Raw genomic sequence first — 277,376 nt, 5'->3', positions numbered from 1 at the left:
CTTAAAGCACCCAGTTTTGAGTCACTCAGATAAAAGCAAGTTCACTTCCTTTTTTCCTCATTATTTAAAAAAAAACTGCCAAAGAGGAAAAAAAAAAAAAAAAAAAAAAACAACAACCAAAAACAATAAACCAGCAGGCCCCTTTAGTCAGCTCTTCCTAATTAAATCTGTATCCCAGCACCAAATAAAACCAACAATCTTTGCTTCATGATTGCAAAAAAACAATTGAAGGACAAAAAGAGCCAAGATTGTCACTTGGGGAAGAACTGACAGCAAAATTCTTGCTGCTTTGCTCTCCCCACCTGGTGTGAAAGGAGCAAAATCACCCCTAGTGGTGTCCAGTCCCTGCAGCAGTGAGCAAAGAGCACAACCAATTTATCTTTGCTGCCCATGAACACCTAAAGGGATGAATCTTTTGCTTCTTCACCTTATTGCTCCTAATCCTGTCTTTGTTACCTGACCCATTCAGTGACCTGAGGGAATGAAAGGAAAATGCCTCCAGGCGTGTCTTCTTCTCTTTCCTGTCTCCCTCTGGCCACAACATTTGCACTTAGAGGTTACTCTTAAAGCACCCAGTTTTGAGTCACTCAGATAAAAGCAAGTTCACTTGCTCTGGAAGAACTCTGGAAGCTCCACCTCCTGAGACTCCCAGCAGTTGCTCCACACACGTCAGTTAGATTGATAAACTGGGTTTTCTGTGTTCCTACATTTAAAAGGTCAAGCTGCACCTGACCACCTTCTTCTCAGGGTGAGGTACTAGTGAGGTGTTATAGCACAGTTGTTTGAAGTGGATTGAGATTTTTCTTGCCATTTTCAGCATGGCTTGACTGACTTCTCAAAATCCCAAGGCAGAGTGAGGTGAGAAACCTGCAGTGAGCTGTCAGTGTACACAGCCTCTGTGCCTGTTGCTATAAACTCAGCAGGGACCTGCAGGGACTTATTACTCCCACACCTAGTTCAAGGTATTACTGGGGATCTCTATATATGCAGCAATAACTGCATGTCTGATAGAAGCACAGAGATTTGCCTTCTTAGGAAAGTAATAAAGGGCTGAAGAGTTGTTATCGATGGTAGCTGTCTCAGTAAGGTGGCTTAATCTTGCATACCTTCACAGAGGGGAAAGGCAGCTAGAGCAGAGCCAACAGCCTTGTACACACTGTGGTCAGTGCCATGACCTTGAGGTACTTGCCTGCTCAAAGGCATCTGCCCATTCTGATACCGGGTTGTGAAATGGTGGAGCACACTGGCTTTGTTACACCCAGCACTCTGCTACCTTTCATATAAGATAAAACTTCTCTTTTTGGTTTTCTTCCTCTCTTCAGGTCAGCAATTTTGCTCCCTGGGTATCACCATCACACCCTAGGTCTTCACTGTTCTGTGGTTATTTTCAAGCTGATCAGAAATCCACAGATCTCCTGTAATGCAGTTCCTGACATCAGGCTGGAAACAACTCCCTCATCCAGGAAATAGCTGGAACACACAGCTACCGACAGTTGCTGCGGAGAAGAACAGGACTGCCCAGTTATTCAAAGTTTTCCAGGCTAAGTCACATGCAGGAAAAGGAAAGACAAAGTTTCCTTTGCCAGTTATTGAGCTGTGTCTAAGAGTCTTATCCTTCCTGCTGCCAGACAAGCGGAGCACTGTGGATGATTCCTGAGGCTCTGCCTGGAGTTGTGGTGGCTCTTCCTGTAGGACCTCTTGAAACAGAGGCTACATATTATGAAGATCATCATTCCCTATATTTCTTCTATAAAATCATGCTCTGATTTTGAGCTTTAGGTGGATGAAGTATCAAAGCCAGAGGCCTTCAGTCCCAAATAGTTGTTAGCTTGGATACACCCTTGATGATATTGTGTTGAAACAATCAGAACAACATGAACTCCATTCCCAATGAACACACATGGCAATACTATCCTAGAACTGGAATTTCACAATCCACAGCTAAAATTAAGTCACAGTGCCAAACCAAAGTGGTATAACCAAAGGGAAACAATAAAGGTGTGCGCAACTGCGTCAAAACGAAAGAGCAAAATGTGAGAGGAAAATGGGACAAATCCAGAGTGAAACAATCAACACATGTTTTGAGTCAAGTAAAAAATGTTTTGCTGAAAGGTTTGCCAAGATCAATACAGGTCTGTGAAACAGTTCATAAATCAGTGTTACTCAGCAAAATGGGGATTTACACTTCAAAAATTCAACTACTTCTGTGTACAAAGCTCATCAAATTCAGTTTTGTTGCAGGTATGTAAGGAAAAAAAACCTTGCATACATTTTGATTAGTGCATTTCTGCAGTGCAATTTGTCCTGCAGATGTTGTAGAATAAAGCGGCCCATCCAAAGTCATCTGAAGTCTAATTTCTACTCAGACCACTGAATTAGGTCTGGAAAGATTAGAAGGCTGAGGGATTGGATTAAATAAACACCCTATAGCTTTATGCAAGAAGTATTAAATAGGTACATATTAAAGAGGATTTTTTTTACGATAAAATGCTTTAACCTCTTAAAAATTAACATAGGTGCTCAGCACAATTGTTCTACTTTTTTCTAAAAAAAAAAAAAATTACATTAATATATTACAAGTCCTGTATGTTAACACTTGAAAAACCTTCTCTCTGATGATGCCTCCAAGGAGCTGCAAGTACTTAATCATAGGTCTAACATGAATCTTTTTCAGGCCACATCAGATACAAGATTAGGTATCTCTCAGGAAAAAAAAAAAAATAAAAGGTCTGGCAAAAGCCTTGGAGGGATGAAATTAAACACAGATAATGTTTCAGAAGCTCAGAGCCATGTGGCTTCTGCAGAGTGAAAAACACTTGTGATCAAAGAGATGAAGTTTTCAGGTTTTCTAACAAGACTTTCTGATTTTAAATTATGTATTATTAGTCTGGGCCGCTCTTATCTTCATAAAGTCAAGACACTTCATACCATGTAATTTTGTAACCAAAACACTGCTGAAGTTAAAATCCTGAACTTAACTGTGCTTTTAAAAGTTGCCCATGTTGGCTGCTTTACTGAAACTAGTGTATATAATTTTTAAATTGAATTTACTTCCTGGATCTTTTGTATATTTTAATAAATATGATTCCTTTTAAAAAAGTAAACAAAATGTTCAAAATATGAATTGAAGTTTCTTTCAACTGCAAATTAAAATTAATATTTTGAGATTTTCAATCACAGAATAGGGGGGAAGAGTCTAAGTCAGGATGAAGGAGGAGATATTCCCCTTCTTAAATACATGGTTTGTCTTTGTGATGACTAAAACAGGTGCCTGGTTTGCCACAAATCTGTTGTGATATGACTGGGCTTTCAGGTGAGGAGGGAAAGAGCAGTGTAACGTGAGACACGTAATTAAGGGCTATGAGCACTGAATTGGGGTTATAGGGAAAGCCAAGGGCTTTGGGAGCATAGTTTTGTTGTGGAAATTTCTCTGTAAAAGCTTCACATTGACCTAAAAGCAGCCAGAGCTGGGGAATGGTGGGGTTTGTGATGGACTAATGCACCAAAACTTTGAAACAGAGATAATGGGAAGCTTTGGAAGACACTTCCAGACAAAAGATGGTTTGAAACAAAGACTTTAAATTCAAGCCTTCTGCTCTCACACAGGACCATTTTTTTCACCCTCTCCCTTTTTCTGCCCCAAGAGAGGGACTGGTTCCAAGGCTCCAGTAGGAGAGAGTGACTCACTCCAAAGCCATCAGGCAGCTGCTGGAGATGTGGAGGACCAAGATGCTGGGAACTGAGTCTCATTACTCACCACATGCATAAATCTTTTAGCAAAAGCAGTGAGCAGTCACAGCTGGTTTCTGTGGGGTCCCAAGCACCTTCTGAGAGGGGGAGAGAACTTTCAGTAACTTCTGAAATATGCAGTAGACGGGCTCCCTGAAGGAGGGTACAGCATCACACTCCTGCATTTCCCTATGTAAAGCCAGATGTATGGCAAAACCTGAGTCATGTAGCTAGTGGTGTTTAATTAATTCTGATGTAATGTTGCTTGTGATTAAAGTTGCTAGAGAGCAGCTCACTCTTTATCAAATTATGTTGGTCCTGTTTAGTCTTATTGTGTCTCATAAAAGGGTTGATAGTCCTACACTGTCTACTTCCTGGGCTGCAAAGTGAGGAAATATTTATTCTTCACGTATCAAGGGCAAGAGTTTGCAGAAAAGGCAACAACCCCATACTTAATCAAGGGGTTTTTTAGAACAAATTGTCTGTTACTAAAATTTGCTAACTAAAACTGCTGGGAACAACATTGTAAAGGCACACACTGCTTGAAAGGGGTGAAATTCCCAAAAACAAACAGCAAGTTGGAATTTGTCCTAACTAAAGACTAGGTTACAGGCAAAATTTCCAGTTCCTATTCCAGTCTTTTAGAGGGACTGATGAAATTCACCCCCATTAAAGACTGTTTTATCTGCAAGGGTTTAAACAGACCATAAACAATTTCGAGGAGGAACAGAAGCAGTGGTATGACAAAACTCTGTTCTGCAGAATCAAGCACAGACCTCTGAACTTAACTAAGTCCTTTTTCCTGTGTGCAGTTCCCTTAAAGTCTATTAGTATTACTTTCACATGCAAAGTTTTAGAACATCATACCTACAAATTTCCTAAAGGAAAATTAAAAAAACAAAACAGTGTCTGAGAACAGCCAGACTGCAACAGATGTTGAGATTTGTTATCAAACAGTAAGATTTGTTCATAAATAGGTCTTCAGTTCCTGAGCTAGAAAGATCAGCAGCTGCAGTTGGTTCACCATCCACAAAAATGGGGACAGTACCAACTGCACATTTCAGGCAGTTCTGAGTTGGAGGCACAGGACTGAGTCCAAAAAACCAAGATATTCATAGTTACAACCAAGCTCTGCACTTTTAACTCAGCACAATGTTAATGTCAGTTGTGCTATTTGCAACCACAGGAACTTCCTTGAGCAGAGAGGTCTGTAGGAAAATTGCTGGGCTCTCCAACCTCCCTGTGCTGTTGAGGGAAGCAGGAGATTCAGCTGGGAAGCTGGGACAACAGGAGCCTGTGCAGGGATAGGATGCACCATAATATCAGAGCCAGGCAGCAGTCACTGGAGAGAGATGAGGTTGCAGGGGAATATTGAATCCCAAAGGAAAGCTGAGAGGTGTGGAGGACATCTGGTTTAGATTGATGCAGTCTACCATGTGACTGTGGCAAGTGCTTGATGTGCCTCTGAAAACACCAGGAGGGAAACAAGCAGCACTAAGAAAGGCAATTTAGACAATTCATGGGGACTGAGCAAGTAAGAGAAATATTATGACGGGATAAAATGTCTGGGATCCAGAGATAGCCCCAAAATTAGAGGCATCTCAGAGACCTGAAAGTGACCAGGCTTGTACACAGCCTGTTAACAGCCTCTCCTACTGCCATCCCTGGAGACAGAATACCAAGTTAGATGACAGTCATTCACCTGCTCAAGTAGGACATTTCTGTTTTTATCACAGAATCAGAGAATAGCTGGGGTTGGAAGGGACCTCTGGAGATTATCCAGTCCAACCTCCCTGCCAAGGCAGGGTCACCTGCAGAAGGTGACATAGGAACATGTCCAGGTGGGGTTTTGAATGTCTGATATGGCTTGTGTCCACTGACATGACACAAGTATACCAGGTTGCACTCAGGCAAAAAATGGAGCATCCACAGGCTCAGGGTGACTATGGGCATGTGAAAATACTGCTCAGGCTGAAATCTTACCTTAAAACCTTACCTGTCTTCATCTACCATCGTTACTTTATGACGTTTGCTTTAGTTTGGCTTTTCTCTTTTTGGTAAAGCAGTAGTGATAAAACCAATTCTTTTAAAAAAACACATGTGCACAGCAAGAACCAAAATAAGACAAATATTTAAAGAAAACAGGGTAAGCACAACAAAAATAATGACTGAAAAAAACCTGCTTACGTTCATAGCAGTAGGCATCAAACTTGCTATGTGGGTAAGGGAAGCCTGTCTGGTTCTCATAGCGATACAGGGTTCTCACCCCAAGCAGCCCTCCTCCGCACTGGGGTCGTGCCACAGAGGCCGGGTAGCGCACACTGCCATCCGCCAGCCACCCGTAGTCACACTGGTCAAAACCGTTCCTCCAGGCCACGTACAGGTTCCCCACAGAGGCCAGGACACCCCCTCTTTCCTTGCAAAGCTCCTTGGCTTCCTCAAAGGTGAACTTCTCAGGGGCTGAGACATGAACCACTTCATCTAGGGGAAGAAAAGAGAAATAACAAACATTGTCAACTCAGCTTAGTTCTCCTCTTCCAGTCAATATCTGCAAGGTTGGATATTTTTTCCCAAATATGTTTTTCCTTGAAAGAAAAAAAGAATCAGCTAGTTGGAAACCAAATGTTCCACATTTGAATTTGAAAATTAACCTACCTCAAAGCACGAGCGTTTGTAAGCAAACTTCATGTCACAAAGTGCACGGTGGTTGGACGCTGAGTCTCTCCCTCAGTCCCTGAAGCTCTGTTAGATTTTGTTAGACTCCTCTGTTAAACTTTGCAACTCAACTGAGCTAATTAAACCCAGCTCAACACAGTTTACTTTCTCTATAGAACAAATCTTTTACATTTGCAAGCATCTTACATGATCATTTAATCATCACTAGAATCTCACTTGAGACACCCCCTCAAAAACAAAATAGGCAAATGTTCTGCTGTTGCAGAGCAGCTTCTAGGGTCAGATTTCTGCCAGTCTTGACCTTGTTCCACAGGGAAACACAGGTGGGGAAATACAACAGATATGTTTCATATACAAAGCCCTTTTTGTGTGAAGAAAAGTTGAATTAGTCTAGAATGTTTTTAGTATTGTTTAGCTTCCATGGACTAACAGTTTATGACTAATAGCCATTCAGTTTGAAACTGAAACAAAGCGAATAGCATGTGTGATATTTTACTTCCAAGCTAAATCACCCTTATGCAGTTGTCTAGGTTGCCTCATTCACCCAAGCACTATTAAAAAAAAAATTAAAAAACCAAGCCTCTAATGTTCATGTCCTGGGAATGAAGCAATAAACTGACTCTTTCCCAGTTTTTGCTCAGACTTCAGATGGAACTGATGAGACCTAAAATCAGTATTTTCAAATCAACAGTGTAAAATTAAAAATATTTTTTACAAGACAGCAGTTCCCTTCCTCAGATGGAGTAGGCCAGAACACAGCAGCCAGTGTTGTAAGAGACCACTACTTTTTCATACTGGTCATGTAATCTCTCTTAGCCCTGTACTAGTCTGAAGGGAACCCAGAAAAATGCAGACAGAAACTACATCACCCCGAGCAGTTCCATTCACATCAATATTACACTTGTTTGGGGACTGAAAGGAATGTAAGTGTGAAAGGAGGCAAAGTGCCAACTTTCTTTTTCCTCCCAGGTAGAAACTCTTGATTTGTTATTACAGCTGTAATTCCAATTCCATAGTGTAAGTTTCTTTATACATGTTGTGTGGAGCTTCCAACTCAGAGGTAAAGGGCCAGAACATATCTATGGGAGAGGGACAGATAAGGAAAGCAAGGAACCATTAATCCTCAGAAGGACCAGAATACTTCATTCAGCTCTTCAGACCACACAGACAATGAACTCTTCTTTTTATTAAACCATTTTGCAGAAGACGGCTTTTTCTGCATCTGCAGACCAGCTCTGGTGTCATGGCCAGCACAGAATGATGGATACAGTTATCCCACAATCCTGTCCCAGTACCAGTATCATGGAACAATGGGGCAAGGGAAAGCCTCTCCATAGCAGGCCCATTCTGCTCTGAGGAAGATCACTGATCCTCTCTCACAGTAGCTATGACATTATGAAAATTAGCAGTTACAATGCAATTAAATTGAAATTATACAGCAGTTATCAGTCCAATTAGGTAAGAAAATGAGACAAGTAAAGAAGAACAATTAATTGCCATAATTTCTAGATGAAAAAATGGATCAAAACCTAAATAATGTCAGACAATCTGACAACATTCTTTCTGGGGGAAACTCACTGAATAGACAGGAAAATGGGTAAACATGAAAGATTACTAGAAAAGAAATTTTTCCATCAGCTGATCTGGATCACTGGCTCCGAGTGGCACTTGTGCATGATGTCATTAATGTTGGTGTTATTTGTTCCTCTGAGCTGTCATCTGTACTCAGTTAAGGCAAATAAACTTGCTGTAAGATTTCAAAATACAAGGTTCTTTAAGAGAGGTCACTCTGCAGAGGAATTACTTATCTAAATTGCACAACAGCATTTCTGTATGGAAGTCTGCCTCAAATTTGCCCTGGGGTTTGCCTGTATATGAAATATTGATAATCCTGCACATTTAAAAGATGGGTAGCATATTTTTCTTTGTATTGAATCTATTCTATCGACCCCACACATATTTATTTTGTTCATTTCTTAAAAGTCATCAGCTGGCATACAGATACTATATTTGTCAACGGCTGTTTTACAAAAAAAAACAAAACAAAATGATAAAAACCCCATGTGTCTAAGGCAAAATGCATCCTAACCAGAACAATCCAGTTAGTGAAATCCAAAGTATTTGCTACCTGACTGGTATATTAAAGAATTTGTGCCAACAAACTCACAAAGAAGGCAAAAAGGCAGCAGAGGAATCAGTAAAATTCCATCATATACCAAGTAAATATTCATTTATTTCATGAATTCTAGAGATAAGACAAAGTATAAAGATGGTGCCTTAAACATGGTATCTTGCAATTGCTCTAGTTAAAGAGCATTTTTCATTGATTTCCACAATTATTATTTTTTTATAAATCAAGTGAAGTGTAAAAGTCAGATTCCAAATAGCAATCATTTACTCTAGGAGTTATGGCTCCACAATTTGTCTGTCCAATCTGAAAATAAATTGAAGTTCTGTGTGATTGAGTGTGCACTTAATGTGTATAATCATTGTTGGAATAAGATGTGAAAAATAAAGCAAGAATTTAATAAGGGCCGTGCTTGCTATATAAATCCAGAAACACTTAGAAGTGATCATGCAATCTTCTAAAAACACCTTACCATAAAAAAAGTCTTTTTTTTTTCTTGAGTGCATTCACTTCCAGCACATGACTGAAACATCCTGACTCCTTCAAAGTACTAAAAAGACTTGAAACTTGTACAGAAACTTCTTTTAAAAAGCAAGAAAAGTAATGCTGAGGCTAATAAAACTTATTTAATCCATGAAATCTCTAAAATTTGCTCCTAGTTTTGAAAGCACAGCAGGTTCTACATTTCGCAGAGGGACTGATCCTGTCACACTGTCACAAGTGTTTTTGTTATAGTGACTGAAAGCACCTCAATTTCGCAGCCAAAACACTGAAAACAAGGAAATTAAGAGAGAAAATTTTTCTAGTTGATAAACAAATTACATAGCCACAGCACCAAGCAGGGTAGATCCAGTTCTGTGCCTGTTAAAGGCAATGTTTTTATAGCTGGAGTTCACTACGAGTAACTGAACAATATTAGGCAGATAAACCCCAGGGCTTAGACCAGCAGACGAGGAAAAACCAGCCCTGCAGTACCAGGAGGTGAGATGGAGAACATGACAAGGTTTAGACTGCAGACAATAACTCAGGGTATTTTTGCTGGATCCTATATAAAACCAAGCTCCAGGCTGATGGACGAGTCTCAGCCATCACAGCACTTGAAGAAGCCCCAAGATTTTCCTGTCGCATGTGCTTGTTTTGCTTGGTTAAAAGAGACACCTGATGAAAGCCATGCTTTTTCCATCTCTTTCCAGTACACTAGGGCAGACAAAGAAGCCAGGTTTTCCTTTGGAAGACAGAAGCTGATTCGCTACAATCCCTAAGGAAAAAGTTTAATATCTACAGGCTTATCAGCCAATTTTACAGCAAGTTTCATCCCTTTGATTCACTTACTCTCTCCCATCAGGAGGAGTCTCACTGAGCTGGGTGTGTTTTTCAGATATGAATTTCATGAATCACACATCTTAAAAGCAAGATGGGAAGCGAAGTAGGCTCAAACCATGGCCAGAGTCAACACGTACTGACTGGGGTAGACATCATGAACCTAGGTGCAAACCCTTCAGCACAGACCTTGCTAGTAATGTTCTTTTTTCCACAGATGAAGCCAAAATCAAGAGATTAGTGGGTTGCTACCTCCTAGAGGACATCTGTGAGCCTGACTATGTGGCACTCTCCTCCCAGAGCAAAGCATCATCTCCACAGCTTTGCTTAGCACAGTGCCAGGCACAGCAAAATGAACCACAAGTCCCTTGTGGAAATGAAGGAATTACATGCAAGTCTGCAACAAAAGCTTTACAGAATGATCCTCCGAAACTGCAGAGAAGCTCAGGAGGTAACCTGTGAATCTCTGGTCAGATGCTTTTAACACTTTTTTGACCAGTTGCTGTGGATGGTAACTGATGAAGCACCTGTGCAGAGTCCTTGCTATTACTCACTCCATGTGAAGGGAATGAACAAATAAGGTTTGCAATATTTTTAGTCTCTTTCCCTGTTTTGTTCTCTAAGAAGCCTTTATTAGGGCATTAACGGTGAATGTAGTGGTGGTGCTGTGTTGGTGGTCAGACTTGATGATCTTAAAGATCTTTTCCAGCCTTAGTGATTCTATGATTCTGTGATTATTACTGTCCCATCTGGAATTTGGTGTTGACGAGCTTCATCTTGTACTTGGATGCTCAGATTCCACAACCTTCACTACCTTCAGTGTCAACTAAAGAAAGACATTAGAATATCCAGAGGGATATTAAAGACATGAAAATCTAATCATTCCTGTAAATGGAAATGCTTAAGTCTCGCAGTTTAAATAAAAACAGCACAAAGTTCCTGTGCTTTTTCATCTTAGCTCCTTGGTGAAGTTCTTATTTGAGGAGAAGAAACATTATCTTCCCACTAAGAATTTGGCAGCTCTCATTTTTTTTAATGTGTCTATGTTGAACTCCAGACTTGTTCGTTAGCTTCTTCTGAGAGATGGTGGAAACCAGCAAGTTTCATAAAGCAAAGATGCCCTTTTGGGGGTGTTAAGAGCTCCAGGGTCTGCAGTAGCAGACCAGGATGCCCTGGGTCAGTTATGAAAGATGTCTCAAAGTGACAAAATATCATCTTTTCTGGTGTTATATAGAGCATTCCAAGGACATTTTCCCACTTGGAGCTGTAACCTGCTGTTTCTGCTCCTCATAAATGTCTGGTCACAGCCACATGGTTGGCAGTTCAAAGCTCAAGCAGTGATGAGGTAGTGCCACCATGACTTTCTTTTACTCAGAAACGTGGAATCTGCTCCAGACTTCATTCCTAGGACACTGTCAAGTGTGCAAAGAAGCAGAAATACCATGGGCACTTTGGGGACTAAAGAATTCACCCTTGCGCCTTCAGGACCACGTGTCCCAAGAAATTCCATTTCCTCCTCCTCTCTTTCTCTGCTGTCTGTGTTCTCTGACACACCAGAGTAATAAAGAGGTGTCCTTAAAAAAGTCACCAATTAATAGGAAACACCTTCTAGGAATGGAAAATCACAAATCTCTAAGAAGTTTGGTTCAGCCTTAAAGTAGAAGGTTAGAAAAGGTGAAGAAGCCTTTTTTTTACCTCCAAGTGAGTTGATTCCTTTTGGTACATATCAGCAATGATTTAATTAAACTCTCCTGAATGCCTTGAGTCTATTCTGTGCAAACCTGTAGGCTGAATAGGAATCTTCTTGAGAACCCTTGGATCCATGAACCCTGCATGATGTCACACAATCCTAGGCTGGATAAGTCTCCTGGATAAGCCAATGCAAAGGCTGTGACTCTACCACAGGCCCTGAACTAGAAAGAAAAAAAAAAGATTCTCTTCTCTGTGTCCCACTTTTAAAATCTAATCCAATTGCTGCAGCAGAATCAGAATGCATTCCAGAGAAGATCTTTAGCTGCCCCAAACACAGAAACAACATCTCACCTGAAGCCGTATTTTAGACTATGACTTCTTTAATTATTATTATCAGTCTCACAGAAATTTCCATGACCGTGGCAAAACTGCATGAGGGTAGGTGGAAAGTATTCAAAGGACATCTGGTTTTGTTTCTTGTTTTTATTCTGTGTGCTCACTGTAGAGGGTAAATGGTGCAATGGAAGGGAAGCTGTATAATCTTCCCCACAGTCACCCCAAAATAGCTTTCTTAGCATGAGTCACCATCTGCATACATTATAGGTTTGTTAGGCAGATATGGGTTCTCGTGGCTTTGGCCAGGAGACAATCCTGACAGGCTAGTTTGTGCCTTGGCTCAGCACCAGACACCCCAAGGCCCTCACTTGGCATTTTGTCTCTGTCCCTGACACCACAGCACTGTCAAATGAACCACACACCCCCTTTATCTCAGGGCGGGATGGAAACTCTTCCTTCCCCAACATCCACCTCTGTCCAAGGGATTATTCCATGGATATTGGTGCTGACACTGCTTCAGCTGGAGGTGTTCAGAGAACCTCAAGAGTTAAACCGAAACCTCTGCAGCTCAATCACTTTACATTAAACTCTTTAATAGCAAGTCATCTCCTGCAGTTAAAAGTATCCTAAATGTTTCTGTTAATGCTTGGTACACTGAAATACATGATAAAATATGAGGGATCTAGATCAGTTTGCAGTAAGAGACCATACCCAGTACCCTTTTAATGTTTTGACTCCAGATTCCCATTTTTATCACTAGGAGCACAGAAATTTTAAATCCTTCCCATAATTATTCTTTTGAGAGTTTTAGCAAAGCTCAATATTTAAATTAGGATTTTACAGCCTTTAATCTCTCTGGCTTTCCTCAGTACAAGGAAATGGTAAGAGTTAGCCTAGATAACTGGTTTTAATTTAAGCTAATCATTTGTACTTCAAGGAGAAATCCATGTCTCTGGCTAACTTCATGATTTTATATGGCCAGAAAGGAATAAAACTGAAATGGAGTTGCTCCTACAAATCCTCACTGCAAATACCAAAATTAGTACTGCAAATTCAAGGCACATTTACTTTGAAATGTATTGCAAGAATTCCTACCACCATTTATGGCCTTCTGGGTAACCCACAAATAGCAGCCAACAGACCAATAATTGTTCAATGGCTTCCATCCTTGCTATGGACCAGATTTTTGATATCATTAATCAAGCACCATCTTATTCCACAAATAGTCATTCCAATGATACAGACTCTCCAAATAAGGACCTATTTAGTGCAAGCAAGTCTAATAGTTTTGGTATTGAACAAGAGCAGGCTATGCAAATATAAGCTTTCAAATTCACATGGAAAAAGTCATGTTTAAGCCTTGTTCTACAGTATCCTCAGTGCCATGGATGTCCTTTGTTATGAGTTAAGTGTAGGGAGTGCTCATTACAAGAGAAAGGTCATACCTTGCAGAATCAGCCTTTGATGGACAGGGCAACCAGGAATTTGACATATGCTTAAATTTTGAACTGCAAGTTTTCCACCACCACTGCAAGCTACTTTAGTGCAACCTTCACCTTGCAGTAACTTTACTGACATTTTGTCTAAATGTCTATCTTCCATGGGTGAGTGGCTCTGAATTATAAACTCATTAATGTTACGTGACTTCTATCAAGCTCTTCATTCGAAATTGACCTTTTTTCTCACAGAAACTGCTTCTGTTGTACAGAAAAAGCCACCATGGCTCCTTAGTCCCAACTTAAAAGAGAGTCTGGCTCAGAGGCTCATGTTTCTGTGAAGACACTGAGGAATAATTTATCCTTCACTATTTCATGATGTGTCTTCCTGACAAGCACCTGTTTATCTTCGTCCACACAGAGTAATTTAACCTCTCTGCATGCCACTATAACATGTCTACACCATTCCTGTACCCTATATTCGTAAACTATCGCTCCTTCTGGAAATCATAGAAGTTCTTTTCACACTCGAAAACTTCTGAGAAAACAGGAAAAAAAATGTAACCACACACATGAAAAAAGGAAAACAAACAAACCAGTGGAGAAAAAAGGAGGGAGTATTTTTGGCTAAATATTATAATAATCTAGCATTAAAATTGATCAATAAATGAATGTCCTTATTGCTACCTGAGTTCATAGACCAAATATTCCCTATATTCTGTCTTGGATTATATTTCTTAAATGCTGAAAGTTTCATATCCAAGCAGATCACTATACCACAGCACATCTGATAGGCCACAACAACAGGCATATGCTTAAGCAAACCATCACCCACAACAATGGGACAGAAATTTAAGTGTATCCAGAGAGGAAATCCAGCTCAGAAGTCTTGGTAAATGAAATTTTATAATGAGGAAGAACCAATTAATACCCATGAGAAACTGAAAATCTATGCATGTGCATCTTCACCCACAAAGACTGCACAGTCATTGCAATTACTTTGAGCCTCGCAGCCTGGTTCCAGATTGTTCCATGCAGAGACCATAAGCTTCAGTGAAAAATGCTTCAGTTTTTTGGCTTATTTTAATTTTTATTTTTGAAAGCTTAGTGGGAATATTTGACCCTGAGAAATTGCTGGCTCACAAGCATCCAGGATGGGCTTCTCTGTATTAAGTTACACTCTTCTGTTCTTAAAGAAGGAAAGGATCAAAGAACTGCCCTTCATCCAGGAATGAAACAGATTGGTCAAAAGTTCTTTATGTAAAGTAGGAAAGACCCAAACTGAATTTAACACTCTTGGATCAGAGGTGATTCAGAATTCAATCCCATCAAGGACTGATGGAGGATCAAATGTTATGAACTGTAGATGTCCAGGAATGCTGCTCACTAACGTATATAAATGGGACATAACTAAAATTAAAGCAATGAAGAGAACTAACAAAATTCTGCCACTTAATTTTCATATTTCTCAAGTTTATATATTTTTTGAGACTTTGCAAGACTTGTATTACTTGTACTTTATAACTCTCCAAGCATTATAAAGATCTCTTGGGCCAGATCTTCAGCTGCTAAAAGTAAAACATTTTTTGATTTCAAGGCATCTACAAATCATCAGCAGGAGAAAACTTTGCATGATCTAAGCTATTCCTTCTCTAAGACATTACAAACACTGAGCACCTTCGTTTTGCAATTGTTTGTTGCAAATATATGTACAGAAGCCACGAGTGATTTATTGTTCTGCTGCCTGCAAGAGAACCAAATGAAATGTATAACTGTCAAAGGTCTTTCCAAAAGATATTTAATTAGGAACTATCAGGGTTTCTTTAGAAAGGAACAGTGAAACTGGTATGGAATATAAACTTGCAAAGGCAGAAGAAGTGTGACACTCTCAGATCATTGTGGTAAATTGAAAATGTACTTTGGTCCTTGTTGCACAGTATTTCTGTACCAGAATGGGGGTTCCCATGTGTATAGCCAGCACAAAGCCAAAAAAACCACAGGCTACAGGACAGGAAAGATTATTTCTGCATTTACATTTTAATTCTATGTATTTAACTAGTCATAGTAATGCCTAAGCATAAGGATATTTGATGCCTGGAGTGTATCTACGGGTCCACTGAAAGGATATAGTTAAATTCACTTCCAGAAGGGAGATTATAAGAAATTATTACAACATCACATCTGTAGTATGGAGATTTGTTCACATGGGCTAAACCGCTTTATTACAGAAAAATTTACCATATTATCAAACCTTTTCTTGAATAAGGACTGATCATAGATCCCAGCAATGGATCACAAGATACCATGGGGTCCACAACATGATCCATAGCTCACAGTCACCATGTGGTAGAATCATGATCACCCTCAAGAGCCCCTTAAATAGTAGATTCTCGAAAGACTATAGTTCTTCTGTGAAGTGGCAAAGAATTTTACTAAAGGAGGTCCAAATTTCTCACTAGAAAGTTTTTTTTTCTTCTTTCTTTTTGATGCTAATGTGTCCCCCCTTCAAAAAAGATATTATTAAAATTAGATGGCAACTAGATACCTGCTTAATTTTATGTCATAAACACATAAAAAACTTGTTTACATACTCTATGTACTATAATACAGTCAGCACATGTACTATGTCTACCTTTATATATACATATATTTATATATAGTTTCTCAAACATTAAATGTGTTTCTATGAAAATACTTCTATAACATTCAAAAAACCACAAGATGCTTCAAAAGCAATTTTTGTGAGATCTGTTGCACTAACTATAGCAGCTTTAACCCTGACTGTCTCTTTGCAGGGTCCACATTTGCCTTTAATTAAGACCTACCAGACCACAAACTGTAGGTTTGCTCCATTCAGCGATTCCCTGCAGATCCGAGGCAGCCAAAACTTATTTTAAATGGGATTTCCTATTTCTTTGCCCTTCCACATGAGGATCTGCAGCCCAGATCCCATGAGTTTTGCAGACCCATCCTACCTTCCATGTGCTCCACATAGCAATACACGTCATAAGTCTCGTTGGGGAAGCGGCGCCCATATGTTCTGACTCCTTTCTTTCCCATCTTATCTCCAAAGCAGCCAACTCTTGGATGTCTAATTGGATACCTGGAATGCAGCACAGTTAGATTTATTATTAGGGTAAGTCAGCAATTTAAGCCTGCACAGTCAAAGCATATAAATGTTGGGAAAGTGTGTCAGCGGAATGTTTAAATGCCTCACCTCACAGTCTGGTCAGACACCCAGCCAGCATCACACTGCTCAAACCCGTCCTCATAGGCGGCTTTCAGTTGCTCTGGGCTTGCCATCACGGCACCGTTGTCCCGACAGGTCTGGTGAGCCTGTGTGAAATTCAAGGTGTACCTGCTGGTCGCTGCACGGTAGTGAAATACAACACCTGAAAAAAAACCAAAATTTTTTGTTAGTGACATGTTTTCTGTTGTTCCTCCAGCCATCATTGTGCTGTAACTCTACCTAGATGTTGTTAGAATGCTGAAACAGATGGGTAGAATAAAAATAGTAAAAGGTTAAAAGATATATTTGATATAAATGATGTTCCCCCTCTAGTGGTTGATACCAGTAATGATAAAATACCCAAAAAATTGTGCTTTTGAAGCACATTGGTTAGCCTGATCTAGTTCTATAATCTGTTCCTAATGCGTCAAAGCTTAGTACAAATACCAAATTTATAAATATATGGCTTTTAGTCAATTTTTCATAACCACCTTTTCCTGCACATGATATGAATGATACAGACAAAACAAGGTGTGTTTTTATTTGGGATTTTTCTAATTCTAGAAAGAGACTTGACAACTTCAGCTGGATGTTTCAAGATGAGGCCTAGAGTTAAGATGGTTTTAGTTAAGACAGGATCTGTCTAGAAGCCACATTCTGCTTTCTACATACACTTAATTCCCACTGAATTTGACAACAGCTGAAACAAATCAAAAAGGGCACCAAAGTGGCAGGAAACAGTAATTCTACCTTTCAAAACCACTTCCCCCTATTACCACTGTCTTTTACGGTTTGCTATCAAAGGAATGTCCCCTGACTGACTCTCAAAAATAACATCCAACCTCACTTATTACACTCTAAATATTTCAGAAAGCATTGCAACACCATAAAACATCCACAGAATGACAACAAAACAAGCAAAGAAAAAAGAAAAAGCCTAAATCATAAAATGTTCCCTTTCTCTGATGATTTCACTGGAGTACTTCATGATGAGGCAATAATATACTGTAATACAGTTTGCAAAAATGGTGACATTTTAGCAATAATGATTTTTAAAATATTTTTATTAGAGCATTGTTGAAAGATGGAAAATGTCTGCTAATCTGCAAGTAAAAAGAAATATGGGTCACTTAGTGAAACGATGCAAGAGGTTGCAACATATTTAGAAATACTTTTCTCTTGCAGACAAATTCAGTAAAATTTTACTACTTATCAAAGATCTACATATGTCCATTAAATGGAAAATATACATTTTTAATCTTGTTGTGATGGAATAAGGAATTAAAATAGAAAATTTTATCTGAGAACTACTCACAGATAGGTTAAACCTTGGCCATCAGACATAAATTTCATCAAAACTACTTGCAGAGAAACAGAAAATGAAAGAGGAAATGGTGGGAATCCCCATATTACATCATTTGATGTGGAGTCACACACCAACTGCAGCCACTAACTGGAAATTTACAGACCACGAGCATCCCTCTAAAATGCCTTTTCAGAGCCACTGACAAAACCTACCACAAAGAGCTTCTTCCGAGTAGTGATGTAATTTCACCTTTGAATGGACCCACAAGTTGTTTGGTAGCAGTGACAAGCAAAGAATACACTCTGAAAAATTATGGCTGTGTTTGCATCACTAAATTAAATATCCCAGGTGAGAGATTTGGTCATTAAGGGTGTTAAATCGCTAGATTAGTTCACTGTATTATTTGGCCCAGGCCCCATGACACTGTTCCAAGGAGTTTCTTAGCCAATTTCAGCGACTAGCAGAGAACAGGGACAGCTTCCAAAGAGCATCTTCATCTGCTGCTGGGAGCCAAAGGAGCATGACAGGGTGGATGGGGGTCACACTGCTCCAGACAGCCTTGTTGCAGAACGAGTCAGGCAAGAGCAAATAACCACATTTGGCACCTAAAATCTTAAAATAACAAAAAAATATTCTTTGGAGGTTATTTTTTTTTAAAGATACTGTGTGCGCTAAAATATTTATTTTAATATATTCAGAATTTTGTAACATGGGCTGACACTTTGAGGAAAATACCTGCTGGTATAAGTGAGCATTGCTGTATCAGTAGTACAGTAATAAATAAAAACAAAAGTTCAGACGACCTGCTTGGTGTTCTGAGTCTAAAAGTAAAAAATGGGCAGCTATTGCAGAGCTCACAATGGAAGCAGATAAAACATTTACCCTGAATCACAACTACAACCCATAATAATATTCACAAGCTGAGCATCTGCCTTTACTCCATATTATTGTTGAATATGCACAGACTTTTTAAAACTTTCCTTTTTTTGGGAAACACTGGTGTTTCTGTAATAGATAATGTTTGGTACCAACTCTGTAACTCAGAGTTAAACCAGAAACGTCCAAGTATGTGAAGCAATTTTTCTATTCGGTTTTAATGTTAATTAAAATGTATTTTGTATTAATTTAGATTAATTGCCTCTTTTTCTTTCTCTTCCCAAGATTGCTTAACTGATACTACATGACTTCAACTGGGCACAAGAGCCCTGATTCTCAGTACAACCACAAAAACTTTCATTACCTTAGCAGGGGATAGCAACATATTTCTCTTAAGTTGCACTTTTTTAAAAAAGCTTCCTGCTGTTTAAATGTATTGAGTACATTCTCCATAACCAGCCATCTAACCTCTCATTTCTTATATATTGGAAATAACCACTGCCATTCCTAGCTGACATGTACTTGGGGTATCCCTGTGACACCTGAATAAGTCAGGACTAAAGAGTTAATATCCCCACCAATTTACAGTGGATTTTGCAGTGAGCGAATTGGTCAATTGTAAATCCTGGAAAGAAACCCGGGGAATGCTTTGTTCTCCTCAGCCTGATCCTAAAGGTAAACTTCACCTATTCTTAAGAGCTGGAGGTTCTTCCATTTCCATGGAGGAGGAGCTGATGGACATGAAAGAGCCTCCAAGATGAATGGGAAGGATGCATAAGCCTGTGCAACAGCTGCAATAATTAGAAGAACCCCTGGGGCTAAGAAGATTAAAGTGCAGGACTTTCATTGTTTCAGTTAGACAGAGAAAGGGGCAAAACCCGTTGTACCGGCCTTTGCACTTTAAAACATTTGCAAAGGCTTTGTTTTTCTTTTTTAATTCCTCTTTTGTCTATTTCCTCCCTGAAATAAAAAAGGCAATGAAGGAGTTGTCCTAGGAACAAATAAAGCAACTGGAAAACAGACTAGAGCAGTACAATGTTGTCACTGAACATCTGGCAAACAAAGTCAGCGTAATTACAGGAAGGAGTAGCAGCAAGGAAGAGCACTCACAGGGACTTAATTTGTAGCATCCAAAATTCACTTCTGTCAGAGCAAGAGTGAATGGCTTTTAATCATTTAGCTCATGTCTTAGATCAGAAAATGAAAACGTAAAGTATTTAACTTTTAACAAACCAGAGTTTCCATGGGTTAAAGCCTGGTTTTGTGTTTCCTCACCTCTAGGCTGCAACTTTCCTGTAGTACTTGACAGGGTATGGTGCACCAAAACCTTGTGAAACAGCAGGGGAAGTTGGTTTATTAGCTCCTGGTATGGCTAATAAATTACATTTCACTCTCAGTAGTGAGCACAGGCTGCTGCCTCATGCAGTGTTGGATGTGACCACATAAAGCCTGAATTTCAGAAGTTGTCTCATACAGCAAAGAGAGAAAAACAGAAAAGATTATGATGGCAGTGTTTGTTATTCTGTTAATTTTTGCCTTTAAATGTTGGGCACTGTGGTGCAGACTCCCGAAATAAGCCCCAGCCCATTGACAAAACTGCCACGCAGTTTGATGACTTTCCTTGCCTTTAATGCAGAACAAAACTTACATCACAAATACACCTCAAAATAGAGGTTACAGGACTGAGCACTGTATGAAAGGAAGGAACAGGGCAGGGTTTTCAGCTTCCCGCATGAATAATTCATGTATGTCCCTCATTTAAGGTTTTCCACTCATCTTCTGACCCCTGTCTTAGCGTTTGGCAGCCTTGAGAAGCAGGCTTGCCCTGCATCAGCAGGATCTCCCTCGCCAAAGCCTTGGGGAACTCACCGTGAGGAGAGAAAGTGCTTTCCAAGCCCTCTGCCCTGCACCTCCTGCCCTGTAAGGATACAGATTCCTGGCACTAACTGTGTCTTTATTACCTAGAAGTAAGTTTCTCTCTCCCATCCTTCATTGGTGGCTACCAGTTGTGCCCTTCCCTTCCCAGGGAGATAGCTTAAAAATGCAGAAGGCCCACAATAATTTAGTCAGAAAGGAAGCACAGAAGTTCAGCATCCAGGGGAGGTGAGGTTTCAAGACAGGTAAGCCTAACAGATTAAATAAAAACATCTCTTCAAACACTTAAGAGATAAAGCAGGGGAGTTCTTGTGGAGGGAACAGATTAATTAGGTTGTCAACATATCTCTCAGGGCTAACAGCACCTTTGAGTGGCAGCATTCCCACATGGAAACAACTTTAATTTATTATTATCATAATGCTTGTAAGAAAGATGAGTTTGCATAAACATGAAAATGTGAATTGCCATCTACCCTGCTTCCCTAATTCCTGCTTCTTTCCATTAACAGGATAAGTATTTTAAACCTAGGATTTTCTTTACTGGCTTTAAAAAGAAAACAGAAAAATATTGGGGGGAAAAGTCCCCCAGATTTGCAGCAGAATCAAACAGAAACAACCAAAATGAGGCCCATGAAAACAGTGGACTCCCAAAAAATCAGTAAGAAAAGAAAAAAGTGCTCTCAGTTTTGGGAAAAAAGTATTTACTGAGAAGTTATAACAAAAAAGTGAGAAAACTGGAAGAATCCCATTTGCCAGTTTGATCCCTTTAAATCAAATTATCTCCAAGGAAGGTAACAAAAATTCAGCTCAATGAGTTCTTCATTCACATTTAGTTTTTTTAATTACACTGGGTCATACATGTTATTTTTTGTTGTCCAACATCATAGCGTCACATAAAACAAGAATTTAATTAAATATTCAATTATGTTCCAAGATAAAGAGTAGTGTCTCATTTCACTTCTACGTCAGCTTTTTACAAGGTAGGTCAAAAATATTTTATACAAGTGGACTTCACTATAACTAGAGAGAAGGAATAAATGTGGACATAGAAAGGTACAGTAATACTTTTTAGAGAATCTTTTCTGGGATTCAACTCACCAAAGCTGGCTTTGCTAAAGGTTAGAAGCCAAGTCTAAAATTGCCACCTGTAAATCTCTCAAATCAGTCACCAGGGATATGGAATGGCAGAGAGCTCATCTCACCCAAGAACATTCAAAAACTGTGAGGCCAAGGACTCTCAATGGGAGATAGTTTGATCTGTCGATTTAGTAACATTAAGAAACGTTGGAAGAAAATCTCAAAGCATTGTAGAGAAATGAAATTACAAAACCTGACAAAGGAAGATTTACTCCTGAGACAAGGGGAAGATTTCAGAGGAACATGCACAGAAGGCAGAGAAGAAAATATATGGAAGAAAAAATCAGTGTGAATGACTTATTCTGGAGTATCGGACTTTGATGATCCTACTGGGTCCCTTCCAACTCAAAATGACCTGTGATTCTATGTTTCTCTTCTTGCAAGAAGCTGAAGCATCTTAACATCGTGATGCTGTTAGATCCATTCTGAATACCAAATATCCTTGTCTGAGAGGTTGATGTAATTACAGCAACAACCAGGGTGTGAGGAAAGCACTTCCCACAATTAGAAATAGGAAAGGGTGTATCCAGTGGGACAAAACTGCCCCTCCGTGGGCACCATCCCCTGGATCATGGACAGCTCTGCAGATGCAATTAACAGGCAGGGCAGATATCTGGCTGCCCTGGGACTTCCTGCATGGGCTAAAATTGTTTCCCCTGCTCTCTCTCTTACACTCTCACCAACTGCAAAATGAAAAATAGCAACACTGATTTCAGAGGTGGAATATAGGAAGCACCTAATCCATGTGAATGGGTGTTCTCACTTGATTTTGGGATTATTAAAGGCAGGCAGCACAGCACATAGTGTGGGGACTCGCAGTGCTGAACGAATGAGTTCAAGGGGTCCAAAATGTCCTTCTACTCCTACTTTGCTACGACTTTCCTGTCACTCTTTGGAAGCTTTTACCTGCCAAAAAAAAAATGTAGCAGAAATATGCAATGCAGAAAAAAAGGCAAAGGGGGCGATGAGAAATGTACCTTCCTTGTGAATAATAACTAAGATAACCAGCTGTGGTTAAGGGGTGGCTTAACCTGTAGTCCAGCTCTAGACATCAAAAATCCACAGACATTCCAAAAACAAATGGAAAAAACCATATCTGCTCAGGACTGAATACTGTAAAGCCTCTGTGTGAGTAATTCCATGGGTGACAAGTCTCTGACAGCAATAGAGTAAATATTTAGGTTTGCCCTTTGATATCATCTATTGCTGCTTTCATTGGAACAGGACACTTGGACAGCCAGATCTTTAGTTTGAAATGGTACAGACACAAGTTTGTTGTTAATCACATATGATTATGACTTTTCAGAATTTCAGAAGTTCATTTGGCATCTAAAAGAGCAAATTAACTGGATACTGGCATGCAAATTATCAAATTTGTCAGCTGTGATAGCTAAGCAGAAAGAAAAAATAGGTGCACAAATACACAGAACTTCTATAGATGGTCTTGGGCTTGAGGCTCAGGCAAAAAAATAATTAGGCATTAAAAGCTTTACTTTCAATGCCTAATACCAACTATTCATCTTGTACAGTTTGACCGAAGAAAATCTATATGCTACAGAGAAAGTTACTCTTCGTCAGAAATCCCATTTTTAGTTCACAAGACATTCCATCACTGGTAAAATGTGTTTGCTTGATGGACAATGTGTTCCACAGCAGTTTTATATACCCAGCACACCTAAAGGATAGAAATAGCAATTACAGTAGTTTTATTCAAATTAGCTCTCACAGATACCTATTATGTTACTAGCAAAGGTTAATTTGAAAAACAAGCAGGCCAGCTGTCTAAGCTTATCTCTCTGGTTTCATTGATGCTCGATTGTGCTTTTTGTTTGAAGGTTTAAAATTAGGGAATGTCCATAAAACAAATGGAGATCCTGAGCCTAATAAATCTATCATCATAGCAAAAGAAGAATTACATCTACTTCAGAGCAATGCGGATATTTTTGGCTTACTTCATGTGAGCATAAAATGTGCAAAATAACAAAAGTGATGATAAATTTGTCAGGACTTCATGAGTCACCCTGCAAGCAACAGCCCCAGCTCCATCCAGGAGAGCTGACCAAAGCACGGTGCTGAAACTGCCCTCAGCTCTGGAATTACCTCAGTTGACATGGAAATACCCCACGAAGGACAGGCAGTACAGAGTTCACAAAGGGAGTGTACAGGAGAACACATGTCTTCAACTGATATCACTTTGGGGTGCAGATTCAAAAAGGCAACACAATGGAGATAATTCACTTTTTGGACTAATGGTTTTTGTTTTCACACTTACAAGCTGAAATCATAAGAAACCATAAAGCCTCACTGAAAAGGGGGCAGAAGATTTGAGCATCAACATTCACAAGAAATTCTTACAAGTCTGATAAATGACATTTATTTACAAACATTGTAGAAAATTGAGAATGGATGTTATTTTTCATTTGGGTCAAGACCTAGCTTCTTCCTCTCCTGAAATTCTAACATTAAAGCAATCATGGAAAAGAATAGTCAGAGAACGAAAATAGAGCATGTGAAATTTTCTTTGAATTGAAAACATAAATGTAATCAGTTCATCATTTTGCAGTGTTTTTCCAGGAGCACTAACTACAAAAGTTGAATGACATCAGATATTTTATTGTAGTAAACATCTACTGCTCCTGGATACAGATATATAGTCAAGGGAGCACTTGAAGAGGAGTAAGGAATGCCAGATACATTTGCTATTGAAAAGTAATGTTCAAACCAGGATCCCTTTTCTTTTTTCATTAGGACCAACAATTTATGAGGTTATACAGGCATTAGTGACAACATTGATTTATTTCATTTCCAAATTAAGACCACACCTTCAAATCCTTTCATTGAACCCATGGCAACAGACTGTTCACGTTAGGTAAGGCATATTGGAAGAACAATGCAGTTTTAAGCTCACCAAAAAAATCTAAGCCAAAGCCATAATTTCCAGCAGCAGATATTAATGTTTGTTTTGGGATCCAATATTGAGTAAATATTGGACTTCCAAAAAACACAGAACTGCAAAGGAGTGCAAGGCAGGGTCCAAAACAAGGCTCCTGCAAGCAGATATGTCCACACAGCACAGTGTTGTTCTAAGCACACACAGTAAACCTGGGTCCAGAATTTGCCTATGCATGGCACAGAGCCTGGGCTAATACATCCTGCCTTTCAGCGCAGGCTGTTAGCTCAGACTTGGTGCCAAACTGACAAGGCTGTACAGCACTAGGCTCTGGGGCAGCCTCTGTGCTGTACTCGCTGTGCTGGTTAAGTGGTTCCTGGGAGAAAAACACTTATAGATCAGATACTGCTTTTGCCACCATTTTTTGCATAATCCCCTGCAGCTCCAGACTGGGGCAGACGAGCTGAAAAGCTGGAAAAGGCCCTGAGAGTGCTGTCCGTGTGCTGGGCATGGCTGGGGCCACACCTCGAGTGATGGGGGCAGTTCTGGGCCCCTCAGTTAAGAAAGACATTGAGGGGCTGGAGCACTGAGGGAACAGAGTTGGGGAAGGGTCTGGAGCACCAGGAGTGGCTGAGGGAGCTGGGGAGGCTCAGCCTGGGGAAAAGGGGGCTCAGGGAGGAAGTTCTCAGTCTCTGCCACAACCTGATGGCAGGATGGAGCCAGGTGAGGATTGCTCTTTTCTCCCAGGGAACAAGGGACTGGATGAGAACAAGAGGCCTCAGGTTGTGTCAGGGAAGGTTTAGGTTAGATATGAGGAAATACACCTTCCCTGAAAGGGTTGTCAGGCATTGGCACAGGCTTCTCAGGAAAATGGGGGAGCCACTACCTCTGGAAGTGTTCACAAAATGCGTGGATGTGGCATTTGGAGACGTGGTGTGGTAGGTGAACATGGCAGTGCTGGGTTAATGGTTGGACTTCATAATCTTAGAGGTCTTCTCCAACCTCAATAATTCTATGATTTTGAAAGTCCTGTCTCTTCTGTCTCTCTACAAGCAGACTTCTCCCCCTCAAAATTTTGGAGGCTATTTCCTAACAGTGATGGCAAGCAAACTGTTATCACTGGACACTCCACATCTAGCAAACCCCAACACTAATTGTTTTCCTGCAGCTTCTGTCAGATGAGTTTCCCTCTGCCTATACAACCTTTACCACTGCATGAAAAGTAACTTTCTTTTTGCTTGACATTCCTGCCACAGAAAGAGTGGTTCTGATGGCAACACGGTTTGGTACATCAAGATGGGCCAACCACAGCTTCAGCTGCAAGACTGTTGCTTCTTCTCATCCTACGCAAACAAGGGCAAATTGCTAAAGATGCTCCTTTAAATACTCCCTAGTTCTGTGTTAATTACTAAGTTTTACTAATTTAACCAGAATCAGTATTGGTTACAAATGAAACAGACAAGTCCTTACCCTCAACAGCCAGTGAGACAATCCCTTGTGTGTCCTCCACCCCATACATGATGTCGCAGCGATAGACCCCAGCATCACTTGCACGCAGCTTCGAGAAGGTCAGCGAGGCGTCACCAGTCTCTTCTGAGTGAGTTGGGACAGACACTCTGTCCTTGTAGCTCTGACCTATCTTGATGTTGCCGTTCTGGGCCACCAGGACGGTGGTTTCTTTCGCGTCTTTCCTGCTTTTATCCAGTTCCACCTTTGACCACTTGATCCGGAGGTACTCAGCTGCATAGCTAGAGGCTATGGTGGGGGTGGTTGAGAAGAAGCATGGTAGCACTGAAGTCCCAGAGAGAGAACCCTTCACCATGGTTTTTTTTTCTGCTTTAACTAGGAAAAGGGGAGAGAGGGAGGAGAGAAAGGAGAAATCACATTAATGAAATGGGAAACAAGTATATTTTGTTGTTATTTAATGATTTGCTTGCACAAGACCTGAAACACCTGAACCTTAGCTAATTTGACTGGTTAGGATAAGATAAAAAAGAGTTTTTACCAATCTTAGGCTGCTGCTGGAGCCCTTTTCTCTTTGGGAAAATTTAATTCTGGTTTATTTTCTCTATTTGTTACAGTCACCAAGTTATTGACCTTTGGAAACTGGTCTGAAATTTCAGGTGACAGATGAACTGCAAGGGCTGTTTCTTCAATTGACAGGAAGAAGAGCACTCTGAGTGAAAGATGATGAGTTATCTCTCACCTCTTGCTGACCAAAATAATACATATATGGGAGCTTAGTGGTGTTTACACCTTGCCTTTCCTCACAGCAGATTGTTCATGTGCTCCTGTCCTCAGAGGAAAGCACAGCCCATGACTTTGCCCACATGATATCCCTGACTCCTCTATTCTTCCAGGGGTTAACTCTTTATTGCAGACGTGCTGAAACAAAAGACTTTTCAATGAGATTCCCCCAAATAGTCAAGGTTGTTTCCTTGTAGCCTCAGGGCCTTTAACAGATTGCAGAAATTAATTATCTCAGGATGTTAAGTAAAGAAGGAAGTAAAGCACAGAGAAGGTCCCTACTTGGCTTAGACTTGACGTGATAGGACCTTTATCATTTTTATGACATCTCCAGCTGCAAACATTTTGCAAACACTTCCATATGCCAACATCCTGAGGGAGAAGTTGACTACTGTTCATCCAACCCGCACATAGCAATTTGAAAGAGGATTTCTGATGGATTTACTTTTTTATGCGCTGTTATTTCATCATACATGGCTTAATGAACATTAAAAGCTGATGCCCAACAAAATCTATTTCACCTCTTTCACTGTCTTGCACTCTAACATTTTTTGAAAGGTGGAACTTGGTCATCATTGTGGTGAACTAGGAGTCATAAAGTTTAGAAGTATAATAAATTAATATACTAGACATCAACAAAGTGATACATGAAGTAGGAGACACCACTACATGAAAATTATCTAGCTATTTATCTATAATAAAAATATAATCTCTCCATCTCTCTGTAAAGAGTAGAGGATTGGGGGAGTGAGGGAAATTAAAGAAGAGGAAAAGAGAAAGAGGAAAAAGAGATTTTTTACCTTTCTTTAACAAGAATGAAAAAAAAAGAAGAAAAATGTAAAATTGCTCAAGTTGATTATTTTAACAGAGACAGACTACCTTATACAGGATAAAGTATTAGATAACAGTATTATCTAAAAAGGTTCAGTAAAAGAACCACAGTTTGATGCCCAAGCATTTCAATAATAAAGCACTAACAAGAAAAAGAGAAAAATTATCTGATACAGGGGATCCCCAGAATGGAAGTACTCAGGTCCTTTCCATCCAGCCTGCATAATTAGAATTCCTTGGGAACAAAATTCAGACAGAGTCAAGATGATGGCGTCAAAACTGATTAGATCAGAGACTTTTTATATCACCTTTAATTTCTGAAACTTCCCTGAGTTACAGTAGGTTAGAGATAAAGAAGCAGAATGAATTCTCAGTTCTATCAGTTGTGATGGAATTACTGCCAAATTTCACAGGTGGAAGATTAAAATCAGTCTCAAAATATTTAGTATTTATTACGATCTCTTATTATCTATAGACATTACAGGAAATTTTTTCTTAAATGAAGAATGACCTAGTTATAATTATTCTGACTGATAGAATTTCAACAAACATTTGAGAACATTGTTTCTGATTATAAGTGATCTGCAATATCAGCACTGAACCCTGAGGAAATTTCCTCTCTTTAAAACCTTCATATCAGCTAACTGTAACCCTTGGCAAATAACACATATCCTAATGACATGCAAACTAGATCCAGTTTAAATTGTGTTACATCCCAGAACAGGAGACTGTAGCTACAGACACATTTCTCTAACTCCAGAAAGCACCACAGAAAAAAACCTATTTGTTTTGATGAGAGGAGGGAAGAAAGAGAAGAAGAAAGAGAAGAATGAGAAAGAAAAAGAGGAGAAGGAGAAAGGAGGAGAAGGACAAAGAAGGAGAAGCAGAAGCTTTTCCCGACTGAAAAAAAAAAAAACAACCAAAACTATTTGTCTGATATGGTATTTGAAATATAAGATTGATTGATGTCCTGCACAATTGTGAAAAGCCTGATTTCTAGCAGCAGTCCAAATTAGTTAATCTAGCAGAATTTACTGACCAATGCAGAATGCATTAATGTCTTATAATAATCCATATAGCCCTTTTTTTCCCTTTAGCATTTTCCCTATGTTATACTCCATGTCATCCACTATCAATGGTATGTGATAGACTATTTCTTAGAAGGGATATGGAGGGCAAAAGTATGACCAAAACATTAAGCAAGTCTTTGTAAATTGGAAAACAAGCTCAGAAAATCAAGTATTTGCCAATGTTAATACCAAGTTTCCACTCCATGTAGGACCTGGAATACTTATGACATCTGTACTCTTAAGAAGAGAATGGTTTTGAAAATACTTTGCTTGCTGGTAATGAATATAAGCATTTTCCTCAGTTGCTGACTAACCTATATCACTCAGGCATAATTAGTTTATTAGAGAAAATGCACAGACAATAAAGGAATAAAACACACAGCTAAACCCAAATTACCTGGCCACAACACTTATTTTGGCAGAACTCCCAGCAAAGTCAATGAGGGAGTTGTACAAGATGGTGGAACTAGAGTTGGTGCAGTTGTATTTTGGGCAGATCCTGGAGGTAATGTGCCTCACACATTGGGGATTTTTGTTGTCATGCTTCCATAGTTCCTCCCAGTCCACTATTCCAGCTGCAAAGTCAATTTATCCTACCAATGACACATAGCTTGATAATTTCCTTTGGAGGGGGAATCAAAGACTTCTTGCTTGTGGACAAAGCCTCTTTCTCTAGAATTTGTACATTTCTTCTGTGGTAAATGTTACAAAATTCTTAAAGTGTGAATCCAAGGAGATAAAAAAAAATTACAGAATTCTGCCCTTCTGTTTCACATCAGCCATAATGACCAGACTGGTAGGTCTGCAATGGACAAGGAGTCTGAAGGAAAAAATGTCCTACATGAAATGACACTGCTTAGACGAGTGATTTTGCTACATAATTAAACTTAATTGAACTGATGTTGCTACTGACTATGCAGACAAATCTCACATGCTTAAAGAATAAAAGATTCCATTTATTTTTAGCTAAATTCATGAGGAAAAAAAATTGCATCTCATTTTTCAGTTCATCAACAACCTGCCTAGACATATGGTATATTGCCCTGCCTAGCAGCGGAGATAGAAAGGATCAACAAAATTATGTGTTTTCTTAATCCAACCACTAGCACTGAGCCTAGGAGAAGTCTTTTTATTAACCACAAATCTCTTAATGAAGATAATGATGAATTAAATTGAGTGCACCGCTTACACAAACTTGTATGAAACTGACAGCAGAAGCAAAGGACTGAGGCCCAACAAAAACCCTCAGGGAGTCTTTTACTAGTTGGTTTGTGGTCTAAGCAAGAAGAATAAGAGAAGGAAGCATAGAGTGATGGAGAACTACTTTTATAGTCTGCAGGAAAGTCACAGGATGCCAGGTAAATGTAAATCTCAGCTGCAGAATTCAACATAACATAAGCAGACATTATAGACATGAATGCATGTAGTTTATAGCACCCATGACACAAACATGATCACACAAACTGATGTTTACACTGGTATGTTGTTTATATATTTTTGAAAGAATGTACCACACACTACAATCTAGGGGATTTCTGCTGCCTTCTGGATTACAGAGTTTTCACAAAAGGGTGCTCACCCATGGCATGACAAATAGACGCTTAAAAAAACAGGTAAGGAAAACTCCAGCGTAATCACAGGGTCCAGCTCGTAAACTACAATACCCTAACACCAGTTCAAAGTGAGTAAATGTCATATCAGCAGCAGGCATAAACCTTGATGGTGAACTTCTGTCATTAATCCTTCACCTGAGCAAAAAAAGGTCTCACAGAGGGACAGTCACGGAACCCAGAACCTTAAACTCCATTTCCTGCTGCCGCGACACACATCTGAGAATTCAAAGTCTTGAAGAACCCATGCAAGGCCATTCTCAACCTCAAAGGAAAAACACTTTTGTTACTACATAAAATCAAAGGAGAATGCTGTGCAAACACTGCAGGTATTTATGAATGTGACCATTCAAAAAGATGAGGGTGAAAAGCAAAGACAGGAATAGTGGTGAGTGGTGGGAATTTATGTCTCACAAAAGATTTCAAGGCTTCAATTTTTTGTTTGAATTAAGGATTTGAAAAGAAGAGGTTGAAACTCAAGATGTCCAACACTTCAAAATGCTGAGATGTATTTTATTTTTAGAGTATTTTCAAACAAAAGAAACAGCTGCACATATAAAGATTGTGTAAGTCTTCTAACATTCATCCTTAAAAATATTACTGCACAAACTGACTGACGTTTCTGCAAAAGAGAAGGATGAGAGTTGATCCCCGAGACTCTTTGGGATCATGAATTGAACCAATTTATGAAAAAGGAAATTTTTTACTCCTTGTCTTCCTCACCATGGCCATACTTTGAATTTGTTTAAGCCTCTCTATGGTAAAAGAATGGTCTTCAAAAATAAACCCCACAAAGTTCACTGTGTGTTTTAGGAAAATCAGGGTCAAAAATTCTCTCAAAAATTTTGGGCAAATAAGGATGGGTCACAACCTGGTTTATATTCCAAAGAAGTCCTTACTGGGACATTCATCTAGAACTTTCTTAAGGACCAAAAATTCTACTCTGGAGATAACAGGAGCCTTTAAGAAGTAATAAAAAGTGGAGTAAGTTAGGGGATATCTAGAGATGCCCTGCTATTCCAGGGATGAAGAATCCACAACTTCTCTGGGTGACTTGTGCCACTGTCTCACCACCCTTACTGTAAAATATTTCTTCCTTATATCCAATCTAAACCTATTCTCTTTCAGTCTAAAACTGTTATCCCTTGTCCTGCTCTAGTAAGAAACCTGCTTGAGGCAAAAATCAACTTTTTTTTTAGTTAGCTCCACTAAGCATAACAGTCTTCTCCTTTATCTTTCAGGACTGCCTAAAGATTTTGCTAGCAACAGTGTTCAAGCCGGGCAGGAAGAAAAAAAAAGGAGTAAATTTGATTTTCCCGAAGGCTAAATTCAGATTGAGGAGTTCCTGGAAAGACAGGGAAAAGAAAATAGAGAAAGATTTCGTTTTGAAACTTGGGAAAGCTGTTATCCCAATTTTGTGAGCCTGCAGCAACTGCAGGGACGTTGTCCTTACTGACTCAAAATTTCAAATAACCATGGCAACCACACATGAATACACACTTTAGTTCTAGCATGTAATTGCCAGGAGAAGTAATAAGGGCTCTTTCCTTCCCACTCAAACTGCAGACCTGTAGCTGCCCTGACACATCCTTGCTCCAGACCCCAGCAGCTAAGTCCTGGGAAACACACCACCAGTTGGACTAAATTGATTTTAATGAATGGTCTTGGGTACAACAGACTTACCTTTAGGTAGCATATATGTTATAACTAATGCAGAGCACATCCATAAGATACTTTTTATACTTAACAACATCTTGACCTAGAAATAAAGAACAAAAGGATAAGTTGTTAGTGTTGCATTGTGCTCTTAACAAGTGTTGTAACTCAGTATATCAGTGTTTGTCATTGATATCAGAAGCGGTCCTTTCTGCTTCCGGGGTGTCTCCATTCGATAATTTATGAAGGAAATTTGTTATAATGATGATGTGCCCCCGTGGAATGTAGATCTATAATGAGTTTCAGGTGACTGAGTCCAGAGGGATATTCAGACACATCAGTTCCATTTGAGTTTGCTTCTCATTCCCTTTACAAGCTCCACCTTTAACAACTGAAGGGCTCTCCACATGTATCATATGTACAGAACAATAATTGCATCTTCATAATAGTATTTCTCCATTTCTATTTCAGTTCATAGTTACACACACCAGACCTGTAAACCTCTCAAAAATTTCAAAAGCATACTGACAATAGCATTACAAACCCCACAGACACCAATAACTATTAGGGGTTTGTAAGTCCCTCATCCATTCAGTTACACATAGGTACCATCCAGACATCATAAGACATAACTTTCAGCAGCAGTTTTCCAAACGCTGCCATTGAAAAAGTTTTATCACAAAACCCTGATAATTGCTGTCAAAATATGCTACTTGGGTTCCTCACTTGGCCAAGTAGCCTGACTGATAGTTTTCTCCTGTCCAAGAGAGATTACTCAAAGTTGAGCTGCTCTAAGGATCAGTGTAGCAGAGATTTATAACACAGAGATATGTCTGTGTTATAACTATGGAACCTGCATTGCACAAATGTATAACAAAAAACATTAATACATTTTAAAATCTTCACAAGTGATAGTGAAAATTACAGCAAGACACACAGAAAGACATCTCCAGAAAACTGCTGTTGACATCCTCAGCCTCAGGACAGTTCTCTCCACAGCTCACAGCTGCACCCCATAGGCCCATACTTCACATAGGTCTTTCTGAGCTGCTGTATGTTCTGTAACATCTGAGCAGCTCGGAAAAGATACAAAACATCCCAAACCGAGCCTTTCCAATGAGCCAGGCTAAAAATTCCCACCCGCCGGGGCTGAAAACCCCAAAGACCTTCATTCCCTATACATGGATGGCCAGAGCCAGATGGTTGCACTAGGAAACATCTGCTGCAGCGTATTCCCAGGGCGTGGAGGAAGAAATGCAGCTGCTTTCCACAGATCTGGCTGTGCGCTGCCAAGGACACCCCATCTCTGCCTCAGCCATTCAGGAGGGCTGAGTGTACAGTGTGATATCACTTATTTTGCAACATGAACTCCATGGAATTTGCACTTCTCATGTCCCAAACAAGAACCAGGGACATCTTTGACTTCATTCAGTTTAAGCCCTATCTGCCATAAAACTTTTTCTGAAGACTCTAACAGACAACCCCAACACCCAGACAGTTTCATGTCTCCGTACACTTACACAAGCCAACCTGCATGTGAAGAAAATAAAGCGGCTATTTAATAGCTAATCTTAAAATTCTATACTGTGCTCTGATATAAATTCCCTGTAGAAGGTTGCTGTGAGTGAGGAAGTTGCACAAATTCAGAGCTGCAGACATTAAAGTCCTTTAAATGCAACAGACCAGCTCTGAAATACAGATAGTCACGTTTGCTGAGATAAACACTTAAATGATCCTCATTATTACACAATAATTAAAGAATAGAGAGGTCAGTCTGAGCCTACACAGACTAGAAGGATCTTCAAGCAATGCTTGTATCCTGAAGCTGCTGGAAGCCCCAGGCACTAAACCAGTCCCTACCGTAACACAAGCTCTCCGAAGAGAGGACAGAAAGAAGACTGACAGAATTCTCCACCTCCCAAGGTGGTGGGTGATGGACCTGCCTGCAAGACAACGTGAAAGACTGGGCTTCTGTGAAAGCTGAGTGGCTCCAAACTTTCTTTAGAGATTTTCTGTCCTCATGTGCTCTCGTGTGACACATTGGTTACACCAGCAGCAAAACAAAAAATCCTGAACAGAATGTTTACAAGTTTAGCTTTACATATTTACCCCCATGCTTGATTTTCCTCCTCCTTCCCCCAAAGGCAACCTCAGCTTTTGGGACCAGAAACCAGGAGAATCAAAGACAATGGCCAAGAAAAAGAATAAAGCATTTTCTTTTTCCAGGACATGGGTTGCATGTTGCATCCATCTCCTGCTCCATTGTCCTGGCTCTGATCTGGAGTTCCTGGACACCTGACACACGCCAGTAGAAGCCCGTTGCCCTTGGAAGCTTGTTGCAATACTGTCATGACACAACTGATTCCAGGTTTGGCAAAGACAAACCCTTCTGCTCTGCTCCCAGTCACCAAACACAACATGCACACCCACAGTGACGTGTGAAAACAGAGGCAGCTGTGGAAGGACAATTTTTGAGGTATCCATGGGAACAGAAGAGAGCACTTGTGGCTGTGATGGCTCTAAGCTTTTTATTGAGCAGAGCAGGAATTACACCTGCTGCACCAAGAGCTCGGATGGCTCCAAAAAACTGCACTGTTTGAGCACTGAGATTAATATGAGACATCTGCCAAAAATCCCCACCTCTCTATTGGAACACCACTTCTTGATTTTTTATAAATCTTCATTATCCTGAAATGCTTACTGGAGCAATGAAAAACCCTGGGGGAATGGTCTGATTTCCAACCCGCAGGCTCAGGAGAGTAATTCCCAAACAACCCTCCACACCTGAGGGTTGGTTGTCACGTTATGGTCCTTGGTGGGCTCCCATAAATACTCCTGGGTTACCGAGTGCTGTTCCCCTACAGCTGCCAGAATGAGATGTGCAATTACTCCTGCCACCCTCTCCAAACATGCAGATCATAACAGCAGCACCCCGCTCAGTCCCCCAAGGCAGCCCAGCTTAGGGGAAAGCGGAGCTTTGCAGACCTGGTGCCAAAAATCCTCCCCAGGAGCCACAGGCAAGGCAGAGGCTGTGGCTTACACCTTGCATCCCAATTCCCCTTCAGTGCTGCCCACATTTCCAGGACACTGGCCTGTGGCTGCTCCTGCCTCCTCCCCTTTTGCTGGCAGAGGATCCAGCTGACCGTGTTTCCTTGCAGCCTCCTAAGCAAAATCTCTACTCTAAAACTGGTTTGTGTTTCCCATTCCTGCACTCTACAGCTTACATAAGTCTGCTGCCTGACTACCATATTGTCCACAGCAATTAGCCAAAATCCTTCTAAACTTACCTTTTTCCACAGGCATTTTTTCTCCCTTTGTGTCACTACACCCAGAGTAAAAGAAATCCATAAAACTATGAGAAAAGCTTGCCAGCTAAAGCTGCAAGACTTGAGTAAGTGCTTAATTTCCATCTTCTATTAAAAAAAAGTATCTCACTTAACATGACCAAACTTGGGTTGCCTGCTGACTGTTTTCCAGCTCAACTGATCCACTTTATTAGGAGCTACCACAGGCAGATGGATCTACAGTGGGAATTTGCACTGCATTTTTAAATGGGATGCAACCCTGAGAGCAGAATCTTTTAACCAAAAGTTGCCAAAGTCCTTGTCAAACTTCACATCTTTAAAAACTTGCAGTGGGGGTTCTCTCTCTGGGGACAGAGCATGTCTCCTATTTTTGCAGGCACTGCTACCTTCCCTTACTACAGCAAAAACTCATAGGAGTAGAAGTTCTGACCAAATTCCAGCTTGTGTTTAGTTTACAATGTAAGCTTGATCTCATACCAGTGCTGCTTTAACCAGATGGGAGAACATCATGTCTCTCTGTTTAAAACTCTAGGTTCAGAAAGACAGTGAATTGTCCTGGTGTGGAACAGACTAAAGTTCACCATCCAAAAACTACTCCCATTTTCTCTGAAGCTGGGACAGTGAGGAATTAGCTGCTTTGATGGAGGTAACACTGTCTCTGAAGCCTGCAACTCCTCAGGTCACACTGAAGTTGATTCAGCACATGCTCCATAACTGCACTGTGAATGCTGAACGTGTTTCTTAAACACATAAAAAGCAGCCTCTGATCATTGACCCTCATAGTGAAAGTCAGAAGGATATAAAAAACTAAAAGAAAAAATAAAAATAGGAGGGAGGAACCCAACAGAATCTAGTTCTGGAGAAGTGAAGGAAGGTTGCTGCTCATACTAATGGGTAAAACAGCAAATTACAACTTCCCAGTGGAATCCCAATAAGCTAGAAACAACAGAACAACTCTTGATATCTCCCAAGCTCTGAAACTTCACAGCTTCCATCCTTTCTCAAAAATGCAGACATTCTGCACTTTCTTTTGCTTCTGCAGCCCTTTGATCGTTTTACACTGCCTGACTGTTTATTGCTGACATGTATCCACCTCACCATTAATGCTGCTTAATTAACTTTGCCAGTTTCACCATGTCTATGCTACATGATTAATTAGCCCACTGTGCTGCCATATGGTGCATCAGCCTGCATCTGATTCATTAGCAACCTCTGCTTGGCCTGTTATCACTTGGAAAGGTCCTCCTAAGGCCTTGCAGAAGGTCTTGGGGGCTACTGCATCATCCCTTCCTCATCACCTTCTGCAGCTGCGGGGGGGAAATCTTCCACACTGAAACCTCACTAACCGGAGTGCTGGCTCTAGCCTGGGGCACAGACAGGAAAAGTGAGCAGAGCACAGTGTATTCTGGTGCTCCTTGCTGTGGCAGTGCTGCCTCAGGACATCCCTCCCAGTCCCGTGCTCATTTATGCCAGAAGTGGCTCCAGGTTCTGGTACAGCCATGCAGAGACATGCTGGAAAACTTCCAGAGGCAGTGTGTGGAGAGATGACCTAGGGTCCGGGGGCCTGTGGAGGAGCAATGAGCACACCTTGCTCCTCCCAGCACCACCCTAGTGCCAGCTTCAACTTCCGACTCCCGCTTTCCAAAGCCATTGAATATCTCAAGCTGCACCCACAAGGATCATTGATCATAACTTCTGGCCCTGCACAGGACACCCCAAGAATCCCACCGTGTCCCTGAGACCATTGTCCAAATGCTTCTTGACCTCTGGTAGCCTTGAGGCTGGGACCACTGCCTGGGGGGCCTGGTCCAGGAGAGCTGCAGACATCCCCTGCCCACCTGTCCTGAGCACCCACACTGGGGAAGGGAGTAAGAAGCGCAGTCATGGATAAATGACACAAAGGTGCTGCTCGTGCTGCCATCACAGGGCCTCAGCTCCAGGACCAGCCTGTGGGCTGGGTGAGGAGCTCCTCGGTGAATCTTGGGGTCCATCCAGCACCAGTGCTGAACTCAAGGGAGGTTGAGGGTGCCCTGCTGCACCTTCTCCACAGCCCCAATCCCATCTGATGGCACTGAGGGGCCACCTGGAGCTGGGAAAGGCCCCAGTTCCACATCACTGTCAAACACAGCCCTTCAGGCACTGCTGGCTCCCCTGTCATAGAATCACTGAACAGTTTGGATTGGAAGAGACCTCAAAGATCATCCCATTCCACCCCCTGCCCTGGGCAGAGACACCTTCCACTATGCCAGGTTGATCCAAGACCCGTCAAACCGAGCCTTGGACACTTCCAGGGATGGGGTACCCACAGCTACTCTGGGCAACCGGTACCAGGGCCTCACCAGCCTCACAGGGAAGAATTCCTTCCCAGTATCCCATCTAACCCTGCCCTCTGTCAGTTGAAGCCATTCCCCCTTGTCCTTTCACTTCAGGCCCTTGTAAATAGTCTCTCTCCATGTTCCTTGTAGCCCCTTCAGGCACTGTAAGGCCACAACTATGTCATCCATATCCTTCTCTTCTCCAGGCTGAACAATTCCAACTCTGCCAGGCTTTCCTCACAGTAGAGCTGCTCCATCCGTCTGATCATCTTGGTGCCTTCTCTGGACTCGCCTCAACAAGTCCGTGTCTTTTTCTGCACCCAGAACCCCAGAGCTGGATGAGGAGTGTGAGGAACACACCGAAACAGAGAAGCCACAGAGTTGTTTGGGTTTGTTTTTTTGTTGTTGTTGTTCGAGAGTATTTCTTTTTAATTATTTTATTACGATGATGATTTGGGGTTTGCGGCTTTTTTTTCGGGGAATGGGGTGGGAATTTTCCCCTCACAGTGAGGAGTCCGGAGCCCTCGGGCGGGAAAGCGGCGGCCGCTGCAATGCCGCCATTGCCGCCGGGGGGCGCCGAGGTGCCGCCGCCGCGCCCGCCCCGTTCCTCGACAGCAGCCGCGCCCCTACACCGGGGTCCCCAAAGCTGGGATCCCTAAAACCGGGACCCCCCAAACCGGCCCCGAGGTCACTCATCCCTGTCACAGCCGCCCCTTGCTCCGGCTGCGCGCCAAGCGGGCTGCGGCATCGGGCCCGCCCCGTCCCGCGCCCCGCCAGCCTCTCCAGCTCCTCATGAGGGAGGAGGAAACTTCCTCTTTCGCTCCGGCTTGTTTAAGGAAAAAAAAAAGAAAAAGAGAAAAAAACCCGGCACAGAAATAAAGCCAATCCCTAAACCCACCCGACATTCATACTCTCCCATCCTGAGATGGGTCTCAAAGCTCATGCCTAAACTGAAAAAGGAAAAGGGGGAAAAAGGGGAAGGAGGAAGAGGAAGAAGGAGGGTGAAAGGAGAGGCAAAGGGGAAAGAAGAATGGGAAAGAAAGAAGGTGGAAAGGGAAAACAGGGAGGAAAAGGGGGGAAGGGGAAAAAGGAAGGGAAAGGGAAAAAAGAGAGAGAAAGGGAAAAAGGGAGGGAAGGGAAAAAAGGGGTGGAGGGAAGAAAGGGAGGGGAGGAAAAAAGGGGGGGAGGAGAAAAGAGGAGAAAGGGAAAAAAGGGGGGAAGGTCAAAAAAAGAGACGAAAAGGGGGAAAAAGGGGGGTAAGGGGAAAAAGGGGGAGAAGGGGAAAAAAAGGAGGGAAGGATGGGGAAATGGGTGGGTAAAGGGGGAAAACAGGAGAGGGAAGGAGAAAAAAAGAAAAAGCGAAAAAGAGGGGGAGGGGGGAAGGGGGGAAAAGGGGAAAAGGGGGGGTAAAAGGAAAAAGAAGAGGGGGAGGGGGGGGGGGGGGAGAGAAAAGGAAAAAAAAGAAAGAAAGAAAAGCCATCGGGGCTTACTCCCGAGAGCCGGTGCCGGGAGGGAGAGACGGAGAGAGGGTGGCCGAGAAGACGTGACCAGGGGGACAATGAAGGCCGGGACCGCCCTTTGTGTGGGGACGGGGTCGGGGGACGGAGGGAGCTGCAGAGGGTCCCATCTCTCCGCTCACACTGCCCCCGCTTCTTCCCGCCGTCCGAACTCCCTCAATTCCCTCCACGATGCTCTCACTTTTCCTTTGTAACACAAAGGCGAGATCCCCGGGAGCGGAGGGGGAAGACAGTGCCCGTGCCACAGAGAAGCTGGAAGCGGGTCTAAGAGGGGGCGTTTTGCTCCACTGACCTCCCGATCCTCCTCCTCCTCACCCACTGCCTCCCTTTCCGCAGTGAAAATGTGGCTCAGGGTGATACGCTGCTCTCCGGCTCCTCGGGAGAGAGATGCGCAGCACCTCAGCCCCGCTCTGCTCTGCGAGCAGCTTTCCAGGAACATCAGGAGAAGAGATTAAAAAGGGAAAAAAAAAGGGGGAGGGGGGAGATGGATGGGGGGAGCACACAGGAGCGGAGGAGACCGAGTACACGCTTTTCCTAGCGCTAGAAAAGCCGGTGGCTGAAGGGAAAGGTCCGTTCTAGTAGCTCCTGCCACACGGGCGCTTTGTGTACTTAACATTCAAACGGAGCAACTTCCTCTCGTCTCCCTCCCGAACCAAGGTGCGGCTCTGCCTTCCCAGCCATCCAAACCACCAGTACCAAACACTTCTGCCAGGGCTTCCACCCAAAAGTCTTCTATTCCCTAGTTTTCTTTGTTCTCCTTCTTGCACTGGATTTCCTTTTTTTTTTTTTTTTTTTGTTGGTTCCCGAGCATCCCTCCTTCTCCTCTCCCCTGTGCGTGTCGTTGAACTTACCCCAGGTTGTTTAAATTCACCAATCATCGCTTATTCCCTCCCGCTTAGGATTTGCAGTTCAAACTCTTTGTTGGCACAGCAGTAAAACAATTGTTTTAAATCCCACACTAAGTGTGTGCTGCCAATCACAGGTAAAGAAAAAGGGGGGGGGAAGGAAAAAAAGTACAAAAAACCAACCCGCAATAAAAGAGTTATAGTTACCTTAAAAGGTAGCGTATTGCAGAGATCACAAAAAATCACAACGTGGTGGCTGGGCTAGTCCAGAGATCCCAGTGGCCGCATGAAAGAGTAAATCCCCTCGTTAGCGCTGGAAGGAGCCGGTGGATCCGGGGTCTCCCCTTCTCCCAGAGCTCGGTCTTCCCTCCTTCCCTGCCCTCCCGCCAGCGAGCACCTGACTCCCGGCTGCGGAGCCAGGACCGAGCTGTGGGCAAAGGGAGCTCGCCTGCAAGTTCAAATGCGAGCCTCAGCCACCCATCATTATTATATCGTTGTACCGTCAGCGCTGCAGAGGAGGGGCGCTGGCTCGGGGAGAGGAGGGTTCACAGGCTCTGCGAGAGCCTCCCTGCAATTTCCAAAGCTCCCGCAGCTGCTAGGCGCAGGAGAGCCCCCAGCGCCCGCCTGCGCCGAGCAGGGCCCCCCTCTTGGCCCCCTCGGGGCGCCCCCTGCACCCCAGATCCGCAGCGGGACCCGCAGCCCGGTGCGGCGAGACGGGCACTAGCCATCCAGAGAGGGTGCACAGGGCGCATTGTTCCCCAATTAAACAATTAACCGAGAAAAGAATGCAGAGACCTCCTGTACCCTGGCTCCGGAAGCCGGTTGAAATGGGGGAAAGTGACTGGGACTGAAATCCTTTTTTTTCCCCTTTGCCTCCCCAGTCTCAGCGGAGATTGCAATGAAAGAATATATTGGTGCTGGCTCCAAACTTCCCCTGCCGATGCTAATTCACAGGCAGTCTTGCATAGGCAGCCTCCTGAGCCAAGCTTCTCCACCCTAGCTTTATGCATCTCCAGCCATTTTTCTTTCTTTTTTTTTTTCTTTTCTTTTTTTTTTAGATTAGACTCTGCTTTTGCTGTCCAAACCTCTCAGAGATGAAGTCATAAGCAGAATTCTAAACCACCCTCTTACAAGGGACTTTCACCAGTTAATAAAGGGTCTTCTGTCCTCTCCAGGCAGCTCCTGTCCAAAAATGTTCCTGTCTCAGTCTGTGGGAGACGCTTAAGGCACCCTCTCAAAACACTGGCAGGAGAGGTGCCTCTGGCATGTGCCTTCTCAGACCACTGGATGCCACAAGCCTCCCTCCTCCAGGAAGGTGTAAAGCCCAAGCCAGAAAAGAAAACCCTGGAGGAATAGGTGTGTCTGATCTCACTTGCTCTGGGCACATCTTTGGCAGCCCCAGGTACGACTGGAAGAGGCAGAGGAGGAGTTTTCCTTCAGCGCCGTTTGCTGTTACTGTTCCAGCTGGTCTGTCCCCAGAGTTATGCTGACAGTGGATTTCAGACAATCCCAAAGCCCTCATTTCCAAAGACAGACCTCCATTGCCAAGTTAGAGGAGCTGCAGGTGGAAAGATGACAGACAAACAGGGGGAAATGGAGACCTGGAGGCTTAAACCAGACAAGGTTTGTGTGAGCTATGGCCTGGAGATGGAGTGCTGGGTGAAATGCTTATCTCACCTTGCAAAGCTTGTTGATCTTTCCACCTTGAATAGGGTGAACCCACATCTGGTTACTTGGGGTGCCGGAGAGAGGCCACTCCCCTTCTCCCAAGACAGTGCAGGAGCCCTCTTCACCATTGCCAGCCCCCACCAGCACCAGTCCCTCCAATTCCCTGTGCATGGATGAGACCCTCTTCACCATTGCCAGCCCCCACCAGCACCAGTCCCTCCAATTCCCTGTGCATGGATGAGACCCTACATGGCACGTGCTCCTCCTGTGCACTGGTCTTGCCCCATGTTGGGATGCAGGCTTCTCAATCCTTGAACCTTGTGTGGTGGAAGAGCTGATAGAAATACAATTCTTTGATTTCAAACAGGCACTATAAAGAATTGCAGGCACATTTTTGAGAGGGTTTGATACAAATTCACACAAAGGCTTTGCAGTTCCTGTTTTTGCCAGCCTGGCCTTCCCTGCCTTGCCATGTGCAGTGTCACTGCTGAGACAGTACACACTTCCTCTGCACAATATTGTGATGAAAGGAGAACACTTTACATGGAATCTCTCCCACATTGATTCAAACAAGCCTCTTCTGCTCTCCCAGACATAAGGGGTCTGTGTGAGACACACTTTTAAGGCACTGTTCCCTCTCCCTACACAGTCTTAGCCTCCTCAGGCTGCAGACAAACCCTTTGAGGATATGTGCATAAGGCAGGAAACTCTCTGGACTTCTCCTGTCCTTTGCACCAATTCTCTTTTCTGGATGAAGAAGTGGGAGACCATCCTGCCACCATCCCAATCCTCTGGAAAGGACAACAGGACATACCCCATAGCATTGGGTATCTACCTATCTCCAGGCCACCCTCAAAGACAAATGATGAACTTGTAAATGACCAGGCATCACAGTCAAACTGAAGTTGCCCCTCTATCCTTCACCATCCACCCCAACTTTCCAGCTTGTTCTCACTCACTCCCTGCCTTGGCTTCAGGTAGGATGGGTGTCCTCTGATGGAGCAGAAGCCACCTCTGCAGCCCTGGTCTTGCTTCTCCATCATCTCTTCATTCATGTCCACCGGAGACAGAACAACTGCTCCTGGCAAAGGATGGGAAGAGATGATTCTGCTGCCCCCACCCTGTGGAGATCCATGCTCTGCGTCTCCTTATAGCCGTGACTGCCCCAGGTGCCAGCAGCACAACCCCAAGAGGAGAAGTTGGACCTGTCTCTTCTCACCGGGACACGCACTGTTCTGGGGGTCCAGCTGAATTGCTGACCAACCTTCCTGGGAATGAGGAGACAGCATGACCAGAAATTTGGGGAGGGGGTAGGACGGGGTGGTGGGGGCTGTTCTCTACCTACAGACCCCTATAGGCACCATCAAGAAGCAACAAGGAGTTAAACCCCGGGGCTAACCCAGCCTTGCTGCTGGCACATCTTTCTTTTCTTTTTCTTTTTGTTATTGTTGTTGGGTTTGTTGGGTTTTTTCCCCACAATAGAAAAGAAAATAGATTATTTTTCTAAAAAGAAAAGATCCTTCAGCCCTTCCCTTTCCTCTCCCACCGCACGCCTGCAGGAGCCCTGATGAAAACCGACTGGCCAAGCTGCTCGATTTCGGAGCTGGGAAGAAAGCAGAGGATATAGAAACCACCCCCTTCCCCCCTTCCCATCCCACCCCACCGCCTTCTTCCTTCTCCTCTTCCTCCTCTCCCCCCGGAGGAGCTCCTGGAGCCCCCTTTCCAGAGGGGAAAAGCGAGGGGGGCACAAGGAGACGAGCCAGACGTGGAGCTCTGTGTTTCCCCCGTGCACCCCACCTCTTCACTGCGGGGTGAAGTGGGATGGGGGTTTCTGGGCAGGGGGTGGGGGGCGATGCGGAGGGAGCGAAGGTGGTAGCGGGGCTTCCCTTTCCCTGTGCTCACCCACTCTGATGGGTTACGCCGGAGACCCTCGGGGCTCTCAAGAAGGACTGGGGAAAGTGAAGAGCTGATCAAGCTGCAAAAACAGACGTCTGCAACCTCCCGGTGTTTTCGTCCCACTTTATTTAACTCTCCCCGTCTTCCTCCAGAGCCAAGGTTTCTGCACTGAACCAAGAAACTGTCTAGAAAGGGGATCTCCTTTCCTCCTCTCAGAGAGACCACTCAGGCTGCCTCCATGGATTTTGTCAGAGGTCCGAAACATTGTCTGACTTACTGCGAATGTCAGATATTTTGTTTTGTAAATATTTTAGGAAAAGTAGAAACAGTAAACCTTTCCTCCGGCTGCCAAATATCTCCCATGACAAATCATTGTTTTCAGATGTTCAGATTTGTGTGAGAAAACCCAAGAAAAGGGAAAATGTTTAGGCTTTGTCTGCATCCTAAAGCAATATCACTGGAGAGAAAAAAATAATCCTGCTAGCTACATCGTAGTCCAGAGATGAAGAAAAAATTCTATTTTCATTACACACTTTTTAAGCATGGGTTTTATGTTACAGGCTCAACAATGACTATAATTTTAAATGTGAAACATAGACCCTAAATGGTTCTTTATGAGAAACCATTGTTTTGAAATATCTGAAATTAATTAGACCATGGCTACAGCCAATGTGCAAATATCAAACCGAACATCTGTGGGAAAAAAAAAAAGCTTCCCATCACTTGAAAGAATCCTGTGAGCCTAAAACACAGTCTCTCAAGGAAAAACTAATTTGTCTGGCATAGGTTCTCTTAAGCCATCTTTTGTGGCTTCACAATCACCTTTTCTTTGTCTTTTCTGTACTTTTTTCCTCCTTTTTTTTCCTCCTAAGCCACTGTATGTGAAAAACCTTAGGTAAAAGTAAAGGGAATAATTAATGTAATTTAGGTGCCAGCAGCACTAAGGTCAGTTTAGGCAAATCAAAGATCCTTGCAAAGTTATTCCACTTTTAAGGGGCCACTAGATCTGAAGGTCCAGCTTCCCATTCCCATCTCCTTGTAAAGGGCTGTGCCATGCCAGATGTGCTGAAAAACAGTCCACTGACCCAATTTTCCCCTTTCAGAGGTACAGAACCACTGGCTGCTTCCTGATTCTGCAGTGAGTCAGTTATCTAAACTCCAGTGTGCTTTCAGAAACCACAAAATCTTTTGAAACAATAGACTTCTGCAAGTTCTTGGATTCCGTGTTTAAGAAAAGCTTTTCCCAGTCCTTCTCTTTCCTACTCTTTGAGTAAAATGTGTTTTCAGAGGCAAATTAAAACTCTTCAGAGGACTCAATCTTAGCAGCAGCAGTAACCATAGTGTGTATACAACCACTTTCTCAAATGAAACACTTGATGGCTTATGTCAATGTTTCTTTTGTGGTAAAATGCTTCGCCATCTATTTTTACTCCATGTTTCTTCAACAGAGGGGAGAGCACTCAACTATGAATAGAGTGTTTCATTTGGTAACAGAATAAGCCACAATTGATGGTTAGGTATTATTTCTGCATTAAATGTAATGATGCAGACACGGCATTATCTACCCTGAGATAGTGTGTTTCCAGGACAGGGTTTATCAGGAGTGGGTCTAGGCTTTCAGCAGCACTGAGTGGTGGCAAAGACAATGGTATGTTTTCCTCCTGTGTTTTGGTGCTGCCTTCTTTTCTGCTGCAATGTTTCTGCCCTGACTCCAAGGACAAGAGGCCAGACTGGGATGCTTTTTGTTCCCATGGCTAATCCCCTCAAAACCTTTGTCAGAAGCCTCTGGTGGTGTTTGGTTCTGCCTGGTATAAGCCAAAATATCAGGCTCCGTCTTCGAGTCAGGCTGAAAAAGCAGTCTGCATCACACAGCCAGATCTGACTCCTTGAAGAATGGTTGCTTTGTAATTTTGGGCAGGAGTTGTCAGTGTGGGTAGGTCACCACCAAGGTCTTTCTCAGTGTTGATTCCTATGAGGACCAAACACAGGACAAGGCAAGAAAGGGGGAAAGAAACTAAGAAATTTATCAGCACAGGATGGCCTGAGCCATAGTCAAGTGTTGTTCTAATCCATAGTGTCCTGGGCTTCCTCTGATAAACTCCATCCTGGGCATGCATTATTTTTGTTTTGATAACTCTGTGGCTGGATCATAAGCTTTAGTGAAGAAGTAACACTGAATAATCAAATGTGGATTTGTTCTCTTGCTGTTACCAAAACAAATGAGTCTTTTGTACTCTTTTTAATTTATTTTTTTCCTTTATGATATGAAGGTACCACCATTGTGCAAAGAATAAACTCTCTGGGTCTGGTTCCAAACTGACAGGGCAAACTCTTGAAATGGATTAAGAGAGATTTTCTTAACTAATCTCTTCTTCCTGGGCCTTCTCATCCTTGGCTAAAGGAATAACAAACATTCACAATGCGATTAATCCAAAGCCCACTGAAGTCACTGGAAAGATCCTCCTGATTCCACAAGTGTCAGTCAACAGTTTCTTCTCCCTTGACGTGTGTGAAGGGGAATCAAAGAAATTATATAGATCAGAAAGACCCTAAAGAGTCAGGGAAAGGGAGCATTCAGGCTTTTTCATCATCCTCCATCGCGTAGGAAAATCTCTATTTTTCTTCCCTGGAGACATATTTTTGCAGATCAAAACAGAAAGGTGGAAACTTGGTAGCTGTTAGCAGGCAAGGAAAGATTAAAAGATCCATGTCTACAGGAAGAGTCATAACCCATCATGAGACAAAGAGTGTAAATAGGCTGAAAGAGCTGATCCAGGCCTATTCCTGGAATCTTATGTCTTTTGGCTGGCTCTCAGACATGGCCAGGATAGCATCTGTGATAACATCATTTAAAATAAGTAATAAACATATAAACAAACAAACACACAAAGTGGGGTCTGCAAATACTTCTTGCACAATTTGCAAGATTCTTGGAGTAGTAGTAAATATTTGTCTCCCAAAAAACTTATCACTAGGAAGTGATAGTTTTTTTCCGGTGGGGTATAAAAGCAGAGAGAAGTATTTGGTTACCCCCTGTTGAAAACTTTGCTCTGTTGAACGTTGCTCTGATTTTTAATGCTTTTCTATTATTATTTTTCTGAATGTCCTCTGTTTTTTAATGTACTTTTAAAATTTTTATTTTGAAGGCCTCAAAGCAGGAAATGTAGTACCTACAAAGCTTATTTCCTCTTAACACAGAACATGAATCACGGTTGTAGCAGAGAAAAGTTTGGAAAGGAGAAGCAAATTCACCCGAAGACCCAAACAGCAAATAAAAATAATCGGTGACAGAAAAAAACCCACAAAGACAGCTCCCCAGGTGAACCCTGAAGGCCAGGCATCAGGCAGTGCTGCTAAAATGCCTCTGCAGACTAAACCAGGGCACTCTGCCCAAGGAGCGTCAAGCTCCATGTTCCCCCCACACCATCCCGAGCTCTCCTCTGTGACCAGGTATCCTCAGGGCTGTCACCAAGGATTCCTCATCAATTTTTGTGAAGACATATGACATTTTTATCCTCCATCGGCTGAAGGAAGGAAATGTTTCTGGTGTCCAGATATTCAGTGAAAGGTTTTCTCTGTTGCGGTGAGCAGAGTCTCTCAGGATGAGGGAGAATGGGAACAATAACATTGGCTGTAGGAGTTAAAAGATGTCCTTTTTACTCTAAAATCAGACAGAAATAGCAGAAACTTTGTGACATTTTTCTGTACGAATGCAAGTGGACTTACTACTGCTGTTAGCCTGGTGCCAAAGTGCAAGGGAGGGTCCTCTCTTCACCTGGCTGAGCACAGGCTTTCAGCAGATGGCCCCAGAGGGTGACATTTCTATGCCCAGAGTGCTTAGATAGTAGCTCCTGCTATCTCTTTGGAGTGGTGAGTTTGCAAACAGGGTCAGTGGTGTGCTCTGGAGCAGATAAGGAGCTCTCACACTGGGGGCATGAGCTCCCCTGAGATTCTAAAACCTGCTGCCATATGGATGTTTTGTAATGGCTGCTGGTCCTTCCTGCTGGCTCTGTGAGCCAAGAAACATGGAGCTTTGTGGCACCATAAATATAGATAAACCACTTGCCTGGTATTTTATTTTGAGGGATGGGAGGCGGTCAGGTCTGTGCAGAATGGGAGATATGTTTTTTTTCTTGCCTCTGGCCTCAGCTACATCATTGCACATATCATTACAAGAAAAGCCATTTAAGAAGGAGCTGTTTAATCACCTTCTTATTTTTGGTTTTTTCCTCTGGTTCAAATGCATAAAGCATACAGGAAGGCATGTTTTTTGAAAGTTTTCACTGCAGCCAGTAGCATCCCCAGTTTCACAGCTTCTGTGTCTTGCCCATTACCAGCATTGCACTTATTTAGGATACTGCACTTATTTGTGTTCAATGGGTCAAACAGCTCACTTTTGAAGATGGTTATGGCCAGGCTGCTACAACAAAGCTCTCTGAAGCACAGCAACCTCCCTCTCTTCCAGTTTTAGCACTGCAGACCCAGGACAGTCCAAGGACAGAAACGGTCTCCCCGACATGTTCCAGGGAGGCAGGTGTAAGCAGCTTGGGGTGGTAGGGTCTTCCTGCTTCTATGCTTCTATAAAAGCAAACCAGGAAATTTGAAGAGCCTTTGGGACAACAGAGACTGAGAATTGACTTGGCAGCAGCAAGGTAAAGCTCGCAGAGGGATGATGTGGCCTGATGGCAGGAGCTGCCTTGCACAGCTGCCCAGGCAGAGGAAAAGGGGGCCGAGAAGCAGCAAGATGCCATGAAAACAGCAGAAACCAGGGGACAATCCAGCTGAAGGAGGATGAGTGTCAAAACAAACTCCACAGAGCAACAAAAGGCAGGGGGAAAATAAGTGTTTGTTTTTCTCCCTGTTTGCTTTTTAATGAAAGTGGGCAGGCGAGTGTTTGAGGGTTGTTAGCATTTCTTGCTGACCTGCAGCTGGCACATTTTTCACCCACTTCTGTCAGAATTTATTTGAGTTTGGTACTGAACGCTGATCAGACTTTGCCCCTTGCTTTACTTAGGCTTGGAATTGCTTATACAGCAAACACTCTCTACTAAGTTTCTCATTAATCCACTTCTTTGTTGAGGTTTCCAAGAGCAATTCCTATTTGGTAAACCAAACAGAATTAAGAGGAATGCATCTGCACTAGGAATATCCATCTTGAGTGTCTAGGACCTATTGTCCCAGTTAAATTAGACTAGGAGTCCTCCCCTGTTTGTCTGGAATCACGATTCCCATTGGCACTTGATAAACCATTAATAGGTATTTAGCAGTTTTGGGACTACAGCAGTGCGGGATATGGGATGCAGGATGCGCTTCCGCGGTGCGGTCCACTAGGTGGCACTTCCCTTCTTACAAATTACAGTAATTAATGCGAACATCTGACACAGCTGATGAACATTGCCCACATTATTTAATCGGCTACAGAGGATGGAAGCTGATGCACAATATTTTGTTTTAAGCACACAACTGGTGAATATTTTCCGCCTTGGCTTCTTATCTCCGCTTTTTTTTTTTCAGATGCTCGAGGCTCACAATGATTTCTTTGCCTCTGTTGAAACTTCTCAGCCTCCTACATGTGTGTAAAGTTGGATCTCTTCCTCTAGAGATAGTCCTTGTTATTGAAAACAGAGAATTTTCAGTCCCCAATTCATTCCATCTTTGTTGCCTTGGTATCAGACTCCACCAATGTGACACGAAGAAGGGATAAGACAGGAAAGTCAATGTGGGCCTTCCAAGCTACTCCTTTCACAGCAGCCACAGAGAAAATTTAAAATGAGAGAAAACTTCACAGTTCAGCCTAAGAAAATGTACACTTTCTTTATATATATATATTAAAAAAAAAAAAAAAGGTAGTACCAGGGTTTACTATGGATTATATGACACTTCGCTTCGTGCTTTAGGTTTCCATAAAGCCCTCTTTGGGTCAAACCAATTTTTTGGCAGAAAACCAGGCACAACTAAGAGCTTCATATAGCTTCCATCTGAAAACATAAATCAAGCAGCAGGCTCAAGGACAGCTCTGCCAAGGTTTTCTGAATCTCCTGGCCCCAGACAGTGGGGCTTTCAGTGGATGTAGCCTGATACACAACACCGACTATGATATGAAGATATGTAGTTTGCTTGTTTTGCAGAATATCTGGGTGAGAGGAGAGAAGGTAAGATAAGTGAAATGTGGCTTTTTCCAGGGCCCAGGAGCTGCCCCCAGCTGCCCAGTTCCTGGTGAACAGTGGACTCTTTTACATAGCTTAGCGGAAGCATGTGGCATGCAAATGGAAAAAGGGGATGAAGGGATTTATACTTCCATATGTTTTTAAAGTGTGCACTGATATATTTATACTGTATCATCTGTGATGCAACCAGACATCCATTCATACCTGCACACTCCCATTGCCCCTTTTACTTCTTACCCATTCATCTTCGTTAGCTCCTTTTTTTTTTTTTTTTGTGAACTTGTAGCTTTGGACTTTGCAAGATTCGATTTTGCCAAGACTTGCATGTTTTTTTTTACCCAGCCCCTTCCCTCTGTGTTTAGCTCTGTTAGTTATTCTCATACTGTCGCATAAGAATTGAGAACTTTGTTTGCAGAGCAGGGTCTGTATATTTTTTCTATGAAGTGTCTTGAGATGGTCAGTTTCACACAGGTATTTATGTTTTTTAAAAATGGAATGAGAAGACAAAATTCCTTATTTGTGGAATCATGTGACAAGCTCTCACATGCTTAAAGCAACACAAAAGGAGGTTTGAAAATTTGCTCACTATGATGTAATTTTGATTTTGTGCTCTGAAAGTCTAGTGGCTTCTAGCAAAACTCTCCACATCAGGTAACCTCTGGTCCCTGCAATCATTTCACTCCAATTCACAGAGGGCTGGATTGTTCCTGCCCCTGAGTATCCCCCAGGATTAATGCCTTTAAAAACTTCCCAACGTATTCCAGCCAATTCTGCTCCTTTCAGCATCTCACTGAAGACTTTCACTGCACCACTTTGTACCACAGATTCAGTGCCTTATTAACAAACTCCAACTATGTCATGGCAGCCACACATTGCGATAGTGGCCTCATATGCAGTCCAGGTGTGCAAGATGGGGGAAGGGGGGGGAATAAGGATAAATGCCCAGTGCAAAATGCTGGATGGATAAAAGGTGAGAGAATTTTTATACTTACAATATTTCAAAGCTGGTAAGAAAAAGCATGTTCCAGTTTGTGAATACAGGGATGAAGCCAAGGGGTCCAGCATTGTTGAAATCCCTGGGAAGTGATCTGGGAACTGCATCAGCAGACTCTCCAGAGAAGTGCCTTGGAGCCAGTGGAGGTCCTAGAGCCCTGTTAGCCCCTGGTAAACCTGGTGTACTTATCAGCAGCAACTGGAGAGATCTTTCTACAGAGCTTTGTTTCTCCTTGAAGAGTTTGTCCAGACTCTTCTGTTCATACATGTCTTCCTTGAATGTGTAACTGCTTCCTTCCAGGGCCTCTCCTTTCCTTGAGCAAACACTCCCTCCCTTTTTGACTCAAAATCCAAGAAAATTCTGACTTTTGGGTGGTGTTTGAGGTCCCACACACCAACCTTCACTCTGTCTCGTGCACTTGTGGAGAACAGGATCTGTGGTCATGTCAACATCTATTTTCACAGGATGGGACTTCAAATCCCTGCTACCCCCTGAATGGCTGATTGTGTCCCAGGAGCACTCATCAGCAATAGTTCTGTTCCTGAAATCATAATCACTTCCAACAGCACAAGGGAGATTGAATCATGGGTGCTAATACTGCTGCTGCACATATCTGCTCTACAATTCTTTTTCCTCCTAATTAAATTATGCAACTGTGAAACTAAAGAGAGGAGGAGCTGAACAGAGCAAACACAGGAAGAAAAGATTTGTACATTCATTGCTTTGTGTTAAAACTTTGTGCAGAAGCTTTTGTTTTGGTGTAGGAATGGAGTTAATTTCATCTCAACAAAGAAAGCTAAGCAAGTAAAGCACTTTTCTTAAGCAGGGAAGTTGAGGAAATATTTAAACTCTTACATATTCTTTTACAGATAAATTAAGGAGCTAGATCAAAAATGTCCCCAAGATATAAAGTAATAATAAGCTATTCACTATGCTTAGGGTCATAATACCTGTGGGATATATAGGTGTCATCCATAAGAGTTCCCCAGCACTGTCCTGCTCTAGGAATGAATTAACTATCCAACTATAGATGACCCTCAGGCCCTGAAAAGCTACAAAAATACTCATTAACTGAAAATAGACTGATAGTAACCTTCATTATATGGATAGAAATACCTTGCTTGGAAGCCTCGACATAATTTTTGCATAAAAATTAGTGGTTCATGCAGAAAAATAAGAGAAAAGTTTCAAATCAAGAAAAAAATGGTTGTTTCTTTTGTTTTTCAGTATTCATTGGTTCATAGGAAGGTGCTCCTGTAACTACTCCCAAGGAGCCCTCACAGTCTTAACCACTGAATTTTTTTGATTTCCCAAAGTTTTAAGGGGATTCTTAAGACTTAATTTGTAATTTTTGCTTGTGGGGTGCATATATGTAAACACATAGTTAGAACCTATCCATATACTTTTACCACATTTTCATTGTTTTTATTGCTGTTGTATTGGTTATTGTTAGATTTTATTTTTTAGACTAGACCAACCCTTTGAATGAAGAAAATATTGGAGGTATTTTTATCTCTTGTTTCTTTTTAGAATATATACCTAGTCTGGAATCTTTTGACTTTCCTCAGGAATCTTCTGCCGAGCTTTGAAGAGCTTTATGCTCTGGCATGTTCAGTAAAAAGGTCAAACAAAAGGAATATGTTGACTGTGTTTATGCTTCTATAAAAGGAAACCTGAAAGTATTTCAGTAGAAAAATGCTATCTTTCCTAAATGCATGTTCTCATGGCCAGACATTTAAGCCTCCCCAGAAGCCTGCAATAAGCTGGTCACTTAATATCAAAATTAATTTAACAGACTCAGGTAGGACACCCAATTTGTGTGAGTTCATGCACCCACGCATACACCACAAACTCCACCTGTCAAGAGAATTCCCTAGGTTTTGTTATTCTGTGACTATCGCCCTTAGGAAAAAAAAAAAAGTATATTAGCATTGAGTTCAGGGGCTTAGTTCAGAGCTCTGAGTTTGTCAGATGAAAGCTGAGCCCTAGTTTGACTTGGGTTGGCTTTGAAGAAGGAAGAGATAAGGCAGTATTAATCTAAGTGAGCAGTTCTTTTTGCCTGAAGGGAGAGATCTGGAGCTCCTTCAGGAGGCCAGAGACCACCTGGGCATTCATTCTATTGGCCCACAAATCAGTGTGTTAATAGTTTGTGTACAATAGCCTGTCAGAAAGAGCAGGAGGCACCTTTAGTGCTTCTACAAAACAGTCAGGAACTGATTTATTTTGTCCCCAGGACAGGAAAAGTAGATATTATTTTTAACTCAGAGCCATATAGCACTATGCAATAATTTCTTGATAATTTGTGTGATTAGATGTGGATAATCATACAAATACAATTCTGTGTATACAGCTGAAGTGCTTTTTTGGATGGAAGATTATGAAAGGAAATTGATGTAAGCGCAGTTACAGCAGCTTTGTGGACACAACCAGTGTTGATGATTGATTCAGGAAAATTATCACAATTTTAGACTGAAATTTTCACTTTGGGATGTGGGGCTGTGCATTGCTATCTGCTCAGAGGAGAGATAGGAGCAGATTCCAGAGACTCAAGCCACAGTGTTCATGCAAGGACTGGCCCAAAACAGGTAAGGTCAGAGTGGAGAAGTTGTGACTCAAATGCACCAGCACCACAATTCCTTGGTGTGTAGCATAAAGGACTTCAGTTCCACCACAGATCATGTGTCCTTCACAAGGATTTGATATTAGAGACCTTCTGCTTATGTATTACCCATATATTAACATTTCTGCCCCCATGCACCCAGTCAGACAAGAATGTTTTTCATATTCCTAACTTGAAAAAGTGCTCCCACATACAGAGCAATTCCATTATTGGGTCCCAGATAGCAAATGAAAGATCTTACAGAAAAGGACTTACACAATGACCTAGTCAGCTTAAAATTTGTACAGGCAGCCCCTTTTTTTAGAGCAACAGATACTCCATCAGAAATCAGACAAACTAAAAAAGAGTAGATATTTTAATATTGCAGCCATTTCTACTTTGGTATGAGGAATCGTTCAATAAATCTTAACATTCATCCACAAAAACCTTTCAAATTACTCATCTCTCACTTATACCCATACTAGCATGAAATAGGTGACCTATCTCCATGGACAAAATCTAAGTGATAAATATTCAGTATCTTTGTAAATTGTAAAAATACAGAAATTGATACGGTATAAAACACACCTCACCAGTCTAACACAAAGAAATCAAGACCATATTTGTGCATACTTTGGTCATATTTATGCATACATAACGAGCATTCTCTTCTCTTTGCACAATGTGTGATTTCACCTTTATTCTTTGTCACACCAAGTCTGTCCTGCAGACCCCTGGCATGACTTCATGGAAGTACCACTCCCATGGCATGTCATGGCAAAGAAGTAAAAAGGCTGCCAAAAAAGGATGAGGGAAACAGCCCAGGTCCTGATGAGCAAAACCAGCCTTTAGTGATTCCTTCTCTGCAGACTTTGAGTGCTGAACATCAGCACACAGGGGCTGAAGTTTCTGGTTTTTCCCTTTTTATGCCATGTTTTTATAATTAGCCTCACACACAATTTATGGAAAAGTCTTAGGTAAACTTATGTAGAATGTCCATAAAACGAATAACACAAAGAGTTTAGTGTGTATTGTTCAAAGAAGTGTTATTGCTATCTTTCTAACATCTATCATTTTCCACTGATTTACCATGAAAATGCAAAGCAAATGGTTTTGTTACACAAAGTGCTAGCACTTTCAGCTGCTGAAGACTCATTTTAAAGCTGGAAATGTTACAAGCAGGGGACATCACAAATGAACATTTCAGTGTTCTCTTTTCTAACCTGAAGAGGAAAATAAGTTCAGCAATCATAAATTTCCTCTTTCTATCATTGTTAGAAATTTCTCTGCCTACAGCCCAGTCAACAGCAATTCAGTTGTGATTCATGGTTATAAAGTCTAAATTATGACAAAAGGAGTCATAAATTGCAGGAATTATTTTCCTTTAAAGATGATGGAGTATCTACTCTGACCAGAAGGCTTTTAATCTATTATATTTCTTAAATAAATATGCCTGAGCAACTAATCACTTGCTATTAGCACTCTCCTATGACCACTTTAACTAACACAACACTGTATCACTTAAATAAACTGGCAATATGCACAGGGTAGATTTATGGGTCTTAATTTCTCAGCTCACACTTGTCTCTCTTGTATGTAAAACAAATACCAGAATGTAGCTGTTGGCTGGTGTTTGTAGAATCCATTTGTTTTATATTTTGAGAGCAACTATAATATTTGTCAGCCAGTTTTGCCTTGAATTTTTTACATGGTAAAAAAAAGCAAACCCCTTCCCCCAAACCAACTAAACCCAACTAACTAAAAAGGTAATAGAAATGCCTTTGGATAATATGGTAGCACTGGAAATATTTCTAAAATTTTCACAGTGTCATGTTATCTATATTGTTTTTTCAGTGGAAAAGGTTATGGATAGTGCCAGAAAAAGTTCTGCAGCTCCACTGAGTATAAGAGATCCCAGCTGCAATAAAAAAGGGTGTCCCAAGGGGAGTCCTGATAAGCCAAATTGGCAGACGTCCACTAGACAGAAGTCAAGTACGCAAATTCCAGTGGTTTGCCACCAAGAAGGTGCCCAAGCAGGTCACATTTAAACTGGTGTAATAAACATGGGATATCCATCAACTGGTGTCAGTCAATGCAAGTTATACATCAGGATATTTAAAAAAACCCAACAACCTGTTTCAATATAAAACAACAGATGAAAAGTTTAGCATAAAAAACCTTATTATTTGCTGATGGCAAAAGATTTAACTTTTAGGGCAATTCTTCATCAAAGATGACCTCACGTCTGCAGCAGTTTCTTTGCTTTGCCTTTTCTAAATATGTACAGAAGGCCTTAAGGGTAGAAGAGGCTGCCTGGGGAGGATGCGGAAAGGTCAGCCTCTCATTGCTCTATTTGCGTAAATCCCAGCGGCTCCACTGGCACTTCCCTCCTGTTACCAGAGCTGAGGAGGGAACACATCCTTGTTTTTCAACTGCTCGTTGGAAACAAACAAAATAAAGGACAAATAGAAAAAAACTTTATTTCAGGCTCATCCAAAGTTTAGCACTTTCAATCAACTCAAAAATTACTTTGGCATCAAGCAGTGCGTTCTCAATCCTAAAAGAAAACTAATTTTGCTTTGGATTTAGATATTTAACTTGAAGACAACGTGTAACAAAAATCTAGCCTGAATGGAAATCTCCAAAATAATCTGAAGTAGTGCTTGGACTCCCATTTTCTTACTGTTTCCAGTTTTTCCTGGACATTCTCAGATTTTTTTTTTAATAGGAAAAATGACTTGGCAAAAATCAAATCTGAATTCCTAGAACGTTTTGATGTCACCACATCTGTATGTTTCATAGAACATTTTCTACCCAGCTCTAATAAAATAATTGATGTACTATGTAGTAAATACAGCTCAGAAAAGGGTTATTTCCTATTAGCAACTAGTCCATCAGTTGGAAGGAAAAATAAACCCAATTTCCCTGTTTGATTGTAGGGTAGCATCTTCTCCAAGCAGCGTTTCACTCTTCTGTAATCACTGTTTTCCAGTTAAGTGGATTTATAGGGATGTGTCATGGCATCAAAAACCTGGTGTGAACCTTCAACCTACAGGTAGACAGAGGTGGTACCTGAGAGAAATACTAAATAGAAGCTAAGAATATAAAAATAATTTCTAAATAGACACTAAATAGCCTTTTACTCTGACTTAGGCTTTGTAGAATGTGGCTGTATCTCAATAAAACTTGGATTTGGGATAGAAGTTACAAACCAGGAATACTGTCCTGGAAGGATCTGGTGGATGTTCAGGTTTGGATTAAATTTAGTGCTTGGACAATCTGAACTTTAATGCAGGTGACCTCCAGAGAATGCACATGGAGCTTGGTACTGAAATTCTTGAGAGATTTCAACAGTATTTATACAAATTTATGCTAAAAAAAATCTCATATTTTGCAATGTTGACCCAATACCCAAGACATCTGATGCTTATCAGTCTGTTTTCCCAAATAAGAAGTGCAACTGAGTTTAAATTCAGGTACCTGTTGAGAAGGAGATTGAGGAGGATTAAAAGCAAAAAGAACCCAACACCCAGTATTTTTATTACCTGGAAGGGTACAGATAAGCTCTGTTTTATCAGTGACTTAACTTGCCATATATTAACTGCAGCCATCACTGGTCTCTGCAAGTGAAAAAGAGTTGACTAAGATGGCAACCACATACACCTTCTTCCCTCACAAACATTTGTTTTAGGTATACACCAAATCTGATCAAAACCAAGCAAAACCACCCCTATCCCCCCAAAAAACCAACAAAAGAACCAACAAAATCAGGACTATTTCCAGCCTTGTTTTTTTAATATATATTTTCCAATATTTCTAGACTATTGCTGTGCCTCTAACACTTTAAATTATTGAAGGCATTGAAATAAGATCTTCCTACTCTGTGTAGATCTGGGTTTGTTTTGTGAATCCAGAGTTAGGATTTATCTTTAAGAGGTCCATGTACAGTCAGCACCGGTCTGGGCATCTGCTGTGGTCTAATTTAAGAGAGTAAAGATGTCCATGTAGTTACACTGAAATATGTGGTAGTTCAGCCTAGAAAAGCCATACCTTTTCCCATTCCACATATCCCCTTTGCACCACCTCCTAAAAATAATTGCCTTGGTTCTGTAGGAAGTATTTCTGAAGAATCTAACTATTCACTTTTACTTAGTTTGTGCTTATTTTATGGAAAGCTACATGTTTTCAGGTCAGTGGTCAATGGAATTCTTTTTACAGCTGCCTCCTCCTGTTTATCTTTATCTGTCAGTAAAGTAAACTCTCTTCTAGTTGTTTAGAAATGAATGTATTCTGCAGTGCCGTGTCTGTGCTGCCCATGGCAGAAGATAGGCTGTCATGGAGTTACAGGAAGGTGTTCATGGCAAGGGGTTGGACCAGGTGGTCTCTAAAGTCCCTTTCAACCCAGATCATTCTGCAAGTCAGTGATAAGTAAAATAAATTCTGTTTATTAACTCGAATCTACCACGTTACAAAAGGTATCTGAGTTAATTTCATCCCATTATCCAGACTCTTTGTGCCTGGTTTTCCTGCTACTCTCTGGAACTCTGATCCACCAGCACATGGAGAAGAGTCCTCCAGGAACAATCTCCATCACCTCCTACCCCCCCAGGGCAGGCAAATTCACTGGATCTCATCGAAGTCTAAGTTGTTCCTTACGCCTTTTGTGATCAGTGAATTTGTGTTGCAGTGTTTGGACTTCTGTCAGGTCTCTCCCCTAAAGACTCTCCACTATGGTTGAAATATTCACGAAAAACCCCACCACCATTGAAGCGATATCCTTATACTTTGTGAGGAAAACAAGCAACTCACAGCATGTACGCTCCAGTCAGCTTTGCCTTTCCCATTCTATGGGAAGAGCATCTCCGAAGGGCTAGATTCCTTCGTTTATTTGGCCATATGCTCTCACTGTTAACTATGTTCTTTTCATAACAACCCTACACTAACCATACATTATTAACCCCCAGACAGAAACTTCATTTTAACATATTCCTGTAAGCACTGTGCAAACTCAGGTTGTAATACTAATATCTTTTCCCCCTCCCTCCTCTGCTTACACTTGAAGCATAAGGAGATGGTAAATCAGCTTTGAAAAAAAGAAAAAAAAAACTCACCCAGTGAAGAACATCTAAAACCTGAATTATTTTCTGGTAGAAAAGAGTGTGCAGGTGGTAAAACATCTGTTCTCTCTCTGGGCTTTAGATATCCAGCATTTGGCTTGGGCTCAGCAACTCCTCTCCCATATGTATCTCTTACAGAAGGTAAGAGACTTACTTGTTGGACTCTCTATAGCATTTTTAAATTCAAAACAGAAAAGGAGATGCTTAAGCAGTAAAGGATAGCATTATTTTCCAGAGTCTCTGCAATGAAAATTCCCCTCTAGATGAGCACTTTGGATTGTGTGAGGTTCTGTGACTTGTCTGACAAAGAAACCAATGCCCTCGTCAGGTGTAACTCACACCTTGACTGATGGACCCAACACAGTGATATCTTTAAGAACAAAAAAAAACCCCAAAAGTTCTTTTGGCTCTTGTTCCTGCACTTTAGGGAAAAAAGTTTACATCAAGAGATCTCAGAAAACCCCATGATGTCTCCTAAGTCTCAAGCTGATGCCTGTCAGGGTGTAATTAACAGATGTAGACAGCCCCTATCTCAGCATGACTAAGCTGGTTTTACACCGGATAAGCACGAATTATGTTTATTTTCATTTCACAACATGTTCATAATTCTTATGAAATCATGTGAGATATGAACAGGAAACAAGTCACCATGACCAATCCTCCTCCCTCAGCTGTGGGGTCTGGTACGTCAATGGAGACAACAAAAAACCAACTGCACAGCAACCACCTTCCCCACAGATCCAGCAATGGGCTGGCACAGGGAACAGGGCAGTGTCCAGAACAGTGAGTCCAGCAGGGCCAGGGCAGGGATTGTCCCTGTGCTGGGCACTGCTGAGGCAGCTCCAGCGCTGTGTCCAGGTCTGGGCCCCTCAGGCACAAGACACATTGAGGGGCTGGAGCATGTCTAGGAAAGGGAATGGAATGTAGCTGGGAAAGGGTCTGGAGCACCAGGAGGGGCTGAGGGAGCTGGGGTGGCTCTGCCCGGAGAAAAGGAGGCTCAGGGGAGACCTTCTCAGTCTCTACAACTCCCTGACAGGAGAGTGGAACCAGGGCAGGGTTGGGCTCTGCTCCCAGGGAACAAAGGGCAGGACAAGGGGAAATGGCCTCAAGCTGTGCCAGGGGAGGGTCAGGTTGGACATCAGGAGGAACTTCTTCCTGGAAAAGGCTGTCAGGCATTGGAAGGGGCTGCCCAGGGATGTGGTGGAGTCCCCATCCCTGGATGTGTCCAAGGAACGACTGGACATGGCACTCATTGCTCTGGGCAGGGTGACAAGGTGGAGATTGGCCACAGGGTGGACTCAATGGGCTGGGAGGGATTTTCCAACCCCAGTGATCCTGTGATTCTGAGAGGAAGCAGCAGCCACTGCGGCTGATTCCCTGGGACTAGGTTTGTTGTTATCCATCTGTGATTAAATCAAACAGCCATAATAACAATGTCTCAAGAACACTGCACTTCAGTCTAAAAACACTTGGCCACAGAAAACAAATACTACAATACAAAACCAAATACAGCCAGTGAAATGTGTCTCTCAGCCTGAAACGCAGGAAATGTTTTTTACACAGGGCAACACGATCCAAATGTGTAGAAAGGTAAGTGGAGACCAGGATGTTTTAAAAGGAGACACAGAGGTAGACAAGAGGCAGTAATTCACGTTAGACCTTGTCCAGTTGTGAGGTTACAGATCCTGCTCTTGGAACAAAACCCACATTCTCCTTTTGCTGATAACAAGCAGCCTAAGGGTGCTCTGCACCGGCACCTGTGCCCAACATCACCCTGTGTGGGGTGATAACTGTCCATGCAATAGCTGGTCAGATGTGGATCTGCACAGCAAAGGCTTTTCTGTGGCTGCAAACATACATGTTATATATAAAGGGATTGTGTGATTACCTGAGAGCGCCACATTTAAATATCTGGAATTTTCTGACACCGGCTGAAACACAACTCACTTAGTTGTGTCAAACACCAGGGCATAGCATTGCTTTAACCTCTGGATGCTGAAGAGCAGGGCCAGATTCAGCTCCGACCTTGGATGGAAGGACAATGATCACACTCTACTGCTCTGTGATTTTGAAAGACCACAAAATGATTGACCAAAGGTCTTATAAGAGAGGTAGTTTTTGGTGGAGCAGGGTGCAGGTCTTCACCCAACCCTATATTGAGCTCAATTAAATTCACAGGTGAGTTTTAATTCAGAAGTCATCCAAAGCTCCCAAGTTCTGCTTTTGGCACACCTGGATAATATAGAGCATCCCTCAGCAGTGAGAGCAGGATGGCATAGAGGATCCCTTGAACTGCACCCACCTCAAAAACTGGGACCGCTGGTAGTACCACAGGCTCCAGCCTGGGCTCTTCTGTCCTATAAATTAATATGTCAATCCCCTGTTTTTCAAGGATTACCCCATTCCTCCAGAGCACAGCCAAGGGAGATACCTTTTCATACATCAACCTAAACATCAGAGCCCTCCTGTCCCTGAAATGCCTCTGTTCTGCTCCTACTCTTCCACCTTAGCCATTTTTATGTACTTTAAAAGTACTGTTTTTCTTTAGAAAGCACGTAAGTCACACCCTTGCTCTCCTGAAGTCTGCACAAGGTTTACAGTTGACTACAGTGAGGTGAAGGCTTGACTTACACAGCCCCAGCAAAACTCTTGTCAAGTAATTTTGTGCCACAATGGAAAGCAATTCATTACAAAAGGGGCTAAAGCAAAAATCTAGCCAGGCAAATAAAGAAACATACCACTGTCAGTAGAATTTATTGAGACATTTTTGCGGCTCTCAAAGGGATTTTATTTTGAGACAATTTTCTATTGAAATTGTAATCACAGGGCTGGGTGTGGAGTAACTTCTTATTTGGCAACTCAGCCCTGGTGAGAGGGAGGGCAAGTGTGTTACAATCACAAGCCATAAGGGAACAAAGGGGCTCAGGCCAGTCCTGCCGAGATGCCCCCCCAGCCCCCCAGCTGTGAAATACAAATCACTATAAGGCAGTAAAAGCCGCCCAGAATGTGCCTGCCTCCACTTCAAACTGATTTTTAAAATTTCCTTCAAATCAGTTATGTGCTAAGGAGAAGGGAGAGGATATGAAGAAGCTATTGAGAAACCTATGTATATTTTTTGTGAATCAAATACTGCATTTTCCTTTTTTTTCCCCTCTTTTTTTTTTTTGGCTTGTGTATCTTCTTGTGCTGGTTAAGTTTAATTTCTTGAGTTTAAGTGGATTGGAGTGATGAAACCAAACAAGGTCACTCTCCCACATCTCATTGTCTTGGGAAGTGCCAGTGGTTTTCACGCATCAAACTCTTGTCTGGGCTGCCTAATTTTGGGAGTTTAACTTCAGAGATGTCCCTCCCTGCAGGAGTCTCAAGCAAGTCTGCAAGTTTCATGGTGAAAGGTGCAGGTTTTCCTGCTCTTCAGGAGGAACATATGCCCACATACACCTCTGGTTATGCTTAATTAAGCAAATACACCTGTTGGAAGATGCAAAAACCTGATCTGAAGGCAGCTGAACCTGCCATTGAAACTGGTGACAGCAACAGGGAAGGTCCTCCCAGCGCTTGGAGAAAATTGCTTGTTCCTCCTTACAAAACTGAAAGCAAAATCAAGATTAAAAAGAAAAACAAAACAAAACAAAAAGATTGCAAAACAACAGCTTATTTTGGTCTTAGAGAAGATCAATATTGAGCAGTTGAATAAATCATCATCTAGTTTGGCTGCTGAGCCTGGCTGAAGTCAAAGGGGAAGACACAACATTCCTGGGATTTGTCATGAGGAGGTTTGTCACATCTTCCAGAGGCACGCATGAGGGGGAATGAGACAGGGCCAAGTGCTGGGCAGAAATTATTTCACCTCCTCCACATCTTTGCAGCATAAAACATCCCTCATCATAAATCAGCTCTGATTAATTTATTATGGATGTTTATGTTAAATGTCTCAATTGCTCTTCCGTTCTTGGGAATACACTCTTATTTTCATAGATATTTATTAGTGCAGCTTCTCTAGGTGGCTGACTTCACTTCCCATCTCTTCTGGTTTTGGCTCTGTGGAGAGAAGGATGGAGTCATAAAACTAAAACACACACAGACACAGGGAGCAGGACACTGGTCCTTCCCTCCATCAATTGCAGAGAGACAATTTCAGGAAAAGTATAGCTGTGGCAGACATTATTTGCTTCAGTTCTGAACCTTGGTTATTCAATATCAGGGTTCTACTGCCCTTGTGAGGGCATGGAAATGCTACCAGAGAGCATTGCTGATACTTGCTTTCCTAATACAGCAAGAAGTCAAAAGCTTGAGCACAGTATTTCACATTTGATACATTTTGAATGACTATTTAATACAAGTATTTCTTTACTTCTCTGGCTCCTCATTTCTTTCTGACATAAAAGCTCTCCCAAGTGTCTTTGTAAATTTGAGGTGAACTACTTCACTGCTCTCAAGGGTACAGAAGTCCTGTAAATGTATTTTACTACCTTTTCATATTTTATATGCAGTTGAGTCTGGAGGACAGACCGATCTCCAGCCTTTTCTGTTCAGAACTCTGGCTTCTGGTTAAAATCAAAATCAATTTTTAAAAATCATCCTTCAACCACCTTGAAAGCCAAAGAGTATCTTGTAACATCTCAGAAAAAAAAGCAGAAGCTACATGAGAAAATTGTGGTAGGTGATTAAACTGATTAAATCCCGGGCTTTAAGTCTGGTCTCTCAGTCAATGAGAATCAGAACGATGCACTAGAAATGAGATGCACACATTCCAAATGATAATTAATTAAGCAGGGAAAGAAGGACAATATGACTTTATATATTTACTCAGAGCAACATAGGTACTACATGCTGTATTGATGACTATTACCTACAACAACAGTAGTTGCATAAAGCCAGATAATTAAATATGTACCTTTATGCCCTTCAGAAAGTACTGGAGTGGATGTCTGGACATAAATTTTCCCATCAAATATTCCTCTGAGACTGCCTCAAATAAACAACAGTTCTGTGTGGGGGAGGAAGATAATAAGGACAGCTTAAATATTAAAATGGTTCAATCTGTTTGTTTCCTAAGCAGGAAGACTGTTGTAGGAGGACTCATTGGTTTAAATCTCAGGAGAGGCAAAAAGCTAAAGACCGTTTTTCAGTAATGTTGGTTTTAAAAATTCAGAGCATTTCATCTTCCTAGCACTAGCAGATTAGTACTGACGAATTTTATGAATGAAATTGATTTTGGACTGTAATTATAATAGCAGGGAAATCATTTAATGGTCAGAGAAGGATGAAAATTCAGGTGTTGACCAACATTATACTGGAGATAAAAAAATTATACAGAGGATGACAGATCACCAAAAGGAAATTATTAGGAAAAAGATTTAATGAGAGCAGAAAAATATTTGGAAGAAGAGTGATGAGAAGACTGATGGTTGATGAAAACCCTCTCCCAGCTGCTTCTCTTCCAGCAGAATAACCAGCTCTTGGACCTTTTTCTCTACTAGAACTGCTCAGAAGATGTTCAAATATATCATCTTCAGCCTATAAGCAGCCTGGACATGTTTCTGTTACCTTGTTTTCCTTCCTTTCCTTACTTCACTATTCCCACATTTTATTTTACCCACAAAACCGGAAGTAAAGAAGTTTTGCCTTAAACATATAGCAGCATGTGAATTCCCATGTGTGAAGGCTTTTTCTATCCTCAAGCACCTCCAGGCTTCTAAATCAAAGTGCAGAAGCTGTCAAAGCCAGCTAGACTATACTAAATATTTCCAGAGAAAGACATTTATACACACAATAACAATATGTTACAGGTACAAAGTGAGAAAGAACAATATATCCAATACACACATAGACAGGAGTGTTTGCTTTTGGGAATAATAGTGAGAAGGTAGTTAAAATAGTGATATAGATTGTCAAAACATGATCTCAAAATCAAAATAACACTATCATCCCAAAGGCAACACTTTATACAGCATTTCCTTAAGAAAAGAGGGAGGTTTTTTGGTTCAGAACTTTCCTTTTGCTGTCTTGAAAATAAATATTTTTGAACTTTGCTTTTCAAGATTTGTTGGATAAACCCAGACTTCTAATGACAAATTAGAATGTACATTCTGTCTAAGAAGTTACATTAAGGTATAAAAATCTGGATGAATCCAAACCTTTATTGAAAGATATGTTTTTCTTCCTGTAAAACAACTACATGTTTCATCTTCCCCAGAAGTACAGTTTAAAGTGATGAAAAAAAGAATTACCTGGGAAATCATTTGCAGAGTAATATCAAAGAGAAGTATTAATAGAGGATCTCTGAAATTTGATCTATGTTTCCTAACTTTGGTTAATTTCCTGCCTTGAAAAACCCATTTGTGGGCATGTTTCTCTATTTTGTCTTTTGTCATCACTGAAATATTTTGAGTAGGGGACAAGCAACTGAGTTCCCTTCCCAGACATCACAGGTTAGTTTGAAATGGATTTTACCTGGCTTGGTCAATGGGGCCACTGGGTCTATTTCCATGCACTGGGATGAATGAGGTTGAGGATAAAGGAGACAAATGCACATCATGATGAATTTTCACTGATTTTCTGCAGCTTTGGCAACATTGCTCTCACATGATAAAAGACGTACACAGAGTCTAAACTGGTTTTAAGACTGGTGGGTCATTCTTCTTCAAAGCCAATTGGAAAATGGAAACTTTACCTTCAGAAAACCAACAGCTTCTCACATATATCTTCAGAAAGGAGGATTTCACTGACACTTCCCATAAGGCCGTGGACACTGTGTGCTGGTTTAAAGGTAAACCGGGAGGGGAAATGAACTCAACTCAAAAGAGAGATTATAAGTCAGAATAACAATTTAATAAAATAATACAATAAGTACAATTATACAGACAAAAAATTGCTTTTAACCCACAAAACCCAAATGTATAACCCAGCACCCTGGGGCATGAACAGAGTGGTGTTCGTTGGGCCCCCTGAGTCCAAAGAAAAAGGAGAGGGGAAAACCTTTTGGTGAGAGTGCTGTTGCAGTCTGGTCAAGGGTGGTGACTGCAGTCCGGTTGGGAGTGGTGATCTGCAGTCTTCCTCTGGATCCCATGAGTGGTTAAAAAAAGTTCCAAGACTATATATTCTCCAGTTCAGGCAGGAATGCCCAGTACTTCTCTCAGGGCAGGGAGTTACACAATGGGTGTGAGGACAGAAGTACCCTCCTATCTCACAGGCCTCTTAACACCTAGTTTATAGCCTGAGGAGTCAGGCTGCTCTGGGTAGAGGGTGTAAATAGTCTATTGATAACAGTTTCTGGGAAATGGCATGGAAGGCTATAGAATACACAGTTTTGGGTTACACCCATACAGTGATGAACTGGTCCCAGCTGTTCTAACTAGGACACACTGACATATTGTATGTAATTTCCAGGGGAGGGAAGGTGTCCCTGTGAATAAAACCAGTCTCAGCTGATTGGAAACTGGCTCTGTACCACGACTGCCCTCACCAGACAACACACCTGTGCTCACACAGCCCAAGGTGTGCAACACCCACCACGTAATTTTCTGTTCAAATGACTCTATAAACCTCAAAAAAGAAAAAAGAAAGAGAAAATAATAAACACTCTGACAGACTTTATTACATCTGCCCATGGCATGTAACATTTCCTATTTGTACAACAACGTTTTGCCACTAGAAACCAACAGCGTCCTGAAAGCAGAGTTTTCTCAGCTTTGTTTACCTTCATTTTCTGCTGCAGGCACAATTAAACCAAGCTCTTCCATTTCAGGTTAAGTCATGGAACATATTCACTCCAAAACTGGAACCATACATGAGCTTTTGCTGAAAGCACTGTCAGATTAGCACTGGAAGACTTTGAATGGGTGTATGAATAGGGCTTTTGTGGCCTTGCTACTTCTCAGGCACAAAGCTTTTTTAGCAAGCAAAATATTTTAGCCATTCTTATTTTTACTCTGTGATTTATAACACTGTCCCAAAGCCCTTTGTGAATTTAAAATGCTATGACCATTTTTCCAGGGAGGAATGCTTAAATGGAATATTCCCAGACCCTTGTGTTCCTATAAGAGTCCATGACGCTGCAAATACTGACATGAGTGCTTTTAATAAATTATAAGATGGAATTTTGGCAGAATCAGAGCCTAAATAAGTGGCCATTTCAGAAACACCAAGTAGGTGTTTTACCACGGACCTGTGCAAGCCACAGAGCACAGAAGACTTTAAAGACTGCCTTCATTTTGCTAACTCTGTCTTTACTCATAGTGTCTAAGCAAATAAGAACAAAATTGATGTCCTTTCAGAATGCATTTTATTTATTTCTTTTTAGAAACCACCCTAAGGAAAATGTTGAAGTATCAAAAATGACAATCTTTTTAAATGCTATGGGTTTCTACGGAAGCTTAAAATAGAGTCAATATCTACTTTAGAAGCACTTTACTTCCAAGAGCAAGAAAACCTTATAAGGCATTAATGCTGCAGAGAACCTTTGAATAAAAAGGTATTTCTTTGGATGCTTTGAATCAGAAGAGACTATTCTAAATCTGCATCTCGAACAAAGCTGAAGATGATTTATCTGGATCATGTTTAGGCTGAGCTAAGAAAGGCGTGGCATGTAAGGTTAAGTACAGCAGTAGTTTAAACTCTTATGTTGGACATTCTCTGGGGACATCTGGAAAACCCGAATACAGTCAGCTGTATCCTTCACTAACTGTGAGGATGTAAAAAACACCTCAGTGGTGCTCTCGCTTCCCATATACACTCGATAAAAGGTCTACACAAGGGATAACTCATTTTTAAGACCATCACAAATCAGGTCTATCAGGGTCTACAAACTCATAGTGAGGAATGGGGACAAGTGCAGTGCAAGAGGGTTTAGAGGGGTGTGCCACTGGAAACCACCTCAGAGCACAGATCTTGGCTCTACTCTACAAAAAAAGCCTTTAGTTTTACAGCTTATCTCTGCTAGAAGCATCAGTCTCTGTCTCACAGCCCACATGTGGCTACATGTCGTCGAAGAGGTCCTCTGGCTCACAAGTGTTCTTCAGTGTTTCCAGGTTCCAATCCACAGAATGCTGGCCGGATGTCTTCTGTGAGGCCAGGTCAGGTCTGGAAATGTAAAGCAAAGGGATATGAAACAGTTTTTGGATAAAGATATAAATAATTCCAACATATACTTTGCCACAGTAACACTTCACAGTGAATTCTGAGCTTTTTGTTAAGTTTGCATTTAAGAGAAAAGTGGTTTTTGAAAGACCCAATCACTTGCAGAGACGGCAGTGGTAAAACAGATGAAATTCAGCTTATAAATGTCACAGCTTCAGCTATTTCATCACAATTATTTTTTTTTAAGACCCTGAGAATTTCACCCTGAGTTTCCACAGCAAGAGCGAGGGAGGACAGGAAAGATGCTGAAAACATGCCAAGAACCCATGTGCCCTATTTCATCTGTCTCTCCAGGACACCACTCCAGTAAGGCTCTGCCCTTATGCCTGGGAAGGTGAGGTATCCTGTGTTTCCAAAAATGATGGCATTTGCAACAGCTTCTGATCCCTGTATTAATTTTATTATATTAATCTTATATGTATAGACTGAATACACAAAAAAGTATGAATCCTGCACAGAAAACTTTACTTCTGTGAGCTTAGAGAATTATGAATCACAGGCACATGTGTTTTCAGTGACAAGACATTCCAGGTCAGCATCACCCCTTGCATTCAAAGTAAGACGTGATCTCCCAATCTTGCCTCAGTCCTTGGCTGCAGGGAATTGGGGTAGGAAGCAGGAATCAGACCTGACATGCTTGTACTGCAGGTTTTGGAGTATTGCTGGCTGGAGTTTCATAAGGGTCGATGGCTTCATGACCAGGAATATTCCACTGGTGCAATCCTGACAACAAGTGAAAAACTCATACATTCCCAAGACCAACATATCAGCCACCACGATGGCAAGGACTGGACAGAGGTGGTGGAGAGTGTTGCTCTTACTCTCAAGTAAGGGCTTCCCTGTGAGGGCTCACAAATACAATCTTAATCGTCAGACTGATTAAAGCATTTATTTTGCCTTCAACCACTCCACACTGCAGAGCCAACACAGCAAGTGAAATTCAGCAATTTTTTAAATTTGGTTTCAAACTGATTCAGAGCCAAATTTTCCAAACCTCATTCCTAGAAATCTCCAGGGAGCAGAAGTCTCTATGAAACACTGTGATTTCAAGACGCAGTGAGCTCCTTAAGTCACCAGGCACTGCCTCACATGACTCACAGCCTCTCATACTTCCAGTTCCTTGACCCCTTGGAGGGTCAGAGCTCTCATTATGGACCTTCCTGCTGTGGATCTGGGGAATGAATTTCATTTTGTTCCCCTTTTTTCCCCCCTGAGGAACCAGCACAACCCCAGTAAATGCTGAGTCCTGGATGCTGTCACTTCCCAAGTGGTGTTGAGTATTCAAAGGGGTTTCCTCACCACTCAATCCACCACCCCTGCAAACCCTCTAAATTCAATGTGTTGCTATATTCGGATTATGATAATTACTTTACCTGAAAGTCTAACTGGCTTTCTATCAGGACTCTTCCAAAATGTTCATCTTCAGGCCTGAGTAATTTGTGTCCAAGCATTGTTTATTCTCCTTTTGGTATGCAGTGAGATCTAGACAAATGTTTGTCTCACCAAAAGTCACTGGGATTAACTGTGAAACAGACCTGCCAGAATTGGACCCTCAGAGCACTCCACACTGTTCTGATTGCCAGAAATCAACTTATTTCTGCCCTAATTTAAAAAAAATATACAGGCAGCACACCCCAAGAGTTACATTCACATTCACTCAATGAAGCATTGAAGGCATGTTGTTCTTTTACTTTTCTGGATCTATCCAAAGCATCAAGTCTCCAGTGAGAACAACATATGTAAATCACACAGTGTGGAGCCACACACTAATCATTTTAATTAATTCTGAAAGGTCTCATTAGCAAATAAATTAGGCTGTGAAGACCTCTGTACCACCAGGGGATATTTCGGGTATGGAATCTTTTTTTGGTTTTTGGAGCATATGCTCATATATCATTAAAGCATTTAGGAATAAAAGACTTCTGAGACCCCACATTTGTTGGCTGTGACATTACACCTATTCCAGTATTTTTAGATTTGGACAGGTAAACCTCTTGGTGCTTATGCAGTGTCAATGAGCATTTCATTCTCATTGGCTAAAATAACTGTTTTCAACACTATATTTGAGATCACACCCATAAGCCAAGTCACTGCTGAGTTTCAACATCACACAGTGAGAACTATTAAGCTTCTGTGTCCTTCTAACAACATGTTCCTCATTTAATCTCCAAAAGCTGTAACACCAGGCCTGTGAATAAACGCAACTGCACTACCAGAGTGGAAGCATTAGGCTCTTCACACAAAGATCACAAGAAACTTAATTTTTGGTTTTAAGACTTGGTGATTCCTATTTGCATGGCAATTACTTACTGAGTGGCAACAGCTTGCTTTGTGCTGTGAAGTTATTTTGAATCTTAGGTTCTCGGTGCGGCTGTTACCATACCCTGATGCATAACTGAGTTAATTTCTTCAAATTGCCATGAGTTGTATAGCCCTCTCTTGCCGAAAAGGCTGTAAGTAAGCTATTCTTCTTGAAAGTTTATTTTGCTGGATCTCTTTTTGAAGTCTTAACTTTCTGGTAAACTTAAAATCCATTAACACATCTGGAGAACTGCTGACTATAAGAGATCATTTCATATTTCCTGACATTTAGTTCATAAAATGAGACAGAGGACTAGATGCACAGCTGGTGTGAATCACTGGAGCACTAATAATGTCCGTGGAGCTCTGCTGACTTACACCAGATGAGATCTTGGCCCAAGACTTGGAAGAAAGTGGTTACATGACTTGATATTTCTTTCCACAGCTGAGTAAGAGCTGCAAGGAACAGAAGACATGAAACACTTTGGTGCTTTACAACACAGGAACTAAAAGCCATGCAAGGTGATGGCTTTGCAGAGAAGCTACACAAATAACTACTTTTTTCTGGAAAGATGAAGGATTCCTGCACTTTTCTATTCTTGTAGAGCCAGCCCCGCATATTGTGGTAATGATTCTACTCGAATTTTTGTCCTTGAGCAACTCCCATGGGATCTGGAAAGAGAAATACTCTTGTAAATTAGCATAGATATAAAGACTTTCCAAGAAACTTGAGTAATCTGGGAGGTATCCCTGTGCCCTTCAACCATTGCATTATTTTCTTCATTTTTTTAATTAAGTAAAATAATCAGTTCCAAGCATAAGATGGCATTTTTCTAAGAGGGGATATCTCAGTTGTCACCAGTGGTTTAGGAAAAGGCTGAATTTCTCAGCATGTACATCTTCCCTTATCTTGGTTTAATGGTTCACTTTTGTCATTTTGACATTTATCTTAATGAAGGCTTAATAATAACAGAGGATATAATCTGATATAGTGTTATAAGAATAGGTGACAGCAGCAGCTTGTAGACAGAGAATTCATGGTCATTACAGCATTAACCTTAAGATTTTGAGGCATCTCAAACAGAAACTAAAGCTCATGGTCATAGGTAAAATATTGGCCTTGAATAACCAGGATTCTGTGGTGCTCCCAGTGCTAGTGGGAGACATCCTGACTGGGCAAAAAGAGGAAAGTTAACCATAAAAAGAAAAAGAAATGGATAATGGAAGAGGGGAATAGTCTTTTAGATGCATTGAGAACACCATATGAAGACAGAGCTCTTTAAAGTGGAATATTAAAAGTGTAAGTAGACTAAATGGAAGCTACACGTGATTAAAAATATGATGGTATTCCCCTACAAAAATATGCTACAATGACTATAATATAAGATAAATTATGGAGGTATTTTTCTTTTTAATTCAATTTATAATGGAAAAAGAAATTAAAATGTGTTACTTTTTGGCAGTATTAAGAGTATTCTGCTTGCCAATGTAGTCTAGGCTGGCATTTATTCCTAGAAATTATATGAAAACAAGCCCACATACTTCTAAAGGATTCTGCAAAATGTAAACCCCAGCAAGTCTGGAAGAACTTACTGGATACAATCAGCTTCATGCCCCAAAATTACAGCTGAGGGACTTTTGCCTCAGTTAGTGAAGAAACTGAACTTCTTTTCTGCCAATTTCAATTGTCTGAAGAGAATGGTGGTGTCAGAGATCATCGAAGCCATACCTACACCTGGCCCCAAAACAAATTCACAGAAACTAGACAAAAACACTCAAGAAACAGCTGAAGAGAATGATTCCTGAGGTGTCCACATGTGGCATTTTCCTGTGCTCAGTGTACTGAGCAAACAGTCTAGTCTCAGTTAAGGGCACCAGACAGACAAAACCACCACCACCACCACTAATAATAATAATAAAAATAATAACAATAACAATAATAACAACAATAACAATAATAATCTTGTTCAATTAGACAGTTAATGATGAGTATTTTCAATGCAGTAACCACAAATTTAGTACTCAACCAGGGAATCAATGTTCCTTCATAAGCTTCCTCATCTGGCTGGAGGCCAATCTGCAACTGCACCTGTATCTATCACCACCCCTGCACAACAGGACAAGTCTGGAATCCACTCAATCAACACAACTTAAGTCAAAACTCCAAAAACCAGGAACATGCTAAACACTGTCTTCAGCTCCTGCAAGCTGAATGTTCTAGAATCAGACACCATCATTTGGGGATGATTTTGTTTTATACTTGTACAAGTTGTCTTTTTCTTTACGTATCCTTGGAGACCTTCCAAGGGAGGAAAGTGTGCTTGGAGTCCCTCAGACATCACATAAATGGACACACTGATTGCAGTAAGAGCAAACTCACAAACAAACCTACACTGAGAAGATTCTCATGTATCTCTAAATGATATATCTTCTAATATTTGATATAACTTCCAATAACCACTCTAGATCAGCTCACAACACTACTAGTCATTAACTCTATTTATTTAGTCCTACAAAACAGGAGCTTTTTTAGGGACTTGTATCCTTTCACTTGTAAATTCCCAATTAGCTTCAGCTGGCATTGGTGCAGGTCCTTATTTAAGAAGAACATTCTGGTTTAGTAATATAAATATAGTCCTAGATCTTTCCATCTGATTGAACGTGTTTGCAGATGCTTACTAACAAAGATCTACTTAAAAATGTAATAATAGATGTCACCTATGAGGAAAAGTCAAAACCATGTTTGTTTTAGACCAGTGACACACACTTCTGTGCCTCATTTCCACTTAAACTCCTTCCTGCTTAAATAAACTAGACCACATGCATTTCTAGTAACAGACTAGCACCATTGCCTTCATTGTGGAAAAAATCACAAATCTCCTAATCATAGCTATAAAAGTACAGAGTAAAGCAAAAACTAGGTTTGTTTAAGAATTTTGTCGAGGTCTTTCATAAATCCAGTGCATTGCACATTTATTGGTAAATGTTAGGAGACATTTCTCACGGCCATTATCACATACACATTTATGCAACACCAGCACCAGCTAAACTGTGTTACAATCCTGTTCCACACTGCCAAATCCTGGAGCTGCTTGGTCTCCCTGGCCCTTTCCTGTTCCCTCAGGGGATCACAAACAGTGCCCAGAGACCTGAGGGGGCCAATAAAAACTCCTGGACTTGTTTATCACACAGGAAATGTGTGTCCTCATGCTGCCTCCAAGGGCAGAAAGGGCTAAGATGGCTGTTGCAGCACTGGATTGTGAGGGAGGGGTTTTCCACCTAAAATCTGATGACTGCACATGGCAGCTACAACTGAAAATCAGGTTGAAACAAATCACAAAAGCAAGAGCATTTAACTGGAGAAAAACCGAGTTAAAGTATTTAGTTAAAAGTTTAAATTTGTGCTTGCAAAGCTACCTGTACTACAGGCTCAGCCTTCAGCTCTCTGGGATCCATCCTTTGCATTTGCTGCTACACAGTGAAACTCCCCACTTCCCACATTATTAACATTTAAATTATTCTGAAAGAAAAATGGATTAGTTCAGCGTTCATATGATGAAAGGTTCCCTCGGTACTAGACTAGGGTGCTCTGACATCTTTTTTAAATTACAAGCTATTGCTAAAAACATCCTTTTCTCAGATGGATGTAGGAGAATCCATGGACATAACCCAAAAAATGGTCTTTTAAAAACTGCAAGTGAATTAAGCACATTCTTTTTCCCTGCTGAGCAGTTTGTACATGTACACCTAGGCACCACCAGGAGCCTATTTCTGCCCAGATTACCTATTACCCACAGATCTGTTCAGTGGGATCATTCACTTTAATCAGCTTATTCCAGAAAACCACTTTGGGTCAGTAGAGCATGTGGATATCACTTAGGTATATGTTTTCTAATGGCAAAATGCACTCGGAGAGATACAGCAGCAGTGAGTTCCTAATAAACGAGGGAGCAATGACTTGAATAAACCGGGAGCAGGATTCAATTTACAAGCTAAGGCAGAGCAGACAAAGTATAACAAGTTTCCCTTTCCCTCCCCCAGTAGGTCTCTATTGAATTTAAAATTGTTTTAGTACTGAGAATGCTGCTTTCCTTTCTGCTCCTAACTCCCATTCAACTCCTCCTTATGTTCCTCCTGACCCCTCCACAGCTGCAGATCTGATTTCATTTGTATTTTTCTGAAATAAGAACAAACCTTTGACATTTAAGATTAAACCCCCGCCTACAGTGACGCCTGAGAGCTGAAACCTATTCAAGCAGCAATACCAAAACCAGGTGAAAACAAAACAAAACAAAACAACAAAACCAAAACCAAACCAACAAACCAACAAAACCAAACAAAAACCAAAACAAAAACAACAACAAAAAAACCCCAAAACCAAACAAAACCAAAAAACCAAAACAACAACAACAAAAAAAACCCCACAGAACACCAAAAAAACCAGAAGAGGACACAGTATATCCAGTCCATTGAAAACACAAGGAAAAATGGAAAAATAGGTACAGGTAGACTTTGGGGTGCATAAAGTAAATGAGTATGAGCTGAGAAGCCTTCCTAACTCATTAGTAATACCTTTTTTCACTCTGGATATGTGGTTTAAGATGCTTTAACAATCCTTCCTTTGAGAGCCCACCTATCAAAACATCTGTAAAGAAGTCACTCTCAAAATATATCTTCTACTATTATAAGAAACAGGAATATCTGCAGCTTCTGATGCAATTGCTGTAAGACAGCCTGCAGAGGAAGCTTCAAAAGCCAGTTTTTCTCCTCCAAAACTCCAACAGGTCTCCATCCATTCGAGCTCTCAGGGTCTGCAGTAAGTACTTTACCGGGAGCATTTAATAGCAGACCAAATACCCAAGTCATTTCTTATTGGGTAAATGCTGCAAAAAAGTCTACAATACAAGATTTTTAAGAAAAGTTGTATTATCCTTAAACAAACAACAAAATCCCCACTAACCAAAAGGATGGGACTGTCCCTGCATGGTTTTCTTGTGAAAATTTTTATATAAAGTGGGTTTTTCTTCCTAATGAGCCCCTTTACTTTTTATTTCCACAAATAGTCAAATTCACAGAAAGAGTCTTCAGCCTTTAAATTTCAGAGATTTCAGAGCAGTTTGCATACAAGTAGTACCAGGAGCAAGGGACAGGCTCACCTCACTCATGCACACACATATCTCTCCAGCATTATGGTGATGAAGGTCATGGGCTTAACTGGTGCCAAACCAGCACCAGTCACATCCCAGCTGGGATGATTTCCCCAAGGCTGGAAAGGAGGTGCACCCAGAATGGCCACCAGCCAGCTGTCTCAATTCCACAGCCCAAGCCAGACTTTACCTTCAGCTGTGATCTATTAGTACAAACCTGAAGTACCTTCTCTCAAGTTTTCTCATACTGGTCTGGCTAAAAGAAGCATTCAAGCCACAAACATCATAAAATTTTAATATGCAGAGTGGCCTAGAAATTGTCCTGGTGCTGCACCACTAACAAACTGAGACAGTCTGCCTTCTTGTGAGTTTAAGAGCAGTGCTGTAAGGGAATTTTTAATCTTACAGATGCATTAAGAGAAAAGGGAACACCACACAGGTAGGCAACTGGGACTTTATTAGGAGAAGGTAGATGTCAATCAGAGTAGAATTTTCATGGTGTACATGTAAAAGAGATGTTGCCTGAGCAAAACAACCTAGATGTACCACTGAAAACGGAATTATACCTGCATCTTGAGTTATTGACAACAAGTCCATTTCATGGAAAACCACCAGGTTTTATCCACCCTATAGCACTGGGAAACAGTAAAAGAGTAATGCACATTTTTCAAGTACACTTCTTCCCCTGATGTCTCAATTTTTTTCTTTCCAGAAGAGGAATCCATTCTATGTTTTCATCTTTGGTATTGCTAATTGCAATACAATATTCAGGCAACAGTAATAGAAACTCCTTCTAAACCTGGTGGGAACCAATGAAAGCAATTACAGTGAGGGTTTGGGACTGTCAAACTGTCAAGTTTTGAGTTTAACATAATTCTTTGCAGTCTACCCTTTCTTTGTTGCAGAAGAAAAAGATTACAGGCTGTTTTCTGCTGAGAATGCAGTGAGACCAAGCAAACAGACCATTTAACTGCAGAACACCAAAACACCACATAAACCACCAATAAAGTTATAAATTTAAATAATAAATTGGATATTACTAGCAAAAAAAATATAACACACACGTAAGCCACTTATTTTCTTGGATTCTACAGGGCCCTGAGACCTTTGATGGGGTGGGAGTGAGGAAAAATTTCAAAGATCTAGAAGAGCGTTCATCTAAAATTTATCAGTTGTTCCTCATTTTCTAGGCTGCGGACACGTTGCATTGAGGAGGAAATAATAAAATTCTATAAAATGAGTCAACAGATTTAGCCTGAATACTGAACATATTTTGTCTGAAGTTTTCCCTACAGCTGCTTGCAAAGGAAGCACTGATGCTGATGCTACACACAGACAGTGTCACAAAAGCTTTGCATCCCCAGATAAGGACATTTAACTGACTCTTCATAACAGCAAGAGCTCAAAAGGCAGAAGAAAGAGTTGAAAGACAAGATATAAGGAAAAAAAAGCCTCTTATTTGATTGCTAAAGCTGCTACAAAATCAGAGCAGTAAGAAACATTCATGCTCCCAGAGAGAATTTATTTAGTAAGATGTTGTTTTTCTTCCTGTAAACACCCTAGATCTGTTCCTAGAACTACAAAAATAAGCATATTCAGAAGGTTTGGAAGTAGACTGGAGGTTTATCAGAACCACCCAGTCCTCCTCTAGTCTTCAAACAGCAGAAAATCATGAAAGGAAATACCTCTTGCAAGATTTCTCTGTTACTGCTTTGAAAAACCAGAGGGGATAAAAACAGCCATCCCCCTTCTGCAGAGTGAGATTAAAAATGAGATAATACAAAAATCCAAATTCTTTTGAAGTTTGGATCAAAAAAAGGAATGAAGCCTCAGAGGCAGGGCCAGAGGAAGGGAAGTTACTGATTTATCATATTGAGTCATTCATCTTCAGCACTTCTGTGTGCCTATTATGTGTCAACAATCACAAATTAGACAACAGGAGTGTAATAAAACCAGACATTCCTAGAAAACTCTTCTTGCAGATGATGCTTAATTCAAAGGTGTTTTTTTTTTTTTTTCTTTCAATCATTGCCTGAAAAGACAAAAACTCCAGTTAAACTGTCTCTGGTGAGCAGTTCAGATCAATACAAGATGAACAGCCAAAATTAAATTGATAAAAGGAATGCTGAACCCAAAGACACTTCTCTTTAAAGCAAAAAAACCCAGACAATTCAAATTCCCTCACAGGCACTGTCCTGCCTCACCAGAGCTGACTGGCCTTCACACAGCTTGAAGCCGGTGAACCATTGTGCTGTTAAAAAAGTCTTCATGATGATTAAATGCCTGTAGAATGATCAAAAACTGAAGTGTTACAAAGCCGGGTGAGGGAGAGAAACACTTGGGTGACAGCTTTTGGTGGGCAGGAGCAGTTTTTAAAAAGGTTATGTATACCACAACTCCCGCAGAACCTCAAGTGGATGATGTATTTCCAAACATAAACCCCTGTAATGGAGAAGGGAGTTCCAGAGACACTAAAGGGTTTGCTGGGTTAATGTGTTCACAGTGCTTCTTTGTGCTATGGGAAGTTTAACATAACCTTCGGTCCAGGGGGGCTAGAGTTAGGGTTAGGGTTGGGGGTGGAGAGGATAAAATTAAATTAAAAGTCCAGGGTGGAATAAGCATGTTGTGGTGGCTGATCCCAGCACTGTCCCCCTTCCCCCCGCCCCCATTCCACAGTCTGTTATCCCAGAGTTGTTACCACTGAAAAAAAACAAAAAACACACAGATAAGAATCCTGGTAAAGTTGTTGTTGCAAAAAAAGCACTATAAGTAAAGCACTTTGCATTAACAACTATTTTGCAAGGCCAAATTCCAACCCTGTCATTTAAGGGAGAAATAAAACAACCTTAAAATAGAGATTTGGAAACAGATTTTTCCAACACATCTTGAAGGCAGTTTGCTAAGTGGCTGCCCAGTCATTGTTGTAGCCTCTGGCTCCAAGCACTCGTTTGCATCCTGCAATATCCAACCTCCATAAGAAATCCAAGGAAATACCTGTGGTCCATAGGCCTCCTGAACTTGTCCCTTATGTGACAGATACTCAGGGAGCTCTGCAACATCAAAGGTGTATCTCAGAGCCTGGCAATCTCACTGTATCTGAAATTGGAGGCTATTGAGCAAATTTCAGGAGGATATGTCCTTGCCTATCCTTTTGGAATCATCTATGTCTATGAAGCTATGTATATAAATATATATATAACTATATGTAGGCAGTTAGGAATTGCTCGGCTATGTTTTTCAGCCAAATCAAAGATACACATTAAATATACGTCCATGTTAATTCTAAGAAACATTGGGAAACTAGGGCTTTGGGTACACAAACCAATGACCTAATTACACTCATCCACATACAGCGTTTTTCCTATTCACAACAGATAAAATGCTTAGCAACCTTCACTGCTCTTCCTGAAATTTGTTGCGCAATGTTCCTGTCACCAGTGGTGCTCTGGTCTTAGGCGTGACTGTTTCTGAGACTAAACCACGTACATTCTCAGAAAGTCATGAGGTCTCTCTCAAATTTTAATTTCAGAGTTTAGAGAGGAGACATGAAAAAAGGCTTATGACTTAGAATAGTATGTGGCACTGTCCAGCATAAGTCTGACACCTAATATTAATGAATACTGCAACACACTGCACCTGAAATGCAGATTATACTCTCCTGTATATCCAAGCTTTTAAAAGTGTCCTCTCCAACACAGAAAAAAGCCACTAAAATTTCCTTTTTAAAATACACCATATATATATGACTGGTTTTTGGGGACTGTCTAATCCATGAAGGAAAGACAGATGTTGAATTTATATGTTTGCCAGACAAAATATATAGATAGTAAGCACCAACGTAAATTTGTTTTTGAAGAGCTTTGTGGAAGGGGAACAGATGAGTTGTTCTGTTTGCTGCTGGGACAGGACAGTGTTTATTCCCAGATTCTTTAGTTCCTGTCACAAAGCTGAACTGGTATTTCTGAGTGAATACACTAAAAACAGTCTAGAGGTAAATATTAAACCAATAACCACAAGGTGAATAAAGAGCATTTTTTTGAGACAATCTTTTACTTAAGTCTGATTGTTTCAGTACAATGATCACTCAGGCTTGTATTTCTGTGCTACTAGAAACTTAGTAGAAGAATCTAAAAAAAACCCAAATCAAACATGTCTTTATATACTTGGATGTCAAAGAAATATTTAATGAATTGGAGCAAGTCCTGAGATCTGGACAGCCATGGTTTCAAGTTAAATGGAAATTTCCAGCAGAACTACAGTTACCTCAACAAAAGACACATAAAAATAACTTTGCATTTGTTTTATCACAGCAATTCATCCTTACATGCTATTTTTCAGCTTAAACACATAATTTAGGACAGAGAGGAGTGTATCTTGCTTTCTGTCAAGACAAATACCCTTGATATACAGCGCTCAGAAAATAATCCAAAATGACAGAATTGATTTTGGAAAATGACACTCACTAACACGGCTAATGTTGAGTAACTCCAAGTTGGTACTTACCAGGTTTGGTTTGAACCATAAACTATTTCTTTGCTTATGGAATAATACTTTAACACTGTGGCAGATTTCATGCACAACCCCCCACCCCCTCATTTTAAAGATATAACTATTTCCACAGCGCAGCAAACAATGCCGCATTGTACTGATGACATGGCAAGCAACACGTATTTTTAATTGAAGAGATCACTGAAATAAAGACAGGCTGCACTTTGAGCTCGGTTGGGTTAATCAGCGTTAATTTTCCATAAAGGTATCATGATGGTTATATTTGATTATTGATTATTTGATTTATTTGATATATTGATAGATTTGATTGTTTTAATTGATGCATTTCAGAGAGTAATTCAGGCTCTCCTGTCCACTGACAGCCCTCCACCCCTGACTTTTCCTACTTTTACCTCCCCTTGGATGCTATTTTCCACATTACAGCGCACAAACAGCTGAGCCAGGATTACAAACTCCTCCAACTCCAGGGCCTGCCAAGAGTGTGAGAGCCCATCATGAAGAAGCAGTTCAGTGATCCAAGTTCCTGTTGCCTAATCGGTCCTTTCTCCCTAGCCAGAAGACAGTCATGCCTCTGCTGTGGTTTTCTAAAAAAAAAAACCAAAAAAACCCCACCAAACTACAAAACCCCCCATGAATTACATGACAACACAATGAACTATCAATTACTGACCCAATTTGCGATGCTGGAAACCAAATCCCAAAGAATCCGGTTGATAAACGGAAGTCGTAGGTTGCAAATTTTATTGCTGTGTTTTTACTGGAACATGGTTTGCTCCTCCCAAAATCATCCACATTAACACAGTGCAGGGTCTGGAGCTGTTTAAACAAAGTCTCATCCCACAACTCAACATTTCAGGGAAATTAGCCAAGTAATAAGACAAAGTGTTTTCTTTAGGGTGTTGGAAAAGAGCAAAAAAAGCTTTGAAAAATTAACTTCTGTCCATAAAGCCTTAAAACTTTGGAAATCAATCACATAGCATTTATTTTCTACATAATGAAAGGTATTTGTAATGAATTTTACAATTAAATGAATGAAAATTGCTATATAATCTGTTAGGGACTGTCAAACCACTGTAAAAGAATTCACTGCTATGTCAAGCCCACCATCAAATTTCTTGTGCATTTAGCCATAGGCATTAGAGGAGAAATAACATCTTAAGCTGAAAGAAAACCTCCTCATTCAACTTAATTTAACCTCGAGAGTGAAACATGGAGGCAATAAATTAGCCAGGGGGATCCAGGCAGCACAATGCACACACAGCAATGCAAACAGTACTTGGTTTTCATTGTTATTTTCCACACTGCATCACGTTGGTGCATTGTTAAAACCACTGGAAGAAGAAAAAGCACACGCTTGCATTCGTGTTGGCACGGGCAACGCCACAAGGATGAATTTATGGAATTTTCCTGCTGCTGCTTGCCACAGCTTTCATAGAAGGAGCTTCAGAAAGGAAAGAATCTTTGGGTGCTTTCCAGCAAAGTTAAAGCTCCAGGAGAAACTTAGGCAACATCAAATCACGGCTGTAAAACAGCATCCTCTGGGAAGTCTGACATGGCTTTGCCTTCAAGCATCTCACCAAGCAAGGTTCCTACTCCCATAACTGGGGGAAGGTACGGAAAAAGACCTGTTCTGAGGACAATCACAACAGACTATGCCTCAGCAGCAATGTATTTGGGTTGCTTCCTTTCTAGTGATTTTTTTTTAGGTTTTTTTTCATTGTTTTGGGGTTTTTTCTGTTGTTGTTGGATTTTTGGTTGGGTTTTTTGTTTGTTTGTTTGTTTTTTCTTTAGTGGACAGACAAAAAAATTCTCTCTTTTCCTTCTTTTCTAATACTTTAATGTTCTTGTTCATTGTCAGGGGGTCTCTTGCACCAGTAGGTCTCAAACTTTCAAGCCCTCTGTGATGGCACTTGTTTCAAGTCAAGCTTTTTTCCAGTAATTCTGCACGCTGGGATTTTGTGCAATGAATAAAAAAAAAAAAAAAAAAGGGTCTTTGGATGGAATCTCATTCATAATCCTACTGAAAGCAGGGCTCCTGGTAGCAGGAACCTGTAGGAAGATTCAAAGAGGCAAAGGCACTCAGTTTAATATTGTAAAGAACTATAAATCACAGAATCCCAGGATATTTAGGGTTGGAAGGGACCTCTAGAGATCATCCAACCCAACCCCCTGCCCAGGCAGGGTTCCCTGGAGCAGGTGACACAGGGATGTGTCCAGGTGGGTCTGGGACGTCTCCAGACAGAGACACTCCACACTTCCCTGGGCAGCTGTTCCAGGCTCTGCTACCTCCATGGAAAGAAGTTATGCCTCATGCTGAGGGGGAACTTACGGTGTTTTGGTTTATGGCCATTGCTCCTTGTCCTGTCACTGGGCACCACTGAACAGAGTCTGGGACTATCCTCTGACACCCCTTGGGGATATTTGTGTGGATTGACGGGATCCCCTCTCAGCCTTCTCCTCTCCAGAGTTACCAGGCCCAGCTCCTGCAGTCTCTGCTCATCAGGGAGATGCTCCAGATCCCTCATCATCTTACATAAGATGCTGGAAATCTGACTCCACAGAGGATATGAATATAAGTCTAAAGATTTAATTAAAGAAAATGCTCAAAAATAAAGAAACAAGCAGCCTTCTTTAAAAAATACACTCAGCTGTGCTGTCCTACAAAAGATGCACACGTGCTATGAAATGCTATGGTTGAAACTGGAAAAGTCACACAGCACATATCCTCTCTGCACATTAATTATGTACTGGAAACACTGCAGGATTCCTTTTCCACAGCCCAAAGATGAGTTTTTCAATCAGAGCAGCTCATTTCAGCAGAAACTACTCCCTAATGTGGATGGAGACATCATTCATCCAAATAAGTGTCATTTGAATTTAATGAAACCCCAACTTAGACTCTGTTCAGCTCAGCTGATCCCAAAACATTAGTGTGATTGCAAGAGACATAGAGAAAATGACACATGGAGAATGCCAATGGAGAACAAGCACTTTATCTATAGAAATAATTTCTAAGAAAACAAGGTGCATGACAAGGAGGCAGGATGCCCTGACAATTGAAAGAGAAATCTGTGACAATTCAGTGCTCGCACATCTATTGAAAACAGATCTAAAGCTGCACTGGCCTTCTTGTATGCACAAACTAATTAATTTCTATATTTACACTGGTTTTCCAGAATATAGTATTAGATGAGAGGTCTTTATTTACCTTACAAAGGACTGTGAAGAGAAACGAGCTCTGTAAAGTTTGTCAGACTAATCTACTTCCTCCAGAAGAACTCTTCCTCACTACTAATATTTTTGCAGCACACTGTTAAATTCAGCAAGAGATGCTGCTTCATTTTGCTCTGGAAATACCATTCTGCAAGCCAATAAATATAACTGACAATTTCTTACTATATTATCCAAAAGTTCATATTCATTTCAAGCCATCTTTTCTAATCCCGTTCCTCATATTACATCCTCTGCTCCGTGTTGATAGCCTTCAAGCCTTATCAAATGCTTCCTTTGTCCTTTAGCCCACCAGTATGTATTTAACCTAAAATCATCCCTTATAAATCTGGGCTCCAAATACCTTTCCCATGTATGCTGCTCTTCTCTCCATCTCTCCACCTGTCAATATCCCTCTGCTAATGAGATTTCAGCATCCTCAGTGACAGGAGACCTCTGCTTATTAGACTAAAATTGAATTAGTCTTCATTGCTGTCAAATCACTATTCCAAATTCATGCCTAATTTGCTGTCATTTACTACATTTAAGTCTCTTCTGGTATTACTGCTTTCCCAAGGCCTCTCTCACTCACAGGAATCTGTGCCTCAAATTATTTTTCCCTTGACAGGCTTGTGCTAATTAGTATTTCTAAAATGCTTTTAAAATGGAAAGCACTATATAAATATTAAGTATTCTTATCTGCAATGGGAAACATGATGATTGCCATTGTCACATAAACTTCACATCCACACACTTTGTGCACTGTCCTTGGTCATGGGCACTTGATTTCCTACCTGAATGCATTAATGGGAAATATTTATGTGTGGGCTGTGTACACACAAGAGCTGCATCATGCACTGTATGTGTGACACACACAAAATACAGCCCAAACCACTCCACTGTTTATGTATTTAATGTAAACAGAAGCTCAGTCTGGTTTGCAGCTTTGCAAATTGTATTTTACAACAACTTTCACTGTATAAACACTGTCTTGCTGAATTATTGACTACCTAGCAATGCCTGGTGCAGAGGATTTTCAGTACTGAATGAAATGATGTTTGGTATTAATCATTCAAAATACAAAACAAACAAACCCCTCTATATTTCCACTATCTGGAGTTTCCTGTATTTGACTTTAATGTGTATAATTTCAAATGCTCTGCTCCATAAAGATGTGGGATATATTTCTGTACAGTTTAACACCTTCAGAACATGGCAGATGATGGTGTGCATCATCCCCTCCCACCAGAGGAGGTGATGTCCCATGGTGCCCTTGGGGCTCACAGTTCATGGCTGCTGGGTTGATGGCACAAAGCACAAGCCCGAGGGGATGATGAGTACTGGGTACACAAAGGGAGGAAACTGACCCAGAAAATCTGTTAAAGCAGGCATTAAATAGGCTGGCAAGGGTTACTCTTCCAAAAATGCTGCATTCTTGGTCTCGGTCCAATAAATCACTTACCATAGAAGCCAGTGGAATTACCTAGGGATTCGAAGGTTAAATCTGTGTTTACATGTTTTGTTTGGTCAGGATCACAGCCACCACCCTCCAGGGCTCATCCACTGCTTAGCCCAGGAGGTTTTTTTAAGTCTATAAATTTTTGTGTCAGGAAGCTCTGCGACAACTATTCCACAAGCCTTGCTCCAAAGGGATGGGGATGGCATATCTTCACTTTCACCTGTATTTTTTCCAATAAAACTATTTACTATGGGTCATGTTATGAGGCCTTTCACCACATTCTCTCTTTTTCTGGTGTCCCTCTACAAAGTTCAGACCAAAGAAAAAAAGCTAGCACTTAATCTTCTTAAAGACTGTAAAGAAGCCATCCTATACAACCATCTAATGTTTTTGTGTGACAGCCTGTATTTGTTGAACTCTACTGGGTGGTGCCGAGCTCCCAAATGACAGATCTGTTCCCACTATTCCCTTCCAGGTGGAGGTGGGTACACCTGTGTTTTACTTCCTAAACCATAGCTTCAGATAAAAAGAGTGCTTATTTTGGGGATTGTTTAGGCAGAGCAGCATACAACCAGAGCACCCATAATGTGGTGACCACAAGACCCAAAAAAAAGGTGTGTTTGCCTCCCTTACAAAAGCAAGAATGAAGCCCCAACCTCATATAAAATGTCTAGACTTTGGATAAAAAGTCACCAACGCTGGTGCTGCTGCTGGTTACTGAATTACCATGAAGACAAAGCTGTACACTAATGCCAGTCACATTCAGGGATGAGAAGCAGGCTGGAGACAATCCCTTCAGCGTTTTGCCCACAGCCTCCAGGATGCAGCCACAGGACCAGCTTCCCGGGTCCCACCCAACCTGCAGGTGATCCTCAACCCACATCCTTTCCCCACTCAAGCACATCTCACCTCCTGAGAGGCAGCTGGAGCACAGGAGGATCTGCAATATCTCTGCCACGATTATTACTTTATTTATAATTGTTAACACCAGTCTGCTCAGCATCTCACTGAGCCACAAAGGCACCCCCTTGAAATAATTGACAAAACATCAGGATAAATTCAGTACAATCTTCGCAGAAACAAGGGAAACCTGAGGTGAATTAACAAAATGCAAAGGAAGAGGCCACACTTTACTAGCTACAGATGGTTTATTTCAAGGGTACAGCAGACTTTGTTGTAGTTTCTCTCTGTTAATTTGACTGTACAAATTCAACTTGCTTTAGTTTCTGCCATTGAGACAACACTTTTAATTGACTGTTACCCTCCATGCACTACAGTGTGGTAAAATTGCCTCAGATTTTGTTTTCTGGCACCAAGTAGATAAACTAACACAATGCTGTTTTGGAAAAAAAAGTTTCCTGTATTCACTCAATTACCCCCCCCCAAAAAAGCACATGCAATTTTTATTTGTACTACTATTCCTAGTAAAATGCAACTACAAAAACAGGAAGGTTAGTTTGCAAGGGATTTTTGTCAAATAGATGCTCGGGGTGATTCCAGCAAAGATGATGGAAAACTCACAGCCATTTTATGAAGGGGAAAACATCACAGAAAACAAGTGTTTATCAGCAGTGATTACCTTCCCAAGTATTTCAGTACTGGGGGAAATATTTACCAAAAAAAGCCAATCCTAACATGAAAGAACAGCACCTGTTGCTGTTTCCACAAGTAGCAGGTTTAAAAGACATAAAAACTGGGACAGCCTTAAAGGAATTTTCCAAGATTCCATCCAGGAATGCCTCTTCTCTGGCTGAAAACCAGCTGGGCACCTTGCTGAGCAATCTTTAATCAAATTGTCTGTGATAGAGAGAAATATTTAGGAGTACTAGGAAAAGAAAGTCAGATCTATTTACACTAGTGACCTAAGCAGAAGCTTGATTTGAGATTTAAAGGCAGAAAAAGTGAACAAATGCACAATTTCATTCTCATAGTCCAAGTTACGGAGGCATAAACAGATAAATATGTCAGTAAAATCAATTTGCTTTTACTGCACACTAAGCTCTTATGAATGACCAACTTCTCAGCACCACATTTCTTTTAAAGATTAATTTATTCCTAGTCAAAAATCCTGTATGCCAAGTTTCAGCACAGAATAAAATCTTTACAGTAGAGTTATACATTTTTTGAAAAGTGTGTTCTATGTAGTCACATACACTTAACAATTACAAGGGCGGCAGGTGTCACTATGACAAATGATGTAAAGTTCAATTTAAACAGCAGAGAATCCACTGAAACACTTTGGAAACTGCCACAGATCACTTAACATTTTATATGAAAAAAAAATTAAAAAAACTAATTCCCCTCCCTAACATTTAATTTCCCTTCCCAAAAGGCAAAACAAAGAAAATACAGACATAGATTCTTTGTAATTAACAGGACTGCGGTTTTACAGCCAAACATGGGCCAAGAAGTGAAAAGTTAAAAAATTAGGCATTAGACAACATACATTGGTCTGTATGAGAACCATGGCAATCTGCAAAATAGCTCAGGATACAAGAGCATGAGGTCAGCTGTTTTCAGTAGATAATTGTACATATAAGCATCCTTACCTCAGAGACAAGGCATGCAACAACACACAGGGATTTCTGGCAGTTTCAAAACAATTATATTTGCCTACCATATTACCTAAACAAATACAGGAAGCATGGTCACTAATCACAGTTATGATTTAAATATTAAGGGAGGGAAAAAATTATATTTTCTTTACTTCCCTCCTTCCACTTTCTTCTGCAAATCACGGTTTCCATAGCACTGTTTACAACACAATGGCCTCTTCCTCTCCTTGCTCAAACTCTCTGATGTCACAGAGCACTTTAACACCTACTTAACTTTAAAGCCATGGGATTCCTATAGGGGTGCCAAGGTGAAGGTGTTTTGCTCAGTTCAGGGGCAAAAAGGAAAGAGACCACGAAAGAAAAGTAAAAAATGCAACATCTACTAGCTTAAGGACAATCTTCCTGTTCCTTTTAGACTGTCCTATTTTAAGTGCTTTGATTTCCAGCATTATCTGCAGGTTTCACATGGGAATCCTGTTCCTCCTAAACCAGGCTTTGCTCAGGGCTGTACCTGGTAGCACTTGAGTCCTACTAATACTGTTGATCAATGGTTATTAATATTACTGATCCATATGTTACTCTACATATTCTTGCACCAAAAGTTCAGTCAAGGCCAGGTCAGACAGGGCTTGGAGCAACCTGGGATACTGAAAGGTGTCTCCGCCCATGGCAGGATGTGGAATGACATGAAATTTAAGGTCCTTTCCAACCCAAACCATTCTGGAATTCTATGAATAATTCACCACACTGCTATTGGTGTCACTACCTGTCTGCAAACCAGCAAAACAACCATAAAAGCAGCAATTTTAACTCACAGGATTTGTAATAGTAAAAAAAACCCCAATGAAACAGTACTAACTGCAAACATCAGAGATGTTCAGCAGCACTGGCCAAACTTAACATGCAAACAAAAATATTCTGGGAGAAGGTTCAAGTGGAAGTTTTACTTTTTAGTTTTCTTTTAAGAAAAATACAGTCTGTGGAGAAATTGGGCGTGGGACTGGAAGTGGCCTGTTGTTTTTTTTTTTTGCTCCTTCCTCAGTTTGCCCTCAGGAAGCAAAGCCCCTTTTGTCTCAGGCAGCCTCACCACCCTCCCCAGCAGTAGCTGCTGCTCCCGGCAGTTTGACCTCCCCATTCAATGGGATCTGCAGGGAATGCTGGAACAATCAATCTCATCCACTCTGTCCCAGGAAGAGCCAGCAACCCATAGCTGTCAACAGTTGTGTCCTCAGCAGCTGCCTCTTTCACCTGTGCCTGCAGATAATAGATATTTAAGCTCTTCCTCTCCTTGAAATGAACATTTTAATCCCAAAAATATGCATATTATCTGTTAGACTTTTTTGGGTTTTTTTTTCTTTTTTTTGCTTCATCTTAACAACTCTGGCCTCGGTTCAACAATGCACTTAAGCATGTGCTTAGTTTTAAGTAGATGAATAGACCTGTTGAAAAAATGCTCCAGTTAAGCATAAAATTGATAATGTGCTTCAGTGTTTTGGATTAGGCTTTAATTGCAGGAAAAGTTTAAAGCCATATTGTATAACACTTAAACATCCACCCATAAGCAATTTATGCTTTCCCTTAAAAAAATAGATATAGTAATGCTCCCTGCAAGAACCAAAGTACAGTGTTAAGGATCACTAAGATGAAACCCATGTTATCTTGCAATGTGATAATCATACTGTAAAAAATGATCTGTGATTTTTATGCTAATCTTTGATGTCACACACAAAAGAGATTTTTTTTTCATCAGCCTCTGAAACTCAGATTATATACTTTAGAAATACCAGTGCAGTCTAGGCTCTTTTTGGCTAACTCGTTCTGTTTTCAAATCCCAAATACAGTAATTAATGTAATCACAATTCCAGACCACACTTGTCACCATGTCTTACATGCTTTACAGTAGATCTGTCTTTTTTTAAAGAGGAAACCATAATTTCTTGCAGCACTGTCTTCCTCATCTACTTAGAACAAAAAAACCCCTGTGTTAGTTTTACTGTGAAATACCCCAAATAAATATTTTAAATGGCAAAAGAGCAAGCATAAGCATGCCTTTCCCCCTGCCTTAGATACTTAAGAATATCTATCAGGATAAATTTAGCAAGAAATGAGATTTATCCTGTCCTCAGGACCCATGCAATCTTAACACCCACCACAGGGAATTTCACCTGTCCTTGTGCAATAAGGTGTCTCACAGAAATCTTCACCCAAATCTGAAAATTTGAAGTGCCTTATTCAGCATGTGAGTGATACATGGTGCATAAGAAGATGAGCCCAGGGATGTGCAGGATAGTTATGCTTTTGCAAAGGAAGGGAATAGACAGGAAGGGGTATCTGTAATGAGGATCAGGGATAAATACAAACTGCTGACAACAAAGAATGAACTTCGGCACCAGATTGAATAAATATGAATTGGTCATGAAACACTAAGCATATGACTGAAATCTAAGCACAAGGGGGACTTTGAAGCTCTGAAGTTGTGCAAGATGATTGGTACTCAGACCCAGACTCCAGCTGCCTTAAAATCACCCAGTTCTGTGTCTCATTCCTGATGAGGTCCTGAGCAAGGCTCATCCTCTGTGCCAGTTACAGCAAAATATTTATGGGATAGCTGATAGAAAAAGCACACAGTAAGAGGAAGGGATAAAAAGGCCAGAAGACATTTCTCTCTGCAGCTGTCAGTAGGAAGCTGCACACAGAAAAAACACTCCAAGAAGTTTTTGCACTGCTTTTTTTCCTCAAGAGGCATGGATACAATGATACCTATTCAGTACCCAAAGCCTCAGAAAAATAGAGAATTATACTTTCCTGCCTCTATGTGCAGTTCTCTGTTCACATATATTGTCCAGCAGCAAATGAGACAGAGACAGAATATAGTTTCTGTAACAAAACAGAATTGTGTCTGTTGGGACCTCTGACGTGTTAGAAATACCAAACTTTTATTCATATCATCAACATACTGGGACTTCTCAAAAGATAAAGAAAAATATTTTATCAGACTGAATCAATACTTGGACTTTCTCACCAAACATCGCAGTGCTTTATTCCTACAGGGCTGCCTGAGAGCTGTCGTCTGAAACCACTGCTATCACATAAATCAATTTTTTTATTATTAATTACAAGAATTTTCCCTGCAGTTCCAGTGGGAAGTGTTCATATATTGATCTCTTCCAAGGTACTTCCAGATGTGATCTAACTATCCTATTTTGCCACCTTTGCAAAGTCCCCACAAGTTGTTAAAAACCCCATTTCTACTCATCGGCTGTGCCACTAAACTATCTGATTTCTCTCACCTGTTTTACAAAGGACTGTCCAGTATGGGAGACACCCAGTGGTACCAGTTTTCCTTTATTTGTACCAGTCCAAACCAAGCAGGGCACTACAAAAATTGCCAAGGGTATGAGAGGAGCAACCTATGAAGATTAGACAGCCAGAGCTAAGGAATTTTTTAAGTGTACATCAAATAAAATATATTGATGCTAAGACTGCAAAGCAACCTCACCCACTGACTGTTTTAAAATTCAGGCAGGTATGTTTTTCCTTCTAAAATCAGATTGCATGGGAGCAAAGATAACACCATGTGGGCATCATTTGGATGAAAAAAAAAATCCCAACAGGATGTTTCGATACATTTTCTGTTAATGATTTTTGTCTCTATTGAACTGCAGATATACCAGATGTGACTGTATCAGTATCTTCCCCAGACAATAAAAAAGACAAGCTATTGCAGTCAGAAAGCAGTGAAGAAGAGATCCCTTTATTTTCTGTGCTCAGAAAGAAGCCAAATATAGTTTTGATAAACGCACAAGGTTGGTTGACTTAGATTTGAACCATGATCATGCAAATGAATATTGCCTGTGACCCTTAACGAGGTGCCACAGCAAAGCACAGTCACTGCAGAACAAGACCCCTCTTGACAGAGGATAAAATCAGACAGTTTAGACAAAGGGAAGCACAATAAATTCAAGTGACTCCATTAGTCACAGCCTCATATTTCATTAATGTTGTGGCTTGTATGACTGAGTAATTTTCATGCAAATAGGAAGGACTAACATCTTAATTTCACCCTGAATCAAGTCACAGATTTATCTTGCACTAGTGTCCTTCCACCATTCTCTGCAATGAACTGTACTCTTAGTGGTGGGGAAAAGCAACTTGAATCTGGTGGAATCATTTGACATAGAACATTATCTTACCTGATTTAGGCCTGTCAAAGTACACTGAGCAACATTTATGAATGCTAACCCTGCAAGTAACAGGAGAGCAGCAGGAATAATCAACATAACTGCAAAAAGCCAAGACATTTATAAGTAGTTTCCTGCACTGCAACAAAAAGACTTACACTACTCTATGACTTCAACAATATTATTCAAGAGATGATTAAAATTTCTCCTCTACCTCTCCAGCCAAATGGATTCAGTAGATACCAGAGCATAATCATGTCTGGCAATTGGTAAGAGTTCTGAAAATGACTATTTTTTATGCTGTGGTTTGATGAGCAAGCAGATTTTCATCTCTGTGTATAAACCTGATTGTCTTAATGCAGTAAATCCTGTGCAAAATTGTTTGCTTGGAGGGCACTGCACCGTGAAAACAAAAAGAGTCTGATATTTATATTGGTTTTGTAGAGTCTTCTCAAGCACCAGGGTTGGATTTTATGAACTAAGAGAGGCAAATACAATCTTAGTTCAAAATGCATCAGGCCTGCTCCAGAAATCTCAGCTCTACATGTTTGAGAGTAAAATATAAATGCCTAACAATGTTGTTTTCCCTATTGACACACTCTTTTAATACAGTCTGCTACTTATTCAACTGCTATTACAGCAGTTTTTAAAATCAACACTGCATTTTTGAAGCCACCATGTCTACCCATAAATAAAGGGAGATATTCTCACAGCGACTTAATGAACAACCAGTTCTGCAATCTCTTGCAACACAGATCTCAGATGGTTGGGTGAGAAAACACACGGGTTTTATTTCCAAATGCTTATCATCTCTCATGAACCCAGACTAACCAGAACAGCACAAGGGCAGTAGAACACCTGAAACCAGGTTTCAGCTCCTTGTCACAATACTCTGCAGTGAGAATTGCTTCTGTTGACATTTCAGTGGGTGACAACCTTTATAAAACATGGGTTTGTTTTCAAGCAGCTGGCCACAATTCCTCACCACACAGATCGTCTTAGCAGCACATCTTCCATCACACTTATTGTTCACTGTGCTATTTAAGGAACTGAGGACAGAGTGGAAACATATTTTAAGTGAAAACAAAGAATCATCTTGATGTTTTGGTAGAAGAGATGGAGAAGGGACATGTGGTATCACAGGCCCAGACAAGAGCTCCGCATACAAACATCATCTTTCTTGCAGCTGAAAAACCAACACTGTGCCACTGCTCGGGGTGTGAGGGCTCCCCATGCAGCACCACGCACGTGTTACACCCACACCACTCATGACTCACTGAATCTTACAGAAGGTTGTAGGTGAACAGAGTCTCTCTGTGCTTTAATGGCTCATAGGGAAAAACAGGCAAGAGAACGACAAAAATCATAGTATTCAGATAATGAAACAATTATCCACTTCAAAATAATGAAGAAAACACCTTTCATAAGGGAATTTCTTTCCTTTGTTTTTTTGGGTTTTTTTTTTCCCCTGGAAATACACCAGTCTGTATCCCTTTTATCCTTCCCATAAGTTATTTTAAAGGCTACAGATGATTCTGCTGTGAAACAAAACGAATATATGGGTATTTTACACAGAGACGCCAGTTTAAAAATGCATAGCCTTACGCCTTGAGCCTCTAAAAACACTCTTAAAAATCAACCAATTCAATGCTTTTCATGTCAATCACACACAGAGGTCTCCAATGACTCTGAATTTTATGAGCTGTCACTCATTCCAATCCCAGAGGTACAACTACTAAATACAAATTTAATGACCCTAGAAAGTATGGTTAAATATTTTTACGTTACAAAAATGTAAATTTAAAGCACAAGAGTAACTGAAATTAAAGAAGAAAAAAAACACTGGCAATTTCTCCTTAAATAATATTTTTATACTGGATATGGGCTGTCTTTGTTCATACTGAAATACACATTTTGGTCTCAGAGGGCTGCATTTATGTTCAAAGACATCTGCAGAAAGTAAGTGGCATCACCTTGAGACAGTGAAGATTATAGATAATAATTCTTTATAAGACACAATATCACTTGATTAACTGTATTTCAACTCTTAGGACAAACCAGAAAAATTTCTGTTGTCAAACTTTACTCACTAACTGACCACACATTTCACAAAATTGATAAAATTTAAGCTGCATTTTGCATTTACATTAAAGATGGGGATAATCTGCAAAGTCTGTCCGTTGCCCCAAAATTCAGTGTGCACCTGAGCTGCTTCACTGATGGAAAGATACCACTAGGAAGCCAAGTTAAATTATAGATATCAACTCTTGCTTTTCCAAGGGACTCACACAGTGAAGAAATGAAACATGAATTATGCTTCGTAGGGTGATGATCAAAGAAATTAAATAGTCCACCAGAAAAATAGAGGGAATGAATGGCTGTATCTACTGCCTCAATGAAAGTAACTTAGATGGGTACATGTCTACGATATTGTGAAGAACTTATCACAGAACCGTTGGGTTGGAAGGGATCTTTAGAGGTTATTTAGTCCAACCCCCTGCCATGAGGATTATGTCTCCATTTGCCATGAATAGCACTGGAAGTGTCAGAAATTAAGCTAAAATGTGTTATCTCCTTGCCTCATTGTCCTAGGTGTTCTTAAAGTTCATTTGGAAGATCCAGGTCAAAGGATTCAGTTGACATCAATTAACACACTCACTCATTGATTTATATAAGTTAAAGCATCAGATCAAGTGAGGAAGTAGAAATAAAACAGACATTTAAGCCTTTTTTTATATTTAAGTCAAAATGTCCCATGTTACCAACATGACAACTCTAAAAATCAAATGCAGACTGATCTAAATATTGTTAACACCTGCACTTCACCCTTTAAGGTCCATCCTATGCATCTTTTGACATAAAATATAAAATACTGGCATGAACCATTAGTGTTACACTACTCCTTAATACTTTACATGTAAAGGCATTGTTAGGAAGGTACCATGCTGTTTTTAAATTCTTACACACTCATAAACAATGTTTGTATTATGAAACTAAGAAATAATCTACTTCTGAAGAGTTTTAAACTAATAAAACCTATGAGTAAAATAGGTATCAATGATGACAAAACCAGAACCACAGCAGCTGATATGGTTCCTCATATTCATGGAACTGCATTCCCTGATTTGATGGACATGATATTATGCCTGACAAGTGGGAGAGCTGGAGCTATTAAGAGTCACTTTCCAATATGAACAGAAGAGGAAATAAAAATTTCTTGCCTACTGAAACATGTAATAAGAAGTACTGACCAAGAACCTCACTTTCACAAAAGCAAGCAATATTTAGAGGTCAACTACGCTGATTTTGTATATAAGTGCATTTTGCGTTTCGGGTGCATGCTGTAATTTAAATATTTACAGCAGCCTTATTAACTATTAATTATACCCATTATGATACCTATTAATGAAAGTCTATCCAGTAACAAATCCACCAGATTAGTACAAGTGTTATTGCTTTTTTTGATAGCCTTGGATTGGATTTCCTGATATGTAAATTTTATCCTTTTTCACTTGGCTTTTCTTACCCCATTCCCCCTCCCTAACCTAAAACAGATCTCTGCATGCCTTGGGAAATGTGTGGAATATAGCATAGAAAGAGAAAATTAAGGGGAAAAAAATCACTCTTTTTCAGATTTTGTATGGTTCTCATCGTACAATTTCACGCAGTGTGAATTGAATGGACACAGGCTTTATCCTTTAGTCCCCCTTCTCAGTCTTCTTTTGATAGAAAAAAATGAAAAAACCCACAAAATTTTGGGTGTGCTTTACCGTTTTATGGAGTAGGAAAGCACGTTCTTCTTAACTTTTGAATGTGGAACACAGCTCTGAGGAATGACCCAAATAGGGATTAAGGGAAAAGCACTAATATAACACGTAGGGAGATTTGTGGAAAACTTACTGATACCACCATAAAGAACAAGAACATCTCAGGGTAAATACATGTCTTGTCTTCTTGGTGTATGTCTGCTAAGATATGTTTTTCTCAGGGTACTATACTTGTATCACAAAACTTTGAAACATAAAAGTAGTCTGAATCTGTACAACTTGTGTCTTTCCTGGACAGCATTAAAACAGTGTCATAGGAGCACAACCTAAGCATGGTCCTTATATTAATATTCAGAAATATTACTCAAATAGCACCTCCAGATCCTTATCAATGTACACAATCAATTCCTTACCCAAACGCTTCAATTTCCTTCCTAATGTTTCAAGTTTTAAAAATTTGCAATTAATTAATTCTCCAACATTGATCTTTGCAAGTTATTTCAAGTTATACTGACTGTTTAAAAAAACCCCACAGAGTAGTAATTTTCCTCACCAAAACTGCAATCCAGTCACTGCTGCCATAACACCTTGGGACAGTGAAACAAATGCTATTTATAATATCCAGTAGTAACCCAATATCATCACGTATTCAAATAGATGCGTTCAGCTACAGCATTTCCCCAAAGCATTCAATCCTTTTAAAGACCCAGTTTTTGTGGCAGCAGGTTTAAAAAAAATATTCCTTCTACTTGATTAAGAGAATCATTTCATTCCCTAAGGGTATCAGATGTTACCTGTCAGGAGCAGAGACAAGAATTGAGCCTTGTTTCACAGAAGAAATATTAAAAACACCAGACAAAATCAGTGTCACTGCAGTGAGTTGATGAAATACGGCATTTCAGAAGCAGAGCTTTGGTTAAAAGCTGCTGGCTAAGGTTTAATCCAGGAAACAGCAAAACCAACACAAACACACACACATACACACACACAAAAAGACTGAAGAAATAAAAAAAAGGAAAAAAAAGAAAGAAGGGGGGGGGAAGCAAGCTGCTTGGAAAGGCTTTTATGACTTGATAAAGGCTATCAGCAAGGGCTTGTGTAGGAGACAGAGTGGGAGTCACTGTGTCTAACCCCTCCAAACAGAAAGACTCAGTGTTGGTTTTGGTTTTTACTCTCTGTCATAAGGTGAGGGCAGTAGCAGCAGGGGCCTTGTTCACACACCACAGGAAGAGACAAATCTGTTTATAATTATTATTAATATTTTTATAGGACCAGTAATTTAATGCCTGATAAATAATTAAGGAAAAAAAAAAATACAAGAAACAAATCAGGAATTCTGTCTGTCCTGTGCTGTAGGTCTGGGGTTTCTGAGGGGGTGAAGGATGAGTCAGCTCATGACTCAAAGTCCCATCACGCTGGTGCAGGGGGAACTGAGAGGCACTTTCTGTCTTACCCTCAAAGTGGGTGATCTGGTCCCAGCAGTACTGTAATATTAGTCATCCCATGGCAATAAATCCATGGAACATTAAAAACTCTTTGCCACAAACACAGAAAGCCAAAGAAATAGGAAAAAAAGAAAGATGAAAGAGCAAAGGAGGAGAAACCATCCACAAGGGCCTTTTCAAAAGACCATCCACACAAAAACAGTGGGTAGGAAACCCCTCCAGATCTGATCCCAGACTTTGAACCAGATCTGGATTACCTGTCAGCCTGGGTCTGGGTACACCAGATCTAAAATCTCACACTTGATGCTAAATTCATTAAGCATCATCACCTGCATCCTCACCCTGATTTCAGATCTTGTCAAGTGTTGGGTGTAAAGACTTGTCATTTCAGCATGGATCTTCATTAATTTTAAAAATAAGCTTGCTTCTGTGACTTCACAGGTAAGGAAAGAACTGCAGAAGAGTTGGGAAAGCATATTCTACCCATGGAGCTCAGCTGAAAGGCATTGGAAAAAAACAATCAGAAATTCACATGTTCCCAAGGAAAGGACCAGTGAAATGTAGCACGATTACAAAATGCCCCATTGCAGCCCCATGGCTTGTCTTCTGTGAATAATTTCGGTATTTTGGCAGGAACATAGGGCAGTTTAATTTGCTTCTGCAGAATTTTGTTTACTTGCAGTTCCCTCACACCAATCAACAAGCTGCTTTGAGCCACCACTTCTAATGTTTTTAAAACATATACACAGACCTGGAAAGGATTTAGTGTATGGTTTCTCCGTGGTTTTCCTCTTGAGGTCATATACAACTCAAAGACCTTACAGATTATAAAAATATCCTACATGAAATTACAGATTGAGATCTATCTGTATTTAAAAAAAAAGTCAGGAAAATAATGAAATAAATAAATTAAAAGCTTATAACTCTACACTGTTACCATGAGAGGAAAATAGCCCTTTATGCCAGGACTAAATGACAAGTAAATTTAAACTGTGTGCAAATGAATTTTTGATAGGGACAAATCTGTCAGTTCTAGAATTATTTGAAAAGCTGAAAATAAAATTTCCCACGTTTTCAAGAAAAAAAGTCCTCGAATGGGTATCTAAACATGACAGTAAGATAAGACTGGAAACAAATGCACAGCTGCAGGGTGAAACTTACAAATTTAATTATGCATGATTGCTAACTATCAGCTTTGTTGCTAAAGTAGTATCATCATCACTAATAGGCAGAACAACAGTTTAATTTATGGTGCCTGTAACGATGAAATTCTTTCATGTGTGGCATTGAGTATGATTTAAAAAAAAAATAAAAAAAAGCATTCATTAGGAAAGAAAAAATATACTTTACAGAATAATTCCCAGTTTCAGAAATGCGTCCAGTTATAATTTTCTCTTCATTCACACCCACCTGCTCTTTCCTTAATTCAATGAGATACAATGGAACTTTCTAAGAGTCAGAGTAAGTAAAAATAAATGTTTGATGGAACTAAATGAAAGTACTGAATTTTCGATCCAGGATATACTAGACATTTTAGCCTAATTGTGTTAGTTACAGACGAAAGTAAAAAATAACGTGAAAAAACCTTTTTATATTTTTCTTTTTAGAAAAGCAGGTTTTGTCTCCCAGACAAAGAAAAAACCCAAAAACAATAACCAAAAAAGAAAGCAAACAAAACAAAATTAATCACCTGGAAAAGATAAAAAACATCAGGATTTCTACTGCCCACAATTTCGGATGAAACTCTGTTGAGAGTGCTTAACTAGCAAAAGGAAAGGAAGGGCAATGCAAAAGCTGGAAAAAAGGAAATAGTCTGTTATCAAAGGACTATTAATTGCTCCCAAAGTAAGAGCAAGTGATGATCTCCTTCCTTTATTTACCCATACTTTCAGCTGTCTAATTAAAGAAATGTTGTGTTGGTTGTGCTGAAAGAAAACTGTACCTTTTGTTTCGGTGATTGCCCACTAGACCTTAAGGGCTTTCATTGGATCGGTTTTACAGCCCACTACTGCACTTTAGAGAGCCTAAAGAGCAGCAGGCAGCTTCCAGCGACCCCCGCACCCTCAGCAAACAGGAACAGGGCTGTGCAGCATCACTCGCTCTGTTCTGCTGTTGGTACTGCTTAGTTAGTCCTTGCTACAATTATATATACATATATATATATATGTATATATATAGTTACAGTCAATTCACTGCATCTGCAAATCTGACTTTCTGGTTATACTTAGCTGTTAATATTCAAACCAACAGATCAAAAAATGCTAAAACAAAGCACCTTTCTACATGGAGGACATATATTACACGTTTTGGGTGCTTGCATTCCCTGCCCTTCAAGCAAAGCAGTTTGGCATGAGCCACAACTCCAGTGGCCCTCTTGCAGTTTGTACCTGTAAATAAAAAAAAATGTTTTATTTTCTTACTGTCCTGTAGACCCTCATTATGTTAAATTTTTGCCTTCAATTCTAAAATGTACAAGAAGAAAAGATGGAAATGCACGTCCTGCTTTTATCCTTCACTCCCTGCATCCCTCTCATACAAAGCATGCTCTACCAAAGCCATGGAAGTATGAAAATGTCAGGTTCTCTTTCCCCTCAGAGCAGCAAGTTCTGTAATTTGCCTGCAGGCAGAATAGGAACAAGCAGCTTTTCAAGGTTTTTATGGCCTGAAAGAATTCTTGTAACAGGAGAATTATTCTGGAAGAAAATTTAACTCCTATCGGAGAGAGCAAAGATGTTCCAGATGATCTCTAGATAATATATAATGTATGCTGATTTTTTTCCCCCTCTAAATTTGCTCTAGTCTGCCTTAAGACTTTCTTTACATTGAAAATAGAATATATCTAAGAATGGATACCACTACAGAATGTGTGTGTAGTGGCTGAAAAGAACCACAAGCACATTTCTCAGAGCATGTAAGACTTTATAGTTATTTCTGTCCAAGATGAGGCCTACACGAGTGAAGAAAACCTACAGTGATACTTGGCACCACAATTTTCTGTTCAAGATGTTTATGGTGCTGCAGATGTTAGAGGTTTACTTCTTTTCTTAAATGCTGACTGAAAACAGCAAATCGTTCCCCCAGGAGTTTGCAAGCCAAGGCACATACAAGCATCCCAGAAAACATCTCACTGCATCCATAGGAATAAAACACGGTTAAAAATCCCGTCTTAAGGAGCTGACAAAGCTCACGCTTTACTGATCCCCACCAAAATTCTGGCATCTCAGTGAAACAAATACATGGAAAATGGGCAATTTATGAAAAACCTTTCAGCACGACAGTGTCGGCTCCGGGTCAAACTCTGCTGTTTCATGTCTCCCAACTGAAGAGAGGAGCAGGGAGATGAAAGGGGGGCAATCAGGCACACTAAAAGCTCTTGGCTAGCAGGGATGGAGCAGGATCACCACCTCAGGAAGCAACAACAACATGAGCCATTGTATCCCAAACCTGTCCCGACAAAGGCAGCTCTGTCGCTCTGTTTACTTTTCCCAGTTTGTCTTACTTTGTGCCTTTGATAAACTGTCAGGACTAGTTCCTCCAAGGACTATATTCACCCCAAAAGCCTCTCTCTGTCAGCCTCACATATGGTACAGTTTCTTGTACTTCAGAAGCCTGTAGTTCTCATAAGAGCTCTTCAAGTTTTCCATAATAATTTAAATACTTTTCTCATTGTTTCTCCAGCTGTGCTGTGTACAGGTTGATCAGCACCACAAATGTTACTTCCTTTAGCTGGTGCTGCAATCCTGTGGCTTAAACTGCAGAAATATTAAAAAATACATATCAGATAGGTGAATGCCAAATATAGTACCAGTTTACACAGCAAACAGATAACTTTACTAATGTTACCCAGGCCCTGGAATAAAGCAAAGTTTAAATCAGATTGCTTTGGCTCCAAACAAGAAAAATGCTCAAGTTTCTCAGCTCTAGAGAAGTTTTTTTTTAAAGCTGGTCAGGCTGAACTACCTCCCAGAAATTAACACTATCAGTAAGCTTACTGGATTAAAAAAAAATGTCTTTCAAAGGTCTTTGAAACAGTCTTTTCTATTTTTGAAATACCCAGGAAGAGCAACAGAAGAACAATTCCTCAGGTGGAGACTCTTGTGCTCTAAGAGCATCCTCAGGGTCTCAGTTTGTCTCCTCTGGAGCTAGGGAGACCTGGAGCACAAAAAGGGGTAATTGTGGAGTAAGAGTGTAACTCAAGAGACTTGAGCAATACCACTTCTCTTTAAATTCACTTATTAACCAGCTTATTTTGCAATAATTTGCCTGCGTAATCAAGCTTATAGCAAAGTCTAGAATACAGGAACTGTTAATTCCAGAGTGACTAAGCCATCCACTTGCAAAGGCCAGAGAAAAAGGGGATGAAATGCATGTCTGAGAACGGGAAATGTCTCACACTGAGAGCACAGAGTGGCCTTTTTCTGAAGAATGATTAGTGCTCTGCAGCTGCCCTGACCTCACTATATTCACTCTGCTGAAATTCAAACTTCCTATTCTGACACTTTGTAAGGAAGGTGAAGGAAGAGGGTTTTTTAAACTTGTCAGTCATGGATGATTACACATCTTCCTTCTACTGATAGCATAGGGAAGATACATGACTAAACAGTGCTTTTGCTTTCCAAAATCCTCCCTCCTGGGAAGGCAGCTCCTGGCAAGCAGGTTTTATGTTGAGTAATTCCACCTGCCCATTTTCATTTGCCATCAACTCTGAGCTCCAGCAGCCACAGCTCAAACTGAGAAATCACCTCTGGCAAGCCTGAAGCAGATTACTGATAAATTGCTTTTCCTCCTATTAAGCAATTTTCAGCACTTTATTTTGGTCAATTTAGCAGGTGACCATTCTCCCCAGGAAGGAATGAAGATGAAAGCTTTTCTCCACAGAAAAATGTGGTACACTTTTAATTCATTAAGATCCTCATCTAACACCTCTAAAAACAATAGATTGGTCACAATGCTTTTTTAATGGGAATTATAGTGGATTGCTAGCAAGTACAAATACAAAAATAATCCTTATTTGAGAACTCAAATGAGTACTTCCTCACAGCTGCACTTCAAGTATTGTTTGCCTGTCTTCAGCATTTTTGAGCATTTCTTGTTGTATTATTATACCTTCACTAACCTAAAGCAGCAATGCAAATATTCATGCCCAGTTTAGTTCAAACTGGTCGATTCAGCAGGGCATCACAGGAGTGCTGACTTCTTCAATGCACCCCAGCTCAACATATCACATTACAGCATCCTGTTCTGGATGTCACTAAAACTTCCCATTCACACCAAAAATGCAGCCTGTGTTTTAACACTGTGCCATAAAAACTATTTCCTTGGAAAGGAGACACATTCCCTTCCAAATCAAGAGTGGCTTCTGAAAAGGTGAAGTTTCTTAGCAGTGGAGTCTCCTAAGACCTACTGTTCTTGTCTCATTCTATCCCTGGATGCTGAGAGTTTTTCAGAGAGTCACATGACGCAGTGGATTCCTATCTTCTGTTGTTTCCATCTACCTCAACGGATGTCCCAGACTAAAATCCAAATCAGGATGAAATTATGTTGTTGTCACTGCCTTTTGGGTTGACTTGAAGCTTTTGCAGACTGCCTCTTTATGAAGTTATCTTCTGATGAAAGTTCTAATGGCTCCTGTGACCACAGGAAGAGAGATCAGTAATTCTATTTTCCATCATTATTCTTTCACACTGGCAAACCAAATGAATTTTTGTTTCTCAAGCAAAAAACTCCATGCTATGCAAAAGAAATACAGACAAAATTTTGCTTAGATTTTGCCCAGGGAAGTGGTTAAAGCACCAAGGGTGACATTTAGACTACGCTCTGAAGGACAGAGTGGAGTTGTCGAGGTGTTCTGTGCAGTGCCAGGGGTTGGACTCAATGATCCCCGTGGGTCCCTTCCAACTCAAGATATTCTGTGATCCTGTGACTCAGAACCACGAAAGATCTTTACCAAAACCCTGAAGGTTATCTAAGAACTGCCATCTTGTGATTTTAGTTGGATGGTTTTCTACATAGGAAAAAAATCACCTGTCAAAGTAAGTCCTGTGAAGGTATAGTAAGAAATTTCAATTTCGACCCACAAAAGTAAAAATCTAGCAGCTTGCTCCAGCCCCATGTAGTTCTGGCACTGCCCAACATAAGAGCTGCCTTCTGAAATAACAGAGGACTCACTCTGACAGAATTAGGGTTTTTAGGTTCACCTTTTTTCTGACTAAACTCTCAGAAAGGCAGACACACAATGACATAGTGTGATTAAAAACCAGGAAATTGGAGGCCCTATGGAAGGATTGTAACAGGTGAGCCCACTGCAGTAGCTCAGTGTGCAACTGACTGATGAGGGTATAAACAAATCATTTAAAGGGTAAAAGCGGATCCTCCTCCAAATGATTTTTACAATTAATGACACTGAGTGAAGAGGCTGCATCCATACATCAAAAACCATTTAGACTCAGTAACTATCCATACTCATCCATTTAATCACACTGTATTGATAAGTGTCTGTTAAAAAGAATTTTCCCCTAGTCCAAGTGATCCCCCTTCTACAGGCTCATGCTCTTGCTTGGAACTCTGTTAAGTATGTATTTTATTCAGATAATGAGCTGTATGTGATTTTTTCATTACTAAAACAGCAAACGGATACATAAGAAATTTTCAGTCACTCTCTAGTTAGGGCTATAAAGGCATCCGTAAAATAGCTTTCCATCATTTAATATCATGAATATTTGTATAGCATACTTGAATACATGGCACAATACAGATATCTTAAGTGCTTTTCTGAGAAACTATTTGTGTTTTCTAAATGCAAAGAGAGAATTGTAAACTGCAAACAGTTAACCTTCTGTGTTGATTAGTAAGTCTAGGGACCACATGTCACACATGCAGTATTTATTACTCTATTCCTTGTATTTCAGAGGTAAGTGCATAAAGTAGCCGAAACACTACAGCAATTGTCAGACTGGGCTTTGGAGATTATGTAGAAGACAACTCCATTGATAGGAAAGAGACTATAAAATAAAAACACATGATAGATCTCACTGATCTCATGCCCTCTGAAAGCACAACTCATCAAGGTGTTTGAGAACATTTAGATGCCTTGTTTGAACAGCAATCCACTTCTGTCAGTAATTTGAATTTTAAATTTTTGCATTAGCTTCAGGGAAAAGCAGTGGATGTGCTCAGCAGGCTGAAGGTATGAGGAAGAAGAGATAAGCATTAAAATAGAAAAGCAAGGGAAAAGTGACTATTTCAAAGTGTGGGCTGTTAATTAATAGGTTATGAGCCAAAAAAAGTGCATAAATATTTCAGTGATGGCTTTGCAGTTAAAAGTAAACGCAACTCAGAATTAAAAATGATTCTGACAGACTTATTTTTCAGTTGGAGATGAAGGGATTGACTGGCCTAAGTAAAAGACACAGATGGAGTGGATTATTTCCCTAGAGTTCACAGAATCATAGGATCCCAGAACGGATGGGAAGGACCTTAAAGCTCATCCAGTCCCACCCCCTGCCATGGGCAGGGAGACCTTCCACTAGATCAGTTTGCTCCAAGCCCTGTCCAACCTGGCCTTGGACACTTCCAGGGACCAAGGGGCAGCCACAGCTTCTCTGGAACCTCTGCCAGAGTCTGACCACCCTCACAGGGAGGAATTTCCTCCTAATACCCCATCTAAACCTCCTCTCCATCAGTTTGAAGCCATTCCCCCTTGTCCTGTCACTACAGTTTCCCTCACAGTTTCCTTGTAGCCCCTTCAGACACTGGAACATGCTGTGAGGTCTCCAGGATAAACAGCCCTAACTTTCTCAGCCTGAAGTTTCCACTGACTCCTTAAATCACCTGATCGTGAGTTGAACTGACAAGCAGGAAGAAAATAAGCCATAGCTCAGCTCCCTCTTCATTCCTTTGTCTCCTTCAACCAGAGAAAGCTCATCCACCTGGCCCCTGAGACCAAAGCACTTCACAGGACAGTCTATAGTTTAAATAGGACAGCCACCTGCCTGAAACAGGCAGGAGCAAGAAGGAATTTTGCTGGGCAAAAGGAAGCTGGACTAAGTTTTCTGGTCTCCTCGCAGCATCAGAAAACATGACAATGCTCAAGGTGGACACTGTTCAAATTGTGCCACAACTTGTGACTTTGGGAATGTCCCTGTAGGTAAAGATTGGTGTGGTGGAACACTGATAGGTGTCTCTCTGGATTGGAAGGTATGACAGAAACTGGTGTGGTGTCCTAGTTAGACCAGCTGGGACCGATTCATCATTGGATGGGTGTAGCCCAAAACTGTGTATTCTATAGCCTTCCATGCAATTTCCCAGAAACTGTTGTCAGTAGAGGCCTGCGAGGTGGGGGGATGTTCCTGTCCTCATGCCCTTTTATGGAATTCTCTGCTCTGAGGGAAGGACTGAGCACCCTCATACCCTTTTATGGAATTCCCCACTCTGAGGGAAGGACTGAGCAACCTTTTATGGAATTCCCCACTCTGAGGGAAGGACTGAGCATTCCTGCCTGAGCTGGAGAATATATAAACCTGGAGTTTTGGAACCTTTCCACCACTCGTGGGATCCAGAGGAGGACTGCAGCTCACCGCTCTCAGCCAGACTGCAGCTCACCGCTCTCAGCCAGACTGGAGCTCACCGCTCTCAGCCAGACTGCAGCTCACCGCTCTCAGCAGGACTGAGACCACCACCCTCAACTGGACTGCAATCAACACTTTTGACCAGACTGCAGCAGCTCTCCCACCAGCAGGTTTTTCCCCTCTCCCTTTACTTTGGACTCGGGGGGGGTCCAAGGAACACCACTTTGTTTATGCCCCAGGGTGCTGGGTTATACATTTGGGTTTTGTGGGTTAAGACCAACTGTTTGTCTGCACAACTGTACTTATTGTATTATTTTATTAAATTGTTATTCTGACTTATAATCTCTCTTTTGAGTTCATTTCCCCTGCTGGTTAACTTTTAAACCAGCACATGTGAGTAGACAAATGGTCAAGTCCAGCCACTGTGAGACACAACTTTAATTTTAGGAAAGCAGGGGGAAACCACTGGTCTCTGTACGTCTAACCTCCTGACAGTTTATTCATTCCAGTCTCTAAACAGACCAAGAATTTTCTGTGCCCTGTCTATATCCATGCACTGCTTATGTCTAATTAGGTTTTCTTCTGAAGTGCTTTTTAATAAAATTGAAGCTGCTGCTTAAGACCTTGTCACACATCTGCACCATCCTTGTGATGTCAGTTCATTTATAATTAAACACTAGAGAGCTTTATCCTGTGTCAATCATCATTCAGTGAGGAGGTTGTCCTATTTACCCAATTAAACAGGTATTTATTGTCAACATATTCAATTTTTTTCCTTGAATACTTGCTTGGTGCTGAAGCCCTGCACCACTTCATTTAATTTGTGTACAACGGTATCTAGAGCAAAATTCTTGTGAAACTATAGAGTGTTAAAATAAAAAACAGGAGCTTCAGAGTTGGCATTGTTAAGGAATTCTCATGTAAGCTTTGTATACAGATGGAATATGGAACTGCTATTGTATAGTTTTAATGTGGATTGCTCCTTTGGTTCCCTTTCAAGTTAATATAAATTTTATCACAATTTCTCTGACAGCTCGGTTACTGGAAGGAAAATTCATTTTGCTGAAAGATGAAGAAAAGTGAGAAAATAAATGTGGCACTGTACTGAAAACAAGGTAAAATATGGAAGGAGAGTGAAAGAGTATAAATTAAAATTTTCCTGTTGCTGAGAATAAAAAGACAGAAGTCCAGGGAGGTTTCTTGCTTGCACATTTATAATAAAACATTAATTTGTCAATTATATCCCAGTAATATCCTGTCCTGCAGCACAGATTCCTTCCTTGGCTAACTGAAAATTTATTTTGCTTGGTGCAAAACTGTCTTTAGGAATAACACCCAGCAGTACAACACAAAAAACAACAATCCACCTTCTTCTCTAAGACTTGCAAATTATTCTGTATTAATAGATCCATGATAACCCAAATGCAGAATTAACATGTTAATAGTGTCTGTAAGAATTTATAAAAGACTGAGGACCCTGCTTATGTTCTGTCACTCTCCTGACCTTCGTTAATTTCTTCTACTCTACATAGTCTTAAGTATGAAGAGTAGCAGGCTTTCAAAACTACAGTTCTTGTCATAGAAGCTTACAAATAATCTCAAATATTCACTTGGAATAATGCAGTTCAATTGTGTTTTGACACATCTAAGTCAATGACCTGTAAATTAATTATTCAATTACTGAAAATTATTGAAAAAAATGTTGAAAAAATTTGGGGGGAAAAAAAAGAAAAGAAATTATTGAAATCTCCAGATGAGCTTGGTCTACCAAGAGCCCACTTCGGTGTGTCCTGCAGAACCCTCATGTCAGACAGGATCTACCTTATCTTGGGCCAGCCCTAAACATGGGGTGAGGCAATTATCTGAATTAAGACACCATAAACATGGTAGATTGGATTCTAAAAGCTATTCCAGGATGCTACTGCCAAGGCTATGAGCTGCCTCAAGACAAAAAACTTGCAGCTGTGGATCTTATATTTCTGTTTCCATCAGCTAAACATTTAAGTGACATTGCTCAGAAAAATAATTTGATTTCTCTTTTCTTCCTCTTTTCTTCATATGTATTAAGTCAGTCACATTCTGCTCTGGGAGACAGTGGAGACTGTGTTACATGAGACAATCTACCTTTGTAAGAACACACAATAGAGGAATAATATTTGGAGATGTCAGGTGACAGCAAGTTAACCTCCACACAGGTGCACCTTTATGCAGGCAGCATCAGGCTCTACCCCGACTCATTTTCCAAATTCCATGTCAAATTGGCTAAGTCCAAGAGCTGGAAAGTTTTCAAGATGAAAAGGTCTTGTCAATGCTCAGCCAAGAAATATATGTAAAAGCAGGGAACTCAATTACGTCTAGAATGTTGGTGCTCTACTAAGGACAGCACTTTCAGGTGTGACAGAAATTTTAAGGTTAATGGTTTGGAAGCACTAGCTGAGACTCAACTTTCTAATGCTCAGGTAACGGTGTTTAGAGAAATACCAGGTGAATGCTTAAAACTAAGTACTGTGCTTAAATATCACTGAAGATAGGAATGCCTAGTAAAAAAGTGAGGATGTGAAATGGAAATATGAACAGTCAGCTTAGATTCAAGATGGTTCAAGCAATTTGAAAGGCTTGCACAGGATATGCAAACTTACCTGGCTAGCAACATTCAAGCCTGTTTACCATCTGTAATCTTGATTATTAATTTTACTAATACAAATCTCCCTCAAATCAGCTTTTTCTTTCACTTGCATATTTCTCTTTTGGATAGGAAGATGTATTTTGGTTGATGTACCATGAAACTGAAATAGTGTCTGAAAATAACATGTATCATCATATTCAGTGTGACCTATCTACATAAGAGTTGGCTTTGCAAAGGGACCTCAGCAACAGAAAAGATTAGAAATAATAAAGAAATATGTTGTATATTTTTAGCAAAGGAGAAATGTCAAGTCACAGGAGTCAGTGAAGAGCTGGGTGTGGTATGCAAGGAACCATGAAAAAGAGGAGTGTATGGCTAACAATATCTTAGGGTAACATGAAACATTGACTTTCTTTTTTTTTCTGAAATCTAGCCTAAGAAAAGGTTAGAACAGCACGAGGAAACATCTCAACCTTGCAAATAATTTCATTAGAGAAAATGTAAGCTGAGGACTGTGGTCTCTGGCAACATCCTGCATCAAGTCATCCTCATTAAACAGCCTAGCAAGCATTCCTCCTCCTGTCCTCAGATGTGATGGTTGATTGGGTATTATCTGGAGCAGAAAAGGTGTAGATGCATATCAGGCATGCAGAAGGCAATAGTTGTTCTATACCTTTCAAGTCTTACACTGCAGAGGAGAAAGCAGGAAGACAAAGAGAAGACCAGAGGCCTTTCTTACACAAATGAGCAAATAAAGGCTCATTTGGGCAACACTATATCCCTCTAACACTCAATTCCACCTCATCACAAACCCTCCAGATCTTACAACCCCATCCACATTTATTTCAGTGCCCTGACATAATTTTTCTAAGCCTCCTGCTGTTTTAAGTTTTACCTTTGTTAGGTAATACTTAATTTAGTATTAATTTAATTTAGCCTGGTCAGCCACCACCTGGCCACAAACAGGACTCATTGGCCCAGACAACCCTTGCTGCTCCCAGATTTTGGAAGGACAACAACTGCACCAAGGAGAAGTTGGACAAACTTGATATGTCTTTAGATATATCTTCTCCCCTTGCTTCTCTCCCCCACCATTATCACTGGTTGGAGGATACTGGTTTGGACATTTTGCTTATATTAGCTCTGGGATTGCTCTGAATAACATGGATATAAAGTTAATGGTTTTGTCTGTTTTTAAAACTTCGGAGTTCACAAAGTATCCTGAAACATTTAGAGTCAATGGGTAACTCATCATATCCTGACAATATTTTATTTTTATTCAGACATCTTCTGTTTGCATCTTCAAACCTGTTTTTACTTGAACTGAAATAGTTGCTCAGACTCTATCACTTTGAATTTTGTCAATACAACTGGGTATATCTGATTTTTGTTTCATTTACCATCTTTAGTCAATACTGTAGCTACACAGATACACAACTAAAGGAGAGTATGTATGCCAAGATATTCTTTCTTAACCTGGTGTTTCAGAATAGTTTAACAGTTGCATAGCACCTGAATAGATAAATAATTCTGTATCTGTGACAAACACCAAATCCAGTAGGTTTACTATTGTAGAAATGTTTTCTTATTTAATGGTGTATTTTAGCCTAAAGGACTGAGGATTTTCAGTTAAAAGACATAATTTTTCAGGATTGTTTATTAACAATAGAATTTTGTTCAGGTAGTCTAATAGTTATCCAGGGAGCAACTCCAGAGAGGCTAAAGCAATAACACTCTGGATGGTTCACATCACCACCAGAAACTAAATTACAAGGTTTATCATCACTTTACTTCGGTTTTACACTGGTGCAAGTTCAGGGTTTAGAGAGTTGTGGCGGAACACTGAAGTGATGAATAATGTACCATTTTCCTCTCTGACTAAAAAATAACCCCGTGAAAATATTCTGTAGTGTTTCTTATAAATATGGGGTGGGAAAGATCACCATGTGAACTAGGTGTTAGTAAGAGTTTTATACCTGTGGCCAAAGAGTAATTCAGAAGCTGGTAATTTTAAATAGTATGTGGATAAGTCCTCAATACTGGGGAAAAGAATCACCTGTTTCCAAACTCTCACTAAATTCAGTGAACACTCTCTGGGAACAGATGTTCTAAAACATAAATCAAATTTCTTTCAACATCTTTCTACAATTAGCAGCTTTTTAAACAGATTATCTTCTCATGTTAAATACTTTCTTTACTCTATCTTTTCTAGATAAACACAAGGACAGAGGCACCATTTTTTAATTTAGCAGAAAGGTCTCTCATGTCAAATTCTCTTTCTGGTTTCTACATAAATGGTATATAAAATATTTATTTCCATACTCTTTAATAATTAACAGCTTTTAAAAAAGTACATGAGAAATCTCATCTCTTTCTAGAATGAAACCTAGAATGAAACATACCCTCCCCAAACAGTAGTGTTTACACCCACATTTGTCCCTGTTCCTCAGTTTTAGTCCTTGTTACTGTGTTCATTCTAAATATAGAAGATGAAAAATTGATGTCAATGGTTAGATTGACTACTCTTAGATTTTAATTCACCTTAGTACCTTGATTAAAATAATTTTGAAAAGAGAATTTAATTTGATTTCACTTCTGCTATTTACTATTGACTCTGTTGCTGATTGTTTTTTCATACTGACCATTTTCCTTTAGTTTTATACCAAGCCCACTTATATGAGTTGACATGCAGTAAACAATCTGAAGAAAATACAAGCATGTAATTAATTTTAAAATTACTGGTTGTATGTTCAAGCTTGAGTGATGCAACAGTGACATGAAAATTGTTATGAATGGTTTGACAGATGAATAAAGTAAGGAATTATTTTAAGTGTTATTAAGTAATCAAGGAAGTGTGTCAGCAATATTGAATTTAAACAAGGATCATACTAATCTAATTCTATACCTCCTGCAGCTTCTAATAAGCTCGTTTTTAATTATGCTAAAGTAGATTGAATGGTAGTTAAATTAATTTAAGAGAGACATGATTTGTGCAACTTTTCCTCTTATTGTACAAGTTTCTGAACTGATGCATAAGTATGTGCTATGTGCCCTCCCACAGATGTAGAACCCATCAAAAAGGATCGTAATTAATGTCATGGTGAATTCTGACACAAGTTGACAGAAACAGATGAGTCCCTTCAACTGACCATGAAAGTGCATTTGCTCATTCTGTATGTATTAGTCACAGCATGTAAATTTACAAATATTTATCCATTCAGACCAGACTTGGGAATAGCTCTAAATATTACTGGAAATTCATTGTCACTGGCTTCAAGTGCTTGATTTACTGCTTTGGGGGAAAATATATAGAAGTGGTAAATAGGAAAACGAATGCACAGTCAGTGCCTCTCACCATGGTCTCTCTCCTTTTTCCGCTCAGAAACATGTCCAGTGTCACCTCTCACCCTTTTCTGTGCTCTGGACCTTTTCTTTCTCCTTCTCCAAGTCATTTTGAGAGATCGACTTACTTCATGAGGCAGAAACAGGATTAAAACAAAATCAGCAGTACAAGCCTGTTTACTTGGGAGTCATTCTCCTTTTCCTCTGGTTTTGCCACAGATTTCAAGAATTCTGGAAAAGGAAATGTCCTGATATCTGTATTTCATTCCGTTTCAACAGGATCCTTATGCATCTCATACAGGAGATCTAGAAGGACAACTAAGTCTGATGCAACATTTCTCATTGGCTGGATGTTGGTCTCCACAGTCAACAGTAATCAGCTGAAATTAAGCAGATGAAGAAAAATAGAAAATCTAGATACAGCCTTCACTGTTCGATGACTTATGTCTCCATTGGAAAAATAAGTTCTATGCACTTAGTTCTGTGGTTTTTAAGCAAAAGATTAAGCGCTTATTTTAGCACAAAGAAATTGAAAAGTCTTGCCAAATTGAAATGGTAGCTTTTTAGCCCTGCTTTGCTCAGGTGGGACATTTTGGATGAAAAAAAAAGATGATTAATTGGTAAAACATGAAGAAAACGGACAAATAAAAATAAAAAGATTCATGCAGTGAATCTGAATTTTGAAATGTGCACTGAACTGAGCAATCACTTCAATGGAGCAGGAGGATTTGCAGGAGCTTGTGAAATCTTTTCCCATATCCTGAGTTTCAATGTATTTTTGTGTATGGGATTTTCTCCAGCTCATTTCCTGGGGTCTGTTATAATTTAAGGGATTACTGTTCCCCACAGACAGTTATGCTACATGGAATACTCAAATTTAATCCAGCAAAGAAATATTTCATGATCAGTCTAAAGAACAATAAAAACAGGTATTTAGGGCAGTTTATCTCATTAATATAGCCAAGCTTTCATCTCATTCTCTTCCATGCTATCTTTGACATCAGGGCTGAGCTGGCAAGCACGGCTACTTAGGCTTTCCGTCAGCCTAATCTTAATCTCCTGCCAACAGCATAATGAAAATTTCAAGTATCTACATTACTTGCTTCTCCCTATTAAAAATAATGTGAAAATAATTCCATCTGAAAAGATGGTTTAGGAAATGGAGGTTTAATTGACACCATCAAGAGCCCTTTAAAGAAGTGTGAGTACAGAGAATGCATGTTTGGCTCCTGTACGCTAATCACAGAGATGCACATGGAATTTCAAATATTGCCTTCTTTGTTGTTTTTAACACAATCTCCTTTTCTCAACTTCCCACCAAAAGACTGAAAATACTGTAGCATGGTCTACTTCAAAAGCCAACAACTATTCCAGCACTGTTGGTTAGCTCAACCACACACATCTTTCCTTCTTCTTACTGTAATTTACTCCTGAGGAGAAATTTTTTGGCCTCCACATCAAGACACCCCAGCCAGGATCACGAAACTGATGCTCAGTGTGATAAATTAAACTATACCAACCCTCAACCTACCTAAGAGAAGCTTAAAATACAAAGTACAGGTCAAACATCACTCCAGTTTAAAACATTTGTTAGAAAGGCCAGGGAAAAACACCAGAAGTTTAGCAGAAAGGTAATGGAAGAAGGCACAGTTTCCATTTTTTAAGCTATCCTCTTGTAATCTCACAGCCACCAGTCTCACTGAAATACATCATAGATGAATCATCGGAGACACATATCTCACCATATTTGTCACAGCAGTAAAACCCTGCTCTAAAGAACATGCCCTGAGAAAACAGAGGGTACAGCCCTGTCAGTCTCACAGAGTAATAACTTCTCCATCAGCAGTCAATTATTGGGCTATTACCAGTGACAAAAATCGGTGAGATGTGCTACAAACTAGAGAGCTGAGAGACTTTCCTCGGGAGAAATTACAGCCTTGGAGGTCAGCAGATAATGTTAATTTTTTTCCTGCCCAGGGCTTTCAGTCTTCATATTTTCCCACCTTTCCCTGGGGAGTCAAGAGAAATGGTGTCTGTGGATAAAAATTCCTTGCACCTCCCACAGAAATAAATCACTCCTTCCCATGTGGATGGCAAAAGCCTAGTTATCTGCTGCTCAGTTAAAACTAACACACACTGCACAGAGAGACACCAAGAGAAAAACAACTAAAACAACTGCACTTTGCTATATTTATTTCTGCCTTAGTCATTTCAGCTGAATATAGAATGACTCCAGAATGTTTTTTGCAACCACTTTTTTGCAAATATTTCATTTTTTGTACTATTTCTGCAATATTATAATCAAAAGGAAAGGAGGAAGGGGGGGGAGGGAGGGAGGGAGGAAGGGAGGGAGGAAGGAAGGAAGGAAGGAAGGAAAGAAAGAAGCCATCCCAAAGTATAAGAAAATGCTGAGCAAGCATGAAGCAGAATGCCTTAATTATTTAATTTTTTTTTTGATACTCACATTAGAGTCTCTTCTAAGAGATTTTTTAACTTGCCTACATTTCAGTCTGAATGAGTTAACCATCAAAAACTTTCTAAACACTGCATTCCATAAATTTATTATGGCAGGAATGAGTTTATCACCGCTGTACACAGACAGTGCACTGACTCACTGATACACCAGTGACTACAGTGTTTGTCACAACAAGTTCTCTCCTATTGTAATAAATGATGTAAATACAGTTAATAAATAAAAAAGTGACATGTCAACATGAACTCTTAAATATGTCCTTCTTTAAAAGGGAGGTAACTGTGGGGCAATCTATATATCCCCTCTGCAGCATGGAAGGTTATGGTATCATTTTCAGTGGGATCCAAATTTTACCTGGTTAAACTTTTTTTATAAGAAGAATTAGTTGCTGTGTGAGACAGAAAAAAACCCCCATGTCTGTGTGTAACCCTCTGAGAATGCCCAGTTCTGATACAAATTTATGGTTTCTCCTACCTGAGTCATTGGTGGTGGCAAACCACACTTTAAATAAACGTTGCATTAGGATTTTAAAAATGTGAACCGCAAGCAGTAAATTAAACAAATGCAGAGAGAGGATCCCCAGGGAGCTCCTGGCTCACGACAGGCTCTGAGTACTTTTAAGGGGGTGGAAGGTTATCAAAAGAAAGACAAGTCCAGCTTATTACAGTACTGGGATGAAGACTCTAAAAACCCTTTGAAGGTACAGCAAGAGAGTATGAAAACTGAAAAAAACCCCCACATTTATCATTAACAGGCAAAAACTGTGCAGCAGCCCCTTCTACCCACAATTACATACATGACTAACTTTAATCAGGCCCTGAAGTCAAGAACAAACACCAAGTTGTGAGGACTGTAACAATCATGTTTAAAGTAAAAATTACATTCTCTGTTTGGCCTCCTCTGATGGAGCAATTGGTGGCAATGCAGGTAGCACAAAACACCCCCTGGTAACTCCTGGGACTTCCAAATAAGCAGTCACCAGTCCGGATATGGGGTTTTTTTATTTACTTGGATGCTGCTGATAACCCTAAAAATATGCTGAACCCTTTGAGCTCTCTGAAAAAGCAGCGTTCATGTATAAAAGCAAATAACACCTGTTATTCTTCAGTCAATTGAACTAAAAGTACTTCCTAACACTTGCTTCTCAAAATTATGAAACAATTCCTGTATAATAATATCTTTTGGTTTTCTCTAGTCTTCATCTCAGGAGAATCCAGCACATTTGCATCCATAATAATGTTTTTCCTGTATTTGAGATGCCTTCCCCCAAACCACTTCTGCCAATTGTATGTATGTGTGTGTATATGTATATTATTAAATAGTAGAGAAATTAGGAACACTACTGAGCAGCTGGAATGGATTATACTTTGAAATACATAGAGTAACTTATAGAAATTATCCAGGAAAGCCTTCCTCCGAGGAAATCCATGTGTGAATAAGGACCATAAAACTAGATCCTTTATTAGTAAAAAACGACGGACAGAAAAAAAAGGAAAGCTTTTGCTTTTCTTAACTCATTAAATAAAACCAATTTTGTTAAACCAAAGCAGAAAGATGGAATTTTTCCCTCGTGGAAGCAAAGTAAAAGCTGTAAGTTGCACTAGAAAGGGAGGCTTTTTCCTGATTTACTTTTAGTTACAGAGGCTCCAGCTCTGTTCCACTGTACTCTGTGACTACAGACCATGCTTAATTTTTAACATTATATCAAAAAATTTGCCATCCTCAGTAGGTACTGTCTACTCTCAAATAGGTTCAAATACTTTCAAAGTGAAGATATTATAGAAACATCCAATTATCTACAGGATTCAGGCTGAGAGGCCCTACACTTAAGCCTCTCTACTGAATGCATATTCCACATGGCTAATGGTGTCATTCATATGCAGCCCCCAGAGAGATTTGGTTAATAAGCACAATTTCTAACTGTGGATTGGGAACACTCTCATTAATTTCTCCACTCCAATTATGAAATGTAAATTGTGAAAAGTAGAATTTGCATCTTAACTTGACTTATATATTATCTCTGCTTTGCACCTTAGGAAATTGCCATATATTAAGTTACAGTTAAAGCTGCATCAATACCATCACAGTTTACTGGAATCAGAATAATTTTATTTAACTTCTTGACTCAGTCATGTTTTGAACTGCAAGATCCATCCTTTGTCACACTTAAAATGTGTAAATTAAAAGCCACAGTTCAACTGTTATTAACTAAAAGTAACATCTGTCTGCCTAAGGAAGCATTTCCTTTCATTGAATATCAGATTTGAAAAACAATGTGCTAGAGAGCCGGATAAACCTCAAAATCTTGACAGTTCACTGACCAAGTAATTATCCTAAATTTCTGCTTTATCCTAAAGTACATCTTTATTTCAGCAAATAATTAAACAGTTCATTTAGCAACCTTGTTCCACAAATCCTAGTTCACCTCTTTGCTGATCTCATGGCTACTTTCACTAAGCTTCATATTATCCAAAGCACATTGCCAAGTTCCATTAAAAATGTTGATTTAGCCCTTGAATAAATTGCCAATGTAATACTAGATGTCTACATGGATAAACACAATTCAACTGCCTTTTCTGCCACCGCACCCACACACAAAGCATGAGAAAGGTAGCACTCCTTTTGCTCTAATTTCTATGTCAAACAGATCTTTATTTGCATTCTTCTGAGTGTTCTTGGTCATATCTAAGAATATGTTTTCATTCCAAAGGACTAGAGAATTGCCACATAACTAGCTACAACATCCATAAATCTAAAATATTTGCAGAAATAGAACCCTTTCAGTTTTCATGACTCAGTATTTACTTTAGACGCTTTTTATTTCAAGATAAATGCTACTTTCTTTGCATACTTTAAAATCTTACAAGGAATATGTAGAAGTTAAGGACATAATTTCTATGTAACAATGACTGTTGAAAAACTGTGTTTTTAAAAACAATCTGAAAGGCAAGGAGAAAAGGAAAACTTGGTTGATTCCTTTGAAGACGAGGTATTTTTTTTTGTCTGATTTAAGATCTTTTATGAGTCAATTTTTGATGCAATAACATAAAGACAGTATTAGGCTCCTGATGTTTGGCTTGTGACAGCCCTGGTGAACATGAAATGATCACCAGTGATGTCACCAAAATTTCAAATGGAAAATAATTCTAAATAAGCTTTATTTGTTAAAGCAAGGACTGTTGGATATGGTTTTGTGCAACTGCACCTTATTTATAAAGCATTTACATTAGCATTTACATTAAAGAACCAACTCCTTCTGCAGGTCTATGCAGGAGTGTTCAGAAACAAGGGATCGTTCGTGCATTTGCAAACGTGATCACAATCTGTCATTTGATCCTCCTGCCAAGCAGAAAAACCATGACACGCTTCCAAGGGCTGCACATATCCCATGTTTGTGATGGAGCCCTTCCAGAGGTGAAGGAATTCTGAGGTTAACTTCCCCCCCTGCCTCCCTGCCGCCCCAGCAGGCTGGGGTGGTTTGCTTGGAATTAGTAATTTTATTTTTTTGCTCAGTGACACAATACTGGAAAACATTTCTGGGCAGGACCCCAACATCCTGTCAGCTTAAGATAAAGCCTTTTTGTACCACGTAGGATCTGGCTTTGCATAAGCAGAAATTACTGGAGAGGCTTCATAAAAAAGGAACACCTATATTTGTGAACTGGTGCTAATTCCACATCTCCCTACTTTTGACAGGCTGGAGAGAAGTGAAAATTATTAGCCAAGTAAGTTGACTGAAAACTTGATTAGGAGCTGGCAAAAGACTGAAGATGAAGCTCAAAAACCCTCAAGGACGCTGGGAAAAATAATCAGAAAAGTGAAAATTGTTACAGTTCGGCTGTTGTAATTTTTCAGGTAAATGCAGAGATTTTGTATCTCCTTAGTTAACCAAAGAACAACCACTGCCACATAGTGCAAAGGGAAAAAAGGAGAACAGAGACTGATAGAATGGATGTTCCATAGCCTAAGCCTTAAAATATAACTAATTATATTATAGCCCAGAAGAAGAGACACTCTTCAGGTTCAGCTGTGACTTGATCTGTAATCTTATTAGAACTTGATTGTATAGAAGAATAACTTAACTGCTCTGGTTTTTTTCTAAAATTTGCCCTACTTAAGGGAATTAAAACAAAAATATCAGTATTTTCTTAGTCATTCCCCTACATAGAGGACTCAGATATTAATAAACAGAAGATTACTCAGTCCAAGACCTTTCTATACTCCTCTGCAATAATTTGCCTCCATAGGTTTTGCTTCAACAATCAAGACTAAAAAAAAGTGAAACTGAATTTCAGCCAAAGACACGCAGACTTTCAAAATTAAATGGACAACATATAATGGGGAATGGGCATTTTTCATTGCAATGTACTGTAAAAGAACAGAAAAAGTAGAATCTGATATTTTTCTACATCATTCAAAAAAAATATAATTTTTTAACTAAAAAAACAGGATTGTAAATTTAAACATTCCTAGCTGGCATCAAGCCACAATCTTCTACATCAAAATGTAATAATAAAAGATAATTCTCTTGTTTATTTAAACAGAAATCTTTGCTAATCACGGGAAATGTCTATGTAATATACTTGTGTTCCTATCTGTTTAAAGAGTTTGTTATCCATGGAATATTACAGACAAAAATGGACTATAAATATTTTCAAATACAATTTGCTATATATTTTAAAGAAATACCACTAACCATATTGCAGCTCTGAGGTAATACTCTGCATAACTAAGCACCTCCCAGACCACATGAAAATATTTCCGGAAGTCGAAATTGGGATAAGAAGAAAAATACCTACAAGTGCTACAAATTCTGACACTCATGTTTCCAAATGATTTTTTCTCCCCCATGATTTTATTTTCAAAAGAAATCCATTCTGGTCCATTAAACATGGTATTGTGACTTGATTTCCACTGAAACTTCACAGGCAGAACCACAGGGTGATGAGGTTGGAAGGGACCTCTGGAGGTCACCAACCCCAACCATGATCAGTTGGGTTTGGAACACAACAAATCCTACAACTTCTTTAGGTATAAAAACATTTAAATACATTTAAAAACTGCTTACTTTTCTTCAGGTGGTTGTTCTGCCTCATAAGCTGCCACCTTAGGCCCTGTCCCAGCAGGTTTTGCTGCCCTTTGTCTTCTCTTCCTTCTTGGAGCTGTGTCAGCAACGCCTGGGCTCCCCAGGAGGGAGGAATCCCTTCTCTCTGGTGCTGCCAAAGGGAAAAAGGATCAAAGCTAAAAAGAACTCAAATACGAAACATCACAAGACAATCCTTAAAATTTGATTTCTTTAATTAAAACCTCTATACTGCTAAGATGGGCTCAGATCTGGGAGCAGTTTGTGTCAAAGCAGATGGCATAAAGGAAAATTCAAGGAGACTAAGCTGGAAGAAAAGCTTCCCTTGATACCTCTTTGTAGTCAGTGGACAGCAAGAACTGGGTAATCTGTCTAAATTTTCACTGACTCCTTCACTGAGGCTGAGTAAAGTAGGCTCTGTCCTTGTTCATTTACCTAAACTATGATTTCTTACCTGGTTCATATTTAACGTACCATGTACATTCATAAAATATGCATTATCCACACTTAAAACACAATGCCCTCTCTGCTTTGACGATTACCTCCTTGAAGCTCAAATCTCAAGAAAATCAGATCCTTCCTTAAGCTAAAACCCCCCCTAAAAAGCCGCTAGTAATGCACTAAGAAGTTACGTAGATATTTTTATTCCAGCTATCAACGTCTTGTAGCATATTTTCATTTGGTATGCTTGCTTTAAAAATAAAATCCTTAACTACCTATCATTTTCAAGACAATGATACCCATAACAGCACAAATTTCAACTGAAATACATTAAATAATAACGTGGTGACTGAGGCTGATGCTGTTATGGTAACTTCCCTGATTATTACTTTCTGTGCAATTTAGAGAGGTTTAATCTTGACATGGATGAAAGATGCCATAATTTTGAGATTCAATACAAAAGGTTCTCACAGAAAGTAAATAACGAGTCCTGTTTCTTCATTCCTTTCACATCTACTGAAAGTGAAACAGGAGGATAATATACAACCCACAAGTGGCATTTTCACGGTTTCTCAAAAAAAAAAGTGCTTCTGACCAAGAACACCGTTAAATTAAACAGGGGCTCCAGTGCTTACAAAGAGAGACATCCTGAACATTTAATAATACTAAATATTTACCAGCATGCACTATACCACATCACAGGCTTACAGATATTTGTAGGGTGACAACAGGCATATTTCCAAAGCACAAGCTTAATTAACAAGTTTCAAAGTCCAGTACAGACAAGACACATTCTCACAATAAATGCTGAAAAGGGTTAAACTACTGCCTAGTTCTCCACACTAAACTTTAACTAGATATGCTTACTTTTCCAGTGCTAAATGTTGAAAATATCTTCATGATAGTTACTATTTACCTGCAGCATGTTGGGGGTAGTATGTCTAACATCTGCACAAACACTATTTTATTTAGTCCAACACCACTGCCTAAAGTTGGCCTCTTCATAAGTAATACATATAAAACAGTTTACTGTCAAGAACCCAACAAACTTAAACAACTTTACTATTACTAGCTCTTATCCTTTTTGCTGTTCTCCTCCCACACTGTCTACTTTGGCCAAGAAGTAGATCCAGAGGTTAACCTCATACACAAAACCTACATTATGCTGGTGTGAGATAAAAAATGTCTCTGTTGTGACTTGTGTAATATGCAACGGTGATCATGGCCCTCATACTCAGCATTGTTCTGTTGTTTAGATACAGAACAAAAACAATTTAAAAGAGATTTTTTTCTCTTCTTTCTAAATAAGATTTTTTCTTTTAATATCACACAAAAAAAAAGGTTTCTCATTCAGACAGCTCAGAATGCAATCTTACAAACAGCAGCAGACTGGCTCATAGGTGATGGTTGACCACCACAGGCTTGGGGTTTTTCGTTTTGTGTTTCATTTCTTTTAAGCCAAACTCCTTGTTAAAACTGCTGATGAAAAGAGGGCATACACTTGAAGCATCACCATAAGACTTTAAACACACACCCAGTACTGCTGCCCTAAAATAATTCCCTTTAATGAGTTAATTTATAGTACTTGTGTAAAGGCCAAAGAAACCTTCAGCAAAATATTATTCATTGCTCAACACAAAATCATTGGGAAAAATGAGAAACAGTCTGAGATGCAAACCTAGTTTTTCATTCTGAAAATATTTTCTGTCTAAATTTCAGCACCATTTTAAGGAAGTTAAGTTCCTTTACTCCTCAGGAAATTAAATTCCTTACTTTTATATTATGTAATGCAATATGAATGATTATTACACCTTTGAGAAGAATAGTAGTACTTTAAATACAGGCAAGAGTACTGTTTGATGAAAGCCCGCAGTTGAACCACCTAAAACAAGCATTGAACAAGAAAAGAAAATGCTCCCAACAGATAACATACCTTCTGCAGGTGAGAAACTGCAAGAAGCAAAATTGAGAAGAGAGTAAGAAAGGGAATTGTAGCTCAAGTACTAAAAGATTATTTGTGCTAAGATTAAAGACTTTAAATAAAAAATTCCTGCTGTATTTTTTGCTGTTGTTTTGAAAAAACTGATATTATTTGGTGGGTAGTGGGAGTCTTCAAATAAGATAGAATATTCTAGAAAATAACTGAAAACTAAAAATAACTATTGTTTGTTTGGAAGACTCAGGATGAAATTAAATCAATACAATCCTACAATTGTTTGGGACCTGGAAATACAACAGGTCTTTAATATAGAAAATGCCAGGACTCATTCTCAAGGCATTTGGTAATATACCATCACCATCTCTGAAACTACAGGCATTCAAAATTAACTTCTGTAGCCTAGTTAAAGATGTGCAGTTCACTTGGATTTTAAAAGAGATTTCTGCATTATTTTACTTTGACATACAGGAGACAATTGTTTAAAAAGAAATACCTGCCAATCTATCATATTCACTTTTCAGCTTGGAAAAAAAAGAAGACCCTATGCACCTTCATTCTCTGTGTATCACCACTTGTAATGAAAATTCTACAGCTTTGACTTGTCTAGGTAATAATGACAGTGCTGTCCTCACAAACAGGATCCATCTCCTCTCAGTACAATAAAGGACTTAAACCAGCACTAAAAGTTTTGCCATAAAAAATGTATAGAGTGAGCAAAGCAAGCAAAAAAATGAGCAGAAAGCTTCAAAATTTGAGCAATTTGATTGTCATCAACGACCCAGCTTCACACAGACAGAATTCATACCCTCGATGTCCAAATTGTGAAAGATGTACCACTGGCAAGAACAAAATGTTGCAACTCATGAGATTTTACCCACAGGAAACAGATATACCTTCCCTTCTCTTCACCTTGCTATCATATATTTAAGATATAACAAAAGATCCAGTGGAGGAACATTCATATTTTCAGCACATACCACTAAATGAAACATATTTAGCTTTGCTCACAATAAAGAATGTTCACCTATAAAAACAAAAACCCCAAACTTTGGTTATTACTGGAATGGAAAAGGAAATATTTATCAAGGACACAGGCATTCATCCTCAATGAAAGCCTTTATTTAAAATTATCTCCTGTCTAGGAGATTTTATCAACAGCAGCACAGAACTGTCAATTTTAATTTCTCTCCTGAATGAAAATTTAGCTTTTTTGTCACAGTAGTATTTGTTCAGATTTTCAGATATTAATGCTATCATAGGTCCCCTAAATTTCTCTTAGAGTAGAATCTCCTGTTTGAATTCTGCCTAACTCCAGGCATTTTGTGTTGCTGCACAGAGTTAATCAACTGGACTTCCAAGTTCTGCTGTCTGCCTTTAATGAAGCTGATGATTTATCTTAAAATCAGCACCAGTGGCAGATAAACTAGGCCACGAGCTGACAAAGTGGTCACAAAACGACCACCTGAAGAGCCCCAGAACTGCCTGTGACAGCTGTTCCCCAAGCTACCAGAGAAAGAAAAAAACAGAAAGGGAGCAGAACCCATCACTTTAATCCCTGACTGTAGTGTAATTTCAGCAATTAGGTGTTTTCTCAATCCCAGCCTAATTCCTGAGGGATCACCATGGTTGATAATAATTAGCATCTCTTTGACAGTCTCAGCAGAGCCTTCTAAACGAATGGGTATGGAAATTAACATCTCTCACTGGTGTAGGCAGTATTTGCAAAGTGCGATTAAGTCATGTTTGACAGGCAATTTAGGAAACACCACTTCTACCTACCCTAAAGTTATCCTGTGTATACAGATTCTGGCCACAGTAAGGCATTTCTCATAAGATACAGATCTATTTAGATCACTCAGAGATCACAAATTAAACACTGGTATTCACGGTTCGTGCATCTGCTTCAGTGAAAGTAACAGGAATATGCCACTATTATAATTTTAGAAAAACAGTGAGAACCCTTCTGCATTTCCTTTGTTCTGCCCTACTGTATATTTCACCCTTTGTATAAATTTGGGTTTATTGTACTGTAATCCCTGAGGCTGAAAGGTGGTTGAGACTGAGGTTCTATAAATTCTCTGTCAGCTAGTTATTAACATTTATTTTTATAAAGAATATCTCCATGGGAAGTGTTTATGAAGACACATTTTAAAACAACTCCAGCAAAAAGTTTAGATCCAGCCACACAAAATTTATAAATTGTATTCAGTTCAGTAAGGAAGTTTACATTTCGCCCTGCTAGGCTGTATTACCACAGACTTTTCTATTTGCAAAGTCTATTTTTTCCTGATGTCACATTTCTCTAAAAGCTTTTTAAAGACAATACTTTAATAAAATTTAAAAAACAAACAAACAAAACCCAAAAAACAAACCAAACCAAAAACAAAAACGAAACAAAACCAACCAAACAAACAAAAAAAACCCCAAAACCAAACCAACCAACCAAACCAAACAAAACAAAAAATATCAACTTATTTCAAACCTGCACGGAAATTTATCATATTATAATATAAATCTTGCTGCCTTACAGTCTCCTTTTCAATGACTATTAAATGGAGACAACTCAGACATTTATCTGTTGCCATCTCATACTGTCTTAAAACTAAATGGCAAAAAATATTAAGGTAAATTTGACAAGCAAATAATAATAAGTTTGGTCAGGAAGCATGAAAAAATCTTTTCATCTATCAAAATATGAAGGTAGAAAAACAATGCATTTTACATGTATCTGCAGAGACTCTGAAGGCGCTCATTAATTTTAATCACCAAAGCCATGATCTGTAATAGAATCATAGAATCATAGAATCGATTGGGTTGGAAAAGACCTCCGAGATCATCGAGTCCAACCCTTTGTCCAAATCCAGTCCATTTACTAGACCATGGCACTCAGTGCCACGTCCAATCTGCGTTTAAAAATCTCCAGGGATGGTGAATCCACCACCTCTCTGGGCAGCCCATTCCAATGCCTGATTACTCTCTCTGTAAAGAATTTTCTCCTGATATCCAACTTAAATTTCCCCTGGCAGAGCTTAAGCCCGTGCCCCCTTGTCCTATTGCTGAGTGCCTGAGAGAAGAGACCAACCTCCACCCGGCTAGAACTTCCCTTCAGGTAGTTATAGACGGTGATGAGGTCACCTCTGAGCCTCCTCTTCTCCAGGCTAAACAACCCCAGCTCCCTCAGCCTCTCCCCACAGGACTTATGCTCCAGTCCCTTCACCAGCCTTGTTGCTCTTCTCTGGACCCGCTCCAGCACCTCAATGTCCTTCCTGAACTGAGGGGCCCAGAACTGGACACAATACTCAAGGTGTGGCCTCACCAGTGCTGAGTACAAGGAAATAGAAATTCTTCTTTTACAAAATACCTCGATAAGGGAGATTTCAATGAACCATATCCACCTCATCAAATGAGATATTAATTTTCAATAATCCACAATAATGTGTTTTGCTGAAAATACTTTAGTAATGTCACAGTTCTAAAAAAGTCTCTCGTTATAAACATTGCTAAAGATTATGATTTATCAGTAAAATCTTGAAGATCAGCACATATATACATATTATATATTTATACTGTCTACAGCCCCTAAAAATTAGTTCCTGTCTTACAGCACAAACAGAAAGTGCTCAAATCTGTCCTGGCATAGGTCAAGAGGAAGCTCCATTACAAAGAAGTGAAATTTTGCAATTTCAATTTTGGTATCTAAAATCTCCTAACTATTGAAGTTGCTTTCCTTGCTTTATTTTCCACGGGTGCTTTGACAGAAGCAGTATCAAAGCTGGCAACTCAGGTGCTGAGGTGGTTTTTACTTGGCCACTCTTTTCAGGACGAGTTGGGCTGCTCAGCAACAGCTAACTCCAGCTTTTCAATGATCCACTGCCATTCCAGATTTATTGCACGCAGTTTTAGAAGTCTTTTTTGCACCTCTCACCCTCTAATCTTTTAGAAACTCTGTATTAAGGTTAATTTTTGTGTACCATGGTTGGATGTGCCGGCATCTAGAAAACCAGCACATCCAAATTCAGGCAACAGCACTAAAAAGGGTTAGATGAGCTCACTGTCTTGGGTGTGACTGTTCGCTGCAGTCATTCTCTGGATGTCGCTTTTGGATCATCTGAACCACCCAAGGGTGGAGGCAGGAGGCTCCTCGACAGCATTCCCAGGAGATGTGAAGCAGCATGCAGGTCAAGTAAACAAAACAACAAAACACACAGATAGAGGAACCAAAATCACGAAGCTTTGAAAAAAAATTCTGAGCTGTTATGTTTTAATTCAACGTGAGGTGGTAGAGCCCAAAGTAATTTCTCACCAGGTATGTAAAACATAAACCTCACTCCATCATTTTTGCTCTTATCAGTTTTTCTGCTGTCTCAGCTGATGTTGCTCAGCCCACCCAGCTGATCCAGGCCCTGGTACCAACAGGGGTGGGCTTCCAAGGATCACCTCTAAGGTTACCCGATATGTCACACAATTTTTATCATTATTATGCCTAACCTCTGATGGTGTGGATGTGGAGCCTGATGTTTGAAAATCAGCCCTAAAAAAGAAAGTCAGCAACCATAATTAACAGTACTTACCAATTTCAGATAAGTGATTAAGTGATTATTCTGTTAACCTTTATGTAGTCATGGAATCACAAAATCACAGAATGATCTGGGTCATTCCACCCCCTGCCATAGACAGGGATACCTTCCGTTAGCCCAGGTTGCTCCAAGACCCATCCAACCTGGCCACGGACACTTCCAGGGATGGGAATTTCACAACCCCTGTAGGCAATAGTACCGCTACTGGGAATGTGAAGGTAAAATAAAATATCTACTTATCAGCACTTTGAAACAGGGTTTCTGAATAAAGACTGAATTAAGACAGCAAGTATCAAACCCCTCAAACACAGAGTTGGAACTATAACTACTCCCATGGTAGCTTCTTCATTCAAAATCAATATCTGTCGGATGGAGAAATATATAAGGGTGACTGAAAAGATCAATAGACAACAAAACCTTTTGACTTTATTTAAATTTATTTTGACTTTCTGAGCCCAGGTGTGCCCAGGTGGGCAAGAGGCCAATGGTCCCTGTGCTGTCCCAGCCATGGTGTGCCACAGGCCCAGGGCAGTGCCCGTCCCTGTGCTGGGCAGTGCTGGGGCCACACCTCGAGTGACGGGGGCAGTTCTGGGCCCCTCAGACAAGAGAGACATTGAGGGGCTGGAGCGTGTCCAGGGAAGGGAATGGAGTTGGGGAAGGGTTTGGAGCACCAGGAGCGGTTGAGGGAGCTGGAGGGGCTCAGCCTGGAGAAAAGGAGGTTCAGGGGGGACCTTCCTGTTCTCTGCAACTCCCTGACAGGAGGGGGGAACCAGGGAGGAGTTGGGCTTTGCTCCCAGGGAATAAGGGACATCAGGAGGAATTTCTTCCTGAGAAGGGTGGTCAGGCATTGGAAGGAGCTGCCCAGGCAGGTGGTGGAGTCCCCATCCCTGAAGGTGTTCAAGGAATGACTGGACATGGCACTCAGCACTCTGGGCTTCGTGACAAGGTGGGGATCAAGCACAGGGTGGACTCAATGGGCTGTAAGGGATTTTCCAAGCTCAATAATCCCAGGATTCTGTGATCTGTTCAATTTATTTTTTTATTTCTTTGTGTTGCCCTGGTGCTTGAAGAGCCTTTAGAGTAGCTGGTCTGTCTCCTGGAAATGCTCATAAAATCTGGTTCAGAGGATCATCATTTTGACACACAGTTTATTCACTAACCCCACAGGAATTATGAGGCCAGAGAGATCAGCCTCTATGTACTGAAGGCAGCCTCAAAAACCAAGTGTAAGCTGCACCCGCAACATCACCGACCCAGTGCCCTGGTGTTCCACCACAGTGTTCTGACACAGATGGAGCTCAGACACTTAGACCACAAAAATGATTTCTTTCTTCATTAAACAATCTTTGAGGAAATCAATACAGCTCAATGGAGGCTATGACTCATGACATTAAAATGTATGATTTCATAATGATGGTAGTTTATGGTGGATAAATAAGTAACCTCTACCAATTATATTCTACATTCCATTTTTTGGATTACAGATATTTCTACTTCAGATTAAGAAAACATTTCAGGTGGAAAAAATCTACAGTATAAACCTATTAGAACAGGAATTTTACTTGCCTGTATTTCACTATATATTTGTAAAGAAGTACAAAAGCTTTGAAACAAATACTACATTCTGATCAGAAGCTATTTTTCTGCTTATATTATTTACACAGGAACATATATACAGTCCTGTTTGCTTTCTTTGAGAGAAAAAGACAGCTCTAAAGCTTTAAAAAAATCTACTCAGTGACATAAGCCCTCTGTCCTTTATCAACAACACAATTTTAACCTTGGAACACCAACCAGCTACATTAAAAGTGTCCTTATGAGTGAACATACACAATTGATGATGGCACAGAGTATAATCTCTCAAAAGTTCACCGTCAAAGGACAAACGTTGAAAAAGCACTACATGCGTAAAAGGGAAATGGAGCAGCTTGTACATCACTAATATTATCAGAAGCAGTCAAGAGGGGCTGCTTGCTCAGAAAGTCACCTTTTACCTGTAGTTCCCCAATTTTAATTCTGTCTGTGGCTGCAGTAACTAAAAGTCACCATTACAGGTGGCTGCTTTCTAATTAGAGTGATCTAATTTCTTATTATTCTTACACTCAGGGAATATTTGTTACTTGCTGATATTAAGGAAAGACTTGGGTAGCTACACATGGATAAAATCTTCTGGAATCTACAGATGCAGGAGTGAAGTTCAATCATTTTTTTCTTAATGCCACAATCTTCTGACATCTCATATTACGAGTAGTTTCCTAAGGATCAAAGTTACCCAACACACAGAATCTTGCAGTGCAATGAGGGGGGCATGGGATCTGTCCCTCATCCTACTGACCTTGATAAATATGCACACTTTGGTTCCCTGTGTGCAAACCTCAGAAAAGCCCAAGATTTGCCCCAGCATCCTCCAGGCTTCAGTGATAATCACCAAAAATTTGGGGTGAAGCCTGTAAGAATTTGTACTGCCTTCTTTTGCACCCACTCTTCTTTCCTTTCCCTACCTTTAGCAAACTTAGAGACCCACTGAGTATACTGTGGTTGACTGGTAAAAGCAGATCAACACCCAGAAAGTCACTTTACAAGGTCCTTGTCAGAGTTATAACACAGTTCAAACCCCTTCCTTCTCAAAGACTCTTCCATGAGAAGCTCGTGCCCTTTCCAAATAATCTTGCTGCAGAAGGGATTTTTGGACTATTTATATTTTGCTTTTTGTATGTATACACCTTATTCTCCCCCCTCCTGAAATTTAACAGGGTTTAGACCCTTTAATTCTATTGTATATTTTTTAATTTTCTATAACCAGCTGATACAGTTCCAAACTTGGTCATGCATTTCCCTACATTTGGTGTGAAATGAGGAAGCTGACCTGAGGTCTCACATGTCATTCACTAGGAACAAAGTTCCATTTACGCCATTATCTCTCTGGATCCATTTATTTATCTTGAAATTAATATAAAGCCTCCACTAAATAAAAGACACACCACAAATATTATCCACAAATTGCTGTCAGCTACCTGTTTAGTTTTTTTTTTTTTCCACGTAGTGTTCCTAAAAGGCTTTTCATGCTGTGAATTTAAAGACAGCTTTTAAGATGTCATTACGGCATGTCTTTATATACAGTTGCCATTAAGGTCTTTATAATGGATTCAGAAATGATGAACATAAAAGATGCCTGTGTCTCAGTCAGAAATGACAGTAATGTTTTTATGGCAGATGCACTGGAACAATCTCGATCAACATCACGGGATAATTTTGCTGTGGAAAATGCTACAGGTAGTTTTGGCTCCACTAAGAGGTTCTGGGAATATACTTAAGGAACTTTAAAGATCTCGGTAAGTACTCTGAGAGCAGCAACACATTAATATTTATTATAACACTGAGCAACGAATGTGAAATCTGATCATGTACAGGACATTAATATACGATGAACAAAAAATTATCAATTGGAATCAAGAAGTTGGTTTAATTTCTCTTTAGATGCTTTTTAACACTCACAGAGACACATAAACGGAACAATTTTTATTCTTTATTTATTATTCATTGTGGATTGATTGTAAAACTTGTGGCAGGATCCCAGACCTTTGTTTAAAGTCTGACCTGTGTTGCTTTTCCTCTCCAGGCCCCTGGACTTCTGCAGGGCTCTCTTGGTCAGGCTGAAACTGCAGTGAGACAGGATCTTAGCTTCAGAAGATAAAACCTACACCATTGAAACATGCACAAAATACCTGGATATTGACAAGCTGGAGATACTCAGGGCAATTTTAGAGGGCAGTGATGAGGGTGAATGGCAAAAGACCATGGTCCCAAGTTAATCAAGACGACAGAGATGCACAGCCAGGATGTGGGATGAAGTAATTGTGTGGTGTGATGGGGAATGTCACAGCAAGACTCGTTATACAGAACTGGCTTTGCTCTCCTGGGATCCACTAACTCTGGGATAGTCTTTCCATATGGTAGAAACTCCACTCCTCAGTAAGAAAAAACAGGATCACACTCTAAGCTGTGCTAATGTTCCATGTTTCATTCTCCAGCAAATGTCCCTACGAGTCATCAGGGCCAAGAGGCACCAGGGAAATTCTTTATTAAAATGGGGATGACAGCGTTTTGATCACCTAAATCCACCTCATAACACAAATGTTCAAGACCAGGAAACATGCTATTTTCTCATGATAAAGTGTCTTACTACTAAGCTTTACTGATATTCAGACTAGACTTCTGCAGGGGGCAGCTGCCTGAGGAATTACTGAAGGGTAGAACACAGCTTGCACTGGCAAAGCTTGATGCAATTCCTCTCCATCAATATGCACTGATTCTGAAAAAGGATTGATATCTATATAAAGGGATACTTTATCATTGCTTAATATTTTATGCAAGCTCAAAATAACCATGTGGAAGAAAAAAACATTTAAAGTATTTTGTAATTTCATTACACTGGGCAATTCTCATGCCCCTTTACCATCAAAAATTCATTTAAATTATTAAGGGTCTGTGGAAATTTTAAACACTTCCTGACACTTCTGCAAAACAACAGCTACTGTAATGGTAGTGTTTGATTATAAAATGTAATACAGCCTCCCTGTGACTAAATAAAGCTTAGGGAAAATGGAATTTAAATACAAAGAGTGTAAACACACACTCCTTTCCCCATCACAACACAACAGACTGATTTAGTCTGAAAAGAGTTTTTCCTTTGGCACATTCCTTCAGGAAAAAATATCAAGGGATGATCACTGTGATACAAACTACATACTAAATTGCAGGATGAAATACTATAAAAACAGGATGTCTTCAAAGAAAGAACGTTAGTGGGTTATTTCCAGAAAAATTTGCTGAAGATGTTGGGAAGTATGAAAGATTTTATGACATTCACTGAAGAACAAAGAGAAAAAAAAGGTGTTTCAGGCTACAAAGACCTAGAGAATTAAGCTCACTTGCAGCAAAAGCAGAATAAGGTCACTGGGTTAAGCAGCTGATGTGTGAGATGGCAGAAAGCCATAATAATGTTCTATAACCAGAAAATATTGTATCATTTGATTTTTCACTCTTTCCAAGAAAAAAAGAAATCTACAATAGATAATCCCGGAATGACATTTTCTCAAATTAAAGGCTCCATCTTATAAGTACTCCAGCTATCCTAAATAGTGCTATCTTTGACAGCTTGATCCTTAGAAAAAACAACGTTGGTATTATCTAATGCTGGAATTTTTGCCTTTAACTAATATTGTTTCTAACCATCAAAACACTTGTCTAAAAAGATGTTTAAGAACCTGTCATTTTCTTTTATTGGAATGGACTAATCATTATTATACTGGTATACCTAACTAAAAAAAAAAGAAAAAAAGAAAAAAAATTAGATCACAGAGAGTTCCAAATAAGACATTTTAAAAAATGTCAGAATAAAGTTCAAAAACACAGAAAGATCTAATCTTTGTCCATGCTGTCCCTGGGGTGCACAACACCCTCTTTGTTGGTCAATAAAAAACACATTAAAACATCCAGGACTAGGCACAAAATGCTGATGTGAATAACGGCTGCTCAGATGAGTAACACTTTTATTACATATTCAGAACTGAACTCTGGCTAGAGTAAACCAGAGCAGCCTCTCTGGAAGTTAATGGAGCCATAATGAATTATGCCAATTGAGAATTCAGAGTATTATTCTGGGCTGGTTTGCTGGTGAAATACACAAAACAAAGCAAAAAGGATAATTGCATGCTGGGCATGAACACAGTCTTTTCAAAGTGTATTTCCTGAAAAGGCAAATGAATAATATCACTCCCTGAGAAACACCTGGAATCCTTCTTGACCATTTCTTCTCTAGTAAAATCTCTACATACTAGTTGTGTAGTTTTTTGTTAAATTATACAAAACAGTCTTACAGACTGTTTTCCTCCCCTACGAGCTCTGAAATAGCAGGAAAAAAAAGCACTACCATGACTATCCTGCAAAATATCCATTTTTAACTCATCAGCACACGATACTTACCCCAGAATGTGAAATTCTATTTGATACAAGAAAGCTTTCCCAACCTTGGAAAAGCTGATGAGAGTTTGGGAAGGACATTCCTGGATGCCTCAATGAGCTCCAAGTCCCTGAACTCCCTTTAACTGGCATGGTCAGGTAACAAGGCAGTCATTCCAAAGCCTCTTGTTTTGATAGTATAAAAACGAAAATGCTATGTACCTTCATTGGAATCCTCACCACAAAAATACCTGTTACTTCCTCTAAAACCATTTCTACTGATAACAACTATTTTAACTAATAACAACTGTGTTGATCTAGTTATCCAAAGGTATCTAAGAAAAATAAAGCCACCTCCTGTCTCCCAGACATGGATTTTAAAGTTCGTCAGGCCTGTGTGCCACAAGGGGATGATTTATTGCAAGATGCAAATTAAAATATCAGTGTATTTCTGAATGGGAACAGCAGCAGCACAGATCCAGCCTGAGCAACTCGGGGGCACAAAAAAAAAAGCCAACTTCAAGCTCACAAAAGAGCTACAAAATCCCTAATCTGTACCATGAATTTAATACATTATCCCCCACCAGAAGACAGGAACTGTGGGTTCGCCCCTTGCCCCACTAAGGCACATCTCCCTGTGCCCATTCCTTTCACTCCAGCTGAACAGAGACTTGCTGGAGGACACTCTGCTGCCCAGGAAGAATTTACCAGAGAGTTATTTTAAAGCACCTTTATATTGTTCATGCAGAGAAAATTCTCCTCAGTAGACTAAACATACAACCTTAGAGCTTTAGAAAACTACGTGTTTTAGCCATAAAATATAAACATCTCCTGCAAGTGCCAGCTTATCTGAATTCTCAGAGCAGCTCTTCAATGTTTGTGTCACTTCAAAAAATGGAGGAAGGTTGGTACAGTTGGCCTTTCTCTGCACACAAAAATACCTCCAATGCACATAAAAGTACTTACAATGGTTGCATTGCTTCCATCCTTAGTTATCCAGTCTTGGGGGATAAACAGGGAAGCAATAAACCATCTCCTCTTCTGAGCTGTCCAAAACTTAACAACAAATACCTTCTTGAAAGTCCAGCATGGGGGTTGAGCTCTTTTCCCACATAAGAGACATGACAAGAGGAAACAGCCTCAAGTTGCTCCAGGGGAGTTTTAGATCGGATATAAGGAATAATTTCCTCACAGAAAGGGTTGTCAAGCACTGGAACAGGCTTCCCAGGGCACCGGTGGAATCGTCATCCCTGGAAGTGTTCCAAAAATGTAGTATGGATTTGGTGTTTAGGGACAAGGCAGTGCTGGGTTAAGTCTTGGACTCAATGACATTAGAGGTCTTTTCCAGCCTAAGTGGTTCTGTGTGGGTAGAGCCCTTCCCAAATCTTTGTTCGTGAAGCCTAGCCATGATGGGTTCTGTGTTTCCATATTTCGATGATTCTATGAGGAGGACAAGTCCCTCCTTCTCTCAGGATGCAGTGAGAATGATGCTTGTTCCCAATGTAACACGATTTTCTGCGTATTATTTTCTTAGACTACCAAAACTTAACTATGCCGCAAAGCTAATCAGGAAATTCTCAGACATTAAAATGGCTTTTTGATGTTCACATACCTAGAAAGATAGTAGGTATCATAGGTTTGAAAAGAGATGTTGGAACTTTTTGCCTAGTGCCCCGTTTTTCCCATCACACCCCTCCCCCTCAATTTGTTTCTTCCGGGATGAGGGAGTCGCGGAGGGAGTGGGGGACGGAGCGAAGCCGCAGGCGCTGGGTGGCACGGCAGCGGGGAAAGGGGGAGGTTCCCTGGAAGCGCGGTGGTGGGGGACACGGTTGGGGAGTCTTTTGTCTGGGGCCCCCCGGACACAGCGGGAGGGGGAGGTGGAGGGGGGGGCAGTTTTGGCCGCCTCCTTTTCTTTCCTGAGAGGAAGCGTTGTTTCCCCCCCCCCACAGGACACCTCGAAGAGAGAGACCAACCCATCTCAGAGCGAGGTATTCTGCCTCCGGGACTGCCTGTGGGAAAAAGGAGCCTTTCACTGTTGGCTGTGAAGCCATCGGCGGCTGCGAGCATACGTGGCTGAGAGCAGCTGTTGAACTGCCGGGACAGTCCTGCCTCCTTCCCTCCCTTTCCGCCCCCGCCCCAGGTTGCCAAGGGTTTCTCCCCCCCCACCTGGGGAACTGGGACTTTGTTTTGTTTCTTCTGAAAGTTTTTGATTGCACCATTTGTTGTTTATTCAGATTTTGTTAATAAAAATCTATTCTTTTCCTTTTCCACACTTCCACTTGAAGTTTCTTAATTTCTAAGTTGTAATCTTCTTAAACTAACGCAGTAGGTTTTTTCATTAGGCAACTCCTGAACCCAAGTGTTGCAACTGAGCAAAGAACAAACCATCAGTAAGCAGTTCAACAGCCTAAAAAGTGATATAATTCACTCACACAAGAGCACAAACCAAAGGCCAGTCACAGTTTTGACCTTGCTGGTGCTTTGTCAAAATGACTGACATCAATCTCATGATCCAAGTATCTTAAAGGAGTCATGAAAGCACTCATAGCCCTTAAAAATTCTCCAGTAGGAATCTTCTAATCCCTGCCCTGTTCCACAGGAAAGGCTCCTGAGATGTTAGGACTCAAGAAAGAGATCTGATTTAACCCTTGGTCTGATGCAGTCAACATCATCAGCCTACAGTAACTGAGGTCAGCTGCTCATTGTAATGGCTTGCTGTGCAAAACCTTTCATTTCTTTCTCTCAAATTAAATATAATCAGTTTAAGCACAGGCAGGTGGGAAATCGAAAATCACATTTCCATCATTTACAATCTGCCTCCATCTCTGAACACAGGGAAAAGACAGATGTATTCATGTCACAAGTGCCAAAAATCTTTATGAAGTCCTTGGTGGGCAGAAGCACTTTTTACATTTCCCTAAAAGCTATAAGCCTCAATCATTTCTTGGAAATCTACACTAGTAGTTCCAGAAAGAAACACTTCTCTGTTCTCCAATTTGATGAAAAGTTAAAGCTAAGTGCACAACTGGAGTTTATCCCTCCTGGGCACACAGAGAGGATGTGTATTTAATTTACTTCTGTATCTTGACGGCATCTTGTGCTTGGTTAGGGATTTGTTAATATCCTCAGAGCTTACAAACACTTGGCAGAACACATTCCTAAACTTCACTGGTTAATGAGATAGTTTTAAACACAGGGGGACAGAAAAAAACAAAGTAAAAAAAAATAGGGCACATCATATGAAAAATTAATGACAGCACACTGAAATGACTGAAAATCCACTTAATCTAAAACTCTATTTATATTTTACATCAGTCAAAAAAAATGTCTTTTCTTTTAACAACCAAAGTAGGTGACAATATTTGAGTCGACCATTTTGTTCAGCAGAACTGAAGTCAAGTTGGGTGTAATTTACAAGCAGGTCCCAGTGAAGGACAAGCATCAACATGTTTTTAATCTCCTGCACAAAGGCTCATTTTTCAGGGAGCAGCCATGCAAAGAAGCAGCAGTGTTCTGCAGGGACGTTTATTAAGCACACCTTGTTTTGGAATGGGAAAGTGCCAGGAACTGTGACTCAGATTTGCTGTTGTCAAATGAGGAAATGACAGAACTCAGTCTTCAGGCAGCCTGCAATCTGTCCTGGTAAGAGCCAAGGGTGAGCAAGGGACAGACCTTCCCAAAGAACAGGTGATGAACAGTGCTCTTCGTGCTCACTGGAACCTGGGAGCAGAGTTGGAATGAACTCGGGATGAGGACTCACCTTCAGATACAGGTGGAACTGGATGAGCTTTAAGGTCCCTTCCAATCCAAACTATTCTGTGATTCTATGATCTACAAACAATCCTGTTTTGTGAGTTTTGTGGGATTTTTAAAAAACAAATTAGCCAAGAAAATTACCTACTACCCCAATATCGGTGTCATATTGTACACCTTTTACTGTTTCTTCTCCCATATCAAAGCAGTGTTCCTGAATATCCCAACAAAAAATGCTGTGAGCCTTTCACTTGCAGAAAAGAGGAGTCACTGGAAGTATCTTAGCAAAGGAAATCTAGTGGCTGACAACATGCAACTGCTTTGGCAAAACAGCATTTCCACGAGATTTTGCCAAGATTGCCTGTGGTGTTCCTACTGCTTACCATCCAGCAGTGAGGTTCCCTGCCAGGTAACACAAAGACACACATTTTGCTCTTTGTTTCATTCACATTCCCCTCAGCATACACTGATCAGTGATGCAAGGAGCCAGTGTCTCACTTCTCAAGGATGTGTCCCAAATCTTATCACTTATGCTGTGAGATTTGTTCCTTCCCTGTCTCCCAGGCCACAGGGCAACTTCAGAAAGGTGACTAAGTGGGTTTGTAATGTGCTTTCTCTCTTCACCTCTTGAACAAAAAATAAGAAGCAGTAAAACTTTTACCTTCATCAAAATTCTGAAAGTCTTCTTTGAATTAAACGGTTGCATATAAATTGTTTAGGTCCTTTTTCTGCAGGAGCAATGAGCTGCTAGTGAGCCATTTAGTTAATGATACCCTTCCCAAAACAGAATGTTATGCCTAACTGGAAAAGTTAATATTTGTTGAGGTGTAACGAAGTAAACTATCAAGCAGGAAGTACACAACAGCTTCATTTTATACTTAAAAAGTCTCCTTTTTTTTTTTTTTAATTACTTTGAAGTTTTCAATGAAAATGTATTCGTACTTCGTGGAGATAGTGGGACAAAATTCAAATAGGCAATGCAGAGAGCCAAAATGCCAACATCACCCTCTGAGAGAACCCCTGGGGATTACAAATAGGTAAACCACTTTGTTCCACACAGTGTTTCTCAGCTCCTACCTCAAAGCCTTCAGACTGCCTCCTGTGTTTCCCAGGAAATTGCTGGCAATCAGATACTCCTGACCTGACCCTTCTCTCCCAGGAACCCAAGTAATGAGTATCCCTGTGAGAATCCAACACCTGGCTATAGATTAAAGAGCTATTTTTTTTTCCTGGCTGAGACAACACCTCACAGTATGGCTAATCCCCAACAAGCACTGTTTTTCCTTTATGGAATTGGAGATGCAGCTTGCAGGATCAGCAGAGGGAAATCTGGGGACTGTATAAGCAGGAACAATACTGTAGCCAGGTAATCTGTCCCGGAAGATCTGAAGTCTCAGCTGCAGGCACAGAGCTGAGCTGAGCTGAGCCAAAGCACTGCTGGAAGATGTTCTCCTACAAGTTGAGTTTATTTCACCATTTGAAAAAAATACGTTCATTAAAGGGACAAAAAATAAACTTACTGCCATGAATGGGTTAATTAATGACAAGGCTGTGGGCAAAGAAAGGTGCAGAGTGAGAAGAGGATGAGGAAACCAGGTGGCAGGTATAAAAATGATGCAAAATGTTCCTTTCACTGGCAAAAAGGTGGCAGTGGTGAATACAAACCAGCATTTCACTGCCAAAACACATGTAACAGGGATTTGTGCAGTATCAGCAGATTCCTCTAGAAAACTACAGACCTCAGACCCAAGTAAGGAAACTTACACCAACATTACACACTGGTGTTAAATGCAGCTTTATATTACATCGTGTCTCTCCTTATTTTCCTGAAATCTACATTTTTCCCATGCAGTTCCTGCTCCCCAGCTCACATTGCGTTACTCCCCACTCACACTGATGTCTGAGGATGGACAAAACTGAACACAACCACCTGCCCTGCAGAAGGACCAGCATAAGAGATTTCAGATTTTTGGTGTTGCTTGAACAGGTTACACTCAATAACTTTCCAAGTTGTTGTCTGATTAATCAATTAAATCATGGAAATTACTTTGGTCACTCTTGAAATTTGATATTATCAGCTATCAGTTGCCAAAGAGGTGCTTACTAAGGTTTGTGCTGAGAAAGTTTAATATTTTTATGAAATAAAAAATAAGGTCTCCTCTCAAACTAAACAGAGGAATGGCCTGGTAGTAAATTGGGAGTCATTTGGAATCAGCATAATAAACTGGTTTTCTGCCATGGCCATCAACATCGAAGACTAATCTATTTTGATTGTGGATTTCAAACGTTTGAGGCAGTTGTTTGGTTGAGAGAGGTTAAGAAAAACTATTATGGAATAAATGGCAATTTTTAACTTTTATTATCTTCCTAATACATTCCAAAATACTAGTACATGCAAATGTATGCTTATATACATTTTTTACTTTAATTATGCTGAAATCGGACACAACTGGTATCTACACAATAGGTTCTATATTTTACTCCACATTAAAGCATTAAAAAAGGGCATCCATTTTAATTTATAGTTAGATATCTAAATTTCTAGAACAGCGGGTACCAGCCGCTCACTGAGGAGTGAGGGCTCCTCTGTTGGCATGAGGAGTGATATTGTCCCTTTTTAAAGGTGGACAGAATTGATAATGAGTTATAAATGAGCTAATAATGGCACTTTTATAAGCTACAAAGGAAGAAAAGGTTAGCTTCTGACTATAGGGATACATTCTTGGGAAAGGTAAATTACTTGGTTTCAGTTTGTGAAGACTACAAAAGATGTGATGAACAGTCCCAGGTGATCAAGATCACACCTTTTATCTGCTGCCTCACAGGAACAGGAGCAAAGCTGTCACCAGGTAAAAGGTTGTGAAATGGGGAGGAAATCTGCAGAAAGACTAATCTATCTTTGAGCTTGTTTTTACTTAAATTTATTTAAAGAAAAGTTAGATCTTTAGCTTCTAAGAGAGGAGGGTTATACTTAGGATGCACAGACATGTATCACCTTTTTATCTGAGTACACAGCTTTCAAACAGAGATCTACTTTAAGCACAGTGAAAATGAGGCCGTTTTAAAACATACATTGCAAAATAATGGGAAGGGGGTTTTGCCCCCCGTTTTCCTAAATATATACATAAAGCCCTAGACCTCATGAATTGTCATTTTGCTTTTTACAGAGCACTAGAAGTTGTCCAGTTACGTGTGTCCCATTAGAGTAAAATAAAACAGACATAAAAAAAAAGTAAATACAATGAGGCATCCATAATTATGAAGAAATATATTCTCTCTCTGATTCAGTATGTTGGGTTCTAGTCTCCACCCAGCTAAAGAAAGCAGAAATCAGAGTTTACAATACTTTTGATTTGGCATTATATCTTTTGTTACTTTTAATTTATGCAGTAAGTAAAAAAACAACTAACAGGATGCTGACGGCTCCAGTTTTGAAAGCATCTCCCCTCCATCTTTTAGAGGATGTAACTTAATGTTTGACCTGCCTGAACATAGCTTTGTGACTGATGGCTCCTCTGTGAAATCACTTGGCCAGTGAAGGAGCATAAATCAACAAGCTCAGGTTAATCTTCAAAAACAAGCAGAACACAGCAAAACGCATGACAGAAACTGGAGCTACAGGTGCCATTTGCCTATCGTCTCCAAATTATTTTAAAGCCAATTCTTCCTTTCTAAGTTTTACAAATTTCTAATTTGCATGAAACTCCTATGCAGTGGTATGGAGATTGAGGAAAGGAATCCTTGAGGAGAGGCTTTCATGCTAAAGATAAAAAGGAACTTCTCAGCTTTCCAGTACAATGACTGATAAAAAAAAACCCAAACTGCTTTCCAAGAAATGAGGCAACATTCCAAATGATTTCTGTGGAATTTATGTATCAGTCAGTGTTATCATTTAGTTTTTCTACTGAGTAAAGCAATTTTTTTTCCAATACAATTTTATCACCTCACCCCCACCCCTAATATCTTTTAGATTGATCCATGTGCTATTTTAAGAATAAAAGCTAAAGGACAAATAGGAAGCTGATTTTATGACACTCTCTTTTACTTAAGATAGATATAAATAACAAAAATATCCAATGAAATAAGCAGGATAGAAGAGAAGAGGAAGAGGAAATAAGTTTTAAAAAAAGACCCAAAACAAAAAAAGTTTACAGGAGTATTACATTCATGACTTTTAGACGGAACAAAGAGATTCTTGGCTTTGCTTCTTAATCAAAGACGTTTTAAAGGTTAAAATAAAATGCTTTTCTATTCTTATTTTTATAGTATGACGATTTTGACATTTCTTTAGGTGTAAAATCTGTTTCCAATCAAGTATTCACTGGGTTTGAAGAAACAAAAAAAGAAAAGGGCTGCAGTAAGCAAATCCAAACAGGGAAATCAACTTTTAAATCTAGAGAAGACCCACTAGAGTCACAGGGTGAGAGAAAATTTGCAAGTTAAAAACAAAGATGTGTGCTTGCTTTAACCTGGGTAAGTAATAAATCAAGGGAGCAACCATAGTGCAATCTTGAACAACCCAGCTTTCAATCAAGATAGGCTGTTTGCTGGAATGAGACATTGTAATACAGTTGGGAAGCAATTAGGATAATTAGGACAGCGAATGTTACACAGGTGGCCAGATCAAATGTCCTTCTAGCATTTTGTCAGAGACAAAGCAACACTCCGAACTAACAAGTGGTAGCTTGTTCCCGTGCAGAAACAAACTGGGATAGGTAAACAGCTTGTGGGAACTTCTGATGGCTTGACTCACTATTAGCTCCAAGAAAACACACAGGAAAACATGAAGTGTAAGAAGAAAACCTACAAAATATTCAACTTAACATCAGAAGAGCCGTTACAAAACGTGAAGCAGCCACCAGTTGTTCAGCAAATTTATCTGCAATGTGCTGCTCTCTGGTCTGCCAGAACCTGCAGGATCCAGGCTTTGTTGACTGCCACAGATAGGAGTCCTTTCCATAGCTGAAGATAAGGGATTTTATCCCAATGTTCAGGATTATAGGAACATGTTATCAGTCCCCTGCAGGAACCATTTTTTCTCAAGAACCAATACTACTTCTCTTTGATGAAAGGATACCTCTCCAAGAGCTCCTAAACTCAAGATCAACTCTTTAAGCTACAGCCATATTTTCCAGAGGGAAGGAAACACAAATGAGCTGTGTTACTTGAATGTGAATTATTTTGTTTTCAGTATATCATGAAGTATACCTAAATATTTTTGATGGTGAGAGAATTGGGATTGTTCAGCCTGGAGAAGGGAAGAGTTTGGGGTGACCTAATTGTGGCCTTCCAGTGCCTGAAGGGAGCCCATAAGAAAGGTGGAGAGAGGCTATTTACAAGGGCCTGAAGTGGTACAACAAGGGGGAATGGCTTCACACTGACAGAGGGCAGGGTTAGATTGGATATTAGGAAGGAGTTCCTCCTGTGAGGGTGGTAAGGCACTGGCACAGGTTGTCCAGAGAAGCTGTGGCTGCCCCATCTTTGGAAGTGTCCAACGCCAGGTTGGAAGAACCTGGTCTAGTGGAACGATAAAGTTCATTATGAAGTTGTGTGACAGAGAGGTTTCACTGGCAGGTTTGCATCGCATTGTGCACTGAATTCAGTAACTTCTATGATCCATAATACAAGTATTGAAGCATATTTTGGTATAAGAATAATAATTATTGCTATTTCCTTTGATGACAAGAGACCCTAAAAGGGCCATTATGCTGGATACTGAACAGACTTAAAAGCCCAAGGACAAACAAAAGCACTGGAATGTGGATTACCCCACGCAGGTTGTTGATGGCTGGCAGAGGTTTCCTCCTCACCTGATAAGTAGTTGCTCTTTAACTGTTTATTGCGGGGTGGGGGAAGGGAACGGAGCAGGGCTGTCAGTGGCCCTGCTCCAGCACCACCAGTGCTGCAGTTTCACAACTGATGAGTTAACGTTCTCAACCAACAGGTGTCCAAATAGGTCCAGGAAGAAGAGAAAACAAAGAGTCTCACCAAATTAGTGCTCTCGTGAAGATGGTCAAGTTACACGGTTTTATTTCCAAAGGAAACAAATATCTGCTCAGTGCGAAGTGTCTTTACTCACAGAATTTATGTCCAGCTCTGCTCTAATTAACTCCCCACCCTCTCAAAAGCATGGACAGTAAGAAGGTCTGTGCAGAGGTATAAACAGTCTTGATAATTTTCATAGTAAAATGTGAAAGTAGTACTTTATAAATCCCTCAGTGCAATATTCACATTAGGATTTTTAAAGGGACATGGAACATATTGGTATTTGCACTGTCTATGTATTTTGACCATGGCACCTGGTACAACACAGAGGGAAAGCAGCTTGGCAACCACAAATATTTTACAGGCATCAAATCATGGGTTGGGGGGGGGATCAATGTTAAGTTGCAGGAAAAAAGGTACGTACAGCTTCAAGGGAAAGGAAAATGATATTATTCCTTGTGAAGAACCATTTCCAATTATAGCTTGACAAAGAAAAAGAAATAATTTAGGACTGAAGTAAATTAAATGGCTAAATACTAAAACTTCTTAAAAACAGACTTTTAAAGATAAGCCCTCACAGATGTAACTTTACTGTACAGCACAATTAGGTGCTGTTACAACAGGCTTTTTTATTATTATTATTAACTGTGATCAAAGCTTATTAACCAGCAGCATCAGGCCATCGGTGGATTGGACTACACAAGAGAGCTAATTAAACTTAAGAAGCCACAGACCCCTGAAGGCACAACATGCAATCCCCAAGGCAGGAATCTGAGTGAAGGGGATGAGAACATTTGCATAGTGAAGCAGTGGAAAGTGGAAAGGTGCTTCCTCTTATTTATTGTGGGCACAACAGTGAGTTTATTAGAGCGACTTCTGAATCTGTCCTCACCATCAAACATGCAGAAAAGTATGAGCACTGAGTGTCTGAGGACTCACTTAATACGGAATATTTCCATACACATGGCAAGAAACACAGATCATAAAATTTACTTAATCCAACAGGCTAGATCATGAGGTTATTCCTTACCCCAAGGAGCACTAACTTCCACCAATTATAATGTGAAATACATCTAAGGGACTCAGGGACAAGAGAAACTAAAATAGAGAGGATGCAAGCTGAGTATAAATGGGTGCCCGGTAGCCTTGTTTTGCCTACAGGCAGCTACATACAGTAGCATTATAACTGGAAATAAGAATAATACATTGTAAAATAATTCCTTCCATTGCTTATCTCCCATCTGCTACTTTATTCTTCACACATCTATTACAGATTGCAGTATTTAAATGTTTCCCTGCAGCTTCATCACATACTTGAGAAGAGGAATAATATTCTCTTTTCTGGTCACTTTCCAAACACTGTGAAGAGAGAAACTTTTTCCCTCCACCTACCTTTCCAGCTGCTGGGAAGGAAGCAGAAAAGTTTATCCAATCCTTATTCCTGTTTAAAAAACTTTCTGATGTGGATCACTAAAGTATTTTTCAGCTAATAAGAGGGTCTAATTTGCAGGGCAAAGACATGAGTGCCAACCACAATATCAAATAATATTTTATTAGTCTGATAATCTTATTGTCATTTTAGGATCTCTGGGAGGACTCAGCAGCAATAAAATCCAGCACAGAGGAGAAGAAAAAGGAATCAGTGGCAGCTGGGTTACGTTCTGGATTGTCCTTAAACAAGAATACTTAAAGAATACTTTAATTACTTAGTTAAATTAAATTAATTACTTAAAGAGTGCATGTTTCTACATTTTAAAATGACAGAAACATCTTGCACCAGTGTGGTGGCATCATGCTAAGTCACCCAGTCACTCTTGTGGACTAAGAGAAACATAGTAATGGCCACTTTTAGCCATTTTTTTTAGCCCTTTAAATAAAAACAGGTCCAGTTGGCAACAGCACATGAAAAAGGCAACAGTCTCATTCCACTCAACACCTCTGTGACATTTCCAAGCCTGCTCCAGTTGGTGAAAATTTGTTCATGTCCCAGTAGGGAAAAAAACAACTACTACCTGTTTTTGGTGACTCAGACAGAATCATACCAACCCTGGACCAAAACAATAACAATCCAAACCAAAAGCAACTTCCCACTGCTCCCAAGAAACATTCCTAACACCCCATTCATGAAGAACAGTAGAAGGATTTCCTTCATCTTCTCCTTCCTCTCTCAAACAGGAGCTCACAGGCATTTACAAGGATCTGACACATCATCTGTAGCTGCTGCATAAGAATTTATTAAACTGCAGTGAAAGCTGGGATCGTGTGTCTTTTTCAATCTCACATTCACAATCCTAACCAATATTTCATATAAATTTCACCCTATGCTCATGGCTCAATGGGCAAAGCTGTTGTGTAGAATGGCATACAGTGTTATTTATAAATGTAATACTGTTTCTAAAAGTTTTACTTCTCATACACATCAGAGCTGTTTTTCTGAGTGCTTTAATATACTTACTAATTCAATTTTAGTTTTTTCTTTTACAATACAAAGCATTAACTACATCTCTGTGTAGATTAGAGACAAAAACTGCCATGTTTCAGTTGATCTTGGCTTTAAGCTATGAAGCAGAAACTGCTGTCAAAAAGCAAACCCTAAATCACCTACAAATAGTACTGTAAATGCCAAAAACCCTAAAATTTTAGGTAAATTTTTAGGTTACACTTTATCTGCTACTGTAAGGATGAAGCTTCTACTCTTATCACAACATTATTGTCCCTATCTTGGTAACATGTATATTTTTCTTCAAACCTAGATGTCCAAAATTGACATAGCACTGCATCAAGGAGCTCTTGGTGAGTCCCCACCTGGGGAAGGTGATGGCAGTCCCTGGAGATAATCCCAGCTTTAGGTGGCAGAAGGAGCTACACTAAGCCCAGCTGGAGATATTGTTGGTTTTCCCAAGTGAATTGTAAAAGGACTGAAAATCATGGCATTACACTGTGTTAGTTCGTTTTGCTCATAGTTGGTGTATCACAAAATGCAAACTGGTTTAAATAAATCACCCTTAATTTCACACTCCAAAGATACCAGGACTGATAACTCTCCATCTGTATTTTAAGACAAACAGACAGGCTCATCTGAAAATGTATTTATCTCATGTTATGTTAATTTCCATGTTCTAATTTCTTGAATAAAACATTGTGTAACACGATATCTTATGCAAGTCATTCAACTAGTTCACTAGTTGACCAGACAGCTGGGAATCTCATCACAGATGAAATAAGTCCCAGTTTTCAGGCTCTAGTTTCTGCCCCTTTACAAAGATTGCGATTAATCATTCTTATACTTTTTCTTAATATTTTTCTTCCTTGGGTCCTGTTCCAATCTTTGGATCAGATCTACATCAGACTAATAATTTAATTTTTATTATAAAAAAATGCCATTTAATTTTCTTGTAGTATCTGTAGTTTTTTTTCCAAAACTACTGGAATGCCTTCAGTGCCCCAAAAATTAAGGAAGGAAAACAATTATTGATGGTTAAGCAAAATCTTCAGAGTTTTAAACTCTGTAGTTCAGCGTATCCTGAGTAGGTGACTGATTTTACAACGTCTGTGTTTCACAGCTTCTGTTTCACATCCTCCTTAGCTGACAGAACAGAACTACGGTTATGATGGAACTACCCCTAGTGTTCACCTCTAAACACAAACTAAATCACCTGCTGAACACCACTGCTTTTTTAATTCTCAGTGAATTTTTTGGATGTGCACATGTGGAAATGCACTCTTACTATGCATATATGGGCATATACCCACCTGTCTTCACTTCCCTCCAAAGAATTTATTTAATTATGATCTCCTCTCTTGATTGTGGGTTTCACCAGTATCTACTAAAATGAACTCAAAGATCTTTTAATTCTTACTGACTCCTGCATTCCACACAATGAAACTCCAAGTCCAAAAGGAAAAGCAATTTCATGTTTGACTAAGAGATAGGAAAACTAAGGTAATCAGAAAAAAAAACAAATATAATCTGTATTATCTTTTATGTCTTACAGTCCTTAATGTTTCATGTATCTATAAGCTTCATTTATCCACTCATTCCACTCATCCCTGAATCACTGTTTTCTCCATGGAGACACGGTCTGCCTCAGACTTCTTTTTGCATCTGAAAATCCTACGCCAGACTTCAGATACTCAGCACATATCTGTGTTTTTCTATTGTTCATTGAAAGAGAAAGTTGTGCACACAGGGGGAGCATCACTCCACCTAAGTGATGCTCATTGTGCAGGTGCAACAATGCCATTACCTTGAAAAACTTTTATTGAGTTACCCAAAGGATTAAGTTTACAGTTTTCATATTATTTGCAAATTTTGCTGCTGGAAGAGCTCTACAGTCAGGACAAGAGAAGGCAAAAGAAAACACATTTTTGTTTACAACGCAAATTAAAACACAGTTGCTATATTTTCCTATTACACTGATCAGTCCACAATTGGCTGAGTAGGGCAGTGGGGGCTGTTTTCATTTTTAAATGCATGTATATCAAAAACTCATTCACTGAACTAGTTAAGTCCCCCTGAATCTAGAAAAAGACTCAACATCTTCCACTTTTCCTTGCCTTTTCACAAAACAAAGTATTTCTCACCTTGTCATCTGAAATGACCAACCAACATTTGAAAGCAAAAATTTCTGAAAAGCACAGAATAACAATAAATGATGTCTTTCCATTATTTCAATTTTCTCCATTTGCCTGAAAGCTCTGCTTAATTGATATTACCCCAGAAAGCCCTCAACAAACAGGCTCATAGGAGTGACAAAGCTGTTTATCACTGGTATCAGGGTTTTAGACACTCCTGGTTCCCAGGTATGCACAGAAAACTGGTGGTTTACAAAAACACAGTGTTGTCTTGATTACCTTTACCTACAGTGGAAATAAAAAGCTCCAGTGAGAGAACCCACAGAAATATATATATATATACACACACATACATACATACACACACATATAACCATATAGCAACTATCAATGCAGTTTTGAAACTTATTTGTCCTGTATATTCCTATTAGTTTGTCAAAAACTTGCCAAAATTCTGATTCATGGTATCTGGTATTGTAGAATGGGCCATCGCTGTATCCCACACACTTTACAAGATTCTAGTCCTGGAAAGATTTGTCAAATTAAGTTTCACGAGCATCTTCACAAGACCAAAAATTCACTGACAAATTAAAGATAATTCTGCTATAAATACATTTCTATTCCATTTACATACACAGCTCTTTTTATAGCTGTTAAACCTCCTCTCTTTCCATCTTTTTAAACAGTATTGAAACTGTCAGGAACTACATTTTACACTTTATCAATCATTGTGCACACATCATGATTCCCAGAATTTCCAATGGAACTGTTGATGGTTCAGGTACTGTTAAGACTGTCATTAGTTTTGCAAAGTGTGCAATTTGTCATTTTGGAAGAAGTGACAGTGCCTTCACTTGCGCAATATGCTTTTAAACCTCCTCTCTCTAATTTGAAAATGGCAGTATTATCCTCTGCTTCAAAAGAGGTATTTTTAAGGCTTGCAGGTTGGCTTGTCACAGAGCAATCTGTCAGGTAGTATTTTACCTTTCTTAAGGTTTATTCACATAAAGCCTGTTTGTGATATCACACAAAGACAATACTTTCTGTCTTACCTGATGGTAAAGAGGCCTGTGTTAAACTTTCACTTTCCTCATCAGTGCTGGTATCATAGTCATTTTCTCTCTTTATAACCATTTGAGTAGTAGTTATACCGTCCCTAGAAAACAATAAAAAATTGAAAAAAATTAGGTATTTTTGTTTCCCAAAGGAATCAAATAATTCAGAGAGAATGTATATGAAAATTACCACCTAATGAAATGGCAGGGACACACTATGAATGGAAAATCAGCTGCAGCCCCACATAAAACAGGACAGATTCACTGGATGTTTAGTTACAGCACCCAGAGCAATATGCTGCTATTTGCAGGGGTGCCAGGAAGAATCCTCCTCTCCCACTACTAACAGCATTGTTATGGATAACCCAACTCTCAGACAGGAAGAACTGTCACTCCCTGTTAGGGCCAAAGGAATGCAAACTAAACTAAACTAAAATATGCACCAGGTAAGATACCAAGAAAGCCAAGAAATTTAAGGAATACCTGGTACACTTGGCATCTGCTGCAGATTCTTTGGCTTCATTCAGCAACCTCTGTAAGTTTCTTATCTTTGCCTTCTTCTCATTCAGCACCAGAATAAACCGGTTATAAAGATCTGCCTCCAGCTTCTCTTTAGCCTCCACACATTTTTCCAGCCTGCAATGTAAAATTAACTATTGTGCTAATTTTTCTTAAAATAATTTGCTGCTTCCTGGAACAAAATTCTGTAGTGAGGTCAGACTTCCTCTTACAGGAATCTCCATTCCGAACCATGCAGTACCAGTCCAGCACCTTGTGTCTGAAACAGCAGCTTTTCTTTTTCCCCCCTCAGAAAAGTGAAATGAACTTTGCTACCAAAAGGGGAAAGTTTCCAAATGTGAACATTTCTCTTCATGCCTTTTTTTTTTTATTGGTTCCTGCACAGCTCCAACTAAAATTTAAATAGGCAAGTGTTCTTTGTTTTCACTACTGAATCACCATAGTTGGTATACCTTGGCAGGATACACACAATGAGATTATAAATATATATGATTAGCTTGACAGGTCTCAAATTTGGACTACACAGTCTGATGTGAAATATATATGAAGAGGGGGGGAAAAAATCCCCAAAAATAAAAATGTTTAAAAGCTCTTAATTAGTATCTTCAGAGTAAAATATTCTTCATGCTTTTTAAGAAGTTTAATATGTACCTGTGAATAGGTCAATGTCAATAAAATGAACCACAACGGAAATATAAAATTAAGAACATGGATGTATAATATCTCATAAGCAAAGAAAAACTGGAATACAAGCAAACATGAGCCCAAGAAATTACTTGTAGCAAATGCAATTCCATATTTGTTTCCTATATTTTATAACCTTTTAATCCTTGCGTTGAACCACAAACATTTTTTTAGCTGTGTACACAACAAGCAAATAAACATCTTGATAATCTTGCTGATCATGGTAAATATAGCAAATAGTCAAACTTATAAACATTCTTTTCACCAATCTGTGCAAGGCTGGTAAGAAAAGCCTAGGAGGCTTATTTTGTTATTAAACCCAAAAATGTAACAGATTTAAAAAATACTCACTTATAAAGTAAGGTATTTCAACAGACTTCCTACATAAATACTAATCAATTTGTTCACAGATCAAAACTATATAGGATGTAAGAAGAAAGGCAGTAGCAAAAAAAAATTAAATCTAATGAAATATTAAGTCTACTGTGCAATGCTTAAGGGATATGCTTGATAGTTGATAAATAATTCATCCAATTTAAATGCAAATAGCAGAACATCATTACCATATGGATCAGTTCAGTAATGCTTAAATGAAAGATCATATGTACTAATCAACTACCAGGAGACTTTCCACCTACAAAAGGGAAGTTAACTGTTTAGTGGGGAACAAACAGGCAACTCACAAAGAATCATAAACCCTAATAAAGGACCCAGAAGAGCCTGGACATGCTCAACACTAATTGTGCCTGTATAACTAAAAATTGGGTGAAAAAAAGCATTTTGTCTAAATATGCTAATCCTGTCTGTATCAAATCCTATAGAACAGTCCCCTCTCCCACAGAAACCAGCAGAAGTGATCACTGCTGTGCCTCTGTTTTGCCAAGCCACTAGTTTGTGTTGGAGCAGTTGGGGTTGGTTCAGACAGTTACATTGAGAAATTTTGCTCATTTGGCCAAAAAAAGTGCCATATAAAGACAATTTCAGTGAGGCCCTTGAATCCTGCAAAGACATCCACTGATGAAAATCCACGTAAACGGAAACTTCCAGTGAAGTAAAGCTGATGCTGCCTGTACTGTAAGTAGTATAGTACAGGAACCAATGGTAATTCTAGATAATTTCTTCAGTCTCTGGAGCAAAAAATTAGCATCTTGAAATATATATACTGACTGTATGCACAGATTAGAATACTAACCCTTCCTTGTGCACAAAAACCTATTAGTTGTATGCCATCAGTTAATCTTATATGATTGCTTTCATTTACAGGAACACCTTTTTTTGTTTTTCTCTTTTTAAAGTTATGCACATACAAACACATTCACCAGACACAGGTATGACATTAATTTGGCACAGCATACGATCAGTATAAATCAGTATTACAGTAATGCTGTATTTACAAGTTCATCATGGCTGGGCTTCGCGAACGAAGATTTGGGAAGGGCTCTACCCACGTTTGTTACAAGCACGTTGGTGGCTGAAAAGGCCAATACGAGATAGGCACGTCCGGTTGCAAAAGGCACAGCAGAAAGACTCCTTAGGTGGTATATTCTGCAAGACACGATTCTTTCTGTGTTGCCTTTTCTCCTCAAGATTCTGCGTTGCCTTTTCTCCTCAAGTACGTTGCCTTTTCTCCTCAAGGTTTGCAAGTTATGGGCCTTTGAAATGTACTATTATATGGCATATCTGGTACTTGAAAAACAGAGCAGTGAAAAAGCAACAATCCTTTGCCACTTGGGAACAGGGATGCATTAATTATGTAGGTGGAGTGGCTCTGTGGAGCCTTTAGGATTCACTGAATCACCTGAATTACGTGACCACCAAGCAGAGCTGTCTGGGTTTCATTCCAATACCTCACAGACTACAAATACAAAATTTAATTGCAATTCGCCACATGCTGCTGCCTGTGTGTGATTTGTCTTCCTGAAATACCACCTCCCCAGGCCAAAGAGAGGAACTGCTCATCTCAAAGACAACTTCTGAGCATGGTAAAATAAATGGAGGTTAATGGCTGGATTGGTGCTTTCCATTTTGTGCATCCTCAGATCTCTCTGCTGTGTGAGCACAATGCTTTTAATGTGCCAAAAGCACCTAGGTTGACAGGCATCAAAAGGTTTGCACAGCCCACTGAAACCAACCCCTATGACAAATAATAAATTGAGAAAACCAAGTTCTTTTAAGTGCTGCCTCAATGCAGAGCAATCCCACACAATTCAGAGAGGTCAACGTGAACTGTGTAACTTACTGGCACTTATTTATTAGTGGTATTGCCCACAATCCAACAATAAGAAAAAAAGAATTCAACATCTCTGCTATTCTCTCTTGTTCTCAGGGCTCTAAAATAATTCCTGGATCTCACGGCACTGCTTCATTGCATTTCAGAGTCACGCTCCCCACAACACTGGCAATGGTATGGAATCCTGATGAGCTAATGCTGAAGAGTCAGTTTCAAGCACCAAAGTACCTAGCTTGCATTTTTATAAGCTATTTGTGGTTTAAATATACTGTCACTGTAGTTGACCACAACATAAATAAGAGTTATTTTGAATATGGCTTGTCTACACCAATTTCAGACATCTGAAAAAAAAATACATACCATGCCCAAATCAGAAATTTAATTGTTATTGTTCAAGGGATTATTTTGCTACATATTATTACAATTAATAACAGGGTTGTTCTAACCCCTGTCCAACCTGGCCTTGAACCATCTGTATGAAATATGAACAACAGCTGTTTTGCTCTGATATTTTAACTCATCTATTCCTGAGATAAGCTTGCACACACACTCATCCCCAGGCACCCACTTGCTCACAAAACCTCTGTGATGGTCAAGAAAATTGGAGCAGGGAAATGGAAATGGGATGATAGAACTACTCCATCCAGTGCCCCATGGTCAACCAGAATAAAACCAACCCTCAGAAGTCTGCCTGCTATGTTTTAATTCTAATGAAATCCTGAGAAAAGAGACTTTGAGCATAGGGAACTGCAAGGCTTGAGGCTGTGGAGTTGATATGCTTGAGCTGCAGGCGAGGTAAGAGCACAATTCTCCACATCACGTGCTTTACATTTGATGTTTTACCACTCAACAACACAAGTGATACAGAACGTAAATCCTGAAATCCTGCCTGCTGAACAAAGGCAGGCAGAGCTTTGTTCAGCTCTGAGAAACTGGGTCCTGCTTTTGGAGCCAAAAGAGCAAAGAGTAGACTGGGCTGTGGCAAAAAGAATTTAAAAAACCCAACTCTACCAAACCAAAGAAAAAACCCAAACTAAAAAAAAAATCCCGCTGTTTGGGTGAAAATTATTTTTAAATTATTTTTCTTCTCCATTTATTAGACATGGCCAAAGACTGGTGACCATAAAACCTTCAGAGTTCATTTTGAAAAACCATGTTTCATCTATTCAAACTATAAACACACCAAAGAAATCCACCAGCTTTCACAGCTTCTGAGAGCAAAGTTTGTCAGGCAACTGTGATTTTTTTTTTCTTTTTTTTTTCCGCCTATTCTTTGGGGTTACCCTGTAAAAGTGCCACCCCACCATGGAAATTGATACAAGCACTAATGCCTCTTACATATCAGCATGTAATACAGTACTGGTTATACAATACACTATTGTTCAATTACACTGTTAAGCGCTAAAACATTACTTAGGGAGGCCCTAAGCCTGTCAGGGAGACTGTCAGGAGAAATTGTTACTCTTTTTAATGAGAGGGAAACTAAACCATAAGTCTCTTTTTCAAGGTAAATTAATGCCAATTAGCTACATTCTTTCATCAATCTTCCTAAATGTGGTTTTTTTTTTAAAGTAAAGCTATAGAAAAACAAGATAAATCTCTTGACTTCTCTGTGCTCAGAGTTTTATGCTGAAACGAGCGCAGATTCCTTCACTATAGAGTGACAGACAATTCAGATCATAAATGCAACAGCAGTTATAAAAATCTCCTGCAAAATATTGGCATTTTTTCCCATAATACCACACTCTGGCTGCTTCCACAAGGCAAACAGATTGAAGCAATGGCAACTTATTTCCCACTCAAAAGTGTAAATAATTTAAACTGCTAGTGCTAAGAATTATAAAAAAATAACATTAAGGAAAAGGCTTCCTAATGAAACTGAAGAGGATTCAATAAAAATTAAATGTTTGTTTGTTTTTAATTCATAAAGCTAAAACCAAATTTAATTGCAAATTTGTAATATTAGTTGTATCCTTGACAAAGAAGATCTACAACTACATGGGCTGGAGGCAACTGAGCTCAAAACACCTTCCAAGTGCATAAAAACCTGTGTTCACCTTGTGAAACTCACCTCTTCTCTGCATCACTCCAGTTGCTGAAAAGCCTTTCATTTTCTCTCTGCAGGTGCTCATTTTTGGCCTGCAGTTTTCCCAGGCTGTCCAGGCAGTAACCAATGAGTTCCTTCACCACCTTGGCCGGACTTGGGACCTCCTGCAGCTTCACAGAGCCAAGTCTGAACTAGGACACAAGGACAGAGTGTGTTATCCCAACTGCACAGGAAGGATCGCAAAACTTTGCTCCAATAAATTTTAATACTTAGCAGTCACTTTGTCATACAGAGAATTGAGAAATGTGGAATAATCTACATGCCAATTATTTGCAGAGGTGATGAGGGGTCTGGAGCATCTCCTTGATGAACAGAGACTGTGAGAGCTGGGCCTGATAACTCTGGAGAGAAGAAGACTGAGAGGGGATCCCATCAATCCACACCAATATCCCCAAGGGCTGTCAGAGGACGGTTCCAGACTCTGTTCAGTGGTGCCCAGTGACAGGATAAGGAGCAATGGTCATAAACGAAAACACAACAAGTGCCCCCTCAGCATGAGGCAGAACTTCTTTCCATGGACATGGCAGAGCCCAGAACAGCTGCCCAGGGAGGGTGTGGAGTCTCCCTGCCTGGAAACATTCCAAACCCATCTGAACAAGTTCTTGTGTCACCTGCTCCAGGTGATCATGCCTGGGAAGGGGGTTGGACTGGATGATCTCCAGAGGTCACTTCCAGCCCCAAATATCCTGGCATCCTGTGGTTTATACAGATAATATCTAAGATCTAATCAGCAAGTTGTCACCTCCAAGGTTCAGACAGCAAGTTCTTAACAATAAAAAGAGTCCTTCAATTAAATAGGTAGCCTTGTTAATTCAGTGAGATTAAAAGACAGGATCTATAATGAACTATTGTATTTCTTCAGCAGTAGGGATGTTGTTCAGGGTACACAAGAGGTCTGAACAGATTTGTTCTGTTGTGTCTGGGAAAAACAATAGAAAACTGTTGGTTTTGTTATGATTTTTTACGGCTCAGCTATACATACAAACCAGCACCAGCTGAACTATAAGTGTGCAAAGCTGGGTGAAGATACCCAAATACCCAACATGGCAGTTTGGGGCAATGGGAGAAGGATATTGAGGCTGCTGGAAGAGGGTCACACATGTTATCTGAGGAAAAGCAAATCAGAAATGAAGGGCCTGGCTTTGGTGCTCTGGAGTGGGCAGAGGATGGGGAATCTGAGCTACCTCAGGGTACACTTCTGCAGCTGATAAAGCCTACGCAACACTCATGGGGCTTTCTGAGCCTCGCCACACCCAGGAGCACCACTGTCTGACTTGGCAGAAAACTGAGGGAGCAGCTCCTGAGAAATGCAGAGGTGGGCTGGATGACACAACCCAGATTTTGGCCAGCTCTAAATCACAATACAAGCAGAACTTTGGGGGAAAAAAGGTATTTAAATTACTTGGCTTCCACTGGAAGAAACATCGAGTTGGTGAGGGGTATGTAGAAGGAGAAGGGGGTCTTCTCTTGCATCTTGTAATTATCAAAAAGACTGACATAAAATTTGACAAAAGCATTGCATTTCCCTATGAATAGAACTATTACTCATATTTTCAACTTGAATACAGAGCAATAACATCTTAAAGTACATAAAAATGTAAGCAGTACATGATAGGGAAGAGTTCAACCTGTGTTGTGGCTCCTCACCTATTAAAATCAGAAATGCCATTTCATTCCTTTTTCACGTCTTTTTGCTTGGGAAGGCATGGAGAATAACTAAAAAAAGACATCATTAAAAAAAAAAAGGTGTATTGTTTGTTAACACCTTTTTAATAGCAAATTTCACTAACACAAAGTTTTGCTGAAAAGGGCCTGGTAACATAACTGCACACAAAGATTTCAAAGGCATTGTTTGAAACAAGTAACAGTCCTTCAAGTTGGATCTTTTATCTGTGGAAGTCTCTGCCAACAACACATGACACCATCATGACCTTCTCCAGTAAGGTCAGCCTATTAGAAAACGTGACAAACCCAAAGGTTTAATTTCCAATTAACCACATATCTTTCCTGCAAACTCATATGTGCTGTCTCTAACGTGTTGTTGTCTTTAGCTGACATACATCTGATGGCTGCGGATTAAAAGATGCTTTCAATTTATTTTTGAAAATTAGATTACATTATCAGTGACCCACAGATTGGCGTGTATTCCCTGAATCACACTTGCTGTCTGACAGCATTAACAAAGGTGGACATTTGCATAAAGGAAACTGTTTTTCATCACTTGCAAGCCACCACCACACTATTTGGATAAAGGCTTCATGGCACACTTGAATACTGCCCACAGAAATAGACAGGCACAGTAGCAGAGATAAAACAGCCACGCAATCTCCTACTTGTACTTTGAAGGAAATAGCAAGGAGAGTACATCACTTTTGTTTTATGCTTTAATATTATCAACTGAGACAAAGTATTAAACAAATACGTTTAAATGGGACAAATAATCAGTTTTCTCTGCACAAAAGAACAAAATATGCATAATCCTAAAAAACGGGTTTAAGTGAGTAGCAACAGATTTCAGCTGAAAGCCTGATACCACTGCCAACCAAAATCACATCAAACAAAAATCAGACATTTCAAAAGCAATTGTAATTATAAATAAACCAGACACACAGAGAATTTGGTTGTCCATCTTCCTCGCTGTCCAAGTCCTACACTGACAGTCTTTAGTCTTTAATTCAGTCTTTATGCAAAGTAATTGACTATTATCTACTTTCTTACAATAAATTTCATTGTTCTGTTTTCTGTGTCTCAGACACTGCATGGACCATTTCAGTTCTCCTACATATTGCTTAGTTTTTCCTTGCAACTAAACCAAGAAACACCCTAGTTATTTGTCCTTCATCACCAAAACCACAGTAGTGACACTGCAAACAATTCTAGGAAAATTCAGTAGAAGTGGTTGAAGATCAGGATACCATAACAAAGAGTTAACTGGGTGGGATATCAAGGTAAACAGACCTTGCTTTCACTCCTTTCTTGCAGGAGTGAAAGAAAACATCATTAACACTTTACTGAGCTAATATGACACTCAAGGTGTCTTTAGTTTGGATCATGTTTCCAAGGTGATTTTGTAAATTTGTAATGGTAAATTTTAATTTTTTGTCAGTTTTGTAATTCCTGCACGTTGCTGCTCCCCAGATCAATTTAAATTTCTCACCATTCTTACAGTTGCTGTGGCTTCCTGGCTCTGTATCATCTGCAGATGTAACTAATGTGCCTTCTGCTTCCTCTTTCAGATCATTCAAGAAAACATTATGTAAAACACTGAAGCACTAAACACTTCATTTATAAAGACAAGGAGCAGCTCTGCTAGAAGTCCCAGGGGACACCACACTGACTGTGACTGACACACTACTCCCCTTCAATATCTGTTTTATTGTTTGTGAGGATTTCTTTTAAATTGTTATTTTTTTAAAGACACATAAAGATGAACACAGACAGACTTAGAAAACTGTGTTCCAATAATCAGAAATCACAGTCAACATGTATCACTGGACCATATTTTAAGCTTAAGAAATAAAAACAAGAATTAGAAGCTTATGACAAAAATGTCCTTTTCCTGTCACCCCTCACCCTGCCCATCTTCTACAGATGAAGAAAGCACAAAATATTTCAGAAGGAACTGAAAATCTTCTTTAGTAATTTTTCTTCTACTTACTTATGCTTACAGGAACATATTTTCCTTCACATATGAAAATAAAAGTTATTGAAATATGATACAACACACATTTTTCACAGAAAACTCCAAAGCTGTATGAAAACGACTTCATTCTATAGAGACATTAAAATTTAATTTTGTATTAAATATTATGTATCTGCTATATAATCTTTGCATTACTACACTGCACTAAAAATGAGTTATCATATCCAAGGCAAAAATTACCAGAGGTTATGCACTGAGAGGAGAAGCCATTCACACAGCAGTGCCTGCACACTCTCTGAGGCAGAATCGGAAGCTGAATACTATCAGTGAGCTAATTTCCAATAAGAACAATTTTTCATTGTGACAAACTAGTCTAGAATTAAAAAAAAAAAAAAATCATGCTGGAAACTCTCATTTCATGTGCTTTGCTGGTCATGATCTCTCTCTATGTTACTTAAGTATCCTAACAATCCTTTCTAACAGTGTTTTTTTAATACGAAATATATTTAAGGAATTCTGTACTTCCACAAGGTAGAGAAAATATTTAGACAGATTTTGTCATTTCTTTTCCTGGCAGGATAGATACAGTGTTTTTGTATATGTGTATATATATATATATATATGTATATATGTATGCGTGTTTTTATATATATACATACACACATATATATACACTGTATGCATGTGTGTGTCTCTTCTATTAAATCCTAACCTATAATATTTCACTTTTTCCTTCTCTGTTTTGAAAATTAATTAACAATTAATTTTTTAAGAGATCACACTTACAGGTACTTAGGTCTGATTTTGAAATGAAGATATTCCTAGTGTGTGAACTCACTGATGGAGCTCTAATTGTACAAGTCAACCTATAGCCTGTAACAAAATCACCTCTAACTCATCTCACTCAACTTCCACTTTTCCTGCCCCTGAATAAGACTCAGACATCCCTATGCTTTGTTTCCAAGATGGTATTTCAAGCTGTATTAGCACACTTACGAACACCTACATCCTTGCAGACAGAAGCTGCCTCTTGCAAGGAATTGCCTAAGCAACATCCTTTCACCAGGGAAATATTGAAGGAGAATTTGAGGGGAAAACAAAACTTTGGAGCAGGCCACCAGCCTGAAGCAGCTGTTTCATCCCCACCTGGCTCTGTGGGGACCCACAGTTTGTAAAAGCAGCTGTGGCCGCTGCAATGAAGCAGAAAAACCCTGCAGACCCAAACAACAACAAATTTTTTTGTCATCATCCTGTCCCAAGCACAGAATCACAGAATGTTAAGGGTTGGAAGGGACCTTAAAGCTTATCCAGTCCACCCCATGCCATGGGCAGGGACAGCTTCCACTATCCCAGGTTGCTCCAAGCCCTGTCCAACCTGGCCCTGGACACTTCCAGGGATGGGGCAACCTGTGCCAGGGTCTCACCATCCTCACAGGCAGGAATTTTTCCTTCATGTCTTATCTAAACCTGCTCTCTGTCAGTTTGAACCCATCCCCCTTGTCCTGTCACTCCAGTTCCCGATAAACAGTCCTTCTCCAGCTTCCCTATAGCCCCTTCAGATCTTGCAGGTGCTGTGGGGTCTCCGCACAACCTTCTCTTCTCCAGGCTGAACAACCTCAACTCTCCCATCCTGTCTACATAGGGAGATGCTCTTTATCAATTTCATGTCCTCCTCTGAACAAGGCTCCAATGCCTCTCCTGCACTAGGAGGGAGTGACACTAGCAGGGACATTCTGATGGCAGAGTTCAGCCTTGGTCCTTCCATGCCGCTGCTAAAGCAGATTCAACAGGGTCTTTGGGAACAAGAGAAGATGGAGGAGCAACCACGGTGTTTTTAAGGAATAAAAGTCTTAAAGTTTAAAACTGTATGTTTTCTGTACTCAAACTCCATCTTCATCTCCAGAGTCAAACCAAACAAAATGCTTTACTCATCTGTTTTATCAATGCTTACACAAATTTACACCCGGAACTGCCCTGCCAGGAGAAGATAATAAAAGCTGTACAGATGAACTATCCTGAAATTACCCACCAATGCCCTTGCGTACTGTTGGTACTGAAACCACAGAGTTAGGGATCTGCCATAACACTCAGGACAGCACTGAATGTGTTTATTCAAATTATTTAAATTGAAATTCACTTAATTCAAAAGGAATGAATTTAAAAGGAAGATGTCCCCCTCACATGTAAGATACAGCAACTTTCTTTTCTCAGCTGAGAGCTGCGGCTCTTGAAAGGCAGATATTCTGTGATTTCCAGAATCAGCTTTGCTACTGCCAGTTAAATATCAGCTACCTCTTCTACTCCACATACACACAGACTCTGAAATAAGGTAGAATCAATACTTTGATAAAAGTAAGTTTTCACTACGAAAATAAACAAGTATTTAAAAGAGGAAAATGTTAATGAAAATTCATATACAGGGTTAAAGAATATGACCTACAAATGAATGATGCTGACACTTACACAAAGAAAGTATTGTTACAAGCTTGAATCTGGAAAGCATTATACCATTTTTATTTCTTAAGTCAATCAGTGAGTGGTCTTGAGTTTTTAAAGCTGTGCCACTATTATCACCAGGGAAATCATTCAACAGTAACTATGACATCCCTGGGTGTGGTAATGAAACAAGTACACTAGACTTGCACAATACAGTGATGACAACGTGAAAGCAGAAGTTGCTTTTCTAACAGCAAACTCTAGGAAGCTAGAAAATATTACAAAGTACCATGAAAGCCAAGAAATCTGGCCAGTTACATCAGACAGTATAAAAATATGATCAGCAACTACAAAAAAACAAGTTTAAGATAAAAATCCTGCCTTTCTACACTCCTTGCCTTTCCCTCCTGAAATGTTATTCATGAGTAAAGTATTACTTCATCCTTAAAAAAACCCTACCAAAAACAAAACAACAAACTTCCTTTTTGACGAAGGTATTACATCTATCCCAGAGCAAAACAGCTGACATAAGTGATTGCTGTTTTTCTCAGATTTTTACTACAGGCTGCAGAAATCTGCCACACAAATTGCCATCATGTTAGCTACACATCCACTGGAAATGAAATTCCACCTGGTTTCACTAGTTTGTGTCAGTGGTTCCCAAGTATTTTTGGAGACTGCTCCGCTGTTTCTCACACCCTCAAACCCACCTAATTCTCGGTACTATGAGCCCCTCAAGGTTTGCACTGCAAGGAGGCTACACCTGTACAGTAAAATGAGGAGGAACTAGGAACATCATCAGGTGGTAGAACATACTAATTACTGTCCTCTGTCTGTGCCAGTGACCAATTCACCAAACACTTCACAGAAATACCGCAGGAGTTGGAGCATCCCAGGGACCACTTCCAAGAGTCACTTTGCATGCAGCCAGCCTCTTCTGGAGGCTACAGAGAGTTTAACAGCATGGACATAGACTCTTCCCCATCATTTGGCCTCTGTGTCTAGGAATATCCCCAGGCATTTTTAATTTACTTAATTTAATTCAAGTGCAAAGGTAACCCCAGTATCCAGTATTCTGTACACCCCAGTAACCCCAGTATTCCATATCCCTGGAGTACTGCTCCATGAGGTTTGCAGCAGGAGGCACTGTGTGTTACCAGATTAAGAAGGACCAAGGCACATTGCAGAAGGAAGTCTCAGGTTTCCTTTTTGATAGAATACCTGGGTCACCAGGAAGCAGGTAGAAATAAGGATGAAGAAGACTCTGCACTTGCAAGTTATTCCTTCCATCCCTCATCAAGCTCAGCATGGGCCAAACTTCCCAACTGGAAGCAGACTCTGATCCTGAAAGGTCTTAAAAGAATCCTTGACTGGGGAGGAGGTTCTGGGGATGTCCAGTTCACATAAACCCTCTCATGAAGAAATTTAATTTTTTGAAAGAGTTTCTTAATCTCACCAGTCTAGCTGGAAAGCTGCTTGGGATATTTTTTCCTAATTGGTCTCCTAAAAACAGACATGCCCAACTTGTATCCACCTCTTGGACAGACACTGTTCCCTAGCTTATGGCATGCTTCTCCCCCTCTTGTGTTCAGACTCCGTAATTTATAAATAAATAGATTTCTCAGTCAGTGTTTTTTATTCTCAACTAAAGCTTAGTGTAGCTTTGGCTACATATACGTTAGTTTCTCTGTCCCTCATATCATACAGCCTTACTCCCAATTTCACCTTGCATTTCTTGACTGTGGGTAACCAGAACTATATATGTAACTTTTGAATATATACCACAACAAGGTAAACCATGAAAATTCACAGAAAATAGACATAGAACTTAATACTTATGATCTTCAATTGTCACTTAAGTCTATTTGCATGTTTCACTTCTTTCTTTAACCCTTCACGTTTACCCTGTGTAAAAATCACCACGATACAGGGATTATCTATATTTCAGGAGGTCTGGTTCTTGAGACAGTTTTGGAATAAAAAATGGTAAAGGAAAATAGTGAGAACATCAGACAATTCTTAAATATTCCCTAAAAAAAGAAAAAGTGAGCCATGTAGATAGGTAAGAGTACCAAGGACACCTACTGAGCAAGAAACTAACGGACTTCTTTCATGAATAGGCGTTACATCTGTATGTCTTTCTTGAAAGCCTTTGGAAAACTTCCTTGTTTAACCTTTACATTCCCTCAGAAACATCATATTTCACATATCTACACAATCAGCTACTTCTGTGAAGCTTAATCCCACCCACACTGAAAGGGTCTTTAGCTACTGAATTTTGACAGCTGTGACATGGTCTGGTCAGGATCTACCCAGACTGTGATTCATGGCCTTAAAATGCTTTGCAACCATTTTCCCAAACTTACTCTAGAAACCCTGGCTCGTGAGATTACTTCCTCCTCCAACCTTAAACCTAAAGATATATATTTATTCACGCACACATATAAATGTATGTATATGAGCCAAATTGTATCTTTGTAAAAAATGAGATACATACCCAAAAATGGCATGAACTGTCTAAAGTTGCAGAGCATTTGCACTACACCAATGCACATGTCTCAAGGTGCTAAGCTACAGAAAGCTGATACTAATTTCCCCCTCAATTTTTTGACCACTGTGCGACTAAATCCCTTAAAATTAGAAATACACTGAACACTAAATGCACTGCAGCAGTAATACTCAGCACCTGTAACATCAGGTATTCCTTCCATTTTTCCCTCCCAATAGTAATCAGATAAATTGTTCCATTTCATAAAAAAAAAAAAAACATTAAAAAACCCCACAAAAACTCCTAAACAAACAAACAAAAAAAACCACATCAAAAAACCCAAGCAAAAAACCACACACACAACCAAAAAAAAAACAAACCCCAAAAACCCCAAAACCTAACCAATTGCAGTAAAAAAGCCAAAGGTAAAAATCCATAAAAATCAGGTGCACTAGTTACTTTTCAGAATAATCACTACAGAATGGGAAACTATACAGTATAGTTCCACAAACAGTGATAACAGTGATGATTATGTGAAGAACAAGCAATTCGAGCTGTTTATAGAATTTGGGATGAAATTACTATTTCATCACACAAAAATTGTCAGGTCTGCATTTTATGCATACATCCAAATGCTTTATCTTCTTCTGTGGTTCCTCTTTTATCATTCCCCTCTATACTTCAGGCAATACTGTCCATTCAACTCCTTGTTACCCCTCTGCCTCTGAAGTGAGCTTACAAAGACAACTGAAGCAGGACGTCCTTAAAAGGTCTTTTATGTTTTCATCTTTTTCTTCATTAATTCAGTGTCTCCAGACATGATCAGATACATCCCCACCTCGCTGAGCAGGCAGCAGGTCTGTGAGCAATGGAACTACTGAACGCTGGTTTCCTATGGTTATGACTCTCGTGCTGGATCCCCTCATGTCTAGAAAGGTGAGAAATCCAGTCAGAACTTTTCCCTTATTTAATGCCTTCATAACTCCTCTCTCCCATGCGGATTTGCTAGTGTCTAATAATATAGTTGATCTCATTCCACAGCTTTTTCCAAAGCAGGCATATGAATAGGGTCTCTCTTCTCTATCCAGGCACCTATTTCCATGAAACTAAAAGGAACCTGATATCTCTGAGCCCTTTACTCCTGTCAAATCTGTTTGAAATTGTCCAGGAGTTTCAAAAGTTACTGGGGAGAGAGGGGAGAAGGTAACAGACTGGTAGTTAGAAGAGGCACACAGCACAATCACATAAGCTTTGTTTCCTTAGGAAACAGGGTAAAACACTTGCACTCTTTATTATTTTTAAAACCTTCCCTAAATGAATTAGGAAATGAGCTTTACTTTCAGATCTAAACTTGTTTTCCTCCTTGTTTTTTTAATGTAACTTATAGTGTGGCAATAACACAATATACTCTAGACATAACATCTGGATTTGGGTCTTGGGGCTTAAATACATTAACAGTTCACAGCTGTGTTAATTTAGATTTCAGAGGGAAAGCCTTGTACGACATCTTAAATCAGATTTTATTTTCTACAGGCTAAGAACAGAACATGGGCCATTATCATAAAACAACTGGTACACAAACTTAATGCATAGCAACTTACTTATGTTTGAGGCTTGAGTCTCCCAAAAGTATTAAAGGAGGTCTGCCAAGGATTTTTAATTTAATCTGCTAGCTCTTTTTTTTTTGTCAAATAGTCTGCATTTATGTTCAGATTTCCAAGTCAAAAATTATTCCAGAACAAAGCTGATTTAAGTAAAATGTTTAAAGTAGGAGTGTGAAGCTCTTTTCCTGAACAGTCACAAAGTATGCGTAGCATGAAAATGAAACACTGAAAAATGCCCAATGCAAGCCTTTAAAAAACTACCAGAAAAATTTCTACTAATTTTATGAAAGGTAGACCCACATAATCATGCTTCCAGCAAAAAAATCTCCAAAATAAAAGCAAGGCTTGCAGGAGTGTTTGTGATATTACTGTCAGTAAGGGTTCCGAGGTAACAAAATATAAATGATTAATACTTCCAAGATTAAAAAAACACCACCACATCATGTGCTGCATAATGGGAGTATTCTAAAACTACCTGTCAACTGATCCTGTTCCTACATTTGAAGCCCAGACTGGAGCTTTCTTTGAAAACTTTAATAAAACATAACTGAAATGTCTGGAGTAATAACTGTCAGATACAAAGACAACTTGTCTTGGGAGCTACTTCCCTTCAAACACTGACCTTTAGGTTTGGGAAGCAATGGAAACTATAAAGTGCTTCTTGAATACACCCTTGGAACTAACATGCCAACATTCTGCAGTAATCTGAGTCTGATTGTCCTCAAATATGCTGTGAAGAGCTCTGGGATTGCACATTCATTTTTTTCTTTTCCTTGGAAAGTAAATGTATAACCACGTGAATAAGCATGAGATAATGCCTAGACCAAGGCAAAATACAAAAGTGTTCCCAACTAAGCACTACAAACAATTTTCCAGTGTGAGTAATAACACAGCATTTAGAACAACCATTTACTTGTTTGCAGGTTGGTATTCCGCTCTTTGTTTAAAAAAAAATAAAAATTCCTTCAGGATGTTTACAGCCACATGCTAAAACCTTTCAGATCCAAACTACTTTCAGATCTAACTACTTAATAAAAACTTCAGTGAATGCAGTTATTCTATCCCAGTCAGAGAAACCCAAGAGACTGAAGATTGTGCACCCAATCTGAGCAATCTGAACATCTGCATGTGATGTGGCCCATCCCCAAAAATGGAAATAATCCATGCATCACAAGATATATGTACTGGATATGACAAAATTCCAGCAAAGCCAAAGTTCCAAGCAGTGTTAAGTACACAGAAGGACATAAATACTTCTATAAATTATCAAGATATGAACAGTATTATTTCTTTCCATCCAAGAGTCTAAAGAAACAAACAAACAAAAAGCCAAAATCTTATTTTCACATAGAAAGAAAGAAAGAAAGAAGTACCAGCTTAAGTTCAGGAATGCAATGTATGTGAAATAACCCTTACCGTTTCCTCTCTGCCTAAAGTTCCTATTCTTACTGTTCAACTTTATCACCAGGAAAAGATTTCTCGCACCCTGTAAGTTACCGCACAGATACGCCAAGAGTGAGATTCTACTCAGAGAACCTAAGGTTTCCTACCCCTCCTCAATTAACCTCTTTTCTGCCTTCATGCAGAAATCTACTTTGTTGTAGCTGCTTTCATGACATCTTTATTTTAAGTAAGCCTGAAAAAATATAAAAATAAAAATAAAAATAAAAGGAGTATTTTAAGAAATTCCTTGTAAAAACACTGTCAGAGAGGTAGGAATTTGACAACCAAAACTTGTTTTAAACTATAAGGAGATAAAATTCTCTAGTAATAGGAGGACAGAAATTTTTACAGGTAACAGAGATTGTCACTTAGTTGGAGGTGGGTTGCGGCAGAGCATTTTTCCCGTTATTTTGTCACAAGAATACTCCCTTCAACCACAGTAAAGCGTTTGTGTCCAGATGGCACCATCCTAACACGGGCCCATGAAGCAAACTCAGCTCTGACACGGAATTATGACGTGGAATTATGAGAGTTTGAGTTTGAACCTCTTATAGGTTCATGAGGAGGAGCAGTACATCTTTAACCCCAAACTGATGGGCCACAGTTCATCCTTTAAGACATTTTTTCCAAAATGTCTGCAGGAACATTGCATGGTTCCATCCAGAAGTCCAACTCCCAGCACTTGTTTGTCTTGTTTATGCTCTGGGAATGAAATTAAGGTTTGTCAAATCTGGCACTAACCAGACTCATTATGATAGAGGAGGATTTAAGACTAAGTACTACTGCTAAAAATATTACGTTACATTCTATTACATTCTACCATGTAAGAATAATTAAAATATGACATTTTCACTCTGTAGGTCAAGGCCATTTCAGAGCACTAATTGATCACAGGTCATTTCTGAGGGACCAAATGTCATTTCATACACTGACTAATACAAGGTAATTACAAAGCTGATATGTCAGATCCATTCATGGGCACTACAAACTCAACTCCAGACAGTAATTTTTCCATATAGGTTACTAAAATGATAAAAGGCATCAAAAGCTTTGCATTCAAGAACCCTCATGAAGTTCTAATAATAATCAAAAATCTAATAATCAACTGAATTTATCTAAAGGAAAAAAAAATCTCTTATCTCCAATTCCTTACCTAATTCTTAAAATGAACACAATTATATAACACATGCCTTCTCAGGAAGATTTTTGCTGAGATCAAAAATTGGAGTGGATTCAATTAGAAAATATTTTCTCTGAAATCTTATAAATTCTCCTCTGCAAAAGAAAGATAGTCCAGAGATAAAAATGTTAGACCAATGCGGTTGCTAGCAACACAAACAAAACATTTACTTTTTTTTTAATTTCCCACGTAATACAATTTTGAAAAGTTGTCATTATGAAGTATTTAGAGAATCAATGTTTTCTTAAGCCAATCCTGGGAGAAGGAAACCATTTCTTTCTCACAACTAGGGTTCTACAGAGCACGACTGGCGACTTCAAGGGACAATGTGTTTTTATGACACATTAATATGAGGTGGTTCAGATAAGGCACCAAAAAAACCCACATCACCAGGACCCACAGCCACATCAATTTATTTCCACAGCACAACAGAGGCAAAAGTGACCTAGTGAAAAAGTGTCCTTTATTTTACAGAGTGATGGTCTGTTACATTCCTACATTTCATTTGCCTCATTTTTACATGCCAGCAAACCAGGGCAAAAGGGAGAAACTTTTGCTAAATCTTTATCCTACTAGTTCCTGAGTTGTCAATTGTGCATATCTGTTTTGGTTTTGTCTCTTTTTACCCCTTTACTCCAAACTTACTCACTTTCTTATGAATCAGAAAATTCTGGGAGGGTTTTTTTGTTTGTTTGGCTTTGGTATTTCCTTTGTTATATTTTGATTTTTAAGCACCTACATAGCTCAAGCCTGCTATATTCCTTCGTTTTCTTTTCTTCATTTGTCTATGCCAGTAAACCAGTGCAAAAGTGATTTTCTGAAATCTATAGCAATAAAAGTAGAAGAACTAAAACTCTTATGAAGCAGAAAGTGCCACAATTTTTTGTTTGCTTGTTTCATTGTTCAGTTTTGTCTTGGCTTTGGTTTTTTGCTTTGTTGTTGTTTGATTTTTAAGCACATGCATTATCTTATTAAGAGGCTAAGATAATATCTTACTAAGATAATAATAATGTTATCTTATTTACTATAGAACAGTAAAATACTAGCAGTGGAGTACCTTAAAGAAACTGTACTTGGGCCAGTGCTGTTTAACAAGGTCACAAAACAAACCTCAATAAACTTATATTTCAGTTAGCAAAAAGCTGGAAAACAAGATACACAGCAGCAAATGCAAGCAACAGCCAAAGATGGACACTCGAAATGTCTCTCAGTGTCACATGTCAACCATCAGTTATTAGCATTAAAAAATTTACTATTCTAATATATGGGCAAAACAAGATCTAAAGAGACAACATGCCTGTGAAGAACCACTGGGAACTCAACCATTTTCTGGGCTGGGTTCTGATTTTGGTGACTTTGGTGATCTGTGTCCTGCACAGGAAGACAACCCTACCTAGACAAATGTGCAGCCTAGAGGCCTGCATGCAGAGAAAGCAGTAAAAAGCTTAACTTTATAATCTTTATTTAACTTATATCAATATTCCACTGTCAAAGGGACACTGCTCGGTGAGACCATGGAATGTCCTGAGTTCAACACGTCTGATATGTTCATGTAGATTCTTTTTTGGCCAGGATAAAGCAAGTATTTACGTGGTCTGAACTCTCCTCAGGCACACAGTTATCTCCAGGTTGCCAAATACAACTTCACTGAGGTTCTCAGCACTCTGCTTCACTGCACGGTCAGCCACAGGCCTGCAAAAACTTACTGGTTCCAGATAAAATCTAACACTATCCCTAGCTGAGGAAACAGAAAAGATCCACTGAAACTAACAAACTGATCACTAAAATTGCTTCCCATTAGAGTAACACGGCAGTTTTCTTATGGATATACAAGGAAGACTTGCGAAACTGCTTCTTTAAGCAAATCCCATCTTGTGCACACAAAACAAGGATATGCAGGAAGAAACTTTGGAAAAGAAGCCATTCCACACTGTAGAACAGCTAGTTTAAACACAAGATATGATTATTTATCCTGAGCTGTAAGCTTAAGGGACCTGTGCTTTCAAGCCCTATGTAGCTGAGCTGGAATGAGCAGTAGCATGAAATAGCCCAGACTAGGAAGTAAATAGTGCAAAGTGGCTACACCAGCCCACAAAAACACAAGCCAAAGATGAACCAGAGCAGCAACACAGCAGACTGGGACAGCTCTTCACTGCCAAATCCCAAGGTATAGGAATTTATTAAAAAAAAAAAGAAAATTAAAAAAAAGGAGGGGAGATTTTACTATCCTGTGCCTGACTTGCAAATTGAGGAATGTTATTTCATGTTTTGCAAGACCAGCATCCTGTAGTCAGTAGCCAACACCACTCAGACCAGCCTCAGTTTGCTGGATTTTTTTTGGCTGACTAAGACTCAACCGCTAAAATAAACAAAAGTTAAGTAAGGATGCTCAACATTGCTAGATAATTTCTTTCCCCTTACTTTTAGCTACTGGAAAGTGATGCTGGGTAATCACAGCACATGTTCCTTGAAGGTAACATCAAGGAAAACAGGTAACTGCTATCCAAATTTCTGTTAATATTAATTACATCAGAGCACACTGAAATGTGCAAGAGCACATGTTTATTGTCTTTACTTTTTATCTCCTAGCGTGAAACAGTATGTTGGAAATTAAAGCAACTATGCTAACTGAACCATGGAGAGGAAATTTCCAAGAAGGAAAACAGTCTGATAATCATTTCATCACCTTTGTGTGATGAAACCCACTTGCAAAGCTACCTTCCACAGCAAATTAAGGAACCTTCACTGTTTAACCTTTCAAAGTAAACTGGAAATACTTAGGCTTTTACAATCTAGAATTATGACTTCAAAAACAAGTGCAATTTTCCATGCACCATCTGCCAGTCCTTAACTTCCAGCAAGCTCAGGTTCCTCAGAGACAGCAGACTAATCCAAAATACCAAACACCTGCACCAAGCACTAAAAATCAGTTACTTGCGAAACAAGTAGAACTGAGAAAGTGTGTTAAAAAGGTTACTAGAAATTGCACAAAAGTGAAAAATTAACAACACCTCTCCAAGTTTTCACACTCTCATCCGAAAGGCTGTATCATCATCTGAGGACTTATGTTTGGAAGACAAAGAACAGCAAATTAAGCTATTTCAGCATTTCTCTAGGTAAATCTGAGCAAGATCTTAAGAGATGTCATATAAGATACCTTAAGAACCAACATTTGTGTGTACGGAATCAAATACTGTTGATTAACAGTATTAAGTAGCTACAGAAACAAGTCACAGTATCCACAGTTTCTCTTTCTTAAACCTGAAGTTAAGGGTAGTTACCCCAAAAAATCATAGTCATGAGCACCTGTGTCACATCTGAACAAGTCTCATGTAGCCAGTTCTAAGAATGGAGTCATACTACCAACTGAATGCATCTCTACAATCTGAATAATCACACCACCAACTGAATAAACGCTCTGTAGCTCTAACCATTACAGAGTATAACCAATATATCCAAGACAGGAAATAAGGCTACTGTTTTCATCTAAACAAAGTTTGAGGAACTAACTGATATCTCACTTTTGTACAAGTTTCACAGATTAATATTTCAGGGTAGTATTCCATAAAAATAACAGAACTGCACCTAAAATTGTGCAATTGCAAAACTGTTTTTAGGGACATTATTCTCTTTCCCCTACATTGTGAGGCAGGTCTCGTCAATGGAGAACAAAACACTTTTGTTATGGTCCTCCCAGGAGGAAAGACAGCTCTCTGCAGAACTGCAAGATAACACATGTCAAAAGGAGAAGAAATCATAACTACTACGAAAACAAATACTGTATTTCAAAACCCACTGGGAGGATCTGGTTGTGCAAGAAGTCAGAATAGCTAGTGCTCTTCTACTTCAGTTCATTAATTGTAGCTAAGGATAGATATAAAAATATATAAAAATGAGATAAGTTCTCTATCATGCCATGATTATTGCCTTGCTTTTCTAAACCAGTAATATCACTCTTATACACAAAGTTTTCCTTTTCCTTTCCACTGGTTCTCAAGTTAAAAAATAGCAACTGAAAAGCAAACTCTAAGCAGGATAACTTCTCTCACTTTCCTCCTTGATAAATTAGAAGCAATAGTTAAATATAACATTATATTTAAATAAGCTATAAGTAAAACAAACAATAACACAAATCCAACAACCTTCACTATGATGGCTGACTTGTCCAGAAATCAGTCACTTTCTGGCACAGAAGTAGGGAGGTTTCAATGCTAGAGAAGTAGATGAAACAATTCCCCCTAGCTTAAGAACTTAAGCTCTACAGTTGCAATTCAACTGAAAACACTTCTCTGTTCAGAGGAAGACTTTCTACCTTTACAATTTTTTTTATTTTTTTTCTCCTTAAATTGGATTCATACCATTTAGGACTGTGATTTTGCAAAGGACTCTTGGAGAGGGTGATGTCTGGATGGTTGAAACATGAGGGTCTCACCAGTTAATTAACAGCAGTTCATGCTGTTCTGAACAGACAGGGCGCCTGTCCACGTCCTGTACGTGGGGAAATCAGATGTTAGATAGATTCTGCACTGCATCCAGGTCTGGAGTCCTCAGCACAAGGAGGACATGGAGTTTCTGGAGTGAGTCCAGAGGAGGCCACAGAGATGATCCGAGGGCTGTAGCACCTGTGCTCTCTCAAGCTGGGAGAGCTGGGGGTGTTCACTTGGAGAAAAGAAGGTTCCAGGAAGATTTTAGAGCCCATTCCAGTGCCTAAGGGGCTTAAAAAAGGGAAGGAGATGGATTTTTCACATGGCCAGGTAGTGACGGGACAAGGGGGAAGGGTTTTAAACTAAAAGAGGAAAGATTTATATTGGATATTAGGAAGAAGTTCCTCCCTGTGAGGGTGGTGAGGCCCTGGCACAGGTTTCCCAGAGAGGCAGGGGCTGCTCCATCCCTGGAAGTGTCCAAGGCCAGGTTGGACGGGGCTTAGAACAACCCGGAACAGTGGAAGGTGTCCCTGCCCACAGCAGCAGGGTGGAAATGGATGAGCTTTAAGGTCCCTTCCAAACCAAACCATTCCAAGATTCCATGACTTCGAAGCAAGTCAATCAAGTAGTGAAAAGCAATGACACACAAAACTAGAGACAATTTCATCCCATAGAGTGACGAAACATAACTCTTGTTTTTGTGAGGGGATTACAATTTTCCAGCATTAATATTTTAAGTCATGGCAACACCCTGATTTTAGGAAAGGTTATCACATTAACTTCTGTGGAATTACCACATTATCACAACAAGCTTCTCTGCCACTCTGTCATCTCGTGGAATACTCAATCCACAGGTAACACCACCTCCTTTCCCTCCAAAACCAACACAAAAGGTTAATGCAAGTTCGTTTAATATTAATCATATTCCAGAGCATATGGGTTTAGAGTTCCATTTTCCATAACATCAGTCAGCCCATAGTTTTGATAGAATCAGCCCTACTTCAGAACAAATGCAGCTTTTAAAAGACTTACAATAATATGTTAGGCATGGAAGAGTTTTTGATGTCAAGGACTCCGTTATATGTTTGGATGCAAGTTCAACAACAGCTGCTCCAGATTTAATGAAGGTAATACTAAAGGGACTGACATTTTCTGGATTTATTTATGGGAGCTTACAGAAAATGTTCAATATATACCAAAATATACATCGTTCAGAGACTGTCATGCTTGAGAATGACACTTTCAATTTGATTCATAACGGCTATTTCACAAGGGCTTACAGGAAATAAAACTGTTTATTTTAATTGCATACAGCAAAAATGTTAGAAAAGAAAGATTTATGTTCTCTAGTGACAGTGAATGTTTTGGGCTAATTTGTCATGGTTACCATGGACAGAAAATAAAGGAATATTATTCAAGCACTACTTCAATTCACAGACAACTTAAAATATCAGCATACATACACAGTACTGTCAGTCATCTTTTTAATCTTCTATGTAACCTTACAGCACCTTTTAAATACAGCATAACTACTTGTGGAAACTTATCATTTCACCTTTACTTTTCTTTTCCATTAACAGGGTTGTTTTTCACATTTCCTGGTAATGGAAAACAAAAATAAACTCTTGAATGTAATACAATTTTAACAGCAATTATACAATATTTAAAAGACTACATAACTTTCAACATCTGTATTGGTCAATGCTTTGAAAAGCAGTACCATTACCTGTAAGTTCATACTTAGCCTGTAAAAATTTTAGCTTTTTCACTATTCTGGTTTGTCTCTTCTAAATTTGTGATCACAGTGGTATCTGGTCACACATTACCAATTGTTATTGTGTTTTGTTACACGCTGCTTCAACTATTAGGGTGTTAACTGGTAAGATGACTGAATAAATGTCAGAATATTACAAATGCATTTTGTCTGGCTGCTGAAATACTTCAGCCTCAGCATAACAGCACCTATCCCCAAGCCTCTTCTTGTATATTCTGAGCTGCCAACTCTTCAGCAAACGAAAACAGAAAATATCCCACACATACTCTGCCTTCACAGCAAAGGACAAATTTCAGTGCAATTGCAGTAAGTTTAATGATCTTGTGACAGTCTGAGAAACCATCATCTTTCAGCAGTTTCTTGGGCCTCACAAAGTATTCAAAAGCTCAAATATTCTGCAAGTGTAGCCTTTGTTGTGCTTTTTTTGCCATGAACCACTTTCACTGTGAACTAAATAGACACAAAAACTAGAAGTTTGTCTTTCACTTTTTCTTTCCACTAGTCCACTATTTTTCTTCTTTCCTTCACAAGTTAACTGCTTTTGCCACAAACGATTTCCCTACCACCATTTTTTCACCCACTTATCAGTACAGATGTGCATTTTCTAAGTTGAAAGTAGTTCTTTTAACTCAAAATACTTAAGAATTGTTGCCACTTCACCTTTTTTTTTCAGAAAAATTAACTTAGAATTAAAATTTAATTAAAAATTAAATGTTGTTCTCAGCTTCCATTAGCTCTTTTCTGGCACCTGCATTAAAAAAAAAGACAATATCTGAGAGCAATTTCATTTCAATCTGAAACTGAACAGTTTTTGCATTTTACAATTGACTGACAAATCAGTTATTTAGACCATTTAATTTCAACGGTATAGAAATCATGATTATTTACCTTAAAGTTATCTGAACAAGTATCTTGAGAGAGAAAGTAGCTCAAGATCCACATGTCTTCAAAATCTCCCTCCAACAGCACAAAATTGGATTAGAGAATACTAGACGCTACTGAAAAGGGATATTAAGAAAGCACAGCATCCATTTGTTCTTGCATTTGGCAATGCAAATGAGCACTTCTCCAAATTTTGCTCACATTCTCCTCACTTTAGACTCAAAAGTCCTCAACCTCCTTCTTCTTTCTTTGGGATTTGTCCTTTCTCATTTAAGTATTGAAAATCTTCATAATTCAAAAAGAATCCTGAAGTAAGGAGTTAGTAGTGCCATTGGAAGAACAAGATGTTTGTTGGTTTTCTCACATTAAACTTCAACATAAATGACCCATCCAAAAAAATCGTAAGATGGATTCTTCATTATCCCAAAATCATAATACCAAGTTAAAATTAAAATCTGAGAATAAGTGTTAACCTTAATTAACTCTTATCTTTTCTTCTCTATATTATTTTCTATATTTTTGAGCTTTTAAAATGTGTATTTTTAAGGTTTTTCCCAAATGTTCACAATGGTGACTGTCAAAACTTAAGTGAAAGCTAAAACTCTTACTCAGATGGGCAACTGTGGTAGCTAGACTCTAAATAAACTAATAATAATAACAAAAAGTCAGTAAAAACGTACCTGCTTTCCCTGCAAATCTTGTCAATTATTGTTTAGGTTGGATGTCTCTCATACCAACCCTTCTTTTTCTTTAAGACACAACCTAAAGGGGTCTATATGGCACAGTAATAACAGGAACTCCACACAAAAAAATCTGAAGCATAATTAAAAATTACACTTTGATCAACAGACAAGGGAAGTAGATTACAACCTCAATGAAGCTAAGCTGCACAATTAACATTATTTTGTACATTTTCCTTCTTCTCTGTAGCATTTAATTCCATAACAATTTTCCACACCAAAAATCACATGCAACACCAACAAAGTTAACATTGTCCCCTTAGTCCTTAGAATGGCTTGAACCTATTTTTCATGTATAATAATCCAGTTAATGACATCAGAAATCCAGTCCTGTGTTTGTTAATTGACTTTCCATCACAAAATGGTAGCAGTCAGCAGCTTTAATCCAATTTGTAAATAACATCAGTTAAAAAAATTCTAATTAGTTTTCCTTTAATGTTACTGCTCAGCTTTCATTACTCTTTGCATTTAGTGGAGTTGAATGAAAAGTAAGAGTTACTAACAGCTTTCTTTTTAGTAGCAATCAGCTAATTAATGCCCTTTTTATGGGGCTGGCTTGTATCACCACACTCTCCACCACCCTGTGAGGTGACTCAGGGTACCGGGCAGCACCAGTGAATCACTGGATTTTCAGTGAAACTTTTATGATGCAGCTGAGACTTTTTCCTCAGCTTTTTCTGCCACTCCCAGTGGGTCACTCCCCCCTGACAAGGCAGAAAGACTCTTCTCAGAAATTATCGCCTGCAAGGAAGATTGTGGAAGTCTCAGACTATTTAAATTCTAATTATTCAGCAGGCATCTGTTATTTCATTCTGCAGCACTCATCTTTCCATTTGCCCAGCTACTGAGATTGTTCTCCTTGCAAGGCTGAGTTATAAAACAATTGTTGACCTAAAATTTTGGGTATATTTTAAAAAAAAAACTCACTCAAATTTTCAACCTTAACCAGGATACTTGAAGTGAGCTCACAGGACGTGCATTTCTCTTATCCAGTGATATACAACCATCACTTGAATGTTTCTCCTTACAAAAATGTATACTTTTTTCTTTTAAAGTTGATGTAAATACACAATACTTCCACTATTCATTCAGAACTAGCAACTGGTTCATACTGGATCCTTTATTTACAGCAGTCAGACTTCAGGAGTTACACCCCATTTCAGACCCACCAAGACTCAGAGCACAGTACTGTGTCTGTGGTTCTTCAGTCAAGCCAAGAAGGAAGTAAAATGTAAGTTTATATGAGCCTTAGTACCAAAGTTGAAAGAAACTTCTTTCAAGGAGAGATTGAAACTTCTATTCAATAAGACTGCTGACCTGCAGTAGAAATAGTTGGAGGACAAGGCCTTAAAGCAATTCCAATTTCCTAGAGATCAAATCCCTAGAGATCATTACAATTTAAAACAGTTGCTTTCCCCCAGATCAAAAGACTGTGCACCTTGTCCTGTCACACAAATCAGGAAACAAAAAGCAGTCTGGATAATGGGGGTCAAGATTACTTTATAATTAATGTGTCCCAGTGCTCCTAAATTACCTATATGCTTACAGTGAGGGCTTACAAAGGTTCCATATCTGGCTACCCCTCTATTAGAATCATGGAATATCCTGAGTGGGAAGGGACCCTCAAGGATCATCCAGTCCAGCTCCTGGCCCTGCACAGGACAGACCCAAAAATCCCACTGTGTCCAGGAGAGCACTGAAGAAATATCAGCATCTGACCATATATCTACATTATATGGATGCCACAGGTGTTGCTGTGAGTTTCCTTATAAATAATAAAGATACTGTAGATATGACCCAAAGTCTTCCTCCTCATTACCCAGATCAGCAGGACCTTCATCCATCCAGGACAATGAATGGATACAGCCATGAAGAGAGGGATCAGTGCAGCATCTGAGCTATCTAAAGATTTGCCAGAAAACACCAAATAAATCCTTTTTGAAGATTAGCATGGAGCATTTCCAAAATAGTCTACACATTAGACAGCTACAATTACTTCAACTCACTGAAGCAAATTCTAAAAGGCTCTTCAGAAAAACAGATGGGAATAAAAGCAGGGACAGAGTAGTGGTTTGGTGTTTGATGGCCAGCACCCAGAGCTGCACAGAAGTCCTTCGTAACTCAGACTTGGTGAAAAGAGCAGTGCTTGCAAGCTTTTCCACTGCTATTGTCCAGTGGGTGAGTAACCAGCAGGAACCACCCTGTCCTCCCCACCTGCCAACTTAGGCTTCTCCTCAGCTCCAAAAACCATGTCTAAGGTTCATATGCACAGACTGAAGACAAAGCTTAACTACTTTTGTTTGCTTGTTTATGCACTTGGAGGAGAAAAAAAAATAAACTGAAACAAGACAAGATTTTCTCTTAGGTTTCTAAGGTCATCATGCTCTGTTTTAATTTAGTTATGCAATCATCTTAAATATTCACACGCTATTTCTTAGCTTTATTGGATAAAAAGCAGACTGAGAAATATCACACGTGTTATACAAATACTGCTACAAAGTAGCAATCACACTCTAAAAAAGATAACTTTGTTAGATGAACTAAATGCTCGCATATTGTGAATTTTAGGGAGATTGCATTTTTTTCCCCTTGTTTATTGTCTGGTTTCCAGAGCAATACATCGCCTGTTTGTTTTGAGTATTACATGGAAAGCACATTTGTTAGAGGCACCACTTTCTCAGCTTTATATTGTACATGCTCCGATGGTCTCAGGCCAAGGAGGCCTCAGGACTTTGAACACACAAAATCCAAAAGGATCCAAAATGAAATTCAGCCAATCCCAGTTTTAGAGAACCAAAATGTCAAACTACAGCTGCTCTGTCTTAATGAAGAGATTGTACTGCACAGCTTAACCTGGTCCTTCTCCCCTTCTTCCCCCAGGGAGGCTGGTGACCTCATGTCAGTTTATCTCACTAATGTATGTATCTCACCAAGAAGTTTCCCGCTTTATGTCCTCCTTTTCTCACTTGCATCTCCAACTTGCACACAAACCACTTCAGGAAAAAAACAGCATTTTACACAATTTTACAACTACACAAGTAATTCTATTCATTCACAGAACTGTCAACCAAAAAGTTTATTGGGAGAAAATTATCATTTGCTTTTCCAAGTGCCAAAAAGCATGCAAAATTCACCAAGACAGAAAACATGTATATCCATTTAACATCCAATTTCTAAGTTTTGCTCTTTGCTCAAATCCCTCCAAGATGGAGAATTGCTTAGCAAAAACCAAGCCCAAATTCTCCTCAAACCCTTTCAGCAGTGCTCCTCTAAAGAAACTTTAACATTTTTGAACAACTTTTTCTGCTGAGTTCTAGATTTGCTCACTTGTTTTGAAGAGATCACATCATTCAATTTGCTTTCGCTATAAAATCAAGAAACTACGCGGTTTCCTCACCACCCATGGAAGGCACTCACACACTATTTGCTCTCTATGTCAAAGTGATACCACTTTTCTTCACCATGCAGATGATAAGCCTTAAAACTGATCTATGAATCAAGAGCCATATAACTGCCCAGCACTTCTGAAAATCTTTGGTTTCTGACACAGCTTTCACTCCTTGATTTCATTCTGCCTTATCTAATTCACCAAAAAGAAGAGGGAATGAAAAACTCAGAGCTTGCATGACAGATTCTTGTAAGTTTCAAAGGATAAAGACAAAGAATAATATAAAATATTTAAAATACTATCAGAGTTCACTGGTACTTTATTCTCTGAACACATTAAAACACAGCACTGACACCTCATGAACACACAATCTGCAGGGATGTCTTCAGATTTCATGGGCAAACCTACCTGGAGACTTTCTACCTACAGTAGACATGAAATATGTACCATACTCATCTTAGTTGAACAACAGTACAAATGTAAGAACCACAGCCATTACTTATTTCACTGAGTCTTAAATCCTCAGACATTTCATGGGAAATAATTAAATCCAGTTTTGATGTAAAATATGGAAAACTCTTGATATGCTGCCTCAAAAAAAATCTGCTACAATATTCTTCATTCATGCATTTCATGAACAATCCTTTTTTCCCCCCACTTTTAGGTCAGTCCAAGTGATCTGGACTTTCTTTTCTTTGGAAATGAGTAACCATAGGAATGTAAAGCTTGATCCTCTCCTAAGACATTCTGAGATGGAGGGGTTTTTTTATGAAGGAAATTTACCAGGCAGAATTACATTCTCATTCTGTATTTTAGTATGTTTAGTAATATCCTTAGTATTTTAGCAGACTTGCCTTTTACTTTAATTCCAGACTGACATACAGCCCAGGCAGCTTCAGATTTCAACACGAAAAAGTGTGATTGGATACCCACTGCCTGCTGACAGAACAGTAGCACACTTTCAAGTCTTCCATAACTTCCCAAAGATTTAGCATTAAAACCAGACTTGAGCAAGCCAGGAATCAGTTCAGCCAATTCTTTTTTCACTCTTGGACACCATTTATTGTAGGAGGATTATAATTTAAATGTGCTCTTCTGTGTAATATCTTCCTTAGTAACTAATGGATTGTCTTTGTGACACAAATATTTTTGCTTTTCAGATTCAGAGGAGAAATACTAATGGAACATATTGGTCTGGTCTTAAGTGATGGCAACATTTTTTTCAGCATTATTCAGTAACAGACACACAATAAGCCTAACAAGAACATAAGCCTAGCAAGCCTAGCACAACTCAGAGAAAACTTTTTTTTTAAAAAAAGCATTGCTGCTCATAATTTTGAGTTGCAGGGTTTTTTCTTTATATTACCCTTAATTGGACTATTTTATATAAACACACTTTTCTTCTATCTTGTCTTTTGTATTTTTATGTTCCCCCTTAAGCAAGAAAAGCCTCATTTAAACGTGCTTTCTTAAGTAAGAAACAATGAGACATTTGATACCTTAAATGTTTTAAATCTTGTTAATATAGATCTGTGTACTTGATTCAACCATCTGTATGGTCTTTACTACTTTTCTAAAAGCAAGGCAGGATATAAGTTAAATTAATCAAACAAGGATCAATCACACTTTACATCTGCATATAGGAAACCCACCATAATCTACACATACAGAACACACAGTTAAAGAAAAAAATCAAATATATTGGCTTTGTTACAAAAAAATAATCAAATTATTAATCTGCAGCATTATTAATTGAACCCCTTGCTTCTGTAATATTTTAATAGCTCACTTCACGGCAGCCATGTAAAAAAAGTTTCCTAACTTCTGGAGAGATGGGAAGACAGATATAAGGTTAGCTCTAAACTCTAAAAACTCCCATGCAGCAGACAAGCCTGCTGCCAAAAGTCCACAGATGGATGCCATATGAGCAGCTGAAACTGCAATAGTGAAGGGAAGCCATGGAAATTCCTTGCTTGTAATGTACTTGTGTAATTCCAAGGTGTAACATGCACCAAGTTGGTGTTTTAGCTGTTTTCAGTTTGATCACCCTATAGCTATGCTGAGAAATAAACTTCAAGAAAGGAACTCAAAAAAGCAAGGTGACAGAAAATTAAAAAGTGAAAGCAATGCAAAAGAGATAAACATTATAAATGGACCATGAGAGACAGAATCAGCTTTGAGATTTGGTTTTTTAACTCATTTTTTTTTGGTAACAGAAGCTAGTGCAAAAATGCAATTAAGTTTTTCTTTACAAATCAGGATACTAATTTCAATCACAGTGACTTTTTTTTTTTAAGGAAACAAACTGGCTTTCCATTCTGTACAGACTGAAGTCCCCAAGCTGCAAGTTATACGTGAATTAAGTCCTTTTGTCTTTTGATAATCAAAACTATGTGCACAGAGAGCCAAGAAACAGCTTCTCTAACACTGCTAAATTGCATATGACTAATCCAGGGGAGTGGGGTGGAAAAGGGGATGGAAATATGCCTGGGCTGAGTCACTGTGAAGACACAGTAAAGAATGATTGCTGTATAAATCTCAACCTATTGAGACATAAATTGGATGACCTAGTAGTCAGTTTTTAAAGCTTAGCACAGATATGAGAACCAAGCCCTCCCTTGATATTTTGCACTTCTCCTTTCAACAAATGAGACTTCTGAGCTGCATTGAGACATAATTTTCAGTTGATGAGGACACCACATAGCTGAAACCACCAAAATTTAGAGGCTTCAAATTGAAAAGCTGCTATTTCAGCTCCATCTGATTGTTTGTTTCAACAGGATCCAACTAATGGACTGAACAATAAATAGTGTTTTTGAAAACCAAACTCACATGTAATTGTGTTTTACACACAAGTTAAAAGTTTCGGGTTCTTTTTCTTGGCTATTTGCTCTAGTGCTGTCTTAACTACTGCACATCACTCTCTCTGTCTCTCTCTCACCAATGTAAACTTTCTCATTTAACACTTGGAATAAGTAAAACAATTAACAAAAAAAGACAGACTGAAATTTTTCAGACAGAATTGTGTTCACACAGTTTCCCTGAAGAGGAGAACAGGCACGTAGGTCAATTTTAAGTCACCATGTAGAGAAGACTAAGAAAAACTGATTTCAGGAAAAAAACAGCACTCTTACAGTGGAACTTTCAGCAAAAAGGCACTTTATTTGTAGAGAAGAGTGTCCAAATGGAAATATCAAAACAGCACTATTATAAAACTATTTAATATCTACTCCATTGCCTGCAACTGCTGACGTCTCTACCATACCAATTACAACAGTGCATGAAGTAAAATAAAATAATACTGTCATATGACATAAAATCCTCTGAAGCAATCCATTGAATGGTTTATCTACCGAGTGTTCTAAAATTAGTTTCCATGCCCATGGGAAAGACATGATGGAAATTCAAGATCTTGCCTATCTTCCATAGGTGTCAAGTTGATAACGAATGGAAAATTTAGGATCTGTGAGGCAGCTGTGCATCCGCAACCAATCAAAACATAATCCTTGAAAACAAACACCGAGAGAAACCAGATCCTATCTCCTAAACAACCCTCCTCAGCCCACTTTTCTCACTCACTCACTTTTCTCCACTAAGGAGAGCGGCTGGGACGTGTAACAGAATGATCTCCCAACTTAAAGGCCCAACTTCAGGGCAAACAAAGAGTTCACTCTGACCTCACTTAGGAAATTCTTAATTATTGCAAAAAAAACACAACACTACTGGCTCAAATTTGTCTTAGTTACAACTTCAGGTTTTATTGGTGCCTTGTTTTACAAAGTAAAAATGTATGTTCACTTCTCAAAACATATGTTCCTTCAAAAAAAGGCCACAAAAGCTGTTTAAGAGCTTAAATGTAACTTTTCAAAAGTTAGTTACAACTTCTGCAAGTTTTTAGTTGTATTTCTGTAGAAACATCAGAGCATTTCAACTAATAATATCATTGCTGTGTTAATGCAAGAGGCAGGGTTTCTTTCTAAACTACCAACAGTCTGTAGCTTGGGTGTCAGCAACAGCCAGTTTATGTTATCTATCAGCAATAAGCTGGTTTACAGTACTACCCAAAAGTTCTAAGAACAAATACAATCTCCCTCTTGTGTTTCACAGTACTTTGAAAACAATAATTACCCAACATTCATTATGGATTCAAGTATCCATCACAGACTGCCACAAAATAAATGTTACCTTTAGACCATAAATTCATTTTTCTGAATCCTAAGAAAGAGGAAAAAAAATACACTTTCCCACAATTTCCCCTACATTTCTCACTACATGTCTCAATTCCTAAAAAAAAAAAAAAAAAAAAAAAAAAAAAAAATCAGAATTTCAGAATATTTCTTCCTTAGTTGCTATTTTAGCCTTAGAGCAAAATACATATTTGCTTCTCAAAACCAATGCACGTTGCTACCATCCTGAATTAAGTCTACAGAGAGCTCAATGTAGCCTGGTAAATCTGAGTTTTCCATCATGTAACTAATAAGTTGTACCATTTACTCTCTCAAAGAGTGTCTACGATACAGACCACTTTCTCTTGATGGTCATTTCCTCTTCAAACAATAAGGTACAGAGGTTTTATGTCACTCACCAAACTACTAAAACATTAACAGTTTTATGGAGAAACCCCTATGAATTTTTCAATAAGTAATTTTAAACAAATACATCTTTACCATATGCAAATGTATTTCTTTCCAACATCATGATCCAGATTAAGCTTAAAGCTGCAGATGAAAGGAAAACACTCCTCAGTTGTGGAATCGATGTTAATACTTAAAGCATGTAACCTAACATCTAGAGACTTTTTTTAATTTTTTTTTAATTAAATTAGCTGCCATTTGTTGAATGACATAATTTTCCATGCCAAAGTATACCAACTACACATTTTTGTAATTGTCACTTACACAACCTGACGAGTCACTCATACACCATGAAATACATGTGTTTCTTCATGTAAACATGGAACTAAAAATTAACTGAACTCTCAAACTGACTGATAACTGATAAATATTTGATTGTGCCCAGAGTTTCATAAAGTTCTGAGATGAATCAAAACCAAGTATGTGGTCTGTGATAAATATAAACATTTCATTATATTCATTAATTAACACAATCATTAAGATAGTATTAATTTTAATTAATAATGTTAAATAATAAACAAAATAAGAAAGAGAAAGCACATAACACAAGTGTCTTCTATTTACCTCTGAATTAGCTGTGCAATGACACAGAGAATCTCCAATTAAAAAATTACACTATAATGACACTTTAACATATGAAAGTTCATAGGTCCTGCAGGAGCAGTATTATAAACCCTGAGTACATGCCTGGATTGATCCGCCATTAGACAGCTGGATTTTGACCAGTCTAAAGCTTTAAAATTGCAATAAAAAAAAACAAGTTAAAAATCAGCTTCTAAAAAAAATCTAAAAGGCAGATAAAGTTTTAAAAGGCAGAAAGGTCCTGGATGGTTGTCTCAACCAGCTCTAAGAACACTGGGATTAACCAGCACAGCTTTATCAAGCACTGCAGAACTACTAGAAGAACTGAAAAGAGATACTTCCCCCCACACTGCTACTGACTTGCATAGGAAAAATCCCACAAGCAAAACCACAACTGAACATCAACTTGTCAATATAAGATGTGTTGTTGAAGCAAAATGCCTTTAATTGGCATTAAAATTTACCAGAAAATTAACAGAAACACATTAATGGTCTTTGAGATCCCTTCCAACACTAACCATTCTATTATCTATGATAAATGCAGAAAATAAGATTGTGACTGACTGTATTTTCATGAATATATATCACAATACCTACAATATATATGTATATATATATACGCATGTATCATGCATATCATACATATGTCATGAATATCATCTCTGAATGCACACATTTTCAGAATGCTACGTGTCACACTTCAGCTCCTGGCGTTTACCAAGGCAGTTAACACCATCTCAAACATATCTGCATTCTCCACATGTTCTTTTAGTACCAGGCAAAAAAGTATCAGCAAAAAGTTAGTGGAGTTTTATACACAATGAAGAAATTGTTAAAAAAAAAATATATATGCTTTTGTAATATGAATAAAGGAGTACAACAGATGTGAAATGGATTTGTGGATGTTTCTGTTTAGACAGACCTGGAAAAATGGAGTTTCCTAACAAATAAAAAAGGGCAGGCAATTCCTATAGGCTTACAATTCTCCATGATGACTCTTGATTTGTTATTATTACCACGAAGCTCTTTAAACAACTCAGACTCTGAATAATATACACAGAAGTAAGAGAGATTATGGATAAAGGTACTAGTTTCAGAGACGTGGTACTCTCTGGAAGCTTGTTACCCTGAGTACGACATGATACAGTTAGGAAAAATATATGTGTAATTCTAATTTTGTCATCCTACTGATTATGTATACCACTTTTCCCAGCCTTTCCATAATAGTGGCCTTAATTAAAGACCATTGTTCAGGAAGGGGAGCACATGGATTTGCAGATGGCATAAACATGCTGCAGTGACTAAACAATATTTGATGAACACATGCAGCTCTGGCATCAGACCAGAAAGAAACCACTGCATTCGTGTTCTGTAAGTACTCTCTGACAAACTTGAGATAAACCACACAGCTTGGCTAGGATGAGCAAAACCTAGGAATACAATAACTCCTAGCCATAAGTCTTAAAACAAGCTAGTAATAAAGATATAAAAAAAAAAGATGTTATAGTGTCAGTTTTTGATATTAGCTTGTCCAACAGAAGTTAAACCCAAAAAGAGTCGAGTATCTGCCACCTCTGCCCTTGCGTTTACATTTCTGGGTGGAATTGTACCCACTTTTTATCAGACCCCAGAGATCCACTGCTCTGACTGAAAAAAATACAGTGTCAAGAAAGTAAGAGTAGTATCTGTGACAATTATTTGCCACAAACCAAGATTCTTAGTGACTGTGAATGCTCTCAGTCCTACCCTGTGATAAATATCATGTAACTTAAAATCTTGGCACTTTAGCCACAGAGGAAATAGTTGCTTTAGAAGAATTGGCATATGCTTACATATTTGAGTTATATTAATAACATACAGGTATTACTCACACACTGAGAAGAAAATGTGCTAGTGTGAACAGAACAAAAAGCTGTACCTCAAAGCCTTAAAAAAAAAAAAAACACAAAAAAAAAACCACCACAAAAAAAAAAAAAACCAAACAAAAAAAAACAAACTTAGATTTGTCAGAGAAAAATGCACCCAGAAAAACAAGGATTTGGGTTCCAAAACCCCAAAAAACCCAAATTAGTACCAGTTACATTTAGTATCCAACAAAAGAATTACCGCTAAATTTTTAATGAAATATCAGACATTATTTACAGCAGCGTCTGAGAGAAATAAAAAGATTAAAAAAAAAATCATCTTCTATGTAAGAGCTTTTCCATGGAATGATACTATCCAGAAACTTACTCTTGAAACTGTACACTGTTTCTATCTCTCTGGGAAACATATTTCTGCAGGAGAACCATATTCATGATTTAGATGAAGAGAATCTTCCTGCCAAAAGATTTTTCCAGTGATACTAATACCTTTTAGAACAACTCTAAAGGAATATCTGAATCACCAAAAAATTTCAAATATATGTGCAATATGGCTTCAAATTTTAAATCTCATACTGAAGACCCTTAGGCTTTGTCCTCGTGATAGTTCACTGAATCCATTTACAAAGGTTTAAACATATGCATTCAATATTTTAGACTGCAAAAGGTTCTATTTTAGTGAATGTAAAAGTTAACAAAGCACTACTATCCTGAGTTTGCGAGTTTTCCTGTACCTTTGCAGGTAGACCTCCATGCTTCCTCTGGAGCTGTAAAAGAGTTCCTGAAAAGAAACACTGGTGAGATTCTTGTTGCTCTTCAGGTTCCGACTGCTGTTCACCCTTACAGAAAATATAGGAGTAGAGTCTTGTAGTGAACTTTTAAAGTCCACACACAGTAATCTCTTTTCCAGAGCATCTACTGTCCTCTGTGATCTTTGTTTGGGAGACTAAGGCTTGTAAATACGCCATGATTTAAAGATTTTCCTCATAAAAGGAAAGTATTTGCACTCAGTTGTACAAGTGAAAGTAAGCCTTGATTTGGAGCGCACAGCAGGTGTGCCAAGAAGGGAAAATCTGAAGGAACCAAAAGGAAAGGAGGGGAAACAATACAATAACACCAGGAGGGAAAAAGGACAACTGACAATTTTTCCTGTACTATCAAAATCTGTTATTTTATGAACACTTTATGGATACTTTTAATATATTTAGACTGTCACTGCACTCGTGAAATTAGAAATTACTCTTCATAAAGTCATTTATATTAGGCTTTAAAACAACTAAATTATCATTTTTGTTCAACTGGATAGTTCCAGTTGAATACACAAATCTTAACAGGAAGAGAGAAACTGAAGTATTTATTCACTGCAGTGTTTGATTCTTCCTTTTTTCAGCAATCCCTCAGTTTTGAATGCATTTATTTTAAATTTATTTCTCCAAACCACTGCCTATTAGAAGCAGCAATCAAATACCTGGACTATCAAATAGCTAAGCAAGGGAAATTAATTACTTAATTCACCAGGATTTTTGTCAAATTTGCATACATACTAATATGGGGCAGAGAATACAAATTTTTTCAGAAAAGTTTTTTCTTACTACAGAAGCATTTCAAGTGTAGCTGCAAGATCCAAGGGTGCACATGAGGCAAGATGGGAAAAATCATGCAGCACTTAGAAGTCTGAGATTATGAAAAAGATAACACTTAATGTTTTTATTATATAATGCTCATTTGTAATAAGTTACTTCTAAACTGGGCTTTGAAGAAACTTATCCAACCGTCCATTCTCAAATCCTGAGGTACATAGGTATAAGTGATATGGAAGAATCATTACTTTTACACTGACCTAAAGATTAATCATTTCATCTTTCTGTCTTCTCAGCTGAGCAGTTGGTCCAATTGCCTGGGAAATAACCTGAACTCTCAGTGAACTTTGTTAACCAAACAACATATCCTCAGAGGTCTGGAGCAAAGAAACTCTCCAAACCTTGAACCAAGACAGTTTGGACAGTGTAAAAGTGCCCTACCCATTCTACTCCTCTTATTCAGAACACTGCAAGAAGTTTTGGTTAGAAGGAGCTTTTTCAGCTATTTTTAAACTTGTAATAAACTCACAATGAACTCACAGGACCGACCAAGGGAAAAGCAGCCACAGGAAACAGGAGAGACAAACAACAGCATCTCTTCCATCATCCTAATTAGCAACAGTACTGCATCTAAGGTGGAATTTGTTAAGCGCTTATCCTCCCTGTTTTCAAACTTCAGCGAAAGGCAAGGAAAAAAGCCTCAGAGCCTGTCACATCACCGTAAAAAAAAGACACTACCAGCACTCAAATAATTGTTTATCAAAGGCTATTTAGTCTATTTAATTGGCAGCCTTCAGGAAAAAAAAAAAAAAGCTTGCCAGATTTCCATTATTTATTATATGTGGAGTGACTCGCTAAAGTACTTGGAAAGGTTTACTTCCAAGCGGTCACCTACTTAGATCAAGCGTTAAATCACTAACTCTGTGGTGGTGTTTGTTTAGGTGGCAGCAGTTGAGCTGGACCAGCCTCAATGGCCCCTCGCTGAGGCCTCTGTGTGTGTGGCCCTTTCTCACCGCAGCTGTCTCGACACACAATTCCCACTGTATATACCGAGACCATTGTTATTTTAATGTCACTCCGACAGCCGACACGGTGCCCTCACCACCCCATAAACAGCTCCTGAGGGCACAGCGCCCGAGGCCCCGCAGTAAAGCCACCTGTCAGGAGGAAGATAAATCATGAAACAGTCCCAATGTTCACAAAACACACCCCAATTTCCACAAAACACGTCCGAATGTCCACAAAACACCCCCCCATTTTTAAAGGCATAACATTTTAGGCACAGCTGCATCAGCCTGAGGCACAGCTAGAACCAGTATTTATAAAACTCAAGACATCATTTTATCTTCGTCTGACCACAGTTTCAAAAAGATAAGTAAGAAAGCACTTAAGCCCTTAGGACTTCCCTTAAATTAGATTATTATTCTTATTCTGTTGCTTTTAACACTACATGCAACCATGACACTACAAAATAAACACATTTCAGAAGATCTCACCTAAATCAGATTTTTGACTCGAGAGTTTTCCATCCATTTTAAAGCAAAACCCATGAGCACTCATTCACTACATAAACCATCCATACACACAATTATTAAATATCAATCATTATAAAAATTATTTGTAGAGACAGGTTTGGTTTCATTCAGTCGAAATAGTGCAGGAGGTATAAGCATTTATTTTTAAACATCTAACTTTAGTGGGAGACATCAGTTCAGGGAAGGAACCTACTTGCTCATTAACTAAACAACAGATGAATCACGCACCTTACTAAGTCATCAAAGGTACTATAGTACCAATGCAGGATAATTAGAATGCATTTTCCATTCCTCTGTCCAGTCCCTTTTTAAGGGATACAATGGGGCTTCCACCACTTCCTCTGGAAAACACTTGGGCAGTAAAAAAAATTTCCACATCAAAAAATATTCCCCAGTAATATACTTAAGTTTTCCTTTGCTTAACATCATTCCATTATTTTTATTTGCACTCCCATAGACCACCCAATGCAGTTTTGGCACATAATTAAATTTTAGGTAAGCAGAGCTTTAGCAACCTTTTCCAAAGGAAGTAAAAATTATTTCAAATATCAAAGTTTGGTACAGCCATGAAAACAAAAGGTCAGTATCTAGCACATTTTATCATCATCCAGGGACTACTACCAGTCATTAATCCAAAACTACTGATATTCTCTACCAGAACACTGGAAAACGAACATGTAACTGCATGACAAAAATGAAAAAAAAAAAAATTGAAAATAGAGTTATTCAGATTTATGCATCCTCTAAACCCCTGAAAATTACATGCATATCTATAAATTATATAAAGAATACGCATAAGAGTATTTCAAAAATCAGTAATCACCAAGCTGAAAGTTATGCTCAAGAAAAATCAAGTGACACTGGTGGCACAACTAACTTTCAGCCAACGAAGATTAAACTAGTCATCTGTAATACTACAAATACTGTTTTTTAATGTCTAAAATTTTTTAACACTCACTTCTGATGCACTACCATAGGAAAGTTTTTCTTATTTATGACAAATTATATCTGTTTACTCAGTACTTATTCTGTACACAAAGCATTACTGATGAAAAATTTCAAAATAATAGATAGCTACTGAATTGATAAGCATTTTATAGCTCAAAGTGTAACAATACATTTCAGAATTTCTGGAATTTTTAACTAAAAAGCATTACCTCAATTATTAAATACTAAGCAGAACATTCAGCATGCAAACACAACCAACCACATCTTCACGCATGTTTTTCTGTTATCTCTCCTGTTGTTTTATATCAAATGACAAAAATAATTTATAATTATAATTAAATTAAAATTCATTTTAAATAAATAATAAATTTTTAATAATAAAATAATTCTTAATTATCTTAAAGAATATTAATATCCTATTTATTCCTGATAGTTTGATAGAATTTTCTCACCCTTGCCGTGCAACGCGTTATAATTTGTTCATAATATACGAAAAGAGAAGGAGAAAATATTCATAATGACTAAATAAAAGATGTAAAGACGAAACAAGTACTGACAGGAGATAAACACTGAACTGAAGTCCTGTTTAAGTTGCAGAGCAGTTTGTCTACACTTCCTCTGAGGTAAATGTACATTTAGGTGCATATCAGCCCTCTGGATGTACAGAGCCCAGGAAGATTAATTTCCTAATGTGATGCTGAAAGAGATAGATCACAAATACTTTCATAGATAATTTGCAAAACATTTGAAAACATATTCTGTTACTCACATGAAAGCTATTTCTATTCTTTAATTCTATTACTTAATTTTATATAATTGCTTTGGCAATTTTATTTGTAGGCGTTAGTTTAGTACATGAGCTAAAACTTTCACCCAAGAAATCACATCTTTTCTAGAAACACTCTCTTGACACCCAAACCTAAAAGCATACATAACAATCAGGGTTCTTTGTATTTTCAGTTTCTTTGGCCAGATTATTTCCTAAATTGACATAAAGATGTTTTCATACGATTTAATTTCTCATAAGCCTTAACTGATGGAAATGAGTATTATGTGAGCCCAGATACACAAAGATACTTTTGCTAATTAAAATATAGTATGTATTTAATCTGTCTTCTATTTAGAATATGTGTGACACAGATAAGAAAACTAGGATTCTTAAACTTACTGCTTTCATTTTCTAAGTACAATTTGGCCCTAAACTTACAATCCTGACCTAGATTCTGCAAACAGCACTCACAAACAACTCACAAGAAGCATCAAAAACTGGTTTAGAGTCAATATGGTCTTGGGTAAATACACAGAAATACTGATAACACAGACTGGAAGATTTGTATCACTTAACCTTTGGCATCTCAATAGTCAAACTGGGCTGAAATTTCCTATATTGCACAAGGAAAAGGCATCTAATAAAATATAATAAAGAAAAGAGTACAAACTAGGAGGATTACCTTAAATTAGCTTCTTTCTCAGAAAAGTTTTAACAACAAACCACAACCTGAAATAACCAAAAAGTGTCTACAGATACAGATTATAAGAAGATCCTTCTCACAGTTCGACAGGAAAATTTAAACTTTTAACTACTTACAGAGCCATCTTTCAGACTTCTTTCATAGGAGAACTGACACACCACATTTTCTTGATCTCTTGAAATCAGATAGTTGTATTTGCCAGCTGACTCTTCTCTAGTCACCAATGCTTTCCTCAGCTCTTCCACATACTTTTCCTTGTTCATTTCCATGTCAGCAGCCTCCCTGGAAATTTCTGCTTCAGACACTATCAGAAAGAAACACGTGAGGAATAAATACGCATATGTGTGTGAACATGCATATATCATATATATTATTATGCATATCACAATATACATATATTTTATATTTATATGGACATACAGATACACACTGACTAGATCATCTTTGAGGTCCTTTCCAACCCAAGCCATTCTATGATTCTCTGAAATATTAGGAAACTATTCTTTCCTTGGCATACATCAGTGTGCCAGTGTGCCATTTCCACTAATGGAAATGTAGCAGGGATACTGTGTTTTTCATAGGTATTAAGTTCTGTCCCTTTTTTTCATGTCTGAAAATGGTTTATTCCTACTTGTCCTCAATTTTACTTGCCTAAAGTCACTCTGAAAAACACTAATCTTTCACCAAAGATAGATAGATATAAGCAAATTAAAGAGAGAATCTGTATATTGTAATTCAGGCTTTCATGTGCAGCCTACCAATACAGTATTTTAGATTGTTTACTTGATTAACGGAACTCTTTCCTTTTCTTGCCCAACAATCTTCTGAGGAAGACTGCTCTGGATTGTCATTTACTCCTGTTTGCTCTTATTTTAACCATGAAATAAATGCTGTCAGAAAGGCTTAAGACTTCAACAAGACTTCTAGAATTTGCCCAGCATTTAAGAGAGTAAAGGACATTACTTCATGAAAGCCTTAAAACAAAAGAAAAAACCCCACACAAACCACAACAAAAAAGCAAACAAAACCACCAAAAACCAACCCAAAAACCAACAAAATACATCCTTCACAGAACTGAAAGTATCCCACTCAAAAGCCCTATTAATAGTTGAATGTCTTCTCTATATAAATGCCTTTAAAAATAGTTTCATATCAAGACACAGAGTCTGCACATGTATTGAAATCACACTGACAGAAATAGAACAGCATTTCAACCAAACATGAGCCTCTTCAAATTGCCTAATTTTTCTCCAGTCTTCTCAACACAGTAGCTAAACTTGTATTGTCAAGCAGTATGAATCAAATCAATCCATCATATAAAAATACAGCAAAGAGGCAAATGCATAATTATTTGCTATAAACAGTTATAGCCTCACACACTTCAGGATTTCTGGATTTGTTCTGCACCTGTAGGAATTTTAGCTTATTTTCACCAGTTTGTGAGGATTTTAGAGGACCCAGCATTGAAACCCTTGCCAGACAAAGCCAAAATAAATAACATCCCCTGCCTTCCCCTCATGCAACAAGTTGTTAATTTCAGAGGAGGTTACCAGATGGGTCAGGCATAATTTCACCTTTATAAATCTACACTGACTCCTCACTATCTTGTTCTTAGTATTTTTCAAAATGGTTTCAAGACTTTTCCTCCAACATCCTGTGGCTGACCAGACTCAATCCCCTTACCCTTCACAAAGATAAGAGAAATATTTCTTTCAGCCCTTAAAAATATCCCCTGAGAACCACTACTCTGCAATAGAAACAAACTGCTTTACAGTTATAAGTGAAAAGAAAACAGGAAAAGAAAAAAAAAGAAAGAATGGAAATACGCTCAATAAACACAAGTAAGTCAGCTTTTGTCACACTTAAGATGTGCAATGGCAGGCCTCTGGCAGTCTGAAGCCTGTCACAAAGTCTTCCATATTATTCTTAAGAGAAAATGCTTAAAAATTAGTATTTTCTGCTCCTCTCTTCTTTTAAGATAAAAGAAGAAACCCATCAAACTCATACAAGCCTAACATAAAGTAAAAGGACAAGGCAGGATACACAGCATTTTACCAAACCTGCAACAACACAAACATTCAGCAGATATCAGAAAATGCAGAAATGTTATTATACGTAACGTCCTATTACATAATATCCTATCTAGGATATAGAAGTGCTGCGGAACACGCATTAGAATAAATGACAAATAAAATAACCTCATAATCAGCATTTTCCAAGATTTTTAAAACTTATTTGAAGCATAAAATAAATCTTGTCAGGCTTAAAACTTCAACAATTGCCAGCTGTATCTTGATTTTTTTCAAAACTGAAAGCAGCACTTCTATTTTTCATATATAGAATGATTCAGTGGAACTACTGTCAGGAAAAAAGCTAAACCCACAAGCCAAGGAACAATTTCAGCCACACTTATCTTGCAGAGCTAACAATCTACATATAGCAAGAACCAAAACATTTTTATGAGGCAAAGAGGGGCAGAACAAAGTAAGTTTGAAATACTTGCAAAAACAAGTGTTTGTCCAGAATAGTGATTTCAACACTGAGAATAATTTATGAAAACTTATAATGAAAATAAGGAAGTTATAAAAACAATAGGCACTGTGGGTTTTTTCTCCTGTGGTGCCTGTACAGTGCTTCATGTTCCTTTATCTTATAAAACCAGCAGACTTGATCAATCATTAGAGAAACATGAAATGTATAAAACCATAGAGCTGCAGTCCTTTAACCCAATACCAAGCTTATACATTATATTATGCATATTTTTGTGCTTCCCCTCCCCTCCAACATTTACTTTTTTCCCCCCTCTTCTTAAATAGAACTCCTAACACTTTTCATCATCACATTAAATAGACAAAATCCATAAAAGACAACTCCATCAGCAAGTTTCACTCACTTCCTGGTAGGTCTTGCCAAGCAAAATAATACACAGCTGGAGAAACCGAGAAGGGATTTCCCACAGCAAGAATATTCTGGCCATTGCTTTCCCTCCTCACAGTTTAGAGCCTAAGTAGCTTCAAACGTGACATAATAACTTTAAAAAGTGACCAAAAACAATGCTGGATGTATGAAAATGCAGATCTGTGAGGTAGGAAAGGTTCTTGCACAAAAACACCAACTCCTAATGAAACTATTCAAGGGACTACAAATGAAATTATTCAAGGCACTACAAATTCAGTAACAATTCCTTAGAAATGGATCAGATTCTACAGAAGAAGCAGAAGCACTCTCCTTTGGATGAGTACCCAGAGCTCAAGCTAAACTGTTGTGGGTCTCTTTCTTTCCTTTTAATAGAGTGAGGTCATCCTGCTTTCACTGGCCCTCTGTTTTGGGAAATGGATTATCCAGCCATTCTGCCAGATGCAGGAAGTTAACAAAATAAGAACTGTGTCTATGTATTCTTTCTATAGGCTTCCAGTTATAGGGACATAGCTTTCACTTAGAAAAATAAGAATTGGCTTTTTGTGAATTTAAACTGAGAATTTAAAGTCACATAAGAACAATGAGAAGACCTTTCAAACAGAAAAATTAGTATGTACAATTAGTTAAGTATTTATCAGTGTTAATACCCTCCTTGTTATTTTCAAAATATTAATTTCACTATTGTTAAACCAAGAAAGAAAAATCTTTCATGCCAGTCTACAGGGAATCAGGATTGGAATACATGTATTTGTCTTGTGTAGGAACTCCTGATCAATGGTGTGTGTGAAATGTTAAAAGAAATATGGAAGAGTAGATTTAATTTATATGTAGACACATATACATACATATATCTATCTATATATATCTAAATCTCTGTATACATAAAGATCTCAGACCTAGATGAAGGTTTGACTTATGTAGGAGAAACTCGGCAGAAACAACACCCACTGGGCAAGGAGAAGGAAGGAAGCAACTACACAGACATATACTTTCATAATTCAGATATAGAGTCCAGAAAATATTTTTGCCCATAATATGTTGTAAAATATATAATTCTTTCCCACCCTTGAAATACTTTTGCCACTGAGAGAAGGGCTTTTGATCAAGCATTTGACAGATTTCTCAAGGAACACACAAATCTTTCCTTTTTAATTTAGGTGTTAAAGAGAAAAGCATTCACATATGCAGAGATCCATCCTCTTATTCAGGTTTCTGAGTGGAGGAAAAATATCCGACAAGCTGGTTTTTATTTGATTCTTTTGATAACTTATTGTCCCTTCTCCTTCCCAAAAATTCACCTCAGTACCAAATATAACTACCTTCAATTATTAAGATTTTATGAAAACATTTCATAAACATCTTCAACTAAACACTTCATGAACTCTTAATTTGGAAATGGAACTTGCACCAACATTTGCTCAGGAATCTGGAGAAGATACATAAGTGGTACTCCAGTATCACTCCAAGAAATTATATATTCTTGAGAAAGAACAAAACATTGCATATCCATGTCCTAAATCAATTAGCATTAGCTTTGACACTCCTTTTTCCAGATTTGAAAGTTCTCTGGTCATGTCCTAGTACATCACGAACCCCCCCTCTCCATTAGTGGGGACAGGTAACACCCATAAAATGGTTCTGTGATGCAAGCCATGGTCGCTGTGGAGGACGAGGAAAACAAATGGAAAAGATTCCAGAAGTGGCGTGAGATTTACAGAAATTGAAGGACAATACAACAGAAAAAGACTTAATCTTAAAAGCACATATGGATTGTTAATGCATGCTTTTTATTAATGTACCCCAGTTATTTCTATTGCATGGACATGTCCAGACTTGTTCGTTCCCTCATGTTCCTGTTCCTCACACCGATTGGCTAAGATTTGCCACAGTGTGGAGTAATTTGTTATTGGTCCCTGATTGTCTTATTTTCCCTCCTACCTTCCCTGGTTTATTCTGTTTTGTTTCCTCACCTGTCAGTCTCATGCTCCACCTACTTTTCCAGTACCTTCCCCCAGAACCCTATATAAGCCGGTGCATCCCCACAATAAACTTGTAATAGCTCCAGACCTGCTACCTTGTCAGAACCCCTTTGTGCTGTTGTCCTCCCAGCTCCAAACCCAGACTGTGGCAGGTCACAGTTTAAAAAGTGTTTAAAAAGAGTAATAAAACCAGTAATAATTTAAATTAAAATATTTTTTCTCTCTATCCATCATTACCTGTCCCAGCCCATGAGAACTGACCATCACTAAGAAGTATACTGAAGCCAGTGCCTAAATCCTTTTCCCATGATACTTGCAGGAAGTAGGTTGCTTCTGGATCAGAAACTAGATGAATTCTGTTCAGAATCTTCTCCATTTTCTCAGCACCTGTTTAAAAAAGATAATCTTGTTACTTCCCATGGGGTGCTTAACAGCTTTACATAACTAGTATGGCAGTTGGAGGGGGAATATACAAACATAAGCATGTTTGTAATTTTATTCTATTTTCCTTCAGTTTGTCAGAGATATTTACAAGCAGAAAACTGAACTATAATAAGTAAGGTTTAAAAGAACAGTGTCAACAATTACATATATTTGAATTACGAATTCAAATTAAGAAGCTGTCAGAAATTACAATACACAAGCACTCTCCCCATGGCTCTGTTTTTAACTTGCCATCACCCAACGTACAGCACATTTAATATAATTCCAAGTAATCAATATTCATATGGAAGACTATCACATGAAAGCTGGACAGAGTGTAGCAAATGGCAGCAACCCAGAGAAAGTATTTTAAACACTGGGTGCAGTGGAAAACAAAATATATGATGTTACAGTGAATTTTTGCTCTACAGCAAAGCAACCTGGCAACCTGTGCTTGACATAAGACCTTCTAAGCATTTAGAAGGTATATATATATAGTTTAATATATTATATATATATTTATATATAGTCTAATCTGACTGAGTGATGTGACTGGTAAAAGGCTACATGTTCACTCACACCCTAAAAATTGCATGCAAAAGCAGCAAAAACCCAACTGAGGTATTTAAACTGCATCTACTGAGTACAATGATGCTCAGTCAAGTTGAGTACGAAATGCTCTATCAAGTTTTCCACCAAAAGTGTAGCAATAAATAATAATCATGATCAAGATCAGTTCAGGCCCTGAGGGGATTCTGTTCTTCAAGTGGTAGTAGAAGGAAGTTCATTCTTTGCTCATGGACGTTGAGAGTCACATCTAGATACAGATTTAACTATATCAGGCCTCACCAAAACTTGGCATTTCCATGTTGGGAGGAACAGTTTTAACTGTAGTTGACTGTCTTGTGCTGATTTGTCCAGCTCAGTACCCATCAATATTTGAAACTCATCTCAGACAAGTGCACAGTATTCAAAAGAAGCAAAATATGTAACACTTCATTTTCAAGCATAAAGCTTTACTATTTACATCCATAAACCACCAGTGTTTACTACTACAGATGTCATATCCCAGCTTTCCATTCCCTGCAAATGCACCAGAAACTAAAATGTTACCCAAAAACAATATAGAAAAATTAGTTTGTGTCAAAAAAGAAAACAAACAAGTTTTCTGTTTTCATCATCAAGCAAATGGCCACTTCCAAAAACCTACAGCATGTCTGTGCACCTCTAAGCAAGAAAAAAAATTAAATATTTGGGGCATGGACAACTGGAACAATGCCTTTGCAATTAGTGATGCTAGAAATACAGACATTATAAAGATTTGTAGGGCATTAAGTGCCTGGACATGGGTCAGTAAAGAGGACAGGGCAGGAAAAACAAGTAATTGATAAAGCATGCTCAAGCACACAGACATGTATTTTCCTTTGCCTGTCAGATTCCCTTTTGGTTTTTGCTTATTCTGGAAAAATACAATGAAATATTTTCATAGAAGTCCTTCTCTGAAAGACAGTGTTTTTAAAAAGACTCTAATTACTGTTTTTTACTTAAAGATTGGAGCACACAACCCCGACAGACAGTACTCAAGCTAACGATGCATATATACAGTCCAATGGGGAGTTTTTGCTTGTTTTATTTGATTCTTATGACAAAGCAGAGTATCATTCAGTGAAAACCACCTGCACCAGAGGCTTTGTTGTTAACACAGACTGTTTATAACAGAAAACAAAGCAACAGAGTTAAATTTTCTATTTATATAAATTTTCTATTTATATATGTATATAAAGTGTCAGTCCTGAGTCAGAAAAACAGGTCAAGAGTCATACAGCAAAGAAATCTATTTATTTATTTATTTAAAGATGCACTAACAAGGTTTTTAAGGCCTGAGACTAAATTAATTTGATATAATAATATCCCATGACTTCACCTTCACACAACAGTATTTTACTGGAGTCATACGGAATAGGTAAAAATTAAGATTCTGTTTAGACAACATCCATAAGAGGTCACCTACCAGTGTAATGGAAGAGCCTGTTAATAGAGCTGAGAAAGCCCCCACACAACTTGTACACCTGTGGTAAAGCACAACTTCAATGAAAACACACTGAGAAGACACACATGAAGCAGAAGAATGTTTCAAAATAAATGCAAAATACAGTTTTCCTGCTTTTCCATGTTTTACTGTGTGTCTCTGAACAATTTTCCCAGACAGCATAAAATAAAGACACTTTCTCCCAGCTTTTATCTCCTCCAGTGTGCTCACTGACCTTTTGAAAGGAGTATTTCTTATTACTTCATGTTTAGAAATTGCCTTACTAAGCAGAGCTCAGCTTGGCTTCACATCCCCAAGCACTCAAGTGTTCCAACCCATCAGCAAAAGCTTAAGGGTTCTTGGCTGTATATAATGACTTATATACTTCTCTTCAAGAGGAGGAACAAACCCTCTTCATGAAAATCAGTCTGACCAACACAGCACATAGAAACAACACTGCAAACAATAATATTGTACTTCACTGCTTTTGCAAAAACCTGTTTGTAAACAAAACAATAATGAAAACAACAACAAAAAAATTCCCTTTTCCACAAGGCTCCCAACAATAAAACTCTTTCAGAGTTTAGTGTAGTATTGAGTAAATGGATATACTGCATACAATTAAAGCATGAATACAGCAAAAAATAGCAAAGGAGCTACCTAACTACTTAGCAGCTAGCAATTACCACTATAGAAAATAAAAATACAGACATTAAAGCAGAGCATATTCCTTACTAATTCACCATAAGGTGAATGCACCCATTCTAAAGGCAACAATAGATGTACACCACTGTATTTCCAATACAAGAACTTCAGGTGGAGGAATCTGGAAATTGGACATTCTACCTACATTCCAGTAACTCTGTTTAACATCTTTAAAAGATGTCTTGCTCTATACTTCAAGAGCTGACACAAAACACTCTCCTCATAACTAATCCATCCCAATCCACCAAGCTGCTCACTAAAACTCCCTCATCACCCCATCACCTTCCAACATGTCAAGTGCACGTGACTCTTCACCGATCAACTACTTCCACCAAATCAAAATTTCATTATGAAATAGAGCCAAAAATACGAAGTTGAAACTTTAGGACGTACTTTCATTTTGCATCTTTGGGTGGGAAGGTAGGAACTGTATTAATGCTCAAAATGGTTAAAAGAGCCACCTGAATTTTGTGAGTCTTACTATTTACCAGTCCAGCTGCTGGCAAAGATTGTCAAAAAAACATAAAATCATTGCATAAAAACAGATTATGTTTTTATTGCTACCCAATAAACTAAATTATTGAAATCAGACATTATTGCAGTCTAAAGAGCACCTCTGAATCCATTAGGCCAGAGGAGTACTTTCAAGTGCCACTCGATATTCACCAACACCATGTCTGTGGGCTCTTTCCCTTCACTGTCTCAGTAAAATAGGAGCAGCCAGTACTTTCTTCCTTCTCTTGATTATGACAAAGAAAACCTGCACAACACTGATGTGCTAGGGCCATAAGAAAGCCAGTGTTTTACTCCTGAAGGGCACAGAGGGTCACACAGAACACCAGAACCACACCATGCCAGAGCCAAGGACCCAAGACTTGCAGGTGGGAATAGTCGAGTCCCACCCCAAATCTGTAAATCAGAGGCTTTACTGAGGCCTTTGAATAGTTGGGGATTGAGCTGTTTATCTTTAGCACTTTGTCCCTTTGGTCTTTGGCTTCCATAATCTACATTAGGCAATGTTTCTTTCTGAGGAGAAATCACTTGTTGGCTGGTGTCTCTGCTCTCAGAACAAACACTGCACACAGGGGCTTCTGAATAAACAAGACACTTTTAAAACTGGTTTACAAAGGATTTTATATGTTGTTTTGGATAGCACTAAGCCCACACCAAAAGCCAGATCTTTCAGGCTGCTCCAACACAGCATCATTGATAATATTTTGAACTTCAGCATTTTATTTTTTTCCTCCATGCAGACTAATGGCTTTTTTTTTCAAATTGCTTGGGTTGCAGGTGTTTCAAACCTCAGCAGCTATGCATGAAAGGCTACTTACAGACCAGAAAGAGCTACTATGTCTTTGAAAGGGAGCAATTAACTTAAGTGCTTTCTTATTAAGAAAATGGGAGTTCAGAATAGAAGACCATACACTGCTATAAAAGCCTAAAGTTTGATCCCTTCTGACCAGAGCAACTACTAACCAGAATCCAATAATCAGAAGGAAGTTAATAGTTAATTTATAATCAGAGAACAGGTGCTGTTCAGGAGATCCTACACATACTTACACGTCAATAATGGGAGAGTTAAACCAATTAAGAAAAACTCAAGATTGCTTTTAAAGATTAAAACTAGCTATCACCATGTTTTCTAACAGGAGGAAATAAGATAATACCTATATTTATGCATATTTCCAGTTATATATTTCACAGAAATTTATATTCTCGCGTGTTAATTTAAAATTCCATTAACTCAAATACTTCAAGAGAAAGAGCATTAAAAGACCTGACAAAAACTTCAACTCTTGACTGCATTAATCTTAGAACTACTATTGATCCAACAGAGACTTTCTCTTCTTTCTTTTCTTTTTGAAAGAACATGATTGGGTCAACAAACATGAAGAAAACAATACAGCATCTTTCCTGTCCCATCTCACAAAAAGCTTCCCATCCCCTAGGCCACAATACTTGTCTGACACTGAAGAAAGCCTCAATAATAGCCTTCCTCTGTAACTTAAAGATAAATCTGAATACCAAAGAAGAGAAGAAAAAATTAAAAAGAGCTCTTTTTTCTAATGAAATTTAGGGGGTTAAGGCATCTTTATATTACATGCATCCTAAATTATATCTAGTGGTTCTTTTAAGTTCACTCTATATTAAAAGCACAAGGATTACAATTTTGTCAATAATGCAGCTCTGTCTTGAAGATAAATGAACCAAAAATTGGTACTGGATGTGAAGCAGTGACTGAGCGGGTTTATAACTTTGTGCATGAAAATGGGCCATTTTAAAAATTTGGTCCTACATGGCAACATTTGATCAAGAGATCATAGACTGAACTAAAGAATCAAGGCTCACATGGCTCATATTTGCACTGCTCCCTTCCCACTGTTTCATGGCAGCCACAAAAGGATTGGAAACATACACGTACTTTTCTGTGCAATTGTTCCCTCCAAAAAAAAAACAAACCCAAAACAAACAAACAAAAAACAAACAAAAAACCAACCAAACAAACAAAAACAAAACTAAAAGCAAATCAGTCATGAGCTTGTCAAACCCCATGGGACAGCAAGATATAGAAGATTTGCAACAAAAGATGTAGAATCCATGATAAGGAACAACCCCTGTCAGGCTTATTTACTACAGTCACCAGCTGAAAAATGAGGAGAAACAGAAGGAAGCAGACAGTCAACAACCTTTATAGTACGAATCTTACTAAAAAGCCTTGATCTTAATTGTAGCCTGGAGGCAAAGCCCACCCTGGTGTCTTTCATCCCATTGAAGTCTGAGGCCTAACCCACTACCCACTCCAGCCATCCAGACTTGCCAAGTTTACTTATGAGCATCTACATTAAGCTGTAAAAAGGTTAAAAAAAAAAGGCCTTCAATGTATTAAAATAAACACCCAAGTGGGTAATTATACTAGTAAATACTAGCAAATAAGAGAGTACCCAGATAGCTTTTTATAAAAGGGACAAACCTTTCTTTTTCACCCTTTTCTACCAATTCGTCCCAACACTAACAGTTCAGCGTGCACTTGCTGGGAAATCCTCACTTTCTAACATCCAAAGATAAACCAGGATACACTGTTATAAACCTGTAAACAATAAAATAAAATAAAGTCATGCAATGAACACATTTACTGATGAAAAGGTCAATTTTTGTGGCAAAGTTACTAAAACGTGGGCATAGAAGGGAGCAAAGATGAAAGATAACAACCAGACCAGCTTCCAGAGGGCAGATCTGGGATGAAGAGTCAGCAGGCGTGTCTCAGAGACCGAGACTCCCCTACTTCGTTGCCTCTGGGAGACACAAGTCCCAACAAATCCTTTATAACTCCACTTTGGCATAGGACACCATGCCTTTCCAAGGTCCTACCAAAGCCAAGGGTGGTATAGTGCCTCCCCTTGAAAACCTTAGGCTATTTATTAATAAGATAAATGCGTCTCCAAAATAACTCACCTCCCCATTTAAATTAAAAAAAAAAAATCAATATAAGCATATATCAATCTCCCCCATAATCTCTCTGAAAAGACAGCACTAAAAGTGTTACAAGTTTTGCAGATAAAAAGCAGAAAAAGGAAATTGTTCCAGATGCAACTTCTAAGCCCAACGCATTCAATCAGTAAAAACAAAGATATGACAATTTCAAGTATCTTAGACATATTTTTAAAACATCTCTGCAGTGCTCAGTAACACAATATTATGTATTTGAAGACAGTACAGTTGAGGAATTTTTTAGGGGAGGGGGAAAAAAAAGCAGCATGTTTTAAACACCCTTTGTTCATCAAAAATACTCCGATACGTATGTTTTTTGATGTATATTTGGATAACACAGTAGTCTGGTTGAGGTATCATCTGTTTTCCAAAACACTGCCTTCTTCAGGATTAAATATTATCAGGATATTCAATACAAATCTGTCCCACAGACTTCCTTTGTCTTCTACTTTTTAGTCCCCATAGTACGATCTCGCTGTTTCTGTAAACACATTAAACTTGACATCACTGAGTGACAGATTCCACTAAAATCTGCCTTTTTCTTTTTAAATTTTTCAGTCTACTAAATTCAGTACTACTGAATCCACAGTAGCTCCATAGGCAAGAGTAATAAGTCTGAAACAAAGATAAATGAAACAAAGAAATCAGTGTGTCAGGTAAATACATATGGGCGTAATTCTGCATGTAAGGTTTCTGAGGAGTTTTGAAAAATTGAGCCCAGTAACCTGGAAAAATAAGTTTCACCAAATGTAGCCACTTCAGTGGAACAAGGGCAGGTATAAATGTGAAGCCTTACACATCCTCCCACCTCTACACCTAAGACTTTTCAAAGAGATGGATTATTTTAATTTCACGTTCCTGTCAAATTAATAATAAAAAATGGGCTCAGGCTCCAAATTGCTTCATCTTGCTAAACTGTTTCCTAAGGCACTTTCTTTGAAGAAAATTCTGCATTACCCAGTCTTCATTTAACTAAAGTTTTATTATGTTTTTCTTTCCATTCACTATTTATCTACTGGAAAAAGGCAACATTGAACTCCCTGAAAACAAAGAGCTCACACTACTTAAATTTATTAATTTAAAAATTGTAATTCACTTTGTTTTGTCTGACCCACATGGAAAAATAATTCACAAGATCTTCACAACAAACTGAGTTATTCACTTTCGATGCACTTAAATTTAAGTGCCATGTTTGTCACTTGGTATTGAACATTAATTACTTTTCTGATGGATTAGGCGGAGTTTGAAGATAAGGCAAAGAGACATATACACTGAATACCTATTTCACTTGTTTCCATAGGCACCACTTTAGCTTAGGCTTTGTGATTATGCACATTTAACCAACCAAAACAGGGCAGAAGCACAAGTATACAAATCCCATAACCTCACTAAGCACTGAGCAAACAAGAACCTCTGTTCTAAGAAAAAAAAAATATATAAAAAAAATAAGGACACAGTTCCACAGAAAATTCAGTGGCCACTGAATTTACACCCTGAGCCATCATTTATGAATCTATGAGCTTGTAGTGAATCAGAACTTCAAATAAAAGCCACATTCAGGGAGGAAAGAACACACAAAGAGCTTCACAGGAGTCCCCTGTGCTTTTTGCATCTTAAGTTCTGTACATAAAAAATAAAAAGCCTCTCCAGACACATCAGCTCACTGCTTTTCCAAGCAACTTTCATGACTGTTTCATGTTCTTACTACGGACTAGGAAAAAAAAAAAACAAAAACAAACCAACAAAACCTTGCTCAAAAATTTAACCCTTACCCAAGACACTTAATGCCAAGCGGGGAGTCTACTTCAGGAAACCAGCTTTTCAGTATTAGTTTTCCCTCACATCTACTAAAGAATTCTTTAAATGAAATCTGCAGATGACACAGCAGGAGCACACCAGGGGAAAAATGCCACTGAGACTTGAGCTGAGAGGGCAATTAAGCACTCATTAGGAAAATATAGCATAAAAGTGCTTTGACACTCTCCCAGTTACACAGAGTTTTGAGATTTTAAAATGTAAAGTCTGAAGCACCAGAGGGGTCTTAGGGTGCTGTGTTAAGGATGTAAGCCTAAGAACTCAAATAATGCAGGTACGTGAGCATATAAAAACCAAAAGTGTTTTGTGCACAAACTCTTTGTGCACAAGAGTCACTTCTCCACAGCCCAAATAAACTGTTTCAGTGCAGTTTTAGGTAAAGTACTCCCACAATATATTTTCTTCTCTTTCAATGTTACAAGTTCCCCTTTTTTTTTATCATCAAAAGGGCCAAAACACGACATGAATCTAAAATTAATGCAATATATACATATACACGATATAAATTATATAAGTATATATATACACTATGCAAAATATACACATACTATATATATACTATTAATATATACTTAAAAAATTCCTCCTCTACCTCTTTATTTAAAGAAAATTAAAAAATATTTTTTAGGATAGTCAAGGTTAATAAAACAAATCCGTGGAACAGCTAAGATTTTAAAAAACGATGAAATACAAAGCACATTTTTCACCTATAGACTTTGACCAATACAGAGGGGAAAAAAAAACCCTTTTCTCTAATACTTCCTTCAGAAGATTTAAGTCAAGTAGGTTCATTACCAAGACACACAGGATGCTTCACCTGGTTCCTTGCCTCTTATCTCCAAAAATAATTACGTCAGCTTTCACCAAAATTAACATTTCTGCCCAGGCCATGCTGGACTCTGCAAATTAACGACCAGTTTTTCAGTTGGGGTAATTTAATTTAACATAAGCCCACACAGCACAGTTGGCTGCCTGCAAGGACAAATCCTCAGCCCAGGCAAATCCCTCCTCAGGCTTTTGTGAGGTTTCTACCTCAGCCCTGACACAGCTGAAGGCATTTGGAAAGCCCCAGGCTCCCTCTTTCCTGTCCAGCTACTGTGCTGAAAAGGGTGGCCACTATAACCCCTTTGTAGACTTGTAAACAAACAATCCCTTTCATAATCATTAGAATAATTTTAAAAATACAATCAAAAAACCACCAAAACCAAAAACCAAAACAAACAAACAAACAAAAACAATTAAATTAAAAAAAACCCAAACAAACAAAAACAAATGCAGACTGTGATAGGATATATAGCCTCACTCTAATTATTTCTGCCCCAAGATAGCCAGCAATTTGGCTGATGTCTAGATCAAGGACGCAAGAGTTCTCAGTCTCTGTGCTCTTAAAATCACACAATATCGGTCTCCCTTTGTTACTATTTATTTCACAATCTCTGCTCTATCTCTCTGCTCAGTTGGAGGATACCCCTTCACAGAAAACTCAGTTGAGAGTCTGCAGAGGAGATGCAGAAATATCCAATATTTTTCCATGCTTTGCAAATTTGGCTAATTTAATCAAGAAATATTTTGTGAAATCACTAGTCTCCCTGTAGAGACAGTAACACCAGAGGCCCTTGCCCAGGCACAGACATACAATGAACCTTTTTTTTCCAACTTGGAACTTTTCCTGTAAGACGTGTTCTTCGTGTTGATCAGATTTGACTCTGTTAGATCAGCAAACAACAGTAATTTGTTTTGTAATTATTTTCTACATTTCGCCTGAGCTTGTATCAACATGGTACCAAATATAATTCAGTAATTCCTTTGTGTCTTGACATATCTTGGACACCAGTCCTTTACCATTACATTATCTGATACAACATTCCACTCATAATCTTCAAAATCATAGTAGGTTTTTACCACCTTCCCTTTTTTTTCCACCTCATCTACAGAGATAAAGGAGGTGGGGAAGATTAAAATCCACAAAGACATCCTGATTATAATTAGCAGGAGTTGAAAGCCACTGTTTCTTAACCAAGGAAAAGGACACAGCTCAAGTCAGGGATGGAACTAGAGCAAACTCCATTTTTGGTGGGAAAAAAAATATCATTTCAAGACCCATTTAATAGCATTTTACAACAGCTGTCTAAATTAGACTCTTGGTTATCTAATGAAGTTAGTCCAGATCATAACTCATGCACATGATTTTATGTGTTCCACACAGTATCAACAAGCACCCCACATTTTTGCCAGGTACATCAGTGAAGAAATCATAGCTGCTTCCTGTTAACCTTGAAGAATCAGATAATAACTGGAGTCCCTGAAAACCTCACCCCAGACTCTGGGTGATTCCACCCACTCTTCAAGGACCTGTGCTGCTTTTTCATCTGGGGCTCCTGAGCTCTAAAATAACCCCTTAAAAAACAACCTCCACCTACTGCTAATCCCTAGGTGACAAGAGCGAGGGATTAAAATTTCTCATCCTCAAGTGGCACTGAAAGATAACAAGGACATCAGAAACAGGCACTGAGACAAAACAGCAAATGACCCTGCAGGACTCATGGCACATCCATGAGCACAATGATCTGCAAGAGATTTCATACAGGAGCTCACCAGAAACTATTGAAGTAGGAAAAAAGTATAAAAAATTTATCATATAGGGCATGTTTGTAAACAAAACTACACTAGAGGAAGCTAGCTGACAACCTGAAAGAAGGTTGTGGTGTGACCATGCACTGACAGCTGGACTCTCCTTGGACGTCACAAGAAAACTTTTTGAGTAGCTAATTCACATTTAAGCATCCAAAAGTGAATCGAAAAAGGCAAAACAACCGAGTTTTCTCCTTCCGTCTCAGAGACACATAGAAGAAAAGTTCAAAGGTATTATTGTCTCTAAAATCTTGGGTCATGGTGACCACTAGAGGTTGTCCACTAGTTACAGTAACAACTTCCTTCTCTTTAGAAATGTCCCTTAATGTGACATCATTCAAGCACTTTAATGTGAGGTTATCCTAGATAATAAAGCTGGGTTTAGAACTTACTGCATTTAGGGTTTTTTTTTAATCCAAAGCCTTGACAGGTGATGACAAGAAACAGATCCAACGAATGTTAATCCACTAACAGAATAAGAAGTATCAGAAAAGGAGTAAGAAATATGAGAAAATACTGATGTACGAACACATTATGAGAAAACGATCATATATGTTGCTAATTACCTGTTAAATCAGTAGATAAATTTGCAAATTAATGTGCCTTCATAGTTACTAGACTTAAACAATCTAGAGAAAAGTAAGAACAAATCCAAAATCAACACAGTGCCTGAAATGCACAAGTTAGAAAAGCAAGTTATGCAAGAAAATCCACACGAGAAATTCTACATCTGCTTTTGCTGAAACATTATTTTCATTTTCAGCTTCTACATTTGATTTTGCTGAAAACATCCCAGTCACATTTTTGGGGACTACAAATCTGAGATCAGAGAAATGTAAACTGTAGTGACCAAAGCTACTACTGCAAGTGAAGTTGCCCTGTAGAAGATATCAACAGCATTTTAAGTGGGTTGTGTATGTGTCACTTGCCTTAAAATCCTCTGCTTTGGTGGAACACTGCCTTGATTTCACTATAAAACATATTTTATACACAAACTCTCAGCAGCTTCAGGAATTATGTCAAATGTTATCCCAAAATGTTATCCCAGAACATTATTTTTAGAGTGAAAAATGTTTCCCCTGACGAAGGCAAAAAGTAAAACCTGTTCCACATTGAGCAGACAAACAAGAACAATTTGGTGCTGAAACACAGAGAGAACAGAGACAGGAAAACCAAGGAATGCTTTTTGAGGTCTGTTATGACTGGAAACTTAAGCTCTTTTAATTACTCTGTGTCTTGAGTCACCAAAAGAATACACCGTGTTCATGACGAGGACATAAAGCACCTTCAAGACAACAAATTCAAAAATTCTTGGAGAAATGCAATTACAGAAAAGAGGAAGAAAACTGCTGCAAGGGGAAAACAGAGCACAGGAGCCAAAATACAAGAGACCAGAGCAGACTGTGGGAGCCTCCAAAGCCAGCCTGGATTGTGCCTATGGAACAACAGAAGAAGAAAATATAAGAAGCTGCTAATTAAAAAAACTAGCCTCATTAAGGCGTTATTTATGTTATTATGGCTTCGGCAGCACAGGGCTCACCCCCGCAGGGGCCGGAGGGCGAGGAGAGACCTCTACACCCCGAATACAACCACCAACAAAGCAACCAACCAAAAAAAACACCAAACCCCCCACATTTTTGACGTTGAATAAAACACGTGGCTGCGGCGTGCCCGGAGGCGCAGGGCCGGGTGAGGGGTTACTGATCGCCGTTATAGCGTTATCCTGGCACAGGACAGCGGCAAACCCCGTGGATCATCCCGTGGATCACCGCTCGGATCCCCAATCCAGGTGCCACACGGCCCAATCTCCCCAAAGGGCAGGGCGGGACGCTGGACCTACCTCCACCACTTCCGCCTGCGCCCCGGCAGCAAATCAGTGCCACGTCCACCTCTTTTGTCCCGCCCCCCGCCGGCTACTCAGACCAATCGCAGCGCCATCTTGCTCCATCAGCCAATGGCAATGGCGGCTCCGCCCCCAGGCTGTGAGGACGCGCTGGGCGCGGTTCCGCCCTGCGAGCAGGGCCGGAAGGTGGTGTGGCGGGGAGCGGCGCTATGGTAAGCGTGGGTCCTGCTCTAGTCCTGGGTGATCGCGGGCCTTTCCGGCACGCCTGCCTCCGTACCGGCAACGTCGCATACCCACGGACCCCCTGGGCCTGGCAGCGCCACAGAGAAGCCGCTCACGCCGTACGCCGCAGGCGCGGAGCGGCCCTGAGGCTTTGCCGGCTGTGAGGCGAAGCGGGTGTTCGTCACGGTTCTAGGTGAAAAAAGACACGTTTTGTGTCTGTGCCGGCTCGTGCGGGGTACGACAGGAGGATGTTTGGGTCTTTCACGAGCTCGTGACGTCATGATGGTGGTGTAGGACGCGGGAGTGGTTGCGTGACGTCATGGCGTGATCTGTGACGTCACGCACCTTGGGCAGTGAGTTGAACTCTGGCATTATCTGCTTTCCTCGGTTTTGTGGGTACCGTCAGAGACCAAGGTTCATCTGCTGTTGAGAACTGTGTATGGTCTATATAACTTATGTTTTTATATATATAAAAATATATACATTATAATTATATAAAAAGTAATATATAAATTATGTCATCAAATTATTATAATTACATATAAAATATCTAAATTACAGAATAAAATTATAAGATAATAAAACAATACAAATCTAAAATATTATGCATATAAGTATATATTAATATATTTTGTATGTTTATAAATTTATATATGATTATATAAGTACATGCTTATATGTGGTTATTTTATGTATAATCCATATATAAATATGAATATATTAAATATACAGATCCATGTAAGTCTGTAATTAAACATATGGATATACTTATATATTTTGAATATATATATTTATTTATATAAAAGCCATACACATAAAGAGTATGTTTGTATATATATTTGTGTACTCATTATAAATGTGTGTATATGTATGTGTACTCATTATATAGAGAGCTGGCCTAGAGGGACTTTGTTATTTATATTTTTCCTGCTTTTTTTCCCCATTCTGTGGACAGATAATACAAATGAGGGATTTGCATTTGTGTCATAGTTAAGAGCTGTGCAGCCATATACTTTTTCTCAGGCAAGGTTTATGTATTTATATAGGTATAATATTTATACGAGTGGTTTAGATACATGATTTTAAAATTAAAAGGGAAACCAAAGGAATAACTGAGTCAAAATAGGTTTTCCCTGCATAAAATTGAAGTTTGTATGTAACTTTGTTTTAATATGGGAATTTTCAACATTTTTCTGAAAATCACAGGATGGCTTAGGTTGGAAGAGGCCTTTAAGGATCCCCTGGTCCTCCCCTCCTATGGGCAGGGATCACATTGTTGTATTTCCTGTGTATTTATAGAAAAGATAAATATCTCTTGAACTTTCTTATGGCCCAGTGCAAAAACAAAGGGTTCCTTTTTTTCCTTCCCTGTGCTCCAGACCTTGTCACCAGCAGGAAATTACTGGACGTTGCTCACCTGAGCATTCCTTGGCAGACCTTTTAGATGAACCTGTTCTTATCTGTGTCTTCGAGCAGTGAACAAAGGGAGTTTTTCTGTGATAAGAGGCATAAATTATCTCAGGATATCTAAAACACACATGCAGAAAACAAGACATCATTAGTCCGTGCCTTTAAAAGTAGATATACTGAATTGTAAAAGCACCTTTCTGTTGTTCATAGTACCTTAAAGGGTTTGAGATGGTACAAAAAGGCAAGAGAACTCAGTGAGACATTTGTTTCTCACTTAAACTTTTAAACACAAGTATTTAATAATATTATTATTTTATATTGTTTATATGTTTATATATGTTTATATGGGAATATACGGGTTTGCATTATATATAAAATATATATACAAATAATTAAAAAATAAATACTAATGCTCGTCTCTTAACAAGATTATGGCAAGTACATGAGATCTTGTGAGAATTACTTTCTCCACTTGTCCATGTTCCCTGTTCCTCTGTGGTGCTTCAAGGACCCTGAAGCAAAAGAATCTTCTAATGATTGGTTTTCTCATGATTTTATGTTGAAGGAGGTGAAAAGGAGGTTACTCAGCCTTTGTGGAGTTTTAATTTCCTCAGGGGGAGCAACAACCCTCGTGGCATATCCAGGATTTTGGGCTCTCCATGGTACCACTTCTGGTCTCATGGCTTTTTAGGGGAAAAAAAGACACTTTTAAGCTCACACTTGACTGTGAGGGAGAACACAGCTGCTCCTCTTCATAGCAAGAACATGCAATTGCAATCAAACAAAATTTGATGATGGAGAAAATTTTAAGAGTTGCAGAAAACGTCACAAAAATGGCTCCTTTCCCCTCACCGTGTGGTTGGGCCTGATCTTGTGCCGGAAAATCAGTTTGAGAAGTTTCCACGAGTACAAAGATTTCTGTCATGATCTTTGTTGCTCTCTTAGGTTGATGTTTGTGGGAGGAATGGGAATTGCTCATAGAGCCAATTGTAAAAACATTCATTAGTAAATATTATTTCAAACCAAGCTGTCAGATATAAACATACCAGAATCCGAGACACTGTACTGCAAAAAGAGCTCTCAGGAGTCTTCAAGTACAAAGTTTTGTGTTTGGCTTATTGAATATTACAAGAAGTTATCAATCCTGTTTCAGATTTCTTTTTATCATGGCTGAAAGGTACATAGGTTTAAAAACATCTGCTTCATCTGATAGTCTTAAGGTGTCTTTGTGGTGTGAAGTGTAACTGGAAGTGTTCAGTGTATATATTTTTATCCTATATCCTATTTTTATCCTTCCTAACAGAGGAAATTATTTCTTCTGCCAAAGTGAGATGCATCTCTTGATCACTTTTGGGAAGAGTAGGATGCACTGAATCTGCTTTTACAGGTTTTCCCAGGAATGGCACTGCTTGTGAGAAACCATTTCTTTGCTGAACAATTAAATTTAATTACACAATTAATTTAATTAACAATTAAATTTAATTTTCTGATTGTCTTGTGGTCATGGAAATAAAGTAGAAACTTCTGGAATTTTTTGAAAAATATAACCTGTCTTCCAGATGCTAAATATTCAAACCATGCACCCAAACTCTGCCAAACAAGAGACCTGCAGAGGACCTGCCCAGTGCCATAGGACATCAGACACTTAACAGAGTCTTTCATGACTTCTTGTCTAAGTATGTTCTTTCCTGATACAGCATTACTTGTTTTTCATGTTTTAGAGGGATAGTTCTACTATTAATGAAAAAAAAAAAGAAAAAGTAAATAGTATATATAAAGTATTTGTGGTTCTGTTTTGTAATTATTAAGTAAATTAAAATATGTTTCTTTTTGAAAACTTAGACTTTCTCCTGTGTCCATGTGCACATTCCTGTAGCACCTTCCATTATAAAATCGTATTTTTTGCACTCTGCTTTTGTTAGAGTGAGGGTGTCACCTGATTCAAAATGTGCTTTATAATGATTCTTATCTCTTTCATTCACATACACAGCTTTTATTAGTTTACCCAGTAAATTTTGAGGTAAACTAAGCAGTTTGGTGGCAACTTCAGAAAGGAGAGCAATGTTGGAGATGTCTTTTTTTATATATATATAACTTTTTTCTTTCTGTTTCACTACACTTCAGAAATCTTTTATGGCTTTTAGGGAAGGAAAGGTGAAAGAGCTACAAATCAAGATTTACATCCTTTCAGAAAGCTCTGTGGCAGTGACTGAATATGATCTGCACCATTGATAGTTACAGAAACTACTAAATATGTTCTCTTACTCTGGAGAACATACTTAGCTTTAGCATCCTAAATAGAAGGGTTATATAAAGTATTCCTTTTGTCTAATGGGGGAAGAGAGTGGAGAAAAAAAGTCTCTGTAAAATTGCAAACTATGTAATCTACAAAGGAGACCTGTAGGAAAAAACACTTTAAGTTTTTACTGACATGTCTACCATAATTCTGTGGGTTTTGAGTATATGTATGGATATACATACCTTTGTGTTACATTGACCCTGATAAAAGAGGTTAATAACCACTTTGAGTTTTATTGTAAGGCACTTTTATGAAATACTCTGTCCACTAGAGGCTTATACCAAAAGTTCAATTTTTGAACAAGATAGTGGGGCAAAGAGAAAGGAATTCAAGTGAGTGGAATTTCAGCATTGTCATCTCAAGGTGTCTTTTCACTGTTTTTCTTTGGATTTGAATTGCAGTAAGAAACCTAAATGTGTTAAAATTAAAAGAGAGCTTTTATGGGAGAGGGCAACTGTTTCCATATGTTAATTAATTGTTTAAAGAGATGGCTAGTGTTTTAAATAGATATATTAGTCTTCAATTGACTGGAAAGCTTACATGTCAGTTCCTACATGCTATGCTTGCCATTTAAATTAGCCAATGTACTCCTTCAATAAATACCTAGGGAAAAGATTCCCTACTACTCTAATCAAGGCTTAGCCTACATTTTATGAGTCCAGAAATACATATTTTAGACAGAAATGTGAATGATGGTTAAACATTATGCTTAAATTCTTTGGAAACTAAATACTGAGGAGAATATGCTGTAAATCCAGAGTAAAATTCCATGTTTGTGTTGGAACAACCAGTAACTGCAATAGGCCAGTATTTGGATATTAATTAAGTACAAAGCAGTTTTTTCTAAACACACTTTGCTTAGTTTTGTAGTGTAATTTTGCCTATAATCACTTCAAACTTAACTAATTTGCACTTTTTGTGTATTTTTATAGCCATAATTATCATGCCTCTTTTACAAATGCTCATTTTCCATTCATTTTTATCAGGCTGCAATTGGCAGCAGTGGTGAAAATAATTATTTTTTTAATAGGTTGGAAAATAATAAAATTAGATGCATGTTTTAATTACTTTTTAGCAATTACTTTGACTTCCAGGTTGTGAGTAGTCCCACATGTTTTATTTCCTGTTATTCTTTTTCAATATTATTCCCCAAAAAATTTGATTTCAACTGGGGAAATAGGAACTGAAGTGCCTAATGGAAACCTAGATAAGCATTTTCTCTTTCAGCTTTGTGAGAACTTCATTAAAACTTCGTAGATTGATTTCCCTTTTGTATGGTGGGATTTTTGTCAGTTCTTGCTTAACTACAGTTTAATTACAGTGTGTGAGCTCTTGCTCACACCTTAATATGGGAAACCCAGTCATTTAGCTGCCTATCAGTATTTGTTTCTTTGGTCCCAGAACGCTTTATCATCCATTAATTTTATAATATTAAGGAGGAAAACAGAAAATAAAACTGTTCTAGAAAGACTGAATGTTCTGCAGCATGTTACACAAATGAGGCTATACTTTCTTTAGAATATTCCAGTAATTTGTCTGTGTTTGCCCACATAAATTGATTATTGTAATAGTAACCACAGGACAAAGTTTAGCAACTTAATGGCGCTACAGTGGCCTCTCCTTTTGTCACACACACGGATGAAATCATCATGGTCACGCTGCAATCAGAGACAGAATAATTTTGTAAACACTTTAAGTCTAGAGGAGGTTAAACTTCAGTTTAGGTGTTAAGCCTGTTGAGATAAACTGGGAGAGCTTTTATTTTAGGCTTCCTACCAGCCCAGTAGGACAAACAGCATGGGGTTTATGTTCTCCCGCATGTTTTATTTCTCCTGGAAGCATGGTATCAAGGAGTTTGTTTTAAACAAAAGTATATGAGGCAAGGGGAAAGTCAGCAGGGCCGTTGTGACAAAGAGTTACAACAGAACTTACAACGTAATTTATTACAGTGCTACCCAAGAGTTGCCTCAGTAAATGCATCACTTGGTAACTCTAGTGTTGTCTGCAAGGACATGTAACAGAGCCATGTCTGCAGCAGAGAATGTTGGCGTGATGGAGTGAATGAGAACTGCAGAGGTGGAATAATTAGTGTCTTGTCCATGGACTGTTATTTTCAGTGCAAAAACATGTTTAAAATTAGTACATCCATTATGACTGTTTCTGCTGAGGCTGAATACACATTCACCGGTGATCACTGAAAATTCAGTCAATGATCTGTGTCCTCTCAGTGAATTGAATGAAATATTCTTATAAAGTGCAAGAGCTGTTGATATCCAGAACTCTGAGCTGCTTCTTTTTCTTCTCTGTCTGCAAGTGTAGTAAATTTAATGCTGACTAAATCGGAGGAGGTGCAACATTGGCTATAATGAGGTTAACAAGGCCTGTGTAAATGTTGTGGCCAATCACGATTCCCTTTTTCAGCCACGTAAGTAATTTTTAACTTTGAATTGACAGTTATTTAAGTATATGAAACTTCATTTATACTCAGGTGGAAATACATTCAGATGTTCCTAGGTGTGCCATTTGGTTTCCAACTACTGTATATTCCCATTAGTATTTAATTTAATATATGCCACCACTGCTAATCCAAATAGAATAAAACTTTCAGGAGTAATCATTCTTTATGGTTTACTATATGGAGTTTTTACTAAGATCCATTATGATCAGGAAATAATATTAACATCTTTTTTTAAAGGTTTAATTTTGGGAAGGATTTTGGGCATGTAGCTCTCAGAGCTGAAGTCCATGTTCTTAAATTTCTAAAGACTTTGGAAAAAGCTTACTCTAGCACGTTCTTCAGGATACAAAGCTTCATTAGTGCTGCAGGTGAGGGGCATCAGGGGGCTGTGATTACTTAGGTAACAAGAGTGGAACCACTTAGATGTTTCTACCATGTCAGAAATGTACCAAATGCAGATGCAGGGAATTTCAGCCTGTAAAATTAAAGCTTGCACTGTCTAAAACCAGAATAAAATACCAGTGCTGATTCTTTTCTGCATTTGAATGTGAGTCTTGGGAAGTGAGTTGTAGTTTCACCCACATGTGGACACAGCTTAAAAGACAGCATCAGCATCTCCATGTACTGAGATTTCTTTGTAGTGGGAATGAAGCTCACAGGAACTACTTTAAGCCAGTCAATATATTTGAAAGATCCTAATTAATTACTTTTGGATCAGAGGAACCCAGTTAAAGTAAATCAACTGTGACCCACCTACATTACATTGTCCAAGTAGCTCAGTATGTGAATGCAGCATTTTTTAAAAGGATTCTGAGCAATTTAAAACTCTCACAGCAGCTTTTAATTACACCAGTTGAAGCAGCCAGATATAAGTCACTGTTTTCTGTGAATTCAGCTGGGCTGTAAGAATTACTTGGGATGCAAAAAGCAAAGCCAATCTAATTCAGGACTAAATTTTCATTTCCAGTTTAAAATTGTAGGCCAGTTTTGTAATGCTGACTCGTGTCCAGATGTGCAGGTAAAAGTGTCATTCAGGGCAGGTCCAGTGGAAGGGGGTCTGTAATTGCATGTCTGCAGGAACACATGAGGACCTCAACAAAGAACAATTATACCCTGCCCCTGCTGATGGACTAAGCGCACATTTCACGAGTATTTGTTTACAGTCCCTGCTGAAGGGGAAGCAAGTGTGCCCTGGTGCCATTTCCCTGTGTTGTGGTGCCCAGTGCCGCCCTGGGAAGCAGCTGCAGGAATTCCTGGGAACGGGGCTCTGTGAGATCTGCAGAGCAGCTGCCTGTCCCAGGAGACTGATCCAGTTAATCAGTTGATAGGGAATATTTGGCTATGCCGAGGGGGAGCCATGTTCCCAGACCCTCAAGGTCCTGTGGGACAGAACAGGTCCCTCTACAGGGAATCCGGAGTTCCCTGGGTTCTGGAGCTGGCAAAACGTCCTGTCACCTACAAAGGCACAGGAGCCTGGTGATGATGGGCAGTGTTTTGTGCTTTGTGAATATACTCTCCCTTATTTATGATGTGTCACGACAGAATTGATACCTAGTTAGGTTAAAATACTAAATTAAACATGACTTAAGCAAATGCCGTGGCTCAGAAGAAGAGCAAGAAGCCTCATGTTTTGGGCCCAAGGGCTGATGCTGGGTGTTGGGTCACTGGTGTAATGTCCCCTGTTCATCATCCTAGAAATGCTGGATTTCAGGGATGCTGAAATCTCTCACACAGCGTACAGAGGCAGAGTTGTTCTTTAAGCCTCTCTGTGATGCTGCTTTTAACATAGTGGCCTCTTGGACCCTGTTAAGTTGGATATTTAAATTAATCTGGATATCTAACCCTTTCTAATGCACTTATTCAGGCTGGCAGTTGTATGCATTTTATGTTTTTGCTTCATGGACTTCTAAATAAGCTAAAGTTTTTGACCTTTTTTTTTTTGTTACAAGGTTTTTTGATATCAGAAGGGTTGTGGATGTTCTAGTGGCTTTGCTTCTACTGCACCTTCTTGCTTGTCTCTCAGTTTTGCTGTTAGTGCCATACTGAACTGAAATATTGTGATGTTCCTTTATAATTCTCCTTAACTGTGGAGAGAAACTTGATTATCTGAGCTTCTAAACGTTAGACTTTTGTGACATTGGGAAAAAGCACACATGCATCAACAGAGATGTGGCTCAGGCTGTGGAAATGAGGGCTCTGATGTGCTCTAAATTATGCTTGGAGAGGGAAACTGCAATGTAACAGCGCTTCCTAAGTGCTAAATATTTACTCTTAATTAAATACCACTACTCAGCCATCTGGGTTGAGCAGTGCAAAAGTATGAGAAGTAAATTCATCAGAACTCCAGAACGAAGAGCGAATTTATTTTATTTGCTTTGACTTATTTTTTTTTTTTTTTGGAGTTTACACTAAATTGGATTTGCAAATGGGGGAAGCAGAGTGAAGATAAAATAAAGCTTTTTGAAGTAAGCAATTGCCTTATTACCTGGTGCTGTTAAGCTGACTAAATGCCAGTTGAGACAGTTAAAAGAAACCCCAAAACCATAAAAAAAATTTTAAAAGTTTTTGATATGAAGTTGCTGCCTATTACTGATACTTTAAAATTTACTAAATTGCCAAGTATTGCATCAGTTTCTCAAGAATTATTGCTTCTTACTGCCACTAGGCAGATCAGTGTTTACTATCAAACAATAGGACTTTATTTCTCAATCCAAAGGCAATTGTTCCATTTGTCTAGCATTTTCCATGTAATTAGCACTTCTAAAAATGTATTTACAGTAAAGATGTTTTAAATCAAAAATCAAAATGTGATTTGAAAATAAAAGTAATCTGTTATTGTAGTTCAGATAGGCTTGACTGTGTTTCTATAAATCTATAAATTTGTCATGTAGTCTTCATAAAGGGGTATATTAACAATCCTTCTACCTATTTCTTGTTGTTCTCTCTCTTGGCTGCCACTGGTTTACCACCAATTAGTCTTCATCTTCTGTACCACTGCCTTATTCTACTGATGCAAAGATTTTCTGGCTCATCGTCATTGTTCATTTCGTTTTTGGTTTTAATGGGTATTATCTAAGGGTTCACCTATTTTTTTCCAGTGAGGGAAGTTTTGTACTGCAGAGGTATAATTTTTATCTTCTGATTTTCCTCCACAGTCTGCCATCTTCAACTTCCAGAGTCTGCTGACTGTAATCTTGCTGCTCATATGTACCTGTGCCTATATCAGATCCTTGGCTCCCAGCTTACTGGACAAAAATAAAACTGGGTATGTAGTCTGATAATTTTACAAATGCACAAGCTGTGTGGTTTTAACTTTTTAGTACCTTCTGATGGTGTCTGTGATAATACAAATAGTATTTTGGAAAATTTCTCTCTTTGAAGTAAAAATCTTCATTTTGTACATTACAATAGAGTGCAATAAGGTATCTGCAAGCCCTTAGTTTTAATTGTATTGAAATAATTTATTAGCTAACTAACCTAAGTAGTACTGCATTATTCATTTTCTAGGTTTATAGCTTTGTTGTTAGGTGCTTCTTAATGGTACAGAAATGAGAACCAGAAAGGAAACATTCTCCTACATGTGGCTATTGTTGCAATGATTTATTTTTGATCCTTAGAGTGGGTAAAAAAACAGCAGAAGCCAGCTTTTTCTTTGTTTTCAAGACAGGTGTTCTGGAGATACAAGTTTGCAACACAGCTTTAGCAATAATTTGTAACTAAAAAAAAACCCTAAGAATAGTTTTTAAAATAAGCAACACTATCCTTATATCTGTTTAAATCATGGGTTTATATTGTCTAAGATGAAGGAATTTCTAGAAGAGTATTTAAAAGTTGCTACAAACCTAACCTATGTTTTTTGTGTCCTTTGGACACTCTTAACTGTGATCAACAGAACTGTCATTTAATTGTGGTGTTTTTAAAGTAATTTTTGGGCTATTATGACATAGAAACCACTGAGGCTGTCCACAGTATTTCCGTAATACTTTCACCTGAGGTTGGTAGGAAGGAGATAGTATTTGTAGAAGTAGGATGTAATTCTAGCTGGAAATGTTCCAGGTGGAAAAACAGACAGGCTTTTGGGTGCTGAGTGTTTGACTTGTCCACTTTTTTCCATTAGATCATTTCCTGCTAAATAAAATTTTCCTTTTCCCTAAGTATCTTCTGTCAATTTTGCATTTAATTTTCAGAAGAATTCTCAAGTTTTAAGTAGACTCTTGTCACGAAGAAGCTTCAGTGTTTGTCTTCTGTAAACCTTTGTTGTAGTTAACCTCTAGAGTTGATGTTTTATCACCCAGGTTTTTTTCTTTTAGCATCTTAAGATAACCAGAGTATGCCAGATTTTTTAAATTTGGGAGTTCTAACATGAAAACACTTGTGTCCTTTTATATGAAATTGCCACTGACAGGGTAGGTTTCTTTGGAAAGAAGTAAAGATGGAAAGAAAGGATGACTTCATGAAGGACAGGGAGTGGGAGAGGGAGGAGAGTTTGGGTGTCTGCTGGTGGAAGATAATACAATAGTCAATGAGGTATACACAGTAAGAAGTAAGAATGTTTATTTTACTGATTAAAATTTTAGTGCTGTTCTTGGCAGGGAGTATTTCCTTTAATCTGGAGTTACTCTGTTTATTCTTGAGGCAAATCTGTCTGGAGCACAATAGAACTCTCTTCATAAAATGTTTCAAAGGGTGCTGACACAGTGGAGGAGTTGAGCCTTTGATCTGTAGGTTTGTATTTATATAGATGTTGGACATACTATTTTGTTTTATACATATATGTGTATGTAGACTACTTTGTACTGGAAAATAAAACCTTGGCCTGGAAGCAATGAAATTTGTTTCCTGTGTGGCGGATGTTTACATGGAGCTCTATGCTGTTAAACCCCTGTCCCTCTCCTCTGACATATTCCATGCTCAGATGGAAACATCTAGACATATGGGATAAAAGAAATTCTGGTGATATTTCATTTTACCACAGAGATGAGCTTACCTCATCACTCCTGCTTCAAATTAATGGCATAAAAAAAAAGTAGCAATAAAATATTAAAGTGACAGAGAGGAGGAATGTTGATAGTTATTCACTCTATTTCTGAGTGGTGACTTTGGTGAGGATTTAAATGAGTTGATAGTAAGTGAAGAAGCATTTTTCTGTTGGTTGAGAGACAGTGTTGTGATGTCACCCATCCTCTTAACACTGTATTTCATCCCCTTTACTTCTGCCAAAGTCTATCTGTTCCTACCAAGCTAAGCCAAATTTTAAAACTTCGTTCTCCCTGACACGCGTTGAAGCGTTTCCATGTGCTTTGTCCTGTTTAAGCCTGAGAAAGCAGGTGGAGATTTACTGCTTCATGCTAACTATGGGAGAATGTGTACCACAACATAATTCCCTCCTCTCTGCTAGCCAGAAAGATGTGTTAGCTCACGTGCAGCAGATATTCCCTTTGATTTTCCACAGACATTTCAGTGGGGTATCTCTCACACTCCCTCCTTGCAGCAGCACGGGGGTTGTCCTGGTGAACACATGGCAGCTGCATTTTCCCAACATACACAGTTCAGCAGTCGAAGTCTAAGGCCCCACTAACTGCTCCTCAACTTAACGGGTTTTCTGCTCTCAAGACAACCAATGCCACTTTCATGATCAGGGCTTTTAACATCTAACACTGAAAGCCAGGAATAGGCAGCAGCTCATGCACATTTGGTTGTGGCTGCCAGAAAACAGTAGGTGTGGAGGCCAGACTGATACACTTCACCTGCCTCCAAACAAGGATGGGTAGGAACATGAAGAGGAGAGTAAGGAACAGTGCAATTACCTGGAGTGGTTGCTTCAGGAAGAACTATTTTGGAGGAGATTCATTCAAGGCAGCATCATTTCTGTAAACGCAAACAGATTTTGACTTGAAGAGCTGAGTGTTGTGAACCTGAGATGAACACTAATGGAAAAATCCAGGGGAGCAGAAGGTCTGCACAGGTTCTTCCACCAGTGTGAGCTCCCCAGTTCATCCAGAGGATATTACTGTTGCTGTTTAGAAGGTCCTGATTTCAATCAGCCTCTGCTTAGCAGCAGGGTATGTGAACAAACAGATGTCCTGAGGTGTTCCAATGGCACACAAGCTTCTTAAAAAGGTGCTGTTGTCATCTGTGGGAAGGTTTGTCAGTTCCCCGTCAGTGACTTTAAGTTCATAAATTGTTAACTGCAGTAAGGGCACCTGATGAAACCCATATTCTGTTGTGTACCTATCACATCAGACATTTGTATTTTCACTGAGGGCTAGAAGCAATGTACACTACTTCAGTAATAACTTCACGTTGTTATATACAGCCAAAAAAACCCTGAGAAAATGAAGCAAATACCCTTGCTGAGATTGCGAGGCAAATTCATTGTATTTGTAGACTTCCTGAAAGAGTTAATATTCTTTTTCCCAGGCAAGGTTCTTCAATCGCACATGAAAGGAACAGTAATGTTTATTCCTTCCTGGGTAAGCTTTTGAGAGATGGCAGCATGAGAAGCAGGGCTGTGGAAGTTTTTGTGTTGGTTTTGCAGCACACAATCCATAAATTCCAATTTTACAGAGAGTGACAATATTTTTGAGAACCTGAAGTGCTATCCATGCAGTAATGTGAGGCTGTGTCTTTTGCTCCCTAAGATTTACACATTAATGCCTTTCTACCTGTGTGCATCCTCAAAAAGTGCCTAGATGTCTTCAGATTTCCTGTATGACCTCTTAGCCTGGAAAAGTGTGGTGCTCTACATGCAGTTGTTATTACTTGTGCTTGTGGAGCTGTATAAAAGCAGAAAAAAAAGAGCTTTGGCTTTATAGAAATACAGTCAAAGCCACATAAGTATAAGCATGTACATATGTATTTGGCTTGAGGTAAAACAATCTAAAGCCCAAATGAAAAAGCCTGTTTTCTAGAAATGGAAATGCTGAAATGCTGTTCATGATGAATTGGTCAGCAAGAGGTATGTTGGATATAAAGCTTTTCACTTTGAAAACCTTAGTCACTTGCTGCCTCACTTGGTTCTCACCAGCCTGACACCCAGTCTTTATTTCAGAAGTAAAGGTGAGGCTGCTAAATGGAAAGAGAAAGAGATGTTTAAATAAACTGAGGCCATAAAAGAGACCATAAAATATGAAGTAGCACAGAAATTATATTTTAAAGGTGCAGGATGTGTTGTCTACTGAAGATGCAGGAGCAAGGGACCCATTCCTACCTGTCTGCACTTAACCACATTAAAAATAGGCAATTGCCAGAGCCCAAGAAAGGTGAAGGACAGATAATCAAGCCATTGTCAGTGTGAGTTCAGAGCACTGTGGGAAAGCACTTGGAGAACTGCAGGTATAGTTACAATCCCACAAATAACACAGACTGAAGTTACTGCTGATACACGTATCAGGAGAAGGAGGAAGAGTAATTAAGTTTCTTCTTTTTTTGCTCCATTAATCTGTAAATAATATTGTTGAATCCAGGCATTTTTACTGTGTTGCAAGCAGACATATTATGAAGGAAACCTTCCTGCAGACAAGCTTGGAACATTTTTGACCAACATTTATAAGGCTGAAAGCTGCTTTGTTGTTCAGGATGCCTCATATTCTTCCCTTCTCCTCCTCAGATCCTAAAGCAGTCCCTGGCCTTGCTCCTGTTGAGCAATAAGTGTGAGATTATTTTAGTCAGACAAAGAAGTTGTAAGTAAAGGATTAAGAACAAATCATAAGAATAGTTTTGTTACTGTTTTAACACAAGCATTCTATGACAGATTACACCTATGGGAAGAAAAATGTCTGCTAGAAAAGGCATTTTTATCCACTGTTTCTAAGGGAAATGCAAAAGAGAGACTACAAAGCATTGAATTTAAAGTACTTGGATTTATCATCTCTCATACCTGCAGGAAAACTCACTTCAAAACCTCTAACACAAAAAGTTCCCCACATACAATGGTGTAGAGGTCTGCTGGTATTTCCTACTCCAACTATTTGTATAGTTCTGGGATTTTTTGTTAACTTAATTTTCTGTGTGGGGTACTTTAATGCAAAATTCTGATGAAATTAATCTGGAATGCAGACTGAGTTAAATGCATCTTGATTCTTCTTGCATGCAAAAAAACCCCACCTTGCTAGACTTCGAACTTTGCCTCTTGTGTAGTTCATAGCCTGTGCCCCTCTGTGCAGGTATCTGCTAGTTTCTGATGTCCAGAAGAGGGTCAAGTTGTCAGACCACTGTCAATTCAGATTGTTTTAGCATAGAAGAAAGAAAATCAGTGGACTTAGATTATTTTATTAAACCAAGAGCCTAATGAATTTATTTTGTCTTTACAGACTGTTGGGGATATTCTGGAAGTGCGCCAGGATTGGTAATTCTTTTTTTTTTTATTTTAAAATCTTTAAGACCAGCAGTTTTTCTGGCATTATTTATTAGGTCAATGTTTCCCTGTAGCAATGAAATCCATATATACCCTTTGTCTTAAAAAATTGCAGTTTTACCTTCATGAAATAAGGGGGTCAGATATCACTGTCTTAGATCAGCATCATGGAAAGCCTCCATATTCTGATGTCAATTCGTGTGTGTGGTGTTACATTTTCAGAAGTGTTTTGCACTTCTTGCCACGTGAAATACCAGGGGGTATTCTTATTAACATACAAAGAAATTAATGATTCCTTATAAACTGCAGTCTATTTGAAATGCTAATGGACTACTGAAAAAAAGCCAGGTATTTATCTTACATTAGTAAAAAACTATGGAATTCATAATGCATTGAGGTTCTGTTTAAGCACAAGTGTATTTTTTTCTCTCCTTTCTTTAGTCAGCTTCTGTGCACTTTTAAATTACAGAAAGCTGTTCATGTCAAGTGACATCTGCAGATAGGCTGATCAGCTCTGATTCCTGACATTTTCCCCTAACACTGGTTTTATATTTATTTTAATCCTTATCCTGAATTTATTTTGAGAGGGAAATTGGAATATGCAACAGAAGTTTAGACTCAGCTTTTAAGGTATATCCAAGATTTTTAAAAATTACAAACCCATTATCAAAACAGTGTTGTTCAAATTGATTGTTAATGTAGAGCAGAAATTATGAGCTTGTAACTGTAGATCTTCTCACTTGTCATTAAACCTAAAGAAAACCTGTGTGATTCCCTTTCCTGCATTCCCAGGCTTTGAGAGGGGCATGACATACATTTTTTAATTTGTAAAAAAAAGCATTGATGCAAAATAAGAGACCTGTTGTTAAAATGATTGCAGATATTGTCCTATTTAGATAATAGACATAGCAGAACCAATTTTAGTGCTGTAACTGAAAGATACTGGGAAGATGGCAGATGTCAGAAATTAATTTTGAGCTATACCAGCGAAAACAAATGTAAAAATTGAGCTGCTTTAGGGTTTGTTCAAGGTTGAAGAGAATACCTTACCTTACCTTACTTTGCCATCTTCTTTGTAGTCAATTAAGTGCAGGCATATTCTTTTCTATTAGCTATGTTTCTATTAGAGCTTGCATCTAGAGTGGACCAATTTGACTTTCTTTTCTAGACTGAGAGGTGAAAATGGGCTTTGGGGACGATTCCTGTCATTTTGTTTCTGTTAATCACAAAGGCATATACAAAGCGTAGGCTTCTAAAAATGAAAGTATCTCCTGGTTTCCTTTACATTTAACATCCCTAGTATGTTTAAACAACCTTTTCACATGTGCATAAGATCTTAATCGCGGGGAAGTGGTTACATATTTACAGAGTTGTGCAAAATCATGTTTAATCCTGCCACATGGTGATTTCTCTTTTAAGAAAATTAGGAGCAGAAAATTATAACCCATATGAATATTGTAATACCCTGAACCGTAGGAGTTGGACTTCCTCAAAATTTATTTTAAACAGATGTGAAACTGCAGACATTGGTTCTTCCAGTTATTTGAAGTTTAATTAAATATATGCCGATCATGCCAACATCTTGTAATGTCACTGTGGCAGGCACTCCTGCTTATGAGAGCTGTCACTGCAACTATTTTTTTTTTTTACTTTCTTTCTGTGGAAAATTTGTTGCTCATGTATTTGAAGGTCCTGCTGGTAAAAATTTTTTTTCATGAGAATTGCACCTTGATGCTAAACTTGGAAGTCTTGGTATTCTTTTTTCTTTAATGGTTCTCTGAAAACTATGTCTCAAGATAAGATGGTTTATAGAGTAAGACAAAAGACCTGGCATAGCACAGGGAAATTGAATTTTGTTTAAAGCAAACAGCCCCAGCTCTGTCTTTGTGCTTCTGGATGTTTAAAAACAGGAATCTTCTCACTTTAAAGATAGATTGCAGTGTTAACACTTCCTGACAGTTCTGAGGGCTGGAAGTACCATCCAGTGTTGGTCTCTCCAGAGAGAAGTCAGTGGACCCATGAAGAATAAAGTTTAAGTAGAAGTGTAAAAACACCTGGCTAATAAAGTAGAGGAAGTGCTCATGTAAATAGGTACCAGTCTGGTTAACATTACTATTAACCCCCTGACTGTGTTACAGTTCCCCACATAAGATTATTCCTTTTTTTTTTCATAGTTTACTCGGTAAATAAGACACCTCTGTAACATTTTGTCCTGGACCAGATAGAGGGGAATAGATCTCTCATGATTGCTTTTGACACCAAATATAAGTGGGCTAATGGAGTAAAGTTAACTTTCGTCCATGGTGTGCCCTGGAAAAGCTGTGACACCAGTTTGAAACAGTCAGAAATAGAGGTGTCTATGCAACTTCTGTGATCTGTTGACCATTTTTATCATGGAAATGTGTGGGCCAGACCACCTCCACATTCTTACAATGTTATATTCCTTTAACAAGTAAAAGAGACAAGCATCTGACCGTCTTCCATAGACCAGGTTGCTCCAACCTGGCCCTGGACACTTCCAGAGATGGAGCAGCCACAGCTTCTCTGGGCAACCTGTGCCAGGGCCTCACCACCCTCACAGGGAACAACAATTTCTTCCTGATATCCAATCTAAACCTCCTCTCTTTGAGTTTAAAGCTGTTCTTCCTTGTCCTGTCACTACATGCCCTTGTTTAAAGTCACTGTCTTAAAGCAAAGAGCTGCAACTCTGTCTTTGTGTAGCAATATCCTACATTTGGGTTTTCCACTCCCATGCGTGTTCTTCCTGAACACACAACTGTACCTCTAATAGCACTTCTCCAGCCAGAAATGTTGAATGTGAACTTGCACATGCCGTGGCATAGTTAGCATGTTAGAGTAGGAGCAGCCTGGATCTATTTAGTCACTCCTGAATCTTTCTTTTGGGTTTTTCCCCCTCCCAGGTGAGCGGAAGAGCCCCTACGTAGCCGTGTGCTGTGTTGTGATGGCCTTCAGCATCCTCTTCATGCAGTAGCACCTGGAGAGTGTCCCCTGCTGCCAAACAGCACAGTTTGGGAGAGCTCCTGGCAGGAAAAGATGGGAAAGTGTCACCAAGTCTCCTCCCACATGATGGATCCCCTGTCTTCTGGTGGACACCCCCTGAAACACACCATCGTGTGCAGTATTAGTGATCACAACCCAGATGACATGTGCTTGTTAATGTTGAGTCAGCACTGATGTAACTCTTGAAAGGGTATCTCTTCTAACCATAGCAATAAGGTCACCCTTGAAAGAATAAAGAACATTGTGATTTTAGCGTGTGTTTATCAAAGTATTTTTACTTCTTGCTGTCTCAACAGTTCCTCTTGTTTTGCGAGTGATAACCCTGCTCTCATTCTAAAAGTACAACCTCTAACCTGTTATATTCAGCTATTTGTTTTTAAACATGTCAATATGAGTAAAAGCAGGGACAAAAACTGTAGGGATGTCTGATGAGCTGCTGAGAAGGCACAGATATGGGACTTGAGACACCTGGGCTGCTCTGTGTAAAATATCACATTTATTCATTTTTAGAGTTTTGGGTCTCAGGTAGATCAGTCCCCAGCTTTTTTCAAGATGGTGAGAAAAGAATTCTAAAGGAAGTTGCATGTCACAATATTCTAAATATTGAAGAAAACAATTAGATTATACTCATTACTAATAGAAGATAAATTACTTTTGGTAGTATGTGCCATTAGCATTTATTTGTTAATTTTGCACACTTTCAGTGATCTAGTGACTTCTTTAAAAATGCCTGATAGGTGTGAGCACATCAGACAGCTGGGACTTCATACTGACTACGTTTGGGAGAGTTGTCTGTCAGCAGAATTTGTTGTTGTTCTGTTGTTTGTGATCAGAGTGAACAAAGCTGACACTAAAACACACTGAAAGGTATGTCAACTGTTGTCATTCTTGTTTGAGAAACTTTTTTTCATCAATCCAGATCACCCTGCAATTAGGAAAAAAGGCAATTATTAGTTATGACCTTTGAATTGTCTCACATGTATCTACATATCTAAGTCACCATCAGAATTACTCATCCAAAACTTTTCTACTCTGGAGTCAGGAAACATAGATGACTCCAATTTAGGCCAAATAAATACCCCTGTCTGTAAACCAGGCAGGTTCAGAGGAATACAGAACTGTAGGACAGTGACCATTCTCTGTACATATATAAGCTTTGAATTCTGCAGGAGATCTGGGCAGAGGCAAAATCTATTCCTGTAACTTTACCTGTGGATACTCCTCCAAACATGGCATCAAAGCAGTGCAATTTTGGATTTCAAAGGTACTAAACAGGGGGAAGGGAAATTCCTATGGCATCTTGGGTTTTGACTGTCAGGTGTATACACGTTCAAAATATGCAAAGAATCGTCTGGTAACTTTTTATATTAAGCAGCTATATTCTAGTTATTACTACTTAAATAATGACATTTTTATGATATTCACACATTTCCAACTCATCCAACACTGTTCTAATTATCAGATGAATTCTTAATAATCTCTTGTGTTCAGGTGTGAATATCAGTGAAACAACACAAGGAAATTTTTTTATTCTGAGAAACTGAAAACCATTGACATGTGTTGCAAAAACCTTCCCTGTTAACATTTTATCATGTAAGAAGTTCAGACCAACAGGCATCTTCCTGTTTGTCATGTGCTGTTCAAACTTTAACAGTATTTCTTATACAGCAGTTCCTCATTGTGGCCTAAAGGCACATTGTTTATGGATACTTCCTAGTTTGGGATTTTTTTCATTTTCCCCTTTAAAGGACATTTGCAGGTTATTCATAATGTCCTACCTTCATTTTTGCTCAACAAAATTTTCTGAAATTTTCTGTGACAAACTGCAGTTGTTTTGAAATCACTGCTTCAGGCAGGTGTTTGCCTTGGGATTAGTTCTTTGTTTTCCAAAAGTTTGGAAAGAATTTCTGTGAAGAAATTGATATGTCATCTCTTTTAGTAATATATGAATAAAATACTGTTTTCCCCAGTTAGAACCTTAAAACCATTTTGCTTTCTTTTTCTCATGCAAAAGAGAGATCAGAAACCAAGACTACCTGGATATTTGACCAAGGTGTAAATGCTATGATAAGGAAAGGGAAGGTATAACTTTGGGCATGTGTACTTGATAAAGCCTTAGCACAAATCATCTTTGAACTCTAGGCTTGAACTCTGTAATTTTCAAAGAGCGATAAATAAGTTCCAAAAGAGCTCAGTCAGAAGAAGTGTTGGGGAAAATAGTCTTTCCTTGCACTGAGCCTTTGCTGTGAGTCCCAGGCTGAGCAGAGAAGTGAAATGCTTACTACCAAATTATTTAGGTGCTAAAGTAGCCTAAAATGGCCATTGCATGTTTGCAGAGTTTGACATAAGTTGATGAAGGAGATAAGGGCTGTCCTAGGTGACCAAGGAAACAGCAGCAGGAATTCCTGGCTGGGAGACAGGAATTTGCAATCACAGCAAGCCTTTACACCTTCATCCTGTGTGGAGGTGCTGTGACTGAAGCTGTAGTCGTACCTACTACTGTGCAAAAGTATTTCCACGTTGGGACTACATCCTTTTACCTAAACCGCATAATGGATGTTGAAACAGAACAGGTTCTTTCCTGAATACACAGAGTAATTTATACCCTTGCATGTACTTGCTGTGGATTAATGTTATGTTAACTTCCATCCACATCTGCACTCTAAATAGCTCAAATTCAAAGCAGGGATTTGGGAAGGCTAAATTGAAAATCAGTTATAGCCATGTTGGGAAATGAGTAAAGCATGAGTAAGAGATGGGATCACTGTAAAGGTCTGATACTCTGGAGAGACTGATAAGCAACTGGGCAGACGTAGCTGGTGGAGGAGGAAACACAAAGTGGAATCCAAGAATGACTTGAAGATTTCATGTTCTTGGAACAATGTTGTTCTTTGAATGCCCTTTCCACCTCCTTAACCACAGCCAGTGAGCAGTGGAAATACACTGTCACCAAGAGCTGAAGTTACGGTGTGGTGGAGAAAATAATTGCTCTGTTAGTGCTCTGAGGCTTTTGTTCTTCCAGTTTGTTCATACTGGCATCGGTGGGAGAGCCCACTGTCTAATGCTTAGAAAGGGTCTCCATGATCCAGGGATTCCTTCTCCCCTTCTCTCTTTTCTGCCATAACTACTCTCTAGAGAAAAGAAATCAGAAAGAAAATAAAATCAGCATCTTCCTAATGATTTAAAATGCAAACCATGGTAAAAACCACCAGGAGCCAGGAAAGTGTGATCTAAACCTGCTTCTCATACTCAACGCAGGGACTTTGCATTATCTCGTTAAAACATTCCCAGCTAAGGAAGGTTTTCCAATCAGTGTTTTTTCCCCTTCCTTTTCTCTTGTTTTACTCGAGCATTGTTAATCATTCCATGCACAGTTGGTGAGTGCTTTCAACATCCATTGGGAGGCCCATATAGTTTCCACATGTATTTTTATGGCATTTGGCTAGCTAGAAAAGCAGTTTTCCTTCAGCTCATGTAATTCAGTGTAGTCATCATGCAGAATATGGAAGATACATCTACACACTGAAAAACAAGTTTTGAACGTACAGCCTGAATTGTTTACTTGACTACAGGTCTTTTATGTTATATATAGCACCTTTTTTCATGATGCCCTGAGGGTATAAGGCAAAATGTGTGGAGAAATAGAGTCATTCTGCAAGACCTGCTAACAGCTGGGAAAAAAACACATTCTTTTAGGCAGGGAGGATCTTTTTCAGGTCCAACATGGACAATGTCACATAAAGAACTAACCTATACTCAGTATTTAATTTTTTGACTCTGTTTCACATCTGAAGGGCTTGTGTGCCCAAAGGCATATCTATATTTTTCAGTTAATCAGTTTCTGACAGGATTTAATGAATCTCCGATTCATTTTGCCTAAATTCCATGACCTGTTCATTGGCTCATAGATCACGGGTACATGACCTGTCACTTCACAGTATACCCTTGTCTCTGCCTGTTTGACAGATGGAGCCCAAGCTCGTCTTATGAAACATCAGCCAGGCTGAGCCTTCACTCAAGCTTCAGAGACTTTACAGTAAGATAGCCCTCAGCACTGCAGCTTTCTTATTTCTTCCTACTTTACCAGTAGCTGTAGGAAGATTGTCCAGCAATTCCTTAATCTGAATAAAAAAGACCTTCCAAAGAGTGTGTTATTAACTCACGTAATTCTACCTGGTGTGGGAGGGAGATACCAACATTTTCTCAAGGACTTGGGTATAAACATTTCCAATGACACAGCTACTCCTGCCAGCCCCTGGTATGTCAGCAGAGAGGATAATTACTTAAGGAGTGAGAAGGTCACTAACTCCTCTGTCAAATTCAAAACTTTCTGTGAGAGCATCCCATGGTAACACATCATTTCCGTTGCTTGAAAGGGCTCTTTGGAAGCTATTCCACAGGAAAAGAGGTTTTCCCTCCAGCCCAGCTCTAAGTGGGAAGCACTCAGTGTCTGTGCCCAGCTGGAAGCATATCCAGCTGCCACAACATTTCAGTAAATTCCCATGTTTGTGTAGTTCAGCTGTAGACCAATTCACCAGTTTGTGTAGGCCCAATTAAACTATATGATCTCTTTTTCAATACAGTGTAAGCACATATAATCTAAACACCTCCTTGATGTCCTCTGCATCACCTATTTACATCATGCATAAATAGAGGACCCTATCACATCACTCATTCATGACAGCACTTACCTTTGACAAACTGGGTGATTAAAGTATTGTATTTCCCCCTAAAGGAAGACCAGGAGGTTTTAAAGGGGTAAAATTCTATATGGTTTCATTTGTTCTGGAAAAGACTTGTTTTAAAACAAAAAAAGACTTGTTTTTAAAGTGAAGTCAAGTCAGGTCAAAATATAAAAGTACCCTTTTAAATTCTAAAATCTTCACCAGCTGGTCATTCCTACATGCAAAAACTTAAATAACCTTTCAAGGCTAATGAGAACTCCAACCAAATGACAGATGTATTTGGACATAAATGTCACACCCAGTGGAATTAAAAGGAAATAAATAGTAATTTAACAGTGTTGGCAAGCTGCGTTTTTGACTGTGTAGCACCACCAGCATATTTTACATGTGTATCATAGTCATGAATAAGCCAGAGCAGACACACATTCACAGACCAGTTTTGATTTCCAATGAGGCTACATGCTCATTTTCTTTCCCCCACCCTTTTCAGCTAATAAGGGAGCCAAGGGAACAGACTGATCCTCGTCTCTTTGGAACAAATGTTACCTCCAGATTCTCACGATTTATCTTCACAGGCTGGTAAGGCTCCAGGACACAGGGGGAAAAAAAATCCTTTCCTAATGATAAATTATTCCTGACATTTGAATTGCTTGTTATTTATTACAGACATAAAACCCTGATACCAAAGATGGCACTTAAAATTGTCATCATCACTAGGGATGCGCCTGGGGCTGGAGGGCTCGAGCTGAGCTCCCTGTTCAAGGGGGTTTTCTGAGCATGCTAAAAGTCAGTGAGTTCTTTCCCACACCACTGCCATGCACAGAACATGCCCCTGCTTTCCAGGGAACATGTTCTGACATCCATCTGATAGTTTAATGATACCCCTCCTTAAGAGACCAGAGGCACAGAAAAGATTTTTGTTTCTGGATTCATGGTGACTTCTGGAAGTAATAAGAACTGTTTCCTCCTCTTCACAAGGAAGAACAAACCCTTTTAATCTAGCTGCTGCAGGTCACAGCTTGATCGGTTTGTTTGACCACCATCTTCATATTCATGGAATCAGAAACACAGAATGGTTTGGGTTGGAAGGGAACTTAAAGCTCATCCAGTCCCACCCCCTGCCATGGGCAGGGACACCTTCCACTAGCCCAGGTTACTTCAAGCCCCGTCCAACCTGGCCTTGGACACTTCCAGGGATGGGGCAGCCACTGTTTCTCTGGGCCTCACCACCCTCACAGGGAACAATTTCACTTCCAGGGACAGGGAGTCCACAATGTCCCTGAAAAACTCCTACTCAGATTTTCATGTTTGCTCTTCCAACCTTTCACACTCTTTCCTTTCCCTACTGACACATGGAAGGCTCTTTCTCCTTTGTCCAGTAGCAAACACAGTGACACAGATTTTGAAAGAAAACTTCCTCTAAGCAGTGCTCTTCTCCCGTTTACTGGTCTTAATGCAGGAAGAGTTGGTCTATCAAGTAGCATCATCCTGCTCTTCATTTCACGTACATCCATAAAATTTTGCATACGTGAACATATGTAGAAACTTCTTAACCAGGATATGTAGTGTGATAATATTGGGGATGTTATGCCCCAAACCTCAGGTCCGAAGCCTTCCCAATTGCTTCCTGAAGTTTAGACATTGTACCTTTCACCTGAGCCCTGCCACAGCCAGGACAGCAAACTCTAGAGAACTTGCAGAGAGGTTTTTTATCAGTAGTGTGCACTAGTTCATAACACCCAGTTTGAGTGACCCGGAAGACAGTATTTCAGAATTCTTTCAGCCCTGTGTAAAATTTCATGTGTTTAAAGCACAAATCTCATAGCTTATAACTATGCCTGAAGTCAACCAACACTTTGGAGGAAAAAAATCAGTGTTGGAAAACAACTTTAGTGAGAAAATGAGGAAAAATGAGATTAGGTAACAACACTACCAAGCATGAAAATAGAAAATTAAATTCCATGGTTTTCTTAAAGCTGTGGTGAGATCAAGTTCTCTGTCTTAGAAAGACAGAATGGCTTGGAGTGGAAGGGACCTTAAAGATCATCCCATTCCACCCCCCTGCCATGGACAGGGACACCTCCCAGGTTGCTCCAAGCCCCGTCCAACTTGGCCTTGGACAATTCCAGGGATAGGGCAGCCACAGCTTCTTTGGGCAACCTGTGCCAGGGCCTCACCATCCTCACAGGGAACAATTTCCTCCTAATATCTAATCTTAACCTACCCTCTGTCAATTTGAAGCCATTCCCCCTTGTCCTGTCACTCTAGACCCCTTGTAAACAGTCTCTCTCCATCTTTATTGGTGGCTCCCTTTTGGGTGCTGGAAATAACATTTCTTTTACACCTTCCAACCTCTTCAGGGAAAGCAGCAAGGTCCCATCCCTATTCAGCCCAAATTCACTCCTGGAACTGTTTCACCCGTAGCACTGAACAAGGTGCAGGACAGCTGAGAACATTTGTATGCCAGCACCTTGTTCCTATACCAACACAGTCAGCAGCACCATTTCATCTGCCAGTGCTGCTGAGGCTGCCTGAGGCCACAGATTTGGACAAAGGTAAGTGAAATCTGCTTAGACAATAATAAACCTGCAAATTTATACAATAGCAAGCTCCAAAGTTTAGCAGTAGGCATTTGGACTTTCTTTTTATCTCTCTAAATTCAGTTCTAGAAGCTACATTGCAACGTCTGATCCTTGGAAGTGACTGAGCAATTTCTACTGTAGTTCCTCTTATATTTAAAAAGACTCTATTTTTTTTTAACACTCAATCTTGAGCATTTTGAACATGGAATAATTAATTTTAAAACCACTTATTTTTATAACATACCACTCTGTTGATGGAGGAACTGGCATAGAGACAAATAGAGACAAAGCAGGTTGGTTTAGTTTTCAACACCTTATGCAGTTTCAGTTCTAGAGGAGCCAGTACCTATTAATTGTCACTAAGTAATGTGAAAAATATTCCCTAAATTGTATTTTTAGGGGAGAGAGAGGGGTATATTTGTTGAAAGAGTGGGACCTACTCAGAGGTCTATCCAAGCTGATTGAAACTGACCTTAGTCCTTTAAACAACTATAACTCAAATACCTTTAAAAGCTATTTTATCAATTTATCACAGTATAATCAAAATTACCAGGACTGTGCTATTCTGCTATGCTGCTGCCACAGAATTTGTCCATTTCCACCTTCCAAGCTGTTATTTCTCTATTGCGTTCCCACTTGGAACAAATTCACTTGGGATGCCTGAACAAGCTTTACTTCCAAAAGCTGTTGGTTTATTCTCATGAACGCTTCATTCTTAGAAATAAGATCTTTGTCAACACTTTCTATCTCAGAAAAAGCATTAGTACTCCCTATTTCAAAATAAAATATTTTAGAGGGAAAAGAAAACTTCTCAATGTAAATGTAAAGAATACTGCTTCAAAATGTCTACAAAATTTACAGTTCACAAATGTGAGTGATGCTACCAGATAATGCTCATTGTGAATGAAAACAGAATTATGTCCAACTGGACACTGTCACTCTTCCAAAAGTGCTAACTAATCTTGTCTGTCCCTGTGATTTACAACACTGCTAATGGAAGTAGTTTAGTAACATGCCCTGGCAAACAAGAGCTTGTGCACTGGGGAGAGGGAGAAATATCCTGCACTGGAGGGGAAGTATGTGCTTGCTGAAGGGAAGAAAGAGCACATCAACATAAAACACACAAATAGATTTAAAACACTGTGAATTTTCCTCTCTGTTTCTTAATATCCATTAGTGAGCATATAAATTAGACTCACTTGTACTGAGAATTAATGTAAAAACTGTTGATATCTGGAATATCAAGACCCAAATAGGACTAAAATAGTTTTAAGTCATATCTTGGGTCTCTCCTTCAACTGATCTGAAATTGTCCCAATATCACTCATGTCAGAGATGCCTTCTGAACCTACTTAGCCCCATTTTTTCTGTTTTGTGACAACAATGCTCTGTTTTGAGATAATAGTGCTCCATTATTTTTATACTTGGAAGCCTCTCTTTTCTCACAGTTCCTTTTTCATGTGCAACAACTCCTTTTCCTCAGACATTGGAATATCACCAATTTATTCCTGCAGGATAGCTCACATAACAGTACTTCTGCTAAATCTAATAGAAATAGCACCTCACCTGAAATTGTCACAACCAGTCAAGTTATTTGCCCAGCATTGTCCTCCCTTTCTGATTTAAAAACGAACAGCTATTGATGTGTACAAGGTAGATACTCAATATTGTTGCCTTTCTAGATGTGACACTGGCGAAAGAATACTGGTTTGGTGTAGTGGTTTGAACCTTGTTTTCCCCCAGAGGCTGAAAAAGTGGTAACCCCCAGGGGTGGAGACCCCTGGAAGTTTTGAAGTTCTGCCCAATTAGCGCTCCTGCAGAAATGTAAACATATCACAAGCACCGGAAGAGAAGGGGTTGTAGTTTGGTTGGTAGAAGAAGTTGCCATGTTGTGAGACCACGAGGAAAGGGGCCCGGAGCCCCTTGGGGCCTCTGGCCCCCCCCAGCCCCAGCTGGGGGCTACAGAGACAGAGCAGAAGCGGCGGCAGTGTCCAGAGACTCTGGATAAGAGCCAGGACAGATAAGAACTGAACCGGAGGAAGCAGCAGAAGAGAGAGCCCGCAGCAGAACTTCAGAGTTCTGGGGGTAGGAACTGTACCAAACCCCCCCCAAACTCCTTGAGACCTCCTGGAAGGAGGAAGATGATGGACTCTTGCTTGAAAGAGCCTTGGAGTGCTACAGCACTTGCAGAGAGGAGCTGAGAAGCTCAAAGGCGTCCTGGGAAGCTGGACCGGGACGGAGAAGGAATGCGGGGGGGGTTGACCTTGGCCCCCCTCGCTGCTGCTGCTAAGCTAGCAGCCTTGAGACAGAGCACAGAGCTCTGCAAAGGGGAATTTGAATCCCCTGAGGAAAGGGACTGCCACGAAGACCCCTGAGCTTCGTGGTATGACGTGGTGATGCGAGCTTGTCCCTGCTACACAGTCCACGGAAGAGAAAGACCCTCGTTTTGGAGACGACGGGCCGAGGGGCCTGGAGACCCTCTTGTGTGTATTGAACAGAGATCCAGCTACAACAATCCAGTTACTGCTGCATGCATGAGATGAGGAGACCTGCTGCCTTAGAAGAGATTCCTGAGAGACTGGAAGGGATCTGTCCTTCTTTCCCTCCTGGACTTTTATTTGGAGGGGAGAAGAGATCTGATCCTTTGTAAATACTATATGTCATGGTAGAGATAGTTGTGATCGTGTGTATAATGTGTTATAGTATTTATTTGTACAGTCATTGTAATATATTCCCTTTCCCCCATTCTGAGTCTGGTTGTGTTTTGTCTGGAAAAAAACCCATCTCACATTAGGTTGAGATGTGGGAGGGGGGATGGAGCTAGGGAATTGGATTTTGGGGCTATCTCAAACCATGACATTTGGTTTTCTCGGGAATTAGTTTTTCTTGACCATTGTTTCTGGTTCTCTTGGCTCCTGCCTGGTTGCTTCATTCCACAAGCAGCCTGGAAGGTAGACACGAGGAAAGCTGTGAGGCCACAAGGGAAATCAAATGGCATAATTACAAATGACACAAACAGTAAATGAAAGTCTTTCTGTCCTTGGGCCCTTTACATTTATAAAGGCTTGGGTGACTGATTGAATCTGCAGAAGTTAAGTAGATCTGTTTCATAACAGTAAGAAAAGTGAAAAGACTAGAAAGAGGAGAATATTTCTCTTTTCTGTTACATCTGGTTGAAAAAGAGTATTTTTTTTAGGCAAGCATGAAAAAGGAAATAAAAGAGGACTTTTCCAGTAAAAAAAGAGATTATTATGGAAGGCGTAGGGAGTAAATCAAACCAGAAAAAGATTCTACCAGCCTGCACAAATGTTATGGCTGATTGTCAAAATTCAATCAAGTAGGAGAACAAATACATGGCTGCTTGTCTCTAAAGAGAGTCTGCAGTACTTAGCAGATGACAAAGCAAATGACCAGCTTGTCCTTCACTGTGGGTGAACTGTGATCCATAGAATTATGGGATCGAGGTTGGAAAAGACCTCCAAGATCATGGAGCCCAACCATTAACCCAGCACTGCCAAGAACAACACTAAACCATGTCACTCAGCACCATGTCTGCACAGCTTCCTTGTCCATACACAGGATAGAAGACATCCCTGGTGCTGTGCAGCAGCAGGGATCAGGCAAAACAGCAACACTTAAGAGGCACAGCCATTCTCTCAGCCAAAAAAAGATGTTGTTTCTGCTCTTTTCTTCTTTTAAACATCATCTGGAGAGGGTTCACATTCACGGCTCCCTCTGGTTCTTCAGCCCCTGGCTCTTTGCAAACAGCAAGCTGGCTGCCACATTGTGCATAACCAGTAAAAAAAGGCAGATTTGCACTCCATACAAAAGTCAATTGGCCTTTGTTCATCAAATGTCCTAAAGCTGCTAAAAGCTTTCATCACTTGCTTTTAGGTAATGAAGGACATGCAAACTGAAGGACATGCAAACTGCAGTGCAACTTTACCAGTCTCATGGAGAGCTTGAAAGTCAGGTGCCCATCTGTCTCTCAGAGACACACATGCAGAGAGGGACATGAATTATCATTTTGGAGGTGCTGTAGAGGTACCTAAATTCTCACATTTTAAATTAAAACCTCTGCTAGCAATGTGGCAAAAGAACCAGATCCACAGGCTGGTTTGTTGTTCCCACATGACTGTGATAAGGCAATTTGGACAAAGCCCAGCCTCATGCTTAGGTTTTAATTTTGTCAGGACAACAGAGTGGCTGTGCCACATTGCTGTTGCAAGATGAACTGAAAAAAAAAATATGTTGAAGAACATCTTAAGTCATAAGATATTCTTTGCCATGTTTTAAGGCAAGGTTGGATGGGCCTTGGAGCAACCAGGTCTAGAGAAAGGACCCCTTGACCATGGCAGGGATTTAGAACAAGATGATCTTTAAGGTTCTCTTCTAATGCAAACCATTCTGTGATTCTGTGATTCATATCACATTTACCTATCATAGACATTTATCTGGAGATCTGGGCATTAAAGTCTGGGCAATTCTGGGCATTAAAATCTGGGCAATTTCAGTCTTAAGAGTTCATACACATTTCCAAAGTGCATAGTTTTTAAACCATTATGTCTTTGTTGGTTGAAACTATGCACAAGTTTCAGATTAAGTGTAGACTATGAACCACATAAACCAGCATCTTCAGCAGACTACAGTGGACCTCAGAAAAAGCAAGACTTTGCCCTTCATTCATGGCAGGGTATTGGAATAAGATGATCTTTGAAGGCCCTTTCCAACCCAAAAAATTATGTGATTCAATTATATGACTCTTTAAACTTAATTTGCATCAGTATTGTGTTTGGCACTACGATTTCAGGTTTTATTCCTCAGTTTAAAGACAATTTTTGAAGATATTTGTTAGCATCACAGTCACATCTGCGTATGTCGCAGCACTTGTGAAAATCCCCACCTGTGTGCCCCATCTGATGATTTAATTGATAAAAAGTGTAGTAGATACTACTGTGGTTGGCTACCCTATGGCTCCATATGCTCCTGTGTGATGCCCCATATGCAATAAAATTTCACTTGTTTGCTCCTTATGAATAAAACACTGAGTTCACTTTAAAATCTGACCTTTTTCAGTGTTTTTCTTCCCCTCTGCTTGATCTCTTTTGTTATCCTCTTCACAGAAAATATGTTTAAAAGTTATAGTTATTTTTGCAAATCTGTTTGATTCAAGATTTTTGAAAATGCTAAATAAGACCAGGTAGAAAATAAAGATCAATATAACCTGCAAAAGACATAAGGAAGGTCTCCGGCAGAAGATGTTATCTTAGATTAAGTGGAATTAAACCCAGCCAGAGACAACCAGTGCCACTTTATAAGGCTGGGGCCAGACATGGACATTTGGGTAACAGAAACCACACAAGGCATCTGAAGCCAGGGCAGGTTTCTGATGAAACACTGTTTATGATTGAGGTGACAAGAGCTGGATTTCTTCCTCTTCCTTTTTCTCATGGAAAAAGTTGCATTCTGAAGTGGATTTTGTTCTAAAGCAGAACACACCAGGTTGTGGGGAAAAAATAATAGATATTAAAAAAATACCTCTCTATGACAGAATAATCTGAAAAATTTTGAGCAGCCGAAGAGATAGACAAAGCCAGAGACTTGGCAGTCTTGGATGGAGAATGGGTAAGCATGGAGAAGTCTCACAGAATCAAGATTGCAAGTGGGAAAGGGAATTTTAGTGTAGAGGCCACTTAAGTTTCATTGAGGAAACAGTCAGGAAAAATAATCCCACTACAATCAATCCTTAGCCTCACTTTGATTAACCAAGGCAAAGTGCCTTGATGAGGAAAGTGGTAAGGAACAAGGTCCAAGTCCTAAGCAGAAGGAAGGCACAGCTTCATATGCTTTTTCCTTATAACAAAGCCTAAAAAGAGTTCCAGACATACAAACTCATGAAGAACTCCCAAAAACCTTTTACAAATTTGAAAGTAATTTTTCACAAATGTGCCCAAAGTCTGGAGAATGCAGGAAAATTGAGGCTTTTTGCCCCAGCTACAATCTACAGCCCCGTGTTTCAGAAGAAAAACGGGATTTGGAAGGAATGGAAATAACAGCTGAAGTGCCAGATTTCCTTGGAACAACAAATCCCCACTGGAACACAAACAAAGCTGCAGTGATTTGTGCTGCTGACATAAAAGGCTCCTCACCTAAGAGTGCCTAACAACCCCTTCCTCCCTGCAGCACAGAGGTGGCAGGAAATTCCAGATATCCGAGGAGCTGACCTTCTGAAATGAAAGCTGCCATTCAGAACCAGACTGTGGAAGGTAACAGCACTGAAATTTAGCATCTGAGCAATACCTCTGTCATAAAAGCTTTTAGGTTTCATCTTGGTGGGATTTTTGCGTAGGACAACCAAAGTTCACCCCTGGGATTCTGGAGTATTTTGTTAAATCTAAATGTATCAATATTCATTTTTGATTCTGATTTCAATTTTCTTGTGTCTGTCAGGAGCATTTCTTATACAGGGAAATGCAGTAAGATTGGGGTCACATTGTACTTGAAGAAACGTCCAGCATACTTCATGCTTTTTTCTTTGCCTTTTTTTTTTTTTATAGCCAGACTTCCCAAGAGAAGATGAGTGTTGTAGTGATTCATGAACATCCACACAGCAAAGATTAGAAAAAAAAACCCTGATGTAACAAACCTGCAGATAATCCTGAACCCTAGAATTTCAGATTGTTCCATTACCATTTTATGGTAATTTTATTTATTTAAAATAATTTTCTCAATTATTTTCTACAGTAAATCTTACTCCAAATGATATACAGGGAAAAACATTTTGGAGTGTAAATCACTATACCAAGCTTCAGGATATGGAGCTTTAGAGTGAATCCACCAATGATCTGTGACTGGGGAGAAGTCTGAGTAGCAGTTTTCAGTCTTGTGGGAGTTAAAGTAGGAAATTATGTGATACCACCATTAGGACATATGTATCCAAAAATATTTGAGATTTATTCTGGGGAAAAGCTTTCCCAAAATAATGCAAGTTCATGGTAATTTCAGATGACAAAGGTGTCGGTCTCATGTACCAACACTGAATCTACAAGTGTAGATTCGCATGCTTGACTTCAGTAGTTGGTTGTTCTTAACTAGTAGGAAAATTACATGTACCTACCATTTTTTATTCATCTTGTTTAGTTCATCAGCCCCTTCAGCTTTAAAATCATAAAAGGTGGGGGTTTCTTTTTCCATGCCCTTACTAAAATTGCAACTTATCTCTACTTTCCTGCTGCCTCCATCTAATCATCTTATTAAAGAATTTTCCACATTGTCTGAAAAATGAAGTAGTAAAAATGTACAGAGAAATGAATCAAAGGTAAACAAAGGTATCTACAGCATGGAGCTGCTTTATGGTATTCTGAGGCTGTTTATTATGAAGCATATTTCCTGGTGAAGAAAACCCCTCTATCTAAAAGACAACTTGGAAACACAGACAGGGAATGTAATCATGATTTCTGCTGTATCCTTTCAACGCACAATAAACCTTTTTAATTTTTAATACATTTTTAGATTATGTAAGACAAGAAAGAAAATATTTTTTAATATTTCATGTATAGAATATTTAAGTTTTCTGGCCAAAATTGCTAAAGCCTAATGTCAGATGTCAATGGCATGAACTCACACAGACATTCTTGGCTTTCTCAGCAATGACACAGCTTTCTCAGCCATGTATTGAGCAGCTGTTAATTAATGCTAAGGTGTTAGTGGAAATAATTAGCACCAAACTTCTTATTGAATGTTTTTTAAGCAATAAGTAATATTTTTTTAGTATTTTATCAGAGAAGAGTGGCTCAGCAATATGCATTATTATTGTGGCAATTGTGTCAGGTGGACTGCTCTCATGAGATGGGCTTGAGAAGAGATCATGGGAGATCTAAGTCAAGCTCTAATCTAAGTCCAGATCTAACCTTTTTCTGGCCAAGATTTTAAAAAGACTGTTAAGAGTAAAAATGATATCATATGATGATTTGCTCTGTTATTTCAGACACCCAGGAACTCATGCTAGCAAAAGTAGTTGCATGACTTCTGTCACTTAAAAATGTGAATCAACTTCAGATTTATTTTCTTTAATAACTGAAAATAAATAGTACTGTGCCATGATTTACCTAATTGCCACAAGCAAATTGAAACAGGATTTAAAACATAACATGTCAATATCCCAAACATGACATAATAGCAAGAAAAAAAAAAAAGCCTTCTTAAAGGGGAAACTGATTTTCTAGTGTACAGGAAAAATGCTAAAGGAGTTTTAACTGCAATTTTATTTTGGTTTTTGGACTGTCAAAAACTCTTTCACAGGACCTATCATAAGAGACTACTGATAAAAGCCTTGTGGGTACAAGGTGAAGGGCACAGCTCAGCCGTGGGTCAGGACCTGCCTGTGCAGTGGAGGAACAAGAGCATCCACAGACACAAGTGATAAGATTAACAGGGTCATTTGAAGGAGCCTTGTGCTGGAAGAGTTAGGCAGAAGATAAAATGCAATTATTTACCTTAGCAGAATATAGTGATGCTTGCAGAAGATTTCTGAAGGCCCAAATGCATGAGCAATAAAGGTGTTCTGGGAGGCACTACCTGACCTACTCACAGACCTCACCATTCTGAGATACAGGAGATTGATTTCCTCCATGTCTTCTTACTCACAGGAAATACATCCACAACATTCATCCTTCCCTTATTTCTGAGCTCTTAAAAGGTTCCAAACCCTACAGGTGAACATCAGTATGCACATGGTGCACAAGAGTTACATTTTGGCCATCATTTTCCTGTGCATTTAGGTTTTTCCCAAGCACCTCTTACTTGATTCTCATCCAGCAATAGAAGGTAGTTATACCTTCCTTTTGTTAGCCTAAATAACTTGCTTCTTTGGACCAGCTATTTTTTTCCCATTCTTGGCTCCAGCCCTCACCTCAGTGAGTATTATAATGTTTGGGAAAAGAAATCCAGCTGGTGGAACGAAGACTCTATACAAATTAAATGGGAAACTTGCAGCATGTCAGTTTTTCATCTAAACAGCATTTAAGTCTGGATTACAAAACTACTATGGCTTCAAGATTTAATTTATAGGCACCTCTGACAAAAGACACTGAAAATTGTGAGGATATCTATTCTATCTCAAAGTACCTAAGACAGTATCACCCTAAAACTAGGGTTGTTTTAGGTTGGCATATGTTGGTTGGCATATGAGAGACGTAAAAGTCTCCTGTTCTTGTTGCCTTCTCTTCAAGCTCATTTGTGCTTTACACGACATATAGAGGCTGAAGCTTCTGCATTTGGGCAATTTCTTTTCCCAAAACAAGTCCCTCAAGTCCTCTTTGGGTCTTCAAAGAATTTATTGGCATGAAAGAATCATAGAATCACAGAAGGGACCTTAGAGCTCATCCAGTCCTACTCCCTGCCATGGGCAGGGACACCTTCCACTATCCCAGGTTGCTCCAAGCCCTGTCCAACGTGGCCTTGAACACTTTCAGGGATGGGGCAGCCACAGCTTCTCTGGGCAACATGTGCCAGGGCCTCACCACCCCCACAGCCAAGAATTTCTTTCCAATATCCCATCTAAACCTTTTCTTTTCCAGTTTAAACCCATTTCCCCATGTCCTAATCCAAACAAAGATGACCATCTTGCCCATTTTGAGCTTTGCCCAAAAAAGTTCTTTCGTATGAGCCAAAACATGAGAGAATTATTTCATCTGGAAGGTTCTTAATATTTTTTACAATATGTAATACCTAAATGGTAATTTGTAAAAATTATTCCCTGAATAGAAACTTTATTTCATCGTCTATCAAGGTTTTAAATAATATATAACAACAGCTTCTTGAGGGTTTTTTCCATTCTTTTTCTGCCTTCTTTTTCTTCCTTGGCATAATAATGCTTGACAAGAAATCTAGAGAGAAAACTATAATTATGTCTTTTTTATCTTTACTGGAATATAACATAACACTAAAAGGTGTCTTCAAATCAGGTTTTAGAAAGTTAAAAATAAAGGACTGTGAAGGAATTAGAAGACTCCCACGGAAGTTTTATAGGAAGTAGTGCCAATCACATTGACATTGTCGGGTTTACATTAACAGTCCTTTTTAAGCTGGTGGGAAAATCACACCACCACTTATTCCTAAAGTATAAAATCCTACACTAAGGGAAGGACAGGCATTTTCATGGAAAGCATCAGGGTTTCACCCAGAATGTGTGATATTTGTCAAAGGTATGTAATATTTGGAATTTCCTACGACATTTCTTCCTCCCTTCCAACTGCCTACAGGGGTTTCCATCAGCTCACTGGTTTTGGTACTACATATGCCTGCTGTGAGCTAATTATGATCAGTAAGTGAATGCAAATGGTATTCTGTTCTGATTCAGTCAGCATGAAAACACTTTATGGCACAAGTATTACTGTCAGTGAGAATGGGAATTTTATTTCCCATGAATTCTCTGTTGGTGCATTTTGGACTAGGCAACCCAAGAATAAATGGGATAGTAGCATGATTGGAAAAAAAAGTAACTAAAACTGAAAAAAACGTGCAGCATTGGGCTGGCTCTTCTACTATTAGGGCTAAGGCTTTTATATTATATATATATTATATGTTTTTATTCATATTTATGCATATAACTAGGCTCAGCTTGGCTATAAAGCACTTCACTGCTCCTGTTAACTTTCATGGTATGACAGGCATTACCTCTACAGAAATCAGCCACAAACTGATGTCTCCTACAGGCTTCTACACAAATCTAGTAGTGTTAGCTAATTTAATTCACAGAGATTGCGTTCTTTAATTTCTTACAGATCCAAGTGGCCACTAAAGTGGGAGATAACTCTTTCCAAATCTTCATGTCTTCTACAGACTCTTGGACTCCTCTGTACCAATGTATTTTCCAGTTCTGGGAACATCCAACACATGTGTTTGTGTGACAAGAAGATACCTCGGCAACTCATCCCTGTTTTCCAGTACCATCCCTCCCTTAGTTCTGAGATTCTGGGAAGAGCTATGAGTGGGAAAGGAAGTGGAAGAAATGAGAAAGTTTGAGGTGAATGAGCTAATGACAGTTAGAGAATCTTCCAGAATAAGTGTCAGATCCTTTATTCTGAAGAAAACTTATTCAGAGTCAGACAAAAGTGAATCTTTACCAATATCAGAGATCTTGGCAGGAGGAAGCCTCAAGCACCTAAATGTACATCAATTCTGAACAATAAAGGCAAAACTTAGAAATTCAGTATTTATGCAGAGCAAGACTGATAATGCCTGCAAAACAAAAATGTCCCACTCACCTAACAAAAAATAATTCCCCAGCACTCAGAAGTATCACAGAATTTATTAAAAAAAGGAATATCCACCTTTATTTAGGAAAAGTGCATAGATTTCCTATTTATCCTATTTATTTGAGGAGCTGTAACACAGAGAAGATGGATCAGTACTTTTTCTTCTTACAGGCAGTGCTGATACTCATTAGAGTGAGTGTTCTCATTAGAGACTCACTTACTAAGCAAAAACAGAGAAAACCAGTGTGTGCCATCTTTCCCATTCCCAGCTGTTGGTGTGCCAAGAGACACAGCACTGGAAGGGGTATGAACTGGAAACGTTAACTGGTTACACTGACATTCATGGCCATGTAATTTCTGCAGGGTATAAGAAATTGTAATTTGTTTTTACTCCAGGCTTATCACAGAAAATTGATTCTCTCCTCAGTTTATCCAGAATAAGAGACAGCCTTAAGACAAAGGCATGCATTCGCCAAGAAAATAAATAAACAATGTGCTTTTTGCTCTTTTTTGGAGGAATTGAAACAAGGATTTCCCCTGTTGCAGGGGAATGTTGTGCCATGTGCAATAATCTGGTCACTGTAAAGACCATATCTGGTCCTAATTCCCAACCCAACACCAGATGTTTCCAAGGCATGCTCCTGCTTCACTGGAGAACAATAACACAGGGATTTCAGCTTCCATGTTTCAGCACCTCATCATGGCTGTTAGGGAGTGGTGAGGGGGATTTGGGAGCTGTCCTGCTGCCAGAGGCGGTCAAGGGGGTGATTACAGGAGGGTTGAAGCCGTGGCTGCAAACCCAGCCCTCCCTGGGGCTGGGGCAGCTGTGCCTGACCCAAGGCCAGGGAGTCCCTCTCCCAGGGCATCCCATGAGGGACTTGACCCCCCTCCAGGCACCACCTGGCCCCTCTCACACAGATCAGGTTGTGGGAAGCTCCAGCCAAGCCCCAGCAATCTGGAGGGGCTGGACTTGCCGGTGGGGCAGAAGGTGTGAGCCTTACAAGGAGGCCACTGTGGTGGGGATCAGCCCCTCATCCCAGAAAAAAGCTCTTGGCAGTTGGTTTTGTGGCTCCTTTCCCTACCATGTCCCAACAGGTGCCCCCGGGGCACAGCCTCCAGGAGACCTCCAGGCTGGCTCCAGTCCAGATCTCTAGACCTTGCTTCTGCCTGAACAAATCCTGTCCCATGCCTCTCCTCTCTCTCTTCTCCTCTTCTCCTTTATTCTCTGAATTAGGATTAACCCTCCTGAACATATTTTCCTCTATAAGGATAATGTAGTGATTCCCACCAAATAAATTATGGCTTAGTGACACCTTTCCCCAAAACTGATGGGGGTGGATGGTTGGATTTGATGATCTTGAATGTATTTTTCAACCCTGATGATTCTGTGAAGGTGGAATACTGCTCTTTAGTGTGTACAAATATTTAAGCTCCCATATTGCTTCAGTAGAACAAAGAATTTTCAGAAAATATGTAAAATCTTTATACGAGTAAAGGAAGAATTGGGCATAAAAATCACTTCTTACACAAGAAGAAACCCAACTGTCAATGAGGAACTTGGATTATGAAGTTTCCAGAAAAACAAACAAACAAAAAAACAAACCAACAATAAGCAACAGAGCAATGCTGAAATACATTTGGCTCTTTTTTCAGTGACAGAAACAATTTATAAATATCCCCCAAGGTCTAAATCACAGAGTTGTAAAACAGATGAAGAAAGTTGAAAAAAATGGACAATTACGCTTGATGTTGGTACATGTCATGAAGGCATGCATCCTGTTGATCATATATGTGCACAAATACCTGTCATTTTGGAAGATCTCAGTTATGACAGAAAGTCTCAGGCATGAAAAGTGCAGGACTCACCTGAGATTTAGCAGTTCTACATTAAATCAGGTGGGCACAGTCTTTCTCCAATATGCAATAAGTTTGTTTGCTAAGCAGAATTTATAGAAGAAATACAGATACTCACATGATACACAGTCACAAGGGCTTTTTGTCAACAGGAGGGATGCAGCCCACTTCTGCCTTGGGGTAAGACATATCTACAAAGATTGATGTTCAAAGCCGTGAAAATCATGTATTGCTCCCATGAAATGTGTCAGCCTCTGACCAAAGGCTCAGAGGTGCTAGAAAAAGATTAAGCGTACTAATTGTGGTTTGTCATTAAAGCTAAGTGGTTAAACTTTTTATTTTATTTTTAGGTAATTGCACTACCATAAAAAACCTTGAAGTCCCAGCTGGGTCAGGCTGGATTTTACTAAGGCCAGTAAAAGCAGTAGAACATCATCCTACTTAGCAGCTTACAGAAAACATTGTAAAGGACCAGAAAAATAACACTTTACAGAACTATTAATGGGAATCTAATGGAATCATAAAATCACAGAATGGTTTGGGTGGGAAGGACATTAAAGGACATTAAAGCTTATCCAGTTCCATCCACTGACCTGTGAAGGGCAGGGACACCTTCCATTATCACAGGTTGCTCTAAGCCCTATCCAACCTGGCCTTGGGCACTTCCAGGGATGAGGCAGCCACAGCTTCTCTGGTCAGTGGTGCTTTTTTTAGCATAAGGATTTGTAAAATCCTCTGTTTGGCTCTAGATCAGACTGCTAAGTGCTACTGCTATTCCACCATCATTTCTGCTTTAATCTGAACTTCATCTAGTGAAGGAGAGAGGTGTTTATTGCCCTTCAGAACAAGTGGTAGCACCTGCAAAACTCTCCCCGATGTACCTCATCACCAGCTCTCCTACAGAATAACAGGTTAAGTACTCACATCTGGATCCTCATTAGAACAGACACTTGAGAGGTCCTGATTTAAATCACCCAGAATTTCACATCAGGTCCTGACCATGCTCACACAGATACAATAACATGTGAGTTACAATCAAGTGATGGAAATTTTCTACAAAAGCAGAAATTCCCACCAAATGCTCTGGCATATGAGATCTTTAATATAAATAATTTCTTATAAAACATAAGCTGTTATTCCATGTCATTGATGGCTGAGAGGTTAAGTTCTTGGAGGAAAAACTGTTTTTCCTTTAGGATCAGTTACTGGGGAGGAAAGTAGAAATAAAAAAAACCTCAAGCAAAAGCAGTTTAATAATTAAAAGAAATAAAAAGAAGCACAGTGGTCCACAAAGTTACATGGTCATGCCTGTAGGAATCATGACCTCTAATTCAGGACCTAAGCTGACCATGATACCTTCTCAGCACCCACCTGTGGCATCCTTTATACCTAGCTGGGCACACACGAGCACAAGCCTTGGTAGGACTTTTGCTGCTACAAACTTCTTTAAGCACATGGTTCTGGTTTCCTTGTCTTCTGCTGCTCCATCTCTCTTCCTCCCATGGATAAACTGCCCTGAATTGCTCCTGTTTTCATGCAGGATGCCACACCAGCACACAGGAGACAGCCAAGTCTCCTTTGGGGCTGTAGGCTGGAATTTATAACAAAAACCTGTACACACAGTGGGTGAGAATAATAAGCAAGCTGTTTTCTTGCTGGGCACTGCAGCCCACCCTCTGTTCTTCCTTCAACTTTTATGGCTGTTGACTCCTCTCCCCTGCTCTCCTGATTGTTTCCCCATCCCCCGCCAAGTCAACGCTGTGGAGTGAACAACTCCTGCCCTGCGAGCTTCTGTGCTCCGTCACAGGACTCAGGCAGCCCCTTGTCAGCAGAGTGCCAGAGAGCAGGCATTAAGTTATTAATCCTCACACTCCCCCTATGATATGGGCAGCTATTATTATCCTTCTTTCACTGGAGGTGGAGGAGAACAGAAACCCTTCAAGATTAACCATTTCAACTCAAGGTCACAGGAAGCGGGGCCAGGCTGATCTTATTCTCACATTTTCAGGTCCTCCTGAAGGAGCCAGCAATGAGTGCTTGCAGCTGGGGAACACTTTGATAGTCAGTACTTGCACCCACACAGCAGTAAGCACAAGCATTACATTTATTTGAGAAGATATAGGAAAATTATGAAGACCCTCCTGCATTGCACAGGGCATGGGAAATCCTCAGGTCAAAATCCAAAATCTCCAGGTCTCAGCAGGTCAGACTTGGGCAGATGGTTTGTTTTGTCTCAGTTCAAGTTAGCAATGATGTTCACTACCAACAGAAAGCCAGAAAGTGTTATCATGGCCAGGATGTGCTTTTGTAATGTTCTTGGATCCAAACGGAAGTGAGCAGCCAAGGATGAGTCCCAGGATGTTGCTCTCACCTTGCACCATCAGGGGCTACTCCACCCTTCTCCTGCACAACCACCTGCTAAAACAACCAGTTGAAACCACACCTGTAACATCAAAAAAGAGACCAGCAATGAGCAGAAATGTGAGAAAGTGTAATTCTGGAGACAGGAGAGACACGGACACACATCACTTGCTTACAGAAATCAAATTGCTCAGTTTCTTTGTACCTGTGTTTTTTCTCATCTTTAAAACCAGCACAATTTTGGCACTGGTCTGTCGCTGTTGCAGACTTGCTTTCCTACAATAGGATGTTCAAGAAGTTTAGATTTTATCCTTTCTCAAACCAAAAATGAAATATCAAAACCTCTTCTTTCTGTGGTTGCAAAATGGAAGTTGTGTTTTATAGCCATGAGCTCTAAAAATGAGCAACTGAAGTTATGAAACTAATTGGAAGCACAGAATTAAGGCACCTTAGAACAATTTTGTCTTTGAAGAAGCAGGCAGGCAATCTTTCATGAAAGACTTCAGCAAAGATATTTGCCTCCTTCACCCAGATAGTCTGATGCAGTCCAGATGTTTACTGTATGCTGGGTGTGTACCTTCTGCCTCTGATGAAGAAACCAACCCAGACATCCTTGGGTTCCTTTCCTTTTACAGCTTAAGAGGATTTAAACCTGTTTTGTCCTGAACTGTCTACTCACATTATCGTTAGGGATGGGCAAATCGCCCATAGGAAGGAAAGGCTGGCTTAGGTCAGGACTGAAAGTTTGGTTACCTAGACAAACTCAGCCAAAACACTCAGGAATTCAAAGATTTTTAGCTAGGAAGAATATAATAAATGCATAGCTTTTAATTTCTGGCTCTGCAAAAAAAAAAAAAAAAAAAAAAAAAAAAAACCACACCACTTTTCTTATATGCTTAATCTGTGTTTTTATTCTGCATCCAAAAGCTAGAGGTACACAGCAAAGACAAAAAGTTATTCTGTGAATTTATTACAATACCATCATCATGTTAAATCCTTTGCATGGCTGCATAAATCAGACATTTATGTTTGACTGAAGAGAAACAATATTTATGTCACCAGACCCACTGAGTATATTGAAAATGGAATCATTAAAAAAAGCCCAAAAGTTTCTAATTCAACTACTAATTATCATAGATAATTGCTCTTTCCTTTTCAGACCTATGGAAGCTTATGGTTTTGATCAAAACAAAGGAAATACACAAATAAACAGAAGATCTCTGATACTAAAATAGATTTGTTGTGCAGTGTATAGGCAGTGTCTGCTCTGTAGTAGCAAATCTGGTAGTATACACAATGATAAAGAGCTACCCAATCATTAGTAATAATCTTATTGTCACTGCTAATACCGTCAGCCGTGGTAGTAAGAACCTGCAGAAATTAGTGCAAAAACAGACAAGCCTTCAAGTCATGTTTCTGTGATTAAGAAACCATTCATGTGGGAAAGGAAGAAGAGCAAAACAATGAATAAATTACTTGCTTGGCATTCCATAGAGCCTGTAGAATTCCACAGTGACTGAATTATCACACATATAAGCAAGATAAGGAAATAAACCAGAGCAGGGTAGAAAAATTTATTCCTGGTGTCACTCAACACTCTTGAAAACAGTGTTTCATGAAGGATAAGTGCATGCTGTTTGACTGTATTGTGGAACACAAAGACCAACCCCTCCCCTGTGTTAATTCCTGTGTTATCCCATTAGTAGTGAAGGGGGGAACAAGAGAAAGGATGGGCAAGAGCATGTTCATCCAAGTGAGTGCCCTCTAAGGTCACACTCTTGTTTGAAAGCTCTTGAAAATTGAGAGAGGTCCCTCGTGAGTGGCCAATTACAAAAGAGACAAGAAGGACTGTCTGGGAAGCTACAAGATCACAGAATCACAGGATCATTTAGGCTGGAAAAGCCTTCCAGACCATCGAATCCATCCTGTGCCCAATCTCCACCTTGTCCCCCAGTCCACAGTACTGAGTGCACAGTCCCAGAGCACAGTTGTTCCTTGGACACCTCTGGGGATGGGGACTTCATCACATCCCTGGGCAGCCCCTTCCAATGTCTGACCACCCTTTCCAGGGAGAAATTCCTCCTGATGTCCAACCTGACCCTCCCTTGGCACAGCTTGAGGCTATTTCCCCTTATCCTGTCCCTTGTTGCCTGGAAGCAGAGCCCGACCCCTCCCTGGCTCCATACACAAACACAATGTAAGGACCTGCAACAGCCAGGCTTTCTCTGGAGAACCAAATATAGTAGAATCTCACCTTAAGTGAGGAATAGGTCACAAGAGATTACTGAGGAGAGCCCAATTTGATGGTTTTAACATTAATAGCCATTGCACAAAAACTGGAAGGTGGTTCTGCCACTCCTCCAACACTAACCTTAATTTCTGTCCTAAAGGTATTGCACACAGGTGAAGGATGGGTTGTCCTGGCCTAGCTCTACTAGCTAAAAATAAGTTGAAATAAGAAGAATATCCCCTAATATCTGTCATCATAATAATATTGGGCATTGAAGGGAATGTAGACATGAATATAAAAAGGAAAAAAGCTCATTTTCACTGTGCAAGTAAGTGGAACGGATCAAAGATTAGAATAAAAGAATCATAAAAGTTGGAAAAGACTTCCAAGGTCATCAAGTCCAACCTTCAACCAAAAACACAGGAGGCAAATTAAGAGGTCCAGTCACTGCCTCGTGATAAGACATGGAAACACACAGAGCCTCCTTCCCAAGTTTCCCTGTTCCCAAGGGTTCTGTGGACAGTATGGATGCAAGCTGACACTGCAAGAATTATTTCCAGAATGTTCTACCTGAAGTCCTACTAATGCCTCCTCCCAGTGACTCTGTTTGTTCTCCCTGGAGCATCTTCCCTTGTCCCAGGCAGATGCCCAGGGTCTGTGTGTGTGAGGAAGAGGGAAACAGGAACCATAAGGCAGCAGATGGCTCTATTCATTTAAGGGGAATCCCCAACCAGCTGTTTCCATCAACTTCCCATCGACAATGGCCAGAAAAAAATAGAGCAGGGGACAGGATATATTAAAGTGTTAACTGTAGGCTGTTATCTATGCTCTCTAATTATGAGTGTGATAGAAACTTGTGTGCTTTCCTCCATTCCACTGCTGGTCTCCCATGCCAACATGTACACAGCAGATTTTTGTATTTTAATCTTAAGCTTGTCACTGCTTACTTGCTGTCTTGAAAGTCAGATGCTGGGGTGGGAAACTAAGACAACCAGATGTTTTACTTTTCATGCTGAGGAAGTGAAATTAGAGATCATCTTTCTTAAGCTTTTTCTGGAAGAAAGTTCAGAAATATAAGGAAAGCTATACTTTTTAACACTACATGGTTTAAGCAACAAATTCAGCAGGTCTAAACACTGGTTAAAAAAAATAAAAAAAAAGATGAATAAATTATGTAGAAGGAGGGATAGAGAACAGAAGAAAATGGAGTAAATAATGCCCTTTGTTCTCAGTTATAACTTGAAAATTAATTATCTTCTTCATATAGGGGAGGTAAATCTCTACCAATTAAAAATTACCAATTTAAAGGCCAACAATGTTTATATTTAAAACAAAGATATCTACTTCTGGCCTTCATAATCTGATACTTCAAGGCACCCACTGCTAACACACATACACAGCTTTTATTGCAAATTACCCAAATGTTGTGGCTAGCATCCTAAATACATGAAAATACAAAAATCCCAGTATTTTTCTCAAGGACTCTTTTTTTTTAAGGCCTATCTGACAGCCTCCAAAAGGGCTACTGCAGTGCCAAGGCAGAGGGAAGGCAGGGGTAGGAGGTTTTAGGCAAGTAGCCTGGAGTGGGAAGATTTCATGTGCTGCCAGCTCTTGGTAATCAGGCTGCACAAAGGAACATTCATGCCACAGCCCTATTCAGTTTCTCAGTGTTATCACAAATGAGAAATTAAACTTTTTGCCTCACAATAGAATACATTGGCTGGCTTGCACTCATACTCCTTTAATTTCATTTGTGCTAGCAGCAAAACTGTTTCTCATTTAGCTGCAGCTTCTTTCTCAGCTTTATCTCACTTATTTCACGTGTTGGATTAGGAGTGAATTTGTATTTAGAGGTTAACACTGGCTCCAGCCACAACGCCAAAATCAAGCACCATTCAACTCTGTGGCCGTTTGGATTTAAACTTTAGCCTGGATCTAACATTTTTTAGTTGGCTCTTGTCTTTGAAAGAGCCCAAGATGAATCCCTGAAGCTGTAAACCTTTGGACTATTACAGGGCTGAAATATGAATCCATATCAAATTCACAGCTTGAGCTCATTTCTTGGAGGTAGTGGCAAGACCCAGGAGTGAAGCCTTGTGTGTGTTTCCCATCACTCCTTACCCAGATTTTAGATTACAAGGAAAATACAGGAATATTTTCTCCTTGTTTTTTTAATAGATGGGAAAAAAGGTTCACAAAGAAAGAACTTTGATGTTTCCATGTACCATTTTTTGCTAAATACGGATTACACTTGTTTTTCAGGTTGCTTTACTGTGGCACAAGTGCCTATAAATTTGAACATAAGATGACATCACACAGAATTCCCGGTTTCTCTGCCCATCAGGCTTATTTGCTTTACCTAAGCACTGGCAGTTGGACAAGAAGGGGCCTCTGCAGCTAAAAACTGCTAAAAATGCAATCTCAAGGTAGGTTTTCTCACTTTTGCACAATCTGGAACTACAGTCATGAATCCAATTTTATTTCTTTTTAGAAAAGAAGCATCTCCAAAGTATTGCAAAGTGAATTGCACCAAAAAGGCGGTTTTCATTCCCATTTTCCTGAGTTATTTAGGAGTGACAACAATGATGGATGCACAACATTTTATTACTAACCTTGTAATGGAAGAGCTTGGCACGTCTCTACTGATTTTAATAAACTTCCAATTGAAGGAAAAGGTGAAAAGTAAGTCAAATTATTTACAAGCTATAGAATGAATGCCAGGATAGCTCAAAACTGATTCTTTCAGAGTTTGTTCTTAAGTCCTCCAAAAATTACTTAACCTCAAAATTAGAGGTTTCTTTGCAGAAAAAAATTATAAATGCAAAAACTTTCTTAAAAACTGAAAATCACCTCTTGAACTGCTAATCCAGCAACTGATGCTGATTTCTTTGAATCATAGAATCATTCAGATTGGAAAAGGCCTCTAAGATCACTGAGTCCAAGTGTTAATCTAGCACTGCCATCTTCACCACTAAAACATGTCATTTAATGAAAAGTAATTTATATCTAATGATCTGCTGTTTTGTGGGGCGACGGGGGATTTGCTATAAAATTCTTGAGAGAGAGGTGTTTGATTAGGGACATGTCATAAATCTAAGTCATAAGAAGTAGTGGGCACCTAGTGAATTTATCAGGGAAAATATTTAAACTTTTTGGAAAAGCTAAAAAAAACCCCAAACACAAAACCATTTTTTTATTGTTCTGGTTTTGTTATACAGGGTATTTATCTTGCGGTACTCACTGTCACAGGGTGTCATGAAGACCAAGAGCATGAGGAGTTTTAGAAGGGATTAGATGGATTGTTGGGGGTAAACCCATCAGTAGCTATTAGGATATCTGCTTGAAATAACATATACACTGTAAACTGGTATCTCCTCTGCAGCAGCCTTTTATCAGAGACAGACCCTGATGAGGGAATGGGAATGCTGGGCTCTAGACAGCCTCAGCAGAGCAGGCATTGAGTGCAAGAATCTGAGCCTGGTGGTTGTGCTCCAGCTGCTCTCAATGGGATGACATCACTGTGGGGCACCACATCCCTTTTGACTGACACCCTGCCCTCCCATATCAGCAAAATGAGACAAACTAAGGACACTGAGTGCCTGATCCCTCTCTGGGGGAGGCTACCAGGAGTCTGGAAGTAGCCAGTGAAAAGACCGTGTAGGTTAATAATCAATGCACTCCAATGAGCGCACTCCAATGAGCCCAACACACGGCGCCAGGACAACCAAGACCTGAGCCCTGGGAAGGGGACACTTAGGCTGTCTGTGGCTTTTCAAACACTCCTGAGCTGATCAGGTTCCCAGAAAGCTGCATGTCAGAAGGTCCCATCATTTTCCTTCCTACCCTAAAGCTCAGTAAGCCGACCCTTAACCAGTTTATTGGCACAGACCAAAAAACATGTCTCAGGTTTCCTAGTCACTCTGTGGGTCCCTGTTGACATGAACATTCAGCAGGAGGCATCACTTGAAGCTCTAACCCAACTGGAGCTGGAATCTTTCCTGCTGTACATCAGTCTCTACGTGGGACACTCTACGCTGCTTGAGAAAAGGTCCTGCTGTGCTACTGTGCTTTTGGGTAAAAGGCACCTCTTCTTGCTGCCTCTCGCCTCACAGAGAACTTCTCAAATGTGCCATTACTGTCCTTCCCCCCCACGCCTCCACCCAGAGCTCCACAGATCTGCGATTCAGCACCAGAGCTCACAACTGATGCACCGAAAGCAGGGTTAGGTAGAGTTCCAAGAAAGTCCTGGAGACCACCAGCAATCCCCTCAGTGGTTTCCTGCTGGAAGTCTCTTTCCCAACCCCATCTCTGCCTCTTCACTCTGAACAGGGCGGGAGAAGGCATCACGTAACCCTCTCTTGAGGATTGGCAAGCTCTGCCTATTCCAGCAGCCCTCCTGCTGGTGACAGCATGGGAGCTGAGACTGGCCAGGGGATGCTCTAATCTCAGTAGAATTATTCTAAACTTCAAAACTCATCAGATCAGCTCATCAGATCAGCAGCAGCACTTTGTACCATTTTTCTTTTTGGTCACAGCATGAAAAAGCTGCATTACACTGTGTCACTTCCATATATAAAAGAGGTGGTAAAAACATATCCGGAGAAGTTTTCTTCAGCTTTCAGGTTTGCTGTGTGCTCTGCCTGCACTAAACCCCTTCAAAACCATTTTTGAATGTATCATTTCCCTAACTAATTGCACATTGTTTTTGAGGAAAAAGAAAACCATGAAAAAAACCCATACCAAAACAAACCCAAGTAACAAACCAAGAAAATCCCTCACCCTTTTTTTTCTTTTTTTTTTTTTTTAATACATGAGTATGCATTCTGTCCTTTTCACAGATTTTAAAATTGAAATGTTTTGCAGTTAGTAGAATTTTGGGCCCGTAATGCTCCAGCCCCAGCTGAGATACTGACTCATATGCACTCCTGTGATGTATTCCCCTTGACGAAGCAAAACCAAGTTTAAACCCATATGATAGGAATCTTGCAAGTCAGACTGACCAATGTAGTGCAGCTCAGTCCTACCAGACTTTGGGTAATTCCACTGACATTTGTGAAATACGAGGTTGCTTCACCTATCACTGGCTTTTGTCCCTCTGTAAATAAGTATCCTGAAGTTCCTTGAGAAAAGCAACCATTTTGGCATCAAGCACTTGGATGATTATGGTGCCTTTAACACAACAAAAATAATTTTGCTATGAAACTTATCCCTTTACGCTATTCCACCCAGCACAGGCATAAACTACACTTGGAAGACTGTGCTGAACAAATCAAAGGGTTTATAAAATCTTTAAATAAATTACTGATTTAATGTGTAGGTTCATTATTGATTGAAGAAGGGAGTAATCATGAATCTATAAAGAACCAAAAGATATAGATAGATAGATAGATAGATAGATAGATAGATAGATAGATAGATAGAGATAGATACAATGAATTCTTTCTCTTAAACATGTGTCTGTAAAACAGTAAATTTTTCTAATATTTCTAAAACCATTTTGACTTCTGGCCCCTACCATATTCTTTGACAAAGACCTCCACAGCTGTGTTGGACATGGTTTACTCCTACCAGTCTTCTATACATCTGTATCAATCTTTATAATCAGATGAAAATACCTTAACAATAAACAGCAAGTGGGACAGATTGTTGTGGAAGCAACACGGACACAAGGATGTCACCTGGGCTGTGAACTGTGTTTAATCCAAACACATCAAAGCAGAGTGTATAATTGCACTTAGAAGACAGACCAAATACAGCCCACTTCCTTTGCAGGTTAAACACTGATTTTATGTTCTGATATCAAATATTTTGAGATCTTCTCAGGGTCTTTTGGCTCCAAGAACACTATCAAACCAATCTATCAAACCAAATTAAAACTGGGAAGCTATTTGGTACCACTCAGTTGTGATTAAACATGTTCTCACCAACAAAAAGGTAGGGACCATAAACATTAATAAGATAATTTGATGATACAACTCCTCATTACTGTCAGAGTGACTAAAATTTCCACTATCAGCCTCCTGAGATAAAGGGAATGTCTTCAATTTAAATACATGCAATAGGACCCAAGATGTAGCACTTAAGAACCACCAGAAAAAGCTCTAAGCCCCAGACAAAGCTCTAAACCGGATAAATGTTACCCAGGCCTAAATTCAAACAGTTCACAAGATCAGAACTGGAAACTCTTGAAGTTTGCTGGGACTAACACGGAAGAGAGGGAAAGTAACTCCTCCTTGCATGTAATTTAAAAACTAAGCCAAATGCTTTCAGAGTTGCAGTTCTAGCAGTAGGCTCTATCACTCACTTCACCGCAGCTCACAGGAATTTAACACCTATAAAATTCATTGTTAACAGTAGACTTCAACTACTGTTCTGTATGAAAAGTGAATTTATTTGAAATGCTCTCTTTAGGCAGTGCCAGTTATACTGAATAATGTATCATATACAATTAGATTCTTTTGTTTCCATTTTTTTGAAAGAAAAAATTCAAATTTAAAAGATTTTAAGTACCTCATTTGTATTCATACTTTGCTTTCAATGTTTTTCTGCAGAAATTTGCCTGAAGGCTAAATTTTTTACTTTATGATTTTCAGGTAATGCACATTAATAAGACCAATGCTGAGTATCAAAGTTACCCTGAAAAAGGCCTCTTTATTATACATCTTTATAATTTATCATGGTAGTATTTTGATGATGCAAAGTTGCTTTAAGGACACTAGTAGTCCTATTAGTATTTTGTATTTTATTGTACTAATGTAAATGAGCCTCCAAAATGCAACTTAAGTTGTTTTTATGTTTAAAGAATATGTAAAACCATAATCTTACTTCAGATAACAGATCTGGGAGATTTCTAAACAAGGCATTTATCTGATGGAAAATTATAGCCAACAAAGTGGACTATTTTTATTAGACAAGAAAGAAAAAAAAAGTTATTCATATTTAGACGTGTTACATTAGTATGTTACAGCAAAGGCTTATGTGTTATAGAGATTGTTACCACTTTATGATTTAAATGATGAAATAATTAACATGTCTAACTAAAAAAAAAAAAGGAATTCAAAGGAAGGTAGCCAGAGGCAATTATTGTATTAGCAGTAATATACTCCTTTGAAAATAGAAAATCTACTTTTAAATGTCCTGTGGGCTGTGGATTTTCTTCTGACGTCAACAGAGGGACAGCAAGTTTCCTTCTCTCTCTTTGAAGACACACAGTTCATCACTGTCTTATCTGACACATAGTCATTATGCCTTTTACTGAACTCAGTTCTTAGCTCCATGGGAGGTATTCAGCAGAGCTCCTGCTACGAGATAATAGCACCTTTCCTAGAAAAGTAACACTGAAAGAAAGGTGGGATTTACTATTCCTTAGAGAGATCTCCTCCTGAAAATTGCTTGGTGAAGCCAAACTCGTGCTTGCCCAGTTGAACCCAAATCTATTTGCACAACAAATGTTTATGGTTTCCCCTGGTCATGTTCTAACATCTCACTTTTGCCACCCACTAAGCTCATTTTAAGTGGTGAATTTTCAGTAACACCCACTCCAGTGCAGGTTCTACAGCCTGAGAGGAAGATTTTCAAGTGGAATAACAAAGAAAACAGCACAATTGTTTAATCACCCAACAAAACTCTTCCCACATTTATTCACATTGTGATAGTTTTTTCCTCCTCAGATATGAAGACAGAGCGTGTGGTAGGCTATTGAAACAAAAATTGACAAAATTGCATATGCACAAGCAGAAAATATCAGCGTATTGCCATGGAGATGAATCTCATCCTGCCACTTTACCTACTCCTTCCTCCCTTTGCATGTTTCTTATGCTGATGATAGATCTGTTCCTCTGGAAATTTACCGTCACCCAAGTCACTGAAGTTATCCATATCTATCTGTCCCAAGTAATTACTCATAGTTTTGTCCTTGATCTGGTGTTAAGCAGACTAATGGACATTTCAGGGAGCCCAATTCCTTCCATATCTAAAACATAGGGTGAAGAAAGGGGGAAACAATATAGAAAATGTGTCTGTCCCCAAGGACAGACATCAGAAGGAGAAGGGTAACCCTCAGCAGCTGCTGAATGGTTGAATAAATAGTCCCATGTGCCTGGGAAAACTTTGCTTGCAATATCCCAACTTTTTTATGCTTCCTCCTACCTTACTCCCAATTCTCTCATTCCTTCACAGCTGTTGCCAGTGATCAGTACTCAAAACAAAGGCAAGAATTTTGGATAAACTGTCAGATGACAGGATTTCTGGTCCAGACGTAAGGGATTAAATCAAACTATTAAATGTTCTTGATAGCAAGAATGAGAGTAATACCCTTCTTCTCAAAATTAAAAGAAAAAAAAAAGCAAAATCAAACATTTAAAGTTACAATGAATTCATCTTGTGGTGGGTCACAAATCAGAGAAGCAAGTTTAATTTTATAAAGAACTCCAAAAGAACAACCACTTAGTTACTCCTGTCTTCCATTGCCCCTGCCTTTCCTTACCTCACCAGCAATGCCCTCGGGGAATCATTCCCTATTTTCAGGGGCTCATCAGGACAGATCAATGGTTTCCTCATCAAGTTCAGGCTGCAAATCTGACTCCCTGAATGGCTCCTGAGAGTCACTTGCAGTAGTTTACTTCAATAAATCTTTGAAAAGGAAAACAAAGATGCATTGTTTAAATGTGCACTGTCACTGTAGGAGTAAATAAGTGCGATTAATGTTTTGCTTTAAGAAATGTCTGGTTTCCATATCCAGAAAAACCTGGACTGTATCTGTTGTTCAGCTGAAATGTAATAATACAAATTGGTTATAAAGAAAGTTGTTTATACAAGTCTCTTTCCACCATTACTCCTTTCCTCTCTTCTCTGTTGTTACTTATTTTAAATTCTAGTTTAAGTGGGTTAGATTTCAGGCATAACCGGTAGGTGACTACATATTACCATCATGCCAGCTCCTGCTAGGACCTCACTGAAATCGGCTGTTCGCCACCTTTCTTCTTGACATACTAGAGACTTTATAATGTTTTCCTTTCTAAAATGATTAAGAAGGCATTCTGATATGTTACATAAAATTTGTTAAAGGGTATTTCACAGCCAGAGCCTGGGTAGTATCAAATCACCTGCATGTTGCACAAACACATACAAAACCCTGCAGTAAAACAACATCATCCAGACTACAAGGTCATGTGCTCAAAAAACAGCAAAGGTAGCCTTTAAAGCAGTCTGAGCCTCTCTCTAAAGACAGTGTCATAATTAATAACAGCAGTCTATCTCCAGTCATTCAAGAAGCACTTCTGAAATGGTTCAGATCCAGGAGGAAAAAAGCAAGCTTGAAATATGACATCATATCTCAGTGTGCCGTGAGTCACACCTTTTGAATCACCTAACACTCTGTCTTGCCACTTCAGGAGAAAGGAGAGAGAAGAGAGAAGAGAGAAGGTAGAAAATAAGGGGAGGAGAGGGGAGGGGAAGGGAGGGGAGGGGAGGCGAGGGGAGGCGAGGGGAGGCGAGGCGAGGCGAGGCGAGGAGAGGAGATGTGTATCTCGGATCTGTCCCTGGTTCAAGAGGATAGTGCATTCATTATAGCTTCCTGCCTCTTCTCAGTCTCTTCTGCTCTCTTCTCTCCAGTTCACCCTCTGCCTTTCCATCCTCTTTGTCATGACAATTTTTCACTGTTGGCAGTATCTCTGCCCAGTTTCCGTATTCCCTTTCAAAATGCAACTGTTCCTTTCTTCCATTTTGTCAGCCAGCTCTTGATTTAGAGCAATCTCATCCCTTCTTTTCCCCTTACTGACCTGCACTATTTATCATTTTCTTTTACATTCCATTTACCATCTTCTTTCACGTCTCTGTGATCAGTGGTTTGACTTCTTGTTCCGTTAAGCCCAGATCTTCCCATATACCTCAGTTTCTTTTCACCTACCTTTCTTCTCTTCCCTGTCACAGTGGGTTCAGTCTTCCTGCTGTTCAGTTCAAAGTTGTGTCATCTTTTCCACGCCACATCACCTAATCCCTTCTCACCCACTAACTTCTAACTTATCTTTCTCTATGTTTCTCTCTGCCCAGTTTCCACCTTAATTCCCTCCTTCCATTTTTGCATTTTCACATCAGCATCCATGTCAAGCACTGTAGAGTCTCCCCTTCGCTGGTAGTATTCAAAAAAAATCCAACTATGTAGGAGATTACAGGTGAAATTCCAATGTAAGTCGCGCCAGACTCTAGGCTTTGACACATTCTGCATGGACAAGTACCTTTTCCAGTTCCAGAGTTAGAGTAATAATATCTTTAAAACGCTTTACATTAATAAAGGTTTTCAAAAGAACACACATCATAAAAGAATCTTTTGCTGCCAACGCTCAGATTGCTGGAACTTCTCAGAGAAAATTTGCCAGAATTCCTTCTAACAAGAACAAAATAATATGCTTTTGTTCATTCTTGTTTTTGGAAGGGAAAAAAACCACAAACCAACCAGGTATTTTCCTCATAATTACAGTTAGCCGAAAGCACACATCTCTCCTGGAATGTTGAAGTTCAAATGATTAATGTTCAGCAGAGTTCAAAGCAAAAGGGAACTGGAAGCAATGAAAATACAGACACCCTCACTGTGTGTGTTGCAGCAGGCTCTCTTTCAGTGTTAGTTGTGTCTTTTGCTTTTTACTTTTAGAGCAAGATTCTGGGTGTAAGAAATTAACCACAATTCACAAGAATTACCATGATCTGGGCCTGTTGTAAGAGTCACACGGAAATATCATCTGCTCTCCCCTGAGTGTGCAGCAGCTAAGTTTTCCAGAAAACATCTTTCTTTGTCTGAAAAGTAGCATTTTTCTTAGATAACATCTGAGCCTGTGCCTTTGATGCTGCATCCTCTGTTGTTTGGCTGAATGAACTCCCAAGGCCAAGTGTTTTTTAACTCAGATTTAATGAGGCCCTGGCATGCACTTATAGAAACATAGCAAAGGGAATGTCATCTTTTTTTAAAAGACAGTACAAGGAGAAAAAATAGCCCCACTTCCACAGCCTTGTCCCCTCTTATCTCTGACAACATGTAAAAAAGGATGCACCATAGCAGTGGAGAAACTGAGTGGGATTATTGTATTAAGGTTCTATTTATACCATGGGGTTCAGAAAGAGCTCTTGGAATTGCTGCCAGGGGAAGAGTTGTTATAACATGTCCTTTGCATTACCAAGATTAAAATCCTTGCCATTGCATTTGCCTCTTGGCAGGTCTAATACATCGTGGCTGTTTGCTGTGAGAATACTTGTCAGACAAAAGGTTCCTACTGCTACATTCCTGTATTCTATGGTAAATATACCAATATATTACCAAGGTAGCTCTGAAATAAAGAATTGTAGCAAACCAAATCATAAGAAGTAAAAAAAAAATTAGCCATTTTCAGCTTCCTTTCATTCTGCAGCATCCAACTCAATGCCTCTATAAGGATTTGATCTAAGAAGGTATAACATCATCCCAAAGAAGTCAATAACCTTCCCATTAACTCCAAATGTAAACATATGTTCCAACTACATGTAGAATCAGAACTCTCAGTTTTAGACAGAAATCGAAGTATATTATAAGCAATGTATTGTGAATAATACAACATCCTGATTTCCAGATAGGAGCAAATAGTAGTTCAGGCATGAGTTCAATCTTCTTTGGTAATGTGGAAAGCACACCAAGCAAAATAAATCAAGGCCAGGCAATTATCCAGTGTAAAACTTCACATAATGGAAAAAAAATCAACCCATAGCTATTCAAAAAGCAAATTCTAGATCAATGAAATTTTATTGATGTCTATAATATTCCAGAGATTACAAATATTCACAGTCATTTCAAGTGGTTTCCCATATAAAATTTGTTTCAATTTTCCATATAGAACTTACTTCAGAGTTACTGCTTTAGATTATGTTCGTCCATGGAGCCTCAATGAGAACCCATTGGAATAGTTCTCTGAACAGAAATATATTTTTTTTTTTGCATGGAAAAGACAGGAGACTTTCTGTTGCATCTCAGTTTATTCTGATGGGAAAGAATAGTTATTAAAAATATGAAACTCCCATGGACTTAAATGTCTTGACTTTCTAGACACCATAAATCTCAAAGAAGGAAAGCACGGTCTCCCTCCAGGCAATGGAGCAATTGCAGACAATTTAGAAATCAGGACATTTTTTCACCCAACTCAAATTATGAGTACTTCTATATCACTTCCAACTTCACAGGCCAGAGCTGCAAGAATTTATTAAGCTGGCAGTCTTCTACACAGATTTCACTCTATTTGCTTTATATTCTGAAACAAAATTACCAGAATGGATTTTTTTCCTTTGCTTTTTGAAAGTTATCCTAGTCTTGTGAGTACCTTTGTGAGTCAGTTCATGAGGAAGACTATGGTATATACTGGGTGCTCAGAAACCTCTCTCTACAAACACAAATTTATCCAAATTACTGTACCCCTGGAGGGGGATCAAAGCATATGGAGTAAAGTAGTAAAAGAACTTCTTGGCTCCTAAAATCATAAGTTCAATAAGAACAACTAATTCAAACTGCAAGAGATATCTCCCACCAGCTAAATCATGGGGTTTTATTCCATAGCAGCCAGATTAAAAACTGATTTTAAACTTATCCTAAGAAATTAACTACAATCACACTGCAGCAAAGTATCATATTGAGTCATTGTGGTTCAGTCTGTCTTGATTCCAACATTAAATTCCTTGGGTTAATGCAACCAACATTATCAATCCATCCTCCTACCTTTGCAAAATAAAAAATAATCACTTAAAAGCAATATTCATGTGAAAATATCTTTTGGGAGGAATTCTGGTAAAGCTTCCAATTGGATTTTTCATCCTGATTCAGCCTAAAATATTTTCCCAGATTGTAAGCTAACTCCCTTGTCCTGTTGAACTGAGGATTTCAAATTAAGTGTTTCAGGGGTGGAGTAAACCACAGAGCAAAAACTCACAGAGGCATTTTAAAAGCCTAATTGTAAAAATATTATCTTTTAAACTTTTTTTTTTCTGGTGACTCAGAGTAAATTCCACTCTTCTTTATGTAATCTATGACTCCCATTGAAGTCATGAGCATGAGTGCTCAAGAGGATGCTAACCAAAACTGTGAAAGATATTGTTTGCAAAATTTGCAACACTAGTATATTTCATCCCTGATCAAAGACCAAAATAATCATTAGAATCCTTGTCATTTCCACTAAACTACTTCTTCTGACAGTACCACAGGCACACAATAGGGGAAAAAAACACCTTGCAGTCACAGGTGGGACATACAGCAAGTTTCCCTATGCATTTTAACACATTTATTAATTTAAATCTTGATTTCTCATGTCCTAGCTGAAAAAAAAAATAAATTAGAGAACAAAGCAATAATCCACCCCTGCTTTTCTAGAGCCTAACTCTGACTGTGGCCTCCTTACCTGATCCGTCACTGTTGTGTTCCCTCAGCAAGTGTTTGACATCTGGTCTTATTTGAGCAACCCTCAGTCTGGCTTATACCTGAAAAAGACCCAAAATCTGAAGACTTTGAAGGGAGATGAGGCATACCTAAACAATCGGGACCTTCTTAACACATACAGTTTCTTTTTTTTTTTTTTTTTTTTTTAAATAAAGCAAAACAGAAACTACCACCTAAATATTAGACAGGGGTTCTACATATTCCTTTAAGCTAACGACATTTAATCCTTCATGCCTCAGCTTCTTAAAAGACTATTAATCAGTAGGTTACAGACAACAAAGAGATAGGAACAGGGATGGAACCAAGAATGCTTTTCCAGGAACATATCAGATATCAGGCTGCAAAGCTGCAGATCCAGAGGGTCAGAGGAAATTCTGGTCCTGTGTTTTCCTTTACAGAGTGATGAAACACCAGCATGGATGTGGAAAAGAGGGAACTCCTCCAGCTGAGGAAAAACTGAACTGACACCTCACCTTCCTGACACCTCCAACTCCTCCCCAAACTGTTATTTTTGCCTCTTTAGTCGCATAAGAGAAAATAGCAGAAGTATAAAACCAAGGCAAGAGAACTTGGAACAGGCCACACCAATTTCATGATAAGGTGAATAGTCTCATAACCATTTCGATCTCACATTGTCATACTTGGGCTCATCAGTAGTGCAAAGTGGACTAGGACAGCAATGACAGCGAGGAGTGACACACAAGGAGATCTTGGGATTCATCGTTTCTGGTGAAACCTGGACTAGGTTACCACACGGAGTTGCACGTTCCCTAGAACATTACTGCAGTCTCAGAACATTCCAGCAAGCTGGTGGATCCTGCCTTTCCCAGGACTCAGCTCATATTCCAGGGAGCAGTATGGGATAGCGCCGACCTCTACCTTGGACACGAGAGGGCTGGACAGGGGCAGGAGTGAAACTTTGCCCTCTATGTTAAGGATAAGTCAGAGTTCAATTCCAAGTATCTGATGACTCAGGGTGGAAGAAAACAGCTGGGAGTGATAAACTTCCTCAGGACAAGCAAGGTTTAGTGTGTTTGAACTCCTTTGCTCTGCTCACAGGACTACAAATCCATGAGATGAAGACAAATGTGCGAAAACAGTCAGAGCCTCTGGTTGTTCCACAGGCAGCAGCAGGACTAAGCATGAGGCCATAAAAAAAGTGGTTCCTGCACAACCTGCTTGTGCTTGGAAGTTACTGTCCCATGATAAAATAATCCTCAACTAACCTCATTTGCTCCCAGCTACATCACAAAAAAATCGACTTCCAGGAAAGAAAAAACAGAATTGAATGTCATATTTAGTTTAAAAGACCGAAGGTGCCACACAGACCCTATTTACACCTGTAATGCCCCAGTGCTCCCTTCCTGGGTTCTGGAGCGGCATACTGTAGAGGCCACAGAATATAAAACAAAGTATAGATATTCTTGCTGTGTGTTTCTACTTCCAAATAAATTACATCTTAAGAGAAATACCATCTAATGATGCCTCTATCACACCAGAACCTTAAAAGAAAAGTAAATTCTGCTGTGTACACATGAGGAGCCACAGAAACTGATAAAGCTGTTTAATTGCTCATATCCTGATTGTTTTTGTAGTAACCATCTGCAACCTACAACTCGAAGGAGCTACACAGAAAAATAAGGCACTAATTATGAATGTGTAAAAGCCAGTTTGGAAATGCATCAGAAGCAGAAATATTTCTTAATAAGCCACCTGTCAAAAGTTCAACAAATTACCTGAGGTGGGAAAGAACACAAAGACCACTATAGTTTTTAATGGGATCAAGCATTTCTTTGGCTACCTGGTGTTCCACCTGGATGTCACCAGTTTGTGCCTCTGTGTATTGTCCTAAGAGAATGTGACAATGGGTGAAAACAAGTTGTCACTTACACCCCTACAATCCCACTGACCTCATGTGCTTGTCATTGCATGGGTATAACTGAGACAAAAATATGACCCATTATATGCTGGGCTCAGTGATTAAATTGACCTACCATACCAAAAGGTCAGATTCCACCTACAGATTATGGAAACAAGAAAAGGTGAGTCAGTATCAATGCTTTTTTTTAAAAATTATTTATTATTAAATTAAAAAATTAAAATATCTGTCATGAATGAATGTTAATCCTTCTTTTGCAAAGTTTACAACAAAAGTTCCAAAGATTCACACTTCTTTCTCTTTCATAATATTCATGTTGTTGGGTAACAAATTTGCAGTGCTAAAATTGAGAATTTTTCCACCCAAATGTCAGAAGCTATAGAAAGGGGAATCAATTTGAAAAATAATTCTATATTTACTGATAGTGCCACACTAACCTGATTTTTGGTCTAATAGCCTGCCTATGAACTAGAATTTTTCACTGAATGGGAGTATATCAGGCATAGCTGAAAGATACTTCATGACAGTTTCATGCTGAGGTGGGATAGAAAATCTGTGTCCATATAGTTTCAAAGAACAAATTTTATACTTTAATGGGGTTTGATTTTAATTTAAATCATAGTGGAAGCCAATATTAAAACAATTCAGTGATGAAATTTTCAGTTAAGGCTGAACATTGAAACTACCTCACACTTTTTTTTTGAACTGCTGAAAGAGCAGCAGTGGCTTTCACTCAGAGTGTCCTTCAACAAGGGAGTGGAAGGCAGCAGTTACAATATGAGAAACTAAACCCTTCAAATTAAAAGTTGTACTGACATTAGAGAAAAATAAAACCACAATGTTAGGAAATCATAGAAAACACCAATTCCAGAATCAAGCCAAACTTATTTTGAAGTTTTAGCTGGTATGTTGAAGACCAGCTACATCTTGGAGTGTTGGACCTTATTATCACAGTATCATAGAATAGTTAACATTGAAAAAATCTCCAAGGTCACAAAGCCTAAACTTTGGCTGAGTAAGTGCCACATCCACACTTTTTTGAACATTTCCAGGAGTGGTGACTCCACCACTGCCCCAGGCAGCCTGCTCCAATGCTTGACCACTATTTTAGAGAAGAAATTTTTCCTGATATCTATGGCTTATTAATGTAATAAATAAATAAACCCATACGGACCAGGCTGGCCGGGGGTTCAGCAACCAGATTCGTTTATTCAAATGAGACAACAGCTTTTAAATGCACCTCAAAGCAACACGTGACTCCCTTGACCAATCACCAGGGATATCTCTCTGCCTACGCACATGGAGTACATTCGGGACTTCATTTCCCAGAATGCCTCATAGAGCATCCTTCCTAAAACCTGACTCCTACAGATATCCAACCAAAACCTACCCTGGTGCAGTTTGAGGCCATTTCTTCGTGTTGAGATTAAAGCAAAATTTGACTCTGTTCAAAGACTGTGTAAAGTTGCTTAAGTTTTTTTCTGCTTCAAATCTCCCGTCAAGAAATGAGAATTCGGGAGGACTAGGTGTGATCTGTCTAGTATCAAATGTTGTTCTCTGTGCATGCTTTGTGATGGCAAACTGATGGAGTCAAGTGCTAAAAGGATCATCTCTCTAAAATAAGGAATTATCCCTCTAAAATGAAGGATCCTCCCTCTAAAATATGAATATGATGAAGTGTAAATGACACAACACTAAACTTAATTCTACTGCCAGTGTGGCATCTCATCACAAGCACCATCTCCAATCAGTTCTGGGGGAAAAAGTTTGACCAACAGATAAGTAATTTCACTATGTGCATTTTGTCTTTCTCATAGTTGGACAGGGGCCACCAAGAGGGATCATTTTGATAAACATTTACACAAATTGTGTAACAATAAAAAGTAAGTTATACAGGTTTTATCTGAACAACCAAAAACATATTCTATTTAGTTATTTATTCTATTCTATTCTATTTAAACTTATTGAACATTTAACTATTCACAAGGTTTTCTTAATTTACTCTGAAATCCACAGTATTAAAGTTAATCTCAGCTGGAGGGGTGTGGAAAAAGAGTAGTTCAGAAGTGATCTGTTTAATTTCCGTTTAACTGGTTAAAAAGTTAAATTAATCTCTTTCACTATATGAAGATCCCAGATGCTACTTTTCATCTTAGCTTTAAAACTATGAAAACATTGCTGCTGCCTTAATCATAGCATCATGAACATAGCCCAGTGATAACCACATGGTATGGTTGGCTTTGAAGGTTTTTCTCTAGACAAATAACCAGAAAAACTGAATTAGATACATCACATTACACTCTATGAAACTCATTTTAATCTACATAATTTACTACAGTGCTTCAGTGTCAGAGGCACTAGAGAAAGAAATTGGAATGAGGTCTATTAGATCTTTGCACTGACCATTATCTGCATTCTTTATTAGCTGTAACTACAGGAAATTTACTTTTAAATGTATGTCATCATTCAGAGATATGTATTCCATGACTGGGCAAGACGTACCCTTTGGAAAAGCAAATTTTAAACTAACCATACCTAGTCTTCCATGACTGGGCAAGATGTAACCTTTTGAAAAGCAAATTTTAAACTAACCCTACCCAGTCCATAGAAGAAATGCTGTAACAGAGCAAAACACCTGTACCTGCATGTTTTTTTAAAAACTACAAATTAGAGGGAAGGAATGTTGGACAAGAAACACCCCTCCACCCCTCATTCCATGTATAAATCTATTGTAATTTCAAGTTTAAAACTCTAAGTACTTTTAGTTGTCTGTCTTCAATAGCAGCGAAATAAGAAGAATTACAAGGAACAGCCACAAGGCCAATTAAATGTTGGCATGACAAATAACAAAACATTACAATTCTTGAAACTGGAAGAAAGCAACATAAGGCAACATGGAAGGTGACTGGCATCCATTTTATCGTGCCTGATGTTGAATAATCATGTTTTTGAGAGCAGCATGAAATGAACCTAATTGACTCTCAGGTTCAACAAATCAAAAAGAGATGAATGCTTACAAAATATGCAAACAAACTGTGCAATCCCTCACCACAAGATACAGCATGGGCTGAAGGTTTACATGGACACAAGAAAACAATATATTCCTGGAATTAAAAGAAAAAAAACAAACAAATACATAGAAAACTGGCACTACACTTGCTTTAGGAAGTGTCTGAAGCACAGGTGGCTGGAAGAACATTCTGGAACAGGTGACCATCCATTTTGCACTCTTCTTTCTTTAAAAGTGATGTGACATTACCAAATGTCGCTGGCCGATGCCCAGTACTAATCCAAGTAGATCTGATCACTTTTGGTGAAGTGTTAGTTAACTACAGTGGATTCGTGCTCCGTTCTTCCCTGTTGTGAAAAAACCATGCAAAAACTTCCTCAATGCCAGATTTATCTAATGCACATTATTCTGTTCTTTACAGAGCAAATAAAGACATCAGGCTTCCTCTTTTGGATATCCCCTGAAATCCTTTTAAGAACTAGGGTTTAATTAGCCACTTTTCAGTTACTCTGGCTGTATCAGCTCAAAAGATGCAATCCTCAAGCTTCATTAGAACATGTGAACACCATTTTACCTCTTCATACTACACCAGTTCTATCAGCACTTCATATTTGAGAAAGTCTCTATAAAAAGGGTTTTGGTATCAAAATCCCTTCTCTTTTGCATCTGAGCACACCTCTTGAGCTTCTATCAGCTCTATAAAATATTGATCCTAAAAACTCCTTAGAAGACTTGGACATACTGACCCTGGTGTATTCAAAGAAGGAATCTTTTTTAGATGTCCTGTTTATTTAAAGTTGTTCAGAGACTCTTGGTGATGTTCAGCTGCACCACTGCTCCTTGGAAGTTATGTTCTCCAAATTCCCCTCCCCAGACCTGTGCCTAAATCTGTCCTTTTCTGGAAGGTTAAACTGACAAAGGAATCTAGAGTTTTTTAAATCGCTGTGAGTTTACACAAGTCTCTCAAAAGGCACAGAATGCTCAGATGAGCCTAAACTATTAAAGCAGTAATGATGAAAACAAACGTCAGTTATTTGTCTATATGTTACTTGTCATTGTTTTCTGCTTGAAGCTTTTTGTATAATTTTTATAATATGGTATATCCTGGTTACACAAGAGGAAGGATTCACAGCTGCTGGTAGGTGTGAACAATAATTCCTTCCTAATTCCTCGTTACTGCTTTACTTTTTGTAGACTACAAAGCACTGTCAATCTGCAAACACAACAGACGTAAAATTTATGTGTACACCATGATGTGCCAGAGCAAATTCAGCCTCCAGATCTTTCACACTTTTAGCTCATTAAGCATCATCTCTAGTGCTACTGAAACACTTTCTGAAAATCAGAATAACTCATTAAAAATTGTGCCCAATCATCAAAACACTGTTCTAGGAGTTTCAGTGCTCTCAAGCCACACTCTGTCCAATAAATTTGGTTGATGACAGATTCAAACTACACTTCGGCATGTTTTACCATATTATTACTACAGGACCTAGTATTTGAGTCTAGTGTTCCTGCAATCATGACAGGTTTACTACAGTTTTCATGTAATAAACTAGGTGGGTATGATAACATCTGTATAGCTGCTGGAGTAATACTGCATTAACTGTACCTTAACCATGGTTTTATAATTTAAAAAAATATGGGTTTGGGCCAGTGTTTCATTGGGTTGTCTTGCTCAAATGTGCTCTCCATGGCAAAAGAGCAATTTCTTTTTCTTTTTTTTTCCCTCTGTTTCAGCTCCTGATACTGTAATATGAAAAGGAAACAGTACATTCATTTACAACCACACAGGGCAATTTGCCAGAGGTTTCTCTGCTCTCTCTCTCCAGAGTCCAGTTCCACTGGAAGGTGAATCTTCTTGTCTTAGACATGTTCCAGACAGGCATGGTTGCCTGCAAAATCCAGGGATGCTTAATGAGTGAGCTGTGCTTCCAAGAAACAGACAAAGGCTGGGTGCCTGGAACTGGCCAGTTTTCAGGTCTCTCACAGTGTTGCATCATCCTCAAGAAGCCTGCAGCAGAACTGGGATTACAGGCTGTGCTTGAGAGCTCCCATCTGCCAAAACAACAAGGGAAATATACAGAAAACATTTTAACCCATCAAAACCAGATGTTCCCATTCACCTTTCAGGCCTGCACATTGTTCTACCTGTATTTCAAGATGAGGGAGATATTTCTGGATATATGGATTTACATGAATCCATGTATTTACATGAATATTTTCGTCACATTTACATGGATATCTCCTTTCCAGTTTGAAGAACTTATTCAGGCTTCTCTCCAATGCTCTGTATTGAGATTTGCAGGTACATGAATATATCTACTATATATTGCAATATATATTCATTATATTTGGATGAACATATAATGTATATTTATCATGAATACAGGATTGGTGTTCTAGTCATGTTATGTTGCAGGGGCAAGCAAGAAGTGAACTAACATTTGATGAGCAAGAGAAAAGTGGAAATGCATGGCTGTACCTTAAATTAGCTTTAATCTTTTGCATCCCATGGCCTGAATGGAACAGCACAGTCAGAGTGGTGTGGGCATCAGGACAAGAACTCCAAAAACCTGTTCAGAAGGAGCAAGTGGCAGCTCCCAGGTAGAACAAGAAGGTGGGATGAGACACAAAGCATCAGGAGGCTGATGGCACCCTATTGATGGGTTCCTCCACTTCTTCAGAGTCCTCTGCTCTTCCAGTGCTCTGGTAAATCTAGGAAGTCTGGTCAAGTTTAGCTAGAAGGAATTACCTAGAGGAGCTTTTTGAGATCATTTTTGAGATCATTTCATGGACTATTAAATGCCACCTAAGTGTTGGCTGATACTTTGCATCCTTCAGGGGCTGTAATAACCACATTCTGAAACTGGATCTTCTCAACAATTTGCACTTCAGCAAACAGAAATTTTATCATCTGCCATGTTTGATGTGTTTGAGATAAATTCACCCTAGAGGGGAGACTCTAGTGGATACTTTCCAGCTGGTTTAGATATCACCTTGAAGACTTTGTCTAAACAATCAAAGCAGAACATAAAAATGTAGCAAAATAAAATATTGAAAAGAAGAGGAATCCATTTCAGAGTCTGAGAACAGAATTCAATCTTTGGGAAAAAAACAATACAAACAGGTTGAAATACTGGCATCTCTGAAGTTGGTGACAAATCTCACTCTGCTGCACTGCCCTCACTAGTGTTCTAGTATTTAAAAGGAAAATTGATTTTCCTAGCTTCTCTATTGACATGATGCTGATAGGATAATAAGGAACTATTCACATCCACCATACATACACTGTGTTCACTCTTTTCAGTGTCAGAACTGCCTTTCATGATGAACAGGAGGGAGAAAGTGTCAATTGTTAATAAATTTCCTGGGCAAATTTATTTTACCTGCTGACATTTTGAGAAGCAACTCAATCCTCCTACTTTAAAAAGCCAACTGTGCCTGTGGGACATGACCAATTTGCATTAAATCATGAAGTCCTATTATGGCTCGCAGAGGATAATGGCAATTTGCATTTGTGAAAATGGTTAAAGTCGTTTAGGTGATTAGGAACAAATGTTTAACAAATCGAGCTTTTCAAAGACCCTTCTATATTGTCTCTGAGAGGGTTTCAGTTTTTGGTCCTACTGTGCCCTAAGGAAAAGCTGAGTGTATGCAATACTATTCCTGACCTGTGTCCCATTCGAAAATGCAAGTGCTTTCTCCTACTTTGTGCTCTGCACTCAAACTTCCTGCTTTCCATGTGGAGCTTCTCACTTTTGTAGGTTTAAATCAGCTCAGAATAGAGGCAAAGTGTTCTGTTAAAGAAGTGATCAGGCTCCCTAGTGAACTGTGGTCTCTATAATAAAGCCAACATTATCACACAGTAATGCTGACTGTACAAAGGTTATTTCCTACATCACATATGAGGGAAAATGTGCTGTCTCAAGGCATGATATGAAATGGAAATTACTACCAGTTATTAATAATATTTTAATATAAGTAATGGTATTTATCTAATAATAGTACCATCTCAGTATTTTATGGAATATTTTAAAAACTTTATGAAAGCTTAATTATCAACAAAAAAAAAGCCAAAAGGGTAGAATGAAAAAACTGGCTTCCCCCCAGCTCTGAAGATATATTACATCATACAACACTGTGATGATTTGAATTGCAGAACAGTCGTTGTTGGGACGTACTACGACATATAATATTCAGCAAGAAAGTTTATTGGAAAGAATAAGGAAACAGCAGCAGCCATGAGCTGCAATTTACAGCCTCTTAAATACAGCTCTTTTGGTACACGTATATTACACAGATAGGTCAATTTAAACACACAAACTACAATTCTTACAGCTAATAGGTGGATTTTAGGTGGACCTTCTCAGTTCTACTTTCTCACAACATTTCTGTGTACCTGTCCCTGTTTTCCTTTGATGTTTATATTTTTCTCAGTCACTCTGTTCAAAACAAGTCCTCGTTCTCATGAGACAGTGTTCCCTGTTCCCATGAGACAACTCTCTCCTGCTGCTCTTCTGCTCTCTCAGGATGCATCTGTATGTTGTCAGGACCAGGGCCTCCATTCTCAACCACCCTCTTGCTCCACCTCAGGGGCTCGGTCCAGCCGAAATTCCCCACACAGAACTGACACCCAGGTGGCCTTTCGCCCAAGGGATCAAAATCAACAACATAGTGGGAGAGTTGGGCTTATGTCTAAAGGCACGGAGATTCAGGACAGCAGTGTCAACAAGAAAGCAACTAAATGGGCATGTTCTCCCTCAGATAACTCCAAAACAGGAACACAGTGGACTTCTTTGACAGGCTTTCTTCTTCAATCCAGTGGAAAAAAACTTTGTGTTTGATTTTCTGTTTAACCTGTCTAGCCAATCCCCAATCAATAAACCCTTCATCAATAAAGCGACAAATGATAGTTTATATTTCACTAGTAGAGCTTTCTGCAGTGTGTAGCCTACCATAAAAACAAAAGAGTGGCAGGAGATGTAGACAGATGTCCTTTTTGAGTGAAAGTGCACCAGGAGATTTGAGAGATCAATAAACATTTTCTTTCAAGATATTTTCACTGTTTTTACAATCAGTGTTGAGAGAGGGAAAAGAAAATCTTTATACATTTGAGGGACAGAATGTATTGACAGTGTCTTTTCATGCACTACTTCTGCCCTGGACCTGATGTGGTGGAGGGTGAAACATTCTGGCACCTTGTTCTAATAAAACTCATTCAGTTTCTCATGGACGCAGAACATCGTAATTTAGAAACTTGGCAGGGAGGAAGTCCAAGTGCAATATCTTCAAAAGGCTGTGGCTTTAGAGAAAATATAAGTGAACGAACTTGGCTGGAGTACAAATAAGAAATGCGTTCCTGGACTGAAGAGCTACAGCATTAGCTTAACATTAGCACCAGTTCTGCTTGTCCAGGAGAGTTTTGTTTTGTTTTAATGTATAAAATAAAAACCCACAAATAAATTGTATTCCCTGTCAGCGGGTGCAAGTAATATCTCAAGCAGCTTTGCTCCCTGTGCAAAAGAATTGCTTCACTGTTGTACATTTCTGGTTTTGGTGAGTTAAAATTCAGATGCTGTGGTGGGTCTTTTATCTATACATCTGCAGCACTATGGTCTGGCTTTATTTCCTTGTTTTTCCTATGTGATTTTTTTTTTGGTCTTGTTAGTTCCAGTGTTGTTTTTCAGAACTTTGCCAGTGAATACTTGGGGCCAAAACCAAAACAAAGACTTTGGATTATAAATGGTGCTGCCTTTATGTAGAAGACATGAGAAAAACACACTTCATAAAATGCTTTTAGCACAGCATTTGCCTTCCCTCCTCCATCCCCTTACCCCCAAAAAGGACAGTGAATGACTTGACTGAGGGATGTTCAACCTTAAAAGCAAGATTATTCTTTCTCTTTCAGTGGTACTTTCTTTGTCCAGAATTCAGATCATGCATGAGATGGATGTTGCTGTAAAGGAGCAGTAACCGCCCTGTCAGGTTTGTCAAGTGTTTCTTTCTGTGCCACCTAATTTATTTTGCTAACAAAAAAAAAAAAAAAAAGAAAAAAGAGAGAATGCTTTCTTTCAAAATCTGCAAAAAAATATTTCTGGTGAAAATTTGTAACCATGCACATCAGCACTGTGAATAGCTCACTGTGTTCCCCCCTCCTTGTCCCTGCCACCGAGTCAGCCTTTGCACTTCTAGCCCTTTTACAATGCCTGATGATTTTCACAGATTTTGCTGTAGCTTCTAAGGACTGGTTTGACACAATCACACAGATGTCAATTTTGACCTAGATCTGAGAGAACTCCGTAGTTCAGTAGCCATAAATTCAATTTCTCAGTAATGAGACAAAATTCATAGTTAAAAAAATGAGCCTCTGAAAGACTCCAAATGTCTCTTCCCTCCAGAATGTGTCAAATCTGGGAATGGAAAACCTTGTGTGAAGCTGCAAACATATCCAGTATCTGATTTCACCCTGAATCTGAGTTACCTGTGCCAAGTTAAGTTACAGATTTTCGTCTCATGCTTCGTAGGTATCATCAAAGAGCCAGTGGAAGTACTTACATTAAATATCTATAACAAGTATTTAAATGTTATTTCATACCCACAGACCCACATGTCACTCTTAGTTCTCATCCTTAGAAGTGTAAAAGCTGCCTGCAAATTCTTCAGGGCATGTCTTCCATAAAGAGATAAATGTGGTTGGGTTATGCCATCACCCAGAAAAAATTCCCACAGGTCCTGTGCTTGATGTGGTCAAAAGAACCACAGCTCTTTTACCGTTGGAAGTAAAAATATGAACTTGCCCATCTTGTGACTGGAAGAAAAAGGCAGTATTTTAGTGTTGGGGGTTTTTATTAGTGTAATTCTTTGTTCCCTCCCTGTATGAGGACCTGATAACACCCTGTGTTCTAGACCACACCAAATTTCTGGACACAATGCTATCAGGTAAAACTCCCATATGGTTTACTGGAGTTAAGATTTCGCTTCTGGATGTTCCTGGCACCATTCCTCTTTTTTTTTTTTTCCTTCCCAGTACACTACAAGACCGGAGTATCTGATGGCACCAAACATTAAAAGACTCTTTCCCACCTAATGGAACAAAAATCAGATATGATGGTGGGATCACCTGAGGGAGCCATCAGCACAGATTACATTCATGCTGAATTTGTTTGTTCTATTTCTTTTGACTGATTTATTTTATTGACGTGTCATTGTACGACTGTTGGTCAGTGGCCTACAAGTTGCCACTCCAGTTGCAACCACCGAGCTACTGTTCAAACCTGGACTTTCTGAAATAAGTGGAATCTTGCCTATAAATTTAATATCAGACACAGATCATAGTGCTTGTGTCACACAAAATATTCTCACAATCAGTGAATCATTTGCATTGCTGACTTTTCACTACAGGCTTGACTGTGCCAGAAATTTGCAGATAGTTGACTATTGTTGCCGTGGGATTTATGGTGCTGAAAAAAACTCCCGGAGCAGTTAATTAGGGGTGAGATAAGAAAGGCTTTATTATGCCAAGGCAGTAGATGTTACAAGACGTGCGTGCCTGTGCCCGAGAGGTTACATTTTATAATACCATCCATCCAATCCCAAATGTGTCCACCCTGTGGCCTTTACTCTGGACCGCCCCGGGGTCCACCCCCTGAAATGGGTCTGGGCTGCATTTCGGGACCACCTACTTCATCACCTTCACTATCATCAGAGCACAAAGGGTACATAGTTACCTAATTCTTGACTTCATTTTGTTGTTCAGGCCCTGATATGCTGTTCTGCCAACAATCTAGGCCTTGCCTTGACAAAAGACTAAACATTTCTGCTAGATTCAGGGGTAGGACTGAAATAGGGACCATATAATGGGGTAAGAGGGTTAAGGAATGTGTAAACTAAGGGTGCTAGAGGGAAAGGGAAAAGGACAAGGGACAAGGGATGCTGCTTTTAGAGTCTACCTGTAAAACTTACAAGGCTTACCAATATTAGAAAAATCAAAAACCATTAGGGGCTTAAGGCATCACTATGTATGTTTTGCTTTCCACTGTTGTTTTTTTTTCTTTTTCCTTTTTAGAGCCTTTTCTCGGGAAGACCCAAACAGAAATAAAACACAAGGCACTGCAGGATCAGACTAAGTAACTACTAGCTTGGTGAGTTAGATTGCTTGGGGGAGGCTGTTATTCCTAGGGCTCAAATTGACATCTGCCAGGTCTCTCCTCCTCCCTCTACTTGGATCAGCTTCAAACAACAGTTTTTCCTGTGTCTAAGAAATCAAGGATTGTAGGATTAAAAAGCTTTAAAGTTACCTCCAGCACAGGCTTACCTTGCTAAATCAGCACAGGCTAGAATGGACAGACTGAACTCCATGCAGCACTCTCCATCCCATTCATGGAGGACTTCTGGGAGTCCTTGGATGTTGGCTGACACTTTGCAGGATTGGATCAAAAATTACTAGAGTGATTAAGGAAAGACATGTTGATCAGCTTATAGTGAAGAAACTCTTAGAAGGAGCTAAACTGAGTAAATAAAATAAAATACCATCCTCATCATACACCGGAAATCAGGCAAACTTTTTCTGCTTTCTCTCTGCAGTGTAATGACTGTTAAGTTGCTTCTGCTTACATTTTTCAATGCAGCAATGATGAAAGAGGGCTCAAGATCCTCCTTGTCTACCCTATAATGACGAGGGTGTTGCAAGGAGAGTATTGAATCCCCCAGACTCAGTGTGTTTAGTCACCTGATTTCTTTCTGTAAAAAGTGTTCTATTCCTTTCTTTGAAAAACATCCTGTACCAGAATTGTTTTACTGAGGTACTTATAAAACCAAAGAATTGTGCAAACTTGAAAGTAAAATCGTGTGGTAAAACTCCTGAGGTAACACAAGTTCTAAATTAAAAAAAAAAATTGAAGAGTCGGTGTTCTTACACTATAATTCACTTGGCCTTGCTTCAGCTTCATGCACATTTATTCAGAGTTTATTACATTGAAAATAGGTGATCAATCTCCTAATGTTTTTAAATTATGATAGGTAGCCAAATGAAATCTATGGGTATAATCACGAAGGTGTATAATATAGCCGTAGCGAGTAAAGATGTTGTTCCCTCAGATTTAGAATGCATATTTACCTTAAGTCATGACTAATAAACAGAACTTTTATCATAGCTCTTAAATTTGACCAGGTTAACATTGCTTTTGAAGTCTTCATGTTATGCATAAATATTTCTTCCATTCAATTTCCTCGTAGTTGTTAAGTACAAAGCCCTCAAAATCTGTTTCTTATTAGACTTGCAAAGTCTATATATTCTCCCTAACTAGGTTCAAGTTTCAGCTGTGCTGTACTGTAATTTGCGAGGGGTGGGGATGGTGTGTGTTTTGAGTTTCTTTCTTTTTTTTTTTCTGTGACCTTTTATTCATGTTAATGAGGAGATGAAAGAGAGAGAAAAAGGGAGAAAGAACAAGACACACCGAGAGGAAGAGGAGAGAGAAAAGGAGACACAGGGATAGACCAAGAGAGAGCAAAGGAGGGGAGGGGAAGGAAGGGGAAGGAAGGGCAGAGAAGATTTGGGAAGGTTTCGGAAAGTTTGGGAAGGGAAGGTTTGGGAAGGTTTGGGAAGGTTTCGGAAGGTTTGGGAAGGGAAGGTTTGGGAACGTTTGGGAAGGTTTGAAAAGGTTTGGGAAGGTTTGGGAAGGTTTGGGAAGGGAAGGTTTGGGAAGGTTTGGGAAGGTTTGGGAAGGGAAGGTTTGGGAAGGGAAGGGAAGGGAAGGGAAGT

At 39.2% G+C, this 277,376-nt stretch overlaps 3 protein-coding genes across 5 annotated transcripts in view; 1 reads left to right on the top strand and 2 right to left on the bottom strand.

Moving 5' to 3' along the window:
* Positions 1 to 40,497, bottom strand: part of VCAN (versican) — a 97,615-nt gene extending 57,118 nt beyond the window's left edge. For all 3 annotated transcript variants that reach the window (XM_027634927.1, XM_027634928.1, XM_027634929.1), the window contains exons 1-6: positions 40,234 to 40,497; positions 32,072 to 32,147; positions 26,101 to 26,472; positions 16,535 to 16,709; positions 16,293 to 16,420; positions 5,917 to 6,210 (exon numbers count right to left, since the gene is read on the bottom strand). In XM_027634927.1, the coding sequence (XP_027490728.1) occupies positions 5,917 to 6,210; positions 16,293 to 16,420; positions 16,535 to 16,709; positions 26,101 to 26,472; positions 32,072 to 32,141 (1,039 nt within the window). In that variant the 5' untranslated portion in view covers positions 32,142 to 32,147; positions 40,234 to 40,497. The remainder of the gene's footprint in view (positions 1 to 5,916; positions 6,211 to 16,292; positions 16,421 to 16,534; positions 16,710 to 26,100; positions 26,473 to 32,071; positions 32,148 to 40,233) is intronic.
* Positions 40,498 to 66,042: 25,545 nt separating this feature from the next.
* XRCC4 (X-ray repair cross complementing 4) lies at positions 66,043 to 205,552 on the bottom strand. Its single transcript, XM_027634610.1, has 9 exons — positions 205,268 to 205,552; positions 199,738 to 199,854; positions 193,847 to 193,996; positions 188,828 to 189,015; positions 152,061 to 152,227; positions 147,040 to 147,192; positions 146,554 to 146,657; positions 118,256 to 118,403; positions 66,043 to 67,548 (listed from the first exon to the last, which is right to left on the bottom strand). The coding sequence occupies exons 3-9, from the start codon at positions 193,983 to 193,985 to the stop codon at positions 67,443 to 67,445; spliced, it is 1,005 nt and encodes a 334-aa protein (XP_027490411.1). The 5' UTR covers positions 193,986 to 193,996; positions 199,738 to 199,854; positions 205,268 to 205,552; the 3' UTR covers positions 66,043 to 67,442.
* Positions 205,553 to 206,635: 1,083 nt separating this feature from the next.
* On the top strand, positions 206,636 to 224,562 carry TMEM167A (transmembrane protein 167A). The gene is made up of 4 exons (XM_027634612.1): positions 206,636 to 206,756; positions 216,089 to 216,198; positions 221,246 to 221,280; positions 224,211 to 224,562. The coding sequence occupies exons 1-4, from the start codon at positions 206,754 to 206,756 to the stop codon at positions 224,279 to 224,281; spliced, it is 219 nt and encodes a 72-aa protein (XP_027490413.1). The 5' UTR covers positions 206,636 to 206,753; the 3' UTR covers positions 224,282 to 224,562.
* Positions 224,563 to 277,376: the final 52,814 nt, after the last annotated feature.

This window comes from Corapipo altera, unplaced genomic scaffold, assembly GCF_003945725.1.
Source record: "Corapipo altera isolate COAL_440 unplaced genomic scaffold, ASM394572v1 61411, whole genome shotgun sequence".
Lineage (NCBI taxonomy): Eukaryota > Metazoa > Chordata > Aves > Passeriformes > Pipridae > Corapipo > Corapipo altera.
Note: the sequence above shows the minus strand (reverse complement) of the source record. Positions and strands in the feature narration are given on the sequence as shown.

Excerpts from the sequence above, each read along its gene's own strand:
- XRCC4 (XM_027634610.1), bottom strand. The coding sequence starts at position 193,985 with ATGGAGAAGATTCTGAACAGAATTCATCTAGTTTCTGATCCAGAAGCA. Across the intron at positions 152,228-188,827 it reads GAAGTCTGAAAGATGGCTCT|TTCAGACTTGGCTCTGTGAA; the intron begins GTAAGTAGTTAA and ends CTTGTGTCCTAG. Across the intron at positions 118,404-146,553 it reads ACAGGCCTCTTTACCATCAG|CACCAGAGAGAAGGGATTCC; the intron begins GTAAGACAGAAA and ends TCCCTTTGGCAG.
- TMEM167A (XM_027634612.1), top strand. Across the intron at positions 216,199-221,245 it reads CTGGACAAAAATAAAACTGG|ACTGTTGGGGATATTCTGGA; the intron begins GTATGTAGTCTG and ends TTGTCTTTACAG. Across the intron at positions 221,281-224,210 it reads CTGGAAGTGCGCCAGGATTG|GTGAGCGGAAGAGCCCCTAC; the intron begins GTAATTCTTTTT and ends TCCCCCTCCCAG.